General features: G+C 43.5%; 8 protein-coding genes and 1 pseudogene across 13 annotated transcripts; 5 read left to right on the top strand and 4 right to left on the bottom strand.

Annotated features, from left to right (window-relative positions):
- Nucleotides 1-62,202: 62,202 nt before the first annotated feature.
- On the top strand, nucleotides 62,203-64,060 carry srp9 (signal recognition particle 9). Its single transcript, XM_014144577.3, has 3 exons — nucleotides 62,203-62,443; nucleotides 62,883-62,951; nucleotides 63,513-64,060. The coding sequence occupies exons 1-3, from the start codon at nucleotides 62,372-62,374 to the stop codon at nucleotides 63,624-63,626; spliced, it is 255 nt and encodes an 84-aa protein (XP_014000052.1). The 5' UTR covers nucleotides 62,203-62,371; the 3' UTR covers nucleotides 63,627-64,060.
- A 283-nt stretch (nucleotides 64,061-64,343) lies between these two features.
- Nucleotides 64,344-76,296, top strand: ephx1 (epoxide hydrolase 1, microsomal (xenobiotic)). Its single transcript, XM_014144575.3, has 9 exons — nucleotides 64,344-64,806; nucleotides 67,327-67,517; nucleotides 67,636-67,816; nucleotides 67,993-68,211; nucleotides 68,355-68,484; nucleotides 70,263-70,477; nucleotides 71,201-71,309; nucleotides 71,444-71,566; nucleotides 75,325-76,296. The coding sequence occupies exons 2-9, from the start codon at nucleotides 67,335-67,337 to the stop codon at nucleotides 75,530-75,532; spliced, it is 1,368 nt and encodes a 455-aa protein (XP_014000050.1). The 5' UTR covers nucleotides 64,344-64,806; nucleotides 67,327-67,334; the 3' UTR covers nucleotides 75,533-76,296.
- A 369-nt stretch (nucleotides 76,297-76,665) lies between these two features.
- Nucleotides 76,666-78,129, top strand: LOC106571449 (transcription factor 23). Its single transcript, XM_014144574.3, has 3 exons — nucleotides 76,666-76,976; nucleotides 77,367-77,657; nucleotides 77,931-78,129. Exons 1-3 carry the CDS (start codon nucleotides 76,842-76,844, stop codon nucleotides 78,027-78,029), a joined length of 525 nt encoding a protein of 174 aa, XP_014000049.1. The 5' UTR covers nucleotides 76,666-76,841; the 3' UTR covers nucleotides 78,030-78,129.
- Nucleotides 78,130-80,267: 2,138 nt separating this feature from the next.
- Nucleotides 80,268-124,689, bottom strand: slc5a6a (solute carrier family 5 member 6a). 4 transcript variants are annotated; one of them, XM_082961823.1, is made up of 16 exons: nucleotides 124,591-124,689; nucleotides 93,671-93,796; nucleotides 92,465-92,943; nucleotides 92,010-92,075; nucleotides 91,826-91,877; nucleotides 91,597-91,664; nucleotides 91,325-91,479; nucleotides 91,048-91,188; nucleotides 90,799-90,928; nucleotides 87,545-87,633; nucleotides 87,236-87,348; nucleotides 86,899-86,966; nucleotides 86,482-86,568; nucleotides 86,108-86,295; nucleotides 85,702-85,927; nucleotides 80,268-85,571 (listed from the first exon to the last, which is right to left on the bottom strand). In XM_082961823.1, the coding sequence occupies exons 3-16, from the start codon at nucleotides 92,810-92,812 to the stop codon at nucleotides 85,413-85,415; spliced, it is 1,890 nt and encodes a 629-aa protein (XP_082817949.1). In that variant the 5' UTR covers nucleotides 92,813-92,943; nucleotides 93,671-93,796; nucleotides 124,591-124,689; the 3' UTR covers nucleotides 80,268-85,412. The 4 variants fall into 4 exon arrangements, with proteins under 4 accessions (XP_082817949.1, XP_014000043.1, XP_014000045.1 ...); XM_014144568.3 differs by lacking the exon at nucleotides 124,591-124,689 and adding an exon at nucleotides 124,129-124,498; XM_014144570.3 differs by lacking the exon at nucleotides 124,591-124,689 and adding an exon at nucleotides 124,350-124,490.
- Nucleotides 124,690-125,907: 1,218 nt separating this feature from the next.
- Nucleotides 125,908-128,317, bottom strand: rpl7l1 (ribosomal protein L7-like 1). The gene is given in 6 exon segments (NM_001140494.1): nucleotides 125,908-126,602; nucleotides 126,777-126,886; nucleotides 127,031-127,168; nucleotides 127,373-127,536; nucleotides 127,654-127,762; nucleotides 128,296-128,317. Coding segments are annotated over 6 exon segments (750 nt in total). The 5' UTR covers nucleotides 128,316-128,317; the 3' UTR covers nucleotides 125,908-126,393.
- An 897-nt stretch (nucleotides 128,318-129,214) lies between these two features.
- ncoa1 (nuclear receptor coactivator 1) lies at nucleotides 129,215-236,195 on the top strand. 3 transcript variants are annotated; one of them, XM_014144565.3, is made up of 21 exons: nucleotides 129,215-129,866; nucleotides 149,001-149,181; nucleotides 179,162-179,267; nucleotides 191,881-192,047; nucleotides 218,726-218,832; nucleotides 219,344-219,521; nucleotides 221,325-221,504; nucleotides 221,880-221,981; nucleotides 222,511-222,651; nucleotides 222,872-223,019; nucleotides 223,255-224,353; nucleotides 224,853-225,228; nucleotides 225,368-225,535; nucleotides 225,702-225,819; nucleotides 225,970-226,138; nucleotides 226,431-226,712; nucleotides 228,644-228,742; nucleotides 229,119-229,506; nucleotides 229,758-229,932; nucleotides 230,234-230,414; nucleotides 230,618-236,195. In XM_014144565.3, the coding sequence occupies exons 3-21, from the start codon at nucleotides 179,179-179,181 to the stop codon at nucleotides 230,783-230,785; spliced, it is 4,335 nt and encodes a 1,444-aa protein (XP_014000040.1). In that variant the 5' UTR covers nucleotides 129,215-129,866; nucleotides 149,001-149,181; nucleotides 179,162-179,178; the 3' UTR covers nucleotides 230,786-236,195. The 3 variants fall into 3 exon arrangements, with proteins under 3 accessions (XP_014000040.1, XP_014000042.1, XP_082817948.1); XM_014144567.3 differs by lacking the exons at nucleotides 129,215-129,866; nucleotides 149,001-149,181 and adding an exon at nucleotides 159,648-160,488; XM_082961822.1 differs by lacking the exons at nucleotides 129,215-129,866; nucleotides 149,001-149,181; nucleotides 179,162-179,267; ... (1 more) ...; nucleotides 218,726-218,832; nucleotides 219,344-219,521 and adding an exon at nucleotides 219,557-219,724.
- A 339-nt stretch (nucleotides 236,196-236,534) lies between these two features.
- LOC106571548 (putative peptidyl-tRNA hydrolase PTRHD1) lies at nucleotides 236,535-237,711 on the bottom strand. Its single transcript, XM_014144704.3, has 2 exons — nucleotides 237,402-237,711; nucleotides 236,535-237,120 (listed from the first exon to the last, which is right to left on the bottom strand). Exons 1-2 carry the CDS (start codon nucleotides 237,609-237,611, stop codon nucleotides 236,950-236,952), a joined length of 381 nt encoding a protein of 126 aa, XP_014000179.1. The 5' UTR covers nucleotides 237,612-237,711; the 3' UTR covers nucleotides 236,535-236,949.
- Nucleotides 237,712-243,929: 6,218 nt separating this feature from the next.
- LOC106571549 (uncharacterized) lies at nucleotides 243,930-251,537 on the top strand. The gene is made up of 5 exons (XM_045695745.2): nucleotides 243,930-244,181; nucleotides 244,266-244,290; nucleotides 244,477-244,875; nucleotides 248,427-248,555; nucleotides 248,740-251,537. Exons 1-5 carry the CDS (start codon nucleotides 244,175-244,177, stop codon nucleotides 248,951-248,953), a joined length of 774 nt encoding a protein of 257 aa, XP_045551701.2. The 5' UTR covers nucleotides 243,930-244,174; the 3' UTR covers nucleotides 248,954-251,537.
- A 12,854-nt stretch (nucleotides 251,538-264,391) lies between these two features.
- LOC106571528 (mitochondrial uncoupling protein 4-like) lies at nucleotides 264,392-273,516 on the bottom strand (annotated as a pseudogene).
- Between the last annotated feature and the right edge of the window lie 14,842 nt (nucleotides 273,517-288,358).

Genomic DNA, 288,358 nt, shown 5'->3' with positions numbered 1-288,358 from the left:
TCATGTCGAAGTAAATGGAGTCACTCGATGATGTGAGGAAATATCTACCACCACCACGTGGAAAAGCATTAAGAGTTTATAGGCAAATGAAAGAAGTTATGAACTTCATGGTGGTTAAGTGACGGATGGTGATGAGCTTGATGCAAATTTACAATAAATATTGAGAGTATTATTTGAATGCTGATGACATGAAGATTGATGCTTGGCTGCCAATGATTAAAAAAAGTAAAAAAATGATTATCGGTATGCCATCATATTACCTACCCTGTCAACTTAAATCAGAGGACTGTTGTCTAGAGAGCATGTGGCAAAAACACATTGGGCAAGTTTGCTATTTATAGCAACAGTTAGTTACAAAACCATTGGTTGAGTAGAAAATGTGATGCACATGGAAACATCCTAAACACAGCGATAAAATGTATAACGTCTTAATAAAAACAGAGCTCTCTCCCCCTCCACCGAACACACCTTTTATCCTAATGATTTATTGATCCTGTTTCTATGGTGGTGTGGCCCTTTCATTACAGCATGGGGAAATGGGCCAGTGGATTTACCGGATTAGGGAGACAGAGGAGCGAAGCCTTCGTTTGGCCTCTCACAGACACATTGTGTGTGTGTGTGTGTGTGTGTGTGTGTGTGTGTGTGTGTTCCCTCCCTATCTGGTCCCGGGTCTAAAACATCCTGCGCCACTAAAGACAGTGTGAAGACCCGGTTCAGCCCAGGACAGGCTGTGATTTAGTAGTCTGGTGGGTCGGTACTTAACACAGCTCACTGTAGGCCAAATCTCCTAGCCTAGCGGAGGAAGGCCCGACACTCTCGTCGGGGCACATGGCCCTGCATATCACCGGGATGACAGATTAAAACTGCAGCGGTGAGAGGAGCTGTGGCTGTGAGATGCCGGAGGAGATTGGCCCACGCAGTAAATCACAGTGGTGCCTTAATCCGCACATAAATCAGAAGCGTGCGGAGCTAGCTAGACGGCTGGGGAGAAAGCTTGTCTTGTTTGATAGCAACCAACCGTTGCTACAATAACCTCCAAAGCGGTAGAAGCAGCGTTGTATAGTCTTCTCGTCGGTGGTTGTGAATGCTCACTGACGCACAGCAGAGAGCTGGGGGGAGTCTGGGGATATATGGAGTTGTGTGCCTGCATACTAACACACACAATAAGTGTGAAGTCAGGCACTATCTTGGTACTGTGTGTCAACTGAGCTTTGGCCAGTGGTAAAACGCATCGGTTTGTCCCCAAAGTCCACTCAAGTTCATATTACTTTATTGGCATCTCCATTGGGCATTCTGTTTGGGCCAAGATATGAGGAAGGTCAGGGCGGTCCCTCTCCCAATCTGTCCCTCCAAACCATCCGTAGTAGGCCTTTAAAAAAGGGGACAGGTTCACTTTAAAAAAGGGGACAGGTTCACTTTAAAAAAGGGGACAGGTTCACTTTAAAAAAGGGGACAGGTTCACTTTAAAAAAGGGGACAGGTTCACTTTAAAAAAGGACAGGTTCACTTTAAAAAAGGACAGGTTCACTTTAAAAAAGGACAGGTTCACTTTAAAAAAGGACAGGTTCACTTTAAAAAAGGACAGGTTCACTTTAAAAAAGGACAGGTTCACTTTAAAAAAGGACCACTACACAGAGAGGTGTCGCTCCAGTCAAACAAGTTAGAATATAATCTGCCCTTTAACGCTCGCTGACAGGAGAAAGAGTCTACAGACTCCTTGGTCTGGTATGTCCATCTAAATGCCAAAGGGCCCTCTTGTTCTGTGCGGTAAAGAGTTGAGTGATGAGGGCTGGTCCTGGTTGTTCCTCTGTCGATCATCACACAGCGAGAAGCATGCGCCTGCTGGCATTCACGATGCCTTCACAGCACTGATCTCTGCGGATCAAACACTGCCACAGGCAGTGCTTTCATTTCAGACTCACGTCTGGTTGGGAATGCAATAGAGGCCATTAGTGTCTGTCTAAAGCTGAAGGGAACAGGTTGAGATGGAGAAAATATCTAAGTAGTACATCCACCACAGGACCAACTGGTCCTGAACTACCACACAGGCATCTCTTAATGAATCTGTAGCCACCGTGCTGTTGTCTTATTGCACGCAACAAGCATCACATGCATTTGATGAGGGACTACATCTGTCCGCTTGTTTTGAAAATATAACTTCGGTACATTTCCCCTGGTCGATAGAAGACTTACATGACGGGATACATGGTAAGGTCTCCAGAGCAGTCACCAGGAGGGCTAGGCTGGGTCTGCTCCCTTGACATCAGACGGGCACAGCCAGGGGTACTGCAGATGCTGGGACCACTGGCCTAGTTGGTAAAGACCCCTGTAAGGCCGCCTGAGTGACAGGTTGGCAGAAGCAGTATGCCTTGTGTGTTCTATCAGTCAGCTTATCAACACACTTCCCTGCCTGGTCACAAGCTGGAGCTGGCCCACTGAAACGCTGAGACCATAATCCCTAAATCTTTTAATATCATGTTGAACATGCTCTACCGTATGGACAGAAAATGCATGAAGGACAAAGATGAAGTTTCACAGCAATGATGAGGTTGGAGTCATGGGATGGGCTGAACAACCCTAGGACACTCAGACAAACTTCAAGGACTACGCTACTGTTGGCAACTAGAATTAGGCCACAGCATGACTTGACTGCAACCTGCAAAGGACACCTCACAGAAAGAAGAGGCAGAAACAAAACTTGATGAATAGATATATTATTATTTTTAAATTACCATTATTTTGAAAACAGTACATGGGTAATATGCTAAGTCAGTGTAATAAGCAAAGTCAATATACCCAACGTAAAAAATAAATAAAAAAATCACATTGATTATGGAATTGACCTTAAACATCCACGTGGCAAATTGACTCATTTGGCGAGGCTCATTTGGTTCATGAGTGGTTGGTCTGATAATAGATCAAACCAATGCTCAGTGCTACCCACCAATCATGGAGCTATACTAAAAAAAAAGTTAGTACTGTCATTTTATTTCACGCTTGGCCAACACTGGCCAGAAATAACATCCATCACTGGGAGGAAGTGATGAATCAGTGAGATAGATGTGTCACTCCCACAAACAGAGCCCCTACATGAGTGGAATTCCACAGTCAGCAGAAAGCCAGTTTCAACACCAGAGTGCTCGACAAACAGGTGATCTGCGTCTGATTACATTAACAAGGACTGGTCAGGAGGTAAACAGAAACCATCACAGTAGAAATCTGCCCACTTGTTTGGAAAAGATGATTACACAGTGTGACCTCTGGAGTGGACACGGGCACAATGTTGCAATGCTAATTTAACAAGACGACCAAGTGGTCCAAAGTGAGGAACTGGACCTAAAATATAACATCTGATCTGTCAGTATCACTGCTTCAACTATCTATAATAATCCCTACAGTAACAGGAGTTGACAGAACAATGATCAAATAAAAGTGATTAAAGTAGGTGAATAAGTATAGTGGTCTCTCATCCAGGTTAAGGAGGGCTGTTTTAGTCTCTGGGATGTCTGATCCTTTCCTCCTCTCTCTGAGGTAATTGAGCCCACGAGGTGAGACGGAGTCTCTTTGGTACCAAACATGGCGATCACAACCTGATGACTCACACTCCCTGTTAAGCTGCCTGAGCCCTGGCTCTCTCATCGGGTCATTCAACAAGAGGGGTGTCTCCACCGCATTCCTTCCACTTCATCAGCACTGTAACAGGGAGGCCCAGGCTGGAAAATGTAGAGAAGCTGTCAACACAATATATTCACCACAGAGCTGGGTAAATTAAAAAACCTTCAAGCTAGGAGATGCACAGGAGAGCAGTGCTTTAACCACAAATGACATTATAACGTCACTCTGTTTTGATGCCCGGTATTTAATTCAGCTCGATGGAATAGCATCTGTAAAGCCTTGTAGACAGGAGGAGGGACAGAGTTAGCCAGGGAAAACATCCCTTTCTGGCCTGAGGAGAAACAAACATGATTTCTGCTGTGCTTTTTATAGCCCAAACATACCATGTGATGTGTGGGGGAGGGGGAGTGGTGTAATGCCCTGGTATCATGCCCTGCCACTTTTGACTCTGACAACTGAGTGACGTGAAGTGCAGGGAGGGAGGGAGGCAGCAGTAGCAGTTGCAGTCCCTAGGGAAATATCAGCAGTGGTGTGGCCAGCGAGTCTCCAACTGGCCTAGGGCGCTTTCCAAGACACTTGGATGCGGAGTCAAAGTGCTCCCATGAACAACACAATGAAATAATTTACTTGGAGACTGTGCTGCTCTGAATGTGGCTTGTGGACATTTGTAGATCTCTCTACACACAGTACCAGGACTGTTTGGAACATTATCTCATCAATGACCCACACAACATAACAGACAACAAGTAGAGACATACTTGGACTTGGTCTTTCGTCTTCATCTCAAGGATGTACCTAGATATAGTATCACTTTGGACTGAGTATGTAACCTATTTGTACTTTGCTTTGTTTACCTCACACTTAAAATATGACTTAATAAATGACGCATTGCGTAGGACTAAATTGGAACTGTAAAAACTGCTCCAGCCTGTGCCTAAGGTTTGCCAAACACTTGAGCCTGAGAATCCTCCCGTAGACCAGAAGACCGCTAAAGCTGAACAAGTCCACCAGAGAAGAAGAGTCCTCCGAGCAATACAAATCAGAGAAGTGACTTGGAGACTAACATGGGTCCGTTCTCACTAAATCTTAAGGCAGCAATAAGCATTCCTCTGCACGAGGAAGAGAACACAAGGGAACGAGTGTAACGATCTAATACAGAGCCACAGTGACTTATGAAATGTCCAGGGGCCAGCAGCTCCACTGTGTACATATGCTTTTAAGGGAGCCTGCAATGAAACTGAATAACACTACAATATCAGCAACATCCAGCACCCTTCCTCCCATGCCATTTAGATCACATGACATGTCTGCATGAGTTGATGGTACCACCACCCCCTTTTCCTCTTCTCTCCTCCACTCCTAGCACATCCCATAGCATATTTTTTAATTAAGCCTTTCTTTGAGCTTGGCTGTTGGATAAGCTGCTCTTTTGTGCTGGGTATAATTTCCATGCAAGACTAGAGAAAAGACGGACAGGGAGAAGAGGGAAATTCTTTACATTTTCACTCAAGGCTGGCCATGTGCCATGAGAACCCTCTGGATGCCTTTTCAGCAGGCGGACAACATGAGGAGTGAGGGTGGAGGCTGTGATCATATTCTTACTGAGCTCAGATATTCTCTCATGCCTGTTGTCAACGTCACTGAGGAGGTGCGGGGTGTGGGTGGGTGTGTTCTGGAGGCAGTTCAGAACTGACCTACACGGCAGATACATTTGGTTGTGTTGGTAGGAGAGATTATGTTTGGCACGCAACATAAATCCTCGTAAGACACTTCAGTCCTGCATCCCGTAATCGCACTACAGCAGCCTGAAATCCTACTGAAAAGCTTGGCGAGTGTTAACCGGTTGATGAACATCCGAATGGCCATGGAAGTCTTTGTATTGAAGAAGCAGGCTGAGGCCCACCTGTTGTTGTGGCCGTGAGAGAGGAAAGGAAGGAAGGTGAGAGAGGGAGAGCAATAGCCAGGGAACAGCTGATGCCTATGGCAAGGTGACTTATACTAACCTGTCAGAGTCAAAGCAGCTTATTTAAGACCTGATCAAATGTGCTTCACTTAAGGCACTTATATTACATTATTAAGGCTGTTCAACAACCATATTAAAATGTTATATAGTACAAATGAAAAAGCACAAAAAGTTGAGTTGCATGAGAGAAAATCCACAATTGGGGCTACACTTCAGTACTTCTGGATGCTAAGGAAATAGGGAAAGTCTTTGTTGCAGGATAACAGCTTGGCCTGCAGTGTGGGAAAACCCAGTGCCGGTGACACCAATTAGTCCAATAATTTCCCTTCTTCCCCAAGCCTCCTGACTCGCCAGCAGAGACTGGAAACGCTACAGAGCAGCACCAGCCTTGCCATCAACTAACACGGATTAAACAGACTTAAAGCATTGAAGGGGAAGTTTACCTAAAATCCTACATTTCCCAGGTGATTCCATACATTGAATCTACACTTAAAAATATACACGCAACATGAAAAAAAGTGTTCGTTCCATGTTTCATGAGCTGAAATAAAAGATCCCAGAAATGTTCCATATGCACAAAAAGCATATTTAACAAATGTATTTATATCCCTGTTAAGTGAGCATTTCTCCTTTGCCAAGATAATCCATCCACCTGACAGGTGTGGCATATCAAGAAGCTGCTTAAACAGCACGATCATTACACAGGTGCACCTTGTGCTGGGGACAAGAAAAGGCCACAAAAATGTGCAGTTGTCACACAGCCCAACGCCACAGATGTCTCAAGTTGAGGGAGCGTGCAGTTGGCATGCTGACTGCAGGAATGTCCACCAGAGCAGTTGCCAGAGAATTCAATGTTAATTTCTCTACTATAAGCCGCCTCCAACATGGTTTTAGAGAATTTAGCAGTACGTCCAACCGGCCTCACAACCGCAGACCACGTGTATGACTTCATGTGGACGAGCTGTTTGCTGATGTCAACATTGTGAACAGAGTGCTCCATGGTGACAGTGGGGTTATGGTATGGGCAGGCATAAGCTACGCACAACGAACAAAATTGCATTTTATCGATGGCAATTTTAATGGACAGAAATACCATGATGAGATCGAGGCCCATTGTAGGCCCATTTTCTTAAAGGTATCTGTGACAAAACAGATGCATATCTGTATTCCCAGTCATGTGAAATCCAGATTAGGGCTAATGAATTTATTTCAATTGATTGATTTCCTCATATGAACTGTGACTCAGTAAAATCTTTGAAATTGTTGCATGTTGCGATTATATTTTTGTTCAGTATAGTTAGGTGGAGTTAGTCTTTCCCCTCTCACTCTAGAACTGGTTTCTTTGTGCACTGCTAGCGAGATAAATCGGAAATAATGGGAACAAAACTCAGAAAACTGTACCTTCCATATTCCCACGAACTGGATGTGGTGCCGAGCCAAAATAGAGGCGCTTTCCCTTCTCAAAAGCGCCAAAGCGAACATGCAACTGCACGCTCCCTCATATGCTTACCGGTAGAGTGCCTAGCCTACAACACAATAAGATCTACTTGAACTGCAATGATGAGACTACATGTTCCCAGCACAAGCTGCACCTGTGTAATGATCATGCTGTTTAGTCAGCTTCTTGATATGCCACACCTGTCAGGTGGATGGATTATCTTGGCCAAAGAGAAATACTCACTAACAGGGATATAAACTAATTTGTGCACAAAATGAGAGAAATAAGCTTTTTGTGCGTATGGAACATTTTGGGGATTTTTTATTTCAGCTCATGAAACATGGGCCCAACACTTTACATGTTGCATTTATATTATTCTTCAGTGTGGTTTTAATGTAAGGAATTACTTAGGAAATGTTGGATTTTAGTTCAACTTCCCCTTTAAGAGTTTGGGTATTTTCGCATACCCTTCATGGACCAGTTGCAGTAAATTAGTAGATCATTATTAATGAGAACATTTTCTAATAAAAAGAGAAACGGGATAATCAAGATCTGGTCCCAAGTCTTAGCAGCTATGAGTCACCCCACCCCCGAAACAAAACACACCTCACACACAGAGAACAAGGACACTACTGTTACTGAGGTGACAGGTGTGTTCTCTTAAAGTCCAACAGACTGTGTTCAGCTCCCCTGGGCCTCCCTAACCTACTACTACAGAAAGAGATTGGAAATCTTGGCTCCGGGAACCTGGCAACATGACCCCCAGTCTGGAAAGAAAACAAGGCAGGGAGGTGGAAAAGTAGCCATGGGGAAACTGCTGTTACCATGGACAGATGGGCAAACATAGGAGCCACCTGTTCAGAAACCCTGCCCATGGACTGCCCTGGCCTCAGCAAGCAACACGACTCCCAGCCCAACTCCCCCACTGCCCTGGCCTCAACTAGCCACACGTCTACCAGCACAACCAAGGCTTCCTGGGGGTTTCAAAGACCGGAGGAGAGAGTGGAAAAAGGGGGCGAGAACAAAGCGAGAGAGAAGGTGAACATAAGACAGATGGAGACAGTGGGAGAAAGACAGACATATCCCTATTCTGCAATCATGCAGAAATGACAGGCGCGATGACACTGCTCTGTCCATCCATCAGGTTGTCTGTCGGAGGTTATTTACTGGGGGAGGAAAAACACCTCTGTGGTCCAGATGAGTTCATTCCACTTCAGGCTCACGCACCAAAGACCAGGGCTGTGATAAATCAAAGACCGGTGAAAGTTGCATGCCTCAGTAGTGATTATATCCTGCCCATGGTTCCTGCATGGCCTGCCACATAAGCAGGCAGCACCAGATACCATCCCCCCTCTTATGCCTTTCCATTTTTCACTAGTGACATCTGCTGCTGCTAAATGCCAGTATCCAGGCAGGCAGGCCCATACACACAAAGAGACCAAGAGAGATACACAGAGACCGAGACACACAGCATCCATCAGGCCAGTATGGAGCACTCCCACGGCTGTCCCTGGGTGCTCACAGCTCACTGATGTGTGCTGACGTATGATAAATAGAATTGAGATGACGTCCGATCTGTGTCCGCTGATTGACTGTACCACAGAAGGCCCCACAGTATGGCTTCTGATGAAGATATTGCTGGCCATACAAATCACAATAATTCCCTGTAAATGCATTTAATAGTAGTGCAGAGTAATTACCGTAAATTCCGGACTATAAGCCGCAACTTTTTTCCCAGGCTTTGAACCTCGCGGCTTAAACAATGACGCGGCTAATATATGGATTTTTCCCGCTTTCAAAAAATTAAATAACACATTCTGTGACATGCTCAGTTTTTTGGCGGCATGAAGCTTTCATTAGACCAATGAAATTGATGAACTGGTTACGGTCAAACAACTTTTTTGTTTACTGTTTAGATTAAATCGAGCGCGCTCAAACTTCCCATCATTCTGATTACGGTAGTCATTTTGTCACCCTCATCATGGCAAAGACACGGAGAAATGCATATGATGCAGCTTTCAAGTTGAAGGCGATTGATCTGGCTGTTGGAAAAGGAAATGGAGCTGCTGCACGGGAGCTTGGTCTTAATGAGTCGATGATAAGACGTTGGAAACAGCAGAGTGAGGAATTGACTCAGTGCAAAAAGACAACTAAAGCTTACTGCTAATTTAAAAAATGTTGTTACAAGCCGTGTTTCGTTAAAGCCTATTTATTTTTGTTACAAGCCGTGTTTCGTTAAAGCCTGTGTAAAGTTAATTTGTTTCAATGTACCGGTAGGCACCTGCGGCTTATAGACATGTGCGGCTTATTTATGTTAAAAATATATATATATTTTTTTATTCAGTGGGTGCGCCTTATATTCAGGTGCGCTTAATAGTCCGGAAATTACGGTAGTCCTTTCTGAAGTCTGTTTGGATTCGGTGCTGTAAAAAAAAAAAAAATTCATGTAAACTGAAAATCTTATCTTAAAATTATTTGAGCTTTATAATTCGAAATTCCAAAGGCATTTTTTTTTTTTACCTTTATTTAACTAGGCAAGTCAGTTAAGAACAAATTCTTATTTATTTTCAATGACGGCCTAGGAACAGTGGGTTAACTGCCTTGTTCAGGGGCAGAAAGACAGAATTTTACCTTGTCAGCTCAGGGATTCGATCTTGCAACCTTTCGGTTACTAGTCCAACGCTCTAACCACTAGGCTACCTGCTGCCCCAATAGAGAACTTTCATTGCCAAAACATTGAAAAAAAATGTCATTGTCATATTACTGTTTAATTGAATTACTTTCAATCCTTAGTCATAATCCAATCTCTTCTCAGGCACTCACTAGCAGCCAGCCAACCATCTAACATCTCTGCTCAGGCACTCACTAGCAGCCAGCCAACCATCTAACATCTCTGCTCAGGCACTAGCAGCCAGCCAACCATCTAACATCTCTGCTCAGGCACTAGCAGCCAGCCAGCCAGCTAGCTAGCCAGCTAACATCTCTGTGCTCCCCAACGTGTCATCCTATTTAGCTAGGCTAGTAGCTGCCAATGCAGCAGAGCGGTCTGACAAAAATTACTATTTCAGTTCTTCAAAGTAGATAGGGCATACTTTCAAGACTGCTAATTACCAAGTCCAACTATCAATCGGGTAGAGCTACCACACGAACAGTCTATCACTCTCGTTGTTGTGTTGTATACATTCCTTTCTAATACCGTCTGCGTGTATCCATCTGTTCAGGGCCGGGAAGAACATGGCAGGCAGCGCACACGCAATGGCTTATGGGCATTGTAGGTCATTCATTGTTTTCTGCGATGAACTAGGTTGAATATTTTCCTGTGGAAAACAACTTCCTATAGCATCACAATTTCTGATTTCGCTCGTGCTTATTTTTATTTCTCTAGAGTAACGCCTCGTTGAGATAAAAAAAAACTAAATGGAATTCAAGTAACTGAACCGACGAAGGTCAATTTGTTGAATAACCCGGGAATAAACATTTCGGATAGTCGCAGAGCACTATTTGATAGAGATTATGCCCTTGCATTGGGACAGAATTAGCATACTGTGTTTAACTAGAAGAATTTAAGAACAACTGTATTGGAGACTGACTTGCACTGTAGATGGCCACACAAGAAATCAAACCAAGACGTTTTGCCGCCAACTTTAGCATGCCGACATCTTTTCTTTATATCTGAAAGGTGTTGCAGCCAACAAAGCCTGTACTTTTATTTACGCCAAACTAGTCATGGTTGCTGTAACATGTTTAAAAGTCCCACCAGTATAAAACGTCCCCTTTCACCTTACCGGCTTTGGCACCATTAAATCATGAATATTCTACTGTTCTGACATCAAACTCCGTACTTGTCGTCATTATGAAAAAGTATAAACAAAATGGCAGTCTGCATTCAGCATAGCTGGTCCAAATAGCAATGTTACCAGCTCTATTTTATGCCCAAAAAAAACCCATCTGTTTAAAAATCTATTTAGGTCAGGAGATGAAGTAAATCTAGCAAGCCAGGCAACTAAAAGCAACTTTCTTGACAATGTTTTGGTTTGTTGCTAGCTAAACTTAACGTTAGTTATCTAGCTGGCGACCAGCTCATATACAGTGTACTCGGAAAGTATTGACCCCTTCACTTTTTCCCCATTTTGTTACAGCCTTATTTCTAAAATTGATTAAATAAAAAATTCCTCAATCTACACACAATACCCCATAATGACAAAGCGAAAACAGGTTTAGAAATGTCTGCAAATTTAAAAATAAAAACAGAAATACTTTATTTATATAGGTATTCAGACCCTTTGCTATGAGACTCAATTTAGCTCACGTGCATCCTGTTTCCATTGATCATCCTTGAAATGTTCCTACAATTTGATTGGAGTCCCCCTGTGGTAATTTCTATTGACTGGACATGATTTGGAAAGGCACACACCTGTCTATAGGTCCCACAGTTGACAGTGCATGTCAGAGCAAAAACCAAGCCATGAGGTAGAAGGAACTGTCCGTAGAGCTCCGAGACAGGATTGTGTCGAGGCACAGATCTGGGGAAAGGTGCCAAAAACTTTCTGCAGCATTGAAGGTGCCCAAGAAGACAGTGGCCTCCCATCATTGTCAAAATAGAAGTTTGGAACCACCAAGACTCTTTCTAGAGCTAGCCGCCCAGCCAAACTGACCAATCAGGGGAGAAGGACCTTAGTCAGGGAAGTGACCAAGAACCCGATGGTCACTCTGACGCGATGGTCATTATATACAATAAGTGTTGTGTAGAAACCGAAAATATGACTAAAGAGTCCCCTCTGTTATATGTTCTGATCCATTCACCTACGTGAGCCTCTGGAGTCTCAGCACACTCCAGAGTTCCTTTGTGGAGATGGGAGAACCTTCCAGAAGGACAACAATCTCTGCAGCAATAAACCAAATCAGGCCTATGGTATAGTGGACAGACGGAAGCCACTCCTCAGTAAAAAAAGGTACATAAAAGCCCACTTCGGAGTTTCCTTTAGGTGTCTTTTGGCACTGTCAGACCATGCGAAACCAGATTCTCCGGTCTGATGAAACCAAGATTGAACTCTTTGGCCTCAATGTCAAGCATCTCGTCTGAGGAAACCTGGCACCGCTCATCACCTGGCCAATACCATCCCTACAGTGAAGCATGGTGGTGGCAGCATCATGCTGTGGGATGTTTTTCAGCAGCAGGGACTTGGACATTAGTCAGGATCGAGGGAAAGATGAACGGAGCAAAGTACAGAGCTCCTTGATGAAAACCTGCTCCAGAGCACTCAGGCCCTCAGACTGGGGTGAAGGTTAACCTTCCAACAGGACATCGACCCTAAGCACACAGCCAAGACAACGCAGGAGTGGCTTTGGCACAAGTCTCTGACTGTCCTTTAGTGGCCCATTCAGAGCTCGGACTTGAACCCGATCGAACATCTCTGGAGAGAATCCAGAAAAACAGGAGAAACTTCCCAAATACAAGTGTGCCAAGCTTGTAGCATCCTGCCCAAGAAGACTTGAGGCTGTAATCGCTGCCAAAAACACTTCAACAAAGTACTGAGTAAAAAGGTCTGATATTTCAGTTTTATAATTTTTATAAAATTTGCTAAAATTTCTAAAAACCTGTTTTTGCTTTGTCATTATGGGGTATTGTGTGTAGATTGATGAGGGGGAAAAAAACTATTTAATCAATTTTATAATAAGGCTGTGACGCAACAAAATGTGGAACAAGTCAAGGGGTCTGAATACTTCCCGAATGCACTGTAATTAAGATTGAGTTTAACTGTAGCCAACTTTTTATTCATTCTAACAGGATAATGAACACATTATGGGGTAATTATTTACAAGTACGGTGAGGTGCTAACTTACTGTTGTGAAAGTCAAGAAATAAAAGTGAATTCTGTCAGAGGAATTTAGAACAACTTGCTGCTGTCACACCATGACAACTGTCTCAACAACGGTGTCAAAGCTGTATGTCTTGCTCCTTGCCGGCTAAAGCAATGGCGATAAAAAAAATGGTAATGCCGACAAGAGGTAGAAAGGGGGCTGATCATATAAACATTTCCCAATTGTTTTTACAGGCAACATAACGTGAATCCTATGTGAAAGCAGTTCTATACTCCTCTTCATCTTTTTCAGTGGCATAACAGAAGACCCCAAAATACACAGGCTTCCTCACTTCCAGTGAACTGATAAAGCCATGGTTACTGTAAGAGAAAGGCAGTAGAGCACAGGGGTGATATTTAATATTGTATCATTGGATGAATGTCTTGGTTCAACTCTACTCCTTTCTCCTGGCCTGTCTTCAGGGTTAAGCAGCCTAATGTTCACTAGCAGGATTAGTCACAGACCAAGAACCAGCGCCAGAGAAATTAAGTAAAACACTTAAACCTACAAACAAACAACTGCGTGTGTGCGTGCGTAGCCTAGCGACAGGTGATGAGCCAAATGGTTTTTAGAAGCAGCTGGGTGGCAGACAGTGAGTCAGATACAGGCATGAAAAAACAGCCTACAATTGAGACTTTCAAAATCAGCTCCATTTTAGATCATGGTTTCTGTAAGACTGCTTTTGACAGCTTCCTCTACTGTGCTGTGCTACATGTGCTGGTGCTCACTGTTCAGTGGGAGGCCTTGGGCATATTATCCATCCAAAACAAAATGAGCAGTTATGGAGTGCCGTCAAAGCCAAGTGGAGCCCCAGCTCTAAAACAATCAGTCAGTGAGAAAAGTCTGGATTTAGATTAGCGCACAAAGACTGAAATTCATTAGAGCGGTTCAAACAGCACTGTCTTTCACAGTCAGAGGGGGATGGCACCTTTTTTTCTCCCTCGCTTCACTTTTCTTAGTGAGCGTTTCAATTGCAAATCGAATTTCGTGCTCCTTTCTGTGGTCCAACTCGGCTCAGTGAAAGCCGTTCCAGAACAGTTGAGGTCAAAGGGTCAACATTCACAGCCCAGTAAATGGCAGCTCTGAAACAGTCACCCCCACCTTGGCCTCACACTCCTACATCCAGACCTCAAGAAAATATTATGCTACTACTTCCTATACACAGATGAACAGTGATTTGTCAAAGTATCACTATACAGAACCAACACATTGTCTGTTCAAACTTTGAAGCAAGGCCTCTTGGGTAATTTGTTTCATATACCATGGAAGAAGGGTAGGGTACGAGTGGAACGCCTTTGGTCAATTAGATCATTCCATCTTGGGAATATTCTGACAGTATTTTCCAGACAGCTGAATCATACGAGGACAGTCACAGCCAGACCAGCGGCTTGTCCCCATGAGCGGTTTGTCCCCATGAGCGGTTTAGAATGTCAGAGCCTAAAAGGGAAGTGGAGGATTTAGGTATGGTCGACATGGGCAACCGCCCAGGGCGGCATCTTGCCGGGGGCACTACGGGGTGCCTGCACAAAATGTTTTGGAATGGTGACATTTGCGCGATCGGTTTTCTATCACTCATTTGCACGTCATGTCAATGATATGTCACCGTGTGGGACTGTGGGTCAATTAACCTTGTCAGAGTGGGTGCCCTGATTCTAGTTTGTGAGCTAGGCAGGCTACTATCTGGGAAGGTCTCCCACTCAGAAGTACGAGATGGGGAGGGGGTAGGTTGACCTCAGGTCTCCCCACTGGAAGCCCGAGGTAGGGAGAGTAGGGGAATCTATCAAATAGCGCACATCTAGCTTTGTACAGTACTAATACAATTAGTAAAATCAGTCACTATGAAATGCTACCAAATAAACCACAATTTATTCACAATACTATGAATATGTAGTTCAACATAGTTGCATTTTTTTCTGGTTTGTTGTGAAATCGTTAAGAATAATATAAAACCAGTCTGCACACCACCAAGGTGAATTGTTTATTGCATCTTGGTTGACAGTGTTGGGGGGGGGATGGGTAATGTAGTGATGCTCGAGTGCCAAATCAACAAATGGATAAGAAAAGGTCTACGCCATCAGTAGCCCAGCTTAGGAAAAAAAGGAAAAACGCTCAAAAGATAAAAGGTATGCAGCTATGTCATCTCTTTATGAGTATAATATTATGCATGTAATGAAATAGACTAACAAACATAAGTGTTACACTAGCCTATGTTGCTTGCTATGCTATTACACATAGGGCGACAATATTCCATTTTCTGTCCGACTAGCTTACATAACATTGGATGTAATTTCACACAGTTTCATCATGATAATGTGTGTAACCTGCAGCAAAACGATTACAACCTAACTAGCACATTATTGATTTGGTTAACTTTCATTGAGGTGACATCATAAAAGTTCTGTGATCGTACTGACTAGGTCCTGAGCTCAGTAAGGGGAATTTCCAATGCTGTAGGCTAACTTAAAAGACATCTATATTATGCTAATATTTTGTATATTTTGTGATATATTGCGTCTTTTGGGGTGTCTTATGCCTAGAATTAGCCAAGGAGGTTGTATGGTTAATTTGGTTCCTATTCTGAAAGTTTGATAAATTGTGCATAATGACATGTATATTTAATTGTGCAACAAATATATTTAGGGTGTCAGACTCATTTACTGTATTTCAACACAAATTCAGGGGCACTTCTGAAATATTTTGGAGCACCCTCTGGCACTGGCCAGGATGAGAAGCCATCTACCTCAGCCACACAGGCCTCTTCAGAAATGATCTCAGAGCCTCAGGATGAGAAGCCATCTACCTCCTCAGCCACACAGGCCTCTTCAGAAATGATGTCAGAGCCTCAGGATGAGGAACCATCTACCTCCTCAGCCACACAGGCGTCTTCAGAAATGTTGTCTGAGCCTGAGGATGAAGACCCATTCACTTCCACTTCTCCCCAGCAGGATTCTTCAGGTGTGTTTGTGCGCACGTGTGTGTGTGTGTGTGTGTGTGTGTGTGTGTGTGTGTGTGTGTGTGTGTGTGTGTGGGGGGGGGGGGGGTACACGCACGTGTGCATCCCTGCATAACAAACAAAAGAAATCATTTCCCTTTTGCTAAGTTTTACATTTCCATATTGTAGGTAACGATGATTTTATTATAACTGGGTGTGTATGTGGGATGTTGCACCACGATGAATGCTGTGTTTACGTGTGTAGTTTACGTGTGTAAACTAATACCCATGTGCTCTCCATTAGAAATGCCTGTAGCAGCATCCCCACCAAATCCTGCTGTTGAGGATGAACCACTGTCTACAGACCCTGCTGACTGGTCTTCAGTTATGACTGACAGAATTCAGACACAACTAGTTTGCAGAGGACCAAGTGAGGTACCACCTAACTGTGTTCTCCCAAGGAATGAGAGTGATGGAAAAAGTAGCCATCACCAGTATTTCAGGAAGACCTTGGTGAGTGGTGAAAAAAAAATCCCTAGAAGTTGGTTGGTGTATTCTGAAAGAAACAACAGCCTCTTCTGCTGCAAACTCTTTTCTAAGAAGAAAATGAACCTTGCAAACTCAGGACTGACAGACTGGAAACCTGCAAGTGCTTTGCTGACTCCACACGACAGCTGTCCAGAAAACCAAAACTGCATGAAAACATGGAAAGATCTGGCAATGAGGATCAAAAAAGTGGAAACAATTGATCAGCATGAGATGGCACTTATGGAGGCTGAGAGGATAAGATGGACAGAGGTGTTGACACGTCTGATTGCTATTGTGCAGTCTCTGGCATTTAGAAATCTGGCACTAATGAGACACTCAGAAAAACTACATCTCCATCAAATGGAAATTTCCTCAGAGGTTGAACTGATGGCACAATTTGACCCAGTCATGAAAGAGCACCTTAACCGTGTCCAAAAAGGGACCTCGAGTCACACCACCAGCTACCTTGGCCACCAAATACAGAATGAACTCATTGATTTGTTGAGCAGCAAGGTCACTTCAATAACGGTGAGTGACATCAAGCTGGAAAAATGATTCTCTATCATTCTAGATTGCACCTTAGATTTCAGCCACACTGAACAGTTGTCAGTTGTGATTAGAATTGTGTCACTGAAGGAGGAGCCCCACAAATAAACATTTTATGGAGTTTCTGGAGGCAGAGGAATCCACGGGCCAACATTTGGCATCCCGGATTCTGAAAAGATCTAAAAATTCCTTTTGAGGACTGCAGAGGCCAGTCTTATAAATGTGTCCAAGCCAGACTCCTGGAAATGAATTCAAGAGCTCTATTTGTGCCATGTGGGGCTCACACATTGAACCTGGTTGTGGCTGATGCTGCCAAAAGTTCTGTCGATGCCACAGTTACTTTGGCATCTTACACTAACTGCACACCTTGTTCTCAGCCTCCACACAGTGACGGGCCATCCTGAAAAAACATGTGGATATCACTTTGAAGATGTGTACTGAGATAAGGTGGGAGAGTAAAGTCAAGAGTGTCGAGCCACTGAGGTATCAGACAGCAGCGGTGAGAGAGGCACTGATTGAGGTGAGGGATCCAACCAAAGACCCTATGATAAAGATTGAGGCCCAGTCCTTGTCAGAGGAGGTTTATATCATACCGCTTCAGCATCTGTACAATGGTGTGGTATGACATCTTGAGCCAGATCCAACATGTGAGCAAGCTGATGCAGTCTCCCAGTATGCATGTAGATGTTGCAGTCAGTCTTCTCAGAAAGACAAGAGGTCTCAGCAACTACAGGGCAACAGGCTTTATGACTGCCAAAACGTCAGCCAAGGATATTTGCGAGGCTATGAATGTGGAGGCCGTTCTACAACAAAGGCTGAGGTCCACAAAGCGGGACTTTTTATACGGATCATTTGATGAGCCTTTGAGTGATGCCCTGAAGAAGCTGGAGGTGACATTTTTCAATGTCATTGTTGATGCTGCAACCTCAGCCCTTCAGGAAAGATTATCCACAATGGAAATTGTGGGAGAGAAGTTTAGAGTGCTGTCAACCTTCCAAAGTCTCTTAAATGAGGAGCTGACAGAACAATGTGAGGCAATTAGTATGACACTGCACTATAAACAACACTCAGACTTGGATTGCAGAGAGCTTGCACAGGAACTGAAGAACTTGCCATCGAAGACCATGACCCTGCTTGAGCTGCTGATATTTATACAGGAAAGGGAGCTCTCAGAAGTGTATCCAAATTTGTGGACTGCTCTCAGAATTTGTCTCTCTCTTCTAGTGACTGTAGCAGAGAGGAGCTTTTCAAAGCTGAAGCTCATCAAATCCTACCTGAGGTCCACCACATCATAGGAACACCTTAGTGGCCTTGCTGTCATCAGTATTAACCATGCAATTGCTGGGCAGATTTCTTATGATGATGTAATTGATGACTTGGCATCAAGGAAGGCAAGAAAGGTCAGGGTTTAGATGGCAGTTGTGCAATTTAGTTTCTGCGTTTCTTGTTTGAAGTGCAATAGTGTAATACACAGGCTCTCTAAGTATGTTATTCTAGTTGTGTATGATAGGATTTGTGCAATTTAGTTTTGTGTGTGTTAGTTTATTATCTAGGGCATTGTGGGGTTCCTAACTCAATGACTTCACCTCCACCATAACCTTGGAAGCCTTTCACCACCTCGCTCTTCCTTTAAGACTCGACTTCTTCGGAAGCGAACACAATTTTGATTTCCCTGCATTTTGTGTTGCCTGGGCAACCCCTTGTGGAAAAGGATTCCGCGTTAACTTTTCAATGCGCTATTCAATGCAATTCTATTTGTGTATGATAGGAGTTGTGCAATTTCGTTTTTTTGTGTGTTAGCAATAACGTAATAATTCGATACACTTTATTAGCATTTATATACTACAATGCATTTGTATTCGTCTTTGTTACTATTTGATATTTAGAAGTCTTATTTTTATATTTCTATAGTTTTAAATGTTGTGATTATTTGTGTTGTTCCAAATATCAGATGAAAAATGACAGTGCAGAATTGTTTGGTTTTTTGGGGGGGGGGCCTCGTCCAAGGAGCCATACAGTGAGGGAAAAAAGTATTTGACCCCCTGCTGATTTTGTACGTTTTGCCCACTGACAAAGAAATGATCAGTCTATAATTTTAATGGTAGGTTCATTTGAACAGTGAGAGACAGAATAACAACAAAAAAATCCTGAAAAACGCATGTCAAAAATGTTATAAATTGATTTGCATTTTAATGAGGGAAATAAGTATTTGGCTCCTCTGCAAAACATGACTTAGTACTTGGTGGTAATCAGAGATCAGACGTTTCTTGTAGTTGGCCACCAGGTTTGCACACATCTCAGGAGGGATTTTGTCCCACTCCTCTTTGCAGATTTTCTCCAAGTCATTAAGGTTTCGAGGCTGACGTTTGGCAACTCGAACCTTCAGCTCCCTCCACGGATTTTCTATGGGATTAAGGTCTGGAGACTGGCTAGGCCACTCCAGGACCTTAATGTGCTTCTTCTTGAGCCACTCCTTTGTTGCCTTGGCCGTGTGTTTTGGGTCATTGTCATGCTGGAATACCCATCCACGACCCATTTTCAATGCCCTGGCTGAGGGAAGGAGGTTTTCACCCAAGATTTGACGGTACATGGCCCCGTCCATCGTCCCTTTGATGCGGTGAAGTTGTCCTGTCCATTAGCAGAAAAACACCCCCAAAGCATAATGTTTCCACCTCCATGTTTGACGGTGGGGATGGTGTTCTTGGGGGTCATAGGCAGCATTCCTTCTCCTCCAAACACGGCGAGTTGAGTTGATGCCAAAGAGCTCCATTTTGGTCTCATCTGACCACAACACTTTCACCCAGTTGTCCTCTGAAGCATTCAGATGTTCATTGGCAAACTTCAGACGGGCATGTATATGTGCTTTCTTGAGCAGGGGGACCTTGCGGGCGCTGCAGGATTTCAGTCCTTCACGGCGTAGTGTGTTACCAATTGTTTTCTTGGTGACTGTGGTCCCAGCTGCCTTGAGATCATTGACAAGATCCTCCCGTGTAGTTCTGGGCTGATTCCTCACCGTTCTCATGATCATTGCAACTCCACGAGGTGAGATCTTGCATGGAGCCCCAGGCCGAGGGAGATTGACAGTTCTTTTGTGTTTCTTCCATTTGCGAATAATCGCACCAAATGTTGTCACCTTCTCACCAAGCTGCTTGGCGATGGTCTTGTAGCCCATTCCAGCCTTGTGTAGGTCTACAATCTTGTCCCTGACATCCTTGGAGAGCTCTTTGGTCTTGGCCATGGTGGAAAGTTTGGAATCTGATTGATTGATTGCTTCTGTGGACAGGTGTCTTTTATACAGGTAACAAACTGAGATTAGGAGTTTTTAGGGAGTTTTTCCTAGGGAGTTTTTCCTAGCCACCGTGCTTCTTTCACATGCATTGCTTGCTGTTTGGGGTTTTAGGCTGGGTTTCTGTACAGCACTTTGAGATATCAGCTGATGTACGAAGGGCTATATAAATACATTTGATTTGATTAGGAGCACTCTCTTTAAGAGTGAGCTCCTAATCTCAGCTCGTTACCTGTATAAAAGTCACCTGGGAGCCAGAAATCTTTGATTGAGAGGGGGTCAAATACTTATTTCCCTCATTAAAATGCAAATCAATTTATAACATTTTTTGTTGTTATTGTCTCACTGTTCAAATAAACCTACCATTAAAATTAGACTGATCATTTCTTTGTCAGTGGGCAAATGTACAAAATCAGCAGGGGATCAAATACTTTTTTCCCCCTCACTGTATAAGCTAGAACTGCCACTGCTAAAGGGTCAGTGAATCAGGAGTGTAAACTGCTGTGGGCTAGTAGGACGACGTGTCACACACTTTCACTGACACCACCCCCCGTTGCGCTGAGAGGCTGTCATTAAGCTTTGTGACAACATTATTGATCATTCATTCAGCCAAGTTGTATGTTGGATATGCACTTAAGTACTGAATATAGAAAGAGATGAGCAGATCTCTGAATGTAGATAGCATGAAACCGAATATTCATACAAGAAGAACTTTGTATTGGACCTGAATGTTTACTAGCTTTATTACATCCTCCATGTAGAGCAGCGGTAGTGTGGCTGTGGGACTGTGTTTCCCTTCGATTATCCTGACCCAGTAGTGATTAGTGATTTCCTGTGGGGCTTCACATGGCTCTCTCGCTGTCCCTTAGCGCCAACAGTGTCAGATCACACACACATTGACACAGCCTCTTAGCAAGGCAAGGATCTAATCACATGGACACTTGGCCAAAGGACTGAAAAATCTTGTCACATTTTAACAGAGGGACAGGAGGTGCAGTGGTGCAGTGTAGGTAATAAGGTCCACTGCTGTACAGAGGTCAGGTGGTGCGAGTTTGGTTTTCGTCAGACTCCGGTCGAGTGACTCTCCTCATAGCTACAGTAGTTAGTACGACAGTGATACCGACTGCGCCGGCTCTTAAACGACATCTATGGAAGTGTTGGCTAAGTCTCTAAACAATCCATCATACTGTCATATTATGACATAGCTAAACTAAAACGTATCATATGTGTGAGCCGTTCAGGAAACTAGGCGTATGTCACAAGTCACAAGTTCACAGGAGAGCCATTTGAACGTTTTTTTTTAATATATATAAATGCGTTTTTTGGCCGAACTGCCTTCTGGAACGTGTACTTTCATGTGCCTTAAACTGGTATGCCATCTGTAAATAAAAGGTTTTAAAATTACGAGACCTGTTGGTTAAGCCACAGAAAAAGCCAGCAACCTTCCCACTAGCCATGATTGGCTGAGATAATGAGTGGGCTGGGCATGCCGAGAGAGAAGTTTGGATTGGTCTGCCATATAGAAGGCTGTCAGTTTGAGCTGGTTGGTCTGTGTTGGTAATCCTGTGGAACATTGTTTAAAAACATTTTTTTTTTAAATGATTGTGTAGTGGAGCTGCACAAGTGATGCTCTCCACTTTCTGGAGGATGGAGTGGAATTAGAGTATGATAGCTAAAGTGATGGAGAAAACACCCGTCTCCGGATTACATCTTCAAACTAGGGGCAACCCTGGCATGGTATCCATGACAGGGAGATGCGTGAATCATGTAGGATGATGTATGTAGATATGTAGCTAGCTAGACTTTCAGATATTACACAATTCTAATTTTGACAGAAAGTGGATTACTTTCAAGCTAAAGTGTACTGTTAGCTAGCTAGCGTTAGCTGGCTGGCTCCCTAGCTAACGACACGTGTATGACATTCTAGTCCCAGAACCGTTTGCTTGTTAGTTAGAGCATAATGTTAGCTAGCTAACATTGAACCTGGTTGGTTCGCTCCCAGCAGATTCATGCAGGGTAGTAATGACATGATTTGGCACGATGTTCATTGTTGTTTAACTAGCTGGCTGGCTCATTAGCTGACGTTATGTGATGTGTGTGATCTTACACGTTATTTATCTAGCTAGGTTTATTGTTTACCTACCTACCCACCTACCTGTCTTAAGCTAAAATGTGTACAACACCTGTTGAATATGCCTGGTGTCAGTAAAGGTAGGCAAAAAAGCATAATGAGGCCTTCCGAGTGGCGCAGTGGTCTAAGACACTGCATCGCAGTGCCAGCTGTGCCACTAGAGATCCTGGTTCGAGTCCAGGCTCTGTCGCAGCCAGCCACGACCGGGAGACCCATGGGGCAGCACACAATTGGCCCAGCGTCGTCCGAGTTAGGGGAGGGTTTGGCCGGCAGAAATGTTCTTGTCCCATCGCGCACTAGCAACTGCTGTGGCGGGCCGGGTGACGCTGACACGGTCGCCAGGTGTACGGTGTTTCCTCTGACACATAGGTGCGGCTGGCTTCCGGGTTGAGCGGGCATTGTGTCAAGAAGCAGTGTGGCTTGGCTGGGTTGTGTTTTGGAGGACGCACGGCTCTCGACCTTCACCTCTCGAGTCCGTAAGGGAGTTGCAGCGATGAGACAAGACTAATAACCAAATTGGATAACACAAAATAGAAAACAATGAAATTGTTTCCAGCAGAGCTGGTTAGGCTGTTTTCATGTTGGAGGTAAACAAAATCGTCCAGAGCGTCAAGTGTGCGCTCCGAATGCTCCGGGAGCGAAACAAGATAGGTGGGGCTAAAGCTTGTGAACAATACTAAATGGGTGTAGACAAAGCAGAGCTCTTCACTAGATACCAAAACATTCAGAGGCCAATTTTCTCAAAAGTGAGTTTACAAGTTGATCAACTTTCAAAAGAAGAATTACTTTCCCCATTGTTCCTCAAAAATGCAGAGTATGATACAATTTTGTAGCTTTGAATCTTTACTTTTATCCAATGTAAAAAACACAATTTCACTACATAAGACCAAATCCAGGTGGTGAGTCACATATTTAAACCACAAAATATTAGGCAAAAGCATACTAGCTCTCCACAATAGGGGTCTGATGTGTGCTTGGTTTTGATAATAGGTCATTAGAAAGCTCTAGCGTTTCCTGGAATCTCCACCCCTACATAGAAGAGAGGTTAAACTCTGGCGGGGGTGTCTTGGCTCTGCCCCCACAGCTTTTCTCCCACCAACGCACACTAATTAGTTGAGCTTTTCAGGCAGTTCACGCTTTGCTAAAAAGAGGCCCTTTCAGAAGATCTGCTTCTACTTCGCCAGTTCTCTTTCCCCTAGAAGTAATGCATTTCTTTTCTCAATCTTGCACCGAGCGGTCACGAAACAAAGGAGCGTGTTCTCAGTCAGGGGAGTTCATGTGTCAAATTATTCTCTTTCAGTGTTCCATTCATTGTCACACAAACAAAGGAAAGATGTTTGTACGGGTTAGTTTATCATCTAGGGCATTGTGGGGTTCCTAACTCAATGCCTTCACCTCCACCATAACCTTGGAAGCTTTTCACCACCTCGCTCTTCCTTTAAGACTCGACTTCTTCGGAGGCGAACAGAATTTAGATTTCCCTGCATTTTGTGTTGCCTGGGCAACCCCTTCTATGTGGAAAAGTATTCCGCGTTAACTATTCAATGCGCTCAGCATGGAAGACTGCACACAGGCATACGAGGCCGAACAAAGCAAGGCTGCATTACAGAGCTAAACTGCTGGTCTGTCTCATCTGTATGCGTGGATCGATGCACCCTTCTCTCGCTGTTCTCAACAAATTTGTCCTTTAGGCAGGACCATTTCTGATGTATGCCACAACACTGAGAATTCATAAATTGTGAGCAAAGAGAGAGAGATAGCTAAAAATCATGCAATTTCCAGTGTGTTCTGGTAGGTCTGCATAATCATCCGTGTCCTCCTCCATACAAGCACAGCTACATCCGCCCTCTACCCATACTGGCCCTAAGCTTCTCACAAATGACAACTTTGCATTTAAATGTCACTATATATGGAGACAGGGCCATGCAGCAAGGCTCACTGCTGTGCTGCTGATGCGTTCGGCTCCTAAATGGGCTTCAAGTTTTCTACAAGAAGCAAAGAGAGCAGGGTGAACAGACAGCGCTGTGTCCAAGCACCCAGAACATAGCACCACCGAATATTATGCAGAGTATGTAAAGTGATGGCTAACATGGACACACAATAACACACAGACAATCCTAGCAGAGTGCACAGCTCCAGATGCATGGGCACTGCAGTGATTCTAGCCCTATGGGGAATAGTTGGCACTGGAAACAGAGGTCACATGCTCAAGAGCTAACTGACAGGGGTTTTCTACCCAGGCTGTAGAGCAAGAGACTGTAGGAAGAGAATTGAGAGAGAGAATTGAGAGAGAGACTGCCACACTCAATAACAGAGGCTGGCTGCCTACGCTACAGTAGCATGCAGCAGCAGTAACAGGGTGAATAGCTTGCAAGAGCTGGATTAAAAAAGACACACACCAGTCAGCGCTCGGCTGGCAGCTCCAATAGTATTGAAAGATTCAGAGACCGCTACTGCAGTAAGGACGACCAACTTGTTTTACAGTCTCCATCAGTAGAAAGAGGGTTCTGCTTCTCAAAACACCAGGTTTCAAAGGATCTACAGGAGGCTAACAATACTTTGACGCTGTCATGGATCTGGTGAGCCGGGCGGGTGTTCATTTCACGCATCTGTAGTGGACAGTGACCTGCTAGCTAAGGGTTCACCGTGTTAGCAATGCAGGGGCAGCGAGGGAGCAATATTAATCCCTTTAGCCAGCACTGTAGGGTTCTCCGTAGGTCTGCTTTTACTACAGCTTCAGGTCACGTTCCAGTGATCACCAGTCAATCTCCCTAGAGACCCATCCTGCTTTTATAAAACAGAGATCAGAGCAAGGTAATCCCATTGTCCAGGCCTGGCACATCTGTCCCAGAGTGGCGCTGCTGTGTGGCGCGTGCACCGGCACGCTATGGGATGAAGGCCTGTCTGTGTCAGTGAACCAGAGACAGCCTGCTGCGTGTCAACTCACTGATATATGGGGTTGGAAGACAGTGTAGGCCCCCTCTAACGCGCTCTTCCCCAGACATTTCTTAATCAGATCAATAAAACATGAATTGATATCAATGGGAAACTTATGAGTCATGTTGCTCATAATCGGCAGTCAGAGTTAAGATGGTGGACGGATGGGAATGGACTGAGGAGAGCATGCAGAGAGATGCACATCTACGACCTGCCACAGGAAATCATGCTTGTTGAGGATCCCACGAGTGCGTCATGCACACATGACCGAGCAGCCGCCATATGCAGCTGGTCACCCAGCACTGCCCTGTCGTAATCACACACTGACCAGAGAGAATGGGAATGACCGTGTCCAAAAAACAATTAGGTCAAATACAGAGTGTACGAAGCATTAGGAACACCTGCTCTTTCCATAACAGACTTACCAGGTGAAAACTATGATCCCTTATTGATGTCACTTCTTAAATTCACTTCAAAATCAGTGTAGATGAAGGGGAAGAAACAGGTTAAAGAATCATTCTTTAACCTTGACAGTTGAGACATGGATTGTGTATGTGTGCCATTCAGAGGGTGAATGGGCAAGACAACATATTTAAGTGCCTTTGAACAGGGTATGGTGGTAGGTTCCAGGTGCACCGGTTTGTGTCAAGAACTGCAATGCTGCTGGGTTTCACACAACAGTTTCCCCGTATGTATCAAGAATGGTTCACCACCCAAAGGACATCCAGCCAACTTGACACAAGTATGGGAAGCATTGTGTCAACATGGGCCAGCATCCCTGTGGAACACTTTCAACACCTTGTAAAGTCCATGGCCCGACAAATTGAGGCTGTTCAGAGGGAAAAAGGGGGTACAACTCAATATTAGGAAGGTGTTTTTAATGTTCGGTATATTCAAGACACACCCAAGACCCCAGGGTAACTGATCCCAAGGACAACAGGAGGGGGTGAAAACCACATTGGGCCAAAGGCAGAGACAGCACTGAGCATTTCTTTATAAAACTCTGATATTTCATCTTAGGACTTGACAGCTAACAGGTGTTAGTGGTAAACATTGCTCCAATAAGGTGAATTTATTGACTTACTGAACGCCTAGCCAACATATAAAAGGCCTATTCATAAACCAGAAGAGCAACTTGTCTGAATTATTATTTTTTTCACCTTGGGTCTGAATTATAATTTTTTCACCTTGGGTCCAATCGGGTTAGGGTATGGGTCGGGTCCAGGTCAGATTTTTCTCGGGTCCGGGGTCTCCCTTTTTCTATAAATAAATTGGGTCAGGATCCGATTGTCCTCAGGTTGGACCAGAGAAGACCTCTACCATACACATACAAGACCTGTCAATCAAAACTCTACATCCACACCTCTCGAAGGTGCTGATCTTTGGCCCCTGTTATAGATGCCAAGTTCACCTTGCAGGCAACTATTCCATCGTCAGAGAGTGAGAAAGGAAGGGAGAGTGTGTGTGTGTGTGTGTGTGTGTGTGTGTGTGTGTGTGTGTGTGTGTGTGTGTGTGGGGGGGGGGGGGGGGGAGAGAGAGAGAAGAGACAGTGGGCTGGGCATATGTCAGGGTTTTATCCCTTTGCCACCTGGCCCAACCACTCAACCCCCACAGCAGGGGGCAGGGCTCATGGCTTCGCTCCATAGGGACAAATGGTAAAACTGTAGGCTGAATCCTGTTTCAGGTAAACCCACTGTAATATGTTATTTTAAAAAATGCAGTCAATGTTTTATAGACTAATAAATGGTAACTGATATAATGTTTAAGGTCATACCAAAGCAAAGGTTGGAAACCTTGGAATAATACCTCAGGAGGTTAAAATAACATTCCCGTTTTAAAAGAGAGAGACGACAGGAAGTTATAACAGAGCTTAACATAACCATTTCCACCAGGGCTTTAGAGCAGCATTTAAAAATGGACTGTTAGCAAAAGCAGCACTGTTCACTTTATAAATAATGCTACCCTCATAATAAAGGAAGCCATAATAGTAATCCTGTGTCATTTGACCAAATATAGGAGGCTTAAAACAAAAGTTGTCCACTTCCTGTTCCATGAAAACTGAATGCAATGTTAAAAGCATAACCACAAAAGGGTGACTTGGTAACACTGTGGGGAGTTGACACTGCCACACTCACTTTGGTATGCAGGCGTCGAGGTAGAGCCGATTGATGCTGTGGTACTGAGAGGCCAGTCATTCTAATGGAGGAGAGCGTCGCCCTGTCAGCATACAACAACTTTATACTCCAGTACAGAAGAGCAAGAAAGAGAATAAAAAAAAAGTCCAATACAACTGGAAGGGAAAAAAAGAAATTCCTCACTGAGCCTGTCACTTTGGCCTCCTCCAGTCTTCCTGTACTGCAGCAGTAAGTCACAAGGCCCTCTTCACCATGTGTAGAGGAGTGATTCATGTCAGAGAGACAAGGCAAGACAAATCCTCCATATCTTTAACAATGGAGCCAGTTCTGTTTCCTTATTTTACTTGTGGGTTGGCTCAATGAAGTGGCAAAGCAGAGGCATGAAGAACACAAAGGGTGAGGTTGGGCGGGGGTTGAGTGAGTTATCAGGACACACTGACAGCCCTTTGGCTCTGCTGCTACGGTCTGATGTAACTCACCATCACCAGATACGTCACCAGATAAAACTGTGTCCACGCACACAAAGACAGAGCATCTTACTTATACCCATTTAAACTGAGCATCACACATGAAAGGTGGGGGGGGGGGGACAACAGCCAAAAATGTTTTAATGAAGTCAGTGGATTAAACATTATATAAAATAATTTGAGTACAAAGTCACTTGTCTCCTGTGAATCAGCCCTAATCCTGGTGATTCCCTCCTGGGTCCACTTTCCTTGGACGAACAATCGCTCAGAGATAACAGTCTTTTCACATTGAAAGATGGAACTCCTCTGCAATGACGTCAGATAGAGGCCAAAAGAAAAAAAAGTGTTATAGAAAGGCTGGTTTGCAGTTTTTCGGTGAACTGATGAGAAATGAGAGATTAGGGATGGATAGCCAGAGAGAGGGAGGGACAGGGGGATGGGAAGAGCAGATGGTGGAGGGTCGAGTGGGTGATGGAACCTGAAAACTTCAAAAGAAATCATTGGAGAACAATGACTTCTTTCTTACATCCTATTCCGAAGACTCATGCCACAGTCTTATGACAATGAAATGAGAAATGTGAGCCAGTTACTGCTGTATGGAAGAGACTATCTGGGATTACAGCCTGGCTTTCCTCTCACTCACGGCTGACTGTGGAGAGAGAGAGAGACACACACACACACACACACACACACACACACACACACACACACACACACCCCTCTGTTCACCCCTCTTGACTGCTGTAGATCGTCTCTACCATACAGCAGTAGCTAGCACAATTAGGCTCAAGAAAAACTTGGATCAAATTATTTGTTTCACGATTTTGGGGGTTAATCCATTTCATTAAAAACCAGAGGCTGAATATAATTGTGGCAGTCATCAGGAAAACTTTTAATTTTAAAATACCAGCAGCACTTAAATGTTTTGGTGTGATCATACATAAAATGCAAGAATGACCAAATAAACCTCTAAAAGTTAATATTACCCATGGTGTAAGAATAACATAGGCTAATAACAAGAGTAAATCTCATAATACCAGCCTTTGTCTTTTAATCACATGAGAGTGGTTGTCTTAAATGAGTAAAGCTTGGGGCCATTTCAGTGGCTGCGATTTCTCAACATCAGTGTGACTCCAAAAGGCTCCTCAAAAGGAAAAGGCAATCAGGGGTTGTTACTTTGACACATCACAGCAAAGTCGCCTGATGCTCAATTATCTAGCGGGACTGATACAACGTCAAGTGTGCTTCACTTCATATGATGCATAACGGCCTCGTGGCTCTATTTTGGCACATCATGGGTTATGGATTTAAAAGGAACAAGTACAGTTTAGCATTCGTCACTTTGACATAGTGAAGGTGTCTTTATGTTGACAGGTCTTTCGGCTTATAGTGCCTGATTAGTTCATGGAGAAAGACGACCTCCACGCGGTCTGTCCTGAGACACACCAACAAATGGCCATGAGTTTGTCAGGCCAGCCAGTAAACCCAAGCACCAACCTACACCTACTGGACAAACCCACCAGGCACATCTAATAGCCTAGCCCCCCTTTTGGCACTCATGTTTGTTGACTAATGAACAAAAAGAAAAAAATAGAAAACAAGCAAGTTGTTAACATAGTATACTACTTCCACTTCACCCACCATTTACTATTTCCATAGAATACTACTTCCACCATTTACTGTCATTTACTATTTCCACCATTTACTATTTCCATAGAATACTACTTCCACCATTTACTATTCCCATAGAATACTACTTCCACCATTTACTGTCATTTATTATTTCCATAGTAAATGGTGGAAGTAGTATTCTGTCATTTACTATTTCCATAGAATACTACTTCTACCATTTACTGTCATTTACTATTTCCATAGAATACTGCTTCCACCATTTACTGTCATTTACTATTTCCATAGAATATGTCACCCACATTTACTGTCATTTACTATTTCCATAAAATGGTGGGTGACGTATTCTATGGAAATAGTAAATGACAGTAAATGGTGGGTGACGTATTCACTGTCATTTACTATTTCCATAGAATACGTCAACCCACCATTTTATGGAAATAGTAAATAGTAAAATTTCCATAGAATACTACTTCCACCATTTATTATTCCCATAGAATACTACTTCTACCATTTACTATTTCCATAGAATACGTCACCCACCATTTACTGTCATTTACTATTTCCATAAAATACGTCACCCACCATTTACTGTCATTTACTATTTCCATAGAATACGTCACCCACCATTTACTGTCATTTACTATTTCCATAGAATACTACTTCCACTTCACCCACCATTTACTGTCATTTACTATTTCCATAGAATACTACTTCCACTTCACCCACCATTTACTGTCATTTACTATTTCCATAGAATACTACTTCCACTTCACCCACCATTTACTGTTATTTACTATTTCCAATAAGTAATGCGATCACTGATCACCAATCAGCAAGGTGGATCAAAATGATTTGAGAATTCCAGCAGTGTTTTAGTTCCTTGGAGCAGCCAGAGCCATCGTTAAATGAGGCTCCATTGGAGAGATGCCAGCAGCTGGCCCCATTTAGAACTTTCTCTGAAGCCCACCCCCACCACACACACACAATGTTGAGTCATTGATCTGAGTAGGGGTCACCCCAGTGGGTCACCCTCTAACAGTGGACCAAGCCTTGACATTTGAACTCTCCCTAGCCCACAGACAACTCCCTCCACTACAATGTGATGAAAGCACTGTAACAATGAGAGCCCTTTTTTTTTTTACAAACAACCACAAGGCTATGTCACGTATACACTTAAGATAATACACTTATCTTTATCAACAACTTCTCATTGCTTGAATACAGGCATAGACAAAATATGATGTAAGACTATCTGAGATGTTTGTTGTTGTCCTGGGATTAAACCTGCAGAGACAACATGGGCCACCTGAGTGCAGTGGAGTACATCATCATCAAGCGTGACATAGGTGGGAGAATGACCTTAGAGCAGTAACAAATCATTATGAATTATATAAATCATACTTACCAAATACAGGTTTTTGAATTATGTATAAATATGTGCAATTAGAATACATGTGTTTGTTTCAAGACACTCAGTGAGTGCACAACCCTTGCGGAATGAACCTGCATAATTTTATTTAAGTAGGCAAGTCAGTTAAGAACAAATTCTTTTTTACTTTGACGGCCTAGGATCAGTGTGTTAACTGCCTAGTTGAGGGGCAGAAATACAGTTTTTTGTTTTTTTACCTTGTCAGCTCGGGGATTCTATGAAGCAACCTTTCGGTTACTGGCCCAACGCTCTAACCACTAGGATACTTGCCGCCCCATAGCCCTGTCGAGTTGTCAACATTAACGAAACATCGGATGTTAGAATTAATGTGACAAATACATTTAATTATATCATTGTCGTGGATAATCCCAAAATAATGCCCAAAAAAATTACAATGATTTAAAACCTATTGACCGTAGCATACACAACCATAGGGGAAATGTTTCTTTCTGGAGGCGTGTGTAGGTGTGACATTGTATGAAATCATTTGTTTTTCAGTAAACCCTGTAATAAGCAACCACTGACAATTGCGCACTACATGCCTTGCTATTTGACATGCAAGGAGGCAACATCCATATCGACATTGCTGCACAGTAATTTGCTGTACATACAGAATATAAAACCATTTGTGCAAGACAAACTACCAAATAACCAAACGAATAACCTGCATTTTATCGCTTCCGAATAGAAACGTTGGACATATAGCTTCACTAAAAGTTAGCTGTGTGAATTTACTTAGATTTTGGAATCATGTTGCACCCTTCAATGCTTTTTTTAAATCAAGACTTTTATCAATTACTCACCTCATGATGATTCTGTCACAGGCCTAAAATAGTCTATTCGTCGAGGGCTTAAAATGTTATTTGACTGATGACTTATCTCGCAATAGTTTTCAGAAAGTTCGCACTTGAATATGTCACAAAATAAGAATATCAATGTAACGCCGCAGAACGAATTTAGTTCACAGTTACATCCAGTAAAGTAAAAAAAAAAAAATGTTTTAAATGATTTATCCTACATGATCTAGTGCATCGCGTCAACGTTTATGAAATTCTAATGAAAGAAAAGAGAAGAAAACAATGGTTTTCACTGCTGAGACTCCAGTCTTTCATGTAGCGGCAGCGTGCCGCTGGGATCCCGGTCTCTCTGCTTCAACAATGACGCAAAGCTTTTCTAAACTACGTGAAGTACGTAGAGACGTACAGAATATACAGGGCGACACCATAGAGATGTATAGAGGACTCTAGTTCCCAAAAACTCATTATAACATGGGCAGCGCCATCGAGGACTTTCACCATTTTGAAGTAGTCAACTGGCTGAGACTTCCTATGTGTTAATGAAGGATAACATAATTCCATCCAGGTTAGCCAATGCATTATACTTATGAGCAAAAGCTGAATTCCATAACTGCAGATGGCAGTAAATCGCCAACCTTGACAATATACCTGTTCAAACAACACACTCCAGGTGGCAGTATGCACCCTTTCAGTTTGTTTACCAACTTATAAAAGTAGTAGAAGAAGAAAATGGACTACTTAAAATGTTGGTTACTTCAATGGCGCTGCCCTTGTGCTCACACAGCAAAAATGGGACAGATACAACATTGAGATCTCTATACGTTTTTATGGGCCACACCCCCTGGGATTATTGAGAGCTCAAAACGCAACAGAGATAGTGCAAACGTTATTTTATACCTCAAGGGGTGCAAGTGCCCCCTTGCGGGATTTTTGAATGAGACATTTATCGGCGTGTAATAAGAAAACCTCAGTGCGCCACTATGTGGATGTCGCTTATTATTGTCCCCCACGATGAAATCTATGGAGGATTAAACCTGCCATAATTATAAATAAATACACGCACATATAAATAGATAAATAAATGAATGAATACATAAATCCACACATAATCAAATAAACGAGAATACAAAAATACTGACCAAAATTAATTAATTCTCTACATACCTGTATGTATTTAATTATGTATCTGTGTATTATCTAATTATTCAAACTTTAATTCATTCTATTATTTTAAATATGTATTCATTCATTTATTTATGTATTTCTTCCTCCAATATGATAATGAGGGGGTGTCAATCAAAATGTCTGTGGGTGGTATCACAGTGGTGTATGAGATCGTCAGTTTCTTGGCAACTTCTCGCATGGAATAGCCTTCATTTCTCAAACAAGAATAGACTGGCGTGTTTCAGAAGAAAGGTCTTTGTTTCTGGCCATTTTGATCCTGTAATTGAACCCACAAATGCTGATGCTCCAGATACACAACTAGTCTATAGAAGGCCAGTTTTATTGCTTCTTTAAACAGAACAACAGTTTTCAGCTGTGTTAACATAATTTCAAAAGGGTTTTCTAATGATCAATTTGCCTTTTAAAATGATAAACTTGGATTAGCTAACACAACGTGCCATTGGAACACAGGAGTGATGGTTGCTGATAAAAGGCTTCTGTACGCCTATGTAGATATAACATTAGAAATCAGCTTTTTCTAGCTAGAATAGTCATTTACAACATTAACAATGCCTACACTGTATTTCTGATGAATTTGATGTTATTTTAATGGACAAAAAATGTGCTTTTCTTTAAAAAACAAGGACATTTCTAAGTGACCCCAACCTTTTGAACGGTAGTGTATATCTCTGAGCCTCTCTAGCCTCTCTCTGCACCTGGCATCCACCAAATGCTGCACTATGTTCCCCTCCACAATTACAACACTTAACCTTCACAATGCTCCCACATTCACTGTAATCATGTCCCTTCCACACTTAGCACATCTTTTCTTTCCTTTACCCTGAACAGCTACATGTCCCATTCTTTGGCATTTAAAACACCGCAATGGAGAAGGGACAAATTCTCTGACATTGAAACTAAGGAATCCTATCTGTACTTTTCCAGGCAAAACCTTCTCAAACCTCAGCATCACTGATAAGCGTTCACTTCTTTGACCCTCTTTCCTACTGATCAACCTTTTGGCCTCAATCACTCTACCTTCCTTCACATTTTCCTGAATATCATCTATGGACGTATACAGTGCATTTGAAAAGTATTCAGACCCCTTGACTTTTTCCACATTTTGTTACGTTACAGCCCTATTCTAAAATGGATGAAAGAAAAAAATCCTCATCAATCTACACACATAAACCCCTATTAAAAATAAAAAACTGAAATACCTAAGTATTGAGACACTTTGCTATGAGATTCAAAATTTTCCTCACATGCATCCTGTTTTCATTGATCATCCTTTAAATGTTTCTACAACTTGATTGGAGTCCACCTGTGGTAAATTCTATTGATTGGACATGATTTGGAAAGGCACTGTCACGACTGTCGTAGAAGAGAGAGGACCAAGGCGCAGCGGGTTGCGTGCTCATCATTATAATTTATTAAATAAATGTGAACACGGAAAACAAGAACACAAAGAACGACAAACCGACAGTTTTACAGGCTGAATACTAGCAGTGCAAAATCAACTACCCACAAACAAACAGGTGAACACAAGCTCTTAAATATGGCTCTCAATCAGGAACAACGATGAACAGCTGTTCCTGATCAAGAGCCACACGGACCAACAAAGAAATACACACACTAGAAAAACCTAGAATACAAAAACCAGAACATACACCAAAACCCCAGAATACATAAATAAAACACCCCTCTACAATACACATAACCCCCAAACCACATAAAACAAATACCCTCTGCCACGTCCTGACCAACCTACAAATACAAATAACCCCTATACTGGTCAGGACGTGACAGGCACACACCAGTCTATATAAGGTCCCACAGTTGACAGTGCATGAGGTCGAAGGAATTGTCCGTAGAGCTCAGAGACAGGATTGTGTTGAGGCACAGATCTTGGGAAAGGTACCAAAAATGTCTGCAGCATTGAAGGTCCCCAAGAACACAGTGGCCTCCATCATTCTTAAATGGAAGAAGTTTAGATCCACCAAGACTCTTCGTTGAGCTGGCCGCCCGGTGGAACTGAGCAATCGGGGGAGAAGGGCCTTCCTGGGGAGGTGACCAAGAACCCGATGGTCACTCTGACATAGCTCAAGAGTTCATCTGTAGAGGTGGGAGAACCTTCCAGAAGGACAACCATCTCTGCAGCACTCCACCAATCAGGCCTTTATGGTAGAGTGGCCAGACAGAAGCCACTCTTCAGTAAAAGGCACATGGCAGCACGCTTGGAGTTTGCCAAAAGGCATCTAAATGACTCAGACCACGAGGAACAAGTTTCTCTGGTCTGATGAAACCAAGTTTGAACTATTTGACCTGAATGCCTAGCCTCACTTCTGGAGGAAACCTGGCACCAGGGAGATGGGAGACTAGTCAGGATCGAGGGAAAGATGAACTGAGCAAAGTGCAGAGAGGTCCTTGATGAAAACCTGCTCCAGAGTGCTCAGGACCTCAGACTGGGGCAAAGGTTCACCTTACAACAGGACAACAACCCTAAGCACACAGCCAAGACAACGCAGGAGTGCCTTCGGGACACGTCTCTGAATGTTCTTGAGTGGCCCAGCCAGAGCCCGGACTTGAACTCGATCGAATATCTCTTGAGAGACCTGAAAATAGCTGTGCAGTGACGCTCTCCATGCAACATGACAGAGCTTGAGAGGATCTGCAGAGAAGAATGGGAGAAACTCCCCAAATACAGGTGTGCCAAGGTTGTAGCGTCATACCCAAGAAGACTCGAGGTTGTAATTGCTGCCAAAGGTGATTTAACAGAGAACTGAGTAAAGGGTCTGAATACTTATTTAAATGTGATATTTTTTAAAATATTTTTTTAATACATTTGCAAAAAAAACACATTTATTCCATTTTAGAATAAGGCTGTAACTTAACAAAATTTTGAGAAAGTCAAGGGGTCTGAATACTTTCCGAATGCATTGTATATTAGGACCCCAGTGATGACTAGCCTCAGCCTAGCATAAGCACCAGGGATATGGCTTTTAATCTTCTGCTCATTATGTTTTGCTGAATCTTCCCTTGCTGAGCCTGGTTACCACAAAATATTAACAATGTACCATTTTCAATGAACTGGGCTAATTTGACTTCACCTATCTCGTTATCTACAACATTGGTTAGTCGGATAGGGTGTAAATGAGACCCTATGGTCTCATCAAACCCCATCACCACTTTCCACTCTGACACATTATTACTCATGCTTCTTACCTTGGCCCTCTTTATGCTTTCTTTACAAGACACCCCACTGCTTTCAGTATCATGCTCTCTCTTCTTCCTATGTCTTTACACTACAGACCATTCCAGTCCTTGACCCTCATCCTCCCGCTCCATATCATCAGAACCGGCACCCTTATTGTTCGCATTCCAGCACAGCTGCTGTTTCTTCTTCTTTTCAAAGATTTATTTGCAGACTACATCAAAAAATGTGTATTGCCCCCACCTACTAGGTGGGGTAAAAACGAATACAAAAAAAATATTAATACACATTATTGTCAAAAAACGAAACAAAAGTCAATGTATTCCTTCACTTAGAAAAATATACTCAGAGCACAACATAAGGTCTGGGGCCTGAGAGGGAGAAGCATCTTCAGACAGTATTCTCTGCAATGTTTCAGCCTTGAAATCCTGGAGATCCAATAACCTTTTAGCCAGTTTCTTCTATTTTTTTGTTTGCTTGTCCAGTACAATTAATCAGCTGTGCAATAAACGCAACAAAATCAACCTTCTTCACGATTAGTATTTTGGGATCTCTCAACTGACTGACATCCACAGACTGTTGGGCATCATCAACTGCCATAGCTTCATTATCTCTACTCGCTGCTTCAACAGTTTTCACTGCCTCTGCATAGGAGACCTTCAACAGCCCTGATCCTTCCTACTTTGACCTCCTTCACCCTAACAGGGCACTCAGGGAATTCTGGACCGTTATTCCCATCACAACTGCAATACCGTGCATCCTCAGAGTCTTCAACAATGATATTCCGTTTACTAAGTCTTAACACGTGGCCAGACTTTTTACATTCATGACATTGAAGTGACCTTTGTACATAAGCTCCCAGCGCATATCTCATATCCCAGCTTTACATGGCTCGGGAGAACTTCTTCATCAAACATCAATAATACAGAAAGGCTTTCCTCCTTTCCATTCACAGTGTGGGTTAAGCAACTTGAATCAACTATTCCTGGCATATTCATCTTAAACCATGAAGCCTCAATATCCATCGAGACACCGGCCAGATATGGCACCTTTTATCAGTGCCCTACTGTTAAATATTACACCAAAACTTTGAACAAGGATATCTCCTCTCGCATCTGAGCTACAGTCCTAAAATGCTGTCCATGCAACCCCTCGTGAGCAACACGTTTCACATAAGGACTATTAGAGCTTTTGTAAATTAGATTTTTGTCCCCTACCAAACTTTGAACAAGCATACAGTATTACCCCAACTACCTCGTACCCTTGCATATTGACTCGGTACCGGTACTCCTTGTACAGTTGAGGTCGGATGTTTACATATACCTTAGCTAAATACATTTCAACTCAGTTTTTCACAATTTCTGACATTTAATCCTAGTAAAAATGCCCTGTCTTAGGTCAGTTAGGATCACCACTTCATTTTAAGAATGTGAAATGTCAGAATAATAGTAGAGAGAATGATTATTTTCAGCTTTTATTTCTTTCATCACATTCCCAGTGAGTCAGAAGTTTACATACACTCAATTAGTATTTGGTAGCATTGCCTTTCAATTGTTTAACTTGGGTCAAACATTTCAGGTAGCCTTCCACAACCTTCCCACAATAAGTTGGGTGAAATTTGGCCCATTCCTCCTGACAGAGCTGGTGTAACTGAGTCAGGTTTTAGGCCTCCTTGCTCGCACACGCTTTTTCAGGTCTGCCCACAAATTTTCTATAGGATTGAGGTCAGGGCTTTGTGATGGCCACTCCAATACCTTGACTTTGTTGTCCTTAAGCCATTTTGAACAACTATGGAAGTATGCTTGGGGTCATTGTCCATTTGGAAGACCCATTTGCGACCAAGCTTTAACTTCCTGACTGATGTCTTGAGATGTTGCTTCAATATATCCACAGAACAGGTACAAAAGGAACAGGTACTTTTGTACCTGTTCCTCCAGCATCTTCACAAGGTCCTTTGCTGTTGTTCTGGGATTGATTTGCACTTTTCGCACCAAAGGACGTTCATCTCTAGGAGACAGAACGTGTCTCCTTCCTGAGCGGTATGACGGCTGCGTGGTCCCATGGTGTTCATACTTGCGTACTATTGTTTGTACAGATGAATGTGGTACCTTCAGGCGTTTGGAAATTGCTCCCAAGGATGAACCAGACTTGTGGAGGTCTACAATGTTTTTTTCGGAGGTCTTGGCTGATTTCTTTAGAGTTTCCCATGATGTCAAGGAAAGAGACACTGAGTTTGACACTGAGTTTGAAGGTAGGCCTTGAAATACAAAAATATAGTTTGTTAAGTGGTTGAAAAACGAGTGGTTGAAAAACGAGTTTTAATGACTCCAACCTTAGTGTATGTAAACTTCCGACTTCAACTGTAGTCCCGTTATTGTTATTTTATTGTGCTACCATTTCTTTTTTTATTCTTTGCAAATGTTTCTTACTTTTTAACTCTGCAGTGTCAGATAAAATTTGCATATTTTCTAAAGGTCTCTCCCGGTCAAAACGTCTGCCCCCATCGGCATGAACGTCAGAGCTCTAGCTTGGCTTCCTGAACTCGTTAGAAACTCGCCTTTCATCTCAGAATATTCATGCAGCCAAACGACCTGGTGGAATGTTATTAATTTTTTATAATTAATTAACATTATTACAAAAGCCTGCCGAAATTCCGGTGTTTATGTCAAACGGTTTTGTTATATTTCAGTCTTCTGGGATGTATATAAAGTGTAATATTGGGATGCAAACTCAAAGTTGAATACATTTCAGCTCTAAATCTGACATGGTACAGGTGTCCTCTTTTTTTTAAACCCATCACCATGTGCGTGAGGTGTATACTTTTGTTTCAAAGTACATTTGTTTAAGACTACCAAGAAACACTGGGACCCTGATTTAACCTGCAGTAAAATGATTAATCTTGTCTGTCTATGAAAAACAGAAAATGTTTTGAAATCTTTGAATTATTTTAGATTACTGGATATAAATCGTTCTCTGAATGTGCTACAGCTATGAAACCACTGTCCCATCAGGTATGAAGGGAAGACCCAGATGCAAACCACGTCGAATAAACAATAGTTTAATGTTCCAAACAGTGGCAGGCAATAGACAGGTCAAGGCAGGCAGGGGTCAGAAAACCAGACGTGGGGCAATGGTACCAGATGGCAGGGAGGCTCAGGGTCACTGTAAGGCAGAGATTGGTAATCCAGAGGGGGGCAAAGGTACCGGTCGGCAGGCAGGCTCAAGGACAGGCAGAGTGGTCAGGCATGCCGGCTCGAATTCAGGACAGTCAAGGGTCAAAACCAGGAGGGTGAGAAAAGAGAGACCGGGAAAAAGCAGGAGCTGAGACACAAAAAGCTGGTTGACTTCAACAAGCAAGACGAACTGGCACAGACAGAAAAACACAGGTATAAATAGACAGGAGATAATGGGGAAGATGGGCGACACCTGGGGGGGTAGAGACAATCACAAAGACAGGTGAAAAAGATCAGGGTGTGACGGTACCCCCCCTCTCTAGGGGTGCCACCTGACCTACCTGAGCGCATACCTGGTTGACCGGGGTGTCGGCGTTGAAAATCCGCAATGAGGCCTGGGTCCAGGATGTCCCTTGCGGGGACCCAGCATCTCTCCTCCGGGCCATAACCCTCCCGGTCAACCAGGTACTGGAACCCCCTGCCCCGAGGTCATACCTTCAGGAGACGCCTCACCGTGTAAGCCGGTTGGCCGTCGATGAGACAGGGGAGAGGGATGGTGCTGGAAAGAAGAGACAAAGGGCTGTGAGACATACAGTTGTCATCGGAAGTTTACATACACTTAGGTTGGAGTCATTAAAACTCGTTTTTCAACCACTCCACACATTTCTTGTTAACAAACTATAGTTTCGGCAAGTCGGTTAGGACATCTACTTTGTGCATGACACAAGTAATTTTTCCAACAATTGTTTACAGACATTATTTCACTTATAATTCACTGTATCACAATTACAGTGAGTCAGAAGTTTACATACACTAAGTTGACTGTGCCTTTAATAAACAGCTTGGAAAATTCCAGAAAATAATGTCATGGCTTTAGAAGCTTCTGATAGGCTAATTGACATCATTTGAGTCAATTGGAGGTGTACCTGTGGATGTATTTCAAGGCCTACCTTCAAACTCAGTGCCTCTTTCCTTGACATCATGGGAAAATTAAAAGAAATCAGCCAAGACCTCAGAAAAAAATTGTAGACCTCCACAAGTCTGGTTCATCCTTGGGAGCAATTTCCAAATGCCTGAAGGTACCACGTTCATCTGTACAAACAATAGTATGCAAGTATAAACACCATGGGACCACGCAGCCGTCATAGCGCTCAGGAAGGAGATGCGTTCTGTCTCCTAGAGATGAACGTTCTTTGGTGCGAAAAGTCCAAATCAATCCCAGAACAACAGCAAAGGACCTTGTGAAGATGCTGGAAGAAGCAGGTACATAAGTATCTATATCCACAGTAAAACAAGTCCTATATCGACATAACCTGAAAGGCCGTTCAGCAAGGAAGAAGCCACTGCTCCAAAACCACCATAATAAAAGCCAGACTACGGTTTGCAACTGCACATGGGGACAAAGATCGTACTTTCTGGAGAAATGTCCTCTGGTCTGATGAAACAAAAATAAAACTGTTTGGCCATAATGACCATCATTATGTTTGGAGGAAAAAGGGGGAGGCCTGCAAGCTGAAGAACACCATCCCAACCGTGACGCACGGGGGTGGCAGCATCATTTTGTGGGGGTGCTTTGCTGCAGGAGGGACTGGTGCACTTCACAAGATAGATGGCATCATGACGAAGGAAAATTATGTGAATATATTGAAGTAACCTCTCAAGACATCAGTCAGGAAGTTGGTCGCAAATGGGTCTTCCAAATGGACAATGACCCCAAGCATACTTCCAAAGTTGTGGGAAAATGGCTTAAGGACAACAAAGTCAAGGTATTGGAGTGGCCATCACAAGGCCCTGACCTCAATCCCATAGAAAATTTGTGGGCAGAACTGAAAAAGCGTGTGCGAGCAAGGAGGCCTAAAACCTGACTCAGTTACACCAGCTCTGTCAGGAGGAATGGGCCAAAATTCACCCAACTTATTGTGGGAAGCTTGTTGAAGGCTACCCAAAATGTTTGACCCAAGTTAAACAATTTAAGGCAATGCTACCAAATACTAATTGAGTGTATGGAAACTTCTGACCCAGTGGGAATGTGATGAAATAAATAAAAGCTGAAATAAATCACTCTCTACTATTATTCTGACATTTCACATTCTTAAAATAAAGTGGTGATCCTAACTGACCTAAGACAGGGAATTTTTACTAGGATTAAATGTCAGGAATTGTAGAAAACTGAGTTTAAATGTATTTGGCTAAGATGTATGTAAACTTCCGACTTCAACTGTAGGTTTAACTCGAAACACATGAAAGGTGGGGTGTATACGAAGGGTCGGGGAAGCAGAAGACAAATAGCAGAGGGACTAATAATTTTAGAGATGAAACAGGCCAATAAAACGGGGGGAGAGTTTGCGGGATTCCACCCGGAGGGGCAGATCCTGGGTGGATAGCCATACCTTTTGCCCGAGATGATAGCGGGGAGCCGGGCTCTGATCCTCTTGTCATCAATACCTGGAGGTGGTCTTGAGGGCCGACTGGGCTCTCCTCCAGGTATGACGACAGTGGCGGACAAACATCTGGGCAGAAGATCTGCCCGGCTTCTTCCGCCTGCTCGGGGAAGAGCGGGGGCTGATACCCAGGGAACATTCAAAAGGCGAAAGGCCCGTGGCAGACCAGGGAAGAGTGTAGCGTGCGTATTCCACCCAGACAAGCTGCTGGCTCCAGGTGTTGGGGTTGGCGGAGACCAGGCAGCGTAGAGTTGGCTCACTCCGTCTGGCCATTGGACTGGGGGTGGAACCCAGAAGACAGGCTGGCCGATGACCCAATGAGAGTGCAGAACGCCTTCCAGAACTGGGACGAGAACTGAGGGCCCCGGTCGGAGTCCATGTCCACGGGCAGTCCATGGTTCCGGAAGACGTACTGCACCATAAGCTGGGCCGTCTCCTTGGTCGAGGTTAGTTTGGGGAGAGGAATGAAGTGGGAAGCCTTGGAAAACCGGTCGATGATTGTTAGGATGGCAGTGTTGCCCTCAGACGGGGGGAGACCCGTGACAAAATCCAGGTATATATGGGACCATGAACGGTGAGGGAAAGGCAGAGGTTGCAGAAGGCCAGCCAGAGCTTGCCGAAGAGTCTTGTTCTGAGCACACAAGGTGCAAGCGGCAACGAATGCGGAGACGTCAGGAACCATGGTGGGCCACCAAAAGCGTCATAGTACAAACGCCAGGGTCCGCCGGGAGCCCGGGTGGCAGGCAAGCCTGGAGGTATGGGCCCACTCCAGGACTGCGGAGCAGACAGTGTCAGGCACGGACATCTGGTTATCTGCCCCCCCCCCCCCCGGGTTCGGCTGGGACTGCTGCGCCTCCCGTACCTGTTTCCCGACACCTCAGCTGAGTGCCGTCACCAGGAACGAGGTGGAAAGGATGGTCTTGGGCTCCGGGTGGTAGCCGTAGGGTTATAGCTGCAAGACACCGCATCCGGCTTGATGTTCTTGGACCCCAGCCGGTAGGAAAGGAAGAAGTTGAACCAGGTAAACAGCAGGGCCCATCTTGCCTGTCTGGAGTTGAGGCGCTTGGCGGTGCGGAGATTCTCCAGGTTTTTGTGGTTGGTCCACACAATGTGCAGATGTTCCGCCCCTTCGAGCCAGTGCCTCCATTGCCATTTTCCCCGCGAGAAGCTCCCGATTCCCCACATCGTAATTCCTCTTCGTGGCGGTGAGGCGGTGGGAGAAGAAGGTGCAGGGATGCAGCTTAAGGTCCAGGGCAGAATGTTGGACAGAACAGCCCCCACTCCGACATCTGAAGCGTCGACCTCCACCACGAACTAACGGGAAGGGTCAAGATGAACCAGGATCGGAGCCGTGGTGAAGCGGTGTTTAAGGTCCCGGAATGCCCGGTCAGCGGCTGTGGACCACGTGAATGGAACCTTGATAGAGGTGCGGGCAGACAGGGGGCAGGCCAGGGTGCTGTAACCCCGGATAAAGCGGCAATAGAAGTTGGCGAAACCCATCGTTGCAGCTGCACCCTAGACGTAGGCTGGGGCCAATCTACCACCGCTTTCACCTTCTCGGGATCCATCTTGATGCTCCCAGCAGAAATTATGTAGCCCAGAAAGAGAATGGTGGAGCGATGGAACTTGCACTTTTCCGCCTTAATGAATAACTGGTTCTCCAGTCCTGGAGAACCTGCCGGACATGGAGCACATGTTCTTGGGGGGAGCGGGAGAAGACTAGGATGTTATCAATGTAGAAGAAGATGGACCGGTTCAGCATGTCGTGGAGAACGTCATTCACCAGAACCTGGAACACGGCAGGGGCGTTGGTGAGGCCAAAGGGCATGACCAGATATTTGTAGTGGCTGCTGGCCGTGTTGAAGGCGGTCTTCCACTCATATCCGCACCAGGTGGTAGGCGTTGCGTAGATCCAGCTTGGAGAACACCGTAGCCCCCTGGAGCGGCTCGAATGCAGAGGAAATTAGTGGTAACGGATAACGGTCCTTTACCATGATGTCGTTGAGTCCCCGTTAGTCAATGCGCGAGCGCAGGGTCTTGTCCTTCTCCAATAAGAAGAACCCTGCCCCAGCTGGAGAGGAGGAGGGATGGATAAATCCAGTAGCTAAGGAGTCCCCAATGTAGTCCTCCATTGCCTTGGTTTCAGATCCCGACAGAGAGTACAGACGCCCCCGGGGCGGCGTGATGCTAGGGAGAAGGTCAATCCTGCAGTCATAGGGGCAGTGCGGCGGAAGGGAAGTGGCCCGGGACTTGCAAAACACCTCTCGGAGATCTTGGTTCTCCGCGGGAATGGCGGAGAGATCTGGAACCACCTCCGAGGACCCAGGAAGTTGTCCCGGAGCAGGTTGCGCCGACTTCAGACAATAGGCGTGGCAGAACGGACTCCAGCCCATGATGGCACACGTAGACACGATGGCACACGTAGATAAGTGCGTTGTGTCGCTGGAGCCAGCAGAATCCCAAAACAATCCACAAAGACATTTAACGACATTTAATGTTTAACATTTAATCGCTGAAAAATAAATGGGATGAACTGAAAGCACATATATCCTACCAACGGGACATTAAAAACTGTAATGTCTTATGTTTCACAGAGTCGTGGCTGAACGATGACAATAAGAACATACAGCTGGCAGGTTATACACTCTATCGGCAGGATAGAACAGCAGCCTCTGGTAAGACACGGGGTGGGGGCCTATGCATATATGTTAACAACAGCTGGTGAACTAAGGAAATCTTGAGGTTTTGCTCGCCTGAGGTAGAGTATCTCATGATAAGGTGTAAACCACACTATCTACCTAGAGAGTTTTCATCTGTATTTTTCGTAGCTACATACCACCACAGACCGATGCTGGCACTAAAACTGCACTCAGTGAGCTGTATACCGCTAAAGCAAACAGGAAAACGCTCATCCACAGACGGTGCTCCTAGTGGCCGGGGACGTTAATGCAGGGAAACTCAAATCAGTTCTACCTCATTTTTATCAGCATGTTAAATGTGCAACCAGAGGGAACAAAATTCTTGACCACCTTTACTCCACACACAGAGATGCATACAAAGCCCTCCATTTGGCAAATCTGACCACAATTCCATCCTCCTGATTCCTGTTTACAAGCAAAGAATGTATGCAGGAAGCACCAGTTACTTGGTCTATAAAAAGTGGTCAGATGAAGCAGATGCTAAACTACAGGACTGTTTTGCTAGCACAGACTGGAATATGTTCCGGGATTCTTCCGATGGCATTGAGGAGTACACCACATAGGTCACTGGCTTTATCAATAAGTGCATCGAGGATGTCGTCCCCACAGTGACTGTACGTACATACCCCAACCAGAAGCCATGGATTACAGGCAACATTCGCACTGAGCTTCAGGGTAGAGCTGCCGCTTTCAAGGAGAGGGACTCTATCCCTGAAGCTTATAAGAAATCCCGCTATGCCCTCCGATGAACCATCAGACAGGCAAAGCGTCAATACAGTACTAAGATCAAATCGCACTGCACCGGCTCTGACGCTCGTCGGATGTGGCAGGGCTTGCAAACCATTACAGACTACAAAGGGAAGAAAGTCGAGAGCTGCCCAGTGACACGAGCCTACCAGATGAGCTAAATAACTTCTATGCTCGCTTCGAGGCAAGTAACACAGAAACATGCATGAGAGCATCAGCTGTTCTGGACGACTGTGTGATCACGCTCTCTGCAGCCGATGTGAGTAAGACCTTTAAACAGGTAAACATTCACAAGGGAACAGAGCCAGACGGATTACCAGGACATGTACTCCAAGCATGCGCTGAGCAACTGGCAAGTGCCTTGATAGACATTTTCAACCTCTCCCTGCCTGAGTCTGTAATACCAACATGTTTCAAGCAGACCAAAATAGTCCCTGTGCCCAAGAACACTAAGGTAACCTGCCTAAATGACTACTGACCTGTAGCACTCACATCTGTAGCCATGAAATGCTTTGAAAGGATGGGCATGGCTCACATCAACACCATTATCCCAGAAACCCTAGACCCACTCCAATTTGCACACCGCACCAACAGATCCACAGATGATGCAATCTCTATTGCACTCAACACTGCCGTTTCACACCTGGACAAAAGGAACACCTATGTGAGAATGCTATTCATTGACTACAGCTCAGTGTTCAACACCATTGTGCCCTCAAAGCTCATCACTAAGCTAAGGACCCTGGGACTAAACACCTCCCTCTGCAACTGGATCCTGGACTTCCTGACGGGCCACCCCCAGGTGGTAAGAGTAGGTAACAACACATCCGCCACGCTGATCCTCAACACGGAGGCCCCTCAGGGGTGTGTGCTCAGTCCCCTCCTGTACTCCCTGTTCACTCATGACTGCATGGCTAGGCACGACTCCAACACCATCAATAAGTTTGCTGATGACACAACAGTGGTAGGCCTGATCACCGACAACGATGAGACAGCCAATAGGGAGGAGGTCAGAGACCTGACCATGTGGTGCAAGGACAACAACCTCTCCGTCAATGTGATCAAGACAAAGGAGATGATTGTGGACTACAGGAAAAGGAGGAATGAGCACGCCCCCATTCTCATCGGCAGGGCTGTAGTAGAGCAGGTTGAGAGACTCAAGTTCCTTGGCGTCCACATCCCCAACAAACTAACATGGTCCAAGCCCACCTAGACAGTTGTGAAAAGGGCATGACAAAACCTATTCCCCATCAGGAGACTGAAAAGATTTGATATGGGTCCTCAGATCCTCAAAAGATTCTACAGCTGCACCATCGAGAGCATCCTGACGGGTTGCATCACTACCTGGTATGGCAACTGGTCGGCCTCCGACCGAAAGGCACTACAGAGGGTAGTGCGTACGGCCCAGTACATCACCAGGGCCAAGCTTCCTGCCATCCAGGAGCTCTATACCAGGCGGTATCAGAGGAAGAACCTAAAAATTGTCAAAGACTCCAGCCACCCTAGTCATAGACTGTTCTCTCTGCTACCGCACGGCAAGCGGTACCGGAGCGCCAACTCTAGGTCCGATAAGCTTCTAAACAGCTTCTACCCCCAAGCCATGAGACTCTTGAACGGCTAATCAAATGGCTACCCAGTGTCACGATCGTCGTAGTAAGTGGACCAAGGTGCAGCGGGTTGAGTGCTCATTTTCACTTTTATTTTTGAACACTTAACCTGTTTGGGATAGGGGGCAGTATTTTCACGGCCGGATAAAAAAATGTACCCGATTTAATCTGGTTACTACTCCTGCCCAGAAACTAGAATATGCGTATAATTAGTAGATTTGGATAGAAAACACTCTAAAGTTTCTAAAACTGTTTGAATGGTGTCTGTGAGTATAACAGAACTCTTATGGCAGGCCAAAACCTGAGAAGATTCTATACAGGAAGTGCCCTGTCTGACAATTTGTTCTCCTTCTAGGGCATCTCTATCAAAAATACAGCATCTCTGCTGTAACGTGACATTTTCTAAGGCTTTCATTGGCTCTCAGAAGGCGCCAGAAAGTGGAATGAGAGCTCTCCATTCTCTGGGCGAAAAACAGCAGGAGTTTTTGTGAGTGGTCCTGCTGAGAACAATGACACTGGAGCGCGCGTGCAGGAGATGACTCCATGTTTTTCTTTCAGTGTTTGAATGAATACAACGTCGCCCGGTTGGAATATTATCGCTATTTTACGAGAAAAATAGCATAAAAATGTATTTTAAACAGCGTTTGACATGCTTCGAAGTACGGTAATGGAATATTTTGATTTTGTTTGTCACGAAATGCGCCCGCGCGTCACCTTTCGGATAGTGACTTGAACGCACGAACAAAACGGAGCTATTTGGATATAACTATGGATTATTTCGAACCAAAACAACATTTGTTGTTGAAGTAGAAGTCCTGGGAGTGCATTCTGACGAAGAACAGCAAAGGTTATTGTCACGTCCTGACCAGCAGAGGGAGCAATTGTATTAGTTTTGGTCAGGACGTGGCAGAGGTTTTGTGTTATGTGTAGATTGGTTGTTGGACTCTCAATTGGAGGCAGGTGGTTCTAGTTGCCTCTGATTGGGAGTCCTATAAACAGGTGTGTGTTTTTCTTTGGGATTGTGGGTAGTTGTTTTTGCACTGCGTTTTGTGTGCCTGCAAAAATGTTCCTGTCGTGTTTATTGTTGTTTTTCCTGTGGATGCTTTACTCGTGTTTATTAAAAATATGAGTATCCACATTCCCGCTGCGCCTTGGTCCATTCCTGACGACAGACCTTACAGAACTACCCACCACAAAAGGACCAAGCAGCGGAGGAGGAAAGAGCATCGGGTTGATGAATGGACTTGGCAGGGTGAACGACGATTCTGGGAGGACAAACTAAGGGAGCTAAGGGAACCCGAGAGGCAGCCCCAAGAATTCTTTTGGGGGGGGCACAAGGGCTGTTTGGCGGGGCGAGATTGGAGCCCCAGGCCAGCTCCCCGTACCCTTGTCGGGCAGAGACAGACTGGACAGGTCCCGTGCTTTGGGGTAGGGGCTGTGGTGAGGCCTGGGATTTTCAGGCCGGCACGCACAGTACCAGCGCCCCGCATGTGCCAGGGAAGAGTGAGCATCGAGCCTGAAGGGGTGATGCCAACCCTGCGCTCAAGACCGCCAGTGCGCCTCTACGGTCCGGTGTTTCCAGCTATACGCACTAGCATTGAGGTGCGTGTCTCCAGGCTGGCACGTCCAGTACCAGCCCCACGCATCAGGCGTCTAGTGCATCAGCCCAGCCTCGCCAGTCAGGAGCTGCCAGAGCTGCCCGCCTGTCAAGAGTCGCCAGAGCTGCCCGCCAGTCAAGAGTCGCCAGAGCTGCCCGCCAGTCAAGAGTCGCCAGAGCTGCCCACCAGTCAAGAGTCGCCAGAGCTGCCCGCCAGTCAAGTCGCCAGAGCTGCCCGCCTGTCAAGAGTCGCCAGAGCTGTCCACCAGTCAGGAGTCGCCAGAGCTGCCCGCCAGTCAGGAGTTGCCAGAGCGGCCCACCAGTCAGGAGTCGCCAGAGTGGCCCGTCTGCCCGGAGCTGCCGGAGTGGCCCGTCTGCCCGGAGCTGCCGGAGTGGCCCGTCTGCCCGGAGCTGCCGGAGTGGCCCGTCTGTCCGGATCTGCCGGATTGTCCCGCCTGTCCTCCGGCCCAGCCCGGGTGGCCCGCCTGGCCTCCGGCCCAGCCCGAGTGGCCCGCCTGTCTTCCGGCCCAGCCCGAGTGGCCCGCCTGTCCTCCGGCCCAGCCCGAGTGGCCCGCCTGTCCTCCGGCCTAGCCCGAGTGGCCCGTCTGCCCGGAGCTGCCAGAGTGGCCCGACTGCCCGGATCAGCCAGAGTGGCCCGACTGCCCGGATCAGCCAGAGTGGCCCAACTGCCCGGATCAGCCAGAGTGGCCCGACTGCCCGGAGCTGCCGGAGTGGCCCGTCTGTCCGGATCTGCCGGATTGTCCCGCCTGTCCTCCGGCCCAGCCCGAGTGGCCCGCCTGTCCTCCGGCCCAGCCCGAGTGGCCTGCCTGTCCTCCGGCCCAGCCCGAGTGGCCCGTCTGCCCGGAGCTGCCAGAGTGGCCCGACTGCCCGGATCAGCCAGAGTGGCCCGACTGCCCGGATCAGCCAGAGTGGCCCGACTGCCCAGATCAGCCAGAGTGGCCCGACTGCCCAGATCAGCCAGAGTGGTCCGACTGCCCGGAGCTGCCGGAGTGGCCCGTCTGTCCGGATCTGCCGGATTTTCCCGCCTGTCCTCCGGCCCAGCCCGAGTGGCCTGCCTGTCCTCCGGCCCAGCCCGAGTGGCCCGTCTGCCCGGAGCTGCCAGAGTGGCCCGTCTGCCCGGAGCTGCCGGAGTGGCCCGTCTGCCCGGAGCTGCCGGAGTGGCCCGTCTGCCCGGAGCTGCCGGAGTGGCCCGTCTGTCCGGATCTGCCGGATTGTCCCGCCTGTCCTCCGGCCCAGCCCGGGTGGCCTGCCTGTCCTACGGCCCAGCCCGAGTGGCCTGCCTGTCCTCCGGTCCAGCCCGAGTGGCCCGTCTGCCCGGAGCTGCCAGAGTGGCCCGACTGCCCGGATCAGCCAGAGTGGCCCGACTGCCCGGATCAGCCAGAGTGGCCCGACTGCCCAGATCAGCCAGAGTGGCCCGACTTCCCAGATCAGCCAGAGTGGCCCGACAGCCCGGATCAGCCAGAGTGGTCCGACTGCCCGGAGCTGCCGGAGTGGCCCGTCTGTCCGGATCTGCCGGATTGTCCCGCCTGTCCTCCGGCCCAGCCCGAGTGGCCCGCCTGTCCTCCGGCCCAGGCCGAGTGGCCCGCCTGTCCTCCGGCCCAGCCCGAGTGGCCCATCTGCCCGGAGCTGCCAGAGTGGCCCGTCTGCCCGGAGCTGCCAGAGTGGCCCGTCTGCCCGGAGCTGCCGGAGTGGCCCGTCTGCCTGGAGCTGCCGGAGTGGCCCGTCTGCCCGGAGCTGCCGGAGTGGCCCGTCTGTCCGGATCTGCCGGATTGTCCCGCCTGTCCTCCGGCCCAGCCAGAGTGGCCCGCCTGTCCTCCGGCCCGGCCCGAGTGTCCCGCCTGTCCTCCGGCCCAGCCCGAGTGGCCCGCCTGTCCTCCGGTCCAGCCCGAGTGGCCCGCCTGTCCTCCGGCCCAGCCCGAGTGGCCCGCCTGTCCTCCGGCCCAGCCCGAGTGGCCCGCCTGTCCTCCGGCCCAGCCCGAGTGGCCCGCCTGTCCTCCGGCCCAGCCCGAGTGGCCCGCCTGTCCTCCGGCCCAGCCAGAGTGGTCCATCTGCCCGGGTCAGCCCGAGTGGCCCGTCTGCCCGGTGCAGCCATCGGCGCCACCGAAGTGAGCGACGCCGAAGGTGGAGCGAGGTCCACGTCCCGCACCTGAGCCACCTCCAGGATAGTTGGGTTGGGGAGGGAGGGTGTAGCACAGTGCCGTCGTTGACGGCAGCCACCCTCCCTTCCCTCCCTTATTGCTTAGGGGTATTGTTTATTGGTTTTGTTGGGGTATTGGGGATTTTTTGTGTTTTCTTTTTTAAGGTGCATTCCGGGGTCTGCACCTTTAGGGGGGGTACTGTCACGTCCTGACCAGCAGAGGGAGGAATTGTATTAGTTTTGGTCAGGACGTGGCAGAGGTTTTGTGTTATGTGTAGATTGGTTGTTGGACTCTCAATTGGAGGCAGGTGGTTCTAGTTGCGTGTTTTTCTTTGGGATTGTGGGTAGTTGTTTTTGCACTGTATTTTGTGTGCCTGCAAAACTGTTCCTGTCGTGTTTATTGTTGTTTTTCCTGTGGATGCTTTACTCGTGTTTATTAAAAATATGAGTATCCACATTCCCGCTGTGCCTTGGTCCATTCCTGACGACAGACCTTACTGTAATCCATTTTTTCTTATAGTAAATCTGAGTTTGGTGAGGACCAAACTTGGTGGGTGTCAAATTAGCTAGCCATGATGGCCGGGCTATGTACTCAGAATATTGCAAAATGTGCTTTCACCGAAAAGCTATTTTAAAATCTGACACCGCGATTGCATAAAGGAGTTCTGTATCTATAAATCTTAAGATAATTGTTATGTTTTTTGTCAACGTTTATCGTGAGTAATTTAGTAAATTCACCGGAAGTTTGCGGTGGGTATGCTAGTTCTGAACATCACATGCTAATGTAAAAGCTGTTTTTTTATATAAATATGAACTTGATTGAACAAAACATGCATGTATTGTTTAACATAATTGTCACGTCCTGACCAGTAATAGGGGTTATTTGTTATTGTAGTTTGGTCAGGACGTGGCAGAGGGTATTTGTTTTATGTGGTTCGGGGTGGTGGTTTGTTTAGCAGGGTATTTGATTTATGTATTCCGGGGTTTTTGGGGCACTGTTCTATGTTAGTGTATTTCTATGTTCTGTCTAGTCTTTTGTATTTCTATGTTTTGTTTATTGGGGTTGGACTCTCAATTGGAGGCAGGTGTTTTCTAGTTGCCTCTGATTGAGAGTCCTATATATAGGTACAGTGGGGCAAAAAAGTATTTAGTCAGCCACCAATTGTGCAAGTTCACCCACTTAAAAAGATGAGAGAGGCCTGTAATTTTCATCATAGGTACCCTTCAACTATGACAGACAAAATGAGAAAAAAAATCCAGAAAATCACATTGTAGGATTCTTTATGAATTTATTTGCAAATTATGGTGGAAAATAAGTATTTGGTCAATAACAAAAGTTTCTCAATACTTTGTTATATACCCTTTGTTGGCAATGACACAGGTCAAACGTTTTCTGTAAGTCTTCACAAGGTTTTCACACACTGTTGCTGGTATTTTGGCCCATTCCTCCATGCAGATCTCCTCTAGAGCAGTGACGTTTTGGGGCTGTCGCTGGGCAACACGGACTTTCAACTCCCTCCAAAGATTTTCTATGGGGTTGAGATCTGGAGACTGGCTAGGCCACTCCAGGACCTTGAAATGCTTCTTACGAAGCCACTCCTTCGTTGCCCGGGCGGTGTGTTTGGGATCATTGTCATGCTGAAAGACCCAGCCACGTTTCATCTTCAATGCCCTTGCTGATGGAAGGAGGTTTTCACTCAAAATCTCACGATACATGGCCCCATTCATTCTTTCCTTTACACGGATCAGTCATCCTGGTCCCTTTGCAGAAAAACAACCCCAAAGCATGATGTTTCCACCCCCATGCTTCACAGTAGGTATGGTGTTCTTCGGATGCAACTCAGCATTCTTTGTCCTCCAAACACGACGAGTTGAGTTTTTACCAAAAAGTTCTATTTTGGTTTCATCTGACCATATGACATTCTCCCAATCCTCTTCTGGATCATCCAAATGCTCTCTAGCAAACTTCAGACAGGCCTGGACATGTACTGGCTTAAGCAGGGGGACACGTCTGGCACTGCAGGATTTGAGTCCCTGGCGGCGTAGTGTGTTACTGATGGTAGGCTTTGTTACTTTGGTCCCAGCTCTCTGCAGGTCATTCACTAGGTCCCCCCGTGTGGTTCTGGGATTTTTGCTCACCGTTCTTGTGATCATTTTGACCCCACGGGGTGAGATCTTGCGTGGAGCCCCAGATCGAGGGAGATTATCAGTGGTGTTGTATGTCTTCCATCTCCTAATAATTGCTCCCACAGTTGATTTCTTTAAACCAAGCTGCTTACCTATTGCAGATTCAGTCTTCCCAGCCTGGTGCAGGTCTACAATTTTGTTTCTGGTGTCCTTTGACAGCTCTTTGGTCTTGGCCATAGTGGAGGTTGGAGTGTGACTGTTTGAGGTTGTGGACAGGTGTCGTTTATACTGATAACAAGTTCAAACAGGTGCCATTAATACAGGTAATGAGTGGAGGACAGAGGAGCATCTTAAAGAAGAAGTTACAGATATGTGAGAGCCAGAAATGTTGCTTGTTTGTAGGTGACCAAATACTTATTTTCCACCATAATTTGCAAATAAATTCATTAAAAATCCTACAATGTGATTTTCTGGATTTTTCTTTCTCATTTTGTCTGTCATAGTTGACGTGTACCTATGATGAAAATTACAGGCTTCTCTTATCTTTTTAAGTGGGAGAACTTGCACAATTGGTGGCTGACTAAATACTTTTTTGCCCCACTGTATGTGTTTGTTGAGTGCTTGGTGGGAGATTCTGTAACGGCTGTCGTCGGATTTAGACCAAAATGCAGCGGGGAAATGTGCACTCATCTTCTTTATTATGATCGGACAAGAAGGAGAACCAAAATAAACATGTACACAAAGAAAACACAACGACTATTCACAGGCTGGTAAGGCACAAGGCTATACACAGAACAATCTCCCACCAAGCACTCAACAAACACATACGTATATATAGGACTCTCAATCAGAGGCAACTAGAAAACACCTGCCTCCAATTGAGAGTCCAACCCCAATAAACAAAACATAGAAATACAAAAGACTAGACAGAACATAGAAATACACTAACATAGAACAGTGCCCAAAACCCCCCGGAATACATAAATCAAATACCCTGCTAAACAAACCACCACCCCGAACCACATAAAACAAATACCCTCTGCCACGTCCTGACCAAACTACAATAACAAATAACCCCTATTACTGGTCAGGACGTGACAATAATGTCCTAGGAGTGTCATCTGATGAAGATCATCAAAGGTTAGTGCTGCATTTAGCTGTGGTTTGGGTTTTTGTGACATATATGCTTGCTTTGAAAATGGCTGTGTGAATATTTTTTGCTGGGTACTCTCCTGACATAATCTAATGTTTTGCTTTCGCTGTAAAGCCTTTTTGAAATCGGACAATGTGGTTAGATACAGGAGAGTCTTGTCTTTAAAATGGTGTAAAATAGTTATATGTTTGAGAAATTGAAGATTTAGCATTTTTGAGGTATTTGTATTTCACGCCACGCTATACCATTGGATATTGGTGAGGCGTTCCGCTAGCGGAACGTCTGTCCCTAACAGGTTAAATAAACAAAACAATAACCGAACTAACAGCCTTGCAGGCTAACCACAGCAGTGCAAAGAACAACCTCCCACAATCCCCAAAACAAACATACTCCTAATTATAGGACCTTCAATCAGAGGCAACGATACACAGCTGCCTCCAATTGAAGGCCCCAATTCCAAAACCTAAACATAGAATTAAACACCCTAGAACAGACATAGAAAGATACAATATAGAACAATGACCAAAACCCCGGAATACATAAATCAAACACCCCTCTACATAAACAAACACTCAAAACCATATAAAACAAATAACCCCTGCCACATCCTGACCAAACTATAATAACAAATAACCCCTTTACTGGTCAGGACGTGACACCCAGACTATTTGCCTTGCCCCACCCCCTCTTCTACGCTGCTGCTACTCTCTTTTATTATCAATGCATAGTCACTTTAATAACTCTACCTACATATACAGTGAGGGAAAAAAGTATTTGATCACCTGCTGATTTTGTTCGTTTGCCCACTGACAAAGAAATGATCAGTCTATAATTTTAATGGTAGGTTTATTTGAACAGTGAGAGACAGAATAACAACAAAAAAATCCAGAAAAACGCATGTAAAAAATGTTATAAATTGATTTGCATTTTAATGAGGGAAATAAGTATTTGACCCCCTCTCAATCAGAAAGATCTCTGGCTCCCAGGTGTCTTTTATACAGGTAACGAGCTGAGATTAGGAGCACACTCTTAAAGGGAGTGCTCCTAATCTCAGTTTGTTACCTGTATAAAAGACACCTGTCCACAGAAGCAATCAATCAATCAGATTCCAAACTCTCCACCATGGCCAAGACCAAAGAGCTCTCCAAGGATGTCAGGGACAAGATTGTAGACCTACACAAGGCTGGAATGGGCTACAAGACCATCGCCAAGCAGCTTGGTGAGAAGGTGACAACATTTGGTGCGATTATTCGCAAATGGAAGAAACACAAAAGAACTGTCAATCTCACTCGGCCTGGGGCTCCATGCAAGATCTCACCTCGTGGAGTTGCAATGATCATGAGAACGGTGAGGAATCAGCCCAGAACTACACGGGAGGATCTTGTCAATGATCTCAAGGCAGCTGGGACCGTAGTCACCAAGAAAACAATTGGTAACACACTACGCCGTGAAGGACTGAAATCCTGCAGCGCCTGCAAGGTCCCCCTGCTCAAGAAAGCACATATACATGCCCATCTGAAGTTTGCCAATGAACATCTGAATGATTCAGAGGACAACTGGGTGAAAGTGTTGTGGTCAGATGAGACCAAAATGGAGCTCTTTGGCATCAACTCAACTTGCCGTGTTTGGAGGAGGAGGAATGCTGCCTATGACCCCAAGAATACCATCCCCACCGTCAAACATGGAGGTGGGAACATGATGCTTTGGGGGTGTTTTTCTGCTAAGGGGACAGGACAACTTCACCACATCAAAGGGACGATGGACGGGGCCATGTACCATCAAATCTTGGGTGAGAACCTCCTTCCCTCAGCCAGGGCATTGAAAATGGGTCGTGGATGGGTATTCCAGCATAACAATGACCCAAAACACACGGCCAAGGCAACAAAGGAGTGGCTCAAGAAGAAGCACATTGAGATCCTGGAGTGGCCTAGCCAGTCTCCAGACCTTAATCCCATAGAAAATCTGTGGAGAGAGCTGAAGGTTCGAGTTGCCAAATGTCAGCATCGAAACCTTAATGACTTGGAGAAGATCTGCAAAGAGGAGTGGGACAAAATCCCTCCTGAGATGTGTGCAAACCTGGTGGCCAACTATAAGAAACGTCTGACCTCTGTGATTGCCAACAAGGGTTTTGCCACCAAGTACTAAGTCATGTTTTGCAGAGGGGTGAAATACTTATTTCCCTCATTAAAATGCAAATCATTTTATAACATTTTTGACATGCGTTTTTCAGGATTTTTGTTGTTGTTATTCTATCTCTCACTGTTCAAATGAACCTACCATTAAAATTATAGACTGATCATTTCTTTGTCAGTGGGCAAACGTACATAATAAGCAGGGGATCAAATACTTTTTCCCCTCATTGTACCTGCTGGAGCGCGTGCTATGAGTGGGTGCTGCTATGGTGACCAGTGAGCTGAGATAAGGCGGGGCTTTACCTAGCAGAGACTTGTAGATGACCTGGAGCCAGTGGGTTTGGCGACGAGTATGAATCAAGGGCCAGCCAACGAGATCGTACAGGTAGGCAGTGGTGGGTAGTATATGGGGCTTTGGTGACAAAACGGATGGCACAGTGATCGACTGCATCCAATTTGTTGAGTAGAGTGTTGGAGGCTATTTTGTAAATGACATCGCTGAAGTCAAGGATCTATAGGATGATTTGATATTGGCCATTACCACAAAGAACAGCGCTTTGGCGTGGTATATTGGCCATATACCACAAACCCCTGGGGTGCCTTATTACTATTATAAACTGATTAACCAACATAATTAGAAGAGTAAAAAGTATGTTTTTGTCATTCCCGTGGTACACCGCTGATAAACCATGGCTTTCAACCAATCAGCATTCAGGGCTCAAACCACCCAGTTTATAATTATAAATAAATTCCATTTGCACATGTGCATAACTATAGATAAATCCGACAGGAGAGTTTGAGTGATGAAAGTTGGACAGAGGATCTCGAAATCTCTGTGCATGAAACACTTGGACAAACTTCAAAAACCAAATGTTAGGCTATTTTCTGGCATTATGTGCCAGATGTCAAGACTACAAACCGGTTTAAATGGCCTATTTGGGAGATTGACTTGTTATTTCAATATGCATAGACTACTGACTAAAATCTAGGTTTATAATTGCAATTCAATTTTGCCATTGTTTGCTGAGCGAGATGCAGGTAGCCTATAACCCCTGACAGTCCAAAATGCCAACATCACTTTTCAGGGATAAGTCCACAATGAAACTGACATTAAATGTGGAGAATGATACATTTGCGAAAGAGCTGTGACCATGATCACAATTGATAACTTCCAATTTAATTATTGTCCATTAATAATTGTATAATAACACAACAACAACAAACGGAGTTATAAGCTATTTATTAAATATGTTTGCCAGCTCCAGGTAGATTACACAAGTGGCACATATTGATTTGCAAGGACTCCAGTGATATCTTCATTTCATTATATATTTATTGTATCAAATGGTAGGCTACAGTAGCCTGCAATGGCATATAAATTAATAGGTGACTTGATGGCCATCATATGCAAATGTAGCTTATCATCTTCACATTTAATGTCATTTTCATTGGGGACTTTTTCCCATAACACAAGCTCGCGAGGGAGTTCCATAACTTCCATTTCAAATTTCCACTCGCGCAGCCCGCAAAACCCTTCGATTGATACAAGTTGACATTAGAATGCAGTTTATTATAAACCACCTCTGAGCGAATGTGTCTAAATACCTCTAGTCCACCTAAAGTCATTTTCCAATGCTTTGTCGCCATTATATCAGTTCTAGCGCGTTAATATGTTTTATGGAAAAAGGGTGTCTCGATAATGAACAATCTATCTAGCCTATCTACAACTGGTAAACAGTTGTCACGACGTGCGCGCGTGCTGCTCTGTCTCCGTGACTCAGCTTCCTCTGCTGCAGCACTGCTCACACACCCCGCCGACCCTCCCCCTCTCCCACCATTCAATTCAATGGGCCATATTGGCAATGGAAACATGTTTACATGAGCTCCAATAGTACTCACTAGATTAGTGTCGTAGGTGCAACAGTGCGTGACAACTCTTTTTACAGTCTATGGTGATTAAAACCCCATCAAAATATGTTGATTTTGTGTATAGAGCACACTTCTGACAAAACAGAATTCACTTTTTCCTCCAGGTTTTCTTTCATTTTCTGCAATGTTGCAAACTAGCATATATTGCTCAAAAAAATAAAGGGAACACTTAAACAACACAATGTAACTCCAAGTCAATCACACTTCTGTGAAATCAAACTGTCCACTTAGGAAGCAACACTGATTGACAATACATTTCACATGCTGTTGTGCAAATGGAATAGACAACAGGTGGAAATTATAGGCAATTAGCAAGATACCCCCAATAAAGGAGTGGTTCTGCAGGTGGTAACCACAGACCACTTCTCAGTTCCTATGCTTCCTGGCTGATGTTTTGGTCACTTTTGAATGCTGGCGGTGCTTTCACTCTAGTGGTAGCATGAGACGGAGTCTACAACCCACACAAGTGGCTCAGGTACTGCAGCTCATCCAGGATGGCACATCAATGCGAGCTGTGGCAAGAAGGTTTGCTGTGTCTGTCAGCGTAGTGTCCAGAGCATGGAGGCGCTACCAGGAGACAGGCCAGTACATCAGGAGACGTGGAGGAGGCCGTAGGAGGGCAACAACCCGGCAGCAGGACCGCTACCTCCGCCTTTGTGCAAGGAGGAGCACTGCCAGAGCCCTGCAAAATGACCTCCAGCAGGCCACAAATGTGCATGTGTCTGCTCAAACGGTCAGAAACAGACTCCATGAGGGTGGTATGAGGGCCTGACGTCCACAGGTGGGGGTTGTGCTTACAGCCCAACACCGTGCAGGACGTTTGGCATTTGCTAGAGAACACCAAGATTGGCAAATTCGCCACTGGCGCCCTGTGCTCTTCACAGATGAAAGCAGGTTCACACTGAGCACATGTGACAGACGTGACAGAGTCTGGAGACGCCGTGGAGAACGTTCTGCTGCCTGCAACATCCTCCAGCATGACCGGTTTGGCGGTGGGTCAGTCATGGTGTGGGGTGGCATTTCTTTGGGGGGCCGCACAGCCCTCCATGTGCTCGCCAGAGGTAGCCTGACTGCCATTAGGTACCGAGATGAGATCCTCAGACCCCTTGTGAGACCATATGCTGGTGTGGTTGGCCCTGGGTTCCTCCTAATGCAAGACAATGCTAGACCTCATGTGGCTGGAGTGTGTCAGCAGTTCCTGAAAGAGGAAGGCATTGATGCTATGGACTGGCCCGCCCGTACCCCAGACCTGAATCCAATTGAGCACATCTGGGACATCATGTCTCGCTCCATCCACCAACGCCACGTTGCACCACAGACTGTCCAGGAGTTGGCGGATGCTTTAGTCCAGGTCTGGGAGGAGGATTATTATGCCCTCAGGAGACCATCCGCCACCTTATCAGGAGCATGCCCAGGTATTGTAGGGAGGTCATACAGGCACGTGGAGGCCACACACACTTCTGAGCCTCATTTTGACTTGTTTTAAGGACATTACATTAAAGTTGGATCAGCCTGTAGTGTGGTTTTCCACTTTAATTTTGAGTGTGACTCCAAATCCAGACCTCCATGGGTTGATAAATTGGATTTGCATTGATTATTTTTGTGTGATTTTGTTGTCAGCACATTCAACTATGTAAAGAAAAAAGTATTTAATAAGATTATTTCATTCATTCAGATCTAGGATGTGTTATTTTAGTGTTCCCTTTATTTTTTGGAGCAGTGTATAACAACTCCCTGCAAAATGTGTCCATCCTGGTCAACAACATTGTGAGGAACATAACTAGCACCAAAAGGCATGTGGGGGGAGGGTTCTTGAAATGTAACATCTAATCAATATCTTGCGTCTGGGAGCCAGCCAATACAAAATTCTCCAGACCTCCAAGGGAGGAGTAACAGGCCATGATTTTGGAAATATGGCAACACAAGACTACTACTAAGCTAACATATGGAATTGTTTTAAGATGGTCATACCAACGATAATTTAGCTATTTGATTTTGAGTTTTAGGTCCCCTGTAGGTAAAAAAAAGACATTTGGCCTTACTGCTATTAGCCCATAGAAACACACTGAATAACAGATTCATACATGTAAAAAACGGTAAAAAATACAAAACTGTTATCGAAAGCAAGTATGTTTTGAAGGGTCTTTCCTATATCAGGAAGAAAGCTTAGGAAAATGAAAAGATTGTGCGGAATTACATGGAATTCCCTTTATACCTTTGACGTGGAAATGCCCTATCACTTCCATTCATTTTTCGGCCCGGTACTGGGTTACCTTCAGACGAGTCCCCTGACACTTTAGAGATGTCATATGGTCTGACAAACCCCGCTGTAGCTCTGCCACATTCTACCGCAGATGCGTAAGGCCGACATCGGCGGACGTGGTGGATTGAGACGCAACCCATGAAAAACAGATATATTTACCTTAAACAGACAGACTTTGATGGGGATTTATTTATTTACTATGACTCGAGTGGAGCATGGGGGGGGCCTCACGCAGATACATTTTGTAAAAAAAATTATTATGCCCAGCTCATAAGGCTCCTTGATGATGTGTGGCCTGAGGCAATGGCATCTTCTGCCTAATGGTAAATCCACCAATGCTTGTTTCAGATTGAGGACTAATTATAGGCTACATGAAAACTATACATTATTGTCACGTCTTGACCATAGTAAGTTGTTATTTTCTAAGGTAGAGTAGGTCAGGGCGTGACAGGGGGTGTTTGTCTGTTTTTGTATTTCTATGTTAAGTTTCTAGTTTTGTATTTCTATGTTGGTGTTGTTTGGGTTGATCTCCAATTGGAGGTAGCTGATCCTCGTTACCTCTAATTGGAGGTCATATTTAAGTTGATGTTTGTCCCACCTGTTTTGTGGGTGGTTATCTTTTGAGTAGTGTGTTTTCCTCTCTGCGTCATGGTTTGTTGTTTTTTGGGTTTCAAGTATTTAGTGTAAAGCATTTAGTTTCACGGAATAAATAAATATGTGGAACTATGAACACGCTGCATTTTGGTCCGATCATTCAGACAGCCGTGACAATTAAGCTCTTTTTTGCCCTTCCTGGAACAGGGAGGAGAGTCAGAGCATCTCAGAGACTGAGATGAAAGATGATATTGACCTATGATACTGGCCTTGAGATTCAGTGGGCTATTCAAGTTCATTTTCACCTGGTCTGTGCAGCAACAATTAATGTAGTTAAATCATAAATAAACAAATTATTATATAAAACAAATAAAGGGTGTTATTTGTCTGGGGTGTGGCCAAATTTAGACTCTAGAGAAAAAAATTACTCCAAATCCAATCCTCCTACTATACACCCAGAATTCCAGTGCCTTTAAGGGTGTATTATAGGCCTATGTGGCTGTTACAGTGACAGAGGTCAGAGAGGAGCCTATTTCTACATGATGTCCTGCCACAGGTGGCCTGACCTTGTGACTTGTGGATGGGTTAAATCAGGGAGACAGCCCTTTCACTGTCATCCATCAATCTAATCTATAAATCACTGTGTGAAACAAATACGCCACACTGATGTCACCATCACTAAAACGGACCACTAGTGACATATTAGCATGTTACTAGCCTATGTGACAAGGGTGGTGATTATGATACAGATACATAGAATATGAGTGAATCTTTCAAATATGTATCAAATGTAAAGTGCATAATGCCAGTTGTTCAATGTTCCCTAAAAAGAGGAGGATGAAAACCAGCTAAAACTCATGTTCGTCAAATTAAATGTACATTCATGTCCAGGTCTGCTTCACTAAATTCAGAGGTGGAAATGGAAGTTGTTTGTAAAATTAATATGGTTCTATATCATTTTTTAAAATCATACAGGTCTATGGACTGCTCTTGTTTGTCAAACATCTTTGGTGTGTTTACATTTTAGTCATTTAGCAGACGCTCTTATCCAGCATTTTTTTGTACTGGCCCCCGTGGGAATCGAACCCACAACCCTGGCGTTGCACACACCATGCTCTACCAACTGAGCCACAGGGAAGGCTGTTGTTGTTGTTGTTGTTGTTGTCAAACGGGCCATTATTTAATTAAAAGTGGAAATAAATATTGAAATATTTAGTCGAATTTCTTATGCTGTATGTTTTATTCTGTTGAGAATAAGGATTTTGTCAAGAAGAATGAAACCTAATATTAATTTCTGTTCCGTTCACTTTCTTCTAATGAAAGCTCTCTTGCGCTCTTGAAAAAACATACCGTAAACCCTTTCTTTCGGCCACCTACTGGTTGATGTGTGAAGGCCGCCATGGTTGAATCGCAAAGATTGTGGGTTTCTTTCTGGAGGAGTATTATGTCTCGTAGCTAAGTAGAATCTTTACTAGAATTACGACATACCTTGAACTCCACAGTATTGTGCTCTGTTATTGGTCAGCACAGCACTCGTCCAATCACAGACGTTTGTATACGTCGGTCTTTTCTGTCTGGTGGTTCGCTGATGTGGTTTTTAAGAAGTTAGCTTGTAAACCTCACAGGCCAATTTAACCAGTTTTTCTCTTATATGTTAGTTCTTATTCACACGGATTATGCCTTATTATCAAACATGGGAAGAGTTTGCTCGTGCAGCAGAAAAACTATATTTGACAGATCCAATGAAGGTAGCTAGCTAACTACGACATTTTTCTGTTGAGAGCAAGCTTGAAATCTTGATAGCTAACGTTAGCTAGCTAGCGAGCAAAATGTATTTAGAAATGGTTATTTTACAGCACAAATAGATGTGATAGCCAATAATAACTATCACTGTTAGAGGGATGGAGTCTAGGTGCAGGATAGCTAGCTAGTTTGTTAGCCGTTTTTAAAAGCAATGCAGCCAGCTGTTAGCAAACAGTAGTTAACGTTAAATATGCTGGCAAATGTGAATTGTTAGGAAAACGACTGCCTAACTAATGCTAGTCAACTTTTGAAATATGTGTGAGCATCATGAAGATATCAACCATGGTGTAATGCATGCATGCAGCTATGCCTGTTGACTATTTCAATAAATAGGCTAAGCGTTTTCAGTTATGTTTGTGCATTCTTTTCTCTCTTTTGATACAGGTCAGGGTGGTTCTCAAATACAGACACTGTGATGGTAACCTTTGCATCAAAGTCACCGATGATGCAGTGGTAAGTTCAAGAGAAGACAGTCTGCTCCCTTTGCTCAGATTTTGCACATCTGTTTGAATCCTACATAGCCCAATAATAGACTAAGGGAGCCTGATGTAACTCATAGTCCAGGGACCTTACATGCTCTGGAGCCAAAACATCCAAGTACTCCCACCTAAACCGGAATCGATTCTCAATTGTGGTACGGTTCTAAAAACATGAATCCCTCTACTTTCATATCACATCAACATAATTTCACAAATGCAAAATACACACTTTACTGTACACTTTTAACTGGTTTTAACACAGTTACAGCTGACATTATTTTTCAGTGACAACACGTTTGTGGCGTCAGTCTTCCTTTTAAACATGTTTAGAGCAAGCATCGAGGCTCTTAATAAAACTCCCCCAGTCAGAAGATACTATTGTCATATCCTACATGGCTGCACTAATCTGTTGCTTGCAAGACTTTGTTGACATGTAGATATTTATTTTTTTACAACCAATTTTGGCCTCATGTTGTGAACTATTCTTCTGTTTCCCTCTACCTAATCCACAAATCCTTCTCATATTCCATTGCAGTGTTTACAATACAAGACGGACCAGGCCCAGGACGTGAAGAAGATAGAGAAACTGCATGGCAAACTGATGAGGCTTATGGTGTCCAAGGAAAGTGGTGCTGTGGAAATGGACTGAACACCCTTACACATAGTTGTATTAACTCTTCTTTGAGTCTAGACTGTGGTGTCAATAGCACAAACGGAAGAGAACGGAGCTGGAATGACGACATTGGATCATGAGAGGGAAGAGAGGGTGGAAATCAAAATGGAGAGCATAACCTTCGCTGCTCTAAAGAGGGATTTGCTGAAGCTCTTTTAAAGAGCTTTTATTTATTTTCAGTTTTAAGATGGACTAAAAACAGATGGAGAGACGCATGTCTATTTATGTATGTTTTTTTTTCTTCACATCTGGAAAAGTTCATGAACATGTTTAAGTGAACATGAATGAAGCATGACCTTTTTGATATTCGCACATGCTATTTTAGTGAAAGAAGAAACATGCCTCCAATGTAATTTAGTCAACTTTAAAAATAATTGCGTTACTCAATAAATGTTTATATACCCCCGTAACAGCCAACATCTCTCAATAACTCAAAGATTTTGATTTAAAGCATTGTGTGGTTCCATTTCAATATCTCCCCATATTGCTTTTGTTCAAGCTGCCATACTAAGCACACAGTTGCTGAATGTTTTCAAATGTTCCCTATTAATAATCAAGAATGCCTGATTTTTCTGACACCCTCCATTGATTTGAAAATAACTTCTCCTCAAACCAGGTCAGTACCACGCTTGGAGAAGCATCTGTTCATTCTCTTATGCGTTTGTTCATCATATTTGCACAGTTGCGTCTTAAAGTAGCCCTCCAGTCTCCTTTTCACCTTGTTTAACACCTGATTTACTTAACAAAAGGAACATCTCAATAGGTGGTCCAGGTAAGTCAGACATGGCACGGGGTGGGGGACGGGACTTTACTCATGTTCTTTATTGCGCCTCTATTGTTCCTCAAGCAAGGGGAGAGGCCGATGGCATCGAGACTTTCTATCAAACCAACTCCTTGCATGCACTACTCAAAGTTTGCAGGTGTCTAAATAAACACTATTTTGCCCCAAAAAATAAAAAAACTTTAGTGCATGTACTTTACTGGATTTATACTTGGGATATCACTTTTCAACAGGAAAAGTTCAAAAATCACTAGAGGACGTCTTTAACCAGTAGACAAGAACTACGTTTCCCATGAATCACTGGTCTCCATTTCGACACAACTGGCAGAGGGCAGAATTGTCATTGCATCTTGTGGAACAACGAACCAGCAGCAGGTGAGATGAACTCCTCTAGCAAGTAATACAATCCAAAATAATAGCTCCAAAAGTATTGTTGGTCAATATTTCTTATCGAGAATGTATTAATCAATATTTCCTCATACCTACGGAATGTAGGATAATAAAACATTGTTGCAAGTTGATGCAATTGAAAGCTGTGAATTTTGGATTGTTGTGATGAGATAACGGTCAGGTCTATCAATAGAACTGGAAGGCTTGAATATTTTTCATTAAATAATAATTGTACATTTTTGGGTGTTTTGATAACAATTTTGGAAAAGCAGCATCGATCTATATTTCAAGTAGGTTAAAACTTTGTAGCCTCTCCATTGTAGGTTTATATAACTGTTATCTGAAATATAGAAACATCAAATGAAATGTCAGGACTGATGTGATATGTCATGCCAGGCCTGTTTTTGCGGGTTGCCATCTGCTTGTTCCAGAAAAAAAAGCTTGTTTTGTCCTCATGGAGGGAAATTCCAGGGCTCAGTACTTTCATTTTATAGTTTGTAATCACAAGATTCAAAGGGAAACGTTTATTTTCAGAATTGCTGTATGGATAAATATAGATAATTTTCTGTCAGATGAAAAACAAGTTATGTCAGTTGTAAGTATATCAATAAAGAGAGATACTCACAAAGAAATCGGATTGATATGTTTCTAAATTCATGATGAAAGTTGTTGTGGTATCAGAGGCCGGCCAGAGAAATGCTTTGTCATGCATTTTGGCCACCATGAATTGTGACTATGGGGCCTTGTCCACTCCATTCTTTACCTAATCCTTTCAGAAAGGAATTCTGTGCAACAACAGTGCTACTTTGTTCTATTTTTCACATTTTCTGCAAACCAGTCAAGTAGACTTATGTGTGTCTGTGTAAATCTGTAGTGCTTGTAACCATACATTTCAGGTATTGCTGATTATTTTTCTACTGTAAACCACATGCAACACATGTATCCTACAAACAAAAACTATTAATTCACTCACTACTAAGCATTTACATACAGTACCAGTCAAAAGTTTGGACACACCTACTCATTCAAGGGTTTTTCTTTAGTTTGACTATTTTCTACATTGTAGAATAATTGTGAAGACATCAAAACTATGAAATAACACATATGGAATCATGTAGTAACCAAAAAAGTGTTTAATGAATCAAAATCTATTTTAGATTTTAGATTCTTCAAATAGCCACCTTTTGCCTTGATGTCAGCTTTGCACACTCTTGGCATTCTCTTAACCAGCTTCACCTAGAATGCTTTTCCAACAGTCTTGAAGGAATTCCCAAATATGCTGAGCACTTGTTAGCTGCTTTTCCTTCACTCTTTGGTCCAACTCATCCCAAACCATCTTAATTGGGTTAAGGTCGGGTGATTGTGGAGGCCAGGTCATCTGATGCAGCACTCCATCACACTCCTTCTTGGTCAAATAGCCCTTACACAGCCTGGAGGTGTGTTGGGTCTTTGTCCTGTTGAAAACAAATGATAGTCCCACTAAGCACAAACCAGATGGGATGCACATCGCTGCAGAATGCTGTGGTAGCCATGCTGGTTAAGTGTGCCTTGAATTCTAAATAAATCACTAACAGTGTCACCAGCAATGCACACCCACACCATCACAGGTCCTCCTCCATGCTTCATGGTGGGAACCACACATGCGGAGATAATCCGTTCACCTATTCTGCGTCTCACAAAGACACAATGGTTGGAACCAAAAATCTCAGATTTCGACTGGTCTAATGTCCATTGCTCGTGTTTCTTGGCCCAAGCAAGTCTCTTCTTCTTCTTATTGGTGTCCTTTAGTCATGGTTTCATTGCAGCAATTCGACCATGAAGGCCTGATTCACGCAGTCTCCTTGGAACAGTTGATGATGTGTTACTTGAACTCTGTGAAGCATTTATTTGGGCTGCAAATTCTGAGGCTGGAAACTCTAATGAACTTATCCTCTGCAACAGAGGTAGCTCTGGGTCTTCCTTTCCTGTGGTGGACCTCATGAGAGCCAGTTTCATCATAGTGCTTGATGGTTTTTGCGGCTGCACTTGAAGAAACTTTCAAAGTTCTTAACATTTTTCGGATTGACTGACCTTCATGTCTTAAATGAATAATGGACTGTCGTTTCTCTTTGCTTACTTGAGCTGTTCTTGCCATAATATGGACTTGGTCTTTTACCACGTAGGGCTATCTTCTGTATACCACCCCTACCTCATCACAACACAACTGATTGGCTCAAACATTAAGAAGGAATTTAAGAAGGAAATAAATTCCACAAATTAACTTTGAACAAGGCACACCTGTTTCATTAAACCCTTTTTTGATTACTACATGATTCCATATGTATTATTTCATAGTTTTGATGTCTTCAATATTATTTTACAATGTAGAAAATAGTAAAAATATAGAAAAACCCTGGAATGTGTAGGCGTGTCCAAACTTTTGACTGGGACTGTATAAGGACCATTTTAAAGGGCATTAATTGTAACATGTCTGCTATCCCTGATTTGTTTCTCCTGTTCACCCAGAAAGCACCATGTTTACAGAGGTTCTGTTAGCCCTGGTGGTGGGAGGAGTGATCTACTTTCTGGTGCAGAAGAGTAAGAGGCATCAGCTGAAGAGTGAGGATGGCTGGTGGGGGGAGGGGACTCCCCCAGACAGGGAAGAAGATGTCAGCATTCGCCCGTACACAGTCCGGACGGATAAGGAGGAATTGGAGGTGAGATGCGGAGAGGGATTATGGGCCTAGAGGAGAGCCGAACTTGCTCTTAGAGATTTAAGGCTTACGCAACAGTGTTTAATTGTTGATTAGTTGAACCTCATATTGCTCCCCCCAGGACCTGTACAGGAGAATAGACCAGACCCGATCCTTCCCTTCTCTAGAGGACAGCCAGTTCACCTACGGCTTCAACTCCCAGTATCTGCAGAATGTGGTCTCCTACTGGAGACATGATTTTGACTGGAGGAGACAGGTGGAGAAACTGAACAAATACCCACATTACAAAACCAACATTGAAGGTGAGATGGTGTGTTGTCATTTAGAACAAGATGAAACTGAGCAAGCAGATCTATTGGCTGCCAGTAAATACTACGTAACTTTAAGTCAACGTCAAACTTTGCATAAAAAATAATAATAATATGAGTCCAGGAAATTACTTATGGTTCATTCAAGCATCCTCTGACCCATGTACCAGGCATTGACGTCCACTACGTCCATGTGCGGCCCAAGAACCTCCCTGAGGGCGTGACTGCTGTGCCTTTGCTCATGGTGCACGGCTGGCCAGGCTCTTTCTACGAGTTCTACAGGATGATACCCCTCTTGACTGAACCCTCCAACCCAGACGACATCGTGTTTGAGGTGGTCTGTCCCTCCATCCCTGGGTACTGCTTCTCTGAGGCTCCACATAAGAAAGGTAAGTGGTTAGAAGCCTGGCTGGGGTCAAAGGTCACAAATGCCTTGCCCATTGAATCTAAAAAAGAGTGTCTGCAAGATGAACTTTATATCAGGTGACTTAGTATTCGTTTTCCCTACTGAATGATTATTTTTATGTTTCAGGTTTTGACTCGGTTTGTGCGGCCCGTGTGTTCCACAAGCTGATGAAAAGACTGGGTTTCCAACAGTTCTATGCTCACGGAGGAGACTGGGGATGGATCATCACCACCAACATGGCCCAGCTGGAGCCCAAGTAAGACAGACAAACACACAAAGATATGGCCAGATCTTAGCCTAGGCCATGGGAGACATAGCCAATATTATGTTTGATCCCTCATTTAGGGTATTTAGAATGTGTGGGCATGTTTTATGAGTTACAGTGCCTTCAGAAAGTATTCTCACCATTTCACTTTTTCCACATTTCATTGTGTTACAGTCTGAATTTAAAAATGGATTAAATTGAGATTGTGTCTACACACAATACCCCATAATGTCAAAGTGGAATTTTGTTTGTAGAAAAATAAAAAGCTGAAATGTCTTGTCGGTAAGTATTCAACCTCTTTGTTATGGAAAATAATTTCAGGAGTAAAAATGTGCTTAACAAATAACATATTAAGTTTCATGGACTCATTCAGTGTTCAATAATAGTGGTTAACATGATTTTTAATGACTAACCCATCTCTGTACCACACACATATAACTATCTGTAAGGTCCCTCAATTAAGTAGTGAATTTCAAACACAAATTCAAGCACAAAATCAGGGAGGTTTTTCAGTGACTCGCAAAGAAGGGCACCTATTGGTAGATGGGTGAAGATAGACACTGCATATCCCTTTGAGCATGGTGAAGTTATTAATTAGGGTTTGGATCACTACAAAGATACAGGCGTCCTTCCAAACTCAGTTGCTGGGGAGGCTGAAAACTGCTCAGGGATTTCAACATGAGGCCAACGGTGATTTTAAAACAGTTACAGAGTTTAATGGTTGTGATATGAGAACTGAGGATGGATAAATAGCATTGTAGTTACTCCGCAATACTAACCTAAATGACAGAGTGAAAAGAAGGAAGCCGGTACAGAATACAATATTCCAAAACATGCATCCTGTTTGCAACAAGGAACTTAAGTAATACTGCAAAAAATGTGGCAAAGAAATAAAGTTTTTGTCCTGAATACAAGGTGTTACGTTTGGGGCAAATCCAACACAACACATCACTGAGTACCACTCTTCATATTTTCAAGCATAGTGGTGGCAGCATCATGTTATGGGTGGGTATGCTTGTCATCGGCAGGGACTAGGGAGTTTTTTAGGATAAAAAGAAATGGAATATGGTTATGCACCAGCAAAATCCTAGAGGAAAACCTGGCTCAGTCTGCTTTCCAACAGACACTGGGAGACGATTCACCTTTCAGCAGGACAATAACTACATTAGAGTTCCTTACCATGACGACATTGAATGTTCCTGAGTGGCCTAGTTACAGTTTTGACTTACATCTGCTTGAAAATCTATGGCAAGACTTGAAAATGGCTTTCTAGTAATTATCAAGAAACAACATGACAGAGGTTTATCATTTCTTTTAAGAATAATGGGCAAATATTGTACAATCCAGGCGTGCAAAGCTTTTAGAGACTTACCCAAAAAGACTCACAGGTGTAATTGCTGCCAATGGTGTTTCTAACATGTTTTGTCTCAGGGGTGTGAATACTTATCTAATCAAGATATATGGGCGTTTTATTTTTCATAATTTTTTAATAAATGTTTGACACTTTGACCACTTTGACACTTTGACACTTTGACCAGTATTTTTAGATCGTTGACCAAAAATGACAATTAAATCAATTTTTATCCCACTTTGTAACACAACAAAATGTGGAAAAAGTCCTGGGGTGTGAATACTTTCTGAAGGCACTGTATTAGCTACTGTTATTAATTCAGACGTCATCTGTGAATGATATGAAGTCAGAAAGTCTCACAGTTTGACTCAGATTCTGTGTTGTACTACATCTCGGCTCTCTGGTTTTGTCACCCTAGAATAATCAAAGGCTTGCATCTCAACTTTGCTCCCCCCTCCAAGCCGGGCCTGCCCATGGTTCTGTCTATAATGCTGGGCCGCCATTTCCCCAAGATGTTTGGCTTCAATGAGCACGACATCCAGCGCATCTACCCCGTTGTGCAGAACCTAGTGGTGGAGTCTGTCAAGGAGTCAGGATACATGCACATCCAGGCCACCAAGCCTGACACTGTGGGTAAGAGCAGTGGTGGAAAAAGTACCCCATTTTCATACTTGAGTAAAAGTCAAGATATCTTAATAGAAAATGACTGAAGTAAAAATGAGTCACCCAGTAAAATACTACTTGAGTAAAAGTCAAAAAGTATTTGGTTTTAAATATACTTAAGTATCAAACGTAAATGTAATTGCTAAAATGTACTTCAGTATCAAAAGTAAAAGTATAAATCATTTCAAATTCCTTATATTAAGCAAACCAAATGGCACAACTTTTTTGTTTTTTAAATGTACTGATAGCCAGGGGCACACTACAACAAAGCATTTGTGTTTAGTGAGTCCTTCAGATCAGATGCAGTAGGGATAACTAGGAATTTTCTCTTTAAGTGTGTGAATTACACCATTTTCCTGTCCTGCTAATCATTCAAAATGTAACGGGTTCTTTTGGGTGTCAGGGAAAATGTATGGAGTAGAAAGTACATTATTTTCTTTAGGAATGTAGAGGAGTAAAAGTTGTCAAAAATATAAATAGTAAAGGTACCCCAAAAACGACTTAAGTAGTACTTTCTAGTATTTTTACTTAAGTACTTTACACCACTGGGTAAGAGAGGGAACCAATTTTGAAGGGGAAGCGTTCTGGGCTACACACAGCTTTAATTGCTGCTTCTGTATAGACCAGGACCAGGAATAAGAAACTGTGTTGTAACATATATCTGCTCTATATGCGTCTGCTCTCTTCCTGCAGGTCGAGGGTTGAATGATTCTCCAGTGGGTCTTGCTGCTTATATCTTGGAGAAGTTTTCCACCTGGACTGACCATGACTTCAGGAACCTGGATGATGGAGGACTTACGAGGTAGAACATCTTAGACTTGAACCACAGCCTTTGGTGTAAAATAGCATAGTTAATTAGTATCCAAAGGCTTCTTTGTCAAATTACCATGGCCATGTTTATGGCTTCTGTTTTTTAGCACCTCTCTTGCCTTGCAGGAAGTTCAGTCTGGATGACCTGCTGACCAACGTGATGATCTACTGGACATCTGGCTGCATCATCTCCTCCATGCGCTTCTACAAGGAGAACTTCAGCAAGGGTCTTGACCAGCCACACTCAAAGTGAGAGGACTGTTGCTATGGAATAGCTATGTAACATCTACTGCATGTGCTGTAATATCTACTGTATGTATGTGATGTAATAGTCTAGCTATTACATCACATACATACAGTGTGCAGATTTTGCATGAAAAACCAGGATAACATCTCTTTGCATCTCACCAGAGTGTGCATGAAGAAAGAATCAAAACAAAAGATTGCTGAGGAAGTTTGTATTTCCCGCGATTCGATGATAGAGCATCTTTGGAAAGGCAGAATCATTGACTACAAATTACTCAGCTGTATTGTTACACAAAAGGATGCACTCCAACTTCTGATCAAGAATCGTGAATAAACTGGTAATTTTGTTATAAACAAGCCAGAAGACAAACAAACACCTGGATACAACCTGTCCAACATCACGAGCCAGGTAGCAAGACAAGTTTTTGAGACAAATACCAAAGCCAGCTTCAATGACCCAGACAAGGCCCTAGTTGCTGACTACTTGGCCCATACAACTGCTACAGCTGACAAGCATTACCGCTTGAAGACAACAGTCAATGCATAATGAATAAACTAAGTTTGAGCCTATTCCTGGTAACATTGAACCACTGTAGTTTAAATCAATTATAATTTCTAAAGTGGAAGTTGGAAAGTTATATTTGAGTGTCATTGAGTGTTCATTCCAATCTCCTTTGCATTAGCGTAGCCTCTCCTGTAGCCTGTCAACCATGTGTCTGCCTATCCCTGTTCTCTCCTCTCTGCACAGGCCACACAAACGCATCACACCGCGTGGCCGCCGCCACTCTAACCTGGTGGTCCCAGCGCTCACGACCCACGTGGAGTTCCAGGTCTCCGGCAGCCTCTGGAACTGCCGGACTGCGGCCAACAAGGCAGAGTTCATCTCAGCCTATGCTACCCTCCAGTCCCTCGACTTCTTGGCGCTGACGGAAACATGGATTACCACAGAAAACACTGCTACTCCTACTGCTCTCTCCTCGTCTGACCACGTGTTCTCGCATACCCCGAGAGCATCTGGTCAGCGGGGTGGTGACACTGGAATCCTCATCTCTCCCAAGTGGACATTCTCTCTTTCTCCCCAGACCCATCTGTCTATCTCCTCATTTGAATTCCATGCTGTCACAGTCACTAGCCCATTCAACCTTAACATCCTTATCATTTATTGCCCTCCAGGTTCCCTTGGAGAGTTCATCAATGAGCTTGACGCCTTGATAAGTTCCTTTCCTGAGGATGGCTCACCCCTCACAGTTCTGGGTGACTTTAACCTCCCTACGTCTACCTTTGACTCATTTCTCTCTGCCTCCTTCTTTCCACTCCTCTCCTCTTTTGACCTAACCCTCTCACCGTCCCCCCCTACTCACAAGGCAGGCAATACGCTTGACCTCATCTTTACTAGATGCTGTTCTTCTACTAATCTCACTGCAACTCCCCTCCAAGTCTCCGACCACTACCTTGTATCCTTTTCCATCTCGCTCTCCTCCAACACTACTCACTCTGCCCCTACTCAGATGGTATTGCGCCGTCGCAACCTTCGCTCTCTCTCTCCTGCTACTCTCTCCTCTTCCATCCTATCATCTCTTCCCTCTGCTCAATCCTTCTCCAACCAATCTCCTGATTCTGCTTCCTCAACCCTCCTCTCCTCCCTTTCTGCATCCTTTGACTCTCTATGTCCCCTATCCTCCCGGCCGGCTCGGTCTTCCCCTCCTGCTCCGTGGCTTGACGACTCATTGCGAGCTCACAGAACAGGGCTCCGGGCAGCCGAGCGGAAATGGAGGAAAACTAGCCTCCCTGCGGACCTGGCATCTTTTCACTCCCTCCTCTCTACATTTTCTTCCTCTGTTTCTGCTGCTAAAGTCACTTTCTATCACTCTAAATTCCAAGCATCTGCCTCTAACCCTAGGAAGCTCTTTGACACGTTCTCATCCTTCCTTATTCCTCCTCCAACTCCACCCCCTCCTCCCTCTCTGCGGATGACTTTGTCAACCATTTTGAAAAGAAGGTTGACGACATTCGATCCTCGTTTGTTAAGTCAAACGACACTGCTGGTCCTGCTCACGTTGCCCTACCCTATGCTTTGACCTCTTTCTCTCCTCTCTCTCCAGATGAAATCTTGCGACTTGTGACGGACGGCCGCCCAACAACCTGCCCGCTTGACCCTATCCCCTCCTCTCTTTTCCAGACCATTTCCGGAGACCTTCTCACCTCGCTCATCAACTCATCCTTGACCGCTGGCTACGTCCCTTCCGTCTTCAAGAGAGCGAGAGTTGCACCCCTTCTCAAAAAACCTACACTCGATCCCTCCGATGTCAACAACTACAGACCAGTATCCCTTCTTTCTTTTCTCTCCAAAACTCTTGAGGGTGCCGTCCTTGGCCAGTTCTCTTGCTATCTCTCTCAGAATGACCTTCTTGATCCAAATCAGTCAGGTTTCAAGACTGGCCATTCAACTGAGACCGCTCTTCTCTGTGTCACGTGCTCTCACCACTGGTGTCCCCCAGGGCTCAGTTCTAGGCCCTCTCCTATTCTCGCTATACACCAAGTCACTTGGCTCCATCATATCCTCACATGGTGTCTCCTATCATTGCTACGCAGACGACACACAATTCATCTTCTCCTATCCCCCTTCTGATAACCAGGTGGCGAATCGCATCTCTGCATGTCTGGCAGACATATCAGTGTGGATGACGGATCATCACCTCAAGCTGAACCTCGGCAAGACGGAGCTGCTCTTCATCCCGGGGAAGGACTGCCCGTTCCATGATCTCGCCATCACGGTTGACAACTCCATTGTGTCCTCCTCCCAGTGCGCTAAGAGCCTTGGCGTGACCCTGGACAACACCCTGTCGTTCTCAGCTAACATCAAGGCGGTGACCCGATCCTGTAGGTTCATGCTCTACAACATTCGCAGAGTATGACCCTGCCTTACACAGGAAGCGGCGCAGGTCCTAATCCAGGCACTTGTCATCTCCCGTCTGGATTACTGCAACTCGCTGCTGGCGGGGCTCCCTGCCTGTGCCATTAAACCCTTACAACTCATCCAGAACGTCGCAGCCCGTCTGGTGTTCAACCTTCCCAAGTTCTCGCACGTCACCCCGCTCCTCCGCACACTCCACTGGCTTCCAGTTGAAGCTCGCATCTGCTACAAGACCATGGTGCTTGCCTATGGAGCTGTGAGGGGAACGGCACCTCCGTACCTTCAGGCTCTGATCAGTCCCTACACCCAAAGAAGGACACTGTGTTCATCCACCTCTGGCCTGCTCGCCTCCCTACCTCTGCGGAAGCACAGTTCCCGCTCAGCCCAGTCAAAACTGTTCGCTGCTCTGGCACCCCAATGGTGGAACAAGCTCCCTCACGACGCCAGGACAGCGGAGTCAATCACCACCTTCTGGAGACACCTGAAACCCCACCTCTTTAAGGAATACCTGGGATAGGATAAAGTAATCCTTCTACCCCCCCCCCCCCCCCCCCAAAAAAGATATAGATGTACTATTGTAAAGTGGTTGATCCACTGGATATCATAAGGTGAATGCACCAATTTGTCGCTCTGGATAAGAGCACTCTGGATCGCTCTGGAGTCGCTCTGGATAAAAGCGTCTGCTAAATGACGTAAATGTAAATGCAAATGTAGCTAGCATGAGGCACTCCACATTCAGAACATAAAAAACTTTGTCCTGATAAGTCATGCTGTTAAAGTAGAAAGGACTCAAACCAATTTTATGTTTCAGTAAACTAATACACTTTTTCGCTTCCTCTTTACCCAGGATGCCAGTGCACGTGCCCACCGGTTTTGCCTGCTTCCCCAACGAGCTGATGCACACCCCCAAGCTGTGGGTGCAGCAGAAGTACCGCAAGCTCAAGACCTTCACGCCCATGGCCCGAGGAGGACACTTCGCCGCCATGGAGGAGCCAGAACTCATGGCCCAGGACATCCAGAACTTCACCAAGATGCAGGAGAAGAGGAAGAAGTGATCCTCTAGTCCGCACATCAGCCTTCCTTGTTTACCAAACAGCACCAGTTGCTAGATCAGCTAGCACTGGTATTGTGATAGCACTGAAATGTGCCAGAAGTTACTTACTGATAAACCCATAGAGAGAGAGAGACCTCTGCCATAGCTGGCTGTTTTACACCCATGAGCATATAATACTAGCCAGGTCCCAGATCAGTTTGTGCTGTTTTGGCATGACAACCACAAACAGTGCAGTCTGGTCTGTGACCAGGCTAATATAATACAGTAAAGCCCAGGGTTGGGGTCAATTCCATTTCAATTCCAGTCAATTCAGAAAGTAAATCAAATTCCATATTTCACTCATTGAAAAGCATTGAAGAAAATTGGAATTTGAGTTTGAATTTCAGTGTACTTCCTGAATTGAAATAGAATTGACCCCAACCCTGGTAAAGCCTCTCAATGCCTACTGCCAATGAGGTGGTGTAGAAAATGTACTCTCTAGTTAGGAAATTATGAATGGATCAATGGATGAGTGAATAGAAGATAATTTTGTTTAGGTTCTTCTTGAATTTAAGAGAGCACAGGCAGTTCTTCGTTCAGATTACTGGCATAGTCTAGGCCCGAGTGGTTATCAAATGATGCATAAAATATCAGGTGATATGTATTTTACTTTGAATACCTGTTCTTATTTACTCAAATTTATTTACAATGTTATAGCATTACATGAATAGCACTTTGTATTTCAGACACTAATATCCTGATCTATACATATTAATAAACATTTAAATTAAATTAGTGTACTGTTTTTCTGCTAATGTCTTGGGCACACCTACAATATATGGGATATTCCAGGTTTTATGACAAAAATAGTATGATGATGGTACCAGGTGCAGTACCATCCTCCTAGTTGTCCATCATGGTGGGGCCAGAGGTACCTCCAGCTGCTGCCAGGTCCTGGTGTTTCCCAAGCTCTGAATCCTGCCCTGGGACGCCCCACCACCTCTCTGAGGCTGCTTCCCTTGGCAGAGCACACCCGGGGGAGGCGTGGGGGGACGGGGGAGATGAGGGCTGCTTGAAGATCCCTGCATTACCTCACCAGTTAAGTCAAGGGGAGGGAACGAGAGAATGAGAAAGAGGGATGGTTGGAGAGGGAGGACGTAGGACCACGATGCGCAGCGGAGAAGCTGTGATTGGAGATTGTTAGAGGGTCTGGGTAGCTGCGGTCAAGAGCAGTCGAGCTCTGGGTCTCTGTTGGTCTTCGTTAGGGTGGCTGGGTATCTGCTTGGTGCTGGTTGGTCTTCAGTTAGGTGGCTGGGGGTCCTGAAGTATTCATGGCTGAAAAGCAGCTGGAGGATCCTAAGTCCATCCCAGCAGAGCAGACCAAGATGTATTCACAGAACCAGTTCAGTCTGAGAACACCGCAGCCTGGACACAGACAGTCCACACGTAGGGATCCTAAGAAGTGGGTAAGTAAAACCTCTACATAATCTGGAGGGAATGAAGTAGAGCAGTGGGCACTTCAGGGATATAGTAATTGAAAAGTAGACAGGTCATCTCAGCTATACTTGCTTCTATTTATGTTAATTAGCTCTACAATTATTATTTCTGAATAACTAAAACTCCTTCACTGTCAATATTTAGACCCTTCATGTAAAATATTTGCTAAATCAACTTCACACATTAGATCTTGTGGTTTGGAAACAGATGTTATCGTGCACTCTGATGTTTACCAACTTAAATCTGTCATTTGAAATTCATTGTTATAACATTATTTCCTCATTTCCTATCTCCATATAAATGACGGCTTATTTACCATGTTATCGTATACGTGTCTCTGCTCCTCCTGCGTGGTCCAGGTGAGGTCTGGGTGTGTTAATGGGGTGCAGCCTAGCAGGGCCATGAAGTCCCATCACTCCCCAGAGAACGCGGCCAGGGAGAGGAGCCGTGTCCGTAACCTCCGCCAGGCCTTCCACAGCCTGCAGGCAGCCCTGCCCTCCGTCCCCCGTGACACCAAACTCTCCAAGCTGGACGTCCTGGTCCTGGCCACCGACTACATCGCCTACCTTACTGAGACCCTGGATCAGGGAGGGCCTCTGTCTGAACTCCCACTACCCCCCAGGGCAGGGGGCTACCTCCACCCAGTCAAGGTTGGTGACATCAAACTAGCTGGGTGCTTATCTTTTTAGTTTCTTGGTCATCATAGCTTATAACCCTGATCTGTTCCTCATTATCTCTTCGTGTTTCATGTCATAAATTCATGTCCAGACGTTCAGTTAATATCAGACGTGAATTGTAGCATAATATTAGGAATATAGTAGGGATCAATACATAGATTATTTCTGACTATAATCTATTATTTGTTCGGATTTATTATAAGCATACAGACTAACTACAGTTGAACATGTTTCCTGTCCTGACAGAAGTGGCCGATGCGCTCCTTGCTGTACTGTGGGAGTGTGGGAGGACTGCTGTCAGCCGCCAGTGTCAGGAGAGAAGGAGACACATCCACTGACCCCTAGCCCAGAGGTCAACATGGACAGATCCATTTAGTACTAGGAGCGATGAAATACCAATATATCCAACTGTGCTGCTTATGAAACTGCAGTGAATTGCAATGTACATGTAGCTTGCTGCCGGACCCCGCCGGGATTAGATACAATGATTAAGATATAAAATACAAAATCAAAGGATCGCTTTGCTTAGCACATTGTACCACTTATTTATTACACTGCATAAAACATAAATCACTAAAAGTGGGTAAAATAATGTTATGATCAAAGAGTGCAATGTTGACCATTTCAGTGACTTAGTGTTTTTAGCTTTAAGATTAATTAAAGTTGATCTTTATCCCGGTCTCCTGGATTTGTTTTATTTTTAGTGTTGTAGTTGTGTTTGGGGTGGGAGTGAAAGGATGGACAGATTAACAGAAGGGGAGGATTGTTGTGAGAACACTTGGCAACCATGTATTCAGCTGTGGAGCCCTGAGTACTAGTCCATATCTGTATAATAATGCACGCTTGCAAGTAAACATTTATTCATACAGCAAACTTTGCTAAGTTGATGTAAATTACACATTATGGCTTTGTATGAGCTATCTGACATACTGCACTGTTGAGCGATCTTAATGACTTTACTTCATATTTTGGTGTGTGTGCATATCATTTCTTGTCTCCTAGCAGAAGTTACCTTCCAGAAAATGTACATTAACATGACATAATGAAGTCATGTGACTTTGGTAGACACACATTTCATATTCTGATATTAACCAAGAAACACACTTTAACAGACTGTATTGCTAAGCTGCTTAAAGTATTTGTGCTCAGGCAGACAGAGACATATTTTGTTGGCTGTAACATGGACGAGACCACAGAACCCCTTGAGCAACATGGGCTCAGGTCCACGAGAAACGGTACAGTGTTCAAGGCTAGCTCTATAAATCTGTCAGGGGGGGTCTGATAAACCCCCCTCTCATATTAATGGCTAATTTGGACATGCCAGAGATGTGCTACTGAGGCAGGGGTTACAGAGGGAAAGGAGAGGGCAGAAATGTTGGTGAAACAATGTGAGACAGACAGTGGTGCACAACGTTCCAGCATTCCCACTGAGTTGACTTTCTAGTCTAGATCACAGAGGATAAAGCATATCGGTCAATAGAGGCTCTGTTGCACTGGTCAATATAATATATGCGCATCATTTAAACAATCACAATCTCATTTTAATGGCAAGCCCATACTGTATGCCAGGACATGGATTTTCCAATGGCATTATTTCTGTACCATGTGACCTCAAAGTGAGGGGTCATCAACTAAACAAACTTGATTTAAAGGCCCTTTTGGCTTGAACTGCAAATAGATCTCTAGGTGTGTCTGAATGTGGATATTTGTGCCAATAAACCCATATAACCCTGATCTCCCTTCATGTTAGGAGATAATCAACATAGTTTCTGTATCTCCAGCTCATTATATCCAGTACACACTGATTGCTGAGTGAATTTATTTAGCTTTCTGTCCAGCCTCCCCTCGTTGGCCTGGCCTAGCTGGAACTAACCAGAGGAATAGAGGAGAGAGGGAGGACAAGGAGGAAGGGAAGAAAAGTAGGGAGGAAGGCACAACTCAACTTTGTCAATAAGAAAAACAGTATTTAATGTAAGAGACCGGTTGATGGCTCGGTCCAGAGAGACAGCCAAGACAGGTTCCTAATGAGTAAAACCCAAAGTCTATCGAGGTTCCAGTCTGAAAGACAACCATACTTGGCAAAAGTTAGCGTTCCTTCTGTGAGTCTACCACTTGAATAAGTATATAACCAGAAGGAAGAGCTGTAGCTGGGCTGAATGAGGGGCTTGGTGTGGCGGCAGCAGAGGTTGTTGTGGCAACAGAGGGTTTGTGGTCCTTGGCACAAAGCTGGGATGATAAGTGTTCCAACATCATGCGGAGAGAAACGTCACAGGAGTGGCACGTGACCCGGTGACACAGTCACAATGACCCACCAGAGAGAAGAGCTAGGAGTAGTAGGGAGAATGAAGGCTAAAGGATACTGCGGTGATAACAGCCCTCCCTTGGGATAGGAAAAGAATGACAGTGGAAGGCTCTCACTCACTCACCCTCAAAATGAAGGCTGATCGAGCGCTCAAATGTTTGTTTTATCAAATTGACCTACAAGATATTTCCTCAATAATGGGTTTAGTAGACGTATCCACTGTCCATATGCATACCTACCGGAGGACAGGACACAAGACAAAACATCTGACAAAGCACATGTCCAATCCAACATTTTATTAAAAAAAACAGAGCAACAACAATTATGTTACCACAATTCATTCACTTACAAACATTTAACCTTGAGAAATCATGCCCACCAGGGTGGTCAGACACAGATACACTACTGAAGACTTCGCTCACAGACCTAGGGAGTGTTCAGTAATGTCCAAAACAGAGAAAATGTTGGCAAACTGAAAAGGTACCACTTGAGCTTTTCCAAAAGGGAAGCTCAATTCAGTTATTTTTCAAAACCTTGGCTCCCACTGACATAATGAACAGGACACAGATCTCATTCTGCTTGGTAAATGAGAGTTCAACTCCACCCTATCACAGCTGCCCCTTTGTAGTGTGCTCCTAGTACGAGCTAATCAACTTCCATAACATCCAACAATATGAAAAAATAATCACGATACAGAGATCATATGAAGGCACAGCCAAAGCAGTGTAGTTGACCAAACGCCACTGCTTATGGTTTTTTGGAATGCATACTAGGAAGAATTCATACAAAATGGGAGAACAAATATTGATAATAAATATTGAGTCAGAATATTTATTATCTTTTGAAATTACCAAGTGCCACGCTTCTCTCTCACGGCCAAGTGCATTTTAAATGTACTCTAAACTAAAACACATCTCATAGTAAATTGGTATTTAATGGTATGGATAGAAGCTATTCAGGATTGATCATTTTTAGGAGGCAATGGTTTACAGATCTTCTACTTTACGGTTCAGGCTGTAAATTGGACTAAGACAATCTATGATTCAGCTGGTGCAAGCAAACTCAATAGAACCATTTTGCCCTTCATATTCACGTGTCACTCTACAACTCATCTTTCCTAGATAGTTGGCCCTGCCAACTTCAGAATAAGATTACAGAATAGGTCTCGATTGTGCTCTGAGTAGATGTCAGCATTACTAAAACACAGTCCTAAACTCACATTGGGTAAATTGACATCTAGAATAACAATAACTCAGCACTGCGGACTGTAAATTCATCCAAAACATGTCCTGGAAAGGGGTGGTCTTCACTTAAAGTTTAGCGTTACAGATAAACAATTCAAGTAATTTCAGGTATGACGAAAAAGGAATCAATTCAGTTATATCTTATCACATAGACTATCAAATCAACTTTATCAGTCACAGGATGTCAATTAAAAAAAGGACTAAAAAACCTCTAAGAACGATAGAAATGTTTGTGAATGTTACAACAAGAAGGGATAGCCCTAACAACTTCATAACGTACTAACATACAGAAAACGCTAGTTTGAAGTTGCTTTGTTGTGCAAACACAGAAATAGTATAACAATAACTACTTGACCACTTCTGCCCTCCAATCACAAAACATTTTAAATGGTACTTGCACATAGAAAGGGGGATACCTCGTCAGTTGTACAAACTGAATGTATTCAACTGAAATGTGTCTTCCGCATTTAACCCAACCCCTCTAAGTCAGAGGTGCGGGCGGCTGCCTTAAATCGACACCCACGTCATCGACGCCCGGGGAACAGTGGGTTAACTGCCTTACTCAGGGGCAGAGCGACAGATTTTTACCTTGTCAGCTCGGAGATTCGATCCAGCAACCTTTCGGGTTACTGGCCCAACACTCCAACCTGCCAGGCTACCTGCCGCCACTCAAAAGTTCCACAACATAGTTCCATTTGCTACAAATGGTAATGAAGTCAATGGAAATATAGATATATTCTCTCTTTTTGGTAATAAAACTATCAAAACAAAGCGATGACATCATTTTCTATATGCTTTGAATGAGAAGAGGTATTTTTCAGTGGGGATGAATGAACAACATTCCTTGCTCGTATCGGACTGTAGCCATAGGATCCAATGCAACATTTGCCTGTATGTCATTGATAACAATGGTGTCAGAATCCTAATAGCGTGGCATTCAGTCAGTAGTGTCACAACATTGGCCCCACAATAAATAAATACAAATATATCTATCTATCTATCTATCTGCCCATCCATAGCCAGAGTTTCTTTATTCCCCATAAAGGTAGACGGGGTAAAAAGGCAGGTAGAAAATGGCTCTACAGAATTTTTAAGTAAAAACTCTTTGGAAACAAGTAAAGCAGATTGGTATGGGCTGATTGAGTCACTATGTAGTCAATCACAAGTTATCCCAACCCACAGTAAGACAGATGGACAGGCATGTCACTCGAGTCTCCAACTACAGAAACAACCACAGAGAGACAAACACACACACACACACACACACACACACACACACACACACACACACACACGTAGACTCCCTGTTCGAGGGACAAACAGGCCATATGGAATCACAAGCTCACCACAAACCAGATCATCTCAACAGAGTACTACCACATTACCCTGACTTGAATTCTGTAGTGTGGTTAGGTATTCTAGTGGATGGGTGGAGTACAAAATGAAGATTTTGAACAGAGAATGACATGAGAATTCTTCAGATTGCAAAAAGGACCTTGAAACATGAATATGAAACATTTGACAAATGACAATTAAAATTCAACATCTGCCCTGCACGTTTCATATTCACCGAATGACCAAAATAAATGTCTTCATAATAACAATGTTAAATCAACCGCCGATACTGTTATGGAGAAACATTTACGTCATTAGATAAAGTGGCCACTTACAAAAAACACGCTACAAAACATTGGACTTCTTTCGTTTTAAGATGATTGGAATTTTTCCCCTGGTACATTGAACATCAATAAACAGTGAAGTGCCAAAAGGAAACCAAGTCCTTCAAAGATACAACCAAAGAACATCACATATATTAGTCTACCCTAAGATTTCTGAGTACTGAACTCTGTTGAGCCATCAAAATGGCTGCAGTTTCCCAGTTTAAACTAGAGATGCTCCCTTCACTGTAAATATCCTCTGTTAGAGCAGTGGGGTGGACGAGACACAGGTAAAGCTAACAAACATCGAAGACACATATGGAGAATCATTATACATGTACTATGCAGTATAAGTATACTGTATCACAATCCTAATTACACACTGATCAGTAATCAAAATTAAACTACATTCACACACTGCCTACTAATGAGGCACCTTAAGTAACTATGGGATCTACAGTGTGAATGGACTGCGAGGATAAGGTATTCTACATGCATTAATGTCACTAGCTAACCAGCAGGTTATCTGGGTCTCGATGAAGTAGTAGTGCAGACTCAATGACCTGAAAATGTGATCCCAGTTAATGGCAAATGAGGTGATGTGTTGAGCTCCATCTACAGTATATAACTGTATGGCAGGTTAAGACTGTTTAAGGTCATCTACCTCTTTATTAATTTACTATAGCAAGCCAAATAAGGCCATGTAAAGCAAACAGACAAAAGGAGCTTTGGGAACCGTCTACAGGGACATAAAGGATTTGGGCGTTTTTATTTTTTAAAGGCCAAGTTCTCTGGGACCCTCTTTCCGTTAGCTAAAGGTTTGAAGATTTTGCGCATGTGCGGGATTCTGTACTTCACGCAGTCTATGCTCTACTCGTTCAGCTGCCCAGAGAACAGGCTACACTGGTGAACAGTGCTGGTTTAATAAAGTTGGATCAAAGTGGAATCAATGTCTGTAAGATCACAATCTACCTTAGGCACACAATGTGGTCAACCTCCCTTCACATTTCTCAGTCAATCATTAATGGTAATTGTTGAAGTTTTATTGGTATTACGTAAATGCAGCATCTGCATGCTAACCATTTGATCTCAGTTTAATTGGGTTATGCATTTAGATCTCCTTGCGTTATGTAGGCTACAGTGTTGTTTTGAACGATGTAGTGAGCTAATTATTTAGTAGATGGTGCTAACAAGCTGTAGCATGCTTGTGTTTGGTTTCAATCAAGCGCATACTTTGCCTACTGGCGCATGTTGTTGAGCTTCGGCCACGTGAGAGAAAAAATGCAACCCTTCGCACAATCGTCCTAAAATGAGGTGACGTTTTTTGTCTTACAGCAGCATAACGTTACACTATGCCATTATATTCGGTTCTGTTATGTAGAATACTATCATTATGTGGTCTTGCAGACATTGATTCAGCTTTGATCTAACTTCATTAAACAAGCACCATTTCACCAGAGCAGCCTGTTCTCTGGGCACCGTGGGCAGCCGAAGGAGTCATACAGACGGCGTAAAGTAGAGAATCACGCACATGCGCAGCTTCAAACCTTAAGCTGTTGGGAAGAGCGTTCAAGAGAACTCGGACTGCAGCCACTCTGTTTTTAAAATTCTTATAGTTCATCTGACGTACCGGCTTCATCTTTTCTATAAAAATAATATGCAATGACAGTTAAATCTAAAGTGCCTCTTCTCCGCCTGCTTACTTTACATTTTAGTCATTCAGCGGACACTCTTATCCAAAGAGACTTACAAGAGAAATTAGGGTTAAGTGCCGGCTCGGGGATAAAAACCAGGGACCTTTCGGTTACTGACCTAATGCTCTTAATCACTAGGCTACCTGACCCTCTACCTGACCCTCTACCTGACCCTCTGAGAAACAAAAGACTTGCGTCCATTTTCACAGTCATTTGAACAACTTGGTGCGTGTGTATGTCCACAATCTTTCAATCATAAATTTAACAAAATGACAATCACAGCCCTTTGGTTCAGTCCAGGCTCTTAGATCTACTAACTGGACAACAATGAGACTTCTCAGCACGGAGCATGATTGCCGCTTGTGTTGCGCTAGTATTTCTCCATCCAGGAATCCACCTCAATTCAGACATTTTGGCTCTTCTCAAAACTCCAGGCTCATAAGTAGTGATTTCCAGTTACTTCAGTTTAGGGAAACTGTGACCAGTACCATCGTTAATGACGTACCAATGAATTCAAGATACAACTGGACCCCCCCCCCCATCCACAAATCGTGTGTAAGTGCACTATTCTTCATTATAGCAGAGGACTCTGGCACTCTTAAAAACCACCATATATTTGTGGTGTATCAGTTTTTCCAGGGAGTAAGGGTTAGGGGTGAATCTCCCTTTTTCTTCACATTGACCCTGTGGTTCTTGATGGAAGTCATGTCCAGGCACACTGGATCTCCGCTGCCTCTCCTGCCCCAGGCGGGTCCTCTCCCCAAGGGTTGAGAGAGCTGAGGGGAGGGGGGGGGGGGGGAAGTGGTGGGGCGTGGGGGGGGGGGGGTCTGTTACAAGGCCGTCTCCTGCACTGTGTGAGCCAGTCGGCAGGAAGGCTGAGGGGTGGCCCTCTCCTCGTCCTCCTCCTCCGTTTTCTCCTCCTCTTTGTGTTGGGCAACGCCGTTGCTCTCCTGAGCCATCTGGTACGGCTGCGTGTTGATAGCTTTGGGCTGCACAACATTCCCACACACATACAAAAAACATGGCAATTAAGTAATCAAATTGTTACAATTATATTAGAAACAGAGTGTGGCTAACAAAAACTTTAAGAAGAATTCACTGGATAGATCTGAGGGCTACCTTGTGTGACAGTGGAGTGACACAGCAGAGCTTCTCCCTGTAGCGTTCAGGCAGGAAGAAGAGCAGGTTCCCCAGGACAGGGTACACAGTCCCTGGGGTCAGGTCTTTCTCCTTCATAGGACCGGTCAACAGGCTGACTATCAGTCCCACTATCACCACAGTGGTAGAGTTATGAGCACTGTACCACAAATAGGACAGATTGTACAGGGCCTGCACACCTGTAGGCCTGGAGGGAGGAAAACACAGATACTTGGTCAGATTCATATCATCATTCTTATGCAGTCATCCTTAAAACAGTTACAATATTTGGTGGGATAGAATGGGATACAAGTCAAGCGTTTTATGTTTGATAGTGCTGTAATGGTTGAAATGCCATCATTTTAACGAAAAAAAGAAAAAAAAGTACTTTGGTTTAGCGGTGATTGAAGTAATCAGGGTTGTCATGACAGCAGTAGTCATGTTGCCGTGGAGAGGCATAGTGGTGGCGTTGATGATGGGGAGCAGAGGGGTGGGCACGGCCATACGAGACACAAAATTACCAATGCCAATCCAGAACGCCATAGCCAGGCCTGCCACCAACCCTACTATCGCACCCTGTGGACAGAGAGAGACGGGAACAGCTCAATCAAATCAGACAGATTGGGTCTCCAATTCACCACAGATATGATGAAAAAGTTAAAAATATATTTTATTTTATTGTGTAAAAAAACTATATCCTCTAATATCTCTCAATGCTGGCCAACTTGACCCCCGTGTTAACAAGGCAGCATTTTGACTTACGGTGGAGTTAGCCCAGGGGAAGAACATTCCCAGACAGAAGAGGCCGAGGAGAGGACCACCCACCATCCCAAAGATACTGAATGCTGCCTGGAGGAGAGTGAGGGAGTGAATGAAAAAGAGGTTTATAATTCTTTAATAACTCCTATGAAGCCACTGAATGATAGTAGTAGGTGTAAGGGGGGGGGGGCTCGCAACGCCAGGGTTGTGGGTTCGATTCCCACGGGGGGCCAGTACAAAAAAAAAACGAATTTTATGAAATGTATGCATTCACTACTGTAAGTTGCTCTGCTAAATGACTAAAAATGTTTTAAAAAAATGTAAATATGAGTGCAACGTTGCTAAATGTAATTCAGTGGGGTATAGGAGTACCCATCAACTAAAGCAAAAGTCAGCAGGGGAAATGTGTGAGTCCCTCACCTGCAGCACTGAGCCCATGAGAGAGGCGATGTAGGCCATGGCCAGACATACCAGACCGTAGGCCAACGCTGGGAAAACAGAGGGGAAGAGAAAGGTCAAGACCATAGCAGTACAGTCCTGATTCAGTGTGCTCCACAAGTTAAATTATTATTATTGTTTTTTTAACTCCACAGTATTTGGACAATGAAGTCAAAATTGGTTTGTGGGCTCTATACTCCAGCAACGTTACTTAATGAAAAGCTCTATAAAATCATCATTACTGTCATCAATCATGAAGACTGTTGCCACTGTTTAGAAACACTGCCTCTGTGTGGCCACTCAGGGAACAGCAGCTCACCCAGGCTCTTTGAGAGCAGCGTGGCTTTGGCCTCCGTCATGGCCGGGCAATAAGGCTTGATCAGGTCCTCCATGGTTACCGTCGCTAGGGAGTTAAACGCTGATGAGATGGTACTGCAACGCAAGAGGGAGAGAAGCTGAGTGAGTAATGTCCTGGGGGTTAAATTGCGTGGTGTAGTGCATTCATAACAGTATCATAATACAACCTCAAGTGGTGTACCACAACACTATGACATTAATGTAGCATAGAAAAAGGTCTGACTAGTACTACAGACGGAACATGAGAGCCAGAGGCAGTTAAGTAAAGTACCTGAGAGCTCCGCTGAACAGGCAGGCTACAAACAGCCCTGGGAGGCCTGGCAGGTCCCTGAACACATCCATCACAAAGTACAACACCATCTGCAGACAGGAAGAAAGTGCCACTTAGACTGGATCAACAGCTCCAAAATGAAGCCTCACAAATGACAGTTATGGGACAGCTTAAAACCTGTTAGGGCTAGGGGGCAGTATTGACACGGCTGGATAAAAAAGTACCCGATTTAATCTGGTTACTACTCCTGCCCAGTAACTAGAATATGCATATAATTATTGGCTTTGGATAGAAAACACCCTAAAGTTTCTAAAACTGTTTGAATGGTGTCTGTGAGTATAACAGAACTCATATGGCAGGCAAAAACCTGAGAAGATTTCATGCAGGAAGTGGCCTGTCTGACAAGGTGTCGTTCTTCTTGTCTCTGTTTATTGAAGAGTGAGGATCTTAGCTATAACGTGACACTTCCTACGGCTGCCATAGGTTCTCAGAAGGCGGCAAAACGCTGAATCGTGGCTTTGCAGGCTCTGGCTGAAACAAAGTAGCTTATTTTGGACCAAACCAACATTTGTTATTGAAGTAGCAGTCCTGGGAGTGCATTCTGACGAAGACAACAAAAGGTAATCAAACTTTTATAATAGTAAATCTGATATTGGTGAGTGCTAAACTTGCCGGGTGTCTAAATAGCTAGCCCGTGATGGCTGGGCTATGTACTTAGAATATTGCAAAATGTGCTTTCACCAAAAAGCTATTTTAAAATCGGACATATCGAGTGCATAGAGGAGTTCTGTATCTATAATTCTTAAAATAATTGTTATGCTTTTTGTGAACGTTTATCGTGAGTAATTTAGTAAATTGTTAGTGAATTCGCCGGAAGTTTGCGGGGGGTATGCTAGTTCTGAACGTCACATGCTAATGTAAAAAGCTGGTTTTTGATATAAATATGAACTTGATTGAACAAAACATGCATGTATTGTATAACATAATGTCCTAGGGTTGTCATCTGATGAAGATCATCAAAGGTTAGTGCTGCATTTAGCTGTCTTCTGGGTTTTTGTGACATTATATGCTAGCTTGAAAAATGGGTGTCTGATTATTTCTGGCTTGGTACTCTGCTGACATAATCTAATGTTTTTCTTTCGCTGTAAAGCCTTTTTGAAATCGGACAGTGTGGTTAGATAAAGGAGAGTCTTGTCTTTAAAATGCTGTGAAATAGTCATATGTTTGAAAAATTGAAGTTTTTGTATTTTTGAGGAATTTGTCATTCGCGCCACGCCTATCATTGGATATTGGAGCAGGTGTTCCGCTAGCGGAACGTCTAGATGTAAGAGGTTAAAATCAATGCACAAGTATATATTTTTAAACCTGCATATTTAGTTAATATAGTGTGGTTAGATTAACGAGAGTCTTGTCTTTAAATAGCTGTAAAATAGTAATATGTTTGAGAAATTGAAGTAATAGCATTTTAAAGGTTTTGAAAATCGCGCCACAGGATTCAACTGGCTGTTACGTAGGTGGGACGAATTCGTCCCGCCTGCCCCAGAGAGGTTAACCAAACAATGGCCTCAACTCAAACATCAAGCCTTTGATTGGCAATGATCTGAAGAGACATTAACATAGCCAGTCACATCAGGATGCCAGTGCAGTGAGGTAGGACTTGGCGGTATACCCTATTTTACGATATACCGGTATTGATGCACGGACTGGTTTGGGTTTATACTTTACCTTCTATAACGGTATTTGAAAGTTTGGTTTGTTTAATGTAATACGCCATGTGTAACGTCCATTTGTATAGTTTACGTCGCTCCTTGAGTCATCTCTCTACGCTCTCCCCATGCTGCTTTCCACAGACCTAGCCCCGCCCCGTCACTCAAGGAAATCATGTTGTTCCTCAAAGAGACTTGAATTCAGTCTGTATGGTCAAGCAACAAGGTTCATGACAACAATGCTGTTTGCACTTAGCTTCTTATTATAAATCCATTAGCTTTCTATAATTACACTATTATTTTGTGTTTCTTGCATCTGCAAATAGCTAGTTTGTCCTTTTATAGCAAGCTGTTACTAAATCTTGTTAGCTGCTAATTGCTAACTAGCTAATTTACATTTACATTTAAGTCATTTAGCAGACGCTCTTATCCAGAGCGACTTACTTAATAAACGTACTGAGTCAGAGCAAACGTAATTAGCTATACAGCCTGGTTTAGACTTAAATCAGCATCTTGTTTGTGCAACAGTATCTTCGAAATCAAAGAGGTATACGCAAAGCAAGAATATGTTAGCTACATGAAGTAGCTAAGAGAAGACATTAAAATGTCGCCAAAGATTATAGGGTCCCCTAGGAAACACTTATCAACAGTTTTGGTTCCTACCCTGGCACACTCACTCCTTCCTGGCAATTTCATTTGTTGTCAAACTAGACTGTATTCAAAGAGCCCCCTATTATATTCTAACTAAAGAATTAGAATAATCATTATATTTCCATGATTCCAATAGTTACCCAAGTGTTTTGCTCTAAATCGATAGTGAAATCGCAATTGCAACATTTGGTTAAAAATAAAGACTAGATTGTTTGCCCATATCGTGTAGCCCTACGTGTCACTGTGGAAATAATCTCAAATGAGTGCAGCAAATGCCTAAATATATGAGGGCCCACTACGTGTGTTGTTGTGGAGGCAGCTAGTCCGTCCCAAGCTTGTTGTGGAGGCAGCTAGTCCGTCCCAAGCTTGTTGTGGAGGCAGCTAGTCCGTCCCAAGCTTGTTGTGGAGGCAGCTAGTCCGTCCCAAGCTTGTTGTGGAGGCAGCTAGTCCGTCCCAAGCTTGTTGTGGAGGCAGCTAGTCCGTCCCAAGCTTGTTGTGGAGGCAGCTAGTCCGTCCCGAGCGTGTTGTGGAGACAGCTAGTCCGTCCCGAGCGTGTTGTGGAGACAGCTAGTCCGTCCCGAGCTTGTTGTGGAGACAGCTAGTCCGTCCCAAGCTTGTTGTGGAGACAGCTAGTCCGTCCCAAGCTTGTTGTGGAGACAGCTAGTCCGTCCCAAGCTTGTTGTGGAGACAGCTAGTCCGTCCCAAGCTTGTTGTGGAGACAGCTAGTCCCAAGGTTGTTGTGGAGACAGCTAGTCCCAAGGTTGTTGTGGAGACAGCTAGTCCCAAGGTTGTTGTGGAGACAGCTAGTCCCAAGGTTGTTGTGGAGGTAGCTAGTCCTAAGGTTGTTGTGAAGGTAGTAAATCATAAAGTTGTTGTGGAGGAAGTAGTCCTACTTGCCTGATCGTTGGTTTTGACGTAGCCCTTATCAAGCGGGCTTTCCTCACCATAGCGAGCAAACATCACCAGGCCCATCAGACAACCTAGACACAACACCACCTGCTGGCAGGGAAACACCACGTAGCACGACCTGGAGACACACACCACAACATATATTAACATTACCATGATGTGCATAAGCAATTGTTCATTTTGAACATGATCTTTAATCTGAATCCAGTTCAACCAGGTGTTAGTGTTAATGCTTACATGACGGCCTCCCTCTCAGTGCGGGAGCTGAGGTACCTCTGAACCTGGGCCTGGTTGACCCCGTACAGCGCCAGCATGAGGAACACCCCGCCCACCCCCAGCGTCCAGAACGTGTGCCTCTCCGTCGGGTCAGGGTTCAGGCTGCACAGAGCGCAGGTCAAAGGAGAGGAGGGTTACAACACTACACCTACACACAGAGCCAGTGACCAGTTCCAATATCGTCCGTAACGGGTCCAGGGGCAGTTAAATCTCTTTAGGTGAACTGGAGAAGACTCACTCCAGGCTAGCGATGCGGCTGCCATTCATGGCCTTCCGCCAAACTTCTCCCATGCCCCCTGCCTGGTGGGCCCCCACTATAATGACCGCCAGCTGGCCAGCAAACATCACAATGGTCTGGAACACATCTGTCCAGATGACTGCCTTCAGCCCTCCCTGACCGACACAAGAGATACATACTGTAAATCCAGACATATATATCATAATTGCCTTCAGAGTTGTAGGGAGATGGATGACTGAATTGAAAACTCACTGATGAAAAGAGACACTCACCAGTGTTGTGTACAGGGTGCACACCAGTCCCATGGCCAGCACTGCCCCCCAGAGGTCAAATCCAGTCACTGCAGGTGGACAGTATCAACAGCACACATCACCAACAGACGTCACAATGACAGCACACCAGAAAAGGTACTAAAGCCCTCACTGAATGTAATCAGTACAACTATTATTCTACCACTTGCTAAAGTATGACGTAGTAAATACATGTGACAGATCCCTTTACCTGCATTGAGTGCGAGTGCTGGGGCATAGAGGACCACCCCCATATAGATCACCTACGGAGACAAAACATTTTCAACATTCAGAGGGAAGTAAACAGAGCTAACATAGGGGGTTGATTAAAATACACACACATTACACGAGCATATACATAGACACAACTACACCAGTGTAAAGGACACACACACCATCTGAAAGATAAAGGTCACGGTCCCCATAATGCGCACCGTCTTATTGAAGCGCAGCTCCAAATACTACAGAGGAAGAAAAGACAGAAAAGGTTAGAGAGAGGAGAAGAAGGAAAGGGATGTTAACGCCCATCACAGATCATAAAGCAAGAGTCATCTGTGAATGTGTCTATTCTGAGGACAATACAAGTGAAGACTTGGTGCACATTCCTTTTGTTAGCGACACTCATCTGCTGTACAATGATGCTCAGTGGCGAGACGGACTCTGGTTTACACTTAGCTATCGCTTCAAAATTAAAAGACATGCTGAGAACGTTGTTTTTTTGCATTCAACTAGCCTTCCTTACCAGGGTTCTAGCAAGACAGACGCACAGAAATACTCAGGTGCATAAACTCCTCCTCATAATCCACAGACACTGTTCTCTCTCTAGGTAAGGTAATGGCTTAGAGCTCACCTCATAAGCGCTGGTGAGGCGGAGCCTGTAGAAGACAGGTATGAAGACGTGGGCGGGGATAAGCAGACCGAGGAAGTAGGAGACTCCCAGGAACCAGTACTGCGTTCCATAGGTGTAGATCTCCGAGGGCGCTCCCAGGATGGCCACGGCCGACTGGAAGGTGGCGAGCAGTGACAGCGACACGGGCAGGCAGCTCATAGAACGGTCAGCCAATAGGAACTCCTGTGTGGTGCGCTGGCGCCCGCCGGACAGGGCGTAGAACAGGCCGATGCACGTGGACGCCACCAGCAGCAGGGCGAAGATCACATAGTCCGGTGTGGTGAAGTGCATCTGTACTACGTCCCCCATGATGTCAGTAGGTGAGAGGCTCGGAATGGAGGTGGGGTTGGGGGGGGGGACAGGGGGGGTAGCTGTAGGTGGCGCAGCCCGGGTGGATCAGGACAGTGTTTAATTAGACACTGAAGGTGATGGATAAAATGCTGTAGTGAGAGAAAGAGGGGAGAGACGAGTTAGTTTCTCCTCAAGCATGAGGAGCTAGATACATGCAATGAACACAGTAGGTGCTTAGATGGAAACATTTTACACCACTAGAACCAAATTGCTTAAAATATCATTCACACCTAATCATTTTCTATTTGGTTATTCTACCATTTCAGAGCATTGAGAGGTCTCAGTAAGCGCAATGCTAGACATTAATTAAACATTCAAACCACAACATAACTCCACAGTAGGCCTGTCTGCCGGTCCTGATAATAGTGCTAATATAATTGGCATTAGTTAAAGGCTCCCACACACTCCTGGACGGTGGTCTATTGACACATACCACAGTGAGTGTGAGCCAGGGCAGACTGACCTAACCTCACGCCTAAACATCACAACAGCCAGATAGTTAGTGGTTAATCAGATGACGATAAATTCACCTCACAACATGGCTGGCAGTGAATTTACCAGGAGTGTCTGAGGTCTTCACAGCCTGTCTCACACCCTCAGCGAGCAGACAGTCACTAAAGTAGGGCAAGCCTACAGTATGCAGTTTACGTCACCTCACTGATGCAAAGACACCGACCTATTGTGACACCGGTGACCCTTGAAATCAGCAGGGCTGGGAGAACATTGATTGCAAAAGAAGAGGCCTTGAGAGAATGAGGGAGACAGACAGAGACTGAAAGACAGAGAGAGAATCAATAAGTGTCAAGCAGGTCTTACCGTGCTAGTGGTTGGGCTGGCTGGTGAATGGTGGTCCGGGGAACCTAGGACTGAAATAGTCAAGCAGTGGGAGTGTCTTCCTCATAGGCACCCATCTTAAACCACCGTGGAAGGCAATGGGAAGACCTGCAAAAATAATACAAAACGTTTTTAATAACACTTACCAAATAAATCATTTCAATCTAATACAACTAGGTTCTTGTTTTAAAAGTATAAGTGCACATCATAAAAACAAACATCATCGTACACTTCATCATTTGTTCTGCCACTAAGCAAACTATCATTTACAGTCTCCAATTACTGGCAATATTTGTACTATCAAGTGTCAAAACACATCTGGACTCCCCACTGCACTCTTCATCACTTTCACTCCTCTACCATTTAAGACATGTAATACTATCCAACTCTTTTGTTTTGACAACACACCAACTCCAGCTGATCTGAACTGTCATGCCTTGGTAACTGGCAGCTTCCTGCAGAGCAGCTTTGTGAGACGCAGCGCTCCATTTCGATTAGTCCTCAACGCCAGCGGTCATGTGTTTACGCGAATATGTGAGTGTCTGAGCGAGCTAGTGCACGTGAGGGGTCATGGAGGTGCCATGGCATGCAAACTTTAGACCTTACATTGTGCAATTATATAAACAAATACCTTCATTCCAGGGGTGCAGAAGTTTAAAGCTCTGGCTGTGTGCTAGCAATGAACTACCCGACTTCAACTCATTCACTCCAGGTTACACTTCAAACTGAGACGATACAGTATGACTGACACATAATCCACTCACGTTTCCAACAGTACGATCAGTGCATGCCGTTCCAAGGTTTCAGGGTTAGATACACACAGGCCTACTGCATGTTTATGGGTAGCCAAGTGTCTTGCAACAACTTCACTGTCAATGATAGAGTTTACTCCTCACCTGTCATTGTATTGTATCTAAAAAATAATGGCCATTTTCTGCTGCATTCTTCAGCTTTGGTTTCAGCTATCACCAATATAAAAATCTAACAACCATACCAAAGTTATTCTATATAACCATACAATAGATTAGATTACACTATTCAATTTAGCAAACCATACAACTATGCACAAGGAGAACTTTTAACAATTTCCACTTAACATTAAAAAAAAACACATTTACTGGAAAAACTGTGTAGATGCAAAGTTTGGTAACAGAATTTCGGTAAAATCTCCCTGTTTTTTCACGTTTTCCAAATATCTACTCCAAATTAAAAGATGAAAGAATTGGGTGTCAGCAATGACATGACACCTTGACTTTGAAAAAATCTGTTGGTTATAGAACTACAGTAAATTAAGTGGATTTAGACCTGGTGACACGGGATTACATCATGGGTCCCGGATCTGTACTATACAGAAACGCGTAATTCTGGATATGAATATCATTCTTTTCATAGCGTTAGAGCCTGAAAAGGTACACAAAAAAGGTAAAATTATGCAATATCCTGCTTTGCATTGTTGGGTTCTGAGAATATGAAATATACTTATGTCACTAAGGGAGAGAGGGTAATGTATAACGTTTACATTATATCAGGTATCCTATTGAAATATACTGCTCAAAAAAATTAACACTTAAACAACACATCCTAGATCTGAATGAAATAAATAATCTTTTCTTTACATAGTTCAATGTGCTGACAACAAAATCACACAAAAATAATCAATGGAAATCCAATTTATCAACTCATGGAGGTCTGGATTTGGAGTCACAGTCAAAATTAAAGTGGAAAACCACACTACAGGCTGATCCAACTTTGATGTAATGTCCTTAAAACAAGTCAAAATGAGGCTCAGTAGTGTGTGTGGCCTCCACGTGCCTGTATGACCTCCCTACAACGCCTGGGCATGCTCCTGATGAGGTGGCAGATGGTCTCCTGAGGGATCTCCTCCCAGACCTGGACTAAATCATCCGCCAACTCCTGGACAGTCTGTGGTGCAACGTGGCGTTGGTGGATGGAGCGAGACATGATGTCCAAGATGTGCTCAATTGGATTCAGGTCTGGGGAACGGGCGGGCCAGTCCATAGCATCAATGCCTTCCTCTTGCAGGAACTGCTGACACACTCCAGCCACATGAGTTCTAGCATTAGGAGGAACCCAGGGCCAACCGCACCAGCATATGGTCTCACAAGGGGTCTGAGGATCTCATCTCGGTACCTAATGGCAGTCAGGCTACCTCTGGCGAGCACATGGAGGGCTGTGCGGCCCCCCAAAGAAATGCCACCCCACACCATGACTGACCCACCGCCAAACCGGTCATGCTGGAGGATGTTGCAGGCAGCAGAACGTTCTCCACGGCGTCTCCAGACTCTGTCACGTGCTCAGTGTGAACCTGCTTTCATCTGTGAAGAGCACAGGGCGCCAGTGGCGAATTTGCCAATCTTGGTGTTCTCTGGCAAATGCCAAACGTCCTGCACGGTGATGGGCTATAAGCACAACCCCCACCTGTGGACGTCGAGCGCTCATACCACCCTCATGGAGTCTGTTTCTGACCGTTTGAGCAGACACATGCACATTTGTGGCCTGCTGGAGGTCATTTTACAGGTCTCTGGCAGTGCTTCTCCTGCACCTCCTTGCACAAAGGCGGAGGTAGCGGTCCTGCTGCTGGGTTGTTGCCCTCCTACGGCCTCCTCCACGTCTCCTGATGTACTGGCCTGTCTACTGGTAGCGCCTCCATGCTCTGGACACTACGCTGACAGACACAGCAAACCTTCTTGCCACAGCTCGCATTGATGTGCCATCCTGGATGAGCTGCACTACCTGAGCCACTTGTGTGGGTTGTAGACTCCGTCTCATGCTACCACTAGAGTGAAAGCACTGCCAGCATTCAAAAGTGACCAAAACATCAGCCAGGAAGCATAGGAAATGAGAAGTGGTCTGTGGTCCCCACCTGCAAAACCACTCCTTTACTGGGGGTGTCATGCTAATTACCTATAATTTCTACCTGTTGTCTATTCCATTTGCACAACAGCATGTGAAATGTATTGTCAATCAGTGTTGCTTCCTAAGTGGACAGTTTGATTTCACAGAAGTGTGATTGACTTGGAGTTACATTGTGTTGTTTAAGTGTTCCCTTTATTTTTTTGAGCAGTGTATTTAGTGCAGGGAAGCGATCACGTGGCAGGCATTGATAAGGGGAGAGAGCCATTGATTAGTGATGAAGGGGGGGAGGGGGGGGGGGTTGAGATCAGGTCACGTTAAGGGAGAAATAAAAGTGTATGGCCGGTATCACTTAGTGTCCTGCCTAGCAGTAAAGACAATGTTTGTACAGATGTGTAGGAGGAGACTCAGCCTAGGAGGAAGGGTTAAATATCAGTACTTGTGTGAAAATGGTTTGTCTAATGCAGCTGTATTGATCCTCTCAGAAGAATAAACTTGGTTGAGTTTTTTACTCTGAGAATTAGAGCCGAACAGCATATTTGGTCACATTTGGGAATTATTTACACTGACTATTATTTTAATGACCTCTGCCCCCAAACAAGACCATGTTTGGTTGGGCCGGACCAAATCTGAACCAATAACAGACGACATCTATGCATTGCCAGTTTGGACATAAAGTACAGCATAGTAGAGCTCATTACATCGCATTATACTGTACTCCACTCTAGTGTGCTCTACCGTACTAAATTCTCCTACACTATTTTACAGTACCGCACTTTACTGAACTGTTATTGTAGTCCTCTACTGGACCAAATCTGAACCAATCATCCCCTTCTATGTTTGGGCAAAATCAAGGCCGGTCAGGACAGGACCAAAAATCTGTCTGTGAACACTGAAATTAAAACAAGTCTGGACTTCACCAAAAAACAACATCTGTGGATGTTGAAATCTCACAGCAAGGGCAGACCGACCAAATTTCAACGTCCATGGACGTCTGGTGTGCGTCGGTTCGTGCTCAGTGGGTAAGGATGCTGGTCACAGTCAAAGATGTAGAGGCCTTAAGTGCCCAAAAGCCTGTTTTAGCATGGGCAGCGCCATTGAGGTCTTTCACCATTTTGAAGTAGTAAACTTAATGAGACTTCCTATGGGGTTAAGGACGGGTCACATAACTCCATCCAGGTCATCAGGAGAGATCAGCGATTCCATAACTGCAGGTGGCAGGCAGTAAATAGACAATCTTGGCTTAATAATACCTGTTCAAACACTCCAGATGGCAGTATGCACCCTTTCAGCTTGTGTACCAACTGATAGAAGTAGCAGAAAAAGAAAATTGACTACTTCAAAATGGAGACGGCCTCAACGGCGTTGCCTGTGCACTTAGACACCATAATGGGACAGATATTTTGCGATCTCATACATCTCTATGGTCACAGTAAATGGAAAGAGGGGACTCATGGGTAGGTGTCAGTAAGAGCCGGGAGAGGTGACAACTGGAGTGAGAGAGAGGAGGCAAAGAGCGAGAGGGAGGGGTTGTCCAGGCTGTTTTCGCACTTGCTTTGACCACCAGACGACAGAATGAGAAAGAAAACAGTTGAAATTAACATTATGCAGCATGAAGGTGGGAGAACTGCACCGTGACCCAACTGTGGTTTGTGACTACTACTGAATTCCCATTGTAACCAATTCAATTGCAGTAATTTGAGTTAATCACTTAATAATTTAGAAACCAAATAGGTATCAGTAAAAAACTAACTAATTGGTAGGTCTACCTTCAGTTGTTACTTCTGTAAACTTTCATTATCCTCCTTCCTCATGAGGAAGAGAAATTTGAAATGATCTTGTGGGGTTTTGGTAATGAAATTTCAAAGCACAGTTCAATGTTTCTTAAACTTACATATGGCAAATAATTTCTCCAAAACTAAATATGCAACAATTTAAGATTTTACGGAGTTACAGTTCATATTAGGAAATCAAGCAACTTAAATAAATTTAATTGGGCCCTAATCTATGGATTTCACATGACTGAGAATACAGATATGCATCTGTTGGTCACAAACATCTTTTTTTTTTGGGGGGGGGGAAATCAGAAAACCATTTGCCTCATGCAGCACGACATCTCCTTCGCATAGAGTTGATCAGGCTGTTGATTGTGGCCTGTGAAATGTTGTCCCACTCATCTTCAATTGCTGTACGAAGTTGCAGGATATATTGGCGGGAACTGGAACACACTGTCATACACGTAGATCCAGAGCATCCCAAAATTCCTCAAATGGGACTAGCTGGGACATTTTCAGCTTCCAGGAATTGTGTACAGAACCTTGCTGAAACATGAGTTCATGGCGGCGGATGAACGGCACGACAATGGGCCTCAGGATCTCATCACAGGATCTCTGTGCATTCAAATTGCTATCGATAAAATGCAATTATGTTCGTTGTCCATAGCTTATGCCTGCCCATACCATAACCCCACCGCCACCATGGGGCACGCTGTTCACATCATGATGTCAGCAAACCACACGATGCAAAACACGTGGTCTGCGGTTGTGAGGCCGGTTAGACATACTGCCAAATTCTCTAAAACAAAGCTGGAGGCGGCTTATGGTAGATAAATTAACATTACATTCTCTGGCAACAGCTCTGGTGTACATTCTTGCAGTCAGCATGCCAGTTGTACGCTCCCTCAAAACGTGAGATATCAGTGGCATTGTGTGACAAAACTGCACATTTTAGAGTAGCCTTTTATTGTCCCCAGCACAAGCTGCACCTGTGTAATGATCATGCTGTTTAAGCAGCTTCATGATATGCCACACCTGTCAGGGGGATGATTACTTTGGAAAAATGCTCCCTAACAGGGATGTAAAAAAACAAAAAACAATGGGACCAACACTGTGTTTTGATGCATTTCTAATACCTTAAGACTTTCTGGTAGATGTTTTCTAAGATGCCTTTACTCATTTTTAGGATGGAAAATGGTTGAAAACATGTACATTTATTAAAAATATAGACTCTTAGCTTTCATTTGACATGCTCCTATGAACTTCACATGTTGGTCCTTTTACATGGAAATGCCCAAAGCTGGAGCACAATAGCTGTGACCAGCTCAGAGGGCATCCATTCCTCTGATAGATGGGGAGCGACAGAGAGCCCCTCCCACCAGTCTAAATGGCTCATCTCCAGAGCATTATAAAACACAGCATTGTCCTTTACAGGCCCTGAGTCACAACCTAAGTCTATTACATTTTTTGCAGTGTTACTTAAACCACGTGACTGCATTTCATAGCAGTCATCGTGACAGGCTTTAACGTATAGGCCTAGGCTGGGCCTATAATAATTATGGATAATTATGGCAGCTAATTTGACTTACTCATGCCTGACAATACTGAGCTGTTCTTAATGATGGGCTCATATTATAGGTAATGAAAATAAGTACCCTCAGGGGATGATCAGTGTAAAGATCGTGGATCAAGAGGTTCAGATATGTTCTGTTCCTGTGAAAAACCAGGCTGGCGAAAGAAGGAGAGATACTGTATTATTGTGAAAGGAACATTAAGAAAACCAGACTTGCTATACAGAGATACTGTATCATACTGAATGGGAAAGGTTACTAGCATTTCCAAAAGAGTTGAGGGGGATGTTTTCTTATCTTTTAAAGGATAAACAAGGTTATGAATGTTGTCTATACAGTGTCTAAATCCAATTTAAACAGCCTTGTGTTTCTTCCTGATAGAGTCCTTAACTTCTATGGGCTAGGCGGGACACAGTCAGTGAAATATCAGGGCGGCAAATTCAAAAACAACAAAATGTCATAATTCAACTTTCTCAAACATACAACTATTTTACACCATTTTAAAGATAAACTTCTCGTTAATCTAACCACATTGTCCGATTTCAAAAAGGCTTTACAGCGAAAGCAAAACGTTAGATTATGTTTGGAGAGTACATAGACAAAAATAATCACACAGCCATTTTCCAAGCAAGGACATGTGTCAATAAAACCCAAAACACAGCTAAATGAAGCACTAACCTTTGACGATCTTCATCAGATGACACTCCTAGGACATTATGTTACACAATACATGTATGTAAAAGTGTTGTTCGATAAAGTTCATATTTATATCCAAAAACAGCATTTTACATTGGCGCGTGATGTTCAGAAAATGTATTCCCACCAAAACGTCTACAAAAATACTCATCATAAACGTTGACAAAATATACAACAATTATTTTAAGAATTATAGATAGACTACCCCTGGATGCAACCGCTGTCAGATTTTAAAATAGCTTTACGGAGAAAGCACATTTTTCAATATTCTGAGTGCATAGCTCAGCCATCACGGCGAGCTATTCAGACACCCGCCAAGTTCGGGGCAACCTAAACTCAGAATTAGTATTAGAAATATTCTCTTACCTTTCCTGATCTTCATCAGAATGCACTCCCAGGACTGCTACTTCCACAAGAAATGTTGTTTTTGTTCGAAATAATCCATATTTATGTACAAATACCTCAGTTTTGTTCGTGCGTTCAGATCACTTATCCAAAGGCATAACGCACGAGTGCGGAACGAGAGACCAAAAGTCAAAATGTTCCATTACCGTACTTAGAAGCATGTCAAACGCTGTTTAAAATCAATCTTTATGGTATTTTTTATGTAAAATTGCGATAATATTCCAACCGGACAATAGCATATTCATTCAAGAAGAAAAAGAAGGAACGGCGTGCTCGCGTATATCCAATCCCTTTGTTGCCAGGCAGACCACTCAGTAACTGAGCTCCTATACTCTGCTCAGTGACAGGAGAATGCTCAATCCACTTTCTGAAGGCTTTAGACAGCCAATGGAAGCCTTAGGAAGTGCAACGTCACCCCACAGACACTATAGCTTCGATAGAGAATCAAAAGAACTACAATTCTCAGACTTTCCACTTCCTGCTTGGATTTTTCTCAGGCTTTTGCCTGCCATATGAGTTCTGTAATACTCACAGACACCATTCAAACAGTTTTAGAAACTTCAGAGTGTTTCCTATACAAATATACTAATAATAATAATGCATATTCTAGTTTCTGGGCCAGAGTAGTAACCTGTTTAAATTAGGTACATTTTTCATCCGGCCGTGAAAATACTGCCCCCTAGCCCAGACAGGTTAAAGTCTGCACTTAAACATTAGCATTTTCCCTTTCTGTAAGGTTAAAGAGTATAAAAATGTCTACCATAGCGTGACAACTTCTGACAAGCTAAATGCTTAGAGCCCACTGCACTGTGGTGAAATAGTTAACCTGCGAACATATACCATACCTGTCCATTTCAACAAGTAGGTTACAACATGGGAAAAAGCTGAGTCAGAGTCTATAAAAGAGAATGATTTGAGTGAGAAGTTTGTTTTACCAGGACTGTAATCTCTCAAAACAGTGGTTTGTTGAATGAATGATCTCTGCCAGTCATAGGGCCTGTGCTGATCAAAACGGTGGAAGCCTGCCATGACTGTCTGATTCTCCTGAGCCTGTGTGATCAAACCCATTATCACATCTTACGAGTCATCACCTGAGGTAGACTACTAGCGAGAGCAACCTATGCCACAGCATCACCTCTACAGTAAAATCAAAACACACGCATTGGGCACCAGCAGTTAGGAAAATAAGGTAATCTGAGACTAGTCCAGAATCAACAAAAAGACAAGGTACAGTAATTGGTAAACAGGTCTAGGGCCTATTGAAATCAACCTACTCACTTGCAGTCATGTTTGATATTACTAAAGAGGTTGTACAGCTGCTGAAACAGCAGTGGGGTCTTAATGGGGCTTCACTGGCCCTGTGACAAATCAAATCAACCTTTATTGGTCACTGTTACATTCCCCAATAAGAAAACCTAAAATATTGGTCGCTCAACAGGGGGTGTCCACTGAAAGTTGACAAGCAACAATCTGGATCCTAAAAGACACCCACTATAAATTCCCACTAAATTTGCCTCAGACAAGGAAAACCAAACTAAAAAACACACACCATCTTATAATGTGGAGCAAACCCAAAAGAGGGGAACACAAGATAAAAGGCTTGATTTTAAAATCAAACTCAAAAGAGAAAGAGCTAAATTGCAGTCAAGCACATCTAACAGCTCTCATGCCAACACAGGTGAAACTAACAAGGCGAAAGGTGCAACACATCCTGACCAACGAGGATGATTCCAGGGTAAGCCAAGACAACAATATAGCCCATATTGTTGTTGGACAAGTTAGCTCACAACCAACAACACCCATTTCACATCATGAGCAACTTAAATGCGTCACCTTCTCCAATATAAACATGGTGTTACTTGTCAGTCTCGCATACAAGACAGACACTCTGTGTGTGTATATAAACTAATCAAAAACAGAAACGTCCTCTCACTGTCAACTGCGTTTATTTTCAGCAAACTTAACATGTTAAATATTTGTATGAACATAAGATTCAACAACTGAGAGAAACTGAACAAGTTCCACAGACATGCGACGAACAGAAATGTAATAATGTGTCCCTGAACAAAGGGGGGGGGGGGGGGGGGGGGGTCAAAATCAAAAGTAACAGTCAGTATCTGGTGTGGCCACCAGCTGCATTAAGTACTGCAGCGCATCTCCTCCTCATGGACTGCACCAGATTTGCCAGTTCTTGCTATGAGGCACCTGCAAGATCCCGGACATTTCTGGGGGGAATGGCCCTAGCCCTCACCCTCCAATCCAACAGGTCCCAGACATGCTCAATGGGATTGAGATCCGGGCTCTTTGCTGGCCATGGCAGAACACTGACATTCCGGTCTTGCAGGAAATCACGAACAGAACAAGCAGTATGGCATTGTCATGCTGGAGGGTCATGTCAGGATGAGCCTGTAGGAAGGGTACCACGAGGGAGGAGGATGTCTTCCCTGTAACACACAGCGTTGAGATTGCCTGCAATGACAACAAGCTCAGTCCGATGATGCTGTGACACACCGCCACAGACCATGACGGACCCTCCATCTGGTGTAACTCGGGCAGTTGTTGTTGCCATCCTGTACCTGTCCCGCAGGTGTGATGTTCGGATTTACCGATCCTGTGCAGGTGTTGTTACACATGGTCTGCCACTGCGAGGATGATCAGCTGTCCGGCTGGTCTCCCTGTAGCGCAGTCTTAGGCGTCTCACAGTATGGACATTGCAATTTATTGACCTGGCCACATCTGCAGTCCTCATGCCTCCTTGCAGCATGCCTAATGCACGTTAACGCAGATGAGCAGGGACCCTGGGCAGCTTTCTTTTGGTGTTTTTCAGAGTCAGTATAAAGTGTCCTAAGTTTTAATAACTGTGACCTTAACTGCCTACCGTCTGTAAGCTGTTAGTGTCTTAACGACCGTTCCACAGGTGCATGTTCATTAATTGTTTATGGTTCATTGAAAAAGCATGAGAAACAGTGTTTAAAACCTTTACAATGAAGATCTATGAAGTCATTTGGATTTTTACGAATTATCTTTGAAAGACAGGTTCCTGAAAAAGGGACGTTTCTTCTTTGCTGAGATATATATATATACACACACACACACACACACACACACACACTTCTCAAAAAAATAAAAGGGAACACTTAAACAACACAATGTAACTCCAAGTCAATCACACTTCTGTGAAATCAAACTGTCCACTTAGGAAGCAACACTGATTGACAATAAATTTCACATGCTGTTGTGCAAATGGAATAGACAACAGGTGGAAATTATAGGCAATTAGCAAGATACCCCCAATAAAGGAGTGGTTCTGCAGGTGGTGACCACAGACCACTTCTCAGTTCCTATGCTTCCTGGCTGATGTTTGTCACTTTTGAATGCTGGCGGTGCTTTCACTCTAGTGGTAGCATGAGACTGAGTCTACAACCCACACAAGTGGCTCAGGTAGTGCAGCTCATCCAGGATGGCACATCAATGCGAGCTGTGGCAAGAAGGTTTGCTGTGTGTCAGCGTAGTGTCCAGAGCATGGAGGCGCTACCAGGAGACAGGCCAGTATATCAGGAGACGTAGAGGAGGCCATAGGAGGGCAACAACCCAGCAGCAGGACCGCTACCTCCGCCTTTGTGCAAGGAGGAGCAGGAGGAGCACTGCCAGAGCCCTGCAAAATTACCTCCAGCAGGCCACAAATGTGCATGTGTCTGCTCAAACTGTTAGAAACAGACTCCATGAGGGTGGTATGAGGGCCCGACGTCCACAGGTGGGGGTTGTGCTTACAGCCCAACACCATGCAGGACGTTTGGCATTTGCCAGAGAACACCAAGATTGGCAAATTCGCCACTGGCGCCCTGTGCTCTTCACAGATGAAAGCAGGTTCACACTGAGCATGTGGCAGACGTGACAGTCTGGAGACGCCGTGGAGAACGTTCTGCTGCCTGCAACATCCTCCAGCATGACCGGTTTGGCGGTGGGTCAGTCATGGTGTGGGGTGGCATTTCTTTGGGGGGCCGCACAGCCCTCCATGTGCTCGCCAGAGGTAGCCTGACTGCCATTAGGTACCGAGATGAGATCCTCAGACCCCTTGTGAGACCATATGCTGGTGCGGTTGGCCCTGGGTTCCTCCTAATGCAAGACAATGCTAGACCTCATGTGGCTGGAGTGTGTCAGCAGTTCCTGCAAGAGGAAGGCATTGATGCTATGGACTGGCCCGCCCGTTCCCCAGACCTGAATCAAATTGAGCACATCATGTCTCGCTCCATCCACCAACGCCACGTTGCACCACAGACTGTCCAGGAGTTGGCGGACGCTTTAGTTCAGGTCTGGGAGGAGATCCCTCAGGAGACCATCCGCCACCTCATCAGGAGCATGCCCAGGCGTTGTAGGGAGGTCATACACGCACGTGGGGGCTACACACACTACTGAGCCTCATTTTGACTTGTTTTAAGGACATTACATCAAAGTTGGATCAGCCTGTAGTGTGGTTTTCCACTTTAATTTTGAGTGTGACTCCAAATCCAGACCTCCATGGGTTGATAAATTGGATTTCCATTGATTATTTTTGTGTGATTTTGTTGTCAGCACATTCAACTATGTAAAGAAAAATGTATTTAATAAGATTATTTCTTTCATTCAGATCTAGGATGTGTTATTTTAGTGTTCCTTTTTTTTTTGTTGAGCAGTGTATTTCACACACCACCAGTCAAAAGTTTGGACACACCTAGTCATTCCATTTCCATTATTTTTACTATTTTCTACATTGTAGAATAATAGGGTAGACATCAAAACTATGAAATAACACATATGGAATCATGTAGTAACCAGAAAAGTGTTTAACCAATACATTTTATATTTGAGATTTGTCAAAGTAGCCACCCTTTGACTTGATAACATTAAACACTCTTGGCATTTTCTCAACCAGCTTCATGAGGTAGTCACCTGGAATGCATTTAAAATGAACAGGTGTGCCTTGTTAGAAGTTAATTTGTGGAATTTCCTTCCTTCTTAATGCATTTGAGCCAATCAGTTGTGTTGTGACAAGGTAGGGATGGTATACAGAAGATAGCCCTATTTGGTAAAAAACCAAGTCCATAGTATATTAAGAACAGCTCAAATAAGCAAAGAGAAACAACAGTCCATCATTATTTTAAGACATGAAGGTCAGTCAATCTGGAAAATGTTGCGAACTTTGAACGTTTCTTCAAGTGCAGTCGCAAAAACCATCAAGCACTATGATGAAACTGGCTCTCATGAGGTCCGCCACAGAAAGGAAGACCCAGAGTTACCTCTGCTGCAGAGGTTAAGTTCATTAGAGTTACCAGCCTCAGAAATTGCAGTCCAAATAAATGCTACAGAGTTCAAGTAACAGACATCTTATCATCAACTGTTCAGAAGATACTGCATGAAATCAGGACTTCATGGTCAAATTGCTGCAAAGAAACCACTACTAAAGGACACCAATAAGAAGAAGAGACTTGCTTGGGCCAAGAAAAACGAGCAATGGACATTAGACCAGAGGAAATCTGTCCTTTGGTCTGATGACTACAAATGTGAGATTTTTGGTTCCAAACGCCGTGTCTTTGTGAGATGCATAGTTGGTGAACGGATGATCTCCGCATGTGTGGTTCCTACCGTGAAGCATGGAGGTGGTGTGATGGTGGTTTGCTGGTGACACGGTCTGTGATTTACTTAGAATTCAAGGCACACTTAACCAGCACGGCTAGCACAGCATTCTGCAGCGATACGCCATCCCCTCTGGTTTGCGCTTAGTGGGACAATCATTTGTTTTTCAACAGGACAATGACCCAACACACCTCCAGGCTGTGTAAGGGCTATTTGACCAAGAAGGAGAGTGATGGAGTGCTGCATCAGATGACCTGGCCTCCACAATCACCCGACCTTAACCCAATTGAGATGGTTTGGACCGCAGAGTGAAAGAAAAGCAGCCAACAAGTGCTCAGCATATGTGGGAACTCCTTCATGACTGTTGGAAAAGCATTCTAGGAGAAGCTGGTTGAGAGAATGCCAAGAGTGTGCAACTCTGTCGCCAAGGCAAAGGGTGGCTACTTGGAAGAATCTAAAATATATTTTGATTTCTGTAACACTTTTTTGGTTACTACATGACTCCATATGTGTTATTTCATAGTTCTGATGTCTTCACTATCATTTTACAATGTATAATTCTTTTTTGTGAATGAATAGTTGTCCAAACTTCACTGGTACTAATATACATATACACACACACTACCATTCAAAAGTTTGGGATCACTTAGAAATGTCCTTGTTTTTGAAAGAAAAGCACATTTTCTGTCCATTAAAATGATCAGAAATACAGTGTAGACATTGTTAATGTTGTAAATGGCTATTGAGCTGGAAACGGCTGATTTTTCATGGAATATCTACATTGGCATACAGAGGCCCATTATCAGCAACCATCACTCCTGTGTTCCAATGGCACATTGTGTTAGCTAATCCAAGTTTATCATTTTAAAAGGCTAATTGATTATTAGAAAACCCTTTTGCAATTATGTTAGCACAGCTAAAAACTGTTGTTCTGATTAAAGAAGCAATAAAACTGGCATTCTTTAGACTAGTTGAGTATCTGGAGCATCAGCATTTGTGGGTTCGATTACAGGCTCAAAATGGCCAGAAACAAAGAACTTTCTTCTGAAACACGTCAGTCTATTCTTGTTCTGAGAAATTAAAGCTATTCCATGCGAGAAATTGCCAAGAAACTGAAGATCTCGTGCAACGCTGTGTACTATTCCCTTCACAGAACAGCTCAAACTGGCTCTAACCAGAATAGAAAGAGTTGGAAGGCCCCGGTGCACAACTGAGCAAGAGGACAAGTATATTAGTGTCTAGCTTAAGAAACAGAAGCCTCACATGTCCTCAACTGGCAGCTTCATTAAATAGTACCCGCAAAACACCAGTCTCAACGTCAACATTGAAGAAGCGACTCCGGGATGCTGGCCTTCTAGGCAGAGTTCCTCTGTCCAGTGTCTGTGTTCTTTTTCTCCATCTTAATCTTTTCTTTTTATTGGCCAGTCTGATATGGCTTTTTCTTTGCAACTCTGCCTAGAAGTCCAGCATCCCGGAGTCGCCTCTTCACTGTTGACGTTGAGACTGGTGTTTAGGGTAGAGCTCAAAGTTAGAATAAAAAAAGTGCCCATCCAAGAAGGCCCAAGGTCATTGGCCACAGGTAAAATTACATCAAATCACGTTATATCTACAGTAGCTTTGATTAGACTGATCGTGTCAACATCATACTTCCAAAATCTTAGCTAGCAGTCATGAATCAAGTCGACAATCTACTGGCAAATCCTTTTAAATCCTTGTCATATATAGAGACATAATGAAGAGAAATTATAGATAAAACATATCGGTGCTCATCAGCCATAAACATTACAGAAGTTGGAAATCGCAACTTCAACAATAACTGGTTTGGAAGGAATCAGTGACTATCTGCAAGCATTGCAAAGCAATCACTAGCCTGCTATTAAGTGGAGTAGGTGTGTGGTCCAAATTATTGGTTTAAGGGTCTCTTTCCCAATCTTAAAATGATAAACATTAAACATTGGCCATGCTGTCAATCCAGCATGACTTCTGCCGCGCTTAAAACAACTCAGAACAGAGAAATCTGACGGTGAATTCAAGACAAATGGGAACTCAAAATTTGCTCTGACTGGTAAAATATATTTTGAACAGTCATCAAACTCGGAATTGTAAGTCGGGAACTCGGGCCTCTTTCTAGAGCTACGACCTGAAAAATCACTGACATCATGATTCAACTTTGTTACAGTGCAATGAATGTATTTTGTTGTTGTTGTGTTGTGGCTTTGCTGGCATGCATCCCTCCAATTTTAGTTTTTTGTGCCCCACCAAGATTTACATGCTAAAATCGTCACTGCCTTCTGGGACCAACTCACAAGCCTAAAAGGATAGCAGCTTTAACAGTGTCATAATCTGAACTCTGATCAAGAGATAAAGCGGTGTACACTTTGAGCTTTCCCCACAAGAACACTGGAGGAGCAGTGATCAGATATCACGCAGTCGTTTTAAGGATGTGGCAATCCGGTCAAACAGAGTAAAATATACATCCACTTGCTTTTCATTGAAAGGCGGTACAAGATGGCTGTTCCGACCAAGATCAAACTCTATTGAGGGTGCAGGATGGCCCAACTTGATTCAAAGTGCTTGCGGCACTCTCTCTTTGGCGTCCTTCCATCTCTTTTAATAGAATGGCATGCTCACGTTCTTGTTCTCTGGCTGCACGTTTTATTCTTGTTCCATGGTTTTACCCAAATGGCCTTGCTCCACACTAGAGGTCAACCGACTATGATTTTTCAACGCCGATACCAATACCGATTTATTGGAGGACCAAAAAAGCCGATACCGATTAAATCGGACAATTTATATATGTAATAATGACAATTACAACAATACTGAATGAATACTTATTTTAACTTAATATAATACCTGAATAAAATCAATTTAGTCTCAAATAAATAATGAAATATGTTCAATTTGGTTTAAATAATGCAAAAACAAAAAGTGTTGGAGAAGAAAGTAAAAGTGCAATATGTGCCATGTAAGAAAGCTAACGTTTAAGTTCCTTGCTCAGAACATGAGAACATATGAAAGCTGGTGGTTCCTTTTTAACACGAGTCTTCAATATTCCCAGGTAAGAAGTTTTAGGTTGTAGTTATTATAGGACTATTTCTCTCTATACCATTTGTATTTCATATTCATTCTAATAGGTACTTTAGTATTGCCAGCTGTCGTGTCTTTGGCATCATTAAAACTGAAAACGTATTTATCAAATAACTAATTATTATTACGCGATTAACCTGATTAATCATGTAACTGTAATTAACTAGGAAGTCGGGGCACCAAGGAAAATATTCAGATTACAAAGTTATAATTTTCCTAATATAACTTTCAGATATTTTAATAAACGTCAAACGTCGTAAATTGTTGGTTATCTGCACGAACCCAGTCTTCACTATGAGTCATCCATACATCAATTGTCTTAAAATAATTTATTTACTAACTAGGTAATTCACAGAAATGCATAACAAACAGTAGATATGTTTACAAGGAAATGATAGGAGAATGTGCCCTCGAGGGCTAAACCGGCATGGCGGCTTGTTAGACAAAAGGGGAGTGGGGGTCAGCTGAGAAGGCACTACAGAGTTGATAATTATAACAATTGAAATGCTAATCCTTTGCACATGAACGTCAATCATTCGGGAATAATTGCAATCAATATATATATTTACGCTCAGTGTGTCGTCGGGGTCTCTGTTGAAAAGTTTGTTTCTGTTGGAGAGTTTGTCCGCTCTCTCTCTCTGTCGTGGTTAGAGTGGATAGTTCAGAGAAACATTCATTCATGTCGTTATAGAACAACTGTTTCGGCGGTTGTCGGTCTTCGCGTTCAATGATACCGAATTCCTAGCTGTAGACTAGTAATTAATATCAAAAGACTTGTTCTTATTCTGTCGGTATCGATAGTCTAAGAGTTTAACCACGTGGTATGGTCAAAAGTTCAGCAAGAGAAATGCATGGTCTCAAACCTTGGCCCTCTCGTTATCGAGGTAAGCTGGTCTGGTGATAGAAAACCTAGGTGGGGGTTTTATTCGGAAGAGCAGAAAAGGGTCTGTCCCATGACGCCAGACCATAACTGTGCTCATGGGCGGTCCTCTGATTTAGTTAACCTCCAAAGGGAATTGGAGTTCATTAAACAGTTCAAAATCACATTACACAATTTCAAACAGTTCCATCCTTATTCATTCATTTTATACAACCATTAGATGTAGGTCTCATACCTGAGACTCTTATATTAACATGGTTATGGTAATGTGGCGGTATTGTCTCTCATGAGTTTCACAAAATTGTACCAAACGGACCAGTTCGTAGCTGGATTCTTCACCAGAACATAAATGCTATTTGGTTCTCCAGTTCTGTGAGGTGGAAGAAATTCCTTGTTCTCTCTATGAAACGCACTCTCTCTCTATACTGTGGCCATGAGGAGAGGATCTCCTCATAGGGATTTACGACCTCTTCTGACAGAGCCTGGTGTCAGGAGTATAGAGGTAGGGGGATGGTGCATAGAAAAGGGCTGGTGCAGAGGGAGGGGGGGGGGGGGGGGGGGGTAGAGTGCTCGATGTACCCAAAGAGGGCAACGTCATGACACAGCCTAATCTCGGGAGTTGATAGGCTAGAAGTAATAAACAGCGCAATGCTTGAAGCACAGCGAAGAGCTGCTGGCAAATGCAGGAAAATGCTGTTTGTTTGAATGAATGCTTATGAGCCTGCTGCTGCCTACCACCGCTCAGTCAGACTGCTCGATCAAATTCTAGACATAATTATAATAACACACAGAAATACGAGTCTTAGGTTATTAATATGGTCAAATCCGGAAACTATCATCTCGAAAACAAAACGTTTATTCTTTCAGTGAAATACGGAACCGTTCCGTATTTTATCTAACGGGTGGCATCCATAAGTCTAAATATTGCTGTTACATTGCACAACCCTCAATGTCATTATGTACAATTCTGGCAAATTAATTACGGTGGTGGCCTGTCTGACAAGGTGTCGTTCTTCTTGTCTCTGTTTATTGAAGAGTGAGGATCTTAGCTGTCCCGTGACACTTCCTACGGCTGCCATAGGTTCTCAGAAGGCGGCAAAACGCTGAATCGTGGCTTTGCAGGCTCTGGCTGAAAAAAAGTAGCGAGTTTGGGTAGTGGCTGGTTACAGTACTGTGAGACTCAGGCTCGTGCCCGCGTCGACCGAAAGCTTTGTTTTCTTTCCTCTGTTTAGCTAAATGGACATTCCCGGTCGGAATATTGTCGCTTTTTTACGAGAAAAATGGCATAAAAATGGATTTTAAACAGCGGTTGACATGCTTCGAAGTATGGTAATGGAATATTTCGATTTTTTTTTGGTCACGAATTGCGCCATGCGCACGACCCTGATTTACCATTTCGGATAGTGTCTGGGACGCACAAACAAAATTCCGCTATTCGGATATAACGATGGATTATTTTGGACCAAACCAACATTTGTTATTGAAGTAGCAGTCCTGGGAGTGCATTCTGACGAAGACAACAAAAGGTAATCAAACTTTTATAATAGTAAATCTGATATTGGTGAGTGCTAAACTTGCCGGGTGTCTAAATAGCTAGCCCGTGATGGCTGGGCTATGTACTTAGAATATTGCAAAATGTGCTTTCACCAAAAAGCTATTTTAAAATCGGACATATCGAGTGCATAGAGGAGTTCTGTATCTATAATTCTTAAAATAATTGTTATGCTTTTTGTGAACGTTTATCGTGAGTAATTTAGTAAATTGTTAGCAAATTCCCCGGAAGTTTGCGGGGGGTATGCTAGTTCTGAACGTCACATGCTAATGTGAAAAAAGCTGTTTTTTGATATAAATATGAACTTGATTGAACAAAACATGCATGTATTGTATAACATAATGTCCTAGGTGTGTCATCTGATGAAGATCATCGAAAGGTTAGTGCTGCATTTAGCTGTCTTCTGGGTTTTTGTGACATTATATGCTAGCTTGAAAAATGGGTGTGATTATTTCTGGCTTGGTACTCTGCTGACATAATCTAATGTTTTGCTTTCGCTGTAAAGCCTTTTTGAAATCGGACAGTGTGGTTAGATAAAGGAGAGTCTTGTCTTTAAAATGCTGTGAAATAGTCATATGTTTGAAAAATTGAAGTTTTTGTATTTTTGAGGAATTTGTCATTCGCGCCACGCCTATCATTGGATATTGGAGCAGGTGTTCCGCTAGCGGAACGTCTAGATGTAAGAGGTTAAAATCAATGCACAAGTATATATTTTTAAACCTGCATATTTAGTTAATATTGCCTACTAGCATGAATTTCTTTTAACTAGGGAAATTGTGTCACTTCTCTTGCGTTCTGTGCAACAGAGTCAGGGTATATGCAGCAGGTTGGGCCGCCTGGCTCGTTGCGAACTGTGTCAAGAGCATTTCTTCCTAACAAAGACATCCAACTTCGCCAAACGGGGGATGATTTAACAAAAGCGCATTTGCGAAGAAAGCACAATCATTGCACGAATGTACCTAACCATAAACATCAATGCCTTTCTTTAAATCAATACACAGAAGTATATTTTTTATAAACCTGCATATTTAGTTAAAAGAAATTCATGTTAGCAGGCAATACTAAACTAGGGAAATTGTGTCACTTCTCTTGCGTTCATTGCACGCAGAGTCAGGGTATATGCAACAGTTTGGGCCGCCTGGCTCGTTGCGAACTAATTTGCCACAATTTTACGTAATTATGACATAACATTGAATGTTGTGCAATGTAACAGCAATATTTACACTTATGGATGCCACCCGTTAGATAAAATACGTAACGGTTCCGTATTTCACTGAAAGAATAAACGTTTTGTTTTCAAAATGATATGGTCAAATCCGGAAACTATTAATGACCTAAGGCTTGTATTTCTGTGTGTTATTATATTATAATTAAGTCTATGATTTGATAGAGCAGTCTGACTGAGTGGTGGTAGGCAGCAGCAGGCTCGTAAGCATTCATTCAAACAGTACTTTACTGCATTTGCCAGCAGCTCTTCGCAGTGCTTCAAGCATTGCGTTGTTTATGACTTCAAGCCTATCAACTCCGGAGATTAGGCTGGCAATACTAAAGTACCTATTAGAACATCCAATAGTCAAAAGGTATATGAAATACAAATGGTATAGAGAGAAATAGTCCTATAATAACTACAACCTAAAACTTCTTACCTGGGAATATTGAAGACTCGTGTTAAAAGGAACCACCAGCTTTCATATGTTCTCATGTTCTGAGCAAGGAACTTAAACGTTAGCTTTCTTACATGGCACATATTGCACTTTTACTTTCTTCTCCAACACTTTTTGTTTTTGCATTATTTAAACCAAATTGAACATATTTCATTATTTATTTGAGACTAAATGGATTTTATTCAGGTATTATATTAAGTTAAAATAAGTGTTCATTCAGTATTGTTGTAATTGTCATTATTAAAACACACACATACATACATACCACACACACATATACACACACACACACACACACACATCTACATACATACATAAACTGCTCAAAAAATAAAGGGAACACTAAAATAACATCCTAGATCTGAATGAATGAAATAATCTTATTAAATACTTTTTTCTTTACATAGTTGAATGTGCTGACAACAAAATCACACAAAAATAATCAATGGAAATCCAATTTATCAACCCATGGAGGTCTGGATTTGGAGTCACACTCAAAAGTAAAGTGGAAAACCACACTACAGGCTGATCCAACTTTGATGTAATGTCCTTAAAACAAGTCAAAATGAGGCTCAGTCGTGTGTGTGGCCTCCACGTGCCTGTATGACCTCCCTACAACGCCTGGGCATGCTCCTGATGAGGTGCGGATGGTCTCCTGAGGGATCTCCTCCCAGACCTGGACTAAAGCATCCGCCAACTCCTGGACAGTCTGTGGTGCAACGTGGCGTTGGTGGATGGAGCGAGACATGATGTCCCAGATGTGCTCAATTGGATTCAGGTCTGGGGAACGGGCGGGCCAGTCCATAGCATCAATGCCTTCCTCTTGCAGGAACTGCTGACACACTCCAGCCACATGATGTCTAGCATTGTCTTGCATTAGGAGGAACCCAGGGCCAACCGCACCAGCATATGGTCTCACAAGGGGTCTGAGGATCTCATCTCGGTACCTAATGGCAGTCAGGCTACCTCTGGCGAGCACATGGAGGGCTGTGCGGCCCCCCAAAGAAATGCCATCCCACACCATGACTGACCCACCGCCAAACCGGTCATGCTGGAGGATGTTGCAGGCAGCAGAACGTTCTCCATGGCGTCTCCAGACTCTGTCACGTGCTCAGTGTGAACCTGCTTTCATCTGTGAAGATCACAGGGCGCCAGTGGCGAATTTGCCAATCTTGGTGTTCTCTGGCAAATGCCAAACGTCCTGCACGGTGTTGGGCTGTAAGCACAACCCCCACCTGTGGACGTCGGGCCCTCATACCACCCTCTTGGAGTCTGTGTCTGACCGTTTGAGCAGACACATGCACATTTGTGGCCTGCTGGAGGTCATTTTGCAGGGCTCTGGCAGTGCTCCTCCTGCTCCTCCTTGCACAAAGGCGGAGGTAGCGGTCCTGCTGCTGGGTTGTTGCCCTCCTACGGCCTCCTCCACGTCTCCTGATGTACTGGCCTGTCTCCTGGTAGCGCCTCTATGCTCTGGACACTATGCTGACAGACACAGCAAACCATCTTGCCACAGCTCGCATTGATGTGCCATCCTGGATGAGCTGCACTACCTGAGCCACTTGTGTGGGTTGTAGACTCCGTCTCATGCTACCACTAGAGTGAAAGCACCGCCAGCATTCAAAAGTGACCAAAACATCAGCCAGGAAGCATAGGAACTGAGAAGTGTTCTGTTGTCCCCACCTGCAGAACCACTCCTTAATTGGGGGTGTCTTGCTAATTGCCTATAATTTCCACCTGTTGTCTATTCCATTTGCACAACAGTATGTGAAATTTATTGTCAATCAGTGTTGCTTCCTAAGTGGACAGTTTGATTTCACAGAAGTGTGATTGACTTGGAGTTACATTGTGTTGTTTAAGTGTTCCCTTTATTTTTTTGAGCAGTGTATATAAAATTGTCCAATTAATCGGCATCTGCTTTTTTTGGTCCTCCAATAAATCGGTATTGGCGTTGAAAAATCATAATCGGTCAACCTCTAGTAGTGAGGTCTGCACAACGCATCACCGGGGGCAAACTACCTGCCCTCCAGGACACCTACACCACCCGATGTCACAGGACAGCCAAAAAGATTATCAAGGACCACAACCACCCGAGCCACAGCCTGTTTACCCCGCTATCATCCAGAAGGCGAGGTCAGTACAGGTGCATCAAAGCTGGGACTGAGAGATAGAAGCTGTTTTTCAATCTCAAGGCCATCAGACTGTTAAACAGCCATCACTAACATTGAGTGGGTGCTGCCAACATACTGACTCAAATCTGTAGCCACTTTAATAATAAAAAAAATGGATGTAATAAATGTATCACTAGTCACTTTAAACAATGCCACTTTATACGTTTACATACCCTACATTACTCATCTCATATGTATATACTGTACTCTATACCAGCTACTGCATCTTGCCTATGCCGCACGGCCATCGCTCATCCATATATTTATATGTACATGTTCTTATTCATTCCTTTACACTTGTGTGTATAAGGTAGTTGTTGTGAAATTGTTAGATTACTTGTTGGATATTACTGCACGGTCGGAACTAGAAGCACAAGCATTTCGCTACACTCGCATTAACATCTGCTAACCATGTGTATGTGACCAATAACATTTGATTTGACTACATGGGTCATTTATGGAGTGTTCTTGAATGCATGTGGTTCAAGAACAGACCATATAGAGCAGAAATCTAAGTGACCTTTCAGGGAAAGTATTGTGGTAATATGATGACAACATGATGGTAATATGATAAATAATATATAGTATAAATATACTATAGTCTTTCCTACGAGGAACTCCAATTAGCTGTCTGTCAACTACCCTCCCGTGACTGAGGTGGGGGAGCATGAACTTAATCCACGTGGTAAATAAGATCATACCCAAAAGGTCAACGGCCAGTTACAGGGTCCTCTGGCTCTTTGCTAGACTCCCTCTGCTACAAACATTTGGGATCACTTAAATCAAATTTCATGGATGGAAACTTGACACCAGCCATGCAGTGTAGACACGCCACAGAGGAGGGAACTCTATTAATTCACTAGTGGGAGGAAGCCCTGGAGGAGATATTCCCATCTTAATAAGCCTGCCCTTTACAACAACAAAAATGTGTTCTTACGCAACATCCTTTTCCTGCACCAGTAGGGTGTGACGAAGTTAGGCCTACATCTTGATTGCCTGCTATGTGATGTGTTAAGAGTCTGACGATGTAAAAACATTTAGCTACAGTAGTACTAATGACTATCCCCAATCCAAAGTCCTAGTTTTAGGATGCGTCAAGAGAGGGCATGGGAAGGAAGGACATCTAGACACACATCAGTGCCGCTTTCACATGCTAAAGATCAGGATGGAAAGCCACTGTTGCCTGGCAACTGGGCCGAACATTGTACCTGATCTTGGGAAACGCAGCCTGCCCTGCGTTGACGTAACACTCTTCAGTGTAATTTGTGTAAAATAGAAATCCATTTTACGTTCAACATTGGGAGGGGGAGTAGAACATAATGATGGGAAGGGATGCAGCTGAAACCGACAGATCCTGCAGTATCAGACCCGTTTAGTGCTAGTATACACAATAGGAAAGATTAGAAGATAGGCCTATGCAATTAACAGTTTAGACATACGTTCAAACATTTTTCATTTCAGGAGAACAAATAATGTTCTGCATCAGGTCACGTAATCTCCAACAGAGACAACCGTTCAGACAAATCAGTCTACAGGCACTGAGTCTTCTCAAGGTACCATCAAGACTTACCTTGATGCATGCTCCTCACCTTGTCATGGCATAGTGGTAAACCCGTTCACACCATCATGTGCCTCAGACAGTTTATCACGGCTACCCAAAAGGGCAAGAATCTGAGTAATCATTAAACCCTCCATCTTATTCAGGAACGAGTGAGTCCCATGAATGCTGCTCTGAGAAAGTACAGCATGTGTGTGTGAGGAGGGGTTATGGTAAGACTGGGAGGGGTATACAAATATAAATATTCTGAATCACAGTGTGTGAGATATAGTAGCGGTGAGCTGTCACTATAACCACAGTTGGCAAAGATTTGTGTAGCACAAATCCTAAAGTTCTTTTGAGTACCAAGGTTCAAAATGAAGGTTATTAGCTTTCCAAAAGAGTTGAGAGGGTTTTTATCTACTGAAGGAGTTCAGTGATAAGGTGGCCATGATAATTTCATTACACTACCACATGGAGAAATCTGACAAATCAATGAAGATAGTGGAAGAATGTGAAAGAGCCGCTAGTCAATAATTATCTACACCAGCGATCATCAACTAGATTCAGCCGCGAGCCGTTTTTTATTGAGAGGATAGTTGAGAGGCCAGAACATAATTACAAATATTTTGTAGTATGCAAGAAAGTTGTAGTACTGCAGTAATTTGTAGACAGCAAGAAGCCCAAACAGATATGTTTGATTAAAACAATCATTTCAAACCTTGCTTACATTTGTAAACGATCACATCGTCTCTCTTATGCGTGGGAATACTTGGGAACAGATTTCCTAAATTAAAATGCTTGGAACTGATTTCCTGTTGTTTTTTTTAAAACAGTCTTTTAATGTCCAATAATGAAAATAAAACACATTTTCTCTCTCCAACTTCATTTATTTTTTTTTGCTCAGAAAACTTGGGGGCCAATTTGGGGATCCCTGATCTTCACATTTCTTCTGGTCAATGGCTAGAAAGAATGTGGCCTCTGAAATGGTCGGGCACCCATTGAAATCGAATCGTCTATGATGGCAGGTGCTGTTGTTTGACAGGTGAACCTGAAAACATGGAATCAGTCTAGAGATATGGGACGTTGTAACCTGACCATAACACACTACAGAAATGCAAAGGTTACAAATAACAATCAAAATATACTGAACAAAAATATAAAAACGCAACATGTAAAGTGTTGATCCCATGTTTTATGAGCTGAAATAAAAGATTGCAGACCTTCTCCATGCGCACAAAAGTCATATTCCTGTCAAATTTTGGGCACAAGTTTGTTTATATCCCTGTTAGTGAGCATTTCTCCTTTGCCAAGTTAATCTATCCAGCTGACAGGTGTGGCATATGAAGAAGCTGCTTAAACAGCATGATCATTACACAGGTGCACTTTGTGTTGGGGACAATAAAAGGTGACTAAGGTTGTGTGTACACTTGACACTTACATGCGACTTCTGCTATTAGAAAACGAAGCTCGCATTGAAAATACGGGTCTAGACGCACAAAAGACGCTTTGTGGTCTGATTGTGTTTGGACCCGTCTGACCACTTCAGGTGGTGGTGGTCAGGGACGCATGGTGTGCGGATTTCTCCTCAGTCTGGAAGCAATCAAGCTACTGAAACCGCATACAGCGTGCGACGTCATCAGCACTCCTCCCACAAGTCTCCAGCAAACTTCTGTTTTGGGACGAAGAGGCACCTTTTCATTATAACATTGGAGGAAATATGTGCCTAGCATGTACAGTAAACATGCCTCAAATGCCAGCTAGCTAATTTAGAATTTAAAAAAAGTGTTTGACTAGAGTTATGGTAACTCCTTTGCAATCCCTTAGCGTTGCTTGCTATGCCAGCGTGCTGGCTAGCTACTTACAGTTGAAGTCGGAAGTTTACATACACTTAGGTTGGAGTCATTAAAACTAGTTTTTCAACCACTCCACAAATTTCTTGTTAACAAACTATAGTCTTGGCAAGTCGGTTAGGACATCTACTTTGTGGATGACTCAAGTAATTTTTCCAACAATCGTTTACAGACAGATTATTTCACTCAATCACAATTCCAGTGGGTCAGAAGTTTAAGTTGACTGTTCCTTTAAACAGTTTGGAAAATTCCAGAAAATTATGTCATGGCTTTAGAAGCTTCTGATTGTCAATGTCAATTAGCCTGTCAATTGGAGGTGTACCTGTGGATGTATTTCAAGGCCTACCTTCAAACTCAGTGCCTCTTTTCTTGACATCATGGGACAATCAAAAGAAATTAGCCAAAATCTCTGAGAAAAATACAAATGTAGACCTCCACAAGTCTGGTTCATCCTCGGGAGCAATTTCCAAATGCCTGAAGGTACCACATTCATCTGTACAAACAATAGTATGCAAGTATAAACACCATGGGACCACACAGCTGTCATACCGCTCAGGAAGGAGACGCGTTCTGTCTCCTAGAGATGAACGTTCTTTGGTGCGAAAAGTGCAAATCAATCCCAGAACAACAGCAAAGGACCTTGTGAAGATGTTGGAGGAAACGGGTACAAAAGTATCTATAGCCACAGTAAAATGAGTCCTATATCGACATAACCTGAAAGGCCGCTCAGCAAGGAAGAAGCCACTGCTCCAAAACCGCCATAAAAAAAAAAAAAGTCATACTACGGTTTGCAACTGCACATGGGGACAAAGATCGTACTTTTTGTAGAAATGTCCTCTGGTCTGATGAAACAAAAATATAACTGTTTGGCCATAATGACCATCGTTATGTTTGGAGGATAAAGGGGGAGGCTTGCAAGCCGAAGAACACCATCCCAACCATGAAGCACGGGGGTGGCAGCATCATGTGTGGGTGCTTTGCTGCAGGAGGGACTGGTGCACTTCACAAAATAGATGGCATCATGAGGCAGGAAAATTACGTGGATATATTGAAGCAACATGTCAAGACATCAGTCTGGAAGTTAAAGCTTGGTCGCAAATGGGTCTTCCAAATGGACAATGACCCCATGCATACTTCCAAAGTTGTGCAAAATGGCTTAAGGACAACAAAGTCAAGGTATTGGAGTGGCCATCATAAAGCCCTGACCTCAATCCTACAGAAAATGTGTGGGCAGAACTGAAAAAGTGTGTGTGAGCAAGGAGGCCTACAAACCTGACTCCATTACATCAGCTCTGTCAGGAGGAATGGGCCAAAATTCACCCAACTTATTGTGGGAAGCTTGTGGAAGGCTATCCAAAACATTTGCCTTTGAATTGTTTAACTTGAGTCAATGTAAACTTCTGACCCACTGGGAATGTGATGAAAAAAAATAAAAGCTGAAATAATTCTCTACTATTATTCTGACATTTCACATTCTTAAAATAACATGGTAATCCTAACTGACCTAAAACAGGGAATTTTTACAAAGATTAAATGTCAAGAATTGTGAAAAACTTAGTTTAAATGTATTTGGCTAAGGTGTATGTAAACTTCCGACTTCAACTTTAGCTACAGTAGTTAGCTACAGCCATCAGCTGTTGTGTTATTTTTCCTATTAATTGTTTGTAGAATGCATACTGGCGTTTTAATATAGCGCGGAAATGGACAATACGGACATGGTAGACATTTAAATGTAAAATTTAGACGCCTGACGTGATTGGAATTCCATGATCAGAACTTCATTATCAAAATACAAAAACCGCATGAACTGTCATGTCTAGACACGACCTAAAATGTGCAGTTATCACAACACAATGCCACAGACGTCTCAAGTTTTGAAGGAGTGTCTAATTGGCATGCGGACTGCAGGAACGTGCACCAGAGCTGTTGCCAGAGAATTTAATGTTCATTTCTCTAGCATAAACCGCCCTGTCGTTTTAGAGAATTTGGCAGTATGTCCAACAGGCCTCACAACCGCAGACCACGTGTAACCACGCCAGCCCAGGACCTCCACATCCGGCTTCTTCACCTGCGGAATCGTCTGAGACCAGCCACCCGATTAAAAAAAAAAATAAAAAAAAATGTGGGTTTGCACAACCGAAGAATTTCTTCAAACTGTCAGAAACCGTCTCAGGGAAGCTCATCTGCATGCTCGTTGTACTTACCAGGGTCTTGACCTTACTGGAGTTCTGCGTCGTAACCAAGTTCAGTTGGTAAATGCTCACCTTTGATGGCCACTGGCACACTGGAGAAGTGTGCTCTTCACGGATGAATCCCGGTTTCAACTGTAATGGGCAGATGGCAGACAGCGTGTATGGCGTCGTGCGGGTGAGTGGTTTGCTGGTGTCAACGTTGTGAAGAGGTTGCCCAATGGTGGTGGGGTTATGGTATGGGCAGGCATAAGCTACAGACAAACTCAACTGCATTTTATCGATGGCAATTTGAATAGAGAGATACTATGGCGAGATCCTGAGGCCCATTGTCGTGCCATTCATCCACCGCCATCGTCTCATGTCGCAGCATGATAATCCATGACCCCATATCGCAAGGATCTGTACACAATTCCTGGATGCTGAAAATGTCCCGGTTCTTTCTTGGCCTGCATACTCAGAAATGTCACCCACTGAGCATGTTTAGGATGCTCTGGATTGAGGTGTACTACAACGTTATCCAGTTCCTGCCAATATCCAGCAACTTCGCACAGCCATTGAAGAGTGGGACGACATTCCACAGGCCACAATCAACAGCCTGATCAACTATGCAAAATGAGCTGTTTTGTGCTACATGAGGAAAATGGTGGTCACTACGGCCGGCCCGCTTATTAAGCAGTATTAGGTAGCCACCGATGGCGACAGATTGACGAAAGCGGCCTTTTCTAAGATAAACTGACCAAGATGCACTGCCAACAACACATTAAACCTCACAATTCTGCCCCCTAAACAATGACAATCTCTCTCAACCACTGCTTTTTAGGTGAGCGTTGATGCCGCCCTGTGATCAGCAGTGCCCACTTTGTCCCCCAAAATATTTGGCTTGTCCATTCCTAGAGCGCCTCTACAGGGTTCTGTTGGAGAGACGCATAGCTGCAGCGCTCCACCAACATTCCGTCAAAAAATGATCTAACAAATCATGTAGCAGGTATAGGATATGGTAAAAATAGTATCTGGTCTTTTCTGTAGCCTACAGGCTGGAGATAAAATGTATGACAATGTCATGAGATGGACACTTTAAAATCATGCAGGTTTCTCCGATCAAATAGCCTAACCTAAATGACGCCCAACGAAATAAAAAACGCATTGTCATGTTAACATATTCTAAAAACAGGGCAGGTCAAAGTAAAATGGACAATCACAACTGTTGTCCAGGAGTTTCACCCCATTGTCATGATCAGTGGTTTCAAGTTTGTATCTGTACATTTTAGACAAGCTAATAATAGCGAAAAAATTAAATACTTATGCATTACCTGCTGTGTAAACACATTGCAAATAGACTCACGATAACTCCTGATAGAGTTGGTAGAGCTGACATTCAGAGCTTAAAACAGCCAAATTGATTAGTCACAGGAATCAGGACTAATAAAGTCAATGCTATGGCCTGTTTTACAAATGGTGGGCCTATGACCTGGATGGGCATTTACAAAATTCCATTGTGGGCTGAGGTCGTAGGCTCCACCCCAGTAAGCATGAGCCAACATCGTTTGGACATCTTATCCTTAGTCCTGTCCAAATGTCTTTTGTTGTTGTTGGTGTTTTACTAAACAGTAGGCTTCTCACATAGATGAACATTCATAAAATTAAATTTCAGGCAACACTGTAGGCTACACTTCATTAGCCACGGGCCTACGCCTTTACTTGGCATAGTCCAGACCGGCCTTGATTTCCACATCCACGGACATTGGTTTTTGATCCAGGCCGGACCAAATCTGAACCAATCAGACGTTTATGTTTGGTTCAGATTTTATCCAGACTTGATTTAGCCCAAATATAGACATCCATAAATTACATATTTACAACTTTCATTCAAAACCAGAAACTGTACCTTATTTTAACATCCAGAAAATACATATCAACATCTGGAAAATACCCATTTTCACCTTTCATTCAGAACCTAAATTGAACCTAACTTCAACATCTGGAAAATATATTTTCTCAACATCCTTTTGCTTACTGGGACTATTCTAGTTTTACAGGGGCAGCATTTTTTCGTCTTACCTAGGGTGGCAGAAATGCAAGGACCGGCCCTGGTTGTCACACCATACGGAGTGGTTTTCTGATACACACCCCTACTTTTTTTTAAGGTACAGTATCTGTGACCAACAGATGCATAGTTGTATTCCCAGTCATGTGAAATCGATTTATTAGGGCCTAATGAATTTCTTTCAATTGATTGATTTCCCTATATGACCTGTAACTCAGTCAAATATTTAAAATTGTCGCATGTGGCGTTTATATTTTTGATCAGCGTACAATGTTTAAAAAAATTCAAGTTAAACGTTAGCAACCGAGACGCTGGGTTCAACATTTGAAACAATGAATGTTTAGATAAATGATAGGCATCACCGTCATCAGCGATTTTTACATAGCACTCGCTGGCTAAATGTGTTACATTAGCTTGCTAACTAACAAGCAAGCTGTATTTCAATCAATACAAATAAATATCCATGACAGCAAAATACCTTCTGCCTCGCTAGTATGCTAACAAACTATATAATTAATGAGCTTACGTCCGCGTGGTCCTCCTTCCACGAAGCGACTGTTCAACTCGTCGTGCTGCGGTTCATCAGGAAAGCTACCGCGTGAGGTTACATTGAACCAATGGCAATGTACTAATGTAGATTCAAGACCGTGTCATGATCCCGAAGGCTTGTTAAATGTCAAATCAACACACATCGGCTTCTATTTTCTTGTACTTTGCTGATTCAGAGGGAGTAAATAAACATCTCACCGTGATCAGACGCGTGCGTCTCTTTTCATTCGGCTAACTATGGAGGAGAACGAGGTCATACTCGCGATACGAACCGCCCATTTTCCTTGACAGCTCGCTTTCTTCACACTGCTAACATGCGGCTACTACTGCTAATAATAGTCTTCCGTCACAAATGATGTGCATCATCTTGAATAATAGCAGAGAAGGCTTATTTGGAGGTCCACAAATGTTTACCAGTTACCACCAATTCCATATTTACCTTAAAAATCATGGATCATACAGGACACACTGGAATTCACCAAATATATATACATTTATTTTAGTCCAGCATCAGCACTGTATATCACGCCAGACAGTGTTGCACAGACAGATCTGTCTGTCATTATGCCCAATGTGTGATGCAATCTTCATTTCTCAGACAGTGATTGATTTCCCTGCCCCTTTGATATGCAAATGTAGGACCAGACCACCCTGATATGATGCAAACCAGCTGGATTGATGTGTACCCCACCCCCTTTTACTGTTTGCCAAGATAATCCATCCACCTGACAGGTGTGGCATATTAAGAAGCTGATTAAACCCCATTATCATTACACAGGTGCACCTTGCACTGGGGACAATAAAAGGCCACTAAAAGGTGCCGTTCTGTCACACAACACAATGCCATAGATGTCTCATGTTTTGAAGGTATGCAATTGGCATGCTGACTGAAGAAATGTCCACCAGAGCTGTTGCCAGATCATTTAATGACCCTTTCTCTTCCATAAGCTGCCTCCAACGTCATTTTCGAGAATTTGGCAGTACGTCCAACCGGCCTCACAACCAGACCATGTGTAACCACTACAGCCCAGGACCTCCACATCCAGCTTCTTCACCTGCGGGATTGTCTTGAGACCAGCCAACCGGACAACTAATGAAACTGAGGAGTATCTCTGTCTGTAATAAAGCCCTTTTGTTGGGAAAAAACGAATTCTGATTGGCTGGGTCTGGCTCCCTCCACTGACTGCCTAGTCATGTGAAATCCATCGATTAGGGAAAAATGTATTTATTTCAATTGACTGATTTCCTTATATGAACTGTAACTCTGTAAAATCATTAATTGTTGCATGTTGCTTATATTTTTGTTCAGTATAAATGTTGCTGCCACAAATAGCTTTTGTCGTGTCCCTCCATTGCAGCACCCTGGGTTGCAGTTTCCCAGGTCTCTCCCCCCTCCACTGGGCTGGATGAGTCACATCTGGCTAAATTGATTGTGATTCTGCACAGCCAGTGCCAGCAAAACCTTTGAGGGGAAAAAAATGGCTATTCACTAATGCAACTGCTACGAAAATAGCAGACACCCCCTCAATTACTACACTTGGTGCTAAGTGATTGGACAGGCAATGGCCAATCACATCAGGCCTAACCATGTACACTTTCTCAGTCGAAATATCTGGATCACCTTCTGAACTCTGAGACTAACTCCTTTAATCCTGCAGACTGGCCCCAAGAAAATATTTGCTTCAATTTATCATTGCTAGACTTTTTTGCCATTACAAATCATGTAGCAACATTTGATGCACCCCGAAGTACAAAAGAAGTTCTTATTTCAGTTTATTATTTAATAAACAAACATATTGTAATCTCACATACATAGTAAGCATAATGACATCCCTCTGAACACCACAGGGGCAAAGTAAGTAGTGATGCAATTAGCATCTCCATAGAATGACCTTATTGCAACTACAGAGGTGGCAACATACTAATACCAACTTTTCAAAAAAGGGAGGGTAAATTACTGCGGTCTAATCACAACATAGTCCAGAAAGGCACTGTCTGACTAGGTGTTCAATTCTGATCAGGTCCAATATGAATTCTGCCAGCTGGGACCCAGGGGTCCTAAGATGAATTAAATCCTTATGAATCTGTAAGGGATCTCTTCTCTCATGCCAGACTGGGTAATTCAGAGTATTGATATTAAAGGAAGGAATTAAAGAACATGAGTAGGCTATGATAAAAAAAAAAAAAAAAGTTCATCATTGGCTCCAAGAAAAGGTCTGACGTGAAAGTGTCTCGTGCAGCCTCAGTTGAGCTGCCTGATTATCGAGTTTATGTCCGTCCCTCTGGGTCCTGGGTTGCCTATGTCCTTCAGAAGACCTGCCTTGTCCCTGGCAGCATGTCGAGCCACAGACAGCTTGAACGGCCATATGAAGTTGCTGACCACCCGGAAGTTCTTCCCCACAGAGTAGATCTCATGGATCAAGTCCTCCAGACAGATGATACCATACTTGCCTGAGAGGAGAGGGTATGATGTAAACATTGTAATGTACATTTATCTCAATGAAAATCATTGTGGTAAATTATCTGCATGACAACTTTTCTACACTACTAATTTGACATGCACATACAAGACTTGTAACACCACACGCTGATAAACAAATACACATTATAAATTGTGATCCTCACCCATATGCTGCTCAATGAGTGTGTTGTCTGTGAGAGCGACCCTTCGCTTGTCAATTTTGGCCTGTCCTCTTTTCAAGATCAGCTCACGAACTGACTTCAAGTTGGGAAACCTGTTTAATTTGAATTATTTGCCAATTACAATACATTGTCCAAGTAGTTGATTCTACACGTCAGGGTGGATTCATCTCAATACATGAAGTAGATTTGCTGTTCAGTCCCTAGATCCCCACAGTCTGACCCCCATTCTCACTTACCCCCATGCTACATAGGGCTCAACCATTTTCAACATGGCCATAGAAGTCTTGTTAACTTTGACAAAGGCACCGCTGAAGATCTTTCTCAGGCGTAACATCTGGATCACCTTCTGAACTCTGGGACTGACTCCTTTGATCCTGCACAGAGAGACAACAGATGAAAATGTTACCTCAATATTCAGCCAGACCACTAAAGAGGAGCTGATGGAATACTGTAATTCCAGATGATTGTGACTGCATAGCCACTAACTGTGAGTATAGAATAGTCAGGCAAGATTTGCTAAGCTTTATTTGCACCACTTTTAGAATCACATCATGTTACTACAGATTTCAGTCACTCACTCTCTGATGCGGACAGCGAAGGCCAGTCTGTTCTTTGCAGGGGGCATGGCTGGAGCTGGTCTGTGATCTGCTCTCCTGATACGGGTCTCATCGCGATGCTTTCTATGGCTATCCTTCAGGAAGTCCTCCAAGCGCTTGAACTTCAAGGGTTTCCCTTTAGATACCTGAATGAAAATATTTACACTTGTTGATGGCCTACAACTTTATAAAAACCAAAACAATCATAGGTAAGTGATTAAAAGGCCACCATGGTAAAACATTGACCCCCCCCAGTTTGTTACCTTTCTCTTCTCAAGAAGTGCACGTTTGGCTTCAGTGGCTTTGATGGCTTGGTAAGCTTTCCTCTTCTTCAGAAGGTTCTCAGGAACCAACTTTATCACCCTCTTCACTCTTAGCACAAAATGTAATAAACACTCATATCATACAGAGAATACAATGGTGAGATATGGACAAAGTCCACAGAACTATCGACAAGATAATTCCCATATTCATCTGCAACAAAAACCATGGCACGGATCTGATTCATGAGTGAAATGAAGTTACCCAGCTAACAGTAGCTAGCAAACTTGGTTATTATAAATTACCTTTGAAGGCAAACCAAAATAACACAAATTTAGCTCTAGCATTCTTGTCACATTACATAATTATTTGATAGCAGATTTTGTTTCGTGTTACTTGTGTCGAAACATTAAAATATCATTATTTAAGTTGGCGTTGGGTTATGGCTAATGGAATATCATGCCTTTGTGAAACAGACGCAATTATCTAGCTCTCTGTAATGAGCATCTTTCAGACAAATCATAGAAATACATGGCTTGACGGAACCCTATTAGTGTAATTTCACATTTGTGCTACAGACATTTTTGGAGAATTATAAATTTAGCAAAGGATGGACTTAGATCAACATGTAAACAAATACGTACTCAGACTGCTGCTCTGCCATCACGAATCCGAGGTGTGAGTGAAAACGTGCGCCGGCGCATACAAATGACGTCATCAAAGACTCCCCAGCCTTGCTCAATCTGCCACCTAGTGGAGTGGAGTACGAAGCGAAAAACAATAACTGCTCTCTTCCTCAACAAATATATATATATATATATATATATATATATATATATATATATATATATATATATATATATATTTTGTGCAGTCAGTCTTGAATATATTTCCTACGTGACAATGTTTATCACAGGTGGCTGGTGGCACCTTAATTGGGGAGGACAGGCTCATAGTGGATGGAACACATTAAATAATCAATCAAATATATTTATAAATCCCTTTTTACATCAGCAAGTGCTTATACAGAAATCCAGCCTAAAACCCCAAACAGCAAGCAATGCAGACGTAGAAGCATAGCGGCTAGGAAAAACTCCCTAGAAAGGCAGGAACCTAGGAATAAACCTAGAGAGGAACCAGGCTCCAAGGGATGACCATTCCTCTTCTGGCTGTGCTAGGTAGATAAGAGTACATGGCCGTTAAGGCCATATGGTTTCCATGTGTTTGATACCATTCCATTCCTGCCATTATTATCAGCTGTCCCCCTCCCCCCTCAGCAGCCTCCTGTGATGTTTATGTATAGTACAATGTGTTCTTTGAACTGTGGACCCTGACTTCTTGGTAAAACAGAACATTTTCTCTCACACTGATGCAAACATCTCTATACTGGTGCCAGTGCCACTAATACAAGGCTATCCCACTAACTAGCTATGTGAACATGATTTCCGAGGTAGCCTTCAATACGCATGCTTGAAAAATAACCCATTCACAAGAGCCTGTTCGTGCAACCGCTTTACAGATATATGGTGATATTGCAAGTAGTTACAGCACACTGGGCAGACAGAGGCAAAGCACAGCTTGCTTCTTTGCCCTCTCCCCGTGAACGAGCATTGTACTGAACTTCTGTCATTGTACGTGCACGAGCTAAACTGTTTGCGTAGCGAGATGTTGAAAATGGCGGAGTATAGAGACCAACGCGACAATTAAAATATTAGTTAACCGTGAATGACAATTTCAAAACAAACGCAAGTTCTATTTCGGAATAACTTCATTTAAGGAGAGACATGGAGTATAGTTGAACACATCGAATTGGTTTTGAAACTGGCTTTGAATTAGCTAGCGTTGCTAATCTCGCTAGTTTCAATAGTGTGATTTTTTAAAATGTTTTATTGCAGGTTTGTTTGTCAACATTAGCTGACGTTTAGCCACCAACCGAATTTCACCTTACCAGTGCCAAACTACAGCACCAGATCACATTATCCATAGCGTGTGGAAGAGACTTACGGAGCGTCGGATCAGAAAATCAAGGCAACCGAACCAACGTTAGCTGGTTGGCTAGCTCACGGCTTTAGCTGACAAATATTTACATTAAATTCGCCACCTAATGCATAGTAATTGCGCATCTAACGTGACAACTCTGATAGCTAGATTGCATTGAAATCGAATAAATACAGAAGAGAATCACCAATCAACTTATAAGGCGCCTGAGAAACAGGTAAGTTAGCTAACTAAGCACAACACCTTGCAAAATTGCAGCAAAATAGTTTGGACTAAAATACCCTATTTGGCCGCTGATGGCGAGCTAGCCAGCTCGTAACTACTAGCGGAGGATAAAACGTGGACAAGTTACCCAGAGAACATTAGCCAGCCAATCAATATCACATTCAATTACAGAAATGTATTTGATATAACATGCTAAATTGTGAGATTGCAAACAAGTTGATTTGTTGGAGGATCTAAACATTCGCTGCAGGTCTTTTGATTAAGCAATTTTAATCCTTCTTGAACTAGTGGATGTGCATTTTGGCAGTCACTCATTATTTAGTAGAGCACATGCCGTTTGTTTGCAACACGGCTATATTCTATCGATACAATTAATTGTTTTCATTAGTGCAACTAACCCTCTCTGGTTAATCAAAATTGTATTGTATCTTGGTCAGTACCACGCTGGAAAGTTCAAATGTTTTGCTAGCCAGTTGAATTGGGCATATTTTTATAGGTCTAGCTAGGTAATCAATTAGGGATACATTTATGACGACGATAAATTGATTGATAGGTTTGCACCAATGGCGTGATTGGAATGGAGGGTGAGGCTCAATTATGCAATTATTGCGTTGGCCGCACCCCCAGTGAGTGAATCATTTCGTTCAGTTCAAACACCAGTAGTCATGTTAAAAGAAGTTGTAGACTGTCTTTTATTGTACTCTTATTGTATTGTTATAAGCTTTGTGGGGAAGGATTTATGAATCCATTTAAATTCTTGTTTCTTTATGTGCATTTTGGTTGTAAGTGCAGTGCAAGTAGACTAGGCCTAGCGAAAAGTGTGCGTAGGCTATAGGCTACGAGCCTAGACCTCAAGGACGGAAGTCAAAGCAATCGGGCCTCAGCAATGCAGGTCAAAGTTAGTAATCACTTCACAAGCATTTTGTATTTGCTATCGGCTGTCACACAACTATCAAGCTCCAGAACAAAAAGTTCATATTTGACAACCAGTTTGCCCAACTTAATCACATGTTAATACCGTTTCTTCTCCCCTCGCTGATTTTCCTTCTGCATGCAAAGGGAAAGTAAGAAATGTATCACACTGGAAGAATTAGGACGGCGGGTGGGTTTGTAAAATGAACAATCTGAAGCAAGAATCCACACCCTTGTGTAACCAGGAACTTTCCAATATAGTAGCAGATGCATTGATTTGAGCATTCATCAGGAGAGGGAGATATGACTGTTGGACATAGTTATTGTGTTTTCCTGTGTCGCAAAGAGGAGGAAGATAGTCATGGTTCGAGTAACCAAAAGGTTTCTTGTTCGAATCCCAGAGCCGGCAAGGTGGACAAATCTCCCGTTCTGCCCTTGAGCAAAGCAGTTAACCCCCACAACAACTGCTCCCTGGGCGCCGATGACAACGATTAAGGCAGCCCCCCACCTCTTAGATTCAGAGGGGTTGGGTTACATGCGAGATGCATTAAATTGTGCAACTGACAACGTATCCCCCTTTAATTAATTAATTCATACTTTTTTTGTGACATTTTGACATGTAGGAGCATTTGATATTACAGTATGCTCATAAAGGGGGAGAGAGAGGATGTGGGGGGAGCTATGTCACACCAGATCTTTTAAGATTTGCCTAAAATGTAAGCACAACCATTCTCAACAGCCTTTTCAGCGTTGTCATGTTTAAAGCATTCCTTTTCACAAGCTTAGTGAGAGAATTTGTTTTTTAACCCTGAGGCACATGCAGTAGGCTAAGGATTTCAGGTGTGCATTTAGCAAAGTGGTTCATAATGTGAATGACAATATCCAGTGAATGTAATAGCCTAAGAAGTTAGGATAAATTATTTAGTCAATATTATAGTGAAAATAGGCCTTTATGATTAAATGGTATTATTGATATTGCATTAATATTTTTAATGCATGATCCAAACCCTTGTGAGGGTGATCAGATTTGTGGGTGTGTGTTGTGCTGTGTCCCTCAACTCTCTCGCCCTGTTTCGGCGCGAGGCACACACACACTTCCACCGCCGCTGCTGCGCGCGAAAGGAACGGAGTGGGGCGCTCAGCTGTGCCTCCCCAGCCATCAGAGAGCTGACCTACATTCTCCTCTCCCTGGAAAGAAAGCTTGTGCAGCAGACTGTGAATTTGTGGGGGTAGGGAAGGAAATATAGGGAGCAAGAGAGAGAACGAAGGAAGAGAGCGTTGTGGCACACTCACAGAGCAAGCTGAGGAACCTGCTCCCAGTGTCCCATTTCTTATCGGGGCACGCTAGGAAGAGAACTGAGACAACAGTTTGTACAGTGGGACTGAGCTGTGGGAGGGAGCTGCTTGGCTGGGGTTTGGCAGGCAGTGTAACTGACTCCCATGGCCCTCCCTTCAACTTGTTGTGGTGAAGAGGGAGAAAAAGAAAAAAACCTTTTCTCTACTACAGTAGCATCTGCTGACTGGATCCGTGCCCTCAGGAGTCATTTTAACAGATTTGAGAAACAGTAGTGAAAATCTCAACCCCAAAGTTTGAAGTACAGGATGTTGTAACAGGTTCAGTGTGAGAGGAACAAGATAAGTCTTGTTGTTCTTTGTTCAGCTCCCCAGATGGGGATCAATGTATGGCCTGTCAGTTATATAATATTTCCTCATAATGGAGGGATGGGCTTTAGGCTATTGGCTGCTATCGCATAACGGTGCCTGTCTTGTGTTCTCTGTACCTCTTGGATATTTTTGGGTGCTGATTTCTCAGAGAGTATTCCCCTACAACTGTCACCCCAGGCTAAGGTTAAAGGAGTTATTGTCGTCGTCGTCCCCCGGCCCCCCTGGCTGTTCTCCTCTCCGATAACCATGACCTTGAATATGGAGCTGCATGATTAAGATGGAGTTAAAACTGTTTTGCAATGTTCTAAGTCATGTTTTTTTTAAACTGGCTAGCGTTCAGTTACGTCAGTGAGGTTGATGTGTTTTTACATTTTAGGTTGAGTTTTGGTCACTAGAGGTGTCATGGATAAACTGTTGCACCTCTCCAGGGCTAGACTGCCATATGGACTACATATCCCTAGGTCTACACATTAATCCCCATTATGTTTATTTGTGACTGTAAAACTAGTGTGTTAGTTGGAATAGACTGCCTTGGATAGGTTTGACAAGAAGAGATTGGTCAAGAGAGAAATATGACATAAACAAACTACGACAAATGAGTTTAGCATGCACTTAATCCTGAAATAACCTGCGACTGACCCATCTGGGTTGTGTCCTACTAGTGTCTAAATTTCAACCATGTTTTATGCAAGAACTGTAAGTTTACCGAAAAATACAAGTGTCTTAGATTCACTTTATAACGAATTGAATTTAGTTTTCCATAACGTCATGCCTCTTTGGATTTGGTCCAGCGACTATAAATCAAGAAAGAGGTCATAGCAGCTCGTAATAAAGCATATTGGACAGCGCTCTCTGTGTATGAAATACATTTCTAATCATTTGGGTTTGATGGTGATTATAAGGAAGACATAATTTGCATCAACAAGCGAGTTGAGCCAATTTTGAGAGGTAAAATAATAAAATCAATTATTTGCCACTATTTCTCACCTCCAATTAGTAACTTTAACCTGGTCTTGATTTCACCTAGAGCCCTACACCTGTCTTTGTTCAGCAGAAATGCAGGTCACTAAAGTGTGGTTACTCAAGCACTCAGATTGTTTTGCCAATACCTTAAGTGCCTGGGTGCACTTGACAGGCTATAAATCTCAAGGAAAAACTGGTTTGGAAGCAGTACAAAGGAATTATCTCACCCTGGCATGCTAGCCCCCTCAGTGTCATTGACTTTTTATTGCGCCAACCGAGTTCATAATCTCTCTCACAAACAAACCCTCCTCACTCTATGGAGGTGTCATTGATGATGCTGTCCTTAGTGAATGGTCCGCCATGTTCACATACAGATGCATATCCTTCCTAGTATCCTTCCCAACCTCTTTTCAGACATTATGCCATTCAGTAAGAAATGACAAGCAGCATCAGTCTGACACATCATTCTATCCACCACATTCATCCTTTGGTTTATTTTTATTTTTTTCACCTTTATTTAACCAGGTAAGCTAGTTGAGAACAAGTTTTCATTTACAACTGCGACCTGGCCAAGATAAAGCAAAGCAGTGCGACACAAACAACAACACCGAGTTACACATGGAATAAACAAACATACAGTCAATAATACAATAGAAAAAGTCTATATACAGTGTGCGCAAATGAGGTAGGATAAGGGAGGTAAGGCAATAAATAGGCCATAGTGGTGAAATAATTACAATATAGCAATTAAACACTGGAGTGATAGATGTGCAGAAGATGAATGTGCAAGTAGAGACACTGGGGTGCAAAGGAGCAAAATAAAATAAATAACAGTATGGGGATGAGGTAGTTGGATGGGGTATTTACAGATGGCCTATGTACAGGTGCAGTGATCTGTGAGCTGCTCTGACAGCTGGTGCTTAAAGTTAGTGAGGGAGATATGAGTCTCCAGCTAAAGTGATTTTTGCAGTTCATTCCAGTCATTGGCAGTAGAGAACTGTAAGGAAAGGCGGCCAAATGAGGAATTGGCTTTGGGGGTGACCAGTGAAATATACCTGCTGGAGCGCGTGCTACGGGTGGGTGCTGCTATGGTGACCAGTGAGCTGAGATAAGGCGGGGCATTACCTAGCAAAGACTTATAGATGATCTGGAGCCAGTGGGTTTGGTGACGAATATGAAGCGAGGGCCAGCCAACGAGAGCACACAGGTCGCAGTGGTGGGTAGTATATGGGGCTTTGGTGACAAAACGGATGGTACTGTGATAGACTGCATCCAATTTGCTGAGTAGAGTGTTGGAGGCTATTTTGTAAATGACATCGCCGAAGTCGAGGATCGGTAGGATGGTCAGTTTTACGAGGGTATGTTTGGCAGCATGAGTGAAGGATGCTTTGATGCGAAATAGGAAGCCGATTCTAGATTTATTTTTTGGATTGGAGATGCTTAATGTGTCTGGAAGGAGAGTTTACAGTCTAAACAGACACCTAGGTATTTGTAGTTGTCCATATATTCTAAGTCAGAACTGTCCAGAGTAGTGATTCTGGACGGGCGGGCAGGTGTGGGCAGCGATCTGTTGAAGAGCATGCATTTAGTTTTACTTGCATTTAAGAGCAGTTGGAGGCCACGGAAGGAGAGTTGTATGGCATTGAAGCTCGTCTGGAGGTTAGTTAACACAGTGTCCAAAGAAGGGCCAGATGTATACAGAATGGTGTCGTCTGCGCAGAGGTGGATCAGAGAATCACCAACAGCAAGACCGACGTCATTGATGTATACAGAGAAAAGAGTCGGCCCGAGGAATTGAACCCTATGGCACCACCATAGAGACTGCCAGAGGTCCGGACAACAGGCCCTCCGATTTGACACACTGAACTCTGTCTGAGAAGTAGTTGGTGAACCAGGCGAGGCAGTCATTTGAGAAACCAAGGCTGTTGAGTCTGCCGATGAGGATGTGGTGATTGACAGAATCGAAAGCCTTGGCCAGGTCGATGAATACAGCTGCACAGTATTGTCTCTTATCGATGGTGGTTATGATATCGTTTAGGACCTTGAGCGTGGCTGAGGTGCTCCCGTGACCAGCTCGGAAACCAGATTGCATAGCGGAGAAGGTACGGTGGGATTCGAAATGGTCTGTGATCTGTTTGTTAACTTGGCTTTCGAAGACCTTAGAAAGGCAGGGTAGGATAGATATAGGTCTGTAGCAGTTTGGGTCTAGTGTGTCTCCCCCTTTGAAGAGGGGGATGATCGCAGCAGCATTCCAATCTTTGGGGATCTCAGACTATACGAAAGAGAGTTTGAACAGGCTAGTAATAGGGGTTGCAGCAATTTCGGCAGATAATTTTAGAAAGAGAGGGTCCAGATTGTCTAGCCCGGCTGATTTGTACAGTCGTGGCCAAAAGTTTTGAGAATGACACAAATATTAATTTTCACAAAGTCTGCTGCCTCAGTGTCTTTAGATATTTTTGTCAGATGTTACTATGGAATACTGAAGTATAATTACAAGCATTTCATAAGTGTCATAGGCTTTTATTGACAATTACATGAAGTTGATGCTAAGAGTCAATATTTGCAGTGTTGACCCTTCTTTTTCAAGACCTATGCAATCCGCCCTGGCATGCTGTCAATTAACTTCTGGGCCACATCCTGACTGATGACAGTCCATTCTTGCATAATCAATGCTTGGAGTTTGTCAGAATTTGTTTTTGTTTGTTCATCCACCTCTTGAGGATTGACCACAAGTTCTCAATGGGATTAAGGTCTGGGGAGTTTCCTGGACATGGACCCAAAATATTGATGTTTTGTTCCCCGAGCTACTTAGTTATCACTTTTGCCTTATGGCAAGGTGCTCCATCATGCTGGAAAAGGCATTGTTCGTCACCAAACTGTTCCGGGATGGTTGGGAGAAGTTGCTCTTGGAGGATGTGTTGGTACCATTCTTTATTCATGGCTGTGTTCTTAGGCAAAATTGTGAGTGAGCCCACTCCCTTGGCTGAGAAACAACCCCACACACGAATGGTCTCAGGATGCTTTACTGTTGGCATGACACAGGACTGATGGTACCGCTCACCTTGTCTTCTCCGGAAAAGCCTTTTTCCGGATGCCCCAAACAATCGGAAAGGGGATTCATCAGAGAAAATGACTTTACCCCAGTCCTCAGCAATCTAATCCCTGTACCTTTTGCAGAATATCAGTCTGTCCCTGATGTTTTTCCTGGAGAGAAGTGGCTTCTTTGCTGCCCATCTTGACACCAGGCCATCCTCCAAAAGTCTTCGCCTCACTGTGCGTGCAGATGCACTCACACCTGTCTGCTGCCATTCCTGAGCAAGCTCTGTACTGGTGGTGCCCCGATCCCGCAGCTGAATGAACTTTATGGGATGGTCCTGGTGCTTGCTGGACTTTCTTGGGCGCCCTGAAGCCTTCTTCACAACAATTGAACCGCTCTCCTTGAAGTTCTTGATCCGATAAATAGTTGATTTAGGTGCAATCTTACTGGCAGCAATATCCTTCCCCGTGAAGCCCTTTTTGTGCAAAGCAATGATGACGGGACGTGTTTCCTTGCAGGTAACCATATTTGACAGAGCAAGAACAATGATTCCAAGCACCACCCTCCTTTTGAAGCTTCCAGTCTGTTATTTGAACTCAATCAGCATGACAGAGTGATCTCCAGCCTTGTCCTCATCAACACTCACACTTGTGTTAATGAGAGAATCACAGACATGATGTCAGCTGGTCCTTTTGTGGCAGGGCTGAAATGCAGTGGAAATGTTTTTGGGGGTTTCAGTTCATTTGCATGGCAAAGAGGGACTTTGCAATTAATTGCAATTCATCTGATCACTCTTCATAACATTCTGGACTGTATGCAAATTGCCATCATACAAACTGAGGCAGCAGACTTTGAAAATTAACATTTTCAAAACTTTTGGCCACGACTGTAAGGGTCGAGATGCTCTTTCAGAACATCAGCTATCTGGTTTTGGGTGAAGAAGAAATGGGGGAGGCTTGGGCAACTTGCAGTGAGGGGTGCAGGGCTGTTGACCGGGGTAGGGGTAGCCAGGTGGAAAGCATGGCCAGCCGTAAAAAAATGCTTATTGAAATTCTCAATTATAGTGGATTTATTGGTGGTGACAGTGTTTCCTAGCCTCAGTGCAGTGGGCAGCTGGGAGGAGGTGCTCTTATTCTCCATGGACTTTACAGTGTCCCAGAACTTTTTGGTGTTTGTGCTACAGGATGCAAATTTCTTTTTGAAAAAGCTAGTCTTTGCTTTCCTAAATGCCTGTGTATATTGGTTCCTAACTTCCCTGAAAAGATGCATATCGCGGGGGCTATTCAGTGCTAATGCAGAACGCCACAGGATGTTTTTGTGTTGGTCAAGGATAGTCCGGTCTGGAGTGAACCAAGGGCTATATCTGTTCCTGGTTCATTTTTTGGGGGAATGGGGCATGCTTATTTAAGATGGTGAGGAAAGCACTTTTTTAAAGAATAACCAGGCATCCTCTACTGGTGGAATGAGGTCAATATCCTTCCTGGATACCCGGGCCAGGTCGATTTAGAAAGGCCTGCTCGTTGAAGTGTTTTAGGGAGCGTTTGACAGTGATGAGGAGTGGTCGTTTGACCGCAGACCCATTACGGATGCAGGCAGTGATCGCTGAGATCCTGGTTGGAGATAGCAGAGGTGTATTTGGAGGGCAGGTTGGTTAGGATGATATATGAGGGTGCCCGTGTTTACGGATTTGGGGTTGTACCTGGTAGGTTCATTGATAATTTGTGAGATTGAGGGCATCAAGCTTAGATTGTAGGATAGCCGGGGTGTTAAGCATATCCCAGTTTAGGTCACCTAACAGCACAAGCTCTGAAGATAGATGATGGGCAATCAATTCACATATGGTGTCCAGGGCACAGCTGGGGGCAGAAGGTGGTCTATATCAAGCGGCAACGGTGAGAGACTTGTTTCTGGATAGGTGGATTTTTAAAATTAGAAGCTCAAATTGTTTGGGCACAGACCTGGATAGTAAGACAGAACTCTGCAGGCTATCTCTGCAGTAGATTGCAACCCCGCCCCCTTTGGCAGTTCTATCTTGTCAGAAAATGTTATAGTTAGGGATGGAAAGTTCAGGGTTTTTGGTGGTCTTCCTAAGCCAGGATTCAGACACGGCTAGGACATCCGGGTTAGCAGAGTGTGCTAAAGCAGTGAATAAAACAAACTTAGGGAGGAGGCTTCTAATGTTAACATGCATGAAACCAAGGCTTTTACAGTTACAGAAGTCAACAAATGAGAGCGCCTGGGGAATGGGAGTGGAGCTAGGCACTACAGGGCCTGGCTTAACCTCTACGTCACTGGAGGAACAGAGTAGGATAAGGGTACGGCTAAAGGCTATAAGAACTGGTCGTCTAGTACGTTCGGAACAGAGAGTAAAAGGAGCAGGTTTCTGGGCACGGTAGAATAGATTCAAGGCATAATGTACAGACAGAGGTATGGTAGGATGTGAATACAGTGGAGGTAAACTCATGCATTGAGTGACGATGAGAGAGATATTGTCTCTCGTAACATCATTTAACCAGGTGAGGTCACCGCATGTGTGGGAGGTGGAACTAAAGGGTTAGCTAAGGCGTATTGAGCAGGGCTAGAGGCTCTACAGTCAAATAAGGCAATAATCACTAACCAAAACAGCCTTTGGACAAGGCATATTGACATTAGGGAGAGGCATGCGTAGCCGAGTGATCATAGGGGTCCAGTGAGTAGCTCGGCGGGCTGGAGACATGGCGATTCAGACATCTAGCGGGCCGGGGCTAGCAAGCTATTAGAAGGGCCTTAGAGGGATGTCGCAACGGAAGAAGTCTGTTGTAGCCCCCTCGTGCTTTTACTTCGGCAGACCAGTCGTGATGGATCAGCAGGGCTCCGTGTGGTAAAAGGGTCCCCGCCAATTAGCAAAATAGGTATACTGGCCAAAGAATTTGTCCGATGGGCTTCTTCAGCTAACAGTCCGATTATGCTCTCGACAGCTAGCGGGCCGCGGCTAGCAGATGGGCATTCAGGGGACGTCGCGACAGATGAGCCAGTTGAAAAACCTCCCCGGGCAGATTACGTCGGTAGTTCAGTCGGATCGGCGGGGCTCCGTGTCGGCAGTGAAAGAGGTCCAGGCCAATTGGCAAAATAGGTATTGTAGCCCAAGGAGTGGCTGATGGACCTCATCGGCTAGCCGGGAGATTTTCCTAGTAAAGGCTAGCTCCAGGCTAATTGGTTCTTGCTTCAGGACAGAGACGTTAGCCAGGAGTGGCCACTTGGATAGTAGCTAGCTAGCTGCGATGATCCAGGTGAAAAGGTTCAGAGCTTGCGGTAGGAATCCGGAGATATGGAGAAAAATAAGTCAGATTTGCTCTGGTTTGAGTCGTGCTGTGCAGACTGGCAAGAGTTGTCTGTGCTAAAGGTTAGCTGATGACCGCTAGCAATAGCTAGCTGACTACTAGCTAGTTAACTGGCTTGCTTCTGTTGGGAGTTCCGGTTCAAAAGAAAGAAAATAGCTGATCCATACCACATTGTTTAGGGTGGTATGTTGAGGTTAAGAAAAATAAAATAAAAATATATGCGAAGAAAAAAGATACAAAAATATATATACACATGACAAGACGAGGACAAAGACGTCTGACTGCTACACCATCTTTCAATAAAATGTTTAAAGCTGGAATCCATAGTGGTGAAACTGCCACGTCCAACAACAAAGACTTTACTTCAAACAACGAACACAGTTTTGTTCCCTCGGACATCATTGCACACAGGATAGAACTGCTGAGTGTGTACTAAGATTATAATTTTTTTTTTTACAACGATGCTGGATTCTCATCTCCTCATAACAAAAACAATAACAAATGCGCCCGTCTTAGTCAGTGGCGCTGTTTCGCCTATCGCGGTTTTCTATAGCGTCAAATTGATCTCCAAAGTCACGCAAGATGAAACATCATTGAGCAAGGAAACAAACCAAGGATGAGTGCTGCACTGGCCAGTTGAGTGCCAAAATTTGGTCGAGAGAGCAGAGCATATGTCCCGCGAGTGGACAGGCCAGTGGAGGGGCATGCAAATTAAACTTGAGAGCAAGTGTGACTTTGGGCGAGCGAGCCATTATTGTTGCAGATGGAAAAGAAAAGGGTATCGAGCGCTATTGTTATTTTACAATGAAATTACGTGTTTTTAGTAGTTGTTTTGAGATGTCAGACAGGTCCACCAACTAAGCAGCTAGTAAGGTTGCTAGGGATGGACATAATCAAGTACTCAAATGGACATCAAAGCTTCATCTTTAACCTTTCTGGCGCAGGCGTTTCGCTAGCGACCCACCTCCAACGACATCCGGTGAAATTGCAGAGTGCCAAATTCAAAATACAGAAATGGTCATAATAAACATTCATAAAAAAACAAGTGTTATACATCGGCTTAAAGATTAACTTCTTGTTTTGTTCAGTAATCCACTGGCTCAAAGGCGGTCAAAACATGCAGACGAATACATCCTAATAGTACCGGTAAAATTCGTTGAAACATGTCAAACGATGTTTATAATTAATCCTCAGGTTGTCAATTGTCTAAATAATCGATAATATTTCAACCGGACAATAGCGTATTCAATAGAATATAAAAACAACGAAGGGCGTGCACTTGGTCATGCGCGCAAACCAGCACTGCATTATTCTACAGTCCACTGACAGAGAGGTCTCATTCTTCTTCATTTTTCAGAAGACAAGCCTGAAACAATGTCTAAAGACTGTTGACATCTAGTGGAAGCCATAGGAACTGCAATCTGGGTCCTAACCCATTAGATACCCTATAGGCATTCAATTGAAAATACCCACATCCAAAAAATCTGACTACCTGGATGGATTTTCCTCCAGTTTTTGCCTGCCATATCAGTTCTGTTATACTCGGACATTATTTTAACACTTTTGGAAACTTTAGAGTGTTTTCTATCAATCTAATTATATGCATATCCTAGCTTCTGGGCCTGAGTAACAGGCAGTTTACTTTGGGCACGCTTCTCATCCAGACGTCGAAATACTGCCCCCAAGCTATAAGAAGTTAACCAGAGATAAAAAAAAATCAAATACTATAAAACTATTTGGTAGAATGCGCTTTGTGGCTGCCCAAATGGACAAGGGAAATTTTGTCTTTAAAAACGTTAATTTGCTTTGACTGTAGTGTTCAATTTGTACATGTGCATTTGTGGGACCCAACAAAAAAGAAACCAAGCGAAGTATCACCCCGTTCTTCTCCCTAAATACCCTTTCCCCTCCGTGTCTCATTTGCTCAATTTCGTTCCGACTGCTTCCATTAAGCTTACAGTAATAAATGCCTAAAAAAAACATGTCCAACTGAAGGGAGCTACATTCCTTTCCAATTGACAGTTTTATCTCAAATCGTAAATGGACTGGTTGGTTGAATTAGGAAAATAAAAACAACGAGCATAGTTTTGTAGTAATTGTGTCCCGTCTGTTTTCCGTCTAAGCTACTTTGCATAAATATCAACGCCTTTCTTAAAATCAATGCACAAGTATATATTTTTAAACCTGCATATTTAGTTAATATTGCCTACTAACATGAATTTCTTTTAACTAGAGAAATTATTTCACTTTTCTTGCGTTCTGTGCAACAGAGTCGGGGTATATGCAGCAGGTTGGGCCGCCTGGCTCGTTGCGAACTGTGTGAAGACCATTTCTTCCAAACAAAGACAGCCAACTTCGCCAAACGGGGGATGATTTAACAAAAGCGCATTTGCAAAGAAAGCACAATCGTTGCACGAATGTACCCAACCATAAACATCAATCCCTTTCTTAAAATCAATACACAGAAGTATATATTTTTTAAACCTGCATATTTAGTTAAAAGAAATTCAACTAGGGAAATTGTGTCACTTCTCTTGCGTTCATTGCACGCAGTCAGGGTATATGCAACAGTTTGGGCCGCCTGGCTCATTGCGAACTAATTTGCCAGAATTTTATGTAATTATGACATAAGGTTGTGCAATGTAACAGCAATATTTAAACTTATGGATGCCACCCGTTAGATAAAATACGGAACGGTTCCTTGTTTCACTGAAAGAATAAACGTTCGAAATGATAGTTTCCGGATTTGACCATATTAATGACCTAAGGCTCGTATTTCTGTGTGTTATTATATTATAATTAAGTCTATGATTTGATAGAGCAGTCTGACTGAGCGGTGGTAGGCAGCAGCAGGCTCGTAAGCATTCAGTCAATCAGCTCTTCGCAGTGCTTCAAGCATTGCGCTGTTTATGACTTCAAGCCTATCAACTCCCGAGATTAGGCTGGCAATACTAAAGTTTCTTACCTGGGAATATTGAAGACTCATGTTAAAAGGAACCACCAGCTTTCATATGTTCTCATGTTCTAAGCAAGGAACTTAAATGTTAGCTTTTTTACATGGCACATATTGCACTTTTACTTTCTTCTCCAACACTGTGTTTTAGCATTATTTAAACCAAATTGAACATGTTTCATTTATTTATTTGAGACTATATTGATTTTATTGATGTATTATATTAAGTTAAAATAAGTGTTCATTCTTGTCATATATATGAAAATCTGCCGATTTTAATCGGTATCAAATTTTTTTTGTCCTCCAATAATCGGTATTGGCGTTGAAAAATCATAATCGGTCGACCTCTAGTCCGTAAGCTTGAGTTCATTTGCACACAAAAAAAATCATACAATGATGGAAAGACCTGTTTGTTGTCCTTGTTAACGCAGACAGAAAATACCTCCAGCTTCTTAATTATAGCCTCAATTTTATCCCGCAGATTGAATATAGTTGGAGAGTCCCTGTAATCCTAGTTTCAGATCATTCAAACGAGAAACAATATCAACCAGATAGGCCAGTCGTGTGAGAAACTCGTCATCATGCAAGCAGTCAGACAAGTGAAAATTATGGTCAGTAAAGAAAACGTTAAGCTTTTCTATCAATTAAAAAAAGTGTCAATACTTTGCCCCTTGATTACCAGCGCACTTCTGTATGTTGTAAAAGCGTTACATGGTTGCTGCCCATATCATTGCATAGTGCAGAAAATACACGAGAGTTCAGGGGCCTTGCTTTAACAGTTAACCATTTTCAGTGTCTTGTCCAAAACGTCTTTCAAGTCAGGCATTCCCTTGGCAGCAAGAGCCTCTCGGTGGATGCTGCAGTACACCCAAGTGGCGTTGGGAGCAACTGCTTGCACACGCGTTACCACACCACTATGTCCCCCTGTCATGGCTTTTGCGCCATCTGTCATGGCTTTTGCGCCATAAGTACAGATACCAACACATCTTGACCACCAATGTCCATTGGATGTCAAACTGTCCAGTACTTAAAAAATATCCTCTCATGTTGTGCTGGTTTGCAGAAGAGGATGTCTTCCTTAATTGACCCTCCATTACCATAACGGACATATACCAGGAGCTGTGCCAGGCCCGCCACGTCTGTTGACTAATCCAGCTGTAACGCATATAATTCACTGGTTTGTATGCAAAGCAGTAGTTGTTTCAAAACATCTCCTGCCATGTCACTGATGGGTCGTGAAACAATGTTGTTTGATGAAGGCATTGTTTGTGTGTGTGTATATATATGTGTGTATGTATGTATGTATGTATGTATGTATGTATGTATGTATGTATGTATGTATGTATGTATGTATGTATGTATGTTTATTTATTTTATTTATTTATAATTTTTTTATTTAATTTTTTTGTCCTTTCCCCCAGCATTGTCCCAGCCATATCTGCGGCAGGTGGAAGAATTAAGTCCTCCACAATGGTATGGGGCTTGCCTGTCCTAGCCACTCGGTAGCTCACCATATAAGATGCTTCTAGCCTCTTATCTGTTGCTTTTATACTTACTACTCAAAAGTCGTCTTTATTCTTGCTCAAAAAAGTCCTGTGGCATATTTCTCAAACTGTCATGTTTTGTTTCTAAATGTCTGTGCGAGAGTGAAGGTTTCCCGCGAGAGAGTAACGGTTAATGTGATTGGATGTTAATTATTTGACTAGGCTACCTGTATTTGACAGGTACCCGCAAAACACCAGTCTCAACGTCAACAGCAAAGAGGCGATTCCGGGATGCTGGCCTTCTAGACAGAGTTCCTCTGTCCAGTGTCTTTGTTCTTTTGCCCATCTTAATCTTTTATTTTTATTGGTTTGTCTGAGATATGGCTTTTTCTTTGCAACTCTGCCTAGAAGGCCAGCATCCCGGAGTCGCCTCCTCACTGCTGACGTTGAGACTGGTGTTTTGGAACACAGGAGTGATGGTTGCTGATAATGGGCCTCTGTACGATATTCCATAAAAAAATCTGCCGTTTCCAGCTACAATAGTTGTTTACAACATTAATGTCAACACTGTATTTCTGATCAATTTGATGTCATTTCAATTGACAAAATATTTTGCTTTTATTTCAAAAACAAGGACATTTCTAAGTGACCCCAAACTTTTGAACGGTAGTGTACATGTACAAATTACATTTTACATTTACGTCATTTAGCAGACGCTCTTATCCAGAGCGACTTACAGTAGTGAATGCATACATTTCATTTCAATTATTCTGTGCTGGCCCCCCGTGGGAATCGATCCCACAACCCTGGCGTTGCGAACACCATGCGTTGCAAACACCATGCTCTACCAACTGAGCTACAGGGAAGGCTAAATTACCTCAATTACCTCGACTAACCTGTACACCCGCACATTGACTCGGTACCGGTACCCCCTGTATATAGTCTTGTTATTGTTATTTTATTGTGTTACTTTTGTTAAACGTTAATTTATTTACTAAATATTTTCTTCTATATTCTTAACTGCGTTGTTAGTTAAGGGCTTGTAAGTAAGCATTTCACGGTAACGTCTACACTTGTTGTATTGGGCACATATTTTAATATAGAGGTAAGATGAATTTCGATTTTGAGACATGATTCAGTATTTTCATATTTTAGCATATGCCTTTCATATTAATTAGAAATGATTTTCATAAGATTTATCACAAAAACAAGCGTATCTGTGAAATGTCAACGGAGCACTGAGCGTATAACAAGCTTTTTATTTTCAAAGCCTTTCACATGTATTTCAGCTCGTGTCTTGCTAATTTAGCTTTTTTCAACAAGGGAACAACTTTGAAGATAACAACAAAATGTAAAATCCTCAAAAGTTATGAAAACTGCACTGCTATGTCAACAGAGCTCTGTGCTTATTACGAAATCCGACTTTTTGAATATAATGTTAATATGTTAGAGAAAGACCCCTATGAACAATTCAGAACAGTAATAATCATATTTGTCTTGGTTACATTTCATCACCAACATGCGTTTTCACCCACATTGTCTGTTTAGTTTGATCTCTCTTGGCTCCCCCTCACCCCAACTCAATCAAGGGCCTTTTCCTCAGTGGAGCCCTTCACCGTCTTCTCTCCCTGCATCTGCCTCCTCCGCCACTCCCTCCCAGTCATGCTGGTCTTACAAGTCCTTGTCTACTAACCCCTTGTTATCTTAGCTAGCTACAATGCTCTTGGTTGACCCAAAAATACTGTTAACTTTTTAAATGTGGTTAAACATTAGCAAGCACGCTAACCTACCTTGCCAATTCAATAGCCTGCTTTAATAACAGAAGACCAAATAACTACCTATTTCAATATTGAAATCATAGTTGATTAGCTAGTTTGTCTAATGAATGCATTGCGTTTCAGTAGAATGTTACAGGCTATGTTCATTAGCTAGAACTTTCACCTGTAATAAAAATATAGTAAAAGATTGCAGTTGGGAGATTTTTTGTTGTTGTGTGAGTGTAAAGTATATGCAGGGAGTCAGGAAACAGGTGCAGAAGGTGAGTTTAATAACAATCATGAAGATAATACAAAACAGGAGAAGCGTACTGAACGTAACCAAAACCAATACTGCCTCATGACTGAGGCTTACTGATATGAAGGGAGAGTAATCAGGGTGGTGATGAAGTCCAGGTGTGCTTAACGATGGGGATCAGGTGTCCTCAATGATGGTTGCCAGTACCAGTGGTTGGTTAGACCGGTGACGTCGTGGGAGTAGACGTGGCAGTGCCCCCCCCCGATGCGCAGCTCCAGCCGCAGGACGACACCAGCCAGGGGGACGGCCTCGAGGCCGAGGAGCAGGCCGGACCGGACGGCGAAGGTGGAAATCTCGGATGATGTTGGGATCTAGAATGTCGTCCACCGGAACCCAACTCCGTTCCTCGGGACCATACCCCTCCCAGTCCACCAGGTACTGGAGCTGACCCCCACAACGTTGGGGGTCAGGTACCGTTAGACTGAAGCCGGTACCTGGATGTGAGGCTGACTGTGACCCCCAACTTCTCCGTGAAGGTTCTCCATACCTGTGACGTGAACTGTTCGGACACATGCATTTTGAGATTTTGTTCGGACACATGCAGAGCATGAATTGACAAAGGTGGGCTACCAGTACTTTTCGGAGATGGATTGAATAGTGCGGGTGATACAACAGCCGATCCCTCACCTCCGTGGGGATGTAGGTGCACTCAAGAGGGCAGGTAGCAGGCAAGGGTTCCCTCTCAAGAGCCTGGTGGATGTCCACATCTACGTCCCAAAACACGGGGCCAGTGATTATGGGAGGATGGAATGATAGGCTGGAGGACACTCACAAGACTCAAGTGACATGGAACCACAAGGTAAGGGAAAGCAGGTCCTCCAACATCCGGATGCCGAGGCAGTGATTTTCATCCTCGACCAGGAGATGGTGGGGTCTTTGGAGCCACGGAAAGCCGAGGATGACTTTGTGTACAGGAGCAGTGATGATGAGGAAGGGAAGGATTTCTTGGTGCATGTGAGTGCTGGAACCCAATGGTTGTTTATCTAGGGCTTGGACTGGAAAAGGAGGAGAGAGGGTACACTGCAGGTACGCAGACGAAGGCCTGGTCAATAAATTTCCCTGCCGCACCAGAGTCCACTAGAACTGTAGAGACAACACCTGAGGGACAGCCAGCCAGTGAAATGGAAATCAGGTAGGGTTTGGTGGAAACCGGGGATGTTACTCTGGGAGACCGTCCCTCTGCTCCAGTGGACTTCGAGTTGGGACGTACAGAACACCTCTGGAGTTGCGGGCCCCTCCTGGCCGCAATAGGGACACCGGCGACGTCGCTCTGTGGCGGAGAGGTGTGTGACCCCAATCTTCATGGGTTCAGGATCTACCCCAGGATGGCCAAAAGAGGGCGAGGGAAGCGCCGGTGCTCCCGAAGAAGGTTGTCCAGACGAATGACCACCGCAATGAGTGCGGCCAGGGAAAGGTTGTCGTCTCGGCACGCCAACTCTGTCTGGACCTCCTCGTGCAGTCCTCTTCGAAATAGGGTGCGGAACGCCGGCTCATTCCATCCGCTGGAGGCTGCCACCGTCCGGAAGGTGAGGGTATACTCCGCTACGGTCTGGTCACCCTGCTGGAGTTGGAGTAGTCGCTCACCTCCATGTCTGCCCCTCCGGTGGATGGTCGAAGACCGCCCTGAACAGAGCCATGAACCTCTCGTAGGTACCCAGCCATTCCTCTCCTCTCTCCCAGATGGCAGTAGCCCTCATTCATAGTTGTGCCAGCTGATCATGGTGTTTGTGGATTAGGTGTCCTTGTTCGTCGACCGTCTGGGAGATGTCCTTATCTTCTGCTGCTTCCATTTTTGAAGAGGCAGTATTCTGTAACGTATATGCAGGCAGTCAGGAAACAGGTGCGTTTAATAACAATCATGAATATAATACAAAACAGGAGAAGTGTACTGAACATAACCAAAACAAATACTGCCTGATTACTGAGGCTACAGAGGGCTTTATGAAGGGAGAGTGATCAGGGTGGTGATGAAGTCCAGGTGTGCTTAACGATGGGGAGCAGGTGTGCGCAATGTGGGTTGTCAGGACCGGTGGTTAGTAGACTGGCAACGTCGAGCGCCGGAGCGGGAGTAGACGTGCCAGTGAGCAGAAATACGTGTGGGGATGCTGTATATTTGTGAGCGCAGTAACTTCAAAGTCTTGACATGTAGTAAGTATCTCAATAAAACAAAAATCTCTGCTCTCTAATTCATATTTTGCATGCGGTAATGATGTTCTGCTCGCTCAAAGTCACACTTTCAACTCAAGTTTAAAAGTTGTATTTATCCCCTGCTGCCTCTGCGTTCGCGGGACCCATCCTATGCTTGCTCCACCACATTATGTGCTATCTACTGGCTTGTGTGCTTGCGGGACCCATCCTCTGCACTTACTCAATTATGTTCCATCTTGCTCGACAGCGCCATCTCGCGAGGACTTTAGAGATCGATTTGAAACCATAGTTCTCATATTTATCATAAAGTTACTGTTACACTGTGTTACTCTAGTAACAACATTATATTAAGTTGTTACTTGGTAATTTAGTAGGCCTAATTGCATAGTATTGAGGTGAACCTAACATCTTTTGACACACAAGCTGTAATAAGTCTGAACAACATTCTAATGGTGTTTAAATTGATATAGCTTCTGTTTTGCCCTATTTTATAATGAACTGATATAGCTTAAATGTACATTTTGGTGTCCCAGATTGGCCTCCAGTAAACACTAAAGTTTCTCTCTTTCAGGTCCAGCTCGCTCGCCCCTCCCCCAGTGGGATGGTGCTACATGACGGGGAGGCCATGGCGCCGTAGCCCCCTTTCCTGGATCCTGCCAGCCAGAAGCCCGCCATACCACCACCCCTCTCAGAGCAGAGGACCACCGCCACAGCAGCCCCCACATGAGTCACCCTCTGGAGCCCTAGATCAAGTATGTGTGGACCCCGTCTTCCCCTTTTCTATATACTGTACTTACCTCAAGTGCATCACCTGGTTGCTGTCTATGTTTCTTGCTTCATAGGTGGGGTTCCTTGCCTGTCCCCTTAACTTGCGATGCGCACAATTTGGTTGCTGGACACAGGGGAGTTCTCAAAAAAAAGCCTCCATTTACAGGTTGCTAATGAGGTTGCTAATGAGTGCATTTCACACTACTTTTGGATTGTAATTGGATTTTAATGCTCATATGAATGTCCTGCTTAGTATAATGTTTTTCATCACAAATCAACTGCATTATACTTAAAAAAAAACTTCAACCAGTAAAATGGCTCTTTGACTAGCTTTGCTATTAGCCTATGTCAATGAGCGTTAGCATTCTAGCTAACGACTGCTGCATCCAAAATAGGTATTTTGCAAAGATCACAACAAAAATAATCTTAGCGACTGTTCAAAACAACATTGCAAGTGTATTTTATGACAACTCAAATGTATGGCTCCGGTTACAACAACCTATGAATGTTTCTTCGTGGTGCTCACTGACGATGGGTGACTTCCTGCTTTCTGCATCCAAAAGTCGCGCACGTCCATGCGTGACGTCACTGTGTCGTGTACTGAAAAGGGCCCTATAGGCCGGGTTCATTCGTAAATATATAAGAAGGAAATTGGATCGATTGCTCAATTACCTTATTCATCTACCCCTCTCCTCTTCAAACTCTTCCCCCCCTACAGTGCCGTGAAAGAGTAAATATCAATACTTCAAAATGCCATCGCTATGATCTGTTTTTTCTGTCACTGATCATCAGAAAGTTGATAGATAATATGGCAGAAACTTGAGTTTACACTGACTTAGTCACTATTATATTGTTTACACCTTGGTAGACGGTCCTTTCAGATCAGTGAGGGGGACACAAGAGACCGGTCAAATCAGTCGATCAATAACATTTTAATTGTCACATGCTGCATAAAGAACAGGTGAAAGGCCCTTCCCAACAATGCAGAATACAATATAAACAGTAATAATAATAGAAAAAATAAACTGAACAATAATACAAATGCAACAAGTAAAGTGTTGGTGCCATGTTTCATGAACTGAAATAAAAGATCCCAGAAATGTTCCTTATGGACAAAAAGCTTACTTCTCAAAAATGTTGGGCACAAATTTGTTTGCATCCCTGTTAGTGAGATTTTCTCCTTTGCCAAAATAATCCATCCACCTGACAGGTGTGGCATATCAAGAAGCTGATTGAACAGCATCTTTACACAGGTGCACCTTGTGATGGGGACAATAAAAGGCCACTCTAAAATGTGCAGTTGTCACACAGCCCAATGCCACAGATGTCTCAAGTTTTGAGGGAGCGTGCAGTTGGCATGCTGACTGCAGGAATGTCCACCAGAGCTGTTGCCAGACAATTGAATGCTAATTTCTCTACCATAAACTGCCTCCAATGAATTTTTAGAGAATGCGTCCAACTGGCCTCACAACCGCAGACCATGTGTAACCACGGCAGCCCAGGACCTCCACATCTGGCTTCTTCAGCTACGGGATCGTTTGCACTGTTATGAACAGAGTGCCCCGTGGTGGTGGGGTTATGGTATGGGCAGGCATAAGGTACCTACAACGAACACAATTGCATTTTATCGATGGCAATTTGAATGCGCAGAGATACCGTGACGAGATCCTGAGGCCCATTGTCGTTCCATTCATCCACCGCCATCACGTCATGTTTCAGCATGATAATGCACTAGAGGTCGACCGATTTTATGATTTTTCGATTTTATTTATATATATATAGTGTGTGTGTGTGTGTGTGTGTGTGTGTGTGTGTGTGTGTGTGTGTGTGTGTGTGTGTGTGTGTGTGTGTAATAATGACAATTACAACAATACTGAATGAACACTTATTTGAACGTAATATAATACATAAATAAATGCAATCTCAAATAAATAATGAAACATGTTCAATTTGGTTTAAATAATGCAAAAACACAATGTTGGAGAAGAAAGTAAAAGTGCAATATGTGCCATGTAAAAAAGCTAACGTTTAAGTTCCTTGCTCAGAACATGAAAGCTGGTGGTTCCTTTTAACATTAGACTTCAATATTCCCAGGTAAGAAGTTTTAGGTTTAAGTTATTATAGGACTATTTCTCTGTAAACCATTTGTATTTCATATCCCTTTGACTATTGGATGTTCTTATAGGCACTATAGAATTGCCAGCCTATTCTCGAGAATTGATAGGCTGGAAGTCATAAACAGCGCTGTGCTTCAAGCTTTGCGAAGAGCTACTGGCAAACACAGGAAAGTGCTGTTTGAATGAATGCTTACGAGCCTGCTGCTGTCTACCACCGCTCAATCAGACTGCTCTATCAAATCATAGACTTAATTATAATATAATAAACACACAGAAATACGAGCCTTAGGTTGTTAATATGGTCAAATCCGGAAACTGTCATTTCGAAAACAAAATGTTTATTCTTTCAGTGAAATAAGGAACCGTTCCGTATTTTATCGAACGGGTGGCATCCATAAGTCTAAATATTGCTGTTACATTGCACAACCTTCAATGTTATGTCATAGTTATGTAAAATTCTGGCAAATTAATGACGGTCTTTGTTAGGAAGAAATGGTCTTCACACAGTTCACAACGAGCCAGGCAGCCCAAACTGCTGCATATTCCCTGACTGCTTGCACAGAACACAAGAGAAGTGACACAATTTCCCTAGTTAATATTGCCTGCTAACATGATTTTTTTTTAAACTAAATATGCAGGTTTAAAAAAAATATACTTGTGTATTTATTTTAATGAAGGCATTGATGTTTATGGTTAGATACATTGGTGCAACGACAGTGCTTTTTTTGCGAATGCGCTTGTTAAATCATCACCCGTTTGGCGAAGTAGGCTGTGATTCGATGATAAATTAACAGGCACCACATTGATTATTTGCAATGCAGGACAAGCTAGTTAAGCTAACAATATCATCAACCATGTGTAGTTAACTTGTGATTATGTTAAGATGATTGATTTTTTTATATGATAAGTTTAATGCTAGCTAGCAACTTACCTTTGCTCCTTGCTGCACTCGCGTAACAGGTAGTCAGCTTGCCACGCAGTCTCTTCGTGGAGCGCAATATAATCGGCGTCCAAAAATGCCGATTACCGATTGTTATGAAAACTTGAAATCGGCCCTAATTAATTGTCCATACCAATTAATCGGTTGACCTCTATAATGCACTGCCCCATGTCGCAAGGATCTGTACACAATTCCTGGATGCTGAAAATGTTCCTAGTTTTTCCATGGCCTGCATACTCACCAGACATGTCACCCATTGAGCTTGTTTGGGATGCTCTGGATCGACGTGTACAACAGCGTGTTCCAGTTCCCGGCAATATCCAGCAGCTTCGCACAGCCATTGAAGAGGAGTGGGACAACATTCCACAGGCTGATCAACTCTTTGCGACGGAGATGTGTCACGCTGCATGAGGCAGATGGTCACACCAGATACTGACTGGTTTTCTGATCCACGCCCCTACCTTTTTAAAGAGTTATCTGTGACCAACAGAGGAATATCTGTATTCCCAGTCATGTTAAATCCATAATGAATTTATTTAAATGGACTGATTTTCTTATATGAACTGTTGCGTTTTATATTTTTGTTCAGTGTAGAAACAGAAGGAGTAAATACACAATGAGCAATGATAGCTTAGCTATATACACACAAGGTACCAGGTGCAGGGGTACGAGTAAATTGAGGTCGATATGTACATATACAGTGGGGAGAACAAGTATTTGATACACTGCCGATTTTTCAGGTTTTCCTACTTACAAAGCATGTAGAGGTCTGTAATTTTTATCATAAGTACACTTCAACTGTGAGAGATGGAATCTAAAACAAAAATCCAGAAAATCACATTGTGTGATTTTTAAGTATTTTTCATTTGCATTTTATTGTCCCTCCATCAGGTCCTAATGGCCTGGTACTGAGGGCTCTATTGTCCCTCCATCAGGTCCTAATGGCCTGGTACTCAGGATTCTATTGTCCCTCCATCAGGTCCTAATGGCCTGGTACTCAGGGTTCCATTGTCCCTCAACCACCCTGACAGCAATGCAAATGCAATCATAAATCGTAAATCACGCTTTTAAAACTCACCTCACTGTGATTGATCAATTTGAAGAAAGAAGTTCAGCAACAGGTTGAAACAGTGTAAATCATGGTTGTTGTGGATGTTGTTTCAAAGCACCCATACACATATTCGAGTTTATGCATAGGCTTATGAGCCCAAGCCCAGAAAAACAACTCTCAATTAAAATTGTGATTGTGCCATTATACAATACATAGCCTGCCGCATATTACGCTTGGCAGAAAAACATCAAACTAAAACTAATTTAAGATGTCTTTGGTACATAATTGGTCTTAGCCTATACGCCAAAATGAAACAAGTTCGAGTAATCGTCTTTGAGTGTGGACTGTATTATGCATAATGGACTTGGTTACCTTATGCGACACTCCAAAATATCTATCCATGATTCTGGGAGAGGATGTATAGCCCTAGGCGATGATGTTGGTTTATTGATAGCCTACAATTTGTGAATTTGTATTTGATTTTGAATAGGGATTTTACAAATATTTTCATAATTAATTTGGTGACGCATTAGCTATATAGAATATCTCACCACCATGCGTTTCCATCTCCTCTCTCTCCTTCAGTCCTTTAACGAGCACACAGATGGGCTGTCAACCGTTTAGTGAAATATGTTTTGTTGCGAAAACATGTTACTATCAATGTTCCACAACAGATTTAACTTGTTTTTCTAAATTAAGCACTGGGTAGCTGCAGGAACAAGGTTGGAGGGCCAATGGCATACAGAATTTGGGCGGAATATCACCTGTCAGGGAGCGAGAGCATGCTCCTCATACAGTGGTTGATGTGTGGAGGGGAGTAAGTGCTCAGCTGCTCATATCAAGCACGTGTTCCAGTATAAAACCGAAAGCGCGTGTTCGCTATTCGAGTGCATACAGATGACATGTCTTTTTTCTCCTGCCCCTGTTCCTGCCCATTTGATATTGGGCCATTCTAAATCTTAACAAATTTTTACATATTAGTAAAGATGAGATTAAATTGAGAATAGTCACTTGATGAGAGAACAGCTGTGCTGCCTGAGGCAAGGAATCCTCAATAGCCTATAGTCACACCATGCAGCCCATATATGTTTTGATTTGTCAGACATTCTAAGGTTTGTATCATTCACAACTAAAGTTGCCAAATAACTCTAAATCTAGCAAATTGGACTTGTTTCAAATGGCCACTTTTACGCTCAACATAGCCACTTCATATGTGCACTCGTTCTGTAATGGGAAAAATATCATTTTTATTTCATTCAGGTAAGTTATGTATATTTTTCTTTATATAGTTATATTTTTCTTACTATAAAATCATATAAAATAATGACACGGGACATATAAGCATATCTTGTCAGCTAAATGAACAAGTCTAGAGCCTATAGCATGGAGCATAGCCAGATAACATAGACCTACAGTAGGCCAACTCTTATACTGTTCTACAGTAATGCATTTTCTTCATTACATAATGTTTCTTTAGACCTGCCTAAAATAAAAAATGGGTTTATTGTGATGGTGTATATTAAATTATTTATTAGCCATTTTTAAATGTAGATGTTCCAAAGGTTCACATCAGCGACTTGTATGTGTCGAGGCCTGGAGATGCTAAACGTGTTTATGTTAATTAACGGTCAATTGCTGTGAGACCGGCAGTCTTTGGCATGACAATAACCGGCTGACAAAATGTCATGCCTGCCACAGCCCTAACTGGGCCCTACGCACTACCCTCTGTAGCACCTTGCGGCTGGATGCCGAGCAGTTGCCATACCAAGCGGTGATGCAGCCAGTCAAGATGCTCTCGATGGTGCAGCTGTAGAACTTTGAGGATCTAAATGCCCATGACAAATGTTTTCAGCCTCCTGAGGGGGAAGATGCGTTGTCTTGCCCTCTTCCCGACTGTGTTGGTGTGTTTGGACCATGATAGGTCCCTAGCGATGTGGACACCGAGGAACTTGAAGCTCTCGACCCACTGAACTACAGCCCCGTCGATGTGAATGGGGGCATGTACGGTCCTCTATTTCCTGTAGTCCACGATAAGCTCCTTTGTCTTGCCCACGTTGAAGGAGAGGTTGTTGTCCTCGCACAGCACTGCTAGGTCTCTGCAGCATATATCTATCTATATGCTTCTGCCTGTCACATGACTGTAGCAAGGCATCACCAACCCATGATATACTGATAGGAGTCATATGCTCCATAACACTGGCACTGAGAAACCAAACCAGCATTGTGACATTTGTTTCCGTTTGGAGAATACGGCTTCTTCTATTTCTTTTTATTTAACCTTTTTGACAGGGAGTCAATGCTGAGACCAAGGTCTCTTTTCCAGATGAGCCCTGTATAACACCACAATAAATATCTAAACACATTAAACTACATATTCATATGCACATTCAAATATACATTTATTATACACAACAATACATGAAAAGCAAAACACAATCATAAAAAACAGACACATTCTTCAGTAAAAAGGTCCCCGAACAACTGTCTGAAATGCCATAGACTGAGGCACCAATTCCTCCCGAAAGGGATTATACATGGAGTTTGAAATGCATAGCTCTTTCAACAGAACATTCATCAAAACTGGTCAAAAATTTTTTTAAAACACACTGACTTAACCCCTCTCCCTTAGCAAGGTGTCGCCCTCCCTCCCCCCTCACCTGTCTGTGCTTAAAGATTAGCTGGGTTTCGGTAGTTAACAGCTCCTCAGCTGTTGCCATGGAAACGTGAAATCTGACCCAGCCTGCTCTTATCTACTGTATTGCACTACGCAATGAAATCTACTGAATCATTTACAGTATGTCGGTGCATGCCTGAATCATTTTACAAATGTACATTTACATTGATTTCATGAAATTGTATATTTCATTTAGAATAACACCAAGTCAAGTTTCATCATATGACACTTACATTAACAGTGATTATGTGACACATGTTCAAAGTGGGTAACATAAAAAAGGTTTAAGTGCGGTCTTGTATTTTCTTTGGGTTTCCTTTATACCTTAAATCTTGAAGGTCTGCTTTTAGTATAGCGAACACAGTCCTGTTAGAAAACTGGTTCATCATGAAGTAACCCACTGGGCACACACGTCCGTTCAATGTCTAGTTTGGATTTACATTTGGTTGAGTTGTTAATTTCACGTTGAATTCACATTAGTTAACACCAAAATGTCACCATGTCATTGGATTTATTATAGGTTAAGAGAAAAAAGACAATGCCCTTACGCTGATGACTTCAAATCAGTCAGGGTCCAAACTTGGGCAACTGTTGAGGGTTAAAATAGCATAATACCTAAGGTGCAAAACATTTTCACTTAGGTTCCCCAAAAGGCTAGGGCTGGCTCTGACTGTATGTGTGGGGGTGGGTACGCAGACCCATGAGCCACTGAGGCCCCTCATGATGTGTTCATATCTTTTGTGGCCCCCACCCCCCCCATTAAAGATGCCCATCCCTGAACTAAAGAGTACAAATCTACACATTCATGGCTATATGATTAGCCATTCCCATTTAAAGTGACTCAATGAATCAATACAGTCTTCTTTCAAGACGTTCCAGGGTGGATGGGTTGCTTAGAAAAGTGGCTGAATTAACAGCCAACGTGTCTTCACTACCTCACCATGAGATGGGTCTGTCTCTTTCCGCGTTTAATGGGTCTTCAATCTAATTTTAAGAGAGCCAATTAGTTCAGCCCAAATGATTGTGTTTTCTCTGAGGACTAAAGCACTAATGAAACAGTGTGAGACGTCGCACACACACACACAAACACAACGTGGTGCACATACACACTTACACACTGCCACCATTTGCCTCTCGGACCTGTGACTTCTCACCCCCGTCCTGCTGCTCTGCTCTGCGCGTGTGTGTGTCCAAAACTGCTCCGAGTCTCACAACACAGCAGAATGATCTACTCTAATCACCTAGGCGGGTCACACTCATTGCTCACCAGGTGTCTGACAAGGATCTGAGCATTGTATTGATGAGCTACTTTCTTATCTGCTCCTCAGTCTCCTCATTAAGCTAAGCCTGAATTCCAGTATTGGGAGTCAGTGGGACTGAGCAATGCTGCTTGTATACCTGGCTTGTTATCATGCAGCGTGAGTGTGGATTTAGATGCAGGATATGTGCCACTGATGTACTTGTTCTGTACTGCAGGGATCCTGTGATGTAAAAAGTCATACGTTTAGACCAGGGCTGTCAAAGTTTAGAAATAGTCAGAGCTCTACCATATTTTAGCCATACTAGCTGTTGCCATAACAGTGGTCATAACTGTTGCCTAAAGTGTATGTAAAGCCAAAACGGCAGTTTTAAGTGGTGCCATAAGTGTCCATTCACGCCATGACCATTGCCTTAGCCCAAACCCATGCCCACGCCACAGCCACAACTGTTACCATAGCCATAATCAGTGCCATTTTCCATAAGCTTTAGCCAAGCATAATGTGTTGCATCATCCCCGGCCATAAACTTCAGCCAACCAGAACTGTAGCCATAACTGTCTGTGTTCCCTAGACATTCTGGCAGGCAGGCTACTGTAGTATCCTATGCTGGGCTGGGCCTGACCCCTAGGAGCTTGAGGAGAGGACTGCTGCTGTTCTGTAGCAGTGTTGAGGAGCTCTGACTGCACCAGGCCATTTCCTCCTCTGGGTAAACATCCTAAATCGGGGTGTAAACGGCGAGAGTGTGGAGGGGCAGGGAGGGTAGGGGGCCAGTCTGGGCTCCCTGTCCCCCTGGCTGTCTCCATCCCCGCCCCAGGTGCTACTCCTGTCCTGCAGGTAGGGGCCATCACATAGGCCTAGCTGCCACCTGTCTGACCCCTCACCTAGCTGTAGCCCGCAGGGAATGCTTTACTGATCCACCGCTACCTTCATACACACGCGTACGTGTTGCTGCACAGAGCAGCATGGCACTATATCCATGACTCATTATTATTATTTGTATTCCTTATTTTACCAGGTGAGTTGGCTGAGAATACATTCCCATTTACAACAACAACCTGGGGAAAGTTATTTAAAAAAAAAAAAAAAAAAAAAAAGAAAATTTACATAGTTAGCCTACAAAATGTATAAGCAAGCAAAAAATACAAACACTATAAAAAAAAAAGCATAGAATTATAAGAATCATTCTTCCTTAAAAAGGTCCTCACACAGCTGAACTGCCTCAGAGGCACCAGTTTCTCCAATTTCAGCCAACTCTGTAGACCATTCCACAAGCAAGGTGCAAAATAGCTAAAGGCAGATTTACCTAACTGTTGAGATCAAAGGGATCTCCAGAGTTAGCCTGAGACGGTGTCTGATATCTTGTATTTCTGTAGGTTAACAGAGAAGTGGTGTACGGTGGTAGTTTATGCAAAGGACTCTATAAACAAAAAATGTGCAACGCATCGATCTACAAGACTTCCAAGAGGATCAGCCTACTTTCTGATACAGTGATGTGTGCTGAAACTATCGCCCGTGATAAAGTGTAATGCAGTATGATAAACTGCGTCCAGTGGCTTCAGTACAGTGGCAGCTGCATTCTTATAGACGATATCGCCATAGTCTACGTCCGGAATGAATGTCGACGGAGTTATTTGTTTTCTGCTATTTAATGAAAGCAATGTCCTATTCCTATAAATAAAGCACCTTTTTATCTCTTAAGTAACTCATCAACATAGGCTTTCCCTCAAAAAGTATCATCAATCCAGATGCCTAGTCATTTATAAGCGGGTACACGATCAATGAGGTTACCATCCTCTGTATGTATGCATAAATCATCAGATAAATGTTTACGTGATTTGGAAAATAACATATGCTTGCATTAAGTAGGAGATTGTGGTATGCCAGGCATTGAGTAATTTAAGTACGAGAGAGAGAGAGCGGGTGAGAATATTAGTGGTGTGGAGAATTGACTTCTCCTAATTTTAAATCAGGAACTAGGATGTCTCAGAGTGGGGTCTGAAGAAGGGCAGGTCTGTGAGTGTGAGCAGGTACTGTGTGTGTGTGTGTGTGTGTGACAGCCAGGCAGGCTGATTAATGAGGGGGACTAGCTGAAGAATGAGGGCCTGTTAGAGGGAGACATGAGACCTGGGGGTCTGTTGGGTGGTGAAGGGCTCTGGCCCAATCCAGCCTTTCAGACAGAAACAAACGCGAGAGACCGGGGTGCAGCTCCAGCGACGATGAGGAGGATCAGGTTGGTAACGTGACACCCCGGGGGAAGTGTGTCTTTCTATGGAGACGTGGCCAAATGAGGCATGAAACATACACAGAATGGTTGAAATTCTGTGTGTTTACTGTTGCTATTTTAAATTGACATGATCTGTGTCTCTGTCTTACAGTGCTGACTCACGTTTTGAGGTCCCTTAAAAAATTCACACAACGTATGTGGATGGGCCTTAATTCTACAACTGCCTCCGTTTTGATTACTGCTGTAATTTGAAACAAGTTGTTTGCAAACCATTCAGGATACAGTGGAGTGGAGATAAAGCGGTGCTTTGAGTCATCCATACAGGCCCAGCTAGGCCTGTGTTACTGCATTCAGGCAAACCGTATACATTTTCCTGCTGTGTCCTATATTTCAGGGAGGAGGGACCCGGCAACAGTGACTGAGCAGCTTCTCATGGAGCAAACCATTTCAGCCAGGGTGAGTGGGAGGGGGGAGTCCTGTGTGCAGTAAAGCATGGGGGATAAGTCCGTTCCTAAAGTGTGCGCGGTTAAGCTCCCCAAGGCTCCTCCACGAGGGGTCTCTCCTTGTGAACTGTCCTCTCGCTGCCACAGTCTCCCTCCATTCACAGTGCTTGGGGACTGAGTTCACAACCACCTCCCCCTCTTTTTCTCTCCGTGGTGGGCTGTCCTCTCTTATTGCCATACATTGCTGTTCTGTCTGTGAGGGAGGTGATTAGAATACCGTGGTGTGAGCGAACGAGCGAGGCCTGGAGAGCTCAGTTAAAGAGAGGAGACATGGGGATAGCAGCCAGCCTGTGGAATGGAGAGCTTGTGGCGGTGTTCTGCCTCTCCCAAAGCCCATGCTGTTGGACGAGTTAGTGCTCTGGCCGTGGACTGCAGCTTCTTCTTTTGCTCTCAGCCCGCTCTGTGAGGCTGCTGCCTGGCACCTGCTTGTTCCTCGACTGACTGACTGCCGGTCTCCTCTACGTCACACACACATACACATATAGACCAACGCTAGGCCGAGCTTAGCTGAGCTGGGCTTCAGGTGCGTGGATCTCTTACTGGGTTGCTCCTATTTTCTCTTCTCTCACTTTCTCTCTTTACTTTTGGCTTGAGCTGGTTGTTTACCTTTAGGTTACAGTGTATGTGGTCTGTTGTTTTTTGTGTGTGTGTGTGTGTGTGTGTGTGTGTGTGTGTGTGTGTGTGTGTGTGTGTGTGTGTGTGTGTGTGTGTGTGTGTGTGTGTGTGTGTGTGTGTGTGTGTGTGTGTGTGTGTGTTTGTTTGTTTTCTGAATAATGAGTAGGGGGGGTGGGGTAAAGGGCCTCTTGCTATTTGTGTTTCGGAATGAGTGAGTAGGCAGCTACATGTTTTGCAGAGTGTCGTTGGAGGTGTGTGTTTTTAGTTTTTCTCAGCCAGCATTGAGCTTTAGGTGGGGAGAGAGGGATTTGTGAGACTTGCAAAGGTTGCTCCAATGTGTGTGTGTGTGTGTGTGTGTGTGTGTGTGTGTGTGTGTGTGTGTGTGTGTGTGTGTGTGTGTGGTGTGTCTTTAAACCCACCTTGGATTTAGCTTTTCTTTTTTTCCCCACTCCACAGCATGTTGAGTTTGTGCTCAGCTCTACCCCTGACCATGTGGTTTCAGGGGCCGTCACATGGGCTGCATTTTTGTCATGTAATTCAGATGTCTAAATGTTATTCAGTTAGCTCATACTAGCCTATGTATTACATACTTATGACTCATCCACCTAATTGATGGGTTCGTTGTTTAGCAACAAAACCGATGTGTGCAAAACAGACTGGTTGGCATAGATTATTGACATGTAAACTATATTTTGTCTCCAATGTTTATTGAAAACATAAATACATTTGCACAAATGAGCACTTGTTGTCTCATACATTGTTACAGTTGTTAGTTAGCTAGCTAGCGAATTTTAGCCATATTAGCATTGACGTGAAATCAGTCAAAACACCTCAAAACAAGACATGGTATCAAGAACAAGATGAAACTAGCTGAAACGAGTCACTTACGATGGCAGTTTTGTTGTCATTATTGGTAGCTATCTGGCCATCCAGAATCACAACAACTCAGTCTTCTGCCCCATTGAAGCATGCACATCGTTTCTCGTGACGTCCAGCTAACCTATCTATTATAGTGCTTTGTATTATAGTACTGGACTATTTTTGGGCTACATGGTGACTTACGTACAACATCGTCACACTGGCGATTATTGATTGCGAGATGGATTTTACGCTGTGAAGCTGAACTTGACAATGGCAAATTGTAATGCAAGGGGGAAATGATTTGGAAAGTGGCTTAGATTTCATTAGGGAGTGTTAAAACCAATTCGAATGAAAATGATAATTTAGGAGGAATATGGGAAGGACCTTTCAAGCTGTGTCCGCAAATTTTGAGGACACAGCTTGAAATGTGCTTATAGTCTATGAAGTTGTAGACCATGTTGACATGTCTTAAGAAAAATAATGAATAGTACACAGAGCCTGCATACCAGTCCAAAATTATTTTAATTTACTCACGTGAAGAACAAGGCATTATGTAGCCATTCAAAAGCAGCCTAGCCTAGTGTTTGTGAGAGAAAAAAACATATATGCGAGCTTAGTGGTTTGTGACAGGTGCCATCATGCCCTATGTTGTGTGACTGAGAGAACACTTCAGCTGTGGCCGTATGGGCAGACCAATACACAGACAGGAAGGGCTGTTTTGGGGTTATGACTAGATGGTATACAGCTATGGACAGAAGTCATTCTCTCGTTGTTATGGCAACAGATAGCTAGCGAGTTAAGTTAGTTAGCTAGCTAGAGTCCCTAGGCGATGACTACAAATATACTTTTAACTAACTGGTTTCCCCATTTAATATGTGATGACAGCTACTTTAGTGTTTATATGGATGTCCGGATTTTATTTCATGTAGCCAACACGAAAAATAACTAATATTTGTAACCATCTCGATGTCACCGTGATAGTCTACTAATGGGGAGAGCACGAACAGCAACAACACCGGGACACAGTGTCCCACGCTCTCGCTTGCCAAGCACTATTGTTTCACAACGGCTTTGGAAGTAGCTAGTAGCCACTATCAGGGGGTCACAGTAAGCACACATACAATGCATACAAGCATCAGTACTTTCAGAAAAAATAAACAGTGGTCCGTTTTATTAACTGAAACGGTGTAAAAAAAGAAAAATGTGTGTAAAACTAACAGTGAAATCCGACTTATCCTCTGGCTTCAAAACCAAAGTCAAAACCTTTGCGGTAGTTCAATGGTAAATTCGTCCGTAGCTGTATACCATCTATCTCAACCTTGGTTCAGAGTTTGTTTTGATATTTTAACCTGTGTGTCGTGATCGCGTTTGGTGTGGGGGGACAAAATAAATTTATGCAAGATGGCGCACGCGTGCAGCCGGTTTGGGTTCCGTGTTAAGGCCTGTTGTGGCGAAGGCAAGGGACAGTTAACAAAAACAAACAGTAGGCGATAGGTGGGTTTGGGGAAAGCAGACATGGAACCCAGTGGAAGAGAGAAAGGCCCATGGGAAATGATGCCGAGAGAGAAGTGGTGGCAAAGCCACAAACCTGGAAGTGCTAGAACATGGGATCATTACTGTTAACTGATAGTTTGAAAAGGGGTCACGTGACTCGTGACGTTGCTGGATGCAGGCCTCGCTCTGCTCTGTTGCCAGTGAATTAAGGATTCAGAAATCAGCGAAGCGTGGACAAATTCATTGTTTTATTGAAAGCGTATTGGCTAAATTAGCACTTAACAAAAATAGCTATCGGTTTTGAGTCAGGAAATATGCACTTTTTCACAGAAATATTTGTAATTATTTTATGTACAGTACCAGTCAAAAGTTTGGACACACCTACTCATTCCAAGGTTTTTCTTTATTTTTACTATTTTCTACATTGTAGAATAATAGTGAAGACATCAAAACTATGAAATAACACATATTGAATCATCTAGTAACCAAAACCGTGTTAAACAAATCTAAATATATTTTATATTTGAGATTCTTCAAAGTAGCCACCCTTTGCCTTGATGACAGCTTTGCACACGCTTGGCATTCTCTCAACCAGCTTCGTGAGGCAGTCATCTGGAATGCATTTCCATTAACAGGGGTGCCTTGTTAACTTCATTTGTGGAATTTCTTTCTTTCGAAATACATTTGTGCCAATCAGTTGTGTTGTGACAAGGTAGTGGTGGTATACAGAAGATTGCCCTATTTGGTAAAAGCCCATATTATGGCAAGAACAGCTCAAATAATTAAAGAGAAACGACAGTCCATCATTCCTTTAAGACATGAAGGTCAGTCAATACGGAAAATGTTGAGAACTTTGAAAGTTTCTTCAAGTGCAGTCGCAAAAACCATCAAGCACTATGATGAAACTGGCTCTCATGAGGACCGACCACAGGAAAGGAAGACCCAGAGTTACCTCTGCTGCAGAGGATGAGTTCATTAGAGTTAGCAGCCTCAGAAATTGCAGCCCAAATAAATGCTTCACAGTTCAAGTAATAGACACATCTCAACATCAACTGTTCAGAGGAGATTGTGTGAACAGCTAATCAAATGGCTTCCCAGACTATTTGCATTGCTCCCCTCCTCTTTTACGCTGCTGCTACTCTCTGTGTAATATCTATGCATAGTCACTTTAACTCTACCTACATGTACATATTACCTCAATTACCCCGACTAATCGGTGCCCCCGCACATTGACTCTGTACCGGTACCCTCTGTATATAGCCTAACTATTGTTATTTACTGCTGCTCTTTAATTATTTTGTTACTTTTATTTCTTATTTTTTACTTAACCAACAATGCAGTTTTAAGAAAAATAAGTGTTAAGGGCTTGTAAGTAAGCATTTCGCTGTAAGGTCTATTATACCTGTTATATTCGACAAATAACATTTGATTTGATTTGAATCAGACCTTCATGCAAAGAAACCACTAGTCAAGGACACAAATAAGAAAAAGACACCTCCTTGGGTCAAGAAACACGAGCAATGAACGTTAGACTGGTCCTTTGGTCTGATGAGTCCAAATTTGAGGTTTTTGGTTCCAACATCCGTGTCTTTGTGAGACGCAGAGTTGGTGAACTGATAATCTCCACATGTGAGGTTCCCACCGTGAAGCATGAGGAGGTGTGGGGGTGCTTTGCTGGTGACACTGTCTTTTATTTATTTAGAATTCAAGGCACACTTAGCCAGCATGTGTACCACAGCATTCTGCAGCAAAACACCATCCCATCTGGTTTAGGCTTAGTGGGACTATCATTTTGTTTTTCAACAGGACAATGACCCAACATACCTCCAGGCTGTGTAAGGGCCATTTGACCAAGAAGGAGAGTGATGGAGTGCTGCATCAGATGACCTGGCCTCCACAATCACCCGACCTCAACCGAATTGAGATGGTTTGGGTTGAGTTGGACCGCAGAGTGAAGGAAAAGCAGCCAACAAGTGCTCAGCATATGTGGGAACTCCATCAAGACTGTTGGAAAAGCATTCCAGGTGAAGCTGGTTCAGAAAATACCAAGAGTGTGCAAAGCTGTCATGAAAGCAAAGGGTGGCTACTAAAATATATTTTGATTTGTTTAACATTTTTTTGGTTACATGATTCCACATGTGTTATTTCATAGTTTTTATGTCTTAACTATTATTCTACAATGTAGATAATAGTAAAAAATTAAGAAAAACCCTTGAATGAGTATGTGTGTCCACATTTTTGACTGGTAACATAATTATTTTATGTAGCTGACTGCCACAGCAGCGGAGATTGGTAACAACTGCGCCTGTGCACTTGGAGGAATCCCTATTTAGTAACGGCACGTCACGCTCCTATTTTTTCAGCAGTGAAGTGAAGACAGCGGTAAACATTAGTTATACAAAGCAAACAACAACCTACAAATTTGTCTGTTGACAAGGGTGTCATCTAACCATATTAATTTTGAGCCTGAGTATTCGTACGAAGAATTTAGGCATATTGAGCTTCAGATGGTCACCGCTGTTCTAGCTGCTGCAGCAGCTGGGCCACAGCCACAACCCATCCCCAGGATCAACACAGACTGGTGATGCAGTTGTGGCAATGTCGCTCCAGTGCCGACAGATGAGGGAAGTTTTTGCTGCAGAGAATTCTAATACATGACTACACAGAAATGGAGGAACGTAATGATGATGAGAAACAGTTTGTTTTCTTTTGCGACCATGGGGATTTTGCGGCCCACACAAACTCCGGTGTCCTTGAAACATTTTCCCGTCTCTCAAAAAAGGAATTGGAGACACAAACCTGATTTTATGAAAGAAAGCGAGCAGAATGCGATAACACTTTCAATTTTATTCTATTCTGCAATGTAAGGTAAAAGTATTGTCTCTCCAACCCCCTTTTTCATAAATACATAAGGCAGATATGCTAACCTGTAGAGACCCTAGGCCTATATGTCTACATGATATGGTGCAATGGCAATAACACAAGAATGCCGGGACCTTCAAGGATCAGGTTAAATACCTTCGCATGTTCACTTTGTCTTTTCAAAAGTGCCTTTGTCAATGAAGCATTTGCTACACGCAGCTTCAGGAGTATTTACACTACCGGTCAAAAGTTTTAGAATACCTACTCATTGAAGGGTTTTTCTTTATTTTTTACTATTTTCTACATTGTAGAATAATAATGAAGACATTGAAACTATGAAATAACACATGGAATCATGTGGTAACCAAAAAAGTGTTAAACAAATCAAAATATATTTTACATTTGAGTTTCTTCAAATAGCTACCCTTTGCCTTGACAGATTTGTACACTCTTGGCATTCTGTCAACCAGCTTCACCTGGAATGCTTTTCCAACAGTCTTGAATTTCCCACATATGCTGAGCACTTGTTGGCTGTTTTTCCTTCACTCTGCGGTCCGACTCATCCCAAACCATCTCAACTGGGTTGAGGTAGGGTGATTGTGGAGGCCAGGTCATCTGATGCAGCACTCCATCACTCTCCTTGGTCAAATGGCCCTTACACAGCCTGAAGGTGTGTTGAGTCATTGACCTGTTGAAAAACAAATGATAGTCCCACTAAGACCAAACCAGATGGGATGGTGTATCGCTGCAGAATGCTGTGGTAGCTATGCTGGTTAAGTGTGCCTTGAATTCTAAAAATTACAGACGGTGTCACCAGCAATGCACCATCACACCACCTCCTCCATGCTTTACGGTGGGAAATACACATGTGGAGATCATCTGTTCACCCACACCGTGTCTCTCAAAGACACGGCAGTTGGAACCAAAAATCTCACATTTGGACTAATCAGACTGAAGGACAGATTTCCACCGGTCTAATGTCCATTGCTCGTGTTTCTTGGCCCAAGCAAGTCACTTCTTCTTATTGGTGTCCTTTAGTTGTGGTTTCTTGGCAGAAATTTGACCATGAAGGCCTGGTTCATGCAGTCTCCTCTGAACAGTTGACATGTGTCTGTTACTTGAACTCTGTGAAGCATTTATTTGGGCAGCAATTTGAGGCTGGTAACTCTAATGAACTCTAATGAACACTCTGCAGCAGAGGTAACTCTGGGTCTTCCTTTCCTGTGGCGGACCTCATGAGAGCCAGTTTCATCATAGTACTTGATAGTTTTTGCGACTGTACTTGAAGAAATTTTCAAAGTTCATGACATTTTCCATATTGAATGACCTTCATGTCTTAAAGTAATGATGGATTGTCATTTCCAGAGGTGGGCCAAGTCATTGTCTTACAAGTCACAAGTAAGTCTCAAGTCTTAGCACTCAAGTCCCAAGTCAAGACAGGCAAGTCCGAGTCAAGACCGTCAAGTATCAAGTCAAGACTCAAGTCCTAAACTTTGAGTTTCGAGTCCTAAACAAGTCATAATGTGCTCTTCACCAAATGTAATGCTATTTCATATTTTTAACAAGAGTAAGTTAGTATATTACATTTATGCAAATCATGAATGCTTTTAAAAATATCTATATATTTTTTTACTTTCCAAATAAATGTTATATTTCCGTGGAAATACATGGGTAGCCATGAGAAATACACCCCACCCCCATAGTGATCGAGGATCGCTATGGGGCGCAATCAGGCGATGTATGCTTGTACACAATCGCCCAACCTTACACACACACACACACACACACACTCTCTCTCTGTGTGGTTACAGTAGGCTAACGTATGTCAATGGTTTTAGGAACAGCAGTAACATCAGGCAGGATTTAGGCTACCAACTGCCTAGCCAGTTGTAGCTCAATCTTGGGTGCAGTGATCATGATCCCGCACTGACTGACTGTGTGGAGGCTCATTGATTTAACGTTACGTTAGCCTATGCTAGTAAAGTAATAAAATATATAGCTGTCGGCTATATTAGCCATGACTTACCGTTCTTTGTGCAGCTTCAAATGTCGAACAAAGTTGGAAATTGTTGCGCCTCTGTCTGTAATTTTCTTCCCGCATGTTTTGCAAGTTGCAATCCGTTTTTTGTTGATACAGCGTCATCTTTATATCCACATTTTTTTTGGGGGGGGTATCATCTTTCCAAGGGCTGCATCTGAATTCACCCGCCGACGTTCCTGTGGACTGCTACGCACAACTTTTTCTCAGCTGGCACAATTTGATTGGCTGCTGTCCGATTCAAACTGTAATCCGTTAAATGAAGAGTTGATGCGCTGCACACTTTTTTTTAATAGCAACATTTTTAATATTTGGGCTTGGGGAGGATATCAAGTCAGGTCGAGTCATAAAGCTCAAGTCCAAGTCAAGTCACGAGTCATTGGTGTTAAAGTCAAAGTCGAGTTGCAAGTCATCATATTTGTGACTCGAGTCCAAGTCATGTGACTCGAGTCCAACCCTCTGGTTGTTTCTCTTTGCTTATTTGATCTGTTCTTGCCATAATATGGACTAGGTATTTTACCAAATAGGGCTATCTTCGGTATACCCCCTTACCTTGTCACAACACAACTGATTGGTTCAAACGCATTAAGAAGGAAAGTAATTCCACGAATTAACTTTTAACAAGGCACACGTGTTAATAAAATACTTTCCTGGTGACTACCTCATGAAGCTGGTTGAGAGAATGCTAAGCGTGTGCAAAGCTGTCATCAAGGCGAAGGGTGGCTATTTGAAGAATCTCAAATAAAAAATATATTTTGATTTGTTTAACAGTGTTTTGGATACTTCATGATTCCTTATGTGTTATTTCATAGTTTTGATGTCTTCACTGTTATTCTACAATGTAGAAAATAGTAAAAAAGAAAGAAGGAAAAACCCTTGAATGAGTAGGTGTTCTAAAACTTTTGGCCGGTAGTGTACATCGTATTTACTATTTCAAATTGTTACGAACCATCTTCGTCTCATATCTTTTATCAGAAAACTGTACAATTTGGTGCCTTCTTCCCTTGCTTTCCTGTATAAAGTGCAGATAGGGACCGAACACCAGCTTGCTCTTGCTGCCAACTCTTTATCCACTTTGCGTAACTCACTTTACTTGCGATATGCCTAACCCTTATCAACTTTCGCACCAGCTCCTTGTCCGTCCAAATTTGTTTTGTCTGTGACCTTAAGGTCCTTATATGGGCATATTGTGAAGTTTCTACATCGCAGGGATTCCCACAAGTGCACATCTGAAGTTGTTACCCATCTCCGCTGCTGTGGCAGTCGGCTACAAAAAATAATTATATAAAATAATCGCAAATGTTTGACGTGGAAAAGTACACATTTCCTGACTCTAAACCCATAGTTAATTCTAAACCGATAGTTAATAGGTAATTCGGCCGAACACTTTCAATAAAACATCAAATTTGTCCACACTGAATTATTATTTCACTGGCAACGGAGCAGAGCGAGGCCTGCATCCAGCAACGTCATGAGTCACGTGACCAGTTTTTTTTTTTTTACAGCTGTTTCAGTACAGCACTACAGGGAGGGAGAGGGCAAACTAGTTTTAATGTATGGGATCACTTGGGAGTTTCTGGATTTTGGATACATTTATCCTTTAAGTGTGGTTAAAAATAATTATGCTAAATGGCTAGCTAGCCAGCAAGATAACTTTAGCTAAATTGCACCTTAGTATCAGATTATCAGGAATGTATAGGCCCACGTTATATAGGCCAACAAAGTCCTAACTGTCTGGATCTCACTTTTATGTTTTTATCTAAACATAATCACCCATTAATACCTTTTCGTAGATTGCTTAGCTATGTGTTTGTGTGTTCGTGCGTCCCAAGTCCAGTCTACATGGTTGCTCTCCATTGTGAAAATAATATGTTGTTGTAGCCTGTGTGGCTGTTTACATACAGAACAGTATATTTGCCTCGGCCCTCGCCTGTATTTGCCTGTTTTCAGTTCAGTCAGTGAGTTCAATATGGGATTGTGTTTATGAGAGAGCTAGGACTGTCAGTCTTCCTTTAGTAGAGACCCTGACCCTCCACCTCTGGGGTTAAACAGAGTAAACCTATGAAAAATGTAGTAATGGATTCCCAACAGCAATGTGTGATTTTGTTTTTGTTGAGATGAATAAGCAATTCAAGCATAGTACCAGAACACTGTTAGTCAAGCAGGACTGAATACTGGTCATTTTATGGCAGGCTGTTGTTAATAATTGGCACATTTGGATATATTTGGCTGTTTTCACTGCATAACATTTAGTTGTTCCTTTTCAGGTTTAGAAGAAGTGACAGCAAAATGCTAACTCCCAATCATACAATGAGGGGAAAAAAGTATTTGATCCCCTGCTGATTTTGTACGTTTGCCCACTGACAAAGAAATGATCAGTCTATAATTTTAATGGTAGGTTTATTTGAACAGTGAGAGACAAAATAACAACAAAAAAATCCAGAAAAACGCATGTCAGAAATGTTATAAATTGATTTGCATTTTAATGAGGGAAATAAGTATTTGACCCCCTCTCAATCAGAAAGATTTCTGGCTCCCAGGTGTCTTTTTATACAGGTAACGAGCTGAGATTAGGAGCACACTCTTAAAGGGAGTGCTCCTAATCTCAGCTTGTTACCTGTATAAAAGACACCTGTCCACAGAAGCAATGAATCAATCAGATTCCAAACTCTCCACCATGGCCAAGACCAAAGAGCTCTCCACAGATGTCAGGGACAAGATTGTCGACCTACACAAGGCTGGAATGGGCTACAAGACAATCTCCCTCGGCCTGGGGCTCCATGCAAGATCTCACCTCGTGGAGTTGCAATGATCATGAGAGCGGTGAGGAATCAGCCCAGAACTACACGGGTGGATCTTGTCAATGATCTCAAGGCAGCTGGGACCATAGTCACCAAGGAAACAATTGGTAACACACTACGCCGTGAAGGACTGAAATCCTGCAGCGCCCGCAAGGTCCCCCTGCTCAAGAAAGCACATATACATGCCCGTCTGAAGTTTGCCAATGAACATCTGAATGATTCAGAGGACAACTGGGTGAAAGTGTTGTGGTCAGATGAGACCAAAATGGAGCTCTTTGGCATCAACTCAACTGACCGTGTTTGGAGGAGGAGGAGGAATGCTGCCTATGACCCCAAGAACACCATCCCCACCGTCAAACATGGAGGTGGAAACATTATGCTTTGGGGGTGTTTTTCTGCTAAGGGGACAGGACAACTTCACCGCATCAAAGGGACGATGGACGGGGCCATGTACCGTCAAATCTTGAGTGAGAACCTCCTTCCCTCAGCCAGGGCATTAAAAATGGGTCGTGGATGGGTATTCTAGCATGACAGTGACCCAAAACACACGGCCAAGGCAACAAAGGAGTGGCTCAAGAAGAAGCACATTAAGGTCCTGGAGTGGCCTAGCCAGTCTCCAGACCATAATCCCATAGAAAATCTGTGGAGGGAGCTGAACGTTCGAGTTGCCAAACGTCAGCCTCGAAACCTTAATGACTTGGAGAAGATCTGCAAAGAGGAGTTGGAGAAAATCCCTCCTGAGATGTGTGCAAACCTGGTGGCCAACTACAAGAAACGTCTGACATCTGTGATTGCCAACAAGGGTGTTTCCACCAAGTACTAAGTCATGTTTTGCAGAGGGGTCAAATACTTATTTCCCTCATTAAAATGCAAATCAATTTATAACATTTTTGACATGCGTTTTTCTGGATTTTTGTTGTTGTTATTCTGTCTGTTCAAATAAACCTACCATTAAAATTATAAACGGATCATTTCTTTGTCAGTGGGCAAACGTACAAAATCAGCAGGGGATCAAATACTTTTTTCCCTCACTGTATAAGCTGGTTGCATAGCTAGCATACAGAAATCGGTGGTGGAAGTCAAAGTTGTTTTTTGGCTGGGGGGCAATGAGGATATTCGGGATCTTTCCCCCACACGTTTACATGTTTCCATGGCATTTCCATTGTTTGGGTCGAATTCCATTGACCTCTACCGCATCTATAGGTGAGCGAGACCAAGCTATGAGGCCTAGCCTAGTGCAGTGCAGTGTAAAGGTGTTGCTGACTGTCGTCCTTCAAGGACCAGCCTGAGCAACCCACCCACATTCCAAACCCGGACAGCAGCTATCACAGTCCCAGATAACTAGCCATGCTAGAGGGGACAGGAGCAAAGCTGAGCCTGAACAGAACTTTGCCCCAAACCACACATCTAGAATCAGAGAGAGAGGGAATGGTTTATTTTAAATTCGATAATAAGGTGACATTACATAGTATTAATGGCAGCTAATGCAGAATTATTTGACACAATTTACACTAGTCATAAATACACAATAGAGCTGGAACGGCTGAACCTGGCATGAATGTGAAAATGAAAGTGACATACATCACAGCTGATTCATGATTTGCCTCATGGGTGTTAGTCCTGGGTGATTTGTTTTCATAGTGATAATCATTATTTGTTTGTAGATCAGATCATTGACTGGCACTGCCATTCATTATTTACCTTGGCTGAGAGAGCATGCTGCTAATGGACTCAGTGAGTTGGATGCATGTAGGCACCGAAGCAGTACTGTAGGTAGGAACGCAGAACAGAGATACAGTACTGTAGGCAGGAACACTTCACATGGATACAGTACTGTATGCAAGAAGACAGATGTCTTCAAACCTTCTGCGCTGTGGCTAGTTAAATGAAGGTTAAATAAAAAAATGAGCTGCAGCGGACTGGGCTGATTCTAATATAGCTGCCTGCACATGAAATGCTAATTTCAGTGTAGATTTCTATAATATCTGGAAACCATTGTTATGTGGCTTCAATGCTCGGCTTCAGTGTAAAATGTTTTTAGCTGGCCTTAGGGCTTGTGTTGGAGAATCTGGTTCATTAAGTTGAGCAGACCATTGTGTGTGAGAACCAACCACAGTAAACATGTCGACCATTATTTAATGAGCACAACAGAATCATCTCATTGACCACTGGCACCAAACTCTCAGTGTTTGTATAAGTCTCATACATTAATATGGAAAGGCCCATCTAGGGCCTTTGCTCCCGAGTGGCGCCCCTGTCTAATGCACCAGAGGCGTCACTACAGACCCTGGTTCAATTCCAGGCTGTATCACAACCGGCCGTGATTGGGAGTCCCATAGGGCGGCACGTAATTGGCCCAGCATCGCCCGGGTCAGGGTTTGGCCGGGGTAGGCCGTCATTGTAAATAAGAATTTGTTCTGAACTGACTTGCCTAGTAAAATAAAAATTGTCCTAAAGGCAGGATGGACTGTAGGGCAATTTCAGAGGGTGAGATGTCAAGCTTTTGTCGCTGTTGACGCTATTGTTTGTGTGTGTGTGCATGCAGTGTTTGGCATGTGTCTAAGGTAGCTGCAGTCTTGTTTTGTCCTGTCTATGGTGTTGGTGTTTTGACTTCTGAGGTGTTTGTGTTGTTGTTTGCTGGACTGTTTATAAGGTATTACCTTTCCAGCCTGGGTTGAATTGTAAGGGGCTGCTATTTTGGCCTATGTTGGAGCCTCTGATTTGAGGTGAAATGCTGCAAATGAGGCTAGTGGGGATTAGGGCCGTCCTGCGCGCTGCACGGCTGCCCTGGGTTTCTGTGCTGTGACAATAGCGGCTTGTTTCGGTGCCTTTGGATCAAAGCTTGAGTGAGCTGGGAGAGGGTGGTGGTGGAGGGGACACGGGGGGGCGAGTCTTGGTCTGAGAGGTCCTGAATAACGCCAGTCACAGTGGCCCCCCGTCAGGAATGCAGCACACTGAACTATACACCAGAGCACTGGCTGCTGTTGACACTGGCCATACCAATGATGTGTGTATGTGCCAGGCTTGTGCTCAGTTCAGAAATGAATCATGTTCTCCTTTCTGATTTTGCCTTTGCTTAGCTCTATTCTGTTTCTTTTTATCCTATTAAACTCCCAGGTCTTGCCGATGACAAGCATACCCATAACATGATGCAGCCACCGCCATACTTGAAAATATGAAGAGTGGTACTCACGCTTTGTATTCAGGACAAAAAGTTAATTTCTTTGACACATTTTTTGCAGCTTTACTTTAGTGCAGTATTGCAAACAGAATGCATGTTTTGGAATATGTTTATTCTGTACAGGCTTCCTTCTTTTCACTCTGTTATTTAGGTTAGCTTTGTGGAGTAATTGCAATGTTGTTGATCCATCCTCAGTGGTTTCCTTCCTCTCCAGCAACTGAGTTAGGAAGGACACCTGTATCTTTTTAGTCACTTGGTGTATTGATACACAATCCAAAAATGTAATAAAAACTTAACCATGCTCAAAGGGATATTCAATGTCTGCTTTTTAAAAAATTGTAACCCTCTACCAATAGGTATTGTTTTTTTATTAGGATCCCCCTTTAGCTGTTGCAAAAGTAGCAGCTACTCTTCCTGGGGTCCACACAAAACATGAAACATAATACAGAATTACATAATATAGAACATCATTATAAAGAACAGCTCAAAGACAGAACTACATACATTTTAAAAAGGCACACGTAGCCTACACATCAATGTATACACACAAACTGTCTAGGTCAAATAGGGGAGAGGCGTTTTGCCGCGAGGTGTTGCTTTATCTGTTATTTGAAACCAGGTTTGCTGTTTATTTGAGCAATATGAGATGGAAGGAAGTTCCATGCAATAAGGGCTCTATATAATACTGTACGTTTTCTTGAATTTGTTCTGGATTTGGGGATTGTGAAAAGACCCCTGGTGGCATGTCTGTTGGGATAAGTGTGTGTGTCAGAACTGGGTGTAAGTTGACTATGCAAACAATTTTGGATTTTCAACACTTGACTAAGGCTTGACTAAGTATTTCCTAGCTGCACTGGACCACATGACTGGACAATAATCAAGATTAGACAAAACTAGAGCCTGCAGAACTTGCTTTTTGGAGTGTGGTGTCAAAAAAGCAGAGCATCTCTTTATTACGGCTAGACCTCTCCCCATCTTTGCAACCATTGAATCTATATGTTTTGACCATGACAGTTTACGATCTAAGGTAACGCCAAATAATTTAGTCTCCTCAACTTGTTCAACAGCCACACCATTCATTACCAGATTCACCTGAGGTCTAGCACTTAAGGAATGATTTGTACCAAATACAGTGCTCTTAGTTTTAGAGATGTTCAGGACCAGTTTATTACTGGCCACCCATTCCAAAACAGACTGCAACTCTTTGTTAAGGGTTTCAGTGACTTCTTTAGCTGTGGTTGCTGATGTTTATATGGTTGAATCATCAGCATACATGGACACACATGCATTGTTTAATGCCAGTGGCAGGTCATTGGTAAACATAGAAAAGAGTAGAGGGCCTAGAGAGCTGCCCTGCGGTACCCCACACTTGACAGGTTTTACATTAGAGACACTTCCATCAAAGAAAACCCTTTGAGTTATATTAGCTCTGATAGCTCTGAATCCACAATATGGCAGAGGTCGAAAAGCCACAGCACTTACGTTTTTTCACGTCAATAATATCAAAGGCTGCACTGAAATCTAACAGTACAGCTCCCACAATCTTCTTATTATAATTTTTTTTCAACCAATAATCAGTCATTTGTCAGTGCAGTACATGTTGAGTGCCCTTCTCTGTAAGCATGCTGAAAGTCTGTTGTTCATTTGTTTACAGAGAAATAGCATTGTATTTGGTCAAACAATTTTTTCCCAACCGTTTGCTAAGAGCTGGCAGCAAGCCTATAGGTCTGCTGTTAGAACCAGTAAAGGCTGCTTTACCACTCTTGGGTAGCGGAATTACTTTGGCTTCCCTCCAGGCCTGAGGACAAAGACTTTCCTCTAGGGTCAGATTAAAGATATGACCAATAGGAGTGACTTTAGAGTCAGATACCATCCTCAGTAGCTTTCCATCTAAGTTGTCAATGCCAGGAGGTTTGTCATTATTGATCGTTAACAATAATTTTTTCACCTCTCCCAAACTAACTTTACAAAATTCAAACTTGCACTACTTTTCTTTTCATTATTAGTTTTTTTATGCATGAATATTATTGCTCACTGTTTGTCGTGGCCATTTCCTGCCTAAGTTTGCCCGCTTTGCCAATGAAATAATCATTAAAATAATTGGCAATATCAAATGGTTTTGTGATGAATAAGCCATCTGATTCAATGAAAGATGGAGTTGAATTTGTCTTTCTGCCCATAATTGAATTTAAAGTACTCAAGTTTTTTTCCATAATTTTTTATATCATTGATCTTGGCTTCATAATGAAGTCTCTTCTCCTTTTTGTTGAGTTTAGTCACAATTTCTCAATTTGCAGTAAGTAAGACAGTCATATGTAAGCCAAAGACTGTTGACATCTAGTGGAAACCCTAGGAACTACATTCTGGGAGGACTTCCTTTTATATTCCCATTCCCAGCCATTGTAATCAGAGGTGAGCTGAAAAAAAGAAAAATTCTGGATGGACTGTCCTCGGGTTTTCGCCTGCCATATCAGTTTTGTTATACTCACAGACATTATTTTCTAAAGTTTTGGAAACTTTAGACTGTTTTCTATCCAATACTACCAATTATATGCATATCCTAGCTTCTGGGCCTGAGTAACAGGCAGTTTACTTTGGGCACCTCATTCATCCAAACTTCCGAATACTGCCCCCTAGCTCGAAGAAGTTAAAAGGTCCTTCACGTGTGATAGAGAGACACCACTGGCACTGTCCTCAACGGTACTCCCGTCGGCTTTGGTCTTTGTCATGGTAGCTAGCAACGTATGTTAGGCTGTTACTCCTCGCAGTTCCAGACCGGGCAGGTCACAGGGAAAATTGCCAACAACAAACAGCAGGGATCTAGACAGCCACAAACCCGGGACAATCCGCTGCCCCAGCCACAATGGCTAACCGCATCGCGGGCTGCGTTCAAGAACACCTCGCTAGCTTGATTTCGAGCTAGCTAGTAGCTAGGCTAGCTACGACACCAAATAGCTCCTCAGACCCGTCCTTGGTCGGCAGGATCACTGGAAAGATACAAGCAGTCCCAGCAACTGATGCCAACTGCGTTGCGGGATCCAACATAAGAAGAGGTTGGGATAATACTGTGAAACTGAAAATGACAATGCCCATTTAGTGTAAGATCTGTTTGAAACGACTGCCTGAAATGTCAGCCTGTTCTGGTTAGATGGAGTTTTGGCATCCCTGGTGCCATCACCAGGTGGTAAATTAGTTAATAGACCAATAAGGTGACACCTTCATTGCGAGGCATTGAAAAACGACCCTGGTCTTTGTGGTTGAATCTGTGTTTTGAAATTCACTGCTCGACTGAGGGACCAACCTTACAGATAATTGTGTGGGGTACAGAGATGAGGTAGTCATTTAAAAAATAATGTTAAACACTGTCATTGCTCACACAGTGAGTCCATGCAACAACTTATTATGTGACTTGTTAAGCACATTTTTACTCCTGAACTTATTTAGGCTTGCCATTACAAAGGGGTTGAATACTTATTGACCCAAGACATTTTGGCTTATAATTTTTATTAATTTGTAAACATTTCTAAAAACATTATCACTTTCAAATTATGTTTGTGTCACTGTAGGCCAGTGACACAAAATCTATTCCATTTTAATCTATTCCATTTTAACATTTTGAAAAAGTAAAGGGGTGTGAATACTTTCTGAAGGCACTGTATGTGAATATTCTATTTCATTAATCACTTAAATAATTTTCAATATTGGGAAAATACTACATTTCCCAGAATGCATTAGTTTAACCCTCAAGTTTACCCTACGGCCTTCAAAAAGAAGCCACACAAATGAAATGGTTGGTGGAAATATAATTGGCTATTTTAAGCACTAAGGTCAAAAGTTTCAAGATGGCGTCGGATAACACGGTTGCCCTGTTTCTAGCTCCTAGACAACATTGAAGTATTTAGTTTTTTTTAAGTGTCATTTCTTACATAAGCATTTTGCTGCATCCACTAACATCTGCTAAACTGTGTACGTGGCCAATAAACTTAGATTTGAAAAGTATATGAACATTGTTTCTAGAGAGAAGTGATTCAGTGAAACTCTAATGTTCTACGACTGAATGGAATTTCTTTTGAATTGCACTGATTTAAATTCTATTACCTGTCACTCAAATTCTACATCCTGTGGGGTGTGGTCCATTCCATTTGAATTTCAACTCATGAGTTGAATGGGAGTCAATTCGGAATTGAGCACAACCCTGGTGTGTGCGTGTACTGTACATATGTGTTGTATTTCCAATCTGTAGGACCGGTGTGATCCATGGTATGTTATGCAGGTTAGGTATGATCCATGGTATGTAATGTAGGTTAGGTATGATCCATGGTATGTAATGTAGGTTAGGTATGATCCATGGTATGTAATGTAGGTTAGGTATGATCCATGGTATGTAATGTAGGTTAGGTATGATCCATGGTATGTAATGTAGGTTAGGTATGATCCATACTTTCATGAGACTGATGTTTTAGAACTGTTCTTCTCAGTCAGACAGATGTGTAGAATTCCCTCACTGAAAGACACTTGCCTGTGTGTCCAGTTGCCATGGCTACAGCTAGTTACTGACAACACCTAATGCAGAGAGAGAGAGAGAGAGAGGTAGCGTCCTGCGGTGCTCTGCAAATCAACAACAGATCCTGTGGGGCCAGTGGGGAGGCAACCACACACAGCCATCTGACCACGTTGTCACAGCGGTCGACCAAAGGTTGACCAAACAGTGTCTGCAGCCTCATATACGTAGTACGTATATGGCTGCAGACAAACACAAACCATAGTTAATGTTGAACCACAATCAGACATCGCACTGTTCGTGGAGCATAAAGGAGGCCAAAGAGTCAACCAAGGGAAAAAACAATCACAGCTAAACAAAAATCAGCCATAACAGCACTTCGGGCTATATTTGGGCATTATGGAAACCCCTAATAAACTCCATGACTCTTTACCAACGCCAGTCAGTGTGACGTACAAATATGAGTTGACATTTTTTGTCTTTTTCATTAACAACAGCTGTGATGGATCACTGCGAATTCCAGCGCCACAAATCTGCACGGGACAGGCCTCTTTAATTTAACCAGTCTTAGTCTTTGATCTCTGGTGCTGTATGTCTCCCCTACAGTTACAGTACATGCCTGTGACCCTCAGCCAAGTAGCCAGCCTTAGAAATCCCCATCAAACCCCCCAGCACAGACCCACTACCGATAACCCTGCTTGGGTTAGGGCTGCAGGGCAAGGCCAGGGGGTGGATAAAATGAACACTGATTAAGACAGCGATAGGTGTGTGTGTGTGATCGGAGGGGTCCCATTCGCTTCAGATGCCTGACCTGGTTCTGACTCAGTCCTCTTCTCTCCCCAGGTGTGCTGAAGCTCAGAATGAGTGCTGTAGGGGAAAGGGCCCTGGACCCTGCCACGTCAGAGCCTCGTAAGAGGAAGGGCTCGCTATGCGACATCTCAGGCCAGAGGTAAGAACACAGTGCATTCACGTTAGTCACGCAGACCCTCTCATCCAGAACGAAGGACAATGATGATGAGGATGATCTTTGTCCTTCGAGCATAAATTATTTTCACTACTCTACATACTCAATATGAAGCATCCTCTCAGACGTATAGCCTAACTAGCTGCCAACAGATATGGTATTTTATATTTCTGCTAAATGACTTAAATGTAAATGTAATGTAAATGTATTTTATGTTAATCTGTGTTTGCATAGCCACCCTAGTCACAACACACAGTCACCGTGTCAATTGTCACCTTGCTTGACAACTCAAAACTGAATTCATACGGGTGTTCTGGCTATGGCCCAACCCATCGATTTCTGGGACTAATCAGATGGTGTAGAATGTATTTCCATTCTAGAAATCGTTAGGGAGATACTCAGATCCAGACTCATTGCAGAGAAGAAACTAACGTCTGTGGGCGTGGCATAGCGTTTGGTCGGAGCAAGGAGTTTGGGTAGCAAGGCAACTTTTCACTTGCTTTCTATGGGTCATACTTATGTCATATTGGTCTTTCACTACCCGCTTCTATGGCCACATGTTTCACATACCCTGTTGGTGTTGAGGAATAGGAGTTTGTGCCAAGAGCACAGTAAGGGCAGAATCTCAACATGACGTACACACTGCTAGCACACACATATTAAACTTGAATTATTGTGTAATCATGCAGTTATGTCAAAGGGAGATTTGTGTAAGAATTTGAAAGATTTTGAGAAAGTAGGCAATGTGTGCTGATTTGGCCCTACAGACGCTGTGTTAGTGGATGTAGGTTGCCAAGGAGGATTGTGTGTCTGTGGTGTTGGACTGGAGCAGGCTGATCTGTCTTGCTGAGTTATAGCTTGGGTCTCCTCTACAAGGCCTCAATAGGCTAATGTAACTGCAGTCTGATCAACAGCACTGTAAAGCACAGCACAGTACAGAGCTGCCTTTCTGTTTCTACAGCAACCCCACACAGCGCCTGACCTGCACACACCCTACACACACCACACGCAGCACGCCTGCGCACAAGCAGCCTTGGCAATGCACTGACCTACTTTCAGTGCTCTCGTCTCCAACACTCACTCACTTGCATATACATACAATACACACACATACATACACTCACATATACAGACACACATACACTCACACATAGTTATTGTATGTACGCACACATAAGCAGTTATATGTGCACTCACTCCCCCTCACACACACATATTAGCCTGTGGGCCAGGGATTGCCGAAGACACAGTTTTAATAACTGCTAGCAGAACAGCCCTTATCAATCCCATTCTATCCTCCTCACTTCTCAAGTATCGCTCATATATATTTTATCATGTTTACCACATTTCTTCTGCAACTTACTTTCAGATTCAGCGGGCTAAACGTGTATTCTTCCGTTGGTGGAATTTGAGAGAAGGTCAAGCTGATCCGTAGTCAGTCCCTGCATTCCTCTTATATCTCACACATGGTCAGTGCAGAGCTAGTAGTCATTCCCAGCTGTCAGTGCTAGGCTAACCCAGTTAGCTGCTGGGCTGCTGCTAGAGTGTGGGTGTGGATGTGAGCGCATCCACTGTGTGTATACGTGTGCGATTGAGTGTGAATGCATGCGCCTCCCCAGTGTGTGTGTGTGTGTGTGTGTGTGTGTGTGTGTGTGTGTGTGTGTGTGTGTGTGTGTGTGTGTTTGAGCGTGCCTGCCCTGTGGCCTGGCTCCAGGCCCGGGATTCCAGCCCACCCACCAAGCAGCCCTGGGAGCTCTGATCGGCCCCCAAGGTAACGAGACGACCCTGTGTCTCTGAGAGAGAGAGAGAGAGAGAGAGAGGTCTAGGGTCCGCCCACCGACCAATAATTCACAAAATGGGACAAACACCAAATTGAGACTGCATGCAGAATTCAGCAAAAATAGCCTCTGTGTACAACTTAAAACACCAAATAATGCATGCAAAGCAGAATTAGGATGATACCCGCTCATTATCAAAATCCAGAAAAGAGCCATTAAGCAAGTTGGTCCTGGGGCTCTGCTCACAAACACAAACAGACCCCCAGGACAGCAACACAAATAGACCCAACCAAATCATGAGAAAACAAAAAGAGAATTACTTGGCACATAGTCTTACATCTAGACGTTCCGCTAGCGGAACACCTGCTCCAATATCCAATGACGGGCGTGGCGCGAAATACAAACTCCTCGAAAATCCGAAAACTTCCATTTTTCAAACATATGACTATTTTACAGCATTTTAAAGACAAGACTCTCCTTTATCTAACCACTCTGTCCGATTTCAAAAAGGCTTTACAGTGAAAGCAAAACATTAGATTATGTCAGCAGAGTACCCAGCCAGAAATAATCAGACACCCATTTTTCAAGCTAGCATATAATGTCACAAAAAACAAAACCACAGCTAAATGCAGCACTAACCTTTTGATGATCTTCATCAGATGACACGCCTAGGACATTATGTTATACAATACATGCATGTTTTGTTCAATCAAGTTCATATTTATATCAAAAACCAGCTTTTTACATTAGCATGTGACGTTCAGAACTAGCATTCCCACCGAACACTTCCGGTGAATTTACTAAATTACTCACGATACACGTTCACAAAAAACATAACAATTATTTTAAGAATTATAGATACAGAACTCCTTTATGCAATCGCGGTGTCCGATTTTAAAATAGCTTTTCGGTGAAAGCACATTTTGCAATATTCTGAGTAGATAGCCCGGCCATCATGGCTAGCTATTTTGACACCCACCAAGTTTGGTACTCACCAAACTCAAATTTACTCTAAGAAAAATTGGATTACCTTTGCTGTTCTTCGTCAGAATGCACTCCCAGGACTTCTACTTCATCACCCAATGTTGTTTTGGTTCCAAATAATCCATAGTTATATCCAAATAGCGGCGTTTTGTTGTGCGTTCAAGACACTATCCGAAGGGTGACGCGCCCGGCGCGTATCGTGACAAAAACTTTTCAAGATATTCCATTACCGTACTTCGAAGCATGTCAAACGCTGTTTAAAATAAATTTTTATGCAATTTTTCTCGTAAAAAAGCGATAATATTCCGACCGGGAGTCGTTGTTTTCATTCAAAGACTGAAAATGTAAACATGGAGTCGTCTTGTGCACGCGTGCGCCAGTCTCATTGTTCTCAGATCGACCACTTACCAAATGCGCTACTGTTTTTCAGCCATGGCCTGCAAAGTCATCATTCAACGTTCTGGCGCCGTCTGAGAGCCTATGGGAGCATTAGAAAATGTCACGTTACAGCAGAAATCCCCTGTTTTGGATAGAGATGGCGAAGAAGGCCAAGAAATGGTCAGACAGGGTACTTCCTGTACAGAATCTTCTCAGGTTTTGGCCTGCCATTTGAGTTCTGTTATACTCACAGACACCATTCAAACAGTTTTAGAAACTTTGGAGTGTTTTCTATCCAAGGCTAATAATTAAATGCATATTCTAGTTTCTGGGCAGGAGTAATAACCAGATTAAATCGAGTACGTTTTTTTAATCCGGCCGTGAAAATACTGCCCCCTATCCATAACAAGTTAACAAAAAAACAGAGCAAACTAGAATGCTATTTGTCCCTAAACAGAGAATACACAGTGGCAGAATACCTGACCACTGTGACTGACCGCGCCGCAGAGGAGGAAGACGAAGCGGCCACCTGGTCAGACTCCGTAGACGTGCACATCGCCCACCGCTCCCAAGTATACTACTAGCCAATGTCCAGTCTCTTGACAACAAGGTAGACGAAATTCGAACAAGAGTTGCCTCCCAGAGAGACATCAGAGATCGAAACATTCTCTGTTTCACGGAAACATGGCTCTCCATGCATCGCCCCGACAGAGATAAACACGCTCTCTGGGAAGAGGAAGGGCGGGGGTGTATGCTTCATGATTAACGACCCATGGTGTAATCATAACAACATACAGGAACTAAAGTCCTTCTGCTCACTCGACTTAGAACTCCTTACAATCAAATGCTGGCCATTGTACCTACCAAGAGAATTCTCGTCAGTTATAGTCACAGCTATGTACATTCCCCCTCAAGCAGACACCAAGACGGCCACCAAGGAACTTCACTAGACTATATACAAACTGGAAACCATATATCCTGAGGCTGCATTTATTGTAACTGGGGATTTTAACAAAGCAAATTTGAGAACAATGCTACCTAAATTCTACCAGCATATTGGTTGCGCTACGTGCTTGGGCAATACCCTTAACCACTGCTACTCCAACTTCCGCAATGACTACAAAGCCCTCCCTTCGACAAATCCGACCACAATGCCATCTTGCTCCTACCATCTTATAGGCAGAAACTCAAACAGGATGTACCAGTGACGAGAACCATTCAACGCTGGTCCGACCAATCGGAAGCCACACTTCAAGATTATTTTGATCACCCGGACTGGAATATGTTCCAGTCAGCCTCAGAGAACAACATCAACCTATACGCTGACTTGGTGAGTGTTTATAAAGAAGTGCATTGGAGATGTTGTACCCACTGTGACTATTAAAACCTACCCTAACCAGAAACTGTGGATGGATGGCGGCATTCGCTCAAAACTGAAAGCGCGATCCACCGCATTTAACGGTGGAAAGTGGTCTGGGAATATGGCTAAATATAAACAGTGTAGTTATTCCCTACGCAAGGCAATCAAACAAACAAAATGCCAGTACAGGGACAAGGTGGAGTCGCAATTCAACGGCACAGACACAAAACGTATGTGACAGCCTTCCCTGTAGCTCAGTTGGTAGAGCATGGTGTTTGCAACGCCAGGGTTGTGGGTTCGATTCCCACGGGGGGCCAGCACAGAAAAAATAAAATAATAATAATAATAATAAAAAAAAAAAATGTATGAAATTGTATGAAATGTATGCATTCCCTACTGTAAGTCGCTTTGGATAAGAGCGTCTGCTAAATTACTAAAATGTAAAAAAATGTAAAAAATGGGGTCTACAGGAAATCATGAACTACAAAATGAAAACCAGCCACATCACGGACACCGATGTCACGTTTCCAGACAAACTAAACACCTGCTTTGCCCGCTTTGAGGATAATACAGTTCCACTGTCGCGGCCCGCTAACAAGGACTGCACCCCCCCTCCTCCTTGGTTGACGTAAGTAAAACATTTAAACGTGTTAACCCTCGCAAGGCTGCTGGCCCAGACGAAAGTCCCTAGCCGCATCCTCAGAACATGTGCAGACCAGCTGGCTGGTGTGTTTACGGACATATTCAATTGCTCCCTATCCCAGTCTGTTGTCCCCACATGCTTCAAGATGGCTACCATTGTTCCCGTACCCAAGAAGGCAAAGATAACTGAACTAAATGACTACCGCCACGTAGCACTTACTTCTGTCATCATGAAGTGCTTTGAGAGACTAGTCAAGGATCATATCACCTCCACCTTACCGGCCACTCTAGACCCACTTCAGTTTGCATACCGCCCCAACAGGTCCACAGATGATGCAATCACCATCACACTGCTCACTGCCCTATCCCATAAGGACAAAAAGAATGCCTATGTAAGAAAGCTTTTCATTGACTATAGTCAGCATTCAACACTATAGTACCCTCCAAGCTCATCATCAAGCTGGAGACACTGGGTCTCCACCCCGCCCTGTGCAATTGGGTCCTGACGGGCCACCCCCAGGTGGTGAAGGTAGGAAACAACTTCTCCACTTCGCTGACCCTCAACACTGGGGCCCCACATGGGTGCGTGCTCAGCCCCCTCCTGTACTCCCTGTTCACCCACGACTGCATGGCCATGCACGCCTCCAACTCAATCATCAAGTTTGCAGACGACACAACAGTAGTGGGCTTGATTACCATCATTGACGAGACAGCCTACAGGGAGGAGGTGAGGGCACTCGGAGTGTGGCGTCAGGAAAACAACCTCACTCAACGTCAACAAAACAAAGGAGATGATCATGGACTTCAGGAAACAGCAGAGGGAGCACCCCCCCCCCCTATCCACATCGAAGGGACAACAGTGGAGAAGGTAGAAAGTTAAGTTCCTCTGCATACACATCACAGACAAACTGAAATGGTCCACCCACACAGACAGTGTGGTGAAGAAGGCGCAACAGCGCCTCTTCAACCTCAGGAGGCTGAGGAAATTTGGCTTGTCACCCAAAACCCTGTCACACTTTTACAGATGCACAATCGAGAGCATCCTGTCAGGCTGGTACGCAACTGCACTGCCCTCAACCACAAGGCTCTCCAGACGGTGGTGCGGTCTGCACAACGCATCACCGGGGGCAAACTACATTGAGACCAAATCTCTGGCCACTTTAATAAATGGATCACTAGTCACTTTATACAATGCCACTCTGAATAATGCCACTTTAATCATGTTTACATATCTTACATTACTCATATCACATGTAAATACTGTATTTTATACCATCTATTGCACCTTGCCTATGCTGCTCGGCCATCGCTCATCCATATACTTACATGTACATATTATCATTCACCCCTTTAGATTTGTGTGTATTAGGTAGTTGTTGGGGAATAGTTACATTACTTGTTAGATATTACTGCACTGTCGGAAACTAAACTCAGCAAAAAAAAGAAACGTCCCTTTTTTAGGACCCTGTCTTTCAAAGATAATTCGTAAAAATCCAAATAGCTTCACAGATCTTTATTGTAAAGGGTTTAAACTCTGCTTTCCATGCTTGTTCAATGAACCATAAACAATTAATGAACATGCACCTGTGGGATGGTCGTTAAGACACTAACAGCTTACAGACGGTAGGCAATTAAGGTCACAGTTATTAAAACTTAGGACACTAAAGAGGCCTTTCTACTGACTCTGAAAAGCACAAAAAGAAAAGATGCCCAGTGTCCCTGCTCATCTGCGTGAACGTGCCTTAGGCATGCTGCGAGGAGGCATGAGGACTGCAGATGTGACCAGGGCAATAAATTGCAATGTCCGTACTGTGAGACGCCTAAGACAGCGATACAGGGAGACAGGACGGACAGCTGATGGTCCTCGCAGTGGCAGACCACGTGTAACAACACCTGCACAGGATCGGTACATCCGAACATCACACGGGACAGGTACAGGATGGCAACAACAACTGCCCGAGTTACACCAGGAACGCACAATCCCTCCATCAGTGCTCAGACTGTCCGCAATAGGTTGAGAGAGGCTGGACTGAGGGCTTGTACAGTGAGGGAAAAAAGTATTTGATCCCCTGCTGATTTTGTACGTTTGCCCACTGACAAAGAAATGATCAGTCTATAATTTTAATGGTAGGTTTATTTGAACAGTGAGAGACAGAATAACAACAACAAAAAATCCTGAAAAACGCATGTCAAAAATGTTATAAATTGATTTGCATTTTAATGAGGGAAATAAGTATTTGACCCCCTCTCCATCAGAAAGATTTCTAGCTCCCAGGTGTCTTTTATACAGGTAACGAGCTTAGATTAGAAGCACACTATTAAAGGGAGTGCTCCTAATCTCAGCTTGTTACCTGTATAAAAGACACCTGTCCTCAGAAGCAATCAATCAATCAGATTCCAAACTCTTCACCATGGCCAAGACCAAAGAGCTCTCCAAGGATGTCAGGGACAAGATTGTAGACCTATACAAGGCTGGAATGGGCTACAAAACAATCGCCAAGCAGCTTGGTGAGAAGGTGACAACAGTTGGTGTGAATATTCGCAAATGGAAGAAACACAAAAGAACTGTCAATCTCCCTCGGCCTGGGGCTCCATGCAAGATCTCACCTCGTGGAGTTGCAATGATCATGAGAACGGTGAGGAATCAGCCCAGAACTACACGGGAGGATCTTGTCAATGATCTCAAGGCAGCTGGGACCGTAGTCATCAAGAAAACAATTGGTAACACACTACGCTGTGAAGGACTGAAATCCTGCAGCGCCCGCAAGGACCCCCTGCTCAAGAAAGCACATATACATGCCCGTCTGAAGTTTGCCAAAGAACATCTGAATGATTCAGAGGACAACTGGGTGAAAGTGTTGTGGTCAGATGAGACCAAAATGGAGCTCTTTGGCATCAACTCAACTCGCCGTGTTTGGAGGAGGAGGAATGCTGCCTATGACCCCAAGAACACCATCCCCACCGTCAAACATGGAGGTGGAAACATTATGCTTTGGGGGGTGTTTTTCTGCTAAGGGGACAGGACAACTTCACCGCATCAAAGGGACGATGGACTGGGCAATGTACCGTCAAATCTTGGGGGGGAACCTCCTTCCCTCAGCCAGGGCATTGAAAATGGGTCGTGGATGGGTATTCCAGCATGGCAATGACCCAAAACACACGGCCAAGGCAACAAAGGAGTTGCTCAAGAAGAAGCACATTAAGGTCCTGGAGTGGCCTATAGAAAGTCTCCAGACCTTAATCCCATAGAAAATCTGTGGAGGGAGCTGAAGGTTCGAGTTGCCAAATGTCAGCCTCGAAACCTTAATGACTTGGAGAAGATCTGCAAAGAGGAGTGGGACAAAATCCCTCCTGAGATGTGTGCAAACCTGGTGGCCAACTACAAGAAACGTCTGGCCTCTGTGATTGCCAACAAGGGTTTTGCCACCAAGTACTAAGTAATGTTTTGCAGAGGGGTCAAATACTTATTTCCCTAATTAAAATGCAAATCAATTAATACAATTTTTTACTTGCGTTTTTCTGGATTTTTGTTGTTGTTATTCTGTCTTTCACTTTTCAAATTAACCTAGCATTAATGTTATAGACTGATCATTTCTTTGTCAGTGGGCAAACGTACAAAATCAGCAGGGGATCAAATACTTTTCCCCCTCACTGTAGGCCTGTTGTAAGGCTCGTCCTCACCAGACATCATCGGCAACAACGTTGCCTATGGGCACAAACCCACCGTCGCTGGACCAGACAGGACTGACAAAAAGTGCTCTTCACTGATGAGTTGCGGTTTTGACTCACCAGTGGTGATGGTTCGATTCACGTTTATCGTCAAAGGAATGAGCGTTACACCGAGGCCTGTACTCTGGAGCGGGATCGATTTGGAGGTGGCGGGTCCGTCATGGTCTGGGGCGGTGTGTCACAGCATCATCGGACTGAGCTTGTTGTCATTGCAGGCAATCTCAACGCTGTGCGCTACAGGGAAGACATCCTCCTCCCTCATGTGGTACCCTTCCTGCAGGCTCATCTTGACATGACCCTCCAGCATGACGATGCCACCAGTCATACTGCTCGTTCTGTGCGTGATTTCCTGCAAGACAGGAATATCTGTGTTCTGCCATAGCCAGCGAAGAGCCCGGATCACAATCCCGTTGAGCACGTCTGGGACCTGTTGGATCAGAGGGTGAGGGTGAGGGCCATTCCCCCAAGAAATGTCTGGGAACTTGCAGGTGCCTTGGTGGAAGAGTGGGGTAACATCTCACAGCAAGAACTGGCAAATCTGGTGCAGTCCATGAGGAGGAGATGCACTGCAGTACTTAATGCAGCTGGTGGCCACACCAGATACTGACTGTTACTTTTGATTTTGACCCCCCTTTGTTCAGTGACACATTATTCCGTTTCTGTTAGTCACATGTCTGTGGAACTTGTTTAGTTTTTGTCTCAATTCTTGAATCTTATGTTCATACAAATATTTACACATGTTAAGTTTGCTGAAAATAAACGCAGTTGACAGTGTGAGGACGTTTTTTGTTGTTGCTGAGTTTAGAAGCACAAGCATTTCGCTACACTCGCATTAACATGAATAAAATTTGATTTGACTTTGACCCAAACTTAAGGAAAGCTTTGACTATGTACAGACTCAGTTAGCATAGCCTTGCTATTGAGAAAGGCCGCCGTAGGCAGAACTGGCTCTCGAGAGAAGACAGGCTATGTGCACACTGCCCACAAAATGAGGTGGAAACTGAGCTGCACTTCCTGACCTCCTGCCAAATTTATGACCATATTAGAGACACATATTTCCCTCAGATTACACCGATCCACAAAGAATTCGAAAACAAACACGATTTTGATCAACTCCCATATTTACTGGGTGAAATACCGCAGTGTGTCATCAAAGCAGCACGATTTGTGAACTGTTGCCACAAGAAAAGGTCAACCAGTGAAGAACAAACACCATTGTAAATACAATTCATATTTATGTTTATTTACTATTTGCACATCGTTACAACACTGTATATAGACATATGACATTTGAAATGTCTTTTATGAGTGTATTGTTTACTTTACATTTTTTATTGTTTATTTCACTTTTGTTTATTATCTACTTCACTTGCTTTGGCAATGTTAACATATGTTTCCCATGCCAATAAAGCCATTGAATTGAATTGAATTGAGAGAGAGACGGAAGGTAGAGCGAATGGTTGACAGAGGGAGTGAGAGAGAATGAATGATGGGGAAAAGGAGAGAGAGACGGTGGGTTTGAGAATGGGATCGAGGGGGGAAAAAGAAAGAGAGGATGGATAGCATCTCAGCAGGGTTCCTCTCATCCCCCTTGTCAGGTGATGATGCCCTGCTGGGTGAAAGAATAACAATCTGGCTGCAGGGTTAGTCCTCCTCTCCTCAACTGGTCTTCTACACTGCTCTGTCAGGCTTTTCTCTCTCTCTCTCTCTCTCTCTCTCTCTCTCTCTCTCTCTCTCTCTCTCTCTCTCTCTCTCTCTCTCTCTCTCTCTCTCTCTCTCTCTCTCTCTCTTATTGGCATGGCGTAACAATGTACATATTGCAAAAGCTTACTTTGGATATTTACAATATTAAGATAATAAGAATCAAAATTGTCAACGGGACAACAGTAACAACAATAACCATGGGTCCAAATAACCATACATTGAACAATAAGCATACAGTAGAGGACATGTTCAGGTTCTCTCTCTCTGTGCTGGCCTCATGTAGGCCATGAATTATTGAGAGGCTCGCTGTCCCTGTAGATCCGACAGCCCTGATCCTCCTCTCCTCGCCGTCCTTTCCCAGCACTCGTTGGTACCAACCCAGCTGCAGCAGCTGACAGGCAGAGTCTGCCTGGATACTCTCTGATGAGCCCAGGGCTGTGATCTCATCTCATTCACCTCTTTGTCTCCTGTCCTTCAGGAAATCCTTCATCTCCTGACTTTGTTGTACTCTAGAACTATATATCTGTTTGTGTTTCATGGACTGTGTCAAGTCAAATGATTATTTATTTAACCTTTATTTAACTAGGCAAGTCAGTTAAAAACAAATTCTTATTTACTGGGATAACACATTATGACAAGAGAGACTCCATAACACAGCATAAAGAGAGACCTAAAACAACAAAATAGCATGGTAGCAACACCACATGGCAGCAGCACAACATGGTAGCAGCACAAAACATGGTACAAACATTCTTGGACACTGACAACAGCACAAAGGCAAGAAGGTAGAGCCAACAATGCATCACGTGAAGCAGCCACAACTGTCAGTGAGAGTGTCAATGATTGAGTCTTTGAATGAAGAGATGGAGATAACTGTCCAATTTGAGTGTTTTTTTTTGCAGCTCGTTCCAGTCGCTAGCTGCAGCGATCTGAAAAGAGGAGCGACCCAGGAATGTGTGTGCTTTGGGGACCTTTGATAGAATATGACTGACAGAACGGGTGTCATATGTGGAGGATGAGGGCTGCAGTAGGTATCTGAGATAGAGGGGAGTGAGGCCTAAGAGGGTTTTATAAATAACCATCAACCAGTGGGTCTTGCGACGGGTATATAGAGATGAGGAGTATAGAGTGCAGTGATGTGTCCTATAAGCAGAATTGGTGGCAAATCTGATGGCCGAATGGTAAAGAAACCAAACCAAATAAAACTTTTATTTAAAGTGCATTTAAATTTGCCACACACGTTACATGAAAACAATAATAAAAGAACATAACAGAGGATGTGTAAAACAATCCCTTATTAAAAGCCTGGCTAAAAAGGTGGGGTTTTAACAGTTATTTAAATCATTAATAGTGTCTGCTCCTCCTACCTGACAGGGCAAGGCGTTCCACAATTGAGGTGCTTTAATAGAGAACGTTCCGCCCCCCCGGTTCTGGATCAAGGAACCATAAGCAGACCAGTTTCTTGGGATCGGCGCGCCCTCACTGGGTTGTATGGAACGAGCATGTCTGTCAGATACGAGGTGGCACGGTCATGCAGTGCCTTAAAAGTTAAGAGTAAGATCTTAAAATCAGATCGATACTTTACAGGCAGCCAATGTAGTGCAGATAAAACTGGAGTGATGTGCTATTGGCTTCTAGTGTTGGTTAAAATCTGAGCTGCAGTGTTCTGTACCAGTTGTAGGCTGCTAATAGTAGAGTCTAAGCAGCTGGAGAGGAGGGCGTTACAGTAGTCTAGCCTAGATTAAACAAATGCATGGACCGATTTTTCGGCATCTGGCTGAGAGATGAAGTGTGTAATTCTGGAAGTGTTTCTGAGATGGAAGTATATTGTTTTAGATAAGTTTTTTTATGTAGTCTAGTGATCCTTTATTCTCCTCCGACCATCCTGATCTTACGATCCTTACTGTTGTGAAGGGAAATTCACTTCACTGGTTGCAGCTAACACTCCATGAAATCACGTTCAGCAAAGTTATGAACATTTCTCAACTATAAACCTAACCTGTGTGCGTGCGTGTCCCTGCAGTGTGGAGAAGCGGCGGCGGGAGCTGGAGTGTCGTTACATAGACGAGCTGGCCGAGCTCCTGTCTGCCAACATGGGCGACATCGCCAGCCTCAATGTGCAGCCAGACAAGTGCCACATCCTCAAGAGCACCGTGGACCAGATCCAGCAGATCAAACGCCGCGAGCAGGGTGAGCACCAACGCATTAGAAACATACACACACACTTTGGCTCAATCCCAATACTCCTCCCCCTCGTTTTCGAGTGTGGGATGGAGCAGCTAGTGATGGGGAGAGATAAATCACAATGTGGAATGGGACATCACTACATCATTTGCGAACAGCAGAAGCGGCCAAAGGATAGCCTACCACGCAATTCATTGACAACAAGCCTTGTGTTTTTCGAAATGACTGTTTTGACGGCAGTAATAGCTTTCCTTATATTTCTCATTCACCAAATAAGTACTTTAATATGAGCAACAAATGAGAACAGCAGAACAACAATGTGTCTGTAATGTACCATCATCTGGCTGTGGTTCAATGTGGAGTAGTACTGAAGCAGGACTTTCATTCCATAATAGCAGTTTGAAATGTAACAGTCCCATTTCCTTCACTCAGTCATTTTCTGCAATTTCTTGGGGATTAATGACTGTTCTGAACTATTGTACCAAACGTGTTAGGGTCCATGCACAGATCAGCTACGTAGCTACTCATCCATAGACATACAATAAGCAAGAAAAGCTACGTTACTTCAGCTGCATTGCATGACTATCTTGTATGTTTTTATTTATGAACAGCAAGGAAAGCTTACAAAATTGTTTATTACATTTGCAGTAAATGCTTTTGCTAGATTCTTTATATCCCCTGGGTTTCACAAGATGACATCTTGGTTTGCTGGTTTGCTCAGGAGTCCCTAAAACATCAAACAACACAAACTACAATTCATACAAATGTCAAATGCCCATATAGCAAGCTAAATGTATAGCTACAGTAGCTGGCTAATGTTCTTTTAATGATCCTTTATGAAGTTATAATTACTTAAATGTGCTTCCATCATAGTATTCTTGTCAGCCATTATTCTTAAAGCAACTTGCCAGGGTTGGGTTGCAGAGCTTCATGGGAGTTTTGGGAAACACTTGATAGAAAGACTGCATGTTGATTTGCTTCGTTTGGAGGGCCAACCAGAGGGCTGAAAGGCACTACGCCTTGCTCCAAGTTGAATTGGGGTACCACTCTGTCTTGATGGGGCTCAGGGGATTGCACAGAACGGAGGTGGAGGGTATTGGGATTGAGCCTTACTTTCACTCACTAATTTATCACAAATTTGAACGCACATATGTACTCTCTTGCTGTTTCTCTAGTACACACACACACACACACACACACCACCCTTACATCCATGCTCGCTCTCATTCCCCTCAGTCACTAATTTACTGACCCACATCCTCCCTCACTTCTCCGTGTGTTTGCTCTTATTTTTTCCTCATCCCCCACTCCTGCTTCCCCTGAAGACGTCAGGTCTCCAGGGGAATTTTTCACAGCAGTAGGGACCCCTGGGAAATCATACTTCTTAGTCCTCAGAGCTAAATGACAAGCCAGACTAATCCCATCCTTAAGACACTGAAAGCTCGCTGTGACATCATTCTGCTGCATCTTATGTGTCCTTACATGTCCTTACATGTCCTTATGCGTCTTACTGTATGTTGCTTTGCTTAAGGCATACCACAGCCATATCTCTATTGTTTATAGGCCCATATGTCTCTGATGCTTACATATCATTGTGTGCATCTTATGTACCCTTACACGCAAACCTCACCGGCCACGTTGGGTGTGCGCGAGTGTTGCAAAATAAATGTACACATACATGTTATTCAATAATTTCACCACATGGCTCGCATGCGTGAACAAGTGTCTGCGTAGCCAAGCGCTAAAATAGAACTTGGTTATATCTGAGACACTCCACGAGCTTCAAGTCCCCTCTTATTGGATATCAGGAAGATACAGACCCACTTGCTTGAAAGACAAACCAGGAGAGATGAATTAATGATAACTAACTAGGTTTCCCTTTTTATCTGTGGATTAACAGTCGGGGTAGAGAAACACACGATTCTATATGACACCTGGTGAAAATTCTACAAAGAAACAGCTAAAAAAAGGATCATATGCATTTCAGGTAAAATAACAACCTAATGTTATTCTCCCAGGACAAACTAGCTAAAAACAATAGGTAGCTAAATGTCCATAAATATTTCATGTGTATTTCAACATGCCACCAAATTAATATAGTTCGTTCACAGTTGGTTTTGGTATTTTAACTTCCGTGTCATGATCGCGTCTGGTGTGGATGGACAAAATCAACATGCGCACGTGGACGGACGCGTGTGGCCGGTGAAGTCAGCATGTTACATATCTTTAGTTCCATGCATCTGGTATGTCCTTACTCACTCCCAGTTAGTTCTACTTTAGTGTTGTCAGTGGTGGTGCTTGTGCACCCAGATTGTCTCTTAATAATCAGTCACTGGTAAGCGTTCTTGGAAAAGCCTTAAAACAATAAGAGTCACTGAGTGCAATGGTGTTTGTTCCAGGTCACACTCACCACAGGCATGGGGTCGATGGTTGAAGTCCCCCTCTGATCTGGCTCCATGCATGGTCCTGATGTCGCACACACACACGGTCAAATCAAATCAAATGTTATTAGTCACATGCGCCGAATACAACAGATGTAGACCTTACAGTGAAATGCTTACTTAAAACCTCTCTGGGATATGTGGGATGCTAGCGTCCCACCTCGACAACAGCCAGTGAAATTGCAGGGCGCCAAATTCAAAACAACAGAAATCTCATAATTAAAATTCCTCAAACATACAAGTATTATACACCATTTTAAATATAAACTTCTTGTTAATTCCAGCCATAGTGTCTGATTTCAAAAAGGCTTTACGGCGAAAGCACACCTTGCGATTATGTTAGGTCAGCGCCTAGCCACAGAAAACCATACAGCCATTTTCCAAAGAAGGAGAGGTCACAAAAGACAGAAATAGCATTAAAATGAATCACTAACCTTTGATGATCTTCACCGGATGGCACTCCCAGGACTCCATGTTAGACAATAAATGTGTGTTTTGTTCAATAAAGTTCATCTTTATGTCCAAAAACCTCATTTGAAATTGGTGCGTTATGTTCAGAAATACATTGTCTCAAACAAACATCCGGTGAAAGTGCAGAGAGCCACATCAAATTACAGAAATACTCATCATAAACATTGATAAAAGATACAAGTGTTAAACATACAATTAAAAATAAACTTCTCCTTCTTACATCTAGACGTTCCGCTAGCGGAACACCTGCTCCAATATCCAATGATAGGCGTGGCGCGAATGAAAAATTCCTCAAAAATACAAAAACTTCAATTTTTCAAACATATGACTATTTTACAGCATTTTAAAGACAAGACTCTCCTTTATCTAACCACACTGTCCGATTTCAAAAAGGCTTTACAGTGAAAGCAAAACATTAGATTATGTCAGCAGAGTACCCAGCCAGAAATAATCAGACACCCATTTTTCAAGCTAGCATATAATGTCACAAAAAACAAAACCACAGCTAAATGCAGCACTAACCTTTGATGATCTTCATCAGATGACACGCCTAGGACATTATGTTATACAATACATGCATGTTTTGTTCAATCAAGTTCATATTTATATCAAAAACCAGCTTTTTACATTAGCATGTGACGTTCAGAACTAGCATACCCCCCGCAAACTTCCGGTGAATTTACTAAATTACTCACGATAAACGTTCACAAAAAACAACAATTATTTTAAGAATTATAGATACAGAACTCCTCTATGCACTCGCTATGTCCGATTTTAAAATAGCTTTTCGGTGAAAGCACATTTTGCAATATTCTGAGTAGATAGCCCAGCCATCACGGCTAGCTATTTTGACACCCACCAAGTTTAGCCCTGACCAAACTCCGATTTACTATTAGAAAAGTTTGATTACCTTTGGTGTTCTTCGTCAGAATGCACTCCCAGGACTGCTACTTCAATAACAAATGTTGGTTTGGTTCAAAATAATCCATAGTTATATCCAAATAGCGGCGTTTTGTTCGTGCGTTCAAGACACTATCCGAATGGTAAAGAAGGGTGACGAGCACGACGCATTTCGTGACAAAAAAATTCTAAATATTCCAATACCGTACTTCGAAGCATGTCAACCGCTGTTTAAAATAAATTTTTATGCCATTTTTCTCGTAAAAAAGCGATAATATTCCGACCAGGAAAGCGTGTTTACATACAAAGAGAGACAAAATAAAAGCATGGGATCCCCTCGTGCACGAGCCTGAGTCTCATAGTACTGTGACCGGCCACTATCCAAACGCGCTACTGTTTTTCAGCCAGAGCCTGCAAAGCCACGATTCAGCTTTTTGCCGCCTTCTGAGAGCCCATGGGAGCCGTAGGAAGTGTCACGTAACAGCAGAGATCCCCTGTTTTGGATAGAGATAATCAAGAAGGCCAAGAAATGGTCAGACAGGGTACTTCCTGTACAGAATCTTCTCAGGTTTTGGCCTGCCAAATGAGTTCTGTTATACTCACAGACACCATTCAAACAGTTTTAGAAACTTTGGAGTGTTTTCTATCCAAAGCTAATAATTATATGCATATTCTAGTTTCTGAGCAGGAGTAATAATCAGATTAAATCGGGTACGTTTTTTATCTGGCCGTGAAAATACTGCCCCCTAGGCATAACAGGTTAATGCAACCGCTGTGTCAGATTTCAAAAAAGTTTTACGGTAAAAGCACACCATGCAATTATGTTAGGTCAGCGCCTATCCACAGAAACCCATACAGCCATTTTCCAACCAGCGGTGTCCAGCGGTGTCACAAAACTCAGAAATAGCGTTATAAATATTCACTTACCTTTGATCTTCATCGGAATGCACTCCCAGGAATCCCAGTTCCACAATTGTTTTTTTGTTTTGTTCGATAAAGTCCATCATTTATGTCCAAATACCTCCTTTTTGTTTGCGCGTGTAGTCCAGTATCCAAATGCACAATGCGCAGGCACTAAGTCCAGACGAAAAGTAAAAAAAAGTTCCATTAACGTTCGTAGAAACATGTCAAACGATGTATAGAATCAATCTTTAGGATGTTTTTATCATAAATCTTCAATAATATTCCAACCAGACAATTCCTTTGTCTTTAGAAAGGAAAGGGAACGCAGCTCACGGCCGCATGCGAGACTTAGCTCATGGCATTCTGCCAGATCCCTCATTCAAACAGCTCTTATTCTCTCCCCCTTCACAGTAGAAGCCTGAAACAACGTTCTAAAGACTGTTGACATCTAATGGAAGCCTTAGGAAGTGCAAAATGACCCAACAGACACTGTATATTGGATAGGCAATCACTTGAAAAACAACAAACCTCAGATTTCCCACTTCCTGGTTGGATTTTTTCTCGGGTTTCTGCCTGCCATATGAGTTCTGTTATACTCACAGACATCATTCAAACAGTTTTAGAAACTTCAGACTGTTTTCTATCCAAATCTACTAATTATATGCATATTCTAGCTTTTGGGCCTGAGTAGCAGGCAGTTTACTCTGGGCACCTTATTCATCCAAGCTACTCAATACTGCCCCCCCAGTCCCAAAGAAGTTAAAAGAACCTAACCGACAGTGCAGTTTCAAAAAATACGAATGAGAATAAGAAATAAAAGTAATTAAAGCAGTAAAAAATAACAATATATACAGGGGGGTGCCTGTACAGAGTCAACGTGTGGGGGCACCAGTTAGTTGAGGTAGTATCAACATGTAGGTTGTGTTAATTAAAGTGACTATGCATAGATGACAACAGAGAGTGGCAGTGGTGTGGCGAGGGGAGGGAGGCAGGCAATGTGAATAGTCTGGGTAGCATTTGATTAGCTGTTCAGGAGTCTTATGGCTTGGGGGTAGAAGCTGTTTAGAAGCCTCTTGGACCGAGACTTGGCACTCCGTGTGGTAGCAGAGAGGCTTGCCGTGTAGTAGCAGAGAGTACACTCTATGACTAGGGTGGCTGGAGTCTTTGACAATTTTCAGGGCCTTTCTCTGACACCGCCTGGTTTAGAGGACCTGGATGGCAGGAAGCTTGGCCCAAGTGATGTACTGGGGCGTTCAGCTGGGCTGCCCTCTGTAGTACCTTGCGGTCGGAGGCCGAGCAGTTGCCATACCAGGCAGTGATGCAACCAGTCAGGATACTATCGATGGTGCAGCTGTAGAACCTTTTGAGGATCTGAGGACCCATGCCAAAATTTTTCTGTCTCCTGAGGGGGAATAGGTTTTGTCGTGCCCGCTTCACGACTGTCTTGTTGTGCTTGGACCATGTTAATTTGTTGATGTGGACACCAAGGAACTTGAAGCTCTCAACCTGCTCCACTGCAGCCCTGTCGATGAGAATGGGGGCGTGCTCGGATCTCTTTCGCCTGTAGTCCACAATCAGCTCCTTTGTCTTGATTACGTTGATGGAGAGGTTGTTGTCCTGGCACCACACGGCAGGTCTCTGACCTCCTCCCTATAGGCTGTCTCGTTGTTGTCGGTGATCAGGCCTACCACTGTTGTGTCATCGGCAAATTTAATGATGGTGTTGGAGTCATGCGCGGCCGTGCAGTCATGAGTGAACAGGGAGTACAGGAGGGGCTGAGCACGCACCCCTGAGGGGCCCCTGTGTTGAGGATCAGCGTGGCGGATGTATTGTTACCTACCCTTACCATCTGGGGCGGCCCGTCAGGAAGTCCAGGATCCAGTTGCAGAGGGAGGTGTTTAGTCCCAGGGTCCTTAGCCTATTGATGAGCTTTGAGGGCGCTATGGTGTTGAACGCTGAGCTGTAGTCAATGAATAGCATTCTCACATAGGTGTTCCTTTTGTCCAGGTGGGAAAGGGCAGTGTTGAGTGCAATAGAGACTGCATCATCTGTTGAGGCGGTGTGCAAATTGAAGTAGATCTAGGGTTTCTGGGATGATGGTGTTGATGTGAGCCATGACCAGCCTTTCAAAGCACATCATGGCTACAGACGTGAGTACTACAGGTCGGTAGTCATTTAGGCAGGTTACCTTAGTGTTCTTGGGCACAGGAGCTATGGTGGTCTGCTTAAAACATGTTGGAATTACAGACTCGGACAGGGAGAGGTTGAAAATGTTAGTGAAGACACTTGGTAGTTAGTCAGCGCATGCTCGCAGTACACGTCCTGGTAATCCGTCTGGTCCTGCGGCCTTGTGAATGTTGAACTGTGTAAAGGTCTTACTCACATCGGCTGCGGAGAGCGTGATCACAAAGTCTTCCGGAACAGCTGGTGCTCTCATGCATGTTTCAGTGTTATTTGCCTCGACGCGAGCATAGAAGTAGTTTAGCTCGTCCGGTAGGCTCGTGTCACTGGGCAGCTCTCGGCTGTGCTTCCCTTTGTAGTCTATAGGGGTTTGCAGGCCCTGCCACATCCGACGAGCGTCAGAGCCGGTGTAGTACGACTCGATCTTAGTCCTGTATTGACACTTTGTCTGTTTGATTGTTCGTCGGAGGGTATAGCGGGATTTCTTATAAGCTTCCAGGTTAGAGTCCTGCTCCTTGAAAGCGGCAGCTCTAGCCTTTAGCTCAGTGCGGATGCTGCCTGTAATCCATGGTTTCTGGTTGGGGTATGTACGTATGGTCACTGTGGGGACGACGTCATCGATGCACTTATTGATGAAGCCAATGACAGATGTGGTGTACTCCTCAAATGCCATTAGAGGATTCCCGGAACATATTCCAGTCTGTGCTAGAAAAACAGTCCTGTAGCTTAGCATCTGCTTCATCTGACCACTTCTTTATTGACCGAGTCACTGGTGCTTCCTGCTTTAATTTTTGCTTGTAAGCAGGAATCAGGAGGATAGAATTAGGGTCAGATTTGCCAAATGGAGGGAGAGCTTTGTATGCGTCTCTGTGTGTGGAGTAAAGGTGGTCTAGAGTTCTTTTCCCTCTGGTTGCACATGTTGATAGAAATGAGGTAAAACTGATTTAAGTTTCCCTGCATTAAAGTCCCTGGCTACTAGGAGCGGTGCCTCTGGGTGAGTATTTTCTTGTTTGCTTATGGCGGAATACAGCTCATTCAATGCTATCTTGGTGCCAGCCTCTGACTGTGGTGGTATAAAAACCGCTACAAAGAATATAGACAAACTCTCTCGTTAGGTAATGTGGTCTGCAGCTTATCATGAGAAACTCTACCTCAGGCGAGCAATGGCTCAAGACTTCCTTAGATATCGTGCACCAGCAGTTGTTTACAAAAATACATAGACCGCAGTCCCTTGTCTTACCAGACGCTGCTGTTCTATCCTGCCGGTATGTCGTATGACCAGCCAGCTGTATGCTGATATTGTCGTCGTTCAGCCACGACTCCGTGAAGCATAAGATGCTACAGTTTTAATGTCTCGTTGGTAGTTTAATCTTCCCAATAACTCGTCGATTTCATTGTCCGAAGATTGCATGCTTGCGAGCAGAATTGAGGGGAGTGGGGGTTTATTCAATCACCTCCTACTCCTCAGAAGGCAGCCCGCCCTTTTGGCCTCTCTTTCTTCGCCTCTTCTTCACGCAGATCTCTGGGGTCGGGGCCTGTTCCGTATATTCTCCGCCTCGGGCTCGTCAGAGTCGGGAAAGAAGATAAAGTATTCTGATAGTCCGTGGTGAGTAATCGCAGTCCTAATGTCTGGAAGTTATTTTCGGTCATAAGAGACGGTAGCGGCAACATTATGTACAACAATAGTAAAAAAAACAAGTTACAAACAACACAGATAAACAAACAAACAAACAAACAAACAAACAAACAAAAAATTGTTTGTGGGCACGTAAAATGTCTGCCTTCTTTTCCGGCGCCATCACGCTTGTGCATACATTCATTGGACGGTAATATTTATCATGTTTGATATTATAAATACCTCACATGCACCTCGTAATAAGACTAAGCAATTAGCCCATTAAATTAATTATCTTTAACTGACTCCATAAGATAATTAGCAATATGCAAGATAATATGGTTGCGTTAAAGTAATAGACAATGAAGAAATGTCTGAGAATTGAATTTGAAATCCAAGTGTATTTAATTTATTTGTAAAATGTATGGATTCACATGCAAGGCATAAACGTAAGTTACAAAGCATTTACATGCATTACAAGACATTCTAATCATGGTCAGAGAGAGAGAGAGAGAGAAACCAAAAGTCCATGGGGGGCAGAGAGGGAAGAAACAGAAAAGAAAGAGAGAGAGGGAAGAAACAGAAAAGAAAAAGAGGGAAGAAATAGAAAAGAAAAAGAGGGAAGAAACAGAAAAGAAAAAGAGGGAAGAAACAGGAAAGAAAGAGAGAGAGAGAAGAAACAGGAAAGAAAGAGAGAGAGAGAAGAAAGAAAAGAAAGAGAGAGAGAAGAAAGAAAAGAAAGAGAGAGAGAAGAAAGAAAAGAAAGAGAGAGAGAAGAAAGAAAAGAAAGAGAGAGAGAAGAAAGAAAAGAAAGAGAGAGGGAAGAAAGAAAAGAAAGAGAGAGAAGAAAGAAACAGAAAAGAAAGAGAGAGAAGAAAGAAACAGAAAAGAAAAAGAGGGAAGAAACAGGAAAGAAAGAGAGAGAGAAGAAACAGAAAAGAGAGAGAGAGAAGAAAGAAAAGAAAGAGAGAGAGAAGAAAGAAAAAGAGAGAGAGAAGAAAGAAAAGAAAGAGAGAGAGAAGAAAGAAAAGAAAGAGAGAGAGAAGAAAGAAAAGAAAGAGAGAGAGAAGAAAGAAAAGAAAGAGAGAGGGAAGAAAGAAAAGAAAGAGAGAGAAGAAAGAAACAGAAAAGAAAGAGAGGGAAGAAACAGAAAAGAAAGAGAGGGAAGAAACAGAAAAGAGAGAGAAGAAACAGAAAAGAAAGAGAGAGAAGAAACAGGAAAGAGAGAGAAGAAACAGGAAAGAAAGAGAGAGAAGAAACAGAAAAGAAAGAGAGAGCGAGAACAAACAGAACAGAAGAGAGAGAAGAAACAGAATAGAAAGAAAGGGAGAAGAAGCAGAAAAAGAGAGAAAGAAAGGAACAGGAAAAAAAGAGAGAGAAGAATGTGTGAGAAAAAAAAGACTCACCGCAAAAGGGCAGAAACAAATAAGAGAAAGAACAATGAATCTTCGACCCTTTTATAACCATCTGAGTTGTTTGGATTCAAAACCTTGTTGACCACTAGTATTACTTTAAAGTTAACCTCCAATCAGATATCAGACTTACATGATGTCACCTCTGCTTCTCAGTGGTGTGACATTGGCGGTTGGCAAGACCAACACAGAGAATGTTGATTTCCTAAGGCGACTCATAGCAAATTCTTGCATACAGTTGATAAGAAGAGTCACTTCTGGGGCTGGGCTGCCCTACACGCACACATGTTCAAACACACACACGCTTACACACACATGTTCACACACACCCTGCCAATGGGAGAAGCCATCCATCCATAGGGTGAGCGAGCATATCCATCCAGGCAGGGTCCATTCCTCTCTGATGGAGAGAGGAATATTTTCTGATGTGATGATTTATTCATCGTGCCAGTATGAATAATGTATGTTGTACGTTGGCATGAAGCATACTGTGGTACGAACAGAGGAAGGAGTGTCGTGCCAAGGCCCCTCTCAGGGATGAATGACCAGATTAGTTCCATCATGTTGTGGGGGATTATGATGACAGGGATCATTATTGATTTGGCTGACTATATTAGATAGCTAAATCAGGATTAGGATTAACATCATTAGGATATTTGGCCAACAGAGGATAGTTGGTAACAGAGACTGAGCTGTCAATGCTCTCTCTCTCTCTCTGTCTGTCTGTCTGTCTGTCTGTCTGTCTGTCTGTCTGTCTGTCTGTCTGTCTGTCTGTCTGTCTGTCTGTCTGTCTGTCTGTCTGTCTGTCGTTGTGTGTGAACATAACTAAAGGCCCCCATATCACCACCAGACCTCAGTTTACATCCCCAGGGCCCAAGCCACTCTGAGGGGTACTACAATCGGCTCATTTCTAGGCATAACCCTGAATCAATTTTCGGCTTTGAACTTGACCTCAGGGCTCTGCAGAAGGGCGGTCACACCGGTTGGCCTATCTTCCAACACGTTTAACAGAGCTTCTCACAAGGAAGCTTTCCTTCAGGTCTAGACCCCTACCCAGTGTTGTTTTTGGGTTAACCATTAGATAACAACCTGAAGGGTGTGATAGTCTTCTAGTGGTCCCAAGCCATCTTGTGATCAGCTTTATGTGTTTGGGGGTCAATTAGTTCTTAAATTAAAACCAATTTAGTATTAATGTAGCTGCACGTCGCTGCTAGGAATGGGAACCTATAGACTTTGAAATGTTGGGCTAGGCCTAAGTAATGCAGGAGATTAATTTACAAGCCTTTAAATCCCTCTGTTGCGAAAAACCCAGTCCGATTTAGGTCAGAGCCTTAATGTTTGTTTCACTTGAGACCACTCTGAGCATGGCAATCATTATGTTACGACTACACCATTGGAATAAGAAACATGTTAGTTTCCACCGTCATAGCCTGAATGGAAACTAACGCAGTTAGAGTAGGATGATGTAGTAGGATGATGATCACACTGAAGTTTAGGATTTGGGGAGGGTAAGCTAATCTAAGATCTGTGTTTAAGGGACTACATGGTTGAGCATGTATTTTCCCTGTTTTCCCTCTGGTCAGAGATTCCATCAAACATCCTGTTAGAATGGACACACACAACCAGCAGGCATTTATAAGCAGCACTGTAATGTATACAGTCACCTCCAAAATGATTGGCACCCTTGATAAAGATTAGGGGGGAAAAGACTGTATAAATGAATAAATCACATACTGAGCTATATTGTATTATATAAAAAAAAGGATGTTCTATTATTTTATACTAATAGAATTACTCAGGGAGATTTATATTTTTTTCTCTCAAAAAGATGTGTCAAAATGATTGGTACTCCTTAAGATTCTTATAAATAAAATAAAACAGATATACAATCTGTGTTAACATTCTACTTTTTTTAAGTCATTCTCAAGGCTCTGACCATGTAAAATCCATTTGTAATCCATCACCGTGGGGGAAGGTAAAGAACTCTCAAACGAAAAGAGACAATTGTTTGTTGACCTTCATAAATCAAGCAATAGGTACAAAACAATAATTTAAAAAACGAAATATACCACTTTCCACTATAGAGAGCAATAGTAATGGGGTCTTTTTCTAGCCACTAATGGAGGCTAACTCCGCCATGGCTTATTGGGCAAAGCCTATGGGGAAATGAATTGGGTTTTTGGGATAAACGCAGAAAATAAGGGATCTTATATGTTTTGTTCTATGAGATAATCTTCTTCAGATAATGTCACTTTTTGTGAATTTTGAAGCATTTGTGTAATCAAAAAAAGTTAAAAGCTAACGATGTGGTAACATGTATAACAACAACAAAAATACACTGCATGCCTTTGACGTCACCAACACTACGCACAACTTCACAGCTAAACCAAAATATATATATACAAGATATGGCTAGATATCTATGTAACACAACTCTGTGATATTGACAGCCAGAAACTGGCTTAGTTGTTCTACCAGTAAGTTAGTAAGTTATAACGTTGGCTTTCCCAAATTGTTTAATTGTAAATGGGGATGGAGGGCGATGCCATGCTAGCTAGCTTACTTACATGTCCTTAATCAACAATGCAGTTTTAAGAAAAAATACCCCTCCCAAAAAAATGTAAGTAACAAATAGCAAGGCTATATACAGGGGTACCGGTACAGAGCCAATGTGCAGGGGCACCGGTTAGTCGAGGTAAGTGAGGTAATATGTACATGTAGGTAGAGTTATTAAAGTGACTATGCATAGATAATAGACGGAGAGTAGCAGCAGCGTAAAGGGGGCGGATGGGAGGGGGGGCAATGCAAATTGCCATTTGATCATGAATAAGATCATGAATTAGAATCTAGCATCCTATTTACAGGAGCAACGGTAACTACTTCTAAACTTCCAAAGATCCTATAAACCATGCATGAATGATAGTATAACAAGCTACATGTTGAAATGGTGGTGTCTTTTGTTGGGCGAATCAGATGTCAACGTAGCCTACATGAACCCAAACTTACTATGAATTTACCTTCACATACAGCTTGAGTCTACCATCTAGATGCCTACCTCCATGTACCCTGCTTCGCTTGATTCAACCAGTCTGTGCCCAGTGGGACCTCTATGCCAATAGGCTCTTCGGAAGGGTTGCTAGAAAAAAAGCCTTTTTCACAGTAACACCTGAGGCTTGCTAAACAGCACTGACACTTGGATTGGAACCAGGTGCTATGGTCGTATATGTGACGAAAATGAAAGTCTTTGGCTATGCACACCAGCGGTGCGTTTGACAAATACATATGCATAAAATAACTTCATACCTTCTGGTGGTGAATATTTCATGTCATGGGGCTGTTTTGCTTTGACTGGTCCTGGGGCCAACAGCATCATGAACTCTACCAAGTACCAGGACATTTTAGTCAAAAACCTGGTTGTCTCTGCCAGAACGCTGAAACTTGGCCCCAAATGGATCTTCCAGCAAGACAAAGCCCCTAAGCACACATCAAAATCCACAAAGAAATGGTTAATTGACCACAAAATCACCAATTTGCAATGGCCATATCAGGGAAATTCCATCGTTATGGATGTGACATTTGCACACAAAATAAGAAACAAAATGTCTCACAGAATTTACTTATCAAGCATAAATGGAAATGTTAAGGTGTTTATTTGTACAGTGGTGGAAAAAAGTACCCAATTGTCAAAGTAAAGATTTCTTAACAGAAAATTACTCAAGTAAAAGTAAAAGTCACCCAATAAAATACTACTTGAGTAAAAGTCTAAAAGTATTTGGTTTTAAATATACAAAAGTATCAAAAGTAAAAGTATAAATTATTTCAAATTGCTTGTATTAAGCAAACCAGACGGCACAATTTTTATTTTATTTTTTATTTTCGGATAGCCAGGAACACACTCCAACATAATTTACAAACAAAGCATTTGTGTTTAGTATGTCTGCCAGATCAGAGGCAGTAGGGATGACCAGAGATGTTCTGTTTATAAGTGCGTGAATGGAATCATTTCCCTGTCCCGCTAAGCATTCAAAATTGTATGAGTTCTTTTGGGTGTCAGGAAAAATGTATAGAGTACAAAAAGTACATTATTTTCTTTAGGAATGTAGTAAAGTAAAAGTTGTCAAAAAATATAAATGGTAAAGTACAGATACCCCAAACTACTTAAGAAGTACTTTAAAGTAATGGTACACCACTGTATTTGTAGAACCCTATTCGTAAGAAGTGGAGGGTGCTCAACCAACATGAGTCAAGGTGCAACTTAGGTAGAAACATTGACCACAGTATCACTGGCAAGATGTACACAAATCCTGTTGGTTGTTTCTCCACAAGAACTGCATTTCAACAGCATCGGAGTCAGTCTTTATCTGTTACCAGTCCCACAAACTGCCTGTGTGTATGTATGTATGTATGTATGTATGTGTATGTGTGTATATATGTGTGTGTATATATTATATATATATATATATATATATATATAAAACCCTAGACTCAGGGATTGATACACCCATTTCCTTTCCATGTTTATTTGAGCTAACTTGAAATAAGCTTGGGCTGTATACCGGGGTATTTGGAACAAGCCACGAGATTGTTTTTCAATACCGTCAATAACATTCAAACGATTTATTTTTAAGTATTTTTTTTATACATTTGAATATTTGTAGTTACTTTTAAGTAATTACCTGCAGTCAAATTGTGAAATACGTTAGGAGATAAAGTCACATAATTTTTCATTATAAAACGTAACGGTAGTCCCCAGTCATGTGGTATTTGTTTGGTTTGCTAATTTAGTAGCTAGTTAGCTATCTAGCTAAGTGGTTAGCTTATTCCAAAATCAAGTTTAGCTTGGTAACAGCAGAGAATCCCCTCCTGGCTCAAGAGCCTTGTTGTCTAATATTTGATTTGTCCGTGCAGCAAACTGGGAGTAGTATTTTGGACTTGCTTTGTAGTTTAGGTCAGAGACTATAAAATGTTTGCAGTACGCTCGTTAGCATTTAGTTAACATGGTCGAAGCACACCAAGACAGTCGAAGAGGGCACGACAAAACCCTGCACATTGACTCTGTACCGGTACCCCGGTATATAGCCTCGCTATTGTTATTTTACTGCTGCTCTTTAATTATTTCTTACTTTTATTTCTTATTTTTTTAAGGTATTTTTCTTAACTGCATTGTTGGTTAAGGGCTTGTTAGTAAGCATTTCACTGTAAGGTGTAAATCTGTTGTATTCGGCGCTTGTGACAAATACCATTTTATTTATATCTTGACGTCTTTCCTATGAAGGGTTAAACTATTCTTCATTTTCATTATGTGAAAGGGTTAAAAAAAATAACTTTAATTGAATTATAACCTGCCAGTGGCACAGGGTTCGCACTTTCGACTAAATTTCTTGTCAGATCGTAAATCACCTCAGGCTTGACAGCTGCAGTTCACAAGCGCGCAAATGTCACACCGCAGGGCAGACCAAACAGATACAGACAAATATTTTCACTGGGGGGCACCTGTACTTACTCAGGGAAGTAAACAAACTCAGCATGACTGGTGAAAGTGTCTTATGGATTTTTAAGACCTTAATTATGTTTATGATTTTAAGACCTTTATTATGCCATGTGATGTGATCACATGCTATGCTCCAGTCAGCAGAACAACGCATTATTGCAGTTCATAAGCGAACGTGAGATCACCCAAAATAGATCACACAGATAGATTGCCTGCTAGCTTGTTTGCTAACATAAACACACTTCAAAAGTGGTAGGAAGGGCATGAATGTTTTTCCATGATCGCGTTATGCAGTGATGCTTTCTATTGAGTCCATGATCCTGTTATGAAGCGCCAATAACGGTCACATCTGTTACGCTTAGAACGAGTACTGACAAAGAGAGAAAGGAAAACAATTATGCATCACCTAAGCTCTTTATGAAAGATAGCTTTGCACAGAAAGTTTTCATACAATCATACTCGAAACGCATCTACAATAACAACTTTTCTTCAAATGTTAAGGACGTGACACTGCCTGTCCAAATTAGCATTCTATTTAGATTGTAGAATTCTATTCTAGCACTCAATGGACTAAAATTAGTTTGATATTGTTTCATTAACCTTCCGACTTGGTCAGAAACACAGGGGGACAGATGTTAGTACCAAAACTAATTCTATGAGCCATTGCCAATAGCTGTGAAATCTGGTTGACTGAAAAGCCTTATTTTGAGACTTTGTATCCTACTCTGTAGTAACAATAACATTACATTTGGTAAATATACTGCTCAAAAAAATAAAGGGAACACATAAACAACACAATGTAACTCCAAGTCAATCACACTTCTGTGAAATCAAACTGTCCACTTAGGAAGCAACACTGATTGACAATAAATTTCACATGCTGTTGTGCAAATGGAATAGACAACAGGTGGAAATTATAGGCAATTAGCAAGACACCCCCAATAAAGGAGTGGTTCTGCAGGTGTTAACCACAGACCACTTCTCAGTTCCTATGCTTCCTGGCTGATGTTTTGGTCACTTTTGAATGCTGGCGGTGCTTTCACTCTAGTGGTAGCATGAGACGGAGTCAACAACCCACACAAGTGGCTCAGGTAGTGCAGCTCATCCAGGATGACACATCAATGCGAGCTGTGGCAAGAAGGTTTGCTGTGTCTGTCAGCGTAGTGTCCAGAGCATGGAGGCGCTACCAGGAGTCAGGCCAGTACATCAGGAGACGTGGAGGAGGCCGTAGGAGGGAAACAACACAGCAGCAGGACCGCTACCTCCGCCTTTGTGCAAGGAGGAGCACTGCCAGAGCCCTGCAAAATGACCTCCAGCAGGCCACAAATGTGCATGTGTCTGCTCAAACGGTCAGAAACAGACTCCATGAGGGTGGTATGAGGGCCCGACGTCAAATTCGCCACTGGCGCCCTGTGCTCTTCACAGATGAAAGAAGGTTCACACTGAGCACGTGACAGACGTGACAGAGTCTGGAGACGCCGTGGAGAACATTCTGCTGCCTGCAACATCCTCCAGCATGACTGGTTTGGCGGTGGGTCAGTCATGGTGTGGGGTGGCATTTCTTCCGCACAGCCCTCCATGTGCTCGCCAGAGTTAGCCTGACTGCCATTAGGTACCGAGATGAGATCCTCAGACCCCTTGTGAGACCATATGCTGGTGCGGTTGGCCCTGGGTTCCTCCTAATGCAAGACAATGCTAGACCTCATGTGGCTGGAGTGTGTCAGCAGTTCCTGCAAGAGGAAGCATTGATGGCCCGCCCGTTCCCCAGACCTGAAACCAATTGAGCACATCTGGGACATCATGTCTCGCTCCATCCATCAACGCCACGTTGCACCACAGACTGTCCAGGAGTTGGCGGATGCTTTAGTTCAGGTCTGGGAGGAGATCCCTCAGGAGACCATCCGCCACCTCATCAGGAGCATGCCCAGGTGTTGTAGGGAGGTCATACAGGCACGTGGAGGCCACACACACTACTGAGCCTCATTTTGACTTGTTTTAAGGACATTACATCAAAGTTGGATCAGCCTGTAGTGTGGTTTTCCACTTTAATTTTGAGTGTGACTCCAAATCCAGACCTCCATGGGTTGATAAATTGGATTTCCATTGATTTATTTTTGTGTGATTTTGTTGTCAGCACATTCAACTATGTAAAGATAAAAGTATTTAATAAGATTATTTCATTCATTCAGATCTAGGATGTGTTATTTTAGTGTTCCCTTTATTTTTTTGAGCAGTGTATAAAGGTCAAATGTAGTCTGTACTTCAAAATACACACATTCAAGGTAAATATGAAAGTAGTTTAATTTGGAAATAAGTAATTTCGTTTTTTTCATGCTCAGGTTGACCTTATTATGGAATTGCTCCTTATTCTCCTCAGTCTGTGCATTGAAAACCTGTGGTTTGAATTGAGGAAGTCAGGCCATAAGTGCAGACGAAGGATATCAAGGATCTGGAAGGATTCTGTATAGAGGAATGGTCTAAGATCCCTCCCAATGTGTTCTCCAATTTCTTAAAACATTTTAGATAAAGTCTGTGTCGTTTTCCTTTCAAGGGGAGGGTGCACAAACTATTGAAAATAGGGGTGCCAGTAGAAAAAAAGTATTACTTGTTAAACAAAATATCTTTCTCTGAGAAATTTGTATTAGTATAAAATAATATATATATATATATATATATATATATATATATATATATATATATATTGCTACCTAACATGTCACTCAAACATCTGCTTATTCCTGGCCCTGATTCCCATCATCACAAACAGGCTTGGTGACTCAGAATTTGGGTGTAAATTAGAATATTCCTTCCAACCCTGATTTCCTATCTGGGATAGGGTAGTACCGCAGGCCCAACGGAGGGAGGGCTGGTGTTGGCCTTGAGCAGGCAGGCAGGGAGACGCAGCGGAGTAGAAGTGTGAGAGTAAACAGCGGCGGTTGCTTGCCTGCACCAGAATTAGCACAATGGCTCTCAGAAGGTGCCATTTTCCCTCTTTCAGCCTCAGTGAAATGAAGGGAAATATTAGGGTCTGTGTGTGTGTGTTTTCCTCCTCCTCCTATGTAAGGCTCAAGGAGTTATTGAACGAGATCCCCTGTTTTTTTTCTGCTCCCAGCATGAGGAAAGAGCCTAGCTAGGGTAGAGGATGTGGCACAGGTGACATAAAGCCTACTTAGAGCTGACATAGGCATGACATGAGGATGTCAGGGGCCCAGTGGCCTCTCCAATGTATCACTCAGGAAGAGGGCCTTCTCTTCTGTTTTTGTTTTGCAAGCTCAGGCGGGGTAGGGGAGGGGGTTGGGCGTGTGAGAAAGCAGCGAATGGCTGAGCTCCCTGCCCCTTGACCTTGTGCAAGAGGGCCTCTTGCAAAGCCCAGCTTCCCTTTCCTCTACGCTTGCTACACAGAGAAACAGGAACACACACTGCTCTGCTCACCCCTCCTCCTCTCCCCCTCTCCCTAGGCCTGCACTCCCATCTTCTGTGTCTCTCTCACAACTCTCCCCTCTTTCACCTCTTGCCCCCTCTCTGTCCCTCTCTCCCCTTCTTTGTCCCTCCACTTCCCCTTTCACCCCTCTCCTATCTGATCCTAAGATGGACAAGGACAGACCCTGGCCTCTCCGAAGACACCATACAGATGTAGGGGGGGTGGGGAGTTGGGCGTGTGAGAAAGCAGCCAATGGCTGAGCTCCCTGCCCCTTGACCTTGTGCAAGAGGGCCTCTTGCAAAGCCCAGCTTCCCTTTCCCCTACGCTTGCTACACAGAGAGAAACAGGAACACACACTGCTCTGCTCGCCCCTCCTCCTCTCCCCCTCTCCCTAGGCCTGCACTCCCCTCTTCTGTGTCTCTCTCACATCTCTCTCTTGCAACTCTCTTGCAACTCTCCCCTCTTTCACCTCTTTCCACCACTCTCCCCTTCTCTGTCCCTCCACTTCCCCTTTCACCCCTCTCCTATCTGATCCTAAGGTAGACAAGGACAGACCCTGGCCTCTCCGAAGACACCATACAGATGTAGGATCTTAATTTGAGCCAGTTTGCTACAGCAGGAAAATAGTCCTGCATCATCAGGAAATGTGAATTATTATGTGGATTATAATAAATGGGCATTTTTGTAGGGGTTAATACATTTTTCGTGAGGGAAAATCAAGTCTGAAATTTCCAAGTGGAAATAGCATCCTCATGCTCGTCATAGACTTTGGCTGTGTTATCTACTGGCAACCCGTAAGCATGGCAGGCTCTAGTGCCTTCTTGCCGTGGGCTAAAAACGAAAGAAAAAAATCATACCTGCTTGCTCTATTAGTGTAGTACCTTGTCTGTTCTCATTTTTGTTTTGGCATGCTCTCTGTGAAGTAGGCTACGAGAGTTTTGTAAGTTCCTTGGCTCAGTGCTAGCTGGATTTTTCTTGCTATAGCTTGTGTATTTCCCTCACTGTCTCTCCCTTGGCCTGGTGAAGCCCCCGCCTTCCCCCCGCATTGGTAGCTAACTCATCGGATGGGCCCCAGCCATCTATCTGTAAGTGTCAGCTCTTGTTTAGCTTTTTTTTATTATTCTTTATTTTTTTACCCATTTTTCTCCCCAATTTCATGGTATCCAATTGGTAGTTACAGTCCTGTCCCATCTCTGCAACTCCCGTATGGACTCGGGAGAGGCGAAGGTCGAGAGCCGTGCATCCCCTGAAACACAACCCAGCCAAGCCGCACTGCTTCTTGACACAACGCCCGCTTAACCTGGAAGCAAGCCGCACCAATGTGTCGGTGGAAGCATTGCGCCCGGCCCGCCACAGGAGTCACTAGTGCGAGATGGGACAGGAACATCCCTGCCGGCCAAACCCTCCCCTAACCCGGATGACACTGGGCCAATTGTGCACCGCCCCATGGGTCTCCCAGTCGCAGCCGGCTGCGACAGAGCCTGGACTCAAACCAGGTTCTCTAGTGTGGTGGCTAAAAACAGACCTCCATCTTCTGCTAGCTTGCTACCCATGGCTCGGCTAGCTGTCTGAATCGCCGTGACCCCAACCAACCTCACTACTCACTGGACCCTTATGATCACTCGGCTAAGCATGCCTCTCCTTAATGTCAATATGCCTTGTCCATTGCTGTTCTGGTTAGTGTTTATTGTCTTATTTCACTGTAGAGCCTCTAGCCCTGCTCATTATACCTTATCCAACCCTTCAGTTCCACCACCCACACATGCGATGACATCACCTGGTTTCAATGATGTTTCTCGAGACAATATCTCTTTCATCATCACTCAATGCCTAGGTTTACCTCCACTGTATTCACATCCTACCATACCTTTGTCTGTACACTATACCTTGAATCTATTTTATCGCCCCCAGAAACCTGCTCCTTTTACTCTCTGTTCCGGACGTCCTAGACATCCAATTCTCGTGGCTTTTAGCCGTACCCTTATCCTACTCCTCCTCTGTTCCTCTGGCGATGTAGAGGTGAATCCAGGCCCTGCAGTGCCTAGCTCCACTCCTATTCCCCAGGCGCTCTCTCTTGATGACTTCTGTAATCGTAAAAGCCTTGGTTTCATGCATGTTAACATTAGAAGCCTCCTCCCTAAGTTTGTTTTATTCACTGCTTTAGCACACTCTGATGTCTTAGCCGTGTCTGAATCCTGGCTTAGGAAGACCACCAATAACTCTGAAATCTCCATCCCTAACTACAACATTTTCAGACAAGATAGAACGGCCAAAGGGGGCGGTGTTGCAATCTACTGCAGAGATAGCCTGCAGAGTTCTGTCCTACTATCCAGGTCTGCACCCAAACCATTTGAACTTCTACTTGTAAAAATACACCTCTCTAAAAACAAGTCTCTCACCGTTGCCGCCTGCTATAGACCACCCTCTGCCCCAGCTGTGCTCTGGATACCATATGTGAACTGATTGCCCCCCATCTATCTTCAGAGCTTGTGCTGCTAGGCGACCTAAACTGTGACATACTTAACACCCCGGCCATCCTACAATCTAAGCTTGATGTCCTCAATCTCACACAAATTATCAATGAACCTACCAGGTACAACCCCAATGCCGTAAACACAGGCACCCTCATAGATATCATCCTAACCAACTTGCCCTCTAAATACACCTCTGCTGTTTCCAACAAAGATCTCAGTGATCACTGCCTGATTGCCTGCATCCGAAATGGGTCAGCGGTCAAATGACCTCCACTCATCACTATCAAACGCTCCCTGTAACACTTCAGCGAGCAGGCCTTTCTAATCGACCTGGCCCGGGTATCCTGGAAGGATATCGACCTCATCACGTCAGTAAAGGATGCCTGGTTATTTTTTTTTAAATGCCTTCCTCACCATCTTAAATAACCATGCCCCATTCAAGAAATGTAGAACTAGGAACAGATACAGTGAGGGAAAAAAGTATTTGATCCCTTGCTGATTTTGTACATTTGCTACAAGAAACGTCTGACCTCTGTGATTGCCAACAAGGGTTTTGCCACCAAGTACTAAGTCATGTTTTGCAGAGGGGTCAAATACTTATTTCCCTTATTAAAATGTAAATCAATTCATAAAATTTTTGACATGCGTTTTTCTGGATTTTTGTTGTTGTTTTTCTGTCTCTCACTGTTCAAATAAACCTACCATTAAAATTATAGACTGATCATTTCTTTGTCAGTGGGGAACGTACAAAATCAGTAGGGGATCAAATACTTTTTCCCCTCACTGTATAGCCCTTGGTTCTCTCCAGACCTGACTGCCCTTAACCAACACAAAAACATCCTGTGGCGTTCTGCATTAGCATTGAACAGCCCCCGTGAAATGCAACTTTTTAGGGAAGTTAGAAACCAATATACACAGGCAGTTAGAAAAGCCAAGGCTAGCTTTTTCAAGCAGGAATTTGCTTCCTGCATCACAAACTCAAAAAGGTTCTGGGACATTGTAAAATCCATGGAGAATAAGAGCACCTCCTCCCAGCTGCCCACTGCACTGAGGCCACCCCTACCCCCACAAATCAGCCGGGCTAGACAATCTGGACCCTTTCTTTCTAAAATGATCTGCCGAAATTGTTGCAACCCCTATTACTAGCCTGTTCAACCTCTCTTTCGTGTCATCTGAGATTCCCAAAGATTGGAAAGCAGCTGCGGTCATCCCCTTCTTCAAAGGGCGGGACACTCTTGACCCAAACTGCTACAGACCTATATCTATCCTACCCTGTCTTTCTAAGGTCTTCGAAAGCCAAGTTAACAAACAGATCACCGACCATTTCGAATCCCACCGTACCTTCTCCGCTATGCAATCTGGTTTCAGAGCTAGTCATAGGTGAACCTCAGCCACGCTCAAGGTCTTAAACGATATCTTAACCGCCATCGATAAGAAACAGTACTGTGCAGCCGTATTCATTGACCTGGCCAAGGCTTTCGACTCTGTCAATCGCCACATCCTCATCGGCAGACTCAACAGCCTTGGTTTCTCGAATGATTGCCTCGACTGGTTCACCAACTACTTCTCCGACAGAATTCAGTGTGTCAAATCTGAGGGCCTGTTGTCCGGCCTCTGGCAGTCTCTATGGGGGTGCCGCAGGGTTCAATTCTTGGGCCGACTCTCTTCTCTGTATATATCAATGATGTCAGTCTTGCTGCTGGTGAGTCTCTGATCCACCTCTACGCAGACGACACCATTCTGTGTACTTCTGGCCCTTCTTTGGACACTGTGTTAACAACCCTCCAGATGAGCTTCAATGCCATACAACTCTCCTTCCGTGGCCCACAACTGCCCTTAAATACAAGTAAAACTAAATGCATGCTCTTCAACCGATCGCTGCCTGCACCTGCCCGCCCGTCCAGCATCACAACTCTGGACGGTTCTGACTTAGAATATGTGGACAACTACAAATACCTAGGTTGAGGTAAGGAGAGACTGTAAACTCTCCTTCCAGACTCACATAAAACATCTCCAATCCAAAGTTAAATCTAGAATTGGCTTCCTATTTCGCAACAAAGCATCCTTCACTCATGCTGCCAAACATACCCTCGTAAAACTGACCATCTTACCGATCCTCGACTTTGGTGATGTCATTTACAAAATAGCCTCCAATACCCTACTCAACAAATTGGATGCAGTCTATCATAGTGCCATCCGTTTTGTCACCAAAGCCCCATATACTACCCACCACTGCGACCTGTACGCTCTCGTTGGCTGGCCCTCGCTTCATACTTGTCGCCAAATCCACTGGCTCCAGGTCATCTACAAGACCCTGCTAGGTAATGTCCCGCCTTATCTCTGCTCGCTGGTCACCATAGCTGCACCCACCCGTAGCACGTGTTCCAGCAGGTATATCTCACTTGTCACCCCCAAAGCCAATTCCTCCTTTGGCCGCCTCTCCTTCCAGTTCTCTGCTGCCAATGACTGGAACGAACTACAAAAATCTCTGAAACTGGAAACACTTATCTCCCTCACTAGCTTTAAGCACCAGCTGTCAGAGCAGCTCACAGATCACTGCACCTGTACATAGCCCATCTATAGATAGCCCAAACAACTCCCTCTTCCCCTGCTGTATTTATTTATTTATTTGTTTTGCTCCTTTGCACCCCAGTATTTCTACTTTGCACACTCATCTACTGTCAAATCTACCATTCCAGTGTTTTAATTGCTATATTGTATTTACTTCGCCACCATGGCCTATTTATTGCCTTTACCTCCCTTATCTCACCTCATTTGCTCACATTGTATATAGGCTTATTTTTGTACTGTATTATTGACTGTATGTTTGTTTTACTCCATGTGTAACTCTGTGTTGTTATATGTGTCGAACTGCTTTGCTTTATCTTGGCCAGGTCGCAGTTGTAAATGAGAACTTGTTCTCAACTTGCCTACCTGGTTAAATAAAGGTTAAATAAAATAAATAAATAGTGGCACAGCTAGCACTGCGATGCAGTGCCTTAGACCACTGCGCCACTCTGGAGGCCTTCGCTTTGCTTTTCATCTGCGGTTATGTTTTAGTTGTTTTGTTAGTTGTGTTCTAGCTGGTTTCCAGTTGTTGGGCTTTGGCTTGGTGGTTGGCTAGGCTAATAGCTAGTTGGCTAAATAGCTAACGTTAACTGGCTGGCTGAGATAACTGCATATAGGTAACATTTATTAATAACATTATATGACTTATGCTGTGCTAGCGTAATGTTAGCAGACTGGTAGGGCTAAAGTTAGCGGGCCAGTTGGCTAGCAACCTTGCAAGTTGATATGTAACAATACATTCATCAAGTATTTGCTTGTAAGTTGAAACCAGTAGACATGAGTGCAAACAATTTGGATTCATTTGAAGTTATACATTTTAATTTATTTCTGTTGGAGTTTAGATTATAGGGAATAGGCTGGCATGCCCATATTACATCACACCCCGGGAAAAACATTTTCCGACATGACTTGCGGAATTCTGATCGGTTTTATGTAATAACAAAAAAATTGGGACTTTGAATTGGTACTTTTGGAGTGTATACTAATGCAAATCTATATGTTACATGTGGTTACATTTATGCTACTTAACCCTTTAAACCTCAAATACATTATAAGTAAAATAATTCCTAAATGCAAGAAAGTCCTGCAACAGGGTGATCAAATTAAGATCTTACATCTGTATGTGTTACTTAGCTATGTATTTTAGGGAAGAAAATCACATCCTCAACAGGAGAAAAATACACACGTCTCGAAGCCAGACCAATTCCAAACAAATGGAATTGCCTTGTAAATATACATTTCAGTATGCATTTGCAAACTTAATATGTGCAGTTGTTGAACATCTTATTATTATTATAACCCTGCTCTGGTTTAAACAGTGGTACAGTAGCTATCTAGTGATACAGCAGTGTCCCAACAGGCAGGCCCGCTGCAGGATATTAATGTCCCAGGCCGTAAAGTCCTCACCCAGCCCTGGTTGTTTTGTCAATAACCTAATCACGGCTTTGTGTTTTTGGTTTCATTTCTTGGCCTCCTGGAATACCGAGTGTAATTCACAGTGATGTGCTCACTCGCCACCCTTATTTTAAGACCTGGCCACCAGCCAGACCGTGCTTGATAAATATACACTCTTCAGTTTTTTTTTTCTCCCAGGAGAAGAGAGACCAGTCGGGGATAAAGGGAAAGTACCTCTGTTTCTCTCTTCCTCTTTTCCTCTCCTTCTCCTTCCTCTCTTTATAGTATCTCTTTATCCTCTCATCTCTTCCCTGGCCTCTCTTCCAGCTCTTGGTTGTTTGCTTACTTGGTGGGGACAGGTCAGTATAGTGAGCTCTGTGTGCTGACATCCCTCCCATCGTGACCTTCTGTGTGACTAGTTCAGGGGTCAAAGACCAGGCCAAGACTGCTACCATGGCAATGAGCCCAGGGAGTGAGGAGAGGAGGAGTCAGGCCTACAGTATAGTAATGTCCTGTGATGGATAGTCTGGCATATCTATCTATCTCTCTCTCTCTCTCTCTCTCTCTCTCTCTCTCTCTCTCTCTCTCTCTCTCTCTCTCTCTCTCTCTCTCTGTCTCTCTGTCTCTGTCTCTGTCTGTCTGATCCAGCTCAGTACTGTATTCTACCCTGCTGGCCTCAGACACCAATCATCATCTCTCAGATCACTGTCTCTCTCTATGTCCCCGCCAGAACCTCATCAGCTCATTGATCTGGAAGAGAAACAACATTTATCACTGGACAATCCACAGATCCACTATTCCTCTCTCTCCTCCTCCATGGTTCCCTCCCTCCCACTCTCCTCATCACTCTCTTACAACCTTGACTGAAACTGTAAGATCAATACACCAGGTCCAAGAAGAGATTTGGGTCATTGTTGAATAGCTTTTTAAGAGTTTTTGACATTGGATATGCATCTACAGTACATGGTTTAATTATAAGTACTCCTCAAAGCAGTGTTCGTTGGTGTCCATGCCAGAATAAACAGGCTGTTTCACTCAAACTTCCAGTTGTTGGCTTCTGCTGCTGTACAGTAACAGTACAGTAGATTTACAATATGCTGTAGTCAAGGGCTGCGTTGATTCCCCCTAACCCTTTGATCGGGGCTGATGTCATCAGAACACAATTCAGCAGAAGTCCACAATGTTCATTATTCTGTATGAAATACAGTCATTATGAGGGGAATAACTTATGTAACAAGCTATTTAAGAGTTATTACTTAGAATTGCTATGTAATTGCATAATGCCTGTATAATGTTTGATGTCAGTAAAATAAAGAAGACTAAACGTGCGTGCTAGCGATGGCTGATCACCCCAAGTTCAGTCCCCCTTTTTTTGGAACTGTTCCTAAGATCTCTGTGTTTGTCCCCTGCAGAGAAAGCGTCTCTAATATCACCAGAGGACAAGGTGCAGAGGAGCGACATTTCGTCCAGTAGTCAGGGCATGGTGGAGAAAGAGGCTCTGGGGCCGCTGCTGCTCGAGGTGAGTGAAACAATAAAGCTTGGTGGAATTTGAATTTCAGTGACAGACACAGGAAGTATCCACTTATCCATTGATTGGATCATTTAGTCATGCTGCTTTCTAAGCACAGGTACTCTTTCATTAAAATATAATCATATTTTTGGTTGCTCATTAGTAAATGAATGCATAGTAATTACAGTGCATCTGCTCACAGTAAATTTACATAAAGTTTGTTGTGGATATTTTTGGGGTAAAAATGCAATTTTCGGGGACAACTGCAATTTTGTTCTAATCTCTCTGTCTTCAGTATTTTCTCTGTTTTGTCCAGAGTGATTCAGTGACTCTGTATGGTTCCCAGGCCCAGTGTCATTATGCTTTCCACGTTAGTTCCTGGCACACTTTCCCCCTGGCTGAGGCTGGGGCTGTGAGAGAGAGAGAAAGGCTGAAGTCCCCCTGCTCTCTTTGTGTGTTCCCCTTCCTCCGGAGGTGTCTGTTTCACTCCTCTTTTGTCCCTCCCTCTGTTTCGGGCCAGGCCCTGGACGGCTTCTTCTTTGTGGTCAACCGTGAGGGCCGGATCGTGTTTGTGTCAGAGAATGTGACGGGTTACCTAGGTTACGCCCAGGAAGAGCTGATGACCTCCAGCGTGTACAGCATCCTCCACGTGGGAGACCACAATGAGTTCATCCGCAACTTGCTGCCCAAGAGCCTCGGTGAGGATGACAGGAGGGGAGGGGACGTGACGAGAGGATGGTGAAGGAAGGAGAGGAGGGCGAGAGAGAGGGGGAGGAATCAGACAGAGGAATAGAGAGAAGTAGAAAGGAAGAGAAGAGGAAGTCGAGCAGTGTGACAAGGACAAGAGAAAGGAGATGAGGAAGGAAAGGAGATGAAGAAGAACATGATAGAGGGAAGACGGGTAAGAGAGAAAGACAAAGAGGATGGAGAGGAGGTAAGAGAGGAATCTCTACTATAGGCATGGTATCATGCAGTATGAAGCAGCCAGATCACGTGACAGCTATAAGAGCATAGTAACCAGGAGACATGAAAGGGTCTGTGTCCCGTGAAGCCCCTAGTAATTCCTCTCTATATAGGCCAGGCCAGACAGGATGGGTTGTAAGCAGAGATGAACAGGTCAACTAGCTACTATCTACCTGCCTGTCTTCAGCTTAAACTCTCACTACATAGTGACCACATTTACATGCACACCAATATCCCGTTATTATTAAGTATTCTGTTTTTGAGTTGACGCATATAAACGTCATATCCCGTTTACAATAACCCTAAAAAGCTTGTATCCCAGTTAAGAGAAACCCAGATAAGATGCCTGGGACGTGCTGATCTAAGACGGGATACTGTGGGGTGTAAAAATCGTATCCTGTTTATTGTTGTTTTTGTGGTCTGCGCAGGCTCAGTTTTGCATATCATCGGTGTTGTGTGATGGTGTTTTCATCTGACTGTCAAACATATCACTTCAAACAGTTCAATCCACCATAATAATTTAGCCTACTATAATTCATTTACTATAATTCAAATTAAGTTTCTGCTTATAATTTCCGACATTTGGTAGGCCATTTGTTTGCCAACTATAGTTAGATATAAGCAGCTTCTCTTCTGTCATAACTTGTTGCCCCAGAAGACTAAATAAAGTAGTGCTTACCAGAATAATGTCTTACGTTGATAGAATGAATGCATTAGTAATCTAGTTAACACCGGTAAAGTTGTCTGTTTCGTTTAGGGACCGGGAGGAAAACGCAATAACTCCAAAACAGTGGAAAGATTGAACCTGTGCAAAATGTCCAAATGTCATCAGTTTGACTGGTTTTAAGGAAATGAAGAGCTGAGAAAACGTTTCTGAAAAGACTTCAGTTGGTCTTGGCTGCTAGTTGTGTATGGTTAAAATACCGTCTGCTTGCATAACAGTGTCAAAGATAACACATTACACGCACATTTGCATTTTCTCAAGAGATGCTGAAAGAAAGAAATCATATTTCTCCACTCCTGTTCCTGAGACAAAAGTATATATTGTATCGTTTTACTGCAATAAATGCATAATTCTGCAGGAGTTAATAGTAAAGGTTATCACGCAGCGTTACACGTGAGCGGTTATATGCCAACAGTCCTGATTTCAGTTACTATTCCATTTAACCCATAGGAATTTAAATGAGTAATATTCTGTTTATTCATGCCTACAGGGATACTCTAGAGCGGGATATCAAAGGTGCATGTAAACAGCTTCTCCCGAATGAGAATTTAAGCAGGACATTAGCAACTATCCGGAATACTGTGCACATGTAAACGTGGTCACTCACTACTGTTTTCTGTCTTGCTTATTCTCTCCCCCCTCTTCTCTTGTCTATATTGTATATATTTTGTATCTGTCTCTCTACCCCATATGTCATTCCTGTCTCTTTTCAAGCCATTATTATTACATCACACACGCATTGGTTTACCTGTCTCTGTGTCCCCATTCCTAATGATTTGTGTGTGTGTCTATACCATTACTTGCGTGTGTGTAGTCAACGGGGTGCCGTGGCCCCAGGAGCAGGGCCGGAGGAACAGTCACACGTTTAACTGCCGGATGCTGAAGAGGCCCCCTGACGAGGTGGACTCAGAGAACCAGGAGGCACGGCAGCAGTACGACATCATGCAGTGCTTTACTGTCTCCCAGCCCAAAGCCATGCAGGACGAGGGAGATGGTGAGTACACACACACACACACACACACACACACACACACACACACACACACACACACACACACACACACACACACACACACACACACATGTACACTCACAGATGCATACATATATACACATGAACACATAAACACACAGACATACAGATACATGCCACTTCTGCACACAGACGTTTACATACACATTGAAAAAGGTGCAGCAGCGACATGAGAACGCTGGTCTTTACCTTGTCCTCCTAGCTAGCCCTGAGCCATATTGGAGGGATAGAGTTCGACACAGTGACGCCCTGCGTATTACGACGAACACACACAGTCACACAACACACACACACCTGTCAGTCTTAACTCTGACCTTTGATTGGTGTTCTGCCCAGACCTGCAGACCTGCCTGATCTGCATAGCCTGTCGGATGCCCCGCCCCCAGCAGCTCCCCGCTATCAGCACTGAGTCCTTCATCACCAAACAGGATCCCACAGGTATTAACCCCTGACCTCTCACCTTTTACCTCGCAACTGCTGTTGGCACACAAACACTCCATACACACACACACTCCAATGTGTGGATTAGAGAGCTTTCTTTTTGTGCCAGAAGGTGGACTAAATAGAGAGTCTTGCTCCAGAAGGTGGACTAAATAGAGAGTCTTGCTCCAGAAGGTGGACTAACTAGAGAGTGTTGCTCCAGAAGGTGGACTAACTAGAGAGTGTTGCTCCAGAAGGTGGACTAACTAGAGTGTTGCACAATAAACAGACTTGTTGGTAAACCTACCTAGAGAGGAAAGAAAAGGACAGCGTTTCAGCTCTCACTACTACCGCCATTTACATCTGAGTGTCTCAAAACTCACTTTGAGTGGTCCACAATGTGGCAAAAAACAATATGTATTTTGTATCATTGTGGAGCTCTAAGTCTGACCTCATAATGTAACTCCATCTGGGTTTCATCACCGAGCCTCAGTATCTCTGGTTACAGATGTGTGTTTTGTGTGTGTGTGTGTCTGTTTATCTCCAGGGAAAATCATCTCCATAGAGACCAGTGCTCTGCGGGCGACGGGGCGACCAGGCTGGGAGGACCTGGTCAGGAAGTGCATCTACGCATTCTTCCAGCCACAGGGGAAAGATCCCTCCCACGCCAAGAAGCTGCTCCACGAGGGTGAGGAGAGGGGGAGGGGGAAAGAAGTGGAGGATGAGGAAGAGTAGGGGGGAGAGGAAGGGAGAGGGGAAAGAAACTTTCTGCACATTTCTCAATAATGAAACTGTAATAACAAAGTACAGTGTGGTACCATTGCAAAAACATATATGTTTTTTCTCCTTAAAAGTAAGCCACAATGATAAGTAGGCCAATTGTTGTTTGTGCATGTGCGTGTTACCAGTGATGACCCATGGCACGGCCATCAGCCCTCTTTACCAGTTCAACCTGAGCGACGGGACCCCCCTCAGCGCTCAGACCCGCTGCAAGTTCTGCTGCCCCCCCAAATCCGACGTTCAGCCCTTCATCATGGGCATTCACACTATTGACAGGTAACACACACAACCGTGCAGGCACGGAGAACACACACACTGGCAGGTCATGTGGAACAAGTAGAATTGATTACTTTATTGCCAATCAACGATGGTTGCAAGGGTAGGAATTTTATAGGATAGTATTGGCTGATGGGAATGTGTTTTTGTGCCAATGATATAAACAAACAATACTTTTTCCCGAATATTTCTCTCACCCAGCTGATGTTTTGCTCATGTTTTCCTTCTCTTGTAGGGAACACAACACTGCTAGCTCTCAGGAAAACACTAACTCCAGCCTTCTACTGACCCATGGGAGCCCTGCTCCCTCCCACCCCTCCCGTTCCTCTGCCCTACCCGCGGGCATCGAGGCCAGCCAAGCCCCAGGCCCTACCTCGAGCCTCCATCTCAACAACGGAAACAGCTCCGGCACCACCGCCCCCACCACACCCACCAGCCATTCAGCAGGGTACCTGACGCCCAACCGGTTGTGTCCTCAGCAGGTCAACAGCCCCTCACCCTTGGGCAGTCCCCTCACAGCCATCCCTACCTCATTCATGTCGCCCAGGCCCCCCAGGGGCAGCCCGGGGCTGGGCGGCAGCCCGCGCGTCCCAGGGAACCCCTTCTCCCCTTCCACCCCTGGTCTGCACTCTCCGGCAGGGGCCTTAGGAGGTGGAGGTGGTGGCGGGGGCGGTGGAATCCTCAGCCGGCACCACTCTGGTGGGGACGGTGGAGCAGGGACCCCCCTGGGTTTCTCTCTGCCCTCCCCTCTACCTCAGAGGAAGGCCAGCACCCCCACCAGCTCCCCAACGCGCCCTCCCCCCGCCAAGCCCCCTGAGGGAAAAGGAGGAGGTGGGGGAGGAGAGTACCTGGGGGGTAACCCCAAACTCAACCAGCTCCTGGACAATGGCAGAGTGGGGCCGCCTGGGGACCCCAACAACACCGCTCCTAACACCCACCCCAACACACCCACCTCCACCCCTCAGTGCCCGGCCTCCCACAGCACGCTGACGGAGCGCCACAAGATCCTCCACCGCCTCCTGCAGGACAGCAGCCCAGCCGAGGGCAGCAACGGCAAGGAGTCTGAGATCAAGAAGGAGCCTCCTGCCAGCCCTGCCACCGCCAACCCCAACGGACCCCCCACCACCCCCCAGGACCACCAGCTGCTGCGCTTCCTCCTGGACACGGATGAGAAGGACCTGAGAGACCTGCCCCCTCCGGCCGCTCTCAGCCTGCAGACGGTCCGGGTCAAGACTGAGAAGAGGGCCACCGGGGACACTACACCCTGTGCTGCAGCCTGCGCCAGCCCCAAACCCAAACCCAGCCCTGCAGACAGCAGGCCGCCCAGAGACCCGGTATTGTCTGCAGCCCTACTCCCCTCATACACAGTGCCAGTAGTATCCAGAGTTGGCAAGATCACGTCCCAGACATGCTGAACTTTCAGACAGTTTAAGTTTGGGGTTAAGGTTAGGAATAGGGTTAGGTTTTAGGGTTGGGGACTTTGGATATGTAACTCTGGATATCCCTGTTGTTGTGGTTGTCACAGTGTCTGGAACGTGAGAGTGCCTTGCTGGCGGGCTGCCTGAGTGCATGCTGTTGCTGCCTTCTAAAGGGAGCATGTGATTCGCTGCTGTATTTGTTCTATTTACGTTGAGCGCATAGTAACACTCCCTCACTGCCCTCTTATATCAGGAGCTAGTTGTGTTCATTTGTGGCCCCTCTAGGACTTTGTCTCTCCCCAGCACAGAGTTTCCAGCGGCAGACTTTGAAGTTCTTTGACCTTTGCTTTCTCTCCCTGTCCCTGTCTCCCCCCTTCCCGTCCTTTCATTCTTTGCCCTGCTCCCTCTCTCTTAGTTCCCCAGTGGACCTGCTGACCTGGACCCTCTCAGCCAGCTGCTGCCCACCCTCAGGGGCCCCGCTGGGGCCAAGCAGGGCAGCGAGGAGAAGGGTGACCCTCAGGCCCTGTCGTCCCATAGCCACCAGACCCAACCTCAACCTCGGCTCCAGTCACCTCCACAGCCTCGGCTTCAGTCCCCCTCCCAACCTCAACCCCAACTTCAGTCCCCTACTCAGGTCCAGCCTCAGAACCCTCTTCAGTCCCCTCTCCAGTCCCCTACCCATCTCCAACCCCAGAACCAGCTTCAATCCCCTACCCTACTCCAGCCCAGCGAGGCCAACGTTCCCAGAGCCATGAGCGTGAAGAGGGAGCCTCCCGGAACACCAAGCCAAGGTACAGCTGGGATTAGGGGGGTCAAGGGTGAGGGGTCACCATAGTGGGTCACCCCACTGTCTGCTGCCTGTCTTCATTTTCCGCGTAGCCACCCAGGAAAGGACTGATCCTGACCGTGTGTCTGTTTGTGTCTGTGCAGGGCTCACGGATGGCTCCTCCAGCCTGCAGAACCAGTCACACTTTGACTTCTGCAGCCCCACCACCCCAAGCCAGGGACAGGGACAAGGGGAGCCCTTCCAGACACCGAAAGACAGCAGCAGCCCCTACACAGAGCCTGGACCCATGAACTCGTTCAACTCCAACACCGGTATGAACTAGAATATGCTCATGTCAAACAATCCTCAGTTAAATATCTATAGGGCATTTCTGAAAATAGTTGGAAATTACACAATGATTACAGAATAATATGGAATCTATGTGTAAGTTGTTTGTTTCATGGGGGTTCATTAAGAGTTGTGTGTGCTGCCCTTCAGGGTTGTCTAAGATGGAGACGGACTCTCAGCAGTTCCGGCCCCTGGCCCTGACTGACTCTCTGTCCTTTGATGGAGGCATAGGAAACCCCGTGCAAGCCTCTCTGGCCTCCCCTCAGGAGTGAGTACAGTACTTCTTTGTGGACACAGAGACACATACATTCCTCATTGCTCACATTCCAATTCACACGCACACAGAACCAAACCTTCCACATCCTTACATTGAATGCACAGACTCCCATGTTCCTGACTCCCCCTGTGTGTGGAGCAGGCAGTGTGTCCCGTGCCCACTGGACCAGCTGCTGTGCCCCCCCACCACCCCAGAGGGTCGTAACGATGAGAAGGCCCTCCTGGACCAGCTGGTGTCCTTCCTGAGTGGGACGGACGAGAGCGAGCTGGCAGAGCTGGACCGAGCTCTGGGCATCGACAAGCTGGTGCAGGTGAGATCACAGGAGGAGGAGAATGATAGTAGATTACGTTAGCCTTTTTCAAGTGTTATCTATATAAGAGGACAGGCACTGTCATACAACCTGATTCTACTACACTGCAGAGCAGAATGAGAGCTAAATATAGAGGGAATTTAAATTCCTGTCCAAAGCACCACAGAATCGTTACTCTCCAGTACAGTAGTGCAATCATCAATACATGCTTCACGTAATGATTCGTTTGGTCCTGGAGAGTTTGTTGGACTGTAATTAACCCAGTATTGACCCTATCCATTCCTCTCCCTAGGGCGGCTGCTTTGACCCCACCCCTCAACGGTTTCCCTCCCAGCCCCCTGCCGCCACCCCCATCTCCATGGATCCCAAGCTGCCTGGCTACCCCTCTCAGTTCAGCACTGGCTCCCCTGCCCAGTTCCCTCCAGAGATGGGGCAGGGTATGGGGGTCTTCGGGGCACCCAGGGGGGCCTTCCCCGGGGGCATGGGTAGAGCGCCTGGCGTTGCCAACCAGCTCCGACTGCCGCCCAACCAGCTGAGGTTACAGCTGCAACAGAGGCTGCAGGGCCCACAGCAGGTAGGATGGGCTGGGCAGAGCGGGTACATTAGGGATTGCAGACTTTTGTTCCAACCCAGCACTAACACACCAGATTAAACTATACTGAACAAAAATATAAACGCAACCATTTCAACGATTTTACTGAGTTACATTTCATATAAGGAAATCAGTCATTTGAAATGAATGGGCATGGGCGCAGCCAATCAGAATGAGTTTTCCCCTCAAAGGGGCTTTATTACTGTAAGTCGCTCTGGATAAGAGCGTCTGCTAAATGACTAAAATGTAAATGTAAAAATGTAGAAATACTCCTCAGTTTCATCAGCTGTCCGGGTAGCTGGTTTCAGACGAGCCCGCAGGTGAAAAACCGGATGTGAAGGTCCTGGGCTGACGTGGTTACACGTGGTCTGCGGTTTTGAGGCCGGTTAGACGTACTTCTCTAAAACGACGTTGGAGGCAGCCCAGGACCTCCACATGGTAGAGAAAGGAACATTACATTTTCTTGCAGCTCTGATGGACATTCCTGCAGACAGCATGCCAATTGCACGCTCCCTCAAAACTTGAGATGTCTGTGGCATTCTGTTGTGTGACAAAACTGCAAATTTTAGAGTGGCCTTTTATTGTCCCCAGCACAAGGTGCACCTGTGTAATGTTCATGCTGTTTAATCAGCTTCTTGATATGTTACACCTGTCAGGTGAATGGATTACCTTGGCAAAGAAGAAATGCTCACTAACAGGGATATAAACACATTTCTGCACAACATTTCTGGGATATTTTATTTCAGCTCATGAAACATTGGACCAACAATTTACATGTTGGGTTTATATTTTTTGTTAAATATGAATTAAACCATGACACCGCTGCTCAAGAGGAACAGAGTTACCTACCCAGGCTGGCCCACTCCCCTGGTCCATCTTTCTAACGTGGGCGTAGTTGATTCCCTCCTCTCTTCTACACAGGAGGGAGGTGAGTTTTAACAGGCCTTGTTTACGTTAATGAAGCCTGTATCACGCAGCGTTGCCTTTTAATCCTAGTCAGAGCCAGCACTTGTTAAACACTGGCTTGGCAATAGTAAATCTCCCTCCTGCCCAACCCGGGCAGCCCTGCATTGTGTTAATGTGCCATTGTGTTGTGTGGCTATGCAGAGCTAGCTAGCGTGGTGAAATGGATGGTCATGTGAGGAAGAGAACCTCCGATGCTCCATTATGGTACAGCAGAACAAACACATGGGAACTAAATGGCTGCTACAAGCCCATCTATGGTAGGAGAGTACTGTATGTGCTGTATATTCACTGGGATTGATTGTTTATTATCCTTTTTGCTCTATATGTAACTCCGTTCACACACACACAGAGAGAGAGAGAGAGAGAGACCTCCTGATGTGTTGTCAGCCTGCTCCCACACAAACGTGGCTCACATCTCTCCCTTTTTCTTTTTTTTTCTTCCTTCAAGGTCTCTCCATCCCGCTCCCCTCATACATGCTGCTCTTACTCACGGTTCCCACACAGCAGTCTCTGCATATTATTATTAGGACTTTAGTGCTTCTTCTGCTAGCTGTTCATGTTGATTTAAAAGACCTCATGGCAAAGTAAAGGATATTAAGAATCTGGATTTCAGCACAACTCCTTTGTTCTCATTCCTGGTCCTCTTTATTAGTCTTTAACACACGTCTCCTGATCAGATGTTGAGTTCCCATCTCCCGTTTCCTTTCTATCAGTTCTCTTCTCATGAGCTTTTTCTTTCACACACTTTTCACTCATCAGTCCCATTTTTTTAAATCTCAATCCCGTCTTTTCCTTCTATTTGCTCTCACTCCTCCTCTCTCGTCTCTATCATTTCTTCACTTAGTCCACTCCCTTCCTCCTCTCCTCCCTCTATTGTTTCTCCACTCCCTCCCTCCTCTCCTCTATCAGTCGTGTGACTCACTCCCCTCTCGCTCTCTCTCTGCCAGCTGCAGAACAGGCTGGCTGCCATGAGCCAGTTCCCAGGGGGAGCTCACGTTGCCATGGGGATGCGTCAGGGAGTGCAGCAGCCTCATATACCCTCACAGGTGAGTGTTTCTGGGGAACTCACAATCACCATCAATCCTGTCCTCACGCTTCCTTCTCTCTCTTGTTCTCGTAATTGTTTTTCTCTGTCTCCAATCCTTTTCTCTTACTCTGTTTCTCTCTCTCTTTCGGCATGGTGTGTATTGAGTAAGTCCTAAGCATCATAGCTAGTTATACTGAGTTATTGGCACAAAAACAAAGTGCCTGATTCTCTTCTCTGTCCGTCCATCTCCCTCTCTCTGAAGGAAGTACCTTCCGGTCTATTTCAAATGGTATAGGTCATTTGGGAATCTATGCATGAATGTTGTGAGGGCTGTTTTGCGGACAGAAGGTGTCTCCTATAAGTCCCCTATCCTCTCTCTCTCTCTCTCCCTGCAGCCTCCTCTAAATGCCCAGATGCTGGCCCAGAGGCAGCGGGAGCTCTACAGCTTCCAGCACCGCCAGAGGCAGCTCCTGCAGCAGAAGGTCATGTTGATGAGGCAAGGCATGGGGAACGGGGGGCCTATTGGGGCCACCAGGGGACAAAAAGGACCGCTGACACAGCAACAACAGTTTAGCTACCCTCCAGGCTACAGCCCAATGTCAGGAAACCCACCCAGCTCTCCCAGCCTCTTCAATCCCATGGGAGGGCCCCTGGACCCCAAGCTGTCGGGCCTGGGCCCCATGGGCAACCATTCAGCCATGATGAGTGGGATGCAGGGACAGTTTGGGGGGGTGGTGAACTCGGCGGTCCAGCCTGGGCTCTTCCAGCAGTTTGGAGGACCAGGTGAGTGACTAGGCTACCTAGGTATCCACCATAATCACTGTTAGATTATGTCTGGTTGGTGGTTCTGTCTCGAAAACATCAGGAATTGTCAGTACAATGTGCTGACATTGTCAATATCAAAATGTGATATAAAGTAGTTTGCAGACAGGATCCATAGAAAATGGAATACAGTGCTGCTGACAAATATCAATATAAAAATTGTTTAGACTCTAGAATGTTCTAACACTATCTTTCTGTCCTTTTCCTCAAAGGTATGGTCCAGCAAGGAGACCCCTCGTTCCCTCTAGAGCTCAGCCCCACCAGCCCCTTGCTGTCCCCTCAGAACTCCACCTCCCAGAGTCCTCTGCTCCAGCAGGCCCAGCCCCCTCCTGGGTACCAGTCACCTGACATGAAGAATTGGCAGCAAGCTGGCATGGGCGGCAGCAGGTGAGGTGGCCAGAGCCATGCCTGTGTAAACGTGTAAATTGCATAGCCCATTATTGACTTGGCATCTACATAGAAATGACACGGTCAGATGGTTACTACATCATTATTACATAATAATTACCTGTTTGTTTCTTAGAGAATTCTTTCTAACAAGCGCTTATGTAACATTATACCAGATGTGGTTCATTCTTTGAAGTCTATATATTGTCTTAGTAGTTATAATGACCAGATATAGCAGCTGAAAGAGGAGTGTACATAAAACCACTGGTATCATGACTTTGATTTCTGTCTTGTGTGTCAGCTTATTCAGCCAGTCTGGTCAGACGACGCCCCAGGCCTTTGGGCAACAGGGGGTCTACAACAACATGAGTATCACCGTGTCAATGGCAGGAGGCTCAGGGGGTGTGGGCTCACTACCACCCATGGGACCACCCGTTGGCCTGGGCAACAGTAACCTTGGCAACTCCATGTGTAACGATCAGGTGAGGGTGCCACACCTGAAGTCAGCCGCCGCAACTTAGAAGTCGTCGAGTAGAAAAGCAGCAACAGACCATCCAAGCTGCCATTTGACCAAAACTGTTGTGGTGAACCATTTCACTAAGGCTCTCTCCTACCACTTTCATTTCCTTCTGTTCTTCTCCCTCCTTTCTCCACTGATGTCCTCTCTCCCTCCTCTCCTCATCAGGTACAGCAGGTTCAAGTGTTTGCCGACGTCCAGTGTACGGTGAACCTGGTAGGCAGCGACTCCTACCTAAACCAGCCGGGGTCCATAGGCCCCCAGAAAGGCCCCCAGGGGCCTCAGAGCAGCCAGTCCCAGCAGAAGAGCCTCCTCCAGCAGCTCCTCACAGAGTGACTCCTCAGCTCAGCTGCCTGCCAGCGGAAAGGTTCTCCATAGACCACCACAACCTCTTTTCTTTTTCACCTTTGGTTTTAGACAGCTACCTGCTGGACCGGTTAGGAAGGCCCTGGGAGGGAGACTGAGGTCCAGGTTACAGCATGTCTGTCTACCTGTTTGACAGCCTCAGCCCGAACCGTAAGACCGCAACGATCGTTCAGCACTCATTCCTGGTTACCTACTTTCAACTAAAAGTCTGCTTCCTGTTCTGAGAAAGGAATCAGGTTCCCGTTTTGCCAAGTCGTCGCGGTCGTCAAACGATGACCTGGTTTCTTATTGGCCCGTTCCATCAGGCCGTCGCAGCAGTACGTTTTGGGAGTGCGAGCAGCGTGCAGCTGAGCTCAGCTTTGGGTGGTTAATCCGTCGTCTCGCCTTTTTGCCTCGCGCGGGGCAGGTGGGGCGATGTTGTGGGGACAACGTTTTAAGAATGTTAGGTTTTTAACCTCTGCAATGGAAAGCTCAGTTTCAGCTGGATCTGTGACTGACTGGCTCTCTCCACTGCAGTGCCTGATGGGAGGAAGTTCCCAGCTCTCGTTTTTGTTTTTCTGTTCTCGTCATCTGCGTCGTCAGGACAACAAGCATCACGGCCAGGATGGGATGGGAGACTGCTCTGCTCTGTTCAGTTGGCAACACTGTCTTTCCTGGGAGGGCATTTTCAAACTACCTGACTGTCAAACTAACTGTCTGTCCTACACATTTTTCTCCCCAGCATCTGTGAATACGAGCCACAATGGGTTCTCTTTGGCCTATCAGTGTTGTTTTTCCATGTAAAACCTTGCAGCTGGGTAGTATTGTCCAGCAAAGATGAGATGAATTCACACTATCTACTTTCCGTTCAAAAGCGTAATTGAATTACTCTAAAAAGCAACTGTCATTTTGAGCTCAAACTATACATTGCGATTCATTGCAGGTTTTTTCCCCCTTTAAAAAAAATTGCGGAGTCTAAGATGTCAGTTATGTTTTAAGGCGACATTTGGCATTATGAAAATGTAACACTGCTAAATGTTGTTGTGGTGGGGAAACTGTCTCTGTATTCTGTGATGTGAAAAAAGAAAATCTTGGTATAAGAATTTTTGCGATTGATTTAGAAATGGCTAGCTCTGCTCTTTTGGCATCCCATTGAATGTTTCAATATCCTTAAATTAACCTCAAAACAAACAGGAATGGATTATCAATATCACACAATGACATGAATATGTTGTAGCTAGTAACCGTAGAATTTCCTCACTAAGGAGTGATGGATGTTGAATGGGGTGTTGTCTTGGAAACACAGCTCTCTCTCTCTCTCTCTCCTCCGACTCTGCCCGTGATGATGTCACTCCACTGGCCGCACACTACAGCTCTTTTTGACTGCTCATGTGACCTACTGTTGCCCAGTCAGACACTGTCTATCAGCGCTAACCTCTGTTGATATTTACTATACACATTCATTCACATAAAGTCCTGCCAACAAACACAATGTTTTTATAGGGGTAAACAAGAACCTATTAACAAGCAATAACCATAATTGAAGAGACAAAATAAATGTTTTGCGACGTTGTAATGATAATGAAAAATCAAGTCTACTTTGGCTTCTCTGCTCTATCCCGGGTACCTGTATTTCTGATTAACAAGGCTTTCTAAAGGATAACTGTTATTATCCAACTAGATGTCTCACTGCTGTGTATATACAAGGTATTTCACAAGGTGTGCAACATTACCCGAGCACAGCTAATAACCGAGGAGGGTTAGGGATGATCAGTTGAAATAGCATGCATGATCACCATCCTCCTCCTGAGACCTCAAACTGAACACCAACTCAAACTGTTCTATGATGTTCTAGGATTTGTGAATCACTTTATGTACAGTTTCAATGGCGTCTGTGTGCGTGTGCGTTATACTGTACCCAAACAGTGGCTCAGGCATCCTCACCATACAACTCAAACTCAAATTCAACCTGGAAATGGGATCATTTCGTGTGATGTCGATTACAGTTGACATGAAAAGCTGGTAACAATTTCCAATTTGAATACTTTTACAGAAAAAAAAACATTTGTGAAACAAATAAACCTTGATTTTACATACCAATTGTTCCTGTGTATTTTAAGACACTTAAAATGTTGCTTTGCTTTTACCCTATTGCATATATAATTAAATGAGGTTTTTCAGTTTCTTTCTCTTCTGATAATGTTACATTTTTCTTTTGTATTTGAACGGGCCGTGGGTTAACAGTTCGTATTTATCAAGGTTAAAGCCATTCCTCAGCCACTGTTTGGTTCATGTAAATAAACATACACTTTACAAAACACACGTAAGAAACACAAATTAATAACAGAATGTTTGTGGAAGGATTTCATTTGTTTTCAGTATACGTGTACTATATGGGGTACCAGCTAAAGGTTTCACACTCACAGAAGTATTACAAAGGATAACGTGTTTTTTTTCTTCATCTTCTTCACATTCTCTCCAGCCTTTGCTCCTCGTTGAGGAGCAGGCATTTCTGTATGGATAGTGGTAATAGAACTGCATCAAATGTGGAAGTTAATCCGATCTGTTAATATCAACTGTTTAGCATTTGGGATATAATATGCCAAATTCAAAGCACCATTAGACAACGCTCATTAACAAACAGACATTATTTTAAGCAAGACCTGCTCAATGGCGAAGACAGTCCATTCAGTACAGGTACAAGGTAAATATTTGAACTGGTTCTTCAACATGTTAACATGTATATAACAGACAATGTGAATATGTATTTGTTCAGAATCAACAAAATGTAGTGCTCCAAGTTTGTGGTATTAACTACTCGCTTCCATTTTATTTTAAATTGTTTCATTTTGATGTATATGACTGAGTGTGTGTATGTATGTGATTAATACTGTATATCTGGTGTTTAAGATGGAAACCGATTATGTCCTGATTTGATTTCTTCTTCTTTTTAGATACCTGCAAGTTTTCCTGTGGGTGTTGTTCAGATTGCTCTTTATGTGAGAGAATGGTTTAGCGACTGCTGAATGTGATTTTACTGAGAGAGAAGCAGCATGGATTGGCTTTTTGTACGGGTTAATTTAAAAAGGCCATATTATTTAATTTACCTGTTATCACAAAGTTTAAACAGATCTGAGAAAGTGGAACCTTGGATTCTGAGAAGCATCGCTTCGGTAGTTAAGTGGGCTTTTGTAGATTGCCTGATGTAGTTTTTTGCATTTTCAGAAGTAATGACCAAAGCTTCAAGATGTTTAATTCATATCATATGCAAGCCTCATGCAATTGGATGAGACAAAATGTAGCGTTTGTTAAATTTTCTAAAATGAAGTAGTCTCATACCTATACGTAGTAGCTCCTCTTTGACCACATTACTAATTTGTGGTCGTTTGTGCTTTGCCTGTTTGTCCTTTATTTCCTTTTCGACACGTTTTGTCCTAAGATACTGACAAGTGACCTATCAGCGATAGTATTTTTATGTAACTTGTATTCTTTGGAATTTCCCAAAGTATGATCAGTTAGAAACTTATTCTCCCTGTTGCCATTGACTCCTAGCAAAGATGTAAAAAGTATTGTATGGCCTGACGTGCTGTCATTGTTTACAGGAAGAGAGAACGTTGCAACAGCTAGCTATGCACCTTAGCGAAAAGCATTTATTTTACACTAATTTAAGTATTCAAAGCCACACTAGAATCTGAATCAATTATTTAAATCATGGTATTTTCAGTCATTAGTTTCTTGAAGAAAAGGAAAAGAAACAACCTAACTTTTTTTTTTTTTTTTTACTTAAACTAGTGTTGATAATTGTCTGATCTATCAACTGAATCTCATTAAAAAATATTTAGCTGAATACTTTATACCAAATTTGAGGTGCCTCTTGTATATATTTTCTGCATAGAGGACTGCTCCTCGCTGTTTGATGATAATGTTAATGAGGATTTTCTTATCTTTACCTTTATAAAACAAGTTTGCTGTATTTTACATGACTTTTTTACTAAATATCTAAATATTCCAGGAATTTGCAAGAAATACAATCTAGTTTTGCACTTTATATCAGAATTATTAAGAGGAAACAGGCCATCATGAATACTGTTCAAATCAGATTACTATTTCACGATTAGGAAGAAAAAAAGGAAATCCCCTGAATGTATTAGAAAGTAAAATATTGATTTGACTTTTCTTTAGTAATCCTAGTCATTTCTCAGGTTCTTAAAAACAAAGAACTTGGTTGTATAGCCCATCAATATGATGACTAAAGAGAAGTGTACTTTCTCTACTACTAATCTATGTAGTTTCAGTTCTCTCTGCCACAGATCCTCAATCTAAACTATGCGTATCTTCTTCAGGTGATCCACTGCCCCTTCCCTCGGCCATCAGCTAACTAACTCGCTTACACTCATACGTCTTGTCTTGCAGCAGCTTCAACTGTTCAAAACATTCCCCCTCAGCTATGCTCCCTGCAATTATTGTACTCTGCTGTATAGTGTAGCATCAGTTCTATTCTATATGTTTCTAGGCTTAGTATTACCTACCAAGCAGTAACAGCCCTACATACGTTTACTGCTATACCTTTTGCATTTCTTCACCACCTTATCACATACTGTCTAATACAGAAGTAACATCCTTAGATAAGAGTACTGCACTCTACCCTACACAGATATTACCTCTCAACTGTTAGATTATTGGAGCAACTGTTTGCTGATGATGTTTGTCAAGTATTGTAAGTGCTGCCTTATCGAGACTGAAGTTGGTTGTGGTTGGAGAACTCAAAAGCTTGTATCTCTCCACTTATAAGGGCAATGATTTCTCATTGAAACGAGGTTCCACTTTTTCCCCTGTAAAATTAATATAAATATATGTATATATCTATCTATATATCTATATATATATATATATATATATATATATATATATATTTTACACATTTTGTCCAGTTATGTTTATTATACTTGTATAAACTTGTTTTTAGAGAGGCATCGGAGCAGCTGTGTAGGACAATATGAATGAAGTATCTGGAAGAATTATGCATGTTTTTATTTCTGTGTCCAGGTGGAATACCTGGGATAAATCCTACCTTTTCTTAGGACATTGTAGACAATCAGTCTCAGGCTGGGTCCAGTACCTACAGGGGGTCCCCCCTGTAGGCTGAAAAACAAACAGTTTTTGCATCTACTGAAATGTCTTATTTGTCTGTCTGTTTTTTGGGAGGTATGTGGCTGCTCAGACTGGGATTAGTTCAAAGTTTACACACTTCTACACATACACCTCGTGCGTTCGGTCCCTCTGTTGCTTTTCCAAGGTGAAGATGCTGACCTTGAAAGGAAATGATGCTTTGACTAACAAATCTATAACATCCATGAATGTGAGAATGCAACACATCGCAATAAAAGCACCGTGTAAAACAGGTTATGTAATGTTGGTTGATTCTCTATTTTATTACTATATACTTCACTCTTCATTTCATTACTGTCACTAGGGCTCCCGAGTGGCGCAGCAGCCTAAGGCACTGCATCTCAGTGCTAGAGGTGTCACTATAGACACCCTGGTTCGATTCCAGGCTGTTTCACAACTGGCCGTGATTGGGAGTCCTATAGGGCGGCGCACAATTGGCCCAGCGTCGTCCGGGTTTGGCCGGTGTAGGCCGTCATTGTAAATAAGAATTTGTTCTTAATTGACTTTGCCACTAGCTACATTCTCTTTCAACCTCAATTTATTTATTCTGACTAATAATACAAGACACAAATTAGAATCATTAAAATGTTTTATTGCATCTACTATGTTTGTAAAGAGATTCCACTCATCAGCAGCTAGAGAAAGACCTTACATAACCTGTCACCAATTCACCCTTTCATTGAATCACAAGATATGTGGCCACATCAAATTACATGGACAGACATCCACTCTTTAAATGGACATTTTATGGATGGTTCAGTGAGTGATTCTCCCTGTTACTCTAGGACAGATAATACACTGCTTATCAGAGTGAGATTTTTCCTTTTGAATCTGAAGCACAGACACTGAATGATGGTTCCTCACCGAGATGCACAGGTCAACCCCCCCCCCCCCCCCCCCCCCCCCCAAAAAGTAACATCTTAACTGGTGTGGAGCGATGGTCCAGACTCCGTTCACCACATGCATGTTACAGGGGTCCCTCTGTGTCATTTGAACAGTTTAAACTTGCGCAGCAGAGGATGTACAGTGTCTTTAGGGTAAGGCTTCAGGGCCAGGCAGGTGGGGACGTTCTCTGGCTGTTCGATCCACAGCTTATGAGCAACCCCCTTCTCTGTCAGCGTCTCAGACAGGCTGGACAGGGAGGCCTGGTCCAGAGCCTGACCAACACAGATGAGAAAGAATCACTTCACAAGCATTAGTTTTCTCTACATCCCATCATATACCACTGCATAACTTCCATCCTACTATATTTACATTACATAAAGAAACGTACAAATTATTTTGTATTGAGAGGCTACTTTTATGAAGCTTGATATGAGCCAACTGTGCGCATGTGCCGAGTCAATTTGCCCACACGTTTGCGCACTACGAAAAATACTAGCATTTAGTTCACTAGTAGAAGTATAATGTTGATAAACTTGCTAGCAGTCCCAACTACCTGAAGTACCACTTTGTGCATGCTGTCCAATTCTGCCAAGTACTCCTGCGTGTCTGGATCGTTGTAGTTAAGATGAATGGCGGCGGTGGCAGCATGGCAGGCTTGCGATATAACAGCTCCCAATGGCCAGGACAACGTATGGACCAGATCCGACCGGACTACAATATACTGGACAAGGCAACGGGGGGCTGCGGTTCCTGACGCCGCCATCTTCAGTCGGTAATGGTGGCGTTAGGCAGCTAAAAATCTCGCTGGCTTTGCTCAAATTCTGGTTTATTTATCTTCCGGGTAGGTACTGTATGCCACCTTATGGCCAAAGAACGAGACACATCCTTATCTAAAATATATGTCAAGAGGCTTGCATTGTATGACAGCTTGTCTTTCATACCCCAGTTATCAAATGATCATGTTTTTGCATGTATGACCAGGAAACCGATGTTTATGCCAGGCAAATCTGCTAATGAGGGAGATTATTGTGCTCTAACTGTTGGCCTGTTTTTGTTCCCCTCATCTGTCCAGGCCAGGACCACAGACACCTGTAGTCCCACATGGAGGAATCCTGTTGCGGAGGACCATAAAGAAAAGACTGCTATCCAAACTCCAGTGCCCTGTATCCCGAGGTGGCATGGGTCAGGCCCAGTGGTGATTTTAGCATGTAAATATTGTTGGGGCAAACAAAACAAAAATGTGGGATGTATGCCAGCAAAGACACAACACTAAACAATACATTAATTGCACTATAACGGAGACAAACGGTGTCCACAAACTGTTAGGGCCTACATAAAGCTGTCCCAACATCTTACCACTGCTACACCTGGCTATCAGCGGAGCCTTGTCTGGCAGCAAAACAGTTCATTCAGCCTCATTTACTGCCTTTAAAAAAGACCCAGCTGATATGGCTCACTTGCTTAAACAAATGTGGTTTCTACTGACAGATTAGATGTACAAACTATGGCATAAGGGGACGACAAGCAGGTAAGAGGCAATCCGTCATTTCGATTCAGACATTAATGAGCAAGCTAAGACGGACTTCAATATAACTATTTGTTCAGCACTTTTGAAATGTACAGTGACTGAATTCAGAACATGGCCGTTCTTACAGTGTTCTCCCTGTACACCAAGTCAGAACCGCAGGATAATTAAAGGGGGCATATAAGCAGACAATGAAAGCTCTTCCAATATTCGATGATTACATTTCTCAAAAACGGGTTATAGGCTACATTTGCGTCACCAAGTCAGAACAGGAGGTGAAAATAGACCATTATTAGGGTGAGGCACATGGGCTACCAACAGCTTACTGCACAACTTACAATTAGTATTACTTTCTTAGCTACAGTACACATATCTCCCTGGCATATTACATCATTTATACAGCAGCATACAAGACATTTTTGGACTCACCTTGTTGTGCTGTGCTCACTTGAACAGGAAGGTGGTGCAGCAGTCCTTCGTGGGCAGATTTTGTCAAAATTTTATTATTATCTACCATTATCTGCAATTATGGTGCTTTCAAGACAACTGGGAAGTCCACCCCCCCCCCCCCCCCCCAAAAAAAAAAGAAAAAAGGTTGAATCATGATGACATCAGGGATCTTCAGGTCGTGGCTCTAGAAAGAGGCCCGAGTTCCCGATTTACAATTGGAGTTGGATGAAAGTTCAAAACTTATTTCACAGTCGTAGCTTGTTTTTCCCCAAGTTCCCAGTTGTCTTGAACTCACTAAAGTCAGATTTTTCAGTGCCAAGTTAACAGTTGTTTTGAGCGTGGCACAAATCATGCTTCATTGACAGCATGGCCAATGTTGAATGTTTATCATTTTAAACTAGGAAAAGAGGCCCTTAATCTTAGACTATGGACCAAACAGCCACTCCACTGAATAGCAGGCTAATGATTGCTTTGCAATGCTTGCAGTTAGCCACTGATTCCTTCCAAACCACTCATTGTTGAATTTGCGATTTCCAACTTGTTGTGTAATGTTTATGTCCAATGGCCGATGAGCACCGATACGTTTTATCTATAATTTTTCTTCATTATTTATCTTCATATGACAAGGATTAAAAAGGCTATGCCAACAGATTGTTGACTTCATTCATGATGATGACTGCTGGCTAAGATTTTGAAAGTATGATGTTGACATGATCAGCCCAATCAAAGCTACTGTAGATATTAAGTCAGGATTCCTATTTGACTCAGCCATGCCTCCTTGCCTGTCCAACATTTCCTCATCTCCCACCCATTCTAATGCGACTAGCCCTGACGCTTCTCCCTCTTTTTCCCGCTACAAAGTTTCTCCCTGCATGTGATCACTGAGTCCGAGGTGCTAAAGGAGCTCCTGAAACTTGACCCCAAAAAAACATCTGTGTCAGATGGTTCAGACCCTTTTTTAAGGTTGCTGCCCCTATCATCGCCAAGCCTCTCACTCCTTTCTGGGGAGGTTCCCATTGCTTGGAAAGGATGTGTCACTGCAACCTTAAAGGTCCTCAGTGATGTCACCATTGCCCTTAATTCGAAGCAATGTTGTGCTGCTATTTTTATTGACTTGGCCAAAGCTTTTCATACGGTAGACCAGGTATCCCCAAACTGGGGGAACGCACAATGCCGTCGGGGGTACGCAAAATAAAATATAAAATCTTCACATTTTCAAACAGTCCATTTATACACTGCTCAAAAAAATAAAGGGAACACTTAAACAACACAATGTAACTCCAAGTCAATCACACTTCTGTGAAATCAAACTGTCCACTTAGGAAGCAACAACTGATTGACAATAAATTTCACATGCTGTTGTGCAAATGGAATAGACAACAGGTGGAAATTATAGGCAATTAGCAAGACACCCCCAATAAAGGAGTGGTTCTGCAGGTGGTGACCACAGACCACTTCTCAGTTCCTATGCTTCCTGGCTGATGTTTTGGTCACTTTTGAATGCTGGCGGTGCTTTCACTCTAGTGGTAGCATGAGACGGAGTCTACAACCCACACAAGTGGCTCAGGTAGTGCAGCTCATCCAGGATGGCACATCAATGCGAGCTGTGGCAAGAAAGTTTGCTGTGTCTGTCAGCGTAGTGTCCAGAGCATGGAGGCGCTACCAGGAGACAGGCCAGTACATCAGGAGACGTGGAGGAGGCCGTAGGAGGGCAACAACCCAGCAGCAGGACCGCTACCTCCGCCTTTGTGCAAGGAGGAGCAGGAGAAGCACTGCCAGAGCCCTGCAAAATGACCTCCAGCAGGCCACAAATGTGCATGTGTCTGCTCAAACGGTCAGAAACAGACTCCATGAGGGTGGTATGAGGGCCCGACGTCCACAGGTGGGGGTTGTGCTTACAGCCCAACACCGTGCAGGACGTTTGGCATTTTTGGCACCAAGATTGGCAAATTCGCCACTGGCGCCCTGTGCTCTTCACAGATGAAAGCAGGTTCACACTGAGCACATGTGACAGACGTGACAGAGTCTGGAGACGCCGTGGAGAACGTTCTGCTGCCTGCAACATCCTCCAGCATGACCGGTTTGGCGGTGGGTCAGTCATGGTGTGGGGTGGCATTTCTTTGGGGGGCCACACAGCCCTCCATGTGCTCGCCAGAGGTAGCCTGACTGCCATTAGGTACCGAGATGAGATCCTCAGACCCCTTGTGAGACCATATGCTGGTGCGGTTGGCCCTGGGTTCCTCCTAATGCAAGACAATGCTAGACCTCATGTGGCTGGAGTGTCAGCAGTTCCTGCAAGAAGAAGGCATTGATGCTATGGACTGGCCCGCCCGTTCCCCAGACCTGAATCCAATTGAGCACATCTGGGACATCATGTCTCGCTCCATCCACCAATGCCACGTTGCACCACAGACTGTCCAGGAGTTGCGGATGCTTTAGTCCAGGTCTGGGAGCAGATCCCTCAGGAGACCATCCGCCACCTCATCAGGAGCATGCTCAGGCGTTGTAGGGAGGTCATACAGGCACGTGGAGGCCACACACACTACTGAGCCTCATTTTGACTTGTTTTAAGGACATTACATCAAAGTTGGATCAGCCTGTAGTGTGGTTTTCCACTTTAATTTTGAGTGTGACTCCAAATCCAGACCTCCATGGGTTGATAAATTGGATTTCCATTGATTATTTTTGTGATTTTGTTGTCAGCACATTCAACTATGGAAAGATAAAAGTATTTAATAAGATTATTTCATTCATTCAGATCTAGGATGTGTTATTTTAGTGTTCCCTTTATTTTTTTGAGCAGTGTATATATATTTTTTAACTCAGCAAAAAAATGTATGTCCTCTCACTGTCAACTGTGTTTATTTTCAGCAAACGTAATGTGTAAATATTTGTATGAACATAAGGTTCAACAACTGAGACATAAACTGAACAAGTTCCAAAGACATGTGACTAACAGAAATTGAATAATGTGTCACTGAACAAAGGGGGGGTGAAAATCAAAAGTAACAGTCAGTATCTGGTGTGGCCACCAGCTGCATTAAGTACTGCAGTGCATCTCCTCCTCATGGACTGCACCAGATTTGCCAGTTCTTGCTGTGAGATGTTACCCCACTCTTCCACCAAGGCACCTGCAAGTTCCCGGACATTTCTGGGGGGAATGGCTCTAGGCCTCACCCTCCGATCCAACAGGTCCCAGACGTGCTCAATGGGATTGAGATCCGGGCTCTTTGCTGGCCATGGCAGAACACTGACATTCCTGTCTTGCAGGAAATCACACACAGAACGAGCAGTATGGCTGGTGGCATTGTCATGCTGGAGGGTCATGTCAGGATAAGCCTGCAGGAAGGGTACCACATGAGGGAGGAGGATGTCTTCCCTGTAACACACAGCGTTGAGATTGCCTGCAATGACAACAAGCTCAGTCCGATGATGCTGTGACACACTGCCGCAGACCAAGACGGACCCGCCACCTCCAAATCGATCCCCCTCCAGAGTACAGGCCTCAGTGTAACGTTCATTCCTTCGACGATAAATGTGAATCCAACCATCACCCCTGGTGAGACAAAACTGCTACTCGTCAGTGAAGAGCACTTTTTGCCAGTCCTGTTTGGTCCAGTGACAGTGGGTTTGTGCCCATAGGCGATGTTGTTGCCGGTGATGTCTGGTGAGGACCTGCTTTACAACAGGCCTACAAGCCCTCAGTCCAGCCTCTCTCAGCCTATTGCGGACAGTCTGAGCACTGATGGAGGGATTGTGCATTCCTGGTGTAACTCGGGCAGTTGTTGTTGCCATCTTGTACCTGTCCCGTAGGTGTGATATTCGGATGTACCGATCCTGTGCAGGTGTTGTTACACGTCGTCTGCCACTGTGAGGACGATCAGCTGTCCGTCCTGTCTCCCTGTAGCACTGTCTTAGGCGTCTCACAGTACGGACATTGAAATGTATTGCCCTGGCCACATCTGCAGTCCTCATGCCAACTTGCAGCATGCCTAAGGCACGTTCACGCAGATGAGCAGGGACCCTGGGCATCTTTCTTTTGGTGTTTTTCAGAGTCAGTAGAAAGGCCTCTTTATTTTTCATAACTGTGACCTTAATTGCCTACCGTCTGTAAGCTGTTAGTGTCTTAACCACCTTTCCACAGGTGCATGTTCATTAATTGTTTATGGTTCATTGAACAAGCATGGGAAACAGTGTTTAAACCCTTTACAATAAAGATCTGTGAAGTTATTTGGATTTTGACAAATTATCTTTAAAAGACAGGGTCCTGAAAAAGGGATGTTTCTTTTTTTTGCTGAGTTTCTTTTTTTACATTGTTTGCAAACTGATATGTGACACGTATTAATGCCAAAATATCATGCAAAACAGGCAAGCCCCAAAAACAGGTGGGGCTCTGAATGACAGGTCGCCACTGGTCAGGCCACATGTAAGACCAGGGTGCTTGTTACAGTGAGATACTGTTCTGGTACTGCAGATACATTTTATTTCTGTTTTACATTCTGTCCAGTATTATCCATTAGAAGGCAATGCAGTGTGTTTATATGAGACACACATTGCTCCATCAAGCAAGGTTTCACTTAATTTCTATTTCTACATAAACACACATCAATCTCATAGATTCTCTGCAACTGCATCTAACTTGTCTTTCAACTTCTGTAATCTACATAATCACTTGGCATCATGACTCAATTCAAATGGATAAATTGTCAAAATAAAAATATATCAATGATATAAATCCTTTTATTTTAATTGGTTAGCTTTGATTTGATTTAGAAAGATGGAAAGATTTATCTCACAGTCCTATTAACAGGAATTTAAACTTGTTCAAGAACTGTACATGTGATTGCAGGTGTGGGAGGCGACATGATTTCTCTAATCAGGAAGTTCAAGCGGTGACAACGCTTTTATTTATTTTTTAATTTATTCAACGATTGATGTACCACAAATAGGGTATGCTATTATGTCTATTGTTAATGTACTAATTCAGGTTAAGTAGTCATTTTCATATTTGCTTGTGGCTAGATTTCGGATGTCTGATGTTCCGTCATATAGAGATGATGATTGAACAATATTTTGGAAATGACTGGCATTACATGATTTCAACATAGAACCACAAGATTTGTAAGCAAATTTAAGTTTCAACACTTGCAGAGTCTTGCACATTTTGGGATTACCACTGAATTGTGGTTAAGCATTAACACATTGAAGTTAACATTTAGGACAGTTTAAATTCGAGTCTACTTTGCGTTTGATATCCGCCATTATGACTCAGCCATGAACATGTGCATTTTTTCGACAACAGCCCCATCCATGACCGGATAGATCTTCAGAGGACACATGAACGTTTAATTATGGAAGGTAGGCATGTCCTTTTTTTACATGATAACTTTAAAAGCATCACTCTTTCCTTTTTTCTAAACTTTACATTTATTTGTATTACAGCTGGGCAGTTGGCAGAACCCACCAGGTATGGAATAGATAAAACAATCATGGTGCTACACAGTTTTCTTGATTTGGAATGTTATTTCAAATGTCTTTATTACTATAAAGTATTTGATTAATCAGAATATGTCACTGTCAAAAAATCTGATATTGTATGCAAAACAGAATGGGTTAAAGCCAATGTATATTTCTGTGTTTCTACATTTTCCAGCACTGATGATATGATTAACCTGAGTTACCTATTGGCTGGGGGAAGCTATGGTGCATACCAGTTCAGCAATACTTGTGTTCTAGACTCCATTTTGGCTGGAATTCATGTTCTTGCCAAAATGTATCCCCAAATTCGAGATTTGTTCACGAGGGATAACAAAATCAATACGGTTATACGTTTCCTAGACTTTGCCAAGGTCAATGAGGCAAAGGCACTGTGGCTTATTAACTTGAGCCTTCGTAAGGAAGAAAACCTCATGCAAAATGAATTTGTAGATATCAGAGGTTATGTTAGAGACCACTTGACAAACTTCACTGAGCTGGTATGTGCCAGCTTCGACTATGATGACTCGCAATCAAGCTCCACACCATGTGACACAGTTCTCAACAACATATTGAGGTAATTGTTCATTAGGTGTGCTTGCTGAAGGCAATGCACAACTCTAGATTTCTTACATACTCATATTATTATTATTTGATTTCTTTAGTCCAATCTAGAGCTAAAATAATTTATGCTATTAACATGAAACCAACTTTAAAAAGTACAGACTGGCCCAACTTAGATTGCTTGTGAAAGTATTTTTTTTTATAGCGTTTACACTTTTTTTGAACTATAATTATATTTAATTAAATGAGCTCCCAATCCATTTCAAAGATCATAGACTTGAATGGTAAAAAATAAATACAAAATTCTAGACCTTTCACCGTTTAAGCTATCCAAACCAAAGTTGACCACAGCCACAAAACTACTGACCACAACCACACAACAATTGACCATAACTAGTAACCAAAATGACTGACCACACAATGACTGAACCACAGAACTACTGACCACACTTACTTGAACACAAATACTGCTCTGGTCCAGCTCTGGTCCTGAGCATAGCTAGAAGTTAGCTAGCTCTGGTCCGCACTAACTTGCTCTGGTCCAGGGTGTAAATAGTTGCTAGCTACCTCTGGTCCCTATTAGCGGTGGTTTAGCTCTGATCTGCACTAACAAGCTCTGGGCCAGCTCTGGTCCAGGGTGTAGCTAGCTAGCTTTGGTCCATACTAGCATTGGTCTAGCTCTGGCCCGCACTAGCTCTAGTCCAGGGCCTAGCATTGGCCTAGCTCTGGTCCACACTAGCTCTGCTCCAGGGCCTAGCATTGGCCTAGCTCTGGTCCAGGGCCTAGCATTGGCCTAGCATTGGTCTACCTTTGGTCTGCACTAGCTCTGGTCCAGGGCATACAGACTGACTCGACTTACATTTCTTCAATAAAGCTTTATGCTAGAATTGACCACAGTCACTTCTAATACCACTGCTATTGCATTAACTACCACTACAGCTACTGACCACACAACTACTGACCACACAACTACTCACCAGAACCACACAACTACTGACCACACAACTACTCACCAGAACCATACAACTACTGACCACACAACTACTGACCACACAACTACTCACCAGAACCATACAACTACTGACCACACAACTACTGACCACACAACTACTCACCAGAACCATACAACTACTGACCGCACAACTACTCACCAGAACCATACAACTACTGACCGCACAACTACTCACCAGAACCATACAACTACTGACCACACAACTACTGACCACACAACTACTCACCAGAACCACACAACTACTGACTGCAAACACACAACTACTGAACACAGCTACTGACCGCACAACGACTCACCAGAACCACACAACTACTGACCACACAACTACTGACCGCACAACTACTCATCAGAACCACACAACTACTGACCACACAACTACTAAACCACACAACTGCTGTCCACAACTACTGACCACACGACTAATTACCAAAACTACTCGTTAAGTGTGCCTTGAATTCTAAATAAATCACTGACAGTGTCACCAGCAAAGCACCATCACACCTCCTCCTCCATGCTTCTCGGTGGGAACCTCACATGGAGAGATCATCCGTTCACCTACTCTGCGTCTCAGACACGGCGGTTGGAACCAAAAGTCTAAAATTTGGACTCATCAGAGCATAGGACAGATTTCCACCGGTCTAATGTCCATTACTCGTGTTTCTTGGCCCATGCAAGTCTCTTCTTCTTTTTGGCGTCCTTTAGTAGTGATTTCTTTGCAGAAATTTGACCATGAAGGCCTGATTCACTCAGTCTCCTCTGAACAGTTGATGTTGAGATGTGTCTGTTACTTGATAAATGTGAAGCATTTATTTGGGCTTCAATTTCTGAGGCTGGTAACTCTACTGAACGTATCCTCTGCAGCAGAGGTAACTCTGGGTCTTCCTATCCTGTGGTGGACCTCATGAGAGCCAGTTTCATCATAGTGCTTGATGGTTTTTGTGACTGCACTTGAAGAAACTTTCAAAGTTCTTAACATGTTCCGTATTGACTGACCTTCATGTCTTAAAGGAATGATGGACTGTTGTTTCTCTTTAATTATTTGAGCTGTTCTTGCCATAATATGGACTTTTACCAAATAGCCCTATCTTCTGTATACCACCCCTACCTTGTCACAACACAACTGATTGGCTCAAACGCATTAAGAAGGAAATAAATTCCACAAATGAACTTTTATCAAGGCACACCTGTTAATTGAAATACATTCCAGGTGACTACCTCATGAAGCTGGTTGAAAGAATGCCAAGAGTGTGCAAAGCTGTCATCAAGGCAAAGGGTGGCTACTTTGAAGAATCTAAAATATAAATATATTATGATGTATTTAACACTTTTTTGGTTACTATATGATTCCATATGTGTTATTTCATAGTTGACATGTCCACTATTATTCAACAATGTAGAAAATAGTAAAAATGAAGAAAAACCCTTGAATGAGTAGGTGTGTCCAAACTTTTGACTGGTACTGTAAGTATTTAGACCCTTTACTCAGTACTTTTTTGAAGCACCGTTGGCAGTGATTACATCCTCGCGTCTTCTTGGGTATGGCGCTACAAGCTTTGCACACCTGTATTTGGGGAGTTTCTCTCATTCTTCTCTGCAGATCCTCTCAAGTTCTGTCAGGTTGGATGAGGAGCATTGCTGCACAGCTATTTTCAGGTCTCTCCAGAGATGTTTGATTGGGTTCAAGTCCGGGCTCTGGCTGGGTCACTCAAGGACATTCAGAGACTTGTCCCGAAGCCACTCCTGCGTTGTCTTGGCTGTGTGCTTAGGGTCGTTGTCCAGATTTTCATCAAGGATCTCGCTGTACTTTGCTCTGTTCATCTTTCCCTCGATCCTGACTAGTCTCTTAGTCCCTGCCACTGAAAAACATCCCCACAGCATGATACTGCCAACACCATGCTTCACCGTAGGGATGGTGCCAGGTTTCCTCCAGACATGACGCTTGGCATTCAGGCCAAAGAGCTCAATCTTGGTTTCATCAGACCAGATAATCTTGTTTCTCATGGTCTGAGAGTCCTTTAGGTGCCTTTTTGCAAATTCCAAACAGGTTGCCATGTACCTTTCACTGAGGAGTGGCTTCTGTCTGGCCACTCTACCATAAAGGCCTGATTGCTGCAGAGATGGTTGTCCTTCTGGAAGATTCTCCCATCTCCACAGAGGAGCTCTGTCAGAGTGATTGCTCAGTTTGATCGGGCGACCAGCTCTAGGAAGAGTCTTGCTGGTTCCAAATTTCTTCCATTTAAGAATGATGGAGGCCACTGTGTTCTTGAGGACCTTCAATTCTGGAGACATTTTATCTTTATTCCCAGTCATGTGAAATCCATAGATTAGGGCCTAAAGAATTTCTCAATTGACTGATTTCCTTATATTAACTGTAACTCAGTTAGATCTTTTAAAAAGTTGCATGTTGCGTTTATATTTTTGTTCAGTGTATGTAAAAGAACAACAAAGAAAGCCACTGGAAGTTTGGGAAGAACATATAGTATGAAACCACCAAAAACATTGTTTCAACAATAACTTTATAGTTAATGATCTCCTTAAAATGTGTTTTATAGGAAGTTTGAGGATTACGGTGATGTAAAACCCTTAGGCACTTCTCGTCATGAACCCAAACTCATCCTGGTAGACATTGATGACCGGATGTGTATCCTACCTCCCCTCTCCATCACTGATGATTATGAAAGGTACTAACTATACTGTATGTAGCAGGTTAAAGTCAGCCCTCGTGATATCTCTCAGCTAGATTGATCCACTGCCTTAGACTAGTCTGTATTATGTGATGTTATTTCAGAAGATCTACAGTACTTTAATGCTTAAGGACCACAATGCAGGTTCAACTGATATAACCCACTGGCCTCAATGTTTCAGGACATACGAGCTCCACTTCCTCCTGATGGGACAGAGTACACCCCTGTCCAACCACATGGTCCTGTTCCTGTGCACTCAGCTGACTGGCAGATGGATGATCTATGACAACATGAAAACACCCCTGGTCCAGGACATTGGTGTGAGTGAACTACAGAGAGCTACAGAGAGGGAAAAGTATGTTTCCTATCTTGCTGCTTATGTGAAGAAAGAATAATAATAAGGCTGCTTCGGGACTCAAGGGCATCCTCTTTAGATTTTAGCTCTGTATTTCCGAGATCCTGTCCCAACTACAACTATTGGTATAATAAAAAAAATCCCCATAAAATTCTGTCAATTTAAGATAGAGATGTTTTTTTGCATTGGATGTGTCTCAATCCACCGCATATGCCAATGTCACTCTTCCGCATCGGTGGTAAAGGTGACAGAGCTTGAGCGGTGTTTGTCAGACCATGAAACATCCCGAAAATCGATCTTTTCACAAAATCGTCTGTAGTGTCTGAACAGTTTAGCCTATAAAACTATTATAACCCCTCTATTGAAAGATGAGACTCTCGCGAACACAATGGTATTTGCCGTTTGGGTCACGTCTGAAGTCGGTACAGCCGATCTGCCAACATCTGTCTGTAGTGTCCAGTTTGGGGTACACACAAGTACTTCTCTGTGGAAAGGTGACATGCCTCACAAGACTCCTCTGAAGGTCTCCCGGTACCAGTTGAAAAAATTACTGGAAGTACACTACCATTCAAAAGTTTGGGGTCACTTAGACATTTCCATGTTTTTGAAAGAAAAACACATTTTTTGTCCATTAAAAAACCATCTTATTGATCAGAAATACAGTATAGACATTGTTAATGTTGTAAATGACTATTGTAGCTTGAAACGGCAGATTTTGTTATGGAATATCTACATAGGTGTACAGAGGCCCATTATCAGCAACCATCACTCCTGTGTTCCAACGGCACGTTGTGTTAGCTAATCCAAGTTTATAATTTTAAAAGGCTAATTGATCATTAGAAAACCCTTTTGCAATTATGTTAGCACAGCTGAAAACTGTTGTTCTGATTAAAGAAGCAATAAAACTGGCATTCTTTAGACTAGTTCAGTATCTTGAGCATCAGCATTTGTGGGTTCGATTACAGGCTCAAAATGGCCAGAAACAAAGTACTTTCTTCTGAAATTAATCAATCTATTCTTGTTCTGAGAAATTAAGGCTATTCCATGCAAGAAATTGCCAGGAAACTGAAGATCTCGTACAACGCTGTGTACTACTCGCTTCACAGAACAGTGCAAACTGGCTCTAACCAGAATAGAAAGAGTAGGATGCCCCGGTGCACAACTGAGCAAGAGGACAAGTACATTGGAGTGTCTAGTTTGAGAAACAGAAGCCTCACAAGTCCTCAGCTTCATTAAATAGTACCTGCAAAACACCAGTCTCAACGTCAACCGTGAAGAGGCGACTCCGGAATGCTGGCCTTCTAGGCAGAGTTGCAAAGTAAAAGCCATATCTCAGACTGGTCAATAAAAAGAAACAATTAAGATGGGCAAAAGAACACAGACACTGGACAGAAGAACTCTGCCTAGAAGGCCAGCATCCCAGAGTCGGCTCTTCGCTGTTGACGTTGGGACTGGTGTTTTGGAACACCGGAGTGATGGTTGCTGATTATGAGCCTCTGTATGCCTATGTAGATATTCCATTAAAAATCAGCCGTTTCCAGCTACAATAGTCATTTACAACATTAACAATGTCTACACTGTATTTCTGATTAATTTCATGTTATTTTAATGGACATTTTTTTTCTTTTCTTTCGAAAACAAGGACATTTCTAAGTGAACCCAAACTTTTGAATGGTAGTGTACATATGGATACTGTTTAGTGCCAAAAATAAGGGGTTAAATACGTAAAAAATGTTAAAAAAAATATTAAGTATATAAAAAAATATTAATGTTTCGTGATCTATCTTATATCTCGCCGATATAGGACAGACATTTCAGAACAAACTTCCTTTAAAAAAATTTGGAGGGACTATCTGTTGTTCCATGCATTGAATCTGTTACTCAATGCGTTTGAATGGGCTAATAGCAGTAAGGCCCAAACTTATTTTGTATCAAAAATATTTTTACAATATTTTGGGGGGATACTTCAAGGGGTCTTAAAATTCTAGATCAAATAGCTAAATGATCGTAGGGTATGACCTTCTTAAAACAATTCCATGTAGCTTAGTAGAACCTCCGCCCCCATGACTGTACGTCACTTTGGATAAAAGCATCTGCTAAATGGAGTTTAACTTATTTTCGTGTTATTTTTATAATGTTACTTAATGTAATAAGCTCTTCAGACTGCTCTTATTTTATGTTGACAGCTGTTATAGACAGGAATCACATACAAGATTGACTATTGTTTAGTGTTGTCACAGAGAGAGGTCTAAGAATGCATTGCTATGGAACCTTTTATTCCTGCAACTATGAACATTAATTTTACAATAATTTTGGTCCTGTCGCACAGACGAGCTACTATAACAGGAAGAAAGTCATTAATTGACACTCTAGATGTTTTTAGATGTTTGTTCTGTTTGAATAAGCTTAGCTATCACTAACAAGCAGTAGCTCGTTTCATATGGCCAGTATTAATATGTTTACCCTTTATTACTGATAGTTTCTTTGCCAGTTCATTTGATGTTTCCTTTATATATTCTGTACTACAGTATATGGTCACACTGTACAGAACTGTGAATAAGTATGTGAACCCCTGCACTGCTTTCACATTTTAAATGGTGAAATATTTGTTTAAATAAAAAAGAATACAATATTGAGATGTCTTGTGTTAATAAGTATGTGAACCCCTGAGTCAATACTTGATGAAAGCAAAAGTTAGTGTTGATAAGGGACAGAATGCGGTCGGACCATCAAATAATTGGCATATATATTGCTCTTACAGAATTTCCACATGTGCGAGGATATTGGAAACTTGTTTTTAACTAGGACAGAAGAATTTATAACACACTTTTTCCGACATAACATAGGTACAGTAGAGCCCTTATTGTATGGGACACTTTTAAATGTGCCTTTAGAGGCCATGCAATTCAGTACTCATCTCTAAAACAAAAGCAATTTAGGTAAAAAGAGTCCATATTAACAAAGGAAATGGAAGGACTAATAGTACAGATAGATAGCAATAAAAACTGTACCGTAGAGGCACAGGATAAGTTAGAGGGGAAAGAAATGGAGGAACTTATTCAAGAAAGATCAAGTGTAATATATTATTTAAAAAATTAAGCGAACTTGAAGGAATATGGAGGGAAATGCAACCGTTAACCACTCCTACAAAAATGGTAGATTATCAGATACTTACAGTGGGGCAAAAAAGTATTTAGTCAGCCACCAATTGTGCAAGTTCTCCCACTTAAAAAGATGAGAGGCCTGTAATTCATTCATCATAGGTACACGTCAACTATGACAGACAAAATGAGAAAAAAAATTCCAGAAAATCACATTGTAGGATTTTTAATGAATTGATTTGCAAATTATGGTGGAAAATAAGTATTTGGTCACCTACAAACAAGCAAGATTTCTGGCTCTCACAGACCTGTAACTTCTTCTTTAAGAGGCTCCTCTGTCCTCCACTCGTTACCTGTATTAATGGCACCTGTTTGAACTTGTTATCAGTATAAAAGACACCTGTCCACAAACTCAAACAGTCACACTCCAAACTCCACTATGGCCAAGACCAAAGAGCTGTCAAAGGACACCAGAAACAAAATTGTAGACCTGCACCAGGCTGGGAAGACTGAATCTGCAATAGGTAAGCAGCTTGGTTTGAAGAAATCAAGCAATTATTAGGAAATGAAAGACATACAAGACCACTGATAATCTCCCTCGATCTAGGGCTCCACGCAAGATCTCACCCCGTGGGGTCAAAATGATCACAAGAACGGTGAGCAAAAATCCCAGAACCACACGGGTGGACCTAGTGAATGACCTGCAGAGAGCTGGGACCAAAGTAACAAAGCCTACTATCAGTAACACACTACGCCGCCAGGGACTCAAATCCTGCAGTGCCAGACGTGTCCCCCTGCTTAAGCCAGTACATGTCCAGGCCCGTCTGAAGTTTGCTAGAGAGCATTTGGATGATCCAGAAGAGGATTGGGAGAATGTCATATGGTCAGATGAAACCAAAATATAACTTTTTGGGTAAAAACTCAACTGGTCGTGTTTGGAGGACAAAGAATGCTGAGTTGCATCCAAAGAACACCATACCTACTGTGAAGCATGGTGGTGGAAACATCATGCTTTGTGGCTGTTTTTCTGCAAAGGGACCAGGACGACTGATCCGTGTACAGGAAAGAATGAATGGGGCCATGTATCGTGAGATTTTGAGTGAAAACCTCCTTCCATCAGCAAGGGCATTGAAGATGAAATGTGGCTGGGTCTTTCAGCATGACAATGATCCAAACACACCGCCCGGGCAATGAAGGAGTGGCTTCGTAAGAAGCATTTCAAGGTCCTGGAGTGGCCTAGCCGGTCTCCAGATCTCAACCCCATAGAAAATCTTTGGAGGGAGTTGAAAGTCTGTGTTGCCCAGCGACAGCCCCAAAACATCACTGCTCTAGAGGAGATCTGCATGGAGGAATGGGCCAAAATACCAGCAACAGTGTGTGAACCTTGTGAAGACTTACAGAAAACATTTGACCTGTGTCATTGCCAACAAAGGGTATATAACAAAGTATTGAGATAAACTTTTGTTATTGACCAAATACTTATTTTCCACCATAATTTGCAAATAAATTCATAAAAAATCCTACATGGGATTTTCTGGATTTTTTTTTTCAAATTTTGTCTGTCATAGTTGAAGTGTACCTATGATGAAAATTACAGGCCTCTCTCATCTTTCTAAGTGGGAGAACTTGCACAATTGGTGGCTGACTAAACGATTTTTTGCCCCACTGTAACAAGAAGGTCTGATTGAATTATTACTGAAACAGATCCAGGTGGTAAATATAAAGATCTGGTCCAGTAAAAATATTGGAGGCCCCTTACACTTCAGTGTTGTGATGCAAAAATTCAAGCAAAATGCATAGCGCATAGAATAAAAAAGTTATTGTTGGATATTATTCATCCTAATCAGACATGTTTTTTACATGGACGATACATTGGAGATAATATAAGACAAGTATTGGAAACAAAAGAACACGATTCAAAATCTGGGAAATCAAATTCTGGTATTCTTAGCTGACTTTGAAAAGGCTTTTGATGAAGTATGACTGGAATTTATATATACAGTGCATTCGGAAAGTTACGTTACAGCCTTATTCTAAAATGGATTAAAAAATAAATAAATCTTCATCAATCTACACATAATACCCCATAATGGAAAACAGGTTTTTATACATTGTTGCAAATTTATAAAAAATAAAAAACATAACGTATTTACATAAGTATTCAGACTCTTTGCTATGAGCCTCGAAATTGAGCTCAGGTGCATTCAAATCAAATAAAATGTTATGTCACATGTGCCGAATACAACACCTTACAGTGAAATGCTTACTTACAAGCCGTTAATAAACAATGCAGTTTTAAGAAAAATACCCCCCAAAAAGTAAGAAAAAAAAGTAACATAATTAAAGAGTAGCAGTAAAATAACAATAGTGAGGCTATATACAGGGGGTACCGGTACAGAGTCGATGTGTGGGGGCACCGGTTAGTCGAGATAATTGAGGTAATATGTACATGTAGGTAGAGTTGTTAAAGTGACTATGCATAGATAATAACAGAGAGTAGCAGCAGCATAAAAGGGGGGGGGGCAATGCAAATAGTCTGGGTAGCCATTTGATTCGATGTTCAGGACTCTTATGGCTTGGGGGTATAAGCTGTTTAGAAGCCTCTTGGACCTAGACTTGGTGCTCCGGTACTGCTTTGGTAGCAGAGAGAACAGTCTATGACTAGGGTGTCTGGAGTCTTTCACAATTTTTAGGGCCTTCCTCTGACACTGCTTGGTATAGAGGTCCTGGATGACAGGAAGCTTGGCCCTGGTGATGTACTGGGCCGTACACACTACCCTCTGTAGTGCCTTGCGCTTGGAGGCCAAGCAATTGCCATACCAGGCAGTGATGCAACCCATCAGGATGCTCTCGATGGTGCAGCTGTAGAACCTTTTGAGGATCTGAGGACGCATGCAAAATCTTTTCAGTCTCCTGAGGGGGAATAGGTTTTGTTGTGCCCGCTTCACGACTGTCTTAGTGTGCTTCGACCATGTTAGTTTGTTGGTGATGTGGATGCCAAGGAACTTGAAGCTCCAATTCTGTTTCCATTGACCATCCTTGAGATGTTTCTACAACTTGATTGGGGTCCACTTGTGGTAAATTCAATTGATTGGACATGATTTGGAAAGATACACACCTGTTTATATAAGGTCCCACAGTTGACAGTGCATATCAGAGCAAAAACCAAGCCATGAGGTCGAAGGAATTGTCCGTAGAGCTCCAAAACAGGATTGTATTGAGGCTCAGACTTGGGGAAGGGTTCCAAAAATGTTGTGCAGCATTGAAGGTCCCAAAGAACACAGTGGCCTAAATGGAAGAATTTTGGAACAACCAAGACTCTCCCTAGAGCTGGCTGCCCATCCAAACTGAGCAATCGGGGGAGAAGGGCCTTGGTCAGGGAGGTGACCAAGAACCTGATGGCCACTCTGACAGAGCTTCAGAGTTCCTCTGTGGAGATGGGAGAACCTTTCAGAAGGACAACCATCTCTGCAGCACTCCACTAATCAGGCCTTTATAGTAGATTGGCCATACAGAAGCCACTCGTCAGTAAAAGGCACATGTCAGCCTGCTTGGAGTTTGCCACAAGTCACCAAAAGGACTCTCAGACCATTGGAAACAAGATTCTCTGGTCTGATGAAACCAAGATTGAACTCTTTGGCCTCAATGCCAAGTGTCACGTCTGGAGGAAATCTGGCACCATCCCTACGGTGAAGCATGGTGGTGGCAGCATCATGCTGTGGGGATGTTTTTCAGTGGCAGGGACTGGGAGACTAGTCAGGATCGAGGGAAAGATGAATGGAGCAAAGTACAGCGAGATCCTTGATGAAAACCTGCTCTAGAGCGCTGAGAACCTTTGACTGGTGTGACGGTTCACCTTCCAACAGGACTAAGAGCCTAAGCAGACAGCCAAGTGAATGCAGGAGTGGCTTTGGGACAAGTCTCTGAATGTCCTGATTGGCCCAGCCAGAGCCCGGACTTGAACCGGGTCGAACATCTCTGGAGAGACCTGAAAATAGCTGTGCAGCAACGCTCCCGATTCCAACCTGACAGAACTTGAGAGGATCTGCAGAGAAGAATGAGAGAAACTCCCCAAATACAGGTGTGCCAAGCTTGTAGCATCATACCCAAGAAGCCTCGAGGCTGTAATCACTGCCAAAGGTGCTTCAACAAAGTACTGAGTAAAGGGTCTGAATACTTATGTGTAAATGTGTTGAAGTGGTCTGAACTTGTCCGACTTCCTGAACTTTTATTTTTATAAATGTGCAAAAATGTCTAAACCTGTTTTTTGCTTTGTCATTATGGAGTATTGTGTGTAGATTGAAATGATTTAATACATTTTAGAATAAGGTAGTAACGTAACAAAATGTGGAAATAGTCAAGGTTTCTGAATACTTTCTGAATGCGCTGTAAATGCCTGGAATATTTCAATTTTATGTATAGTAACCCTAGGTGTAAAATAGTTATTAATAGATACTTCTCAGAAAGTATTAAACTGTCAAGAGCAGTAAAACAAGTTTGCTTTCTTTTAAATCCACCATTTGGATCCCTCCACAGCCTCAGAGGATCTAGTTAATTTTTCTAACCTCTGAAATACAACCAAATTATGATAAATTATGATACGTATTGAATCACCAAAAAAAAGTACTTTTACATTATCATGTAGTTTACAAATATAATGGTCAGACGGTGATGTGGACATACTCAGTATACATATCCAGAAAGAAAAATACTTTTTAATAGAAAGTTAGCAAAATAGATAAGATTTTGTTGCAATGGAAAGGAAAATACCCCTCTATTTGTGGAAAAATCACCCTGATTAACTCTTTAGCCATATCTCAGTTTACCTACAGTACCAGTCAACAATTTGGACACACCTACTCATTCCAGGGTTTTTCTTCATTTTTACTATTTTCTTCATTGTAGATTAATAGTGAAGACATATAAACTATGAAATAACACATATGGAATCATGTAGTAACCAAAAAAGTGTTAAACAAATCTAAATATATTTTATATTTGAGATTCTTTATAGTAGCCATCCTTTGCCTTGATGACAGCTTTGCACACTCTTGGCATTCTCTCAACCAGTTTCAAGAGGTAGTCATCTGGAATGCATTTAAATTAACAGGTGTGTTTTGTTAAAAGTTAATTTGTGGAATTTCCTTCCTTCTTAATGTGTTTGAGCCAATCAGTTGTGTTGTGACAATGTATTGGTGGTATTCAGAAGATAGCCCAATTTGGTAGAAGACCAAGTCCATATTATGGTAAGAACAGCTCAAATAAGCAAAGAGAAACAACAGTCCATCATTATTTTAAGACATGAAGATGAGTCAATCTGGAAAATGTCAAGAACTTGGAAAGTTTCTTCAAGTGCAGTCGCATAAACCATCAAGAGCTATGATGAAACTGGCTCTCATGAGGACCGCCACAGGATAGGAAGACCCAGAGTTACCTTTGCTACAGAGGATAAGTTCATTAGACTTACCAGCCTCAGAAATTGCATCCCAAGTAAATGCTTTACAGAGTTCAAGTAACAGACACATTTCAACATCAACTGTTCAGAGGAGACTGCGTGAATCAGGCCTTCATGGTCGAATTGCTGCAAAGAAACCACTACTGAAGGACACCAATAAGAAGAAGTGACTTGCTTGGACAAAGAAACACGAGCAATGGACATTAGACAGGTGGAAATCTGTCCTTTGGTCTGATGAGTTAAAATTTGAGATTTTTGGTTCCAACTGCCGTGTCTTTGTGAGATGCATAGTGAGCAAAGCTGTCATCAAGGAAAAGGGTGGCTACTTTGAAGAATCTCAAAAATAACATATATTTTGATTTGTTTAACACTTTTTGTTATTTCATAGTTTTGATGTCTTCGCTATTATTCTAAAAATATAGAAAGTAGTAAAAATAAAGAAAAACCCTTGAATGAGTAGGTGTATCCAAACTTTTGACTGGTACTGTATTTACAACAAAATATGGGTGATTGGAAATGATGCAGACAATTACATTGAAAGTGATGCAGACAATTACATTGATGGAAGCTACAATCTATCTGCAGTATTAAAGCTGAAACCTAGTTAGTTTCTAGTAATCTCTCCTCCTTCAGTCTTCTTTTGTGGACTTTATATGGCGGTTGGCAACCAACTTTAAGGTGCATTATTGCCACCAACTGGACTGGAATGTGGAACTCAGTTAATCTTTCAATCACTCACTTGGGTTTATCCTGTTAGGGCTAGGGTGCAGTATTGACATGGCTGGATAAAAAACATACCCGATTTAATCTGGTTACCACTCCTACCCAGTAACTAGAATATGCATATACTTATTACATATGGATAGAAAACACCCTAAATTTTCTAAAACTGTTTGAATGGTGTCTGTGAGTATAACAGAACTCAAATGGCAGGTCAAAACCTGAGAGATTCCTTTACAGGAAGTGGCCTGTCTGACCATTTGTTGAACTTCTTTTCCATCTCTATCATTTACTAAGGATCTCTGCTCTAACGTGACACTTCCCACGTCGTCCATAGGCGCTCAGAGCCCGGGAAAAAACAGAATGTCGTCATTCCAGCCCCAGGCTGAAACACATTATCGCCTTTCTCAAGTGGCCGATCAAGGGACACTGGCTTATGCGCGTGACCCCGACCGCCCCCGCCTTTGGGATTTTTTCCTCTGTTTGCCGAAAAGGAGATTCCCTGTCGGAATATTATCGCTTTTCTACGAGAAAAATGTCGTAAAAATTGATTTTAAACAGCGGTTGACATGCTTTGAAGTACGGTAATGGAATACTTAGAATTTTATTGTCACGAATTGCGCCATGCGCGCGACACTTCTTTACTATTTCGGATAGTGTCTGGAACGCACGAACAAAACGCCGCTATTCGGATATAACGATGGATTATTTTGGACCAAACCAACATTTGTTATTGAAGTAGCAGTCCTGGGTGTGTATTCTGACGAAGACAACAAAAGGTAATCAAACTTTTATAATAGTAAATATGATTATGGTGAGTGCTAAACTTGCCGGGTGTCTAAATAGCGAGCCCGTGATGCCTGGGCTATGTACTTAGAATATTGCAAAATGTGCTTTCACCAAAAAGCTATTTTAAAATCGGACATATCGAGTGCATAGAGGAGGTCTGTATCTATAATTCTTAAAATAATTGTTATGCTTTTTGTGAACGTTTATCGTGAGTAATTTAGTAAAATGTTAGCGAATTCCCCGGAAGTTTGCGGGGGTATGCTAGTTCTGAACGTCACATGCTAATGTAAAAAGCTGGTTTTTGATATAAATATGAACTTGATTGAACAAAACATGCATGTATTGTATAACATAATGTCCTAGGGTTGTCATCTGATGAAGATCATCAAAGGTGAGTGCTGCATTTAGCTGTCTTCTGGGTTTTGGTGACATTATATGCTGGCTTGAAAAATGGGTGTCTGATTATTTCTGGCTTGGTACTCTGCTGACATAATCTAATGTTTTGCTTTCGTTGTAAAGCCTTTTTGAAATCGGACAGTGTGGTTAGATTAACGAGAGTCTTGTCTTTAAATGGCTGTAAAATAGTCATATGTTTGAGAAATTGAAGTAATAGGATTTTTAAGGTTTTGAAAATCGCGCCACTGGATAGCAGTGGCTGTTACGTAGGTGGGACGAATTCGTCCCGCCTAGCCTAGAGAGGTTTTAAGCTCCTAAAAAACTATTAGGAGATGGGAGAGGCGGGACTTGCTGTGCTTCAAGCGTAAATAATAGGGGCAGGTGCTATTTTAGTGCCTCGCTACGCAGATGCTCGTTGGCGTGCGCGAGCAGTTTGGATGAAACGATTGAATAACATGTATGTGTACATTTATTTTGCAACGCTCGCACACACAATGCAGCCGGTGTGGTCCGGCTCGAAGTCCGTAACAAAAAGGGAGACAATGTGGAGATCAGTTAATTCATATATTTTTGTTATTCCTAAAGTAAGGTAAATACAATTAACAATGGTGTGTGTAGTCAGTAATCAGTAGTGTTAGTGAGTGGTTGTGTGCATAAATGTGTTAATGAGGGGTGTTGAAAGGTGCCAAAGCAAACAAACAAAACAGCCACAAAAATGCCACAAGCAAAATCTAGCAGTGTGTTTGCATGGAGAGAGTCTATTCAATGAATGGGGAAGAGGTGTATTTATCCCGGGACACACCCGGGCCCAGGTGTGTCCCATGTCGCTGACGACCCTCCCAGCTCCGCCCGCCGACATCCTTATAAGGAAAACAAGAGCAAAGAGAAAGAATACGGCAGACTGCCCTGGATCCTAGTAAAAGACCCAGCCTGCGTCCCAAATTGACCCAGCCTGCGTCCCAAATTGACCCATCCTGCGTCCCAAATTGACCCATCCTGCGTCCCAAATTGACCCAGCCTGCGTCCCAAATTGACCTAGCCTGTGTCCCAAATTGACCCAGCCTGCGTCCCAAATCCATGAGGGGGTACATGTTCACACTTCCACTTGCCCCAGCCAACTTCGTCCTCCCCAGACCTCAGCAACCTTTGCGCACAGGAAGCAACCTTTAAGAGGAAAGAAGAAAACAAGACCAGAAGGGAATAGACAGGAGCGACAGAACAGGACAATACCAAACAAAATAAACAATGGTCAGCCACGTAGACATTCAGGAACAAGGCGCACGAGAGAGCGCGTCAGCAACAAGCTCCGATGAAAAGAACGTCTCAGGGTCCTTCTCATTAAATTTTGGCAACATACTTTTCATACTTTACACGATCATGCTCTAGTTGTAACAGAAGCAGTTATTTCTGCTGTTCAAAAAGAAGACTACTAGGGCTAACAGATGGAACGGCCATTGAAACGAACCGGGGAGACTACTGGGGAGGTGGCGAGTCCTCGGCAGAGGCTGCCCCAGTGTTAACTTCTAGAATACCACTCTCCATCAGATTGGCCTTCAATATCAACCTAACAACCAACCTCATTTCAACCTTGTAGTGTTCAGCGATCTTCAACAGCTTTTCTTTAGTACATAATTCTAACAGTTCCTCTGATGGAAAGCGAATGAACTCGTCTACATTAGACGCCATAGTCACAAGTAAATCCTAAAAAAAATTATCTCGCTCTTCCTCTCTGCTGAGCACACCAGACCAGGCCACAACAAGAGAAATGACAATCACACTGGGCACCACAGAAGAGAGGTGAGATGTATATGGAGCTTCCTCAAAACCTACAATAACTCAACCCTAGTCTTCGTGCGGATTTGTGGTGGGTAATTACGCACTGTAGAGAAAGAATACGGCAGACAGTGGGAGGGTCGTTACAGACAACACAACCGGGAAACATTCAACACCTTGTTAAGCCACTACAGTGTAGTTTTGGAATTATGTTGGGTAACTGTCCTGTTGTTGAAAGGTGTTTTTATTTCTTGTGGGTTTTTGTTCTACCGTATGTTATTTTTAGTAATACATTGATACTGATTACTGCTTTGTTGGGTTTAGAGCTTGCAAGAAAGGCATTTCACTGTACTTGTACATGTGACATTAAAACTTGAAACATTTCAGTCCCAGTGTTAGAATTTTAGAAGACCCAGGCAGGTACTCCTCTAGGATTTGTCCTTTACTTTGCTCCATCCATTTTTCTCTTGAAGATCCTGACAAACTCCCCAGTCCATGCCAATGAAAAGCATGCCCATAACAGGCTGATGCTGTCACCATGCATCAAACTAGGGATGTTGTTGAGTGTGTGATGTTAGATTTGGCCCAGATTCAAATCTTTACATTGACACAAATATATGTTTTGAGACAACATTTTTGCAGTATTATTTCAAACTCGATGCAGGAATGTAAAGTTATTAATAATAGCTTCCCACTTGCCACTCTGTCAGACAGGCCAGTTTTGCGCAGTGACTGGGATGTTGTAGAGCCATGGAAAGTATTCTCCCATCTCACTCTAACTCTGTAGCTCGTTCAAAGTCACCATTGGCCTCACAGTGACGTCCCTAAGCAGTTTCCTTATTCTCTGGCAGACCAGGGCCTGATGTATGCAGTGTGCCTGAGGGCCTGATGTATGCAGTGTGTTATGACACACTATCCACTTCATAATAATTTACTTGACCATGATGTGCCAGTCTGTGACTTTATCCCTGAGTTGTTTTAAAATATCCATGGTGGCTTTGTGGTTGAATCTTTGCTTTAAATTCATATCACACAGAGTAACCCTACAGAAAAGGGGAATTCATTTATTTAACCAGGCAAGTCAGTTAAGAACAAATTCTTATTTTCAATGACGGCCTAGGAACAGCGTTCAGGGGCAGAACGACAGATTTGTACCTTGTCAGCTAGGGGATTTGAACTTGCAACCTTTCAGTTACTAGCCCAATGCTCTAACCACTATGCTACCCTGCCGCACCGTTTGATCATGTGAACCACCATAAATACACACAGATACACACAAACAGAACCGAAAACTGTTTTTTTGTTGTTTCCTTTTTGTTCAAAACATATTCTTAACGTCTAGTATACTTAAGCAATAAGGCCCGAGGAGGTGTGGTATATGGCCAATATACCACGGCTAAGGGCTGTGTCCAGGCACTCTGCATGGCGTTGTGCCTAAGAACAGCCCTTAGCTGTGGTATATTGGCCATATACCACACCTCCTCGGGCCTTATTGCTTAAGTATAGTAGACGTAAACCCCCGAGGGGCCTTATTGCTATTATAAACTGGTTACCAACGTAATTTGAGCAGTAAAAATCCATGTTTTGTCATACCCATGGTATATGGTCTGATATACCACAGCTGTCAGCCAATCAGCATTCAGGGCTCGAACCACCCAGTTTAAAAAACTGGGTAGTTCGAAGTTATGACGCAAGTAAAAGCCTAAACAAATTTCAATTCACCTCATGACATGAAGCTCAGCTCTTCAGGCCAAGCCCACTTCATGTCCACCCGTCTGATCTCTCTCGCCCTATCAATGCTCCCCACCCATATTTCAGTCCCACCTCTCCCGGCTTGCATTTATGTCCTTCAAACAAGTAAACGACCTTTCCATAACCAAGCTAAAAAACTGTTGATTTCAAGGGTTAAAACATTTACGGAAATGAACTGGGGGGGGGGGGTTCGAACCAGCTCAGAACCTGCTGGTCGGAACAATGGGCCGAAAAATAGGGTTGCTGTTCCAACCCCTGGTTCACATAGTTATTCACACAACACCCCCCCCCCCCCCCAAAAAAATTGTCATTAATGTACTACTTTGTACTATTTTTAAAAAACCCTTTTAACATAGGACAGGCCCTGTAGTTACCCCATATCCCAGCAATAATTCCGTGCATTACGCCTGGGAAGAAATCACTTCAATTTGCTCAACTTGCCATTGGCTCAAGTTCCCCAAGGCAAACATTTTGACTATATTAGCCTACACAGCTACAAGGATACACTTTCATGCTAGGTTACCCCAACTGATTTATAGAACAATCTTTAAAATATCTACTTTGGTTTAGATACAAGCAACATGAAACCTGTAACACAATAAATTCATTTGACATTTTTTGGGGGACCTAACTTGCTTACCACTTTTTCCATGTGGTTTCTTCCATCACAGACTCCATGAAATGATTACCTCTTCCTAATATTTGGTTTCCTAGAAACAAGGGTGGGTCAACTTACCCCTTTGGCTCAACTTAACCCACTTCCCCCTACCCACCCTGCCCACAGGCCCCAGATGCCCCCTTCGGAGACAATCTTCAGGAAAGCATGGTACACTCCTTGCCTGGTAAACTCACAAAAGAGGCAACATGAGTCCATAAAAAATATGGGGAAACTTCTCTCTCACACGATAATCTGAAGGGTGACTGGCTTATCACTCGGACACTCCAGTCACCCTAGCAACGGCCTGTTCACTCCTTTACTATCTGGCAAACTGTATCGAAACATCGGGTCTCAGACCAACAGGCTCCGAGACAGCTTCTAGCACCAGACTGTTGAACAACTAACCTTAGCTGTCTACCTGCTCAGACCTGCAGCTTGGAGACTATTTTCATTGACTATCCACACATCCAACCCTTACACAAAAACTCACACACACACAGTCAACGCTGCTGTTCTATTTATACTATTTATTCAACTGCACGACCAAGTCACTTTATATTTGTAAATACAGACATACTCAACATAGCACATTCAGAATTTATACTGTATATCATATTGTGTACATATCAGTTTTACTTGTTATTTTTTTTACTTTTGATATGATTGATATTGTACTGCACCGTTTATACCTGCTGTAAACTGTGTATGTGACAAATACAATTTGATTTGACTAAATTATAATTGAGCTGAGGTAAAAGAGGAAGTACAAAAATACGTACAGTTTGGGGTGGAGGGATGGGTAAAGACTAGTTACACACACCATCTCTCCCTCTCTTACGGAGGTGGCATGCCCTCCAGCCTGCGTCTCCCCCATCTGCCTCTGCACTTTGACCAGGTCAGTGGGGCTGGTCAGGAACTGAACCACAGTCCCAGCCAGAATGCTCCCCATCGCTGCTTTCCTGTGGGGGAGAGGACACAGTGACCTAACTGGGATGACACTGACAGAGAGGCACACGCCTGAGCCTAGTTCAGTCTGCTCTTGTCTGATAAATGCAATGACTTAGGACTGTCATGAATGCATGCAGTAAGCTGAACACGGAGATATCTAGAGCAATAGACATCCAGTCTTTGTACTGGTGAGATTCAACAGAGTTTGCACTTGTCTTATGTGACTTGCAATTGGATGTGGTCATAGTTATGGTAAGAGGAGTAGGGATCAGCTCCACCATTGTGCTGTTCTACTACCAGAAGGGAAAGCTATCATCTTCAGACCTGCCAAGAACATCGCAGAGCTGCTCATAGGCCACAATCTGCACTCCTGAGTACACTAGTGGAAGAACATACACTAGCCGTAGCCATACATGCAGAGGGGGTTAATGCAGGGAAGGTGATGTGGGTGTTGTGACACATACTACATCTCCTAAAGTAGTGAGGCTGGTACAGTGGCTAGCTACATATATGTCTGTACACAGCTGGTGTGTCCCCCTGCCACAGTTTGCTGGGCCCCTCTTCCAGAGCAGTGCCCAGCATCCCCCTGTAGTCCGTCTGAGGACACTGCCGGGGCCATGCTGTCTGAGGGCCGCCTCACCCTGGTTCTGGAACCTGGTCTTGGTCAGGTCCAGAGGAAATGTTACTGGAACCTGGTCTTGGTCAGGTCCAGAGGAAATGTTACTGGAACCTGGTCTTGGTCAGGTCCAGAGGAAATGTTAATGGAACCTGGTCTTGGTCAGGTCCAGAGGAAATGTTACTGGAACCTGGTCTTGGTAAGGTCCAGAGGAAATGTTAATGGAACCTGGTCTTGGTAAGGTCCAGAGGAAATGTTAATGGAACCTGGTCTTGGTCAGGTCCAGAGGAAATGTTACTGGAACCTGGTCTTGGTAAGGTCCAGAGGAAATGTTAATGGAACCTGGTCTTGGTAAGGTCCAGAGGAAATGTTAATGGAACCTGGTCTTGGTCAGGTCCAGAGGAAATGTTAATGGAACCTGGTCTTGGTCAGGTCCAGAGGAAATGTTAATGGAACCTGGTCTTGGTAAGGTCCAGAGGAAATGTTACTGGAACCTGGTCTTGGTAAGGTCCAGAGGAAATGTTAATGGAACCTGGTCTTGGTAAGGTCCAGAGGAAATGTTAATGGAACCTGGTCTTGGTCAGGTCCAGAGGAAATGTTAATGGAACCTGGTCTTGGTAAGGTCCAGAGGAAATGTTACTGGAACCTGGTCTTGGTCAGGTCCAGAGGAAATGTTACTGGAACCAAGCTTGAGACAACTTCGAGTTGATCACAGTGACAATGTAAAGCATACAGTATAGCAAAGTATAAGGTAATTAAATTGACATCAAATTGAATCGACATTGCAAGTAACTTTTAAAAGAAGCTGGAAAATTTTGGAGAGCACATATAGGCCTACCCATTTCTGCAAGTCGCTGCACATGCTGACAAGATGAACTTTGAAGTCCGAGGCCACTGAGGGACCCCTGACTCAGGGCCAGTGCCAGAACAAATCAGTTGGTCCATAGAACCTCCAAGACGTCATTTAACTGTAAAAATTTATTACCTTTTAATGTTGCATGAACACAACCAGTCATGATGTTTTCATCTGATTGTCAAACAAATCGCTTCAAAAAGTAGGTTACCTTTCCAAATTCGTCCCAAATAATCCCAGCATCCGAGCAGTGCACTTTGCACACACCAACATTCCTTAAATTCCAAGGGTGTAGGAGTGCTGTTTTTGTTTAAGTGAGGGAGTGCAAAATTAACATTTTAAATGAAATATTTTCTCAATCAAAGTTTGTACCGACACATGTAGCCTATTGAATATCATTGTAGAATAGGCCTATCCATAAAATGCATCCTCCAATTGCAACATCTGCCTATGCCCACATATTGTCTCAAGTACATGATCTATTTTTAATACCCTCAAACACCAAGTTAGGCATATGTCATTTAAAAATAGGCTATCATCACTGCAATTGTGAATGATAATTATTTACGTCCAAATTGTGTGCTAATCATTTCAAGTTTCACGTTTTAATGTGAAAGTACAGTGAAATGTCTTTCTTGCAAGCGCTAAACCCAGCAATGCCGTAATCAATATCAATGTACAGTAGTACTAAAAATAAAATAATAACAAAATAAGAAAAACACAAGAAGTAAGTAAGCTACACACAGGATCAGTTTCAATTCCATTTTTACAATGGGCAGTGATACTTGATTGAGGTGTATATACTATATGTATAGGGGTAAGGTGACTAGGCATGGGAGATAACAGAGTAGCAGCATCATATATATGATGGTTGTATGTGAGTGTATGTTTGTGTGTGTAGAGTCAGTATACATGTCTATGCATGTTATGTGTGACCAAATTCAGTGTGTGTGTGTGTTGGAGTGTCAGTCGGCATGAGTGTGTATAGAGAGAGTGCAAAAATAAAATACAAGAGTCAACTCAGTCTGTATAGCCATTTTGTTACCTACCGTAATTTCCGGACTATAAGCAGCAACTTTTTTCCCACGCTTTGAACCTCGCGGCTTAAACAATGACGCGGCTAATATATGGATATTTCCCACTTTCATTTATTTTTTTTCCAAAAAAACACATTCTGTGACGTGCTCAGTTTTTTTCCGGCATGAAGCTTTCATTAGACCAATGAAATTGCCGAACGGGTTAAGGTCAAACAACTTTTTTGTTTACTGCTTAGATTAAATCGAGCGCTCTCAAACTTCCCATCATTCTGATTACGGTAGTCATTTTGTCACCCTCATCATGGCAAAGACACGGAGAAATGCATATGATGCAGCTTTCAAGTTGAAGGCGATTGATCTGGCTGTTGGAAAAGGAAATAGAGCTGCTGCACGGGAGCTTGGTCTTAATGAGTCGATGATAAGACGTTGGAAACAGCAGAGTGAGGAATTGACTCAGTGCAAAAAGACAACTAAAGCTTACTGCTAATTAAAAATTTTTGGTTACAAGCCGTGTTTCGTTAAAGCCTATTTATTTTTGTTACAAGCCGTGTTTCGTTAAAGCCTATTTATTTTTGTTACAAGCCGTGTTTCGTTAAAGCCTATTTATTTTTGTTACAAGCCGTGTTTCGTTAAAGCCTATTTATTTTTATTACAAGCCGTGTTTCGTTAAAGCCTATTTATTTTTGTTACAAGCCGTGTTTCGTTAAAGCCTATTTATTTTTGTTACAAGCCGTGTTTTGTTAAAGCCTGTGTAAAGTTCATTTGTTTCAATGTACCGGTAGGCACCTGCGGCTTATAGACATGTGCGGCTTATTTATGTAAAAAAAAAATAATAAATTGAAATTCAGTGGGTGCGGCTTATATTCAGGTGCGCTCAATAGTCCGGAAATTACAGTATTTAGTTAGCTATTTAGCAGGCTTACGGCTTGTTAATAGAAGGTGTTCAGGAGAGTGTTGGTGTCAGTCTTAATGTACCGGTACCACATGCCATGCGGAAGCAGACAGAACAGTCTATGGTTTGGGTGGCTGGAGTTTTTAACAATTTTCCGGGCCTTCCTTTCACACGGCCTGATACAGAGGTCCTGGATGGCAGGGAGCTCGGCCACAGTGATGTACTGGGCGGTCTGCACCAGACTCTGTGGTGATTAAACCAGTCAAGATTCTCTCAATGGTGCATCTATATAACTTTTTGAGGATCTGAGGGCCTACTTCACAACTGTGTTGGTATGTTTGAACCATGACAGGTCCTTAGTAATGTGAACACCAAGGAACTTGAAGCTCTCAACCTGCTCCACTACAGTCTCGTCGATGTGAATGGGGGCATGCCCGGCCCCGATTCCTGTAGTCCCCAATCAGCTCCTTTGTCTTGCTGATGTTGAGGGACAGGTAGTTGTCCTGGCACCACACTGCCAGATCTCTGACCTCCTCCCTATAGGCTGTCTCAATGTTGTCGGTGATCAGGTCTACCACCGTCGTGTCATCGGCAAACTTAATGATGGTATTGGAGTCATGCGCGGCCACGCAGTTGTGGGTGAACGGAGTGTACAGGAAGAGACTGAACATGCACCCTTGAGGGGCCCCCGTGTTGAGGTTTAGCGTGGCAAATGTGTAGTTGCCCGTCAGTAATTCCAGGAACCAGTTGCAGAGGGAGGTGTTCAGTCCTAGGGTCCTTAGCTTAGTGATGAGCACAGAGAGCACTACTGGGTTGAATGCTAAGCTGTAGTCACGTAGGTGTTCCTTTTGTCCAGGTGGATTGTGGAGTGCAATAGAGATTGCGTTATCTGTGGATCTGTTGGGGTGGTATGCGAATTCGAGTGGGTCTAGGGTGTCTGGGATTATGGTGATGTGAGCAATGACTCATCTTCAAAGCATTCCATGGCTACAGATGTGGGCGGGCACAGGGACTATGGTGGTCTGCTTGAAACATGTCGGTACTACAGACTTGGTCAGGGAGAGGTGGAAAATGTCAGTGAAAACACTTGCAAGCTGGTCAGCGCATGCTCTCAGTACGTGTCCTGGGAATCCGTCTGGCCCTGCGGCCTTGTGATTGTTAACTTGTTTAAAGGTCTTACAGTACTTACATCAGCCTCATTTTTAACAAAGAAAATTTTGAGAACAAGGCTACCTAAATTCTATCAGCATATTGTCCGTAGCACTCGTGGGGGCAATACACTGGATCACTGCTACTCTAACTTCCGCAATGCATACAAGGCCCTCCCCCACCCTCCCTTTGGCAAATCCGACCACGACTCCATTTTGCTACTACCATCCTATAGGCAGAAACTCAAACAGGATGTGCCCGTGACAAGAACCTTTCAACACTGGTCTGACCAATCAGAATCCACGCTTCAAGATTGTTTTGATCACGCGGACTGGGAAATGTTCCGGTCAGCCTAAGAGAATAACATCGATTTATACGATGATTCGGTGAGTGAGTTTATAAGGAAGTCCATTGGAGATGTTGTACCAACGGTGACCATTAAAATCTACCCTAAACAGAAACCGTGGATAGATAGCTGCATTCGCGCAAACCTGAAAACATGAACCACCGCATTTAACCATGGAAAGATGACTTGGAATATGGCCGAATATAAACAGTGTAGTTATTCCCTCCACCAGGCAATCAAACAAGCGAAATGTTGGTATAGTGGAGTCACAATTCAACGGCTCAGAGACAAGATGTATGTGGCAGTGTCTACAGGCAATCACGAACTACAAAAAGAAAACCAGCCACGTCACGAACATCGCGTCTTGCTTCCAGACAAACTAAACACCTTCTTTGCCCGCTTTGAGGATAATACAGTGCCACCAACGCGGCCCGCTACCAAGGACTGTGGACCCCCCCTCTCCTTCTCTGTGGCCGACATGAGTAAGACATTTAATCGTGTTAACTCTCGCAAGGCTGCCTGCCCAGAAGGCATCCCTAGCCGCGTCCTCAGAGCATACGCAGACCAGCTGGCTGGTGTGTTTACGGACATATTCAATCTCTCCCTATCACTGTCCCCACATGCTTCAAGATGGCCACAATTGTCCCTGTACCCAAGAAGGAAAAGATGACTATCGCCCCGTAGCACTCACTTCTGTCATCACAAAGTGCTTTGAGAGACTAGTCAAGGATCATATCACCTTCACCTTACCTGACACCCTAGACCCAGTTCAATTTGCATACCGCCCAATAGGTCTAGAGACAATGCAATCGCCATCACACTGCACACTGCCCTATCCCATCTGGACAAGAGGAATATCTACGTAAGAATGCTGTTCATTGACTACAGCTCAGCATTGAACACCATAGTACCCTCCAAGCTCATCATTATGCTTGATGCCCTGGGTCTCAACCACGCCTTTTGCAATTGGATCCTGGATATTCTGACGGGCCGCCCCCAGGTGGTGAAGGTAGAAAACAACATCTCCACTTCGCTGATCCTCAACACTGGGTTCCCACAAGTGTGCGTGCTCAGCCCCCTCCTGTACTCCCTGTTCACCCATGACTGAGTGGCCATGCACGCCTCCAACTCTATCATCAAGATTGCAGACGACACAACAGTAGTGGGCTTGATTACCAACAATGACGAGACAGCCTACAGGGAAGAGGTGAGCGCACTCGGAGTGTGGTGTCAGGAAAACAAAGGAGATGATCGTGGACTTCAGGAAACATCAGCGGGAGCATTCCCCATCCACATAGACGGGACAGCAGTGGAGAAGGTGGAAAGTTAAGTTCCTCGGTATACACATCGCGGACAAATTGAAATGGTCCACCCACACAGACAGTATAGTGAAGAAGGCGCAACAGTGCCTCTTCAACCTCAGGAGGCTGAATAAATTTAGCTTGTCACCTAAAACCCTCACAAACCTTTACAGATGCACAATTGAGAGCATCCTGTCGGGCTGTATCACCACCGCCTGGTACGGCAACTGCACCGCACACAACCGCAAGGCTCTCCAGAGGGTGGTGCGGTCTGCACAACGCATCACCGGGGGCAAACTACCTGCCCTCCATGACACCTACAGCACCCGATGTCACAGGAAGGCCAAAAAGATCAAGGTCAACAACCACCCGAGCCACTGCCTGTTCACCCCGCTACCATCCAGAAGGTGAGTTCAGTACAGGTGCATCAAAGCTGGGGCCGAGAAACTTAAAAACAGGCCATCAGACTGTTAAACAGCCATCACTAACACAGAGTTGCTGCTGCCAACATACAGACTCAAAATAATTGGCCACTTAAATAAATGGATCACTAGTCACTTTAATAATGTTTACATACTAATCTCATATGTATATACGGTATAAAATACAATCTATTGCATCTTGCCTATGCCGCTCGGTCATCGCACATCCATATATTTATATGTACATATTCTTATTCCATCCTTTAGGTTTGTGTGTATTTGGTAGTTGTTGTGGAATTGATATATTACTGCACTGTCGGAACTAGAAGAACAAGTATTTCCCTACACTCGCACTAACATCTGCTAACCATGTGTATGTGACCAATAACATTTTATTTGATTTGGATGAGGTAGTCACCTGGAATGCATTTCAATTATAGGTGTGCTTTCTTAAAAGTGGAATTTCTTTCCTTAATGCGTTTGAGCATACTCACTGTTAATTATCTATGCGTAGTCACTTTACAACTTACCTCAACTAACCTGTACCCCCGCACATTGACTCGGTACCGGTACCCCCTGTATATTGCCTTGTTATATACTGTAGTAGGTTCAAGGGTATGGGGTTTCCAAGTCACAAAGTTCAATAACCAAACACGCACAAGGAACACAACTAGAATGCAAATGGAGAGTTTATTAGGGAGTTTTACACACTGGGGAAAAGGGGGGAATTCACCAACCATTTCACAGTCCACAATCAGTTCTCATTGTTCGTTCCGTTCTCCAGGGGTAATCCTAAAACTTTGGTCCTCAGCCAAACTGGTTTGGTTCACAGTGGGCGTAATAAGACAATCCAGGTCACAACGGGTAATCACACAGCTATTTGTTTCTCTTCTCACGCTCTTCATACCACACACTTCCCTCTTCATTCTCTGCCCCTTTGTGCAGGCTGCTTCCTCTTTCATCCCCAAGCACTCCCTGGCTTAATGGTCCACAGGCTCGCCTCATTGGGGCGGGAAATCCATATAAGGATCGGGGGTGGAGCCAGCAGGCTGTAAGGTATCTCCCTTCAATCACCACTCCCCTCACCTCTCCTTGCCATCTGCCACAATTTGTGTTACTTTTTGACTGATTAGATTTTTTTTACTTTGGTTTATTTAGTAAATATTTTATTAACTCTATTTCTTGAACTGCACTGTTGGTTAAGGGCTTGTAAGTAAGCATTTCACGATAAGGTCTACACCTGTTGTATTCGGCGTATGTGACAAATACAATTTGATTTGAAACCTTCTTCCATCCCCTTTCTCTGGCTTAGCTAGCCACTCGCTACACTTTAGCTAGCTAGTTAGCAGAGCAGTATATCAAAACATGATTTTGTATTACTTAGCCTAGATAATTGTTTGTACAGTATGTCAACTTTAGTGTCTATTTCAGACCGTATGACATTTAAGGATGAGCATAAGCGCATTAAAAGGGGAGAAGACCACTATGAGCCTGGCTATGTAGAGACGTGCAGCTATAGTGAGGGGCAATTTACTGGTTTGGTCAGGGCCAGCATGAGGGATATATAATTGATACAATATGCCAAGTGATAAAATCCCAAGTTACCAAGTAAAATAAAAATGTCACTTGTGAAGATTAGTTCATAAAATATTCTACAGCTGTAATGTCATCAATCAAATGTTATTTATATAGCACATTTCTTACAACAAATGCATTTCAAGGTGTTCACAGTCATACATTGAAAGGCATGTTTCACTTAACATCCTTCCTCTTGGCAGGTCTCTATAGGTAACCAGGGGATTCTCTCTACCACATGCAAATGCCTCTGTGTAGATCATAAGTGTAGCCATGCAGCCTATTTTGGCAGTTCACAACATTGGCCATACAGATGTGGAATGCGAGTGGAGGAAGGCAGCTGTGCCCAGCCAGGTGCAGTCAGTTAGTGAAGGACCTGTACCCGGCTGAAGACTACAACCCTCTGTCCCGAGAGCCTACTGATGAGGATCTTCAGTGGCTAAGAAGCCATCTCCGGGCCAGGTTCAGTGGAATGGCATGTCTCCTTGAACCTGAACCAGAACAACCGCTACCCTCGCTGTTATCCCTGTCTATATCGGACATTGTTGAAAAACAAGGGCACCTGGGGTTTGCAGGCATCCTGGCTGGCATGGCGCTGTCGGTGGAGCAGCAGCAGGCTATACGGCAGGCAACAGTTGGACAGCGCACCAACCCCAACTGGCACACAATTTAGGAGAGGGAGGTTGAAGACCATCCTCACTGGAACCAGGTCCAAGGTCAGCTCCACATCACTGGAAGGGACACCTGCTTCTTCGTTGTGTAGACCACCAAAGCCTCCATCACCGTCCCCATCCAGCGTGACAACCTCTGACAGACTCATATTGTTCCTCCTGTCAGTGCCTGTTTTCAGGGAAGCCAATGTTCCAAATATATTCCACATAGTTCATACACACACACACACACTAGGCTCCCAGAATAGGTTATATTACATACAAGTTTTGCTCAAAGCAGCCAACTAAAGTAATGTACTTAACTTTATCATGGGCACAGTGGGAATTTATATCTATGACGTTCAAATTATTTCTTACTTCCTGTGTCTTACTTGCTGAAGGCCCCAGTCATCCCTGCCTGTACCTGACATTGTTGAAAAATACATGAACAATGAATAAAGATTATACACAAACAATAGGCTCCTAGAATAGGTTACATTTAATTCAAGTTCTTCTCAAAGCAGCCAACTAATGTAATTAGTTAACTAACGTAAGCTCAATCACAAAGGCTGGTCTGAGTTCATCTCCACACATTCAGTAGTACAACACAATTCACATTGCATTTTATCATGGGCACAGTGGGAATTATCTGTGATGTTAAAATTATGTCTTATACAAACAAAGAGGTGTAATGGGTTCGCAAAAATATGTCGCATAAAGCTTACTTCATTATTCAATGTTTTATATTTTTTACTGCACCAGGGATAGCGTACACAGACGTTTCGGCTTTACAGCGTTCTTCAGTGTGTAGGTACAATTTTCTTTAATTCAAAACAGCATTTGTAAAGAACAGATGAGCAACAGGTACTTCTAATCAGGGTTGCCACTCATCTGCCAATCAGCTACACGGTCTACCTGTATAGTCACAAAAAAATACAGAGTTATAGGGTACGGAAGCGGGCACGAAGGGCAACTCACAAATCAATCGCCCCAGGTGTCTGCTCACCTAAATACATCATATCAATTCATGAGATAGCCCACCACAAAGGACATCATGCATTGCCGTTCATAAATATGTGGGGCCAACTCATAAACAATATGCAAAATCTGATATGTGGACAACAAATTACTCCAAAGAGAAGCCATGTGGACATATAAATTACATTCTGTATCTCAACATGGTTTAAATAAAACATTTGATTTCACCTCCTTCCTATAAGCCACATTTAGACAAGAACAATGTCCATATCAGATTTTGTATGTCATTTATTTGTATTATTTGTATTTATTTAACCAGGCAAGTCAGTTACGAACAAATTCTTATTTACAATGACGGCCTACCAAAAGGCCTCCTGCGGGGATGGGGTCTGGGATTAAAAATAAAACGAGTTGGCCCCCATATTTATGGGTTGAGCCTGATGTTCCGCATGTCATGCCTAAAACATGGGGAAAAGGGGACATAAAGTCAACATTTCGATGCATCTACACATTCAATGTTTTACATAGTTGATGAGTTACTGACCTGTCCATCCACAGGCTCGATGTGCTGTAGTCTCCACAACTGGACGCTCTCGCTCGGATCCCACTGGCACAGGATGTCCATGCACCGTGTGGTTTGAGGGATGCACTCCTGTTGGACTGGAAAACAAAGACATTTGGTCACTGGTACAGTAGGTCTTTTTCAATGCTGTATCACCATCTTTATCTGGACAGAAAACCCATTGTTTATCATAACACAAACCCAGCTTGGACAATGTTGCAAGTGGTTCCTCAACACCCAATCCTCATTGTTCGTTCTTGTTTCCTAACCAACAGTTCTGGATCTTCCTCTTTTGCTATGGTGGATGAGCTACCTTTTCTGGAAATACAGGGCCATTTCTCTTTCCCACTGGAAGATGGCAGCTGCAGACCTGAGTCACTGGGTTTCCGGTCCGCCCATCTGAAAGACACATTTAAAAAAAAAAATGGTAACATCTATATTACTAAAATGGTAACAACTATATTACAATTCCATAACCCACAGATTTTTACTATAGTAACAGTAAATAGACTGGGCTTTGCACATCTAATATCCCTACTATGTGAATGAACATTTCTGTTGAGATGGAGGAATTATCTGGAATGTTCAACTAGATGATCAGGACAGTCTAGGGTACTATTTGTCCGAAGAGGTGACGTATTGCGATGAGCTACTACTGGCCTTCTGATTCTAATTCTCAAGAAGAAAGTTAAAACCCTCAGCCATGAGGTCACTGAGGAGGACCGTCTGAAAGGGACTGGCATGCAGGGATGAAACATAAGGATTTTGCGCACTGGCCAGCAGACCACGACTTCTACTAGCCAGGTAACCTTCAGTTCCTAAATCTGTGGCATGCAATGTTTGTAAAGGCAAAATTTCACTGCTGTGTCAGGCTAGTTTGTCACGTATTCTACTAGCCATTTCACGGCTGTGTCAGGCTAGTTTGGCATATTTTCTACTTGCCATTTCACTGCTGTGTCAGGCTAGTTTGGCCCATTGTCTACTAGCCCAGTCTGAAAAGTACTAGCCTCGGGCAAGCTTAATTTCCATCCCTGCTGACATGTAGAACTGATTTCACAGGTCATTTGATTAGTCATGTATAACAGATGCACTCATGGAACAAAACCATTTGTTTTTTCTATGGGAAAACATTGAGCCCAAAAGTCCTTTGTGAGCTAGCTAGACAGCTAGTTAAAGTTAGCTCACCGTTCATGTAGTCACACTTTTCCACGTGGTGACATGTCCCACATCTTGGAATTTCCCTCCTACACACTGCTGCGGCATGCCCATAAACATGACACGTACAACACAGCAGTGTATTCGGCACAAAAGCGTTAACAGCATAACTCAAAAATCCTATCATTACTTTGCCAGGTGAAGACTCTAAATCAAAGCTCAAAAGAACAGACTGTGTCACCTGTTTCACCACACTCTCCGCCAGGTCTGCGTCACAAACATCAGGAATCTTCAAACACCAGGAATCTTCAATTGCTCCACCGCTACCCCTGAAATCACTCCCTTCAATGGTGCCCTGTACCTAAGCGCAAAGCAAGCTACAAGTCTTTCCCCAAGTTGCGACACACAGAAAGCCTTCTCCCTCTGATCTGAAGAGACACAAACAAACATCACTTCGGGTTACATTCACCGACTCAACAGCACCCACCATCTTTTCCACCAACCTGAAATCACCCATGGATCAGCCAAAAGGCCTGTTTCCACCCTTGTCAAAAATGTCACTCCCACTGGACCAAAAGTATTTTCATCATAACCATGTCCATCAATGCAAGGCTCAGGCTCCAAGCTCCTCACAACACCTTCTACCCCTTCCATTTCACCTCCAGAATTTGAACTGGCGTCGGCATAACTCTTCCTCGACATACCCTCTCCCTTGTTATTGCTAGCTTCAACAGATTCAAAGCTATCCTCTGTCTCCCTCAGTCTTTTCAACCTTTACTCTCCTTCCCTCCAATCCTCCTCCCTTAACAAATTACCTGACTCCTGAAAATATTTCACTTTTCCAAGCTATTTTTTTGCCTCCTCAAGAGACATGCTAAGCTACTCCTTCCACTTCAAACTCTCATTCGAGATTAATGAGCTTGAGTGAGCCCTAGGGGCTGTCAAGACAGGTGAGATGGACGTCATTACTTTAATTCTGTCTCTGGTTATCGTGGTCATTTCAGCGCATCTTTTATTAAGGGGAAATTACCCGAATGCTCCTAGATGCATAAAATGATCGATCCTCTGGTTTGGTGCGGCATTCGAGTTCGGTAAATCTCCTCTGACTTTCATCTCTCAACCCAGAGATAAGGTAACGGATATCAGGTAGTTGGGCTCTATGCTATTCAAGCCTATATTTGATTATTTCTCTGAATATGATGAATTCCACTATATGAACTAAATGTTTCTTTTTTCGAATGCGACAGATGTGAGTTTGACCCATATACTGTAGGCCTAATCTCTGAGATGTGATGGTGTCAACAAGATCTTGTCTGATGTTGATAATTAGATTTACAGTTTGTTTTAGAGTTTCTACAGTGATCTAGCTTCTGCATCCTTGTGTTATCCATCCATTGTCTCTTTCACTATCACACACAAACACACACATTTTTATTGAGCCAACTCAGGTCGGCCAAATTCAAAATCAATGTCCAAATTGCTGAATACCTTCTTGTAGAGTTTTTTAAATGTAAATATTTGCCTCAGATAGGTCTGACTATAGATACAGTATATAGGTAGAGGATCAGCAGATATTGATATGGACATATACAGGTATCAAATCAACCAAAATATTATTTGTCACATGCTTTGTAAACAACAATTTATGTAAGTATTCAGACGCTTTGTTATGAGACTTGAAATTGAGCTCAGGTGCAACCTGTTTCCATTGATCATCCTTGTGTGTATATATATATATATATATACTGCTCAAAAAAATAAAGGGAACACTAAAATAACACATCCTAGATCTGAATGAATGAAATAATCTTATTAAATACTTTTTCCTTTACATAGTTGAATGTGCTGACAACAAAATCACACAAAAATAATCAATGGAAATCCAATTTATCAACCCATGGAGGTCTGGATTTGGAGACACACTCAAAATTAAAGTGGAAAACCACACTACAGGCTGATCCAACTTTGATGTAATGTCCTTAAAACAAGTAATAATGAGGCTCAGTAGTGTGTGTGGCCTCCACGTGCCTGTATGACCTCCCTACAACACCTGGGCATGCTCCTGATGAGGTGGCGGATGGTCTCCTGAGGGATCTCCTCCCAGACCTGGACTAAAGCATCCGCCAACTCCTGGACAGTCTGTGGTGCAACGTGGCGTTGGTGGATGGAGCGAGACATGATGTCCCAGATGTGCTCAATTGGATTCAGTTCTGGGGAACGGGCGGGCCAGTCCATAGCATCAATGCCTTCCTCTTGCAGGAACTGCTGACACACTCCAGCCACATGAGGTCTAGCATTGTCTTGCATTAGGAGGAACCCAGGGCCAACCGCACCAGCATATGGTCTCACAAGGGGTCTGAGGATCTCATCTCGGTACCTAATGGCAGTCAGGCTACCTCTGGCGAGCACATGGAGGGCAGTGCGGCCCCCCAAAGAAATGCCACACCACACCATGACTGACCCACCGCCAAACCGGTCATGCTGGAGGATGTTGCAGGCAGCAGAACGTTCTCCACGGCGTCTCCAGACTCTGTCACATCTGTCACATGTGCTCAGTGTGAACCTGCTTCATCTGTGAAGAGCACAGGGCGCCAGTGGCGAATTTGCCAATCTTGGTGTTCTCTGGCAAATGCCAAACGTCCTGCACTGTGTTGGGCTGTAAGCACAACCCCCACCTGTGGACGTCGGGCCCTCATACCACCCTCATGGAGTCTGTTTGAGCAAACACATGCACATTTGTGGCCTGCTGGAGGTCATTTTGCAGGGCTCTGGCAGTGCTCCTCCTGCTCCTCCTTGCACAAAGGCGGAGGTAGCGGTCCTGCTGCTGGGTTGTTGCCCTCCTACGGCCTCCTCCACGTCTCCTGATGTACTGGCCTGTCTCCTGGTAGCGCCTCCATGCTCTGGACACTACGCTGACAGACACAGCAAACCTTCTTGCCACAGCTCGCATTGATGTGCCATCCTGGATGAGCTGCACTACCTGAGCCACTTGTGTGGGTTGTAGACTCCGTCTCATGCTACCACTAGAGTGAAAGCACCGCCAGCATTCAAAAGTGACCAAAACATCAGCCAGGAAGCATAGGAACTGAGAAGTGGTCTGTGGTCCCCACCTGCAGAACCACTCCTTTATTGTGGGTGTCTTGCTAATTGTCTATAATTTCCACCTGTTGTCTATTCCATTTGCACAACAGCATGTGAAATTTATTGTCAATCAGTGTTGCTTCCTAAGTGGACAGTTTGATTTCACAGAAGTGTGATTGACTTGGAGTTACATTGTGTTGTTTAAGTGTTCCCTTTATTATTTTGAGCAGTATATATATATATATACACACACAGTTGAAGTCGGAAGTTTACATACACTTAGGTTGGAGTCATTTTTCAACCACTCCACTAATTTCTTGTTAACAAACTATAGATTTGGCAAGTCTGTTAGGACATCTACTTTATGTATGACACAAGTAATTTTTCCAACAATTGTTTACAGACATTATTTCACTTAAAATTCACTGTATCACAATTCCAGTGGGTCAGACGTTTCCGTACACTAAGTTGGCTGTGCCTTTAAACAGCTTGGCTGGCTTAAGGACAACAAAGTCAAGGTATTGGAGTGGCCATTACAAAGCCCTGACCTGAATCCTATAGAACATTTGTGGGCAGAACTGAAAAAGCGTGTGCAAGCAAGGAGGCCTACAAACCTGACTCAGTTACACCAGCTCTGTCAGGAGGAATGGGCCAAAATTCACCCAACTTATGTGGCAAGCTTGTGGAAGGCTACCCGAAACTTGTGGAAGGCTACCTGTAATTGGCTGTGCGCCTAGGTTGTACCCTGCTGTGATGAGTAACCTACTTGGGACGTGTAACTCTCCAGACCCTCCTTTTACCACAAGGAAAAGATTGCCTTTCATGACAAGGGCTTTGAGTATGGCTACCAGACATGTTCCTCAGTTCAGCGTTGATCCCTGCCTGGTTAGTCTGGTGATGTTCCTGTCTTCAAACTAGCTGTCAGCTGACTGGAGTGGAGCAGGATAGTAGGATGCACATTACAGTAGAACTGCTTAGGTCTAATATAAGACAATATCAATTGGACCAATATACTGTATATTTATATTGGAGCTAAACCCTGGCTAATCTTAGTCAAATGGTACCATTTACAGTATGTTTATGTCATCTGCCCACGAGAGATTTTGCCCGGGCTAACATTAGTTTGGTCACATGGAAAGATACACAGACAAACCCAATTCACCCCACTCTCTCATGGAAGCAGTATTGAGTTCATGTACTAAGGTGCTCTTTGGACTACATGCTTATAGCAAATCCCTGGAGATTGAGGGCAAAATGTCTGTGTAGAGATGTACAGTAGGCCTATCTCAGCATAAACAAGGCAGTCTGACCAGAATGTTGATTTAGGTAAAAATCCACCTTTATTGACATAGCATTGATGTGGTACAAGGCTTCAATATTCGAGTGAACAAAATTGAATTTTGAAAGGCTGGTCACGCGAAACTAGGTACAAGGCGACTACAGCACTGTATTTCTGAATATAGCTGTATTTTGGGGGCAGGGAATGGGCCAGTTCAAAATGATAGCTTCTGTCCCTATTGGGGAACATGCTGGTCAAAGCAGAGGATGATGACACATCCAGTGAAACAGGCAACAGGGTGTGTCCTATCTTTGAATAGAGAAAACACTTTTACATTTTGGATGCTTGTACTATGATTCTATAGAAATTCTGATTCATTTGCATACTGGACATTTGACGTTCAATCGTCAAATAACTCAACAGTTAGTCTAACTTTACGTTATTTTATGTTAATAATTTCACCAAGGTTGTCTTTTGTAGATGGATGCAATGATAATTTATGGGAGGAGATGCACTTTGGCAGTTGTCCCAGTTGGGAAATGAATCATGATGTCACACGCTCATTGTCATCCACAAAGATTATCCATATTTTATCTTGATAAAGGCCTCTGATTGATGAAAGGTCATTGGACCAGGTGAAATCTGTCCCAGACAGCTAAGATAGATAGCTGCTCACCAAATGTTAGTGCTGTTCCTGGCCAGCCTACTGGTGTTGTAAAAGTAGTATAGTATTTGGCCCTATGTAAAATGACTGACTATCAAATACCTGTATAGTGAAACTTCCAAGGGGATGGAATGTATAAAATCTGTTGTATTTAGACCTAACTTATTGGAAATTATGGTTGTCTTTTTGTAGACATTACCGCAACACCTTGTCAGCTTAATCACAGACAAATTCCTGCCCAACTATGGATTACTGATGTTATGCGCTTGCCAACGCAATTCCAGTGAGTACTTTTTTTAATATTACCACTGATTAGTGGGAGCATCAAGATTATGATTTCAATTTTTGGGGGATAGTTTACAACTACAGTGACTTCAGAAAGTATTCAGACCCCTTGACTTTTTCAACATTTTGTTACATTACAGCCTTATTCTAAAAAAAGCTTTTTTAAATCCATCTACACAAAATACCCCATAATGACAAAAACATTTTTTTTTTGAATATTTTGCACATTTATATGAAAACATAACTGAAATATCACATTTAAGTATTCAGACCCTTTACTCAGTACTTTGTTGAAGCACCTTTGACAGCGTTTACAGCCTCAAGTCTTCTTGGGTATAACACTTTTTATTTATTTAACTAGGCCAGTCAGTTAAGAACAAATTCTTATTTACAATGACAGCCTACCAAAGGCCTCCTGCAGGGGACGGGGGCCTGGGATAAAAATTAAATACAATATAAATATAGGACAAAACACACATACAAGCTTGGCACACCTGTATTTGGGGAGTTTCTCCCTTTCTTCTCTGCAGATCCTCTCAAGCTGTGTCAGGTTGGATGGGGAGCGTCGCTGCACAGCTATTTTCAGGTCTCTCCAGAGATGTTCAAGTCTGAGCTCTGGCTGGGCCACTCAAGGACATTCAGAGACTTGTCCCGAAGCCACTCCTGCGTCGTCTTGGCTGTGTGCTTAGGGTCGTTGTCCTGTTGGAAGGTGAACCTTCACCCCAGTCTAAGGTTCTGAGCGCTCTGGAGTAAGTTTTTGATCCTGACTTGTCTCCCAGTCCCTGCCGCTGAAAAACATCCCCACAGCATGACGCCACCACCATGCATCACCATAGGGATGGTGCCAGGTTTCCTCCAGACGTGACGCTTGGCATTCAGGCCAAAGAGTTCCATCTTAGTTTCATTAGACCAGAGAATCTTGTTTCTCATGGTCAGAGAGTCCTTTAGGTGCCTTTTGGCAAACTCCAAGTGGGCTGTCATCCATCTGGCCACTCTACCATAAAGGCCTGTTTGGTGGAGTGCTGCAGAGATGGATGTTGTTCTGGAAGGTTCTCCCTTCTCCACAGAGGAAATCTGGGCTTTGTCAGAGTGACCATTGGGTTCTTGGTCACCTCCCTGATCAAGGCCCTTCTCCCCCGATCGCTTAGTTTGACCGGGTGGTTAGCTCGGTGGTTCCAAGTCTTAGTGGTTCCAAACTTCTTCCATTTAAGAATGATGGAGGCCACTGTGTTCTTTGGGAAATAGGATGCCCCTGAGCTCATTTTCGAGTCTCATAGCAAAGGGTCTGAATACTTATGTAAATAAGTTATGCATTTAAAAAAAAAATGTAATACATTTGCAAACATTTCTAAAAAACAATTTTTGCTTTGTCATTATGGGGTATTGTGTGTAGATTGAGGAACAATAAGAATGTTATCAATTTTAGAATAAGGCTGTAACATAACAAAATGTGGAAAAAGGGAAGGGGTCTGAATACTTTTCAAATGCACTGTACATCACTTGAGTTTCTTTCAGGTACTGTATTTAATTTGGCATTTAAACTGGTCTGATTAGAGATATCGTTCTATTTGATTTTTAAAATCTTTGTTATGATTACCTTCATCTTGTTCATTCACGTCTTACCAGCCAGCCATGGTGCATATCAACGCAGCATTTAAAGACCAAGGTGAATTACAGTACAGTACAGAATCTCTCCTCTGTTTTATACCTCTCACTGACACATGCCCCATTAGCTAATCTAAACTGCTGTGCAGTATGTAAGATCCTGATGACCTGGAGTCGATTGGCCTATGGTGCTGGATGTAGTATTTTAACATGGTATAGAATGAAGGATATACATTACGTGCCATTTACAGTGTGGTTTGACTGAGTAAACATATGACTGCTTTTCAGCACGAAATTGAGTTTTTTCCACTGTTGTTAACATGACTGGAAGCAGTACAGTCATTTTACTACATTTGTCTCTCCATCTTATCTCACATCAGTCTCTGACCATTTCCCTAAACCTCCAGTAGGTGTCGGCAGTATCTCAAAAATCACCTGCCACAAATGTTTTTTCCTGTTTCTAGGGAGTTCTAATGATTATGCTCAATGGTAACGGTAATCTTGACAAGAGACTAGATTCAAGTCACAGTAATTTTTGTGAATTTTCAATAATCGAAACCTTTGAGACTTTCAATTATACTTACATGTGCAAATCTTCTAATGAAATCCCACGTAATCCTTCTGAGTCTGATATCTAATCACACCTGCTCTGCGCTGCATACTAAAACAGCACAGGTTCTTCTCATCAGATCAGTGGGAAACCCAAATCTTTATGTGTGTGTGTGTGTGTGTGCATGACAGACACGAGGATGACCGCTGAAGAGCTGCAATAGACGTCCTATGTGAAGTGGTGCATCCTGGAGGCCATCGTGCTTCGGGCCTCTGGAGCCAGCAAGCTGGTCCGACCCCTCAGGATACAAGTGGGCCCCCTGACCCCAGGCCCCCTGACCCCAGATACACGCCAAGCATCTACATCCCCTCAAAGTCAACTCTTCATTTCCTCTCCATAAAGTGTGTGTATTCTTCTCTTCTAGAACTTCATCATTCCACCCTGCGACTTGCTAATGGTGTCTCTTTACTGGGCCCATCAGAAACCACAGTACTTCCCTGAACCGGAGGAGTTCAAAACTTTAAGTACTGGACCAACCATGTTTACCTTAAATTAAATGTGATATTTACCTAAAGATGAAGGGGATACTCTCAAGTCAGTCTTTAAACTTGGCGGGGCACTGTAAAAACATGGAAAGGGAGTGAATTGGATATTTTAGGGCAAACCCAAACCCTCCCTTCACACACAAGAGTTGTTGCTCTAGTATGCCTCTTGCATTTTTCATGCCTGTGTCTGGCCTCCATTTTATTAGCCTCCTGCGAGAGCCGGGCCGGAGTGCGTCAGCTCAGGCCTTCGACAGACTTCTAATATAAAATGAATGACACACTGCGCTGGGGGGGGGGGGGGGGGGGGGGAACATGACATTCATCAATGCAATTACCCTCCTAGTCAGCGAGTGCAGTCATTCCATTAGTTTGGTCCGAGAGTGGGACATTTTGCCACAGAGGATAGTAATTGCCTCGGTTTCCTTAAATTGAAGACCAGAACCTGTGTACGAACCCTTTACTGCCTGTGCCATCTAGTTAGTGATTGAGGGAGTTGGTTAGTATCTCAGACAGGACTGAATTCTAGAGTCAATACATTCTATAGCGAGAGGACCCCTGATATCTCCTGGAGTGATAACTATATTTTTTGTCTTTATCTGTTGTCGAGTACTGTCTTTTTGTTAGCTAGGGCCATCTATTTTAAGTGCTACCTGTCTTCCCAGTAGCCTACTTGGTGTGTGAACTGCTCATAACTTGCAGATAATTGTTGACACATCAACCAGGGTTAAGGGGCCGGGCAATTGGAGACTTGTTTTGGTAATCAATGGATGTATTGGAAGGGGAGTGGTTTCTCCTCTGCTAGGCAATCAAACATTTGTACAGGGAGGTAGAATCCAAGATGGCATAGCAGTCAGACGTCTTTTGTCCTCGTCTTGTCGTGTCCCGTGTATATATCTTTTTATATATTTTTCTTCGCATATCTTTTTTATATTTTTCCCCCCCCAAAAAATTCTAAAGTATTATTCACCTCAAATCCGGAATCCCCCAACAGAAGCTAGCCAGCTCACAAGCTAGTTGTCAGCTAACCACTGCTAGCGGTCATCAGCTAACCTTTAGTTCAGAAAGCTCTCGCCAGTTTGTACAACGCGACTCAAACCAGAGCATACCGGACCTATTTTCTCTCCATATCCCCGGATTCCTACCGCAAGCTCTGGACATTTTCACCTGGATCTTTGCAGCTAGCTAGCTGCTATCTGAGTGACTACTGGCTAACGTCGGTCCCGGAGCAAACACCAATTAGCCTGGAGCTAGCCCATGCTAGGCCCTTTCTCCCGGCTAGCTAAAGAGGCCCATCAGCCACTCCTGGGCTACAATACCCGGACCCCTTCTACTGCAGGTACGGGGCACGGAACCCCGCCGATCCTTCAAGATTGGACTACGACGTAATCTGCTCGAGGGGGTACTCAACTGGCCTCTACATCGCGACGTCCCCTGAATGCCCATCCGCTAGCCGCGGCTTGCTAGCTGTCTAGAGCATATTGGACTGTTAGCTGTAAAGATCCATTGGCCCATTTCTTGGGCCACTATACCTATTTTGCCAATTGGACTTGGACCCCTCTGCTACTCGGAACCCTACTAATCCATCACGACTGGTCCATCGACGTCACCGCATGCGGAGGCTAAAACAGACTTTCCTCTGTCGAGACGTCCCTCTAAGGCCCTTCTGCTAGCTTGCTAGCCCCGGCCTGCTAGCTGTCTGAATCGCTGTGTCTCCAGCCAACCCAAGCACTCACTGTACCCCTATTGATCCCCCGGCTACACATGCCTCTCACTAATATCAATATGCCTTGTCCATTACTGTCCTGGTTAGTGATTATTGTCTTATTTCACTGTAGAGCCTCTAGCCCTGCTCAATATGCCTTAACCTACTATTTAGTTCCACCTCCCACATATGCGGTGACATCACCTGGTTTAAACGTCTCTAGAGATATCTCTCTCATCATTACTTAATGCCTAGGTTTACCTCCAATGTACTCACATCCTACCATACCTCTGTCTGTACATTATGCCTTGAATCTATTCTCTCACGCACCAGAAACCTGCTCCTTTTACTCTCTGCTCTGAAAGCACTAGACGACCAGTCCTGATAGCCTTTAGCCGTACCCTCAACCTACTCCTCCTCTGTTCCTCTGGTGATGTAGAGGTTAATCCAGGCCCTGCAGTGACTATCTCCACTCCTTCTCCCCAGGTGCTCTCTTTTGTTGACTTCTGCAACTGTAAAAGCCTTGGTTTCATGCATGTTAACATTAGAGGCCTCCTCCTTAAGTTTGTTTTATTCACTGTTTTAGCACACTCTGCCAACCCGGATGTCCTAGCCGTGTCTGAATCCTGGTTTAGGAAGTCCACCAAAAACCCAGAACGGTGAATCCCTCCTGGGTTTCAACGTTCCCAAGTTCTCACATATCACCCCGCTCCTCCGCACACTCCACTGGCTTCCAGTTGAAGCTTACATCCACTACAAGACTATGGTGCTTGTCTACGGAGCAGCAAGAGGAACTGCCCCTCCCTACCCTCAAGCTATGCTCAAACCCTACACCCCAATCTGACAATCTGAGCACTCCTTTCTGCCACCTCTGGTCTCTTGGCACTCCCACCCCCTACGGGAGGGCAGCTCCCACTCAGCCCAGTCCAAGCTATTCTCTGTCCTGGCACCCCAATGGTGGAACCAGATTCCCTTAAACTAGGACAGCAGAGTCCCTGCCCATCTTCCGAAAGCCCCTGAAACTCACCCCACCTTCTAGCTCTGACTTTGCTGATAGCTACAGCACATTTGGAAAGTATTCAGATCCCTTGACTTTTTTCACATTTTGTTACGTTACAGCCTTATTCTAAAATGTATTAAATCGTTCCCCCTCCTCAATCTGTTCACAATACCCCATAATGACAAATCAAATGAAACACAATTTTGTGTGTTTGTGTGTGTGTGGGTGTATAAACTGAAAAATCACATGATGATGGCGCCGGAGGGTAGGGCTGCCGTCTTATCGGCTCTCAACCAATCATGCTATTTTTTTTTCTTATTGTCCGTAACTTATTTTGTACATAATGTTGCTGCTACCATCTTTTATGACCGAAAATAGCTTTTTGATATCAGAACTGAGATTACTCACCTCAAATTTGACAAGGAATTCTTCAATGAGACGGCCGCGAGGGACATACTGCAGACACCCGACCAGGCCCCGATCCCCGTGATTCGCTGGAGAAGGAAACGGAGATTGAGGCAAAAGATCCGGGTGCCTTGCGAGGATCAGGCGATGAGTGGATAATCTGCCCTTGCCTTCCATTCTGTTTGCTAACGTTCAATCACTGGTAAATAAAAGGGATGAACTGAAATCACACATCCTACCAACGGGACATTAAAAACTGTAATATCTTATGTTTCACCGAGTTGTGGCTGAACGACAACATTAAGAACAAACAGCTGGCGGGTTATACACTCTATCGGCAAGACAGAACAGCAGCCTCTGTTAAGACATGGAGCAAGGGCCTATGCATTTATGTAAACAACAGCTGGTGCATGATATCTAAGGAAGTATAAAAGTTTTGCTCGCTTGAGGTAGAGTATCTCAAGATAAGCTGCAGACCACACTATCTACCTAGAGAGTTAATCTGTATTTTAATAGCTGTCTACATACCACCACAGAGCGAAGATGGCACTAAAACTGCACTCAATGAGCTGTATTCCACCATAAGCAAACAGGAAAACGCTCACCCAGAGGCGGTGCTCCTGGTGGCCGGTGACTTCAATGCAGGGAAACTTAAATCAGTTTTACCTAATTTCTATCAGCATGTCAAATGTGCAACCAGAGGGAAAATAATTCTAGACCACCTTTACTCCACACACAGAGACACATACAATTTGGCAAATCTGACAAATCTGACCATAACTCTATCCTCCTGATTCCTGCTTACAAGCAAAAATTAAAGCTGGAAGCACCAGTGACAAAAAAGTGGTCAGATGAAGCAGATACTAAACTACAGGATTGTTTTTCTAGGAGACTGGAACATGTTCCGGGATTCTTCCAATGGCATTGAGGAGTACACCACATCAGTCATGGGCTTTATCAATAAGGGCATCGAGGACGTCGTCCCCACAGTGACTGTACTGTACGTACATAGCTCAACCAGAAGCCATGGATTACAGGCAACATTCGCACCGAGCTAAAGGGCAGAGCTGCCGCTTTCAAGGAGCGGGACTCTAACCCGGAAGCTTATAAGAAATCCCGCTCTGCCCTCTGACGAACCATCAAACAGGCAAAGCGTCAATACAGGACTTAAGATCAAATCGTAATACACCGCCTCTATTAT

This window comes from Salmo salar, chromosome 15 (assembly GCF_965601325.2).
Source record: "Salmo salar chromosome 15, fSalSal1, whole genome shotgun sequence".
Classification (NCBI taxonomy): Eukaryota; Metazoa; Chordata; class Actinopteri; order Salmoniformes; family Salmonidae; genus Salmo; species Salmo salar.
The sequence above is the reverse complement of the archived record's forward strand: the minus strand, read 5'-3'. Positions and strand labels throughout refer to the sequence as shown.

Excerpts from the sequence above, each read along its gene's own strand:
- LOC106571549 (XM_045695745.2), top strand. Across the intron at positions 244,291-244,476 it reads CAGTTGGCAGAACCCACCAG|CACTGATGATATGATTAACC; the intron begins GTATGGAATAGA and ends TACATTTTCCAG. Across the intron at positions 248,556-248,739 it reads ATCACTGATGATTATGAAAG|GACATACGAGCTCCACTTCC; the intron begins GTACTAACTATA and ends TCAATGTTTCAG.
- LOC106571449 (XM_014144574.3), top strand. The coding sequence starts at position 76,842 with ATGGCTGAAAAGCAGCTGGAGGATCCTAAGTCCATCCCAGCAGAGCAG. Across the intron at positions 76,977-77,366 it reads GTAGGGATCCTAAGAAGTGG|GTGAGGTCTGGGTGTGTTAA; the intron begins GTAAGTAAAACC and ends TGCGTGGTCCAG. Across the intron at positions 77,658-77,930 it reads GCTACCTCCACCCAGTCAAG|AAGTGGCCGATGCGCTCCTT; the intron begins GTTGGTGACATC and ends CTGTCCTGACAG.
- srp9 (XM_014144577.3), top strand. The coding sequence starts at position 62,372 with ATGCCTTATTATCAAACATGGGAAGAGTTTGCTCGTGCAGCAGAAAAA. Across the intron at positions 62,444-62,882 it reads ATTTGACAGATCCAATGAAG|GTCAGGGTGGTTCTCAAATA; the intron begins GTAGCTAGCTAA and ends CTTTTGATACAG. Across the intron at positions 62,952-63,512 it reads AAGTCACCGATGATGCAGTG|TGTTTACAATACAAGACGGA; the intron begins GTAAGTTCAAGA and ends ATTCCATTGCAG.
- slc5a6a (XM_082961823.1), bottom strand. The coding sequence starts at position 92,812 with ATGGGGGACGTAGTACAGATGCACTTCACCACACCGGACTATGTGATC. Across the intron at positions 87,634-90,798 it reads ACGTCAAAACCAACGATCAG|ATGGTGTTGTACTTTGTGAT; the intron begins GCAAGTAGGACT and ends TCCTGTCTGCAG. Across the intron at positions 86,967-87,235 it reads GCTGCTCTCAAAGAGCCTGG|CGTTGGCCTACGGTCTGGTA; the intron begins GTGAGCTGCTGT and ends CTGTTTTCCCAG.
- LOC106571548 (XM_014144704.3), bottom strand. The coding sequence starts at position 237,611 with ATGGCGGCGTCAGGAACCGCAGCCCCCCGTTGCCTTGTCCAGTATATT. Across the intron at positions 237,121-237,401 it reads TGCACAAAGTGGTACTTCAG|GCTCTGGACCAGGCCTCCCT; the intron begins GTAGTTGGGACT and ends TGTGTTGGTCAG.
- ephx1 (XM_014144575.3), top strand. The coding sequence starts at position 67,335 with ATGTTTACAGAGGTTCTGTTAGCCCTGGTGGTGGGAGGAGTGATCTAC. Across the intron at positions 68,485-70,262 it reads ATGGCCCAGCTGGAGCCCAA|AATAATCAAAGGCTTGCATC; the intron begins GTAAGACAGACA and ends TTGTCACCCTAG. Across the intron at positions 71,567-75,324 it reads CTTGACCAGCCACACTCAAA|GATGCCAGTGCACGTGCCCA; the intron begins GTGAGAGGACTG and ends CTCTTTACCCAG.
- ncoa1 (XM_014144565.3), top strand. The coding sequence starts at position 179,179 with ATGAGTGCTGTAGGGGAAAGGGCCCTGGACCCTGCCACGTCAGAGCCT. Across the intron at positions 179,268-191,880 it reads TGCGACATCTCAGGCCAGAG|TGTGGAGAAGCGGCGGCGGG; the intron begins GTAAGAACACAG and ends GTGTCCCTGCAG. Across the intron at positions 228,743-229,118 it reads AGCCTCATATACCCTCACAG|CCTCCTCTAAATGCCCAGAT; the intron begins GTGAGTGTTTCT and ends CTCTCCCTGCAG.